General features: G+C 39.9%; 4 protein-coding genes and 1 pseudogene across 7 annotated transcripts; 4 read left to right on the top strand and 1 right to left on the bottom strand.

Moving 5' to 3' along the window:
* The first annotated feature begins 29,543 nt into the window (after window positions 1-29,543).
* On the top strand, window positions 29,544-124,383 carry Cd2ap (CD2 associated protein). The gene is made up of 18 exons (XM_013156852.3): window positions 29,544-29,763; window positions 50,197-50,357; window positions 72,618-72,771; window positions 81,530-81,630; window positions 85,266-85,386; window positions 88,681-88,868; window positions 90,225-90,288; window positions 90,672-90,766; window positions 92,348-92,452; window positions 93,678-93,714; window positions 97,066-97,128; window positions 102,710-102,872; window positions 103,248-103,390; window positions 110,999-111,111; window positions 112,283-112,384; window positions 115,028-115,209; window positions 116,927-116,990; window positions 121,478-124,383. The coding sequence occupies exons 1-18, from the start codon at window positions 29,760-29,762 to the stop codon at window positions 121,514-121,516; spliced, it is 1,899 nt and encodes a 632-aa protein (XP_013012306.1). The 5' UTR covers window positions 29,544-29,759; the 3' UTR covers window positions 121,517-124,383.
* Window positions 95,925-96,318, bottom strand: LOC106028483 (iron-sulfur cluster assembly 1 homolog, mitochondrial-like; annotated as a pseudogene).
* A 136-nt stretch (window positions 124,384-124,519) lies between the features above and the next one.
* Window positions 124,520-169,245, top strand: LOC100731117 (putative adhesion G protein-coupled receptor F2P). 4 transcript variants are annotated; one of them, XM_023566735.2, is made up of 9 exons: window positions 124,520-127,472; window positions 150,812-150,912; window positions 154,706-154,748; window positions 155,372-155,523; window positions 156,712-156,936; window positions 157,730-159,091; window positions 162,619-162,660; window positions 165,012-165,071; window positions 166,815-169,245. In XM_023566735.2, the coding sequence occupies exons 2-9, from the start codon at window positions 150,829-150,831 to the stop codon at window positions 166,857-166,859; spliced, it is 2,013 nt and encodes a 670-aa protein (XP_023422503.1). In that variant the 5' UTR covers window positions 124,520-127,472; window positions 150,812-150,828; the 3' UTR covers window positions 166,860-169,245. The 4 variants fall into 4 exon arrangements, with proteins under 4 accessions (XP_023422503.1, XP_063094839.1, XP_023422502.1 ...); XM_063238769.1 differs by having other exon boundaries at window positions 124,520-129,748; XM_023566734.2 differs by lacking the exon at window positions 162,619-162,660.
* A 495-nt stretch (window positions 169,246-169,740) lies between these two features.
* Adgrf4 (adhesion G protein-coupled receptor F4) lies at window positions 169,741-188,917 on the top strand. Its single transcript, XM_023566720.2, has 10 exons — window positions 169,741-170,185; window positions 175,368-175,476; window positions 176,285-176,339; window positions 178,930-179,084; window positions 180,198-180,449; window positions 181,130-182,506; window positions 184,441-184,482; window positions 184,905-184,963; window positions 186,003-186,059; window positions 188,161-188,917. The coding sequence occupies exons 2-9, from the start codon at window positions 175,390-175,392 to the stop codon at window positions 186,013-186,015; spliced, it is 2,040 nt and encodes a 679-aa protein (XP_023422488.2). The 5' UTR covers window positions 169,741-170,185; window positions 175,368-175,389; the 3' UTR covers window positions 186,016-186,059; window positions 188,161-188,917.
* A 31,191-nt stretch (window positions 188,918-220,108) lies between these two features.
* Opn5 (opsin 5) lies at window positions 220,109-243,488 on the top strand. The gene is made up of 6 exons (XM_063239498.1): window positions 220,109-220,238; window positions 223,991-224,110; window positions 228,589-228,759; window positions 231,756-232,090; window positions 242,066-242,307; window positions 243,161-243,488. The coding sequence occupies exons 1-6, from the start codon at window positions 220,109-220,111 to the stop codon at window positions 243,222-243,224; spliced, it is 1,062 nt and encodes a 353-aa protein (XP_063095568.1). The 3' UTR covers window positions 243,225-243,488.
* The last annotated feature ends 7,675 nt before the right edge of the window (window positions 243,489-251,163 follow it).

Genomic DNA, 251,163 nt, shown 5'->3' with positions numbered 1-251,163 from the left:
AAAACCTACAACTTTGGGCTTTGCCTCTGCCAGTCATGGGCCCGTGACTAATTAAACTTCAACCTCCTTGGTAACTAAATAATAGAAATATAGTTTTCAGAGATCACCTTTAGGAATAAGAAAGGAAGAGAAGGGGCATTCCTTTAGTTTCTTAAACAGAAAGAATTCTCTCATATTTTAATTAAATATAGCATATCCCTCCAACAGTACCATTGAAAAAATTTAATTGGAAACTAATACTCTTGCTTTCCTTTTTTTTTTTTTTTTTTTTTGTCTTTTTCATTTTTATCAGTACCAGGGATCGAACTCATGACCACCTGCTTGCAAGGCAGGTGCTTATGCCGCTGAACTAAATCCCCAGCCCCTAATATTCTTGCTTTATTGCAAAAACCTAAGAAACTTAAGATGCTCAGATTGTGTGCTTATAGAATTTTTTTCTTTGAGATTATGCAAAATAAGTAAAGCCATCTGAAGTTAAAACTTGTAACTAAGATTCTTTGAAACAACCTCTCCCCACAGAAACAATGATTTGTTTTCACACTAGAAATTTATAAGAAATATTCTTGGGAGCCTCCCATTTTTCCTTACGAGATGAACTAAACGTGTGTTTTCCTCCAAAATATATGTTAAAATCCTAATCCTGGTCCATAAGGGAAGAGGCTTCATGAATGGGATTAGTGCTCTTGGAAGAAAAGGCCAGAGATCCTGAGATAGGAGGATCCGCATGTTCAAAGTCAGCCTGAGCAACTTAGTAACTTAAAGAGAACCTGTCTCAAAATTTAAAGAAAAAGGAAAAGGGCTGAGAATAGGGATGTAGCACAATGTGAAGGTCATAAGTTCAATCCTTAGCACTACCAAAAACCAAAACCAAAACAAAAACAAATGAACAACAACAACAACAAAAAAAAAGTGGGGAGGAGGATTGACTGGTAGAGAGCTACCTCTATCTGTAATTCAAAGACCCAACAGGAAGAAATCCCTCTAAAGATCAGGAAGAGCTTACTCCCCCTAAACCTTACTGTTCCAGCACCCTGATTCTGGGCTTCCAGAGCTGTGAGAAATCAATGTTTGTGGTTTAAACTACTCAGTCCATGGTAACCTGCTACAGCTCAACATGATCTATGTGAAACCTTCTTGTATCAAATAGAACTTTCTCTCTCTCTTTCTTTCTTTCTTTGTACTGGGAATCAAACTCAGGACCTCACAGTTGCAAGGCAGGTGTTGTGTTGCTGAGCTCTATCCCTGGACCTCAAATGGAACTTTAAAGGGAAGGATATGAAGCCGTGAAGAGAAAACTTCTGCAACAGAAAATTCCTGGTAAAGTAAAATAATTTGGGGGCTGGGGATTTAGCTCAGCAGCATAAGCACCTGCCTTGCAAGTAGGCGATCGTGAGTTCGATCTCCGGTACCGATTAAAAAAAAAAAAAAGTAAAATAATTTTAGTAGACTGAAGAAGAAATATCCTGACTAAAAAATATATTTTTAAATGTCTTCTCCCATGTGGAGAAAAGGGAACAATATTAAAGTCTAAATCCAGTATAATGTTATAAGAGCTGGGGTGTAGCTTGGCAGAAGAGAATTTGCCTAGCCTGTGTGAAGCCTTACGTTTGATCTCCAGCACTGCTAAATAATAAAAATGATGATGATGATATAAGAAGTTTGTGGCATTCATTTGTTCTAGAAGCAATTTTGATTTTCTATTATGGCCTATCTAGGACATTAAATAAATGCTGTGTGTTATTTAAAAATTCTAGCCTAAGAGCCAAACAAAAAGCCAGGCCTTCTGATCACTGGCAGAACCTTTGCAGTCTCTGTTTCTTGTGTAGGATGTGCTGAGCCATCTTCCCTGCCCCTTTAGGCCAAATGACACCTCTTCTTCTCCACAGCTGATTGTAGCTTGTCCTCTTGCTGTTCCTTGCAGCAACAGACAGCAGGCTTTATCTGGGTGTCTCCCTTCCAGCTGGCTTTTTGGGCGATGTAACATTTTGATTCCTATCAAGATGGCCTCCCTACTGCTCTGTACTGTGCTAGTTTTTAGTACCTTATGAGAATAAGTGGAATGTACTTGGGATTCTTCATCATTGTGATGATGTCACCTTAGCCATCTCTTAGCCAATGGACATTGCTGGTGCCTGATTCTGTCAGTCCCGGTTCTAGCTACCCTACTGTTGACCGTGTGTCAGGATATAGGCCTCACTTAGCAAAGGGACAGTCCAGGGCTGCCTTGAGCCCTTCCCAAAGCACCATGTTTACATCCTAAGCACCTCAGAGTATGGCTGTATTTGGAGAGACAGTCTTAAAGATGTAAGTGAGGAGTCGGGCATGGTGGCTTATGCCTGTAATCCCAGCACTCAGGAGGTGAGGCAGGAGGATTGTTGAGTTTGAGAACAGCCCACAAAGTGAGCTCAAGGCCAGCCTGAACTGTATAGGGAGACCCTGTCTCAAAAATAAATAAATAAATAAATATTTTAAAAAGATGTGAGTTGAGCTGGGGATTTAGCTCAGCGGCATAAACGCCTGCTTGCAAGCAGGCAGTCGTGAGTTCGATCCCCGATACTGATAAAAAGACAAAAAAAAAAAAAAAAAAAAAAAAGATGTGAGTTGAAGTGATGTGAGTGGCCCTAATCCCCGCCCCCGAGCATCCCTTGTGAAAACAGGAGATGAAGATGCAGACATCCAAAGAAAGATCAGGCAAAGACATGGAAAGGAGAAGACAGTCAGCTGCAGCAAGGGAACCTCTGACACCTGGCCCAGACTTTCAACCTCCAAACAGTGGGGAGACAGCACCCATTTGAGGTATGGTACCCTCAGTTATGGGTGCAACAGATCCAGCCTTTCAAAGAGCACAAATTCAAGCCAATAAAGAGGAGTGTTTCTTGGAAAATCTCAGGAAAGAAACACTGTTTTCTTAGAAGAGGGCTTGCAAAGACACACTTTTTCTTCTAGATTTTGAGAGGGGGAGACTTGAGGATTACAGCATCAAAAGTCACAGCGAGGATGCACTTTACACCTGGGGAGAGCCAAGAGCCCCTCAGGACAGGAGCCTCAGCAGCAGCTCCACATCTGCAGGCCTCTATCTGTCCATCCCCAGGGCCTGTCACTCTTCGTGGTCACTTGGGCCACTGAGACTAAGTGATTTGTTCCTCATAATCTCTGTGGTGGCTGATTGGACCTAGCCTTCACTTTGCGGGGAGAAGGTGAAGGCTTTTAAATTTAAATAACTTCCCTGGAGAGGAGGAGCTGGGCAGATCTGGGGTGCCCTCACCGGCCTCTCTGCGTGTCTGGAGGACTCTGGATATCTCCGCCCAGACTGCTGGAGTTCCCCTAGGCTTCCAGGTGCAGTGAAGGAGAGAGGTGGGTTTGAGGCTTCCATATCAGCCCCCCCATTCCGGCTTCACTTGGAGACCTGCTGAGCTCCCGATAGGTGGGCTGGCCCACACTACCAGCCTAGCCCAGCCTATTTAGCTGCCGCGCCTGGCCATAGGTCTGCAGAGGAGGAGCTGGGCAGATCTGGGGTGCCCTCACCGGCCTCTCTGCGTGTCTGGAGGACTCTGGATATCTCTGCAACCAGGGAGGGTCCACAGGTTCCTGAACCACTGCGGCCTGTGGTGAGTACACTAACCCGGCTGCGATTGAAGAACTGTGGAGCTTCCAAGGGGCAGGTGGGCACACAGTGTCCCTGAGGCCCAGCTTGTCTGGAACTGCGGAGTTCTGAGCAGGCAAAGGAGGGCCACTGGTTCTGTAGGCCCAATGGCTTGGGGTAGCGCGGTGCCAGAGTCTCAGTAGCTCCAAACATAGAAGGGGATTTTCAACAGATCCTGAGGAAGCTTTCAAATAACACTTGAAACACAGAAATATAGGAAAATGACAAAACGAAAGACCAAATTACAACCTCAAACCTCCAGCCCATCTCAAGAAACCCTAGGAGCGATGTATATAGAAGAAAATATATCCCATCCACCTCATATATCGGACACAATAGCCACTGAAATTGACAAGCAACTCCAGGAAGCTTTAAAGAAATTCAAACTCGAAATAATCTCCCAGATAAAAGAAGAAATGATAAAAGAAATGAAAGAGATTCTAAATATATCTAAAGAAAACACAGATAAAAAATTGGAGGAACTAAACAAAAAGATAGAATCCCTAGACGAGCAATATAAGAAACAAACAGAATACATAATGCAGATGCACAGAGATATACAGGAAATAAAAAACTCCACTGAAAGTTGTAAAAACCGCCTTAATGAAAGTGAAGATAGAATTTCAGACCTTGAAGACAGGATTGCAGCTAATGAACAGGAAAGGAAAGTTCTTTTGAAAATAACAAGGAATCAGGAAACAACAATTCAACAACTGCAAGACGATGCAAAGAAGAATAACATAAGAATGATAGGGATTAATGAAAGAGAGGGAGACAACATGAAGGATGTCAGGAGGATATTTAGAGAAGTAATAGCTGAAAATTTCCCAAGCATGAGATCAGAAACTGACATCAGGATCAGTGAAGCATATAGAACTCCAAACAGTCATAACCAAAATAAAACTACACCCAGACATATAATAATCACCATCCCAGAAATCCAACACAAGAATAGATTATTAAAAGCTGTCAGAGAGAAAAGACAGATCACTTATAAAGGAAAACCTATCAGAATCACAGCAGACTTCTCAGCACAAACGATAAAGTCAAAAAGAGCATGGAGTGAAGTATTCCAGATCCTAAAGCAAAATGATTTCCAACCGAGACTGATATATCCTGCAAAACTATCATTCAAAATAGATGGTGCAATACGATACTTCCATGACAAAGAACAGCTGAAGAACTTCATGAACACCAAACCAACCCTGCAAAAAATATTGAAAGACAGTTTAGATACACAAAGGAAAAAACCACTAAGCAAAGCAAATAATTAAACAGAACAGAAAGATAAAGATGCAACAGCAGAGAGATAACATTCCTACAATTAACCAGCATTTAACAGTAATAACCATTAATGTAAATGGTCTCAATGCACCAATCAAAAGAAACAGACTAGCAGAATGGATCAAGAAACAAAATCCAACCATATGCTGTTTACAGGAAACCCATCTAACCCAGAAGGATACTCACAGACTGAAAGTCAAAGGATGGAAAACAATTCTCCATGCAGCAGGAATCCAAAAAAAGGCAGGAGTAGCCATTCTGTTTGCAGACAACGTGAACTTTAAACCAACAATGACCATAAAGGACAAAGAAGGTCACTACATACTCGTAAGGGGAAAACTCCAAGAGGAAGAGATAACTATCTTAAATATATATGCACCAAACTCCAGAGCACCCAGTTATATAAAACAATTATTAACAGAAATGAAAACTCAAATTATCAGTAACACAATTGTAACAGGAGACCTTAATACACCACTGACACCAAGGGACAGATCAACCAGACAGAAAATGAGCAAAGAAATAACAGAACTGAATCACACCTGTGAACAAATGGGTTTGATAGACATATACAGAATGTTCCACCCAACAACATCAGAATACACATTCTTCTCAGCAGTACATGGATCATTTTCTAAAATAGACCATATATTAGCTCACAGAACATATTTAAGCAAATGCAAAAAAGTTGAAATCATCCCTTGCATATTATTGGATCATAGCGCTCTGAAATTAGAAATTAATGACAAAAGATACTGCAAAAATTCCACAAACACATGGAAACTAAATAACACACTCTTGAGTAATCAGTGGGTCACAGAAGAAATTAAAGAAGAAATTAAACAATACCTAAAAGAAAATGAAAATGCAGATACAACTTACCGGAATCTGTGGGATGCAATGAAAGCCGTTCTGAGAGGAAAATTTATTGCACTGAGTTCCCACATCAGGAAAACAGAACGAATACAAATAAATAACTTGATGCTACACCTCAAACAGCTAGAAAAAGAAGAGCAAGTCAAGCCCAAAGTCAAAAGAAGAGAGGAAATTATAAAAATCAGAGCAGAAATCAATGCAATAGAGACTAAGAAAACAATCCAAAGAATCAACGAATCGAAGAGTTGGTTCTTTGAAAGAATAAATAAAATCGATAAGCCCCTAGCCAACCTTATTAAAAAAAGGGAAGAAAAAGCTCAAATTCATGCAATAAGAAATGAAAAAGGAGAAATCACTACAGACCCAATAGAAATACAGAGGATCATCAACACCTATTTCGAAAACCTCTACTCTCAAAAGTTTGATAACACAGAAGAAATAGACAAATTCTTAGAAGCATATGAAGTACCAAAGCTAGATCAAGAGGATATAAAACTGTTGAATAACCCAATCTCTGCTAATGAACTTGAAAATGTAACTAAGGCCTTTCCCACCAAGAAGAGCCCAGGCCCAGATGGATTCACTGCAGAATTCTACAAGAAATATAAAGAAGACCTAATGCCGACACTCCTCAAACTATTCAATGAAATTGAAAGGGAAGCAATCCTTCCTAAGTCATTCCTGGAAGCAAATATTACTCTAGTACCAAAACCTGAGAAAGACCCAACTATAAAAGAGAACTATAGACCGATCTCCCTAATGAACACAGATGCAAAAATCCTCAATAAAATATTGGCAAATAGGATCCAGCAAATCATCAAGAAGATTATACACCATGACCAAGTGGGATTCATCCCAGGAATGCAAGGATGGTTCAACATACGCAAATCAATAAATGTAATCCACCATATCAATAAAGCCAAAAATAAGAATCACATGATCATCTCTATAGATGCAGAAAAAGCCTTCGATAAGGTCCAACACTTATTCATGATAAGAACTTTACAGAAAATTGGAATAAATGGTCTTTACCTCAATATAATAAAGGCCATTTATGACAAACCAACAGCCAGCATCATACTAAATGGCCAAAAATCGAAAGCCTTTACTTTAAAATCAGGCACAAGACAAGGATGTCCTTTATCACCACTCCTATTTAATATAGTACTGGAAGTACTAGCCAGAGCAATTAGGCAAGAAAGAGAAATAAAAGGGGTAAAGATAGGAAAAGAAGAAGTTAAATTATCATTGTTTGCAGATGACATGATACTCTACATAGAAGACCCCCTAAACTCCATTGAAATACTCTTAGATACAATAAATAAATTCAGTAATGTGGCTGGATACAAAATCAACACTCAGAAATCAATAGCATTCCTATACACGAACAACAAAATTACAGAGAGGGAAATAAGAGAAACTGGACTATTCACATTAGCAAGCAAAAAAATGAAATATTTAGGAATTACTCTTACGAAAGAAGTGAAAGACTTATACAGGGAAAATTATAATACACTGAAAAAGGAAATTGAAGATGATCTCAGAAAATGGAAAGACATCCCTTGCTCATGGATAGGAAGAACAAACATTGTGAAAATGGCCATTCTCCCAAAACTGTTATACAGATTCAATGCAATCCCAATAGAAATTCCATCAACATACCTTATAGATCTAGAGAAATCACTCCTAAATTTCATCTGGAACCAGAAAAGACCTAGAATCGCAAAGGCAATTCTAAGCAGCAAAGACAAAGCAGGAGGCATCACAATCCCTGACTTGAAGTTATACTACAAAGCAACAGTAGTAAAATCAACATGGTATTGGAATCAAAACAGAGCCGAAGATCAGTGGAATAGATTAGAAGATACAACCACAACTACGAACACACTCAACCACCTTATCTTTGATAAAGGAGCCAAGCAGGTTCACTGGAAGAACGACAGTCTCTTTAATAAATGGTGCTGGAAAAACTGGCTCTCCATTTGCCGAAAACTAAAGCTAGACCCATGTCTATCACCATGTACTAAATTAAAATCTAAATGGGTCAAAGATCTGAATATTAAAACAGAAACACTAAATCTATTGGAAGACAAATTAGGTAGAAACCTTGGAGACATAGGAGTAGGTAAAGAATTCATGAACAGGGCTCAAACCGCACGGGAAATACTTCCCAGAATCAATAACTGGGACCACTTCTTATTAAAAAGTTTCTGCATGTCAAAAGAAATCTCCAGCATAGTGAAAAGAAAACCCACAAACTGGGAAAAGATTTTAGTGAACTCTCTCTCAGACAAGGGCCTCTTGTCTAAAACATATAAAGAATTAAAGAAACTCAGACCTCCAAAATTCAAAGATCCAATCCAAAAATTGGCATCTGAGATGAATACGCAATTCTCAGATGAAGAAATGCAAATGGCAAATAAATACATGAAAAAATGCTCATCATCATTGGTCATTAGAGAAATGCAAATTAAAACCACACTGAGATACCATCTCACTCCTGAAAGAATGGCCAGGATCAAGAAAACCGACAACAAATGCTGGAGAGGCTGTGGGGAAAAAGGAACTCTCCTGCACTGCTGGTGGGAGTGTAGACTGGTACAGCCTTTGTGGAGATCTGTCTGGAGATTTCTCAAAAAGTTGGGACTGGAAATCCCATTTATTCCAGCTATTCCACTTCTAGGCATATTCCCAGAAGAACTGAAAGCATCATACCACAGTGATATATGTGCACCTATGTTTATAGCAGCACAATTTGTAATCGCCAGATCTTGGAAACAACCCAAGTGTCCATCAACTGAGGAATGGATAAAAAAGTTGTGGTATTTCTATACAATGGAGTATTATTCAGCTATAAAGAAGGATCACATTGAGATATTTATCAATAAATGGGCGCAGCTTGAGACCATACTCATAAGTGAAATAAATCAATCTTGCATGTGTGAATACCGAATAGTTTCCCTAATGTAAGTAATGATTCAAATATATAAAAATATGTGGTAATCATGATTCCCCATTAGGTGGCCTTGGAGCCTTATAAAGTTTTCACTCATTAATTAGAAAGGCTTTATTCTGGGCTTCTTGATTTGAAAATATTTGAAGCTAGAGTATATGAAGTTTTATCCAAATATATCAAGGAAAAAGACACTATGGTAACTACTATTAAGTCAGGTTATATGGTGGTGAAGTACTAGGTTGTTGAAACAGTCATGCTGTGACCTCTATTGTTATATTGTTATGTCCTGCTTTATCTCAATCTCCCCCTTATTGTTTTAAAAAAATTATTTAGTCATTTCTTATGTTTGTCTTAATTAAAGAAAAAATTCAAAAAATTAGGATATATAAATAGTAACTCTTTTTGATTTCCTATTAACTTGTTTTGAAGTCCTGTAGTACTCGCACGATCTTGTTTTGACTGATTAGACTCTGTTCCATTCTATATGGTAGTATCAAGTTTGAAGACATAGGCAACTACTTTGAAGACAATAAGATTCACTAAGATACCCATTCTGGTTTGACTATTGTTTCTTTGGAAGTCCTGTAATGTTTACAATGCCTAAGTTTTATTGGTCTTGTTCTCTACTGTTTTGTCCAACTTTATAATATCTAATGACATAGACAATTCTTTTTAAGGAATCAAGGGACAACGTTGATAACCATTGTTGACAAACTTGTACTCTGTTCTACATCATGTGCTATGTCTATCCTTGGTATTGACTGACAGCTTTGTTTTGCCATATTTGACTATATTCTTCCCCCCCCCCCAAAAAAAGTAATAAGCACTAAGGAGTAATGAAATCCAAAGTGCGTGAATTTTGTTGTAAAAAAGAGAGGGAAAAAAAAAGAAAAAGAGCTCTAACGGATATAACAGCAAGTGTGTTTAGGGGTGTTAAATAGCTGACTGTATCAATGTTTTTGGATCATTGAACACAGCTGTTTGCAGTCTACCTGTTTGAATGTCCACCTTGTATTCTTTGATACTGTGATTTGAGGAACTATTTTCAAGATGATAATATGTAATATACTAACAGGTGATTTCTTACTGTTATGTTTTTTTTTGTTTGTTTGTTTTGTTTTTTTTGTTTTGTTTTGTTTTTTTGTAGTTCTGTATTACGTGTACCCTTACACCGCTTTGGTTTGTTTTGTGTTTTTCTCTTTTTCCTCTTAAATAAAAAAAAAAAAAAAAGAAATAAATAACTTCCCTGAGGAAGGAGAAACTAGATTGTATAATCTGAAAGAATTCTTTGTCTTACTTGGAACTTTAGAGTCAAGAGTCAGTTCTGGGACCCTGTCCCTGGGCACTTCCTTGGTGTCTTCAGCAGGCACGCGACCCCAGGCAGCAGTCACCACTTCTGTTTCCTTCTCAGCCCTCCTGCTCACGATCTTGAAATTGCCCAGCTGGGCTGCTCCACACTCCCTGCCCAGCTTAGAACCCCTAGTACCAGGGTTTACTCTCGGGCATCGCCAGTAACACAGAACTGCGGTTGAAGCAGCTTCCACATCCCTGGTGCTCGCGGCATGTGTTTCATGAGAACCAGACACCTCGTTCCCCTGCAAGCAATTTCACATTTGCCTTTTGGGGAAGTAGAGATTTCGCCCCAGTCCCCATTTTACACTTCCTGTATCCTCAAGCCACTGCATTTAATCTCCATTTACATTTAAGTCTGAAAAATGTCAACGATCACAATAAAAGATTCTTCCTTTTAAGGAGATACGTTCTTCCTTTTAAATTTCTTGCAAGCTAAACTCTAAGTGATAACTACGATAAGAGCAGAAATACTTTTCTTGAACATAGAGCCATGACTGGAATATAGCACACAACAGGTACAAATTTACTAAATACACAACTGGTGTATGAACGATTCAGACAAAATTTTGTGATATATGTATACATTGCAAGTTGTTGAATAATTTTATGCTTAAAAATTAGATCTCCAGTCAGTTTAATTTTTCTTTCTTTCTTTCTTTCTTTCCTTTTTTTATTTTTATTTTTTTTCTTTCCTTTTTTTAGACAAGATCTCATTATGTAGTTCACACTGGCCTGGACTCACTGTGCAGCCCAGACTGGCCTCAACCCTCCTGCCTCAGCCTCCTGAGTAAAGTCAGTTTAATACCGAATCTTCAAATTTTTGTATTAATTCTATGATAGGGATGACAGGTCACATCAATGAGTAGGCAGGCTGTACTTAGGATGTCACTGCTTGAACTTGCCTGTTGGCCATTATCCTCTTTCACATGGGCACATTGCTTGCTTGTCAACTTTCTGTGTACTGTGACCCAAATCGATAAATTCAATTCGAGTTTCTGTACTGAGCACATAAAATATCACATCTTTGGCTTCTGAAATCTCCCAGAATTTTTCATCTTAGGTGTTTAAATTAGAGGAGTTGAAAGACTTGTACAGTACTGTACTAAAAAAAAAAAATTAAAATTCTCTTTGGGGGGTAGGGGGACAGGATCTCACTACCTAGTCCAGGCTGGCCTTAAACTCACTTATGTAGCCCATGCTGACCTCAAACTCATGGTGATTTTCCTGCCTCAGGCTCCCAAGTGCTGGGATTACAGGAGTGTGCCACCATGCCAGCTTAAAAATCTTTAACATAAAAGAAGCACAAAATCTTAATGTTATTTTTGTTTTGATACCTTATATTCTTTTTAAAGGTTAGTTCTTTTTATTGTTTGATTTTCCTGCCCTCCCTGGGCCATATCAGGATCCAAACCTAGGACCTCATGTAAACTAGGCAAGTCCTCAACCAGTAAGCTGTATCCCCAGCCCTTGAATGGCCTGGAATTCTGAATTGTTTTATTTGCATATTACCTAATAATTGACACTACATCTAAAGTGTGGCCATCCTTTCATTATGATGACAGGCTTGAAACTACAACTGTGGGGTATGTGTGTGTGTGTGTGTGTGCGCGCGTGCGTTACTAGCAATAAAAACAGGGCCCTCACACAGACCTGCATCCCCAGCTCACTCTCACCCCATTTTGGTTTTCTTTCTTGGTTGTTTTGTTTTGTTTCGAGACAGGACCTTGTTAAGTCACTAAGTTGCCAAGGCTGAGTTTGAACTTGTGATCCTCAGCCTCTTAGAGAGCTGAAATTACAGACATGCCCACCACATCCAGCTTGAAATTATAGTTTTGCTTGTGCCAGTCAACTTGATAATTCATATTTTTCTAGAAATTGCAAGGCACAAACTAGATGTGAATATTCTAGAAATTGCAGTTCAGAATTTCTGAATTCTGGAATTAAAATTCTGCATATTCTGAACGTCAGTCTCTGAAGTTAGCCAAGAGCAGTCACGGACACCTAAGTTGGTTTTATATTTTGGGCTTTCTTTTTCTTCTTTCCTCCCCCAGCCCATCTCTTTCTTTCTTTTTCTTGCAATGCTGGAGGTTGAAACTGGGGCAAGGCACATGCTAGAGAATTTTCTATCACTAAACCACATTCTCAGCTGGGTTTCATATTGTCATGGGACTCTGGCTTCTTGAATGATGCTAGAAAAAAAAAAAAAGGCAGGGGGCAGGGGAGCCAACTACTTGGTGGCAAACTGTGAAGGAAACACAGTCATTTTCATTCAACACTGTCCATGTTTCCCAGCCTTGGTTCGTGCCTCTCTCCCTAACTGCATGAAGCCAGGACAACTTTTGTACAGATTCAGAGATGGAAAGGAACACATCCTGGCTGCAGTACAGTTAGCAGGAATCTAAATGGGAGCTTCCAGGCTGCCCAATCACTGTAAGATTTCCCTTCACCTTGGTGCTGACATGTGGAAGTAAGTTGAGTTTTAGTACCAGCAACTCCAGAGGCAAAGCTTGTGCTCTAGGAGCTATAATCATCAAGCCATTTCCCCAGGAAACTATGATAAGCAAGGTGTCTTAAATTTTTGGGAAATCCAGGGAAATTTAACATATTTCCATGTGCTTTGGGGCACTGGTTTTCTGATCAAACTTCCTCTGTCATTTCCAACCACTGAGACCTAAGATATTCCTGTGACTGGAACAGTGTTCAAGATATGATATGTTGGTAGCCAACAAGATGCCATTAGTGACACTTGAAAGTAAACTCACTTTACATTGTTGGAATGTCCACTGTACAAGCTTTAATTTTGTGACTTGAACAATTATTTCTAAGATGGCAATATGTAATCCATTAACTAGTGATTTCCTACTGCGCATTTTTTTCTTCTGTAAATCTGTATAACGTGTACCCCTTCAATGTTTTTTTTTTCTTTTCTCCTTAAATAAAAAATAAAAAAAATATTAAAAAAAAAAGAAAGTAAACTCACTTTCCCATAGGGTCTAAGAAATGCAAAGATGAGAATATTAAAATGTACATATTTAAAATACTTTTTCAAACCTCGTTTGTAGTTCTGGCTGCAGATTTGAGATGCATGCTATTTTGATTACTTTTCTCTCATTGCTGAGACAAAATATCTGATGCCCCAAATTAGGGAAGGGCAGGTTTATTTAGCTCGAAGTTTGTGGAGGTTTCAGTTCATACTTAGCTGGCTCCAAGGCAGAGTGGCACATGGCAGAGAGCAACAGTTCATGGTGGTGGAAAATAACAAAAGCAACAAGAGCAAAAAAGGGAGGAGCATGAGAGAAGGCTCTTTCTGTCCCTTTTATTGTATGTAGGTTACCTACCCTAGGCTGGGTGTAGCAATCACACCCATAATCCCAGCAGTTGACCATGTATCAATCACAAACTCTGGAAGCCTGCTTCCATGATGAATGGGGCTTTGTGGGTACATCCAAACACAAACCATAGCACATGCAGAAAAGGAATATGGACAGATAGGTACAGACCTGAGCTGCTTGTTAACTTTGCTGTAGGATTTCGAGTGCACCACCCACTAGTTGGTGAGAAACAACGCCATTTTCATCTTTTAAACAAAAACTTATACAGTCAAGGCAACTTCAGGAAAGGGAAGAGACAAACCTTCCATGTGAGTATGCCATATGACAGGAGACCAGGAGCGCAGAGTGTGCGGAGAGGGAAAGTCTGAATGTTGTCCCTAGGGAAGGAGTGACATCAAGTCTTGCTCTTATTCCCCCCAGATGGGCCCTTTCTTGCAGACTCTGAGTCACTGAACCAATAATTTTGTTTCTAAAAGTTCAGCAGAAGAGATTTTACTTTTTATTTTATAACTTTACCTGTTACTTGAATTTTTCCACATTCATGCATTTTCTTTTTATTTTTAAAAGTTAATTTGAAAAGCATCTGTCCTCAGTGTGATCTTTCCCAGTCACAGCGTGCATGTATTTTGTTATCACTCCAGGTCCTCAGAATACTTACCCAACATAAGAACAGGAATCAATCCACAATGTTGGATATACTGGAGTGATTTTTACTCTTTCTTTCTTTCTTTCTTTCTTTCTTTCTTTCTTTCTTTCCTTCTTCCTTTTTTGTGGTACCCAGGGGCCTTGCACTTGCCAGGCAGGTTTTGTGCTGCTGAGTTATACCCCTGACCTGAAGTCATATTAGAAACACATATGATACAAATGGATTTGAAAGTGTGGCTCTGCTGATGTATAAACCAAACCAAGTTTTACAGCTTCTCCGAGCTTCACATTCATCAACTGTGCAACACAGGGGCTGGGGGTTTAGCTCAGCGGCATAAGCGCCTGCCTTGAAAGCAGGCAGTCGTGAGTTTGATCCCCGGGACCGATCAAAAGGAAAAAGACAAAAAAAAAAAATTGTGCAACACAGACTTCAGTAATGTACTACATTTATTTTTTCAGGGCTGAGATCAAAGCATACCAGGCAAAGGCTCCATCACTGGGCTGCATCCCTAGCTAATAGCATATGTTCCTCTTAACGGTGAAGAGAAATTAAGTTATGTGATTAGTGTCATTTTTACACAGCAGGTTTTTAATAATTAATTTTAGTCATTGTGTAGCCAGCTTTACGTTCCTAGCCCTGCAATGAGAGATCATTTACAGTGTGTCAAATTTGTTTATTTGTGTTACCTTTGAATACAAACAGGTGGCTCTCTCCTTAGCAGATGTAGAAACCAGGCTTTTCTGGAAGTTACTGAGCTGAACCCAAAGGCAAACAGAAGTTACTGAATACATGCTCTCTAGTCAGCAAATGTTCCTGATGCTTGTCGGCTAGCTCTCCCCTCACCTGGCATTTATATGCCCTTCTTAATCCATTGGTGTTTGTTTATGTGTAACCACAGTGTTCATTGCTTCACAAAACCCAAAGAACTCTCCAATGGCTGCTATGTTTTTAGGTAGAGGCAGGTGGATTTGGGGTAATCATGAGCCTTTGTTGTTAATCAGGGCATTTCGTGCCTCACACATACAATGTAGGACACATACAGTCTAGGCTGTAAAAGGAAATGGGTGTAGGTTATGCTAACGGAAGATGTGCCGTGTGTTTGGTACTTCATAACTTTTTTATATGCATTGACTCTTTGAAGAAAGGCTCACATCTTTACCTGGCATTCTCCTGCTGGCTTTGGAAGGGGGCTCTTTGGGCATCTGGAATCTTGTTGCAAAGCCAGCATTTCAACCTCCCTGCCTCACTATCCATCAGAATCTGCATTTGACAGCACCTGGACGGGTGGCACTCTGTGCAGTGTGAGAAACTCTATGTAGGGCCACAGTTAAGTCATCTAAGTAACTGACTGTCTAGAGATTTCTTTCATCTAATTGTGGCTGTATTCAGCTATTGTACTCAGAGTAATTTCATACATGTTCTTTTTTATTTTCATTTTTTTATTTTTGAGACAGAATCTTACTTACTATGTAGCCCCGCTTGGCCTCAAACTTACACCAATCTTCTGTCTTTTGAGTGATAGGTTTATAGACACTCACCACCACTGATGAGTTTAATATTTAGCAGTGAAAAGATAAGTTACATGTGAGACTCACCATCCTGCCATGTACTGGCAAGGCTGAGTGTGCTGTGGTCACCTGCAGAGCTGTTCACCATCATGCTACCTACAGGACCAGAGCTCCCAAATGGCCAGAGCAGGTTCTTTTTTTTTTTTTTTTTTTTTTTTTTTTTTGCCTATGCCATCTATCATACTCTAAGGTACTGAAAATCCTGAAGCCAAGAGAGTTCCACTGACATGTCAGGTGGAAGGCTGAAGGAGATTTATCATCACACTATTAAAAGGATCCGATGGATATGGTGGCACAGGCCTGTAATCCCAGCACTCAGGAGGCTGAGGCAGGAGAATTGTTGCAAGTTCAAGATCAGCCTGGGCCACAAAGTGAGCTCAAACCCAGCCTGAACTGCAGAGTGAGACCTTGTCTCAAAAAGACGAATAGTAAATAAATAAATAAAAGGAACAGTGAGAAAGAGGAATCCAACTTGCCGTATTATTCTCTAAGATAGCAGAGATCCAACAATGCAAAGAACTCTTGCATTTAGAGGGGCCTGAAGACACATTTCTTTGCCTGAGTAAGTAACTAATTCAACAGTAAGTAACTAATTCAACTGAGGCATAGACTGAGCTCCTATTGGCAACAATAGCTTTGAGCACAAGATCGCACTTCTACTAAAAGTGGCTTTTATAGTTTCTTTCTGCAGTGACGCTCTGCCTTTCCACATTCCTATTGTAGGACTGCTGGCACCAAGTAGATAAAATAATCAGAATTTACAGGTTTACACAGCATCTCTCAATCAGAGGTCAATTTTTCAATCACTTCCCTAGTATTCTGAAGCTTCCTGGCTGTTAAGTTGCTTATTGCCAATCTGAATCAAATTTATGCTTCAACTTAACAAATAGACACTAGGAGACCAGAAAGAGAGATCAAATAACTTGTCCCATGTCGCACAAGCAATAAGTGGAATAAGTTACTTTTCATATCACGCTAGACTTAACAGGCTACTGAGGCACACTACGGACTCTGCCCAGCTTCACAGCAAGCATTACATTTCTAAAAAGCAATTCTAGTTTCCATTTCACTGGAATTCATCTTCCCTATTGCTTTTTCTCCTGTCAGTTATTAGGAAAAGTAGAATTTTGATTTAGCCTAATTCATACCAAATGGCATCAAATCATAGATTGTTCTTGACATACTCGTTATTGAAAGGATTTTGTGCCCTGGATGGGAAGCTGCAGCGGTGGGAGGCTGGGAGGCGGAACCAAGAGGCTCTATCTTGAGGTCACCTTTCCTGCCCCTAAGCAATTTACCTGTGGCGCAAAATGAATTCCAATGGGCTCCCTGTGCATCAGTAATGCCCCTTAGGCTCCACCCCAAACCTAAGCTGCGTGTATGCCCCCACACACGTGTCGGGCGGAGAGAATGCCAGACCCCAGAGGTCATAGAGTCTCTCTCCACATTCTTAAAATAAAGGCCACTTTTATTTCATATTTCTTATCTTTTTAGCTGTGCCAAAAATTCTGTCAGATGGTTCCCTGACCGGAAAAAATTCTATCAGTTATTATACAGGTTTTCATATTTTATAATACTTCCTGCAAGGAATTCACCTCAGTTGTCATGGCTTTTAAATTTTAGGCAATGTCAGCTTCTGGGATGCAGCAGGAGGATTTTCATTCCCAGAAACCTAGTCTGAAACATCAAAAGCTCAGATTTGGTGCTGGGCAAGAGCTTAGGGACAGAATATAAGTTGTGTGGATATGCAGCCCTGGATTTGACCCCCAGCACTGAAGAAAAAAGGAAGAAAGAAAATAAAAAAGAAACAAAAAGAAAAAGAAGAATCTCTACTTTCCTGTGTGAGAGATGTGCATAGACTTTTATTTGTGAAAATGAAAGCAAATCCACTACTTAATGTAATAATAGATTGCACCAAGGCTCTAATCTATCAGGCCTAAATAACCCTCTGGCTACTTCCCATCCTCTCCTCCCCAGTGAGGAATCCCTGGGCGCAAACACCTCTGTGTTCCCAGGGTTTCCTGAGGAAATGCAGAACACGATCAGAGTGGATGCTCCTCTGAGCACTGGGAAATCACTGGATGGAGGTGAGCACCCCAGGTGAGGAGCAGGGATGTCCTCCTGGATCCTAGGTCCAGTAGCCATGTTCTCCCACACCCTGGCCTCCCAGGGGCCCTACTGACAAAGCATTCTGGGAACAGGATGGCCTCCAGCCCCCAGCCCTCCTCCTGCCACTTGGAGGACAGGCTGAGTCACCTCGGCCTGGACTTTGGCCTCAGGTAGGTGGCCCAGGCCTGATTCCTGCCCTGCTGTTCTCCCCGTGGGTAGTGCAGACCACATCTGAGAGTGTCTGTAGCTTTGCTCTTGACTGTGATCAGTTTATGGTTATGGGTCAGGGCACTGCCCAAAGTATTTCCTTCTGCCACACCCAGAGAATTCTTTGGGGAACCACAGGGCACCTTCAGATTCCTATAGGTCTGTGGGGGCAGTGGCAGAGCAGTGAATGCAGTCTTCCTGGTTCTGGTTGGTGATTAACCTCTGCTGGCAGCTGTTCCATAATGTGAGTATATGTGTGAGTGTGCGGGCCAAAAAGAATCTGTTTTGTCTCCACACAGTGACACACCTCCTTTCCTGATCAGTGACCCCCATAACAAAGGATCCAGCTATCACCGAGGGGATTGTAAGGGATAAAGTCCCACTTTCTTAGAAATCTCCTTAGGGAGTTCCTTAGAAAGGAAAGGGAAGCTGACAGCCATGGTCATGAGGGTGAAATAACTATTTCTCATTCAACCCGTTAGCTCAGGGCACCCTTAGTGTTGCAGGCAGCTGAGTTAGAAATATTATAGGCAGTCAGACAGGGCTGGGTCCTCCATGGAGCCAGTGCAGATACCTTGCAACTGTCAGGGAGACAGACACCTCTTGCTGTGGGCCAGGCCTCAAGACAAAGGATCAAACAAATGCATCCACATCCTAAGGATGGATATTCTAATTAGTTCCCTATCACCCTGAGGAAGCCTGGAGTCACCATCCCATTCCCCCTAGGGAAGAATCACAGCTCTAAGAATGCCCACTTCCTACCTGACTTGCTTTCCCATTTATTCCCAATTTAATCAATTTTACCTGAACTACTAGTCTTATTGGCCAACTATAGTTATGTCCCACCTCATGCTTTGTGAGTTCCCATCTGCTTTGTGAGTTCCCAGTCTTCCCCCACCTTAGACTGCTCACCTCATGGTTTTGCTCAATAAAAGTCCCTGGAAAAGACAGAGTCTTTGGTAACCTGCTCGGGACCCCTTCTGTCTCTCAGACAGAAGCTTTCTTTCAATAAATATGTTCTACTCTTAACCTCCATTGTTCCTAAAATTCATTCTTCGATTTTAGAGAACATGAACTCGTGAACAAAGTAGGTCAGGAGTTTCATTCTCCTACGTCATTAGGACTCAGTAGTTTCCATCCCCAGATCTAGAATCTGCAGTTTTATTGCATGGGACCCAATGTGAGACACACCTCAGTGAAGAGGCCCAGGCGACTTTCCCCCTCATTCCCACTGAAGGGTGACACTGGAGAGGGAGATGTCACGTGTACTTTGGCCTGTGACAAAGCCGGGTTGGCGGCAGTCTGTGCAGTAAAGGTTGTATAGCTGTTTGAAGATCACTAAATGTGTGGCCCAGCAGTCACCTTGCTTTTTCCCCCTCTTGAATTTCAGTTCCTTCTTTGAACCAATTGCTCTGACTCTGACCTGTAGCTGCGTCCAGTGAGTGCATGAATTTGCTCATTATCTTCCCCAACCAAAGAAGTACTTCCCCTGAATTCCCCATCTCAGTCCCTGTTTCTTTAAATAAACCCTTCTCCTAGACTCTGGTTCAGCATTATGCTTAGTTTACTACCCAAAACATTTTCATAGTCTGGGAGCTTTGGTTCTGCAAGGCTATCTGCTAGAACTACGTCTTTACTGGCAATTGGGCAGGTAACCTTGCAAATGGGCAGGAGGGAGGTGGGGACTGTGGTTTCTGGCTGCGGGAATTCTATTAAGTGATTAACCTTATTCCAGGAAGTGAGGGTTAATCAGTATGGCCCTGCTCACCTGTAGTCTCAACACTATAGAGGATAATGCTGGAAGGTCACCTAGCGTTCAGGACCTGCTGGAGCTCCATAAGGATCCTGTCTCAAACAAGGCCAGACTTCTATGCATATAGCAGTTAACTACTTGTCATCTACTGACATCAAACTATGGGAACCTCGTGACTTATTCAAGAAAAATGGAAGGCAAGGAAAACAATAGTAAAGGTTATTTTTATCTCATAAATGATGACAATGATAATAAAACTGAATTTCAACAATTATCAACTCCTGCTTCACCTATAACCCTCCTCATCCAGTTCAAATAGGAAACACATTTATTTCAACAGATATCAGATGATGGGTTCACTAAGCCCCTATTTCCTACTCCATGAGCTGGCTATTCCAGAGCGGTATCAGATTTTATTTTTGTTTTAGTTTATTTTGTTTTGTTTTGCCTTGCCTTGTTTTTAAAAAAAAAATTCTTTAGTTATAAATAACCAGTACATGTGTAGGGTACCAATTTCTTTTTTCTCTTTTGCTCCCTTTATTTTTTTTTGTCTTTTTCCTTTTTATCGGTACCGGGGATTGAACTCACCACTGCCTGCTTGCAAGGCAGGCGCTTATGCCGCTGAGCTAAATCCCCAGCCCCTTCCTTTTTGTTAATATAGGTTTGTGGGTTGGTTATTTAGCTCAGTGGCTTAAGTGCCTGCCTGGCAAGTTGTGAGTTCTATCCCTGGTACTAAAAAAAAAAAAAAAAAAAAAACAACCCAGAAGCACACACACACACACACACACACACACACACACACACACGTTTGTGATGCATAACAAATACCCTCACTATGAGGGCCTAGGTCTCCAGGTGGTGTATTGATCCGTTTTACTTCCTCCTTTCTTCCTCTCCCATCTCTTTTCAGCCTCAGATCCTCTTTCCATCTTTTCAAAGAATCAACTCTTTGATACCTTGATCATTTGTATTTTTTAGTCTTAATTTCATTAATTTCTGCCCTAATTGTTATCCTTCCATTCATTTCAGATTTGGGTTTCTTTCCTCTTCCTCCACCTCCTCCTTTTTTCTCCTAAGACCTTGAGATGCATCATTGGGCTATTATTTGGGATACCTCTGTCTCAAAAATAAATAGCTAAATACATGAATAAATAAATAATTTAAAAATTACACGAATATAATCTCATACTTCTTGAGGTCAGAGGTCTAAAGCAAACCTCACTGGTCTGAGAATGAGGCGTGACAGAACTTGGGTCTTCTTCCAAGGCTTTAGGACGCACCTGTTTTCTGGGCTCTCCAGTTTTGGGTCATGGCCTCTTCCTGAAGCCAGGGTGAACAGGTGAGTCTTTTACATGCTGTCATCCTAAAACCCAGGGCAAACTTGAAGAACCCCTCAGCTCCACAGGCTTGAGGACTACTTTTAGAAGTCACTTAACTAAACAATGAGTTGGACTCTTGGCTTTGCTGTAAAGATAACAATGGTAATGATTGTTCAGGCTGCATTTCAGGGTAATCCTATTTTAAGATCAACTGATTTGCAACATAATTCTTTTTGCAATCTACTTCCCTGCTCTCATGTAACACGAGTGTTCACCAGACCCAAGGATTAGTGCCATGGTGTCTGTGGGAGCCATTTCTCTGCTTCCCCCACCCTCCATTCTTCCACAATGCCTTCCAGTGCCCAAACTTGGCTGGTAGCCATCTGACTGGTTGGGCGGGAGCAGTCTGCAGGGCCAAGAATCACTCCTTGGCCCATCCTACATGCACCCAGGATGAAAGGAAATGGGCCCTAAGAAAATGTCTAAGACCAAATGCGTGCTTGGGAATATCATCAGCCTAAAGCATTCCTGGAAATTAACAAGAAACTGATAATAAAATGACTAAAGTAGCCACAGATAAAGGCTCTCAGTCTACCCACATATAAAGATTATTGTACACATAGAAAGATTCTCTCAACTTCCTTAATATCAAGTTTAAAAATGAGCTATGTTTTTCTCCTACTCCATAGACTAAATCCAAATATCTAGTTTTTAAGGACAATACAAATAGACGGAAAAGAGGAATTAGTGTAGTCTTTTTGGAAGCAAATTGGGAAAATCTAATCAAAATGTGAATGTATGAACTGATTTAGCAATTTGATTTTTATTTAAAAAAATCTCAACCACAAGTGTGCAAAAGTATATATACAAGGGTGTTCACCAAGGCAGTGCTTATGATAGCAAAGATTAATATCTCGCATGTCTATTTACATAGGATTGTTCATGGTCCTATAAAGAAATGGAATGTACCATGTAAAGAATGGCTGGATAGGGAAAGAAAACACCCTGGCATGGAAATATGCCTGTTAATTAGGCAGAAAGGTGAGTTCCAGAGAAGCATGTATACCATAATGATAGGCTATTTTCCCTTGTTGAAACAGGAATAATAAAATCTACTAAATATAAATCAAATGTTATAGTGGTCATTCTGAGATGTGATATTATATGAAAGTTTGAGCTTTGTACATATTTCTGAGGTGCTGATTTACGTGTATATGTGTGGTCTTGAACCTAGGGCCCTTGCACTGAGTTATATCCCTAGCTTCTTTCTTTACTTTGAGACAGAGTTTTGCTAAAATACTCAATTACCTCACCTGGGCTTGATTTGTGATCCTCCTGCCTCAGCCTTCCAGAGTGCTGGGATTATAGTTGTGTGCCACCACATTTGGCTTGTAGTGTTCAAATTCTGTTCAGCAAGCACTTTTTACACTATTAAAGAAGAGTATAAAATTATTGACTGTAAGACTGAGAATGTAGCTCAGGGTCAGCTATGTTCCTGGCACACAAGGCCCTACATTTAATTCCCAGCACTGCAAAAATAAAGAAAAAAAGTGGATAGTTAGGTAAATATTATAGATGTAAATTGTAATTAGTGTATACGTTTATGAGCAGGTCAAACTTATACAGGATAAACTTGATTTTAATTTATTTCACCAAAAAAATTCAGGCTGAGTTATGGTAAAAACATCTTCCCCCATGGCCAGGCGTGGTAATGCATTCCTGTAAACTCAGTACTCAGGAGGCTGAGGCAGGAGGATTGCCATGAGTCTAAGGCCAGCCTGGTCTCTTTAGTGAACACAAGGCCAGCCTGAGCTACTTGAGAGACCCTGTCTCAAAAAACAAAACAGCAAACCAGGCGTGGTGGCTCACACCTGTAATCCCAGCACTCGGGAGGCTGAGGTGGGAGGATCGTTGCGAGTTTGAGACTAACCTGGGCTACAAAGTGAGCTCAAGGCCAGCCTGAACTGCAAAAAAAAAAAAAACAAACAAACCAGCAACAACAACAAAAATGCTTCCCTTGGGTACAGATGTAGTCCAGGGAAACACTAACGTATGCAGACTTGGGGCTGATTCTCAGCACTATAAACAAACAAAACAACATGAATGAATGAATGAATAGCAACTGATTTAGGGTAATTTTCCCCTTGGGCCTCTAGTTGACTGGCATTTGTCTCTTGCTAAATTTAAGTTAGAATTTTTCATTTTCAAGGTTTTCCCCACACAATGAAACTCCCCTTGAGCTTTCAATTCCTGTCTGCTCACAGCATTTGCCACAAAGCTCCTTTCCCTTTCATTTTAGTTTCAGAAATCTCCACAGAGACCCATTGGCAACATTTGCCCCTGGGGAGGAGAGAGCTGGCGAAGAAGGAAATCTGCTGCTGCTGTTTCTCTCAGCACAACCGGGTTTCCCTGCTGATCTTTGAACACAACTCTGATGTAGTGATCACATTATCTTTCCACTTTGTAACTGTTGTATCTAATGCCCAGGGTTCTGAGACATTTTGTGTGCCCATCAACTCTGGGTTTTGGTTTCGTACCTGCTTTTAGGTTCAACTGCATGTCAGTAGTGACTGATTTCCTGACTCAAGTCATGCTTGACATCTTTCCAGACACCCTGTGGTGTGTGGTAACAGCCTGGATTTCCTCATTCCCAGCGAGCCTCCTAAGGCGGAGAGGGAAAGTGTGAAAAAACTGGCAGATCCATAGGGAAAGAGAATGGGCAAGCGCACGTCTGTGTGTAGAGAGGGGTGGATGGGCTGTCTGCACCAGCAGGGGCTGCTCCGGTGTGGGCCTTGGTAGTAGAGCTGCCTGGCCATTCTCATGCTGTTACCACTTAGCTCCTATTACCCCCCCCCATCCATAGTGTTCAGAAGAGTTTACAACTGTGTACAGACAAGAATATGTGCATTCTGCACATTTCTCCAACTTTTTTTTTGTCTTTTTCCTTTTTATCGGTACCGGGGATTGAACTCATGACTGCCTGCTTGCAAGGCAGGTGCTTATACCGCTGAGCTAAATCCCCAGCCCAAAATAGTGCTTCTTTTTCTTTTTCACGCTTTATTACTGCACATTGGTTATGTAGCAGTTCCTTAGTTCACAAACTCAATTCTCTCCATGGTTCTGGTTGCAAATCAAACTGACCAGAATAAGTCAGTTTTGATCAGCAAATTAAACTGAACATGAGGTCAACACTGAACCTAATCATTGAATTTGATTTGGTTCGAGTCCAGTTCAGTTTGCAGCCAGAATCATGGAATCAAATTCGTGAACTGTACAGATTAATGGATTTCATTTTGGCAGATTTGTGCACACATATAATGTATTTAAATCATTTCCCCTCCATCACTCCCTGTCCTACTGTCCCTCACCCCTAGTTTCACATTTTGATCATATTCATTCCTTCATTACCCTTACATTCCCTACCCCAGTATAGTACATTTAATAGAACTCAATTATAGAGAAATTAACAAGATTATTACTTGATTGTTTAATAGAGAGCGCACTAAAAAAGATAACAGAACATTTGGTTAAGCGTACATCATAGGCAGTGAGTCTTGGAGAATTATCTCCAACAAGAATCTGCTACAGATTTAAGCATGATTCGTTTACAAGAGGAGTCTCTTTTAACTATGTTCCCCTTGATTGTTTTCATCTTGGAGTCCCAGAGGAATAATTTTGCATGCTCTGTACTATTGAATTTAATGTGTGCTTTGGGGAGGTGGCATTTTCTGGGTCTCAAACCCAAGGCCCTGTGCATGCTTGATAGTGCTCTACCACTAAGCTTCCGAGAGCCTCCCGGATGCCAGGAGGGCAGGCATGTAGATGAGCGGGACTGTTCCGGTATTCAATCCTTCACCCACATAACAGGAAATGAAAGTTGTACGAAAATAGCTACTGTTCAAAGGGAAACACACGACATGTGCGAGCAGAGGTATAAGCACAAGTTTTATGTGGATGGAGAGACCCGAGAGAGAGAGAGAGAGAGAGAGAGAGAGAGAGAGAGAGAGAGAGAGAGAGAGGGGGGGGGGGTCCTGTAGAAGTGCTGGGGTGAAACTTGATGCCTCCTTTTTAGAGGACAATTTTCTCCACTTTTCTATGTCAGTCCCTGGCACAGTGCCTCGTGGAGAGATGTCTTCAGGGAGCAAAGGAGGGATGTAAAGCAGTCCCAGGTCTCTACTCTCTCCTCATCAAAAGGGAGAAATCCCCAGTCAGGAAGCAAACTGACCTGCAAAGGCTGGCATGTCCCCTTTTGGAATGAGCCCCAATCCTGAATCTGTGACCTTGAATGAATTACGCAAGGCCCTCAGCTTCCTTCCCTTCTTTAATACAGTGACAATGTGGTTCCCTGGCTTTGTAATCTCAGCTGTGTCCCTGAGGTTGTTAAGCATTTGAGACAAACCGGTCAGATTGTGTTATCTGATTTCAGTGCAGCCAATGTGGTCAAACTTGAAACAGTGTTAGCCACAGCACCAGGTATTTTAGGAGTTCACTGAGATTGCTGCCGATAACGATAAAGTGCAGCTGGTTTCGCTGCCTCCTCCTGATCTCATTCTGTGAAAGTGTGTGGTGGTGAGAGGGAGGGTTAAAAGATCAAAGAGGTTATCCTATGGGGTTTACTGAACTGGGCAAACTGGATTGGCAACCTACATATTTAGGAGAGACAGACTACAAAATAGTTAAAAGGGAGGAAATGAGAAAGAGGTTGAGGGATGATGAGGGGGAAAAGGTGGCTAAATAAAATTACTGGTCCCAATCACAGACATACAATGATCCATTGATTGACTGATTGATTGTACTAGGGATTAAACCCAGGGCTTTTGTCCTGAGTCACATCTCCAGCCCTTTTTTATTTTTATTTTAGGACAGAGGTCTTGCTAAGTCCCTAAGTGCCCCTGCTGTATTCAGACTTGAAATCCTCCTGCCTCAGTCTCCCAGAGTACTGGGGTTAAAGGCCTGAGCCACCATATTCAGCACAGACACATAACTTTTGATGTGGGAAATGGCATGGTGCACATCATAGAAGCAACTCTGTAAAGAAAGTAGGCAGAGAGGGCCGGGGAGCTTCAGACCGACCCAGTTTCTCCCACTATAGAGTGAAGATACTGGTATAAGCCCCAGGCTGCAAGGCTGAAGTCCCTGTGGTTCCGTTGGAAGTAGCTCTGTGATGAGGGATCTCAGGAAAAACAGCAGCTGGAGGAGGAGGTGTAGGCTGACCCGGAGGCTGGGGAGTGCTTCGGGGCCACGGTCAGAGGCCCGTGCGGTGGCGGGGGAGTGGAGGGAGCCGCAGGACCGGAGGAATGGAATGTGAGCTCTCCGGAGAAGCAGGGATGGTGTGGGTTATAGGCTGCTTCAGCTTCCGCAGAACACCGCCACCCAAACTGCAGTCCTAGAAGAAGGAGGGGCGGGGGGCGGGCGAGCAAGCAGGCTGTTTGAGAGCTCCGGGATCCGAAGGCTGTAACCCGCGTGTCATCTGTGCAATAAGGAAGTGGGGTCTGAAGGAAAGTTTCCACTTCTTGTTTCGGAAGCAATTCACGGCCAGGTGGGTGGACGCAGAGCAAAGGGAACCTGAGGACTGCTCGGTGCCACGTTAGACCAATCCAGATGGCTCGGAGGTGCCCAGGGGCTGATGGTTGTGGATGGGTAGATGCCTCTGCTGACCGCTCCCTTGGCTATTTTAAAAAAGAATCCCTCTTTATGTTTTTGTTTTCATTCTTTTTTTTGTTTGTACTGGGGATTGAACTCATGACCTCACCTTTGCCAGGCAGATGAGGCTTATGCCGCTGAGCTAAATCCCCTTCATTCTTTTTTTTTTTTCTTCTTCCTGTACTAGGGGTTGAAGCCAGGGCCTTCACATTGAGCTGTATCCCCAGGCTTTAATTTTTGTTTTTTATTTTTTTAAAATTTTCATTTGAGAGAGGGTCTTGCAAAGTCACTGCATTGCCTAGAGTGGGTTCAAACTTGCTATCCTCTTGCCTCAGCCTCCATGCTTTGATTATAGGCATTTCAACCCCTTGCCCAACTCTGGAAATTCTTTATATAATATTATGTATGTAATGCAGCTGTCTAATGCTTGAAAAACTCAAACGTATTTGTCATTGGGGGTTAAAGTACCTGACACCGGGAAAGGGTCCAGCTTTTAACACTGTGGGAGAATGGGAGAATTTCTTGAAAAAGACTCCTCTCTAGGACCACTGAAGCTCCTGTGACTTGCTTTCTATGTCAGCTCTATGACACTGGCATCGGATTGAAGCACAAATAACATCATTATAAAGCTCCCCCGTTGTAGGCAAAGTAGTGACGCATTTGTGTGGGGTCATCATGTTTTTAATTAAATTCTTCCTTAATATACAAGAAGCTTAAAGTGGTTGGATGTCTTTACACATCCCTCAAATTGCTGGTGGGGTAACCAAATTCTGTCACACTCTGAAGAGTCCCCAGTGTGAGTAGGGAGTTTTTCAGTATTAATGACCTCACCGTACTGGCACTAGGATTGAGATGATAATGTCCTGCCATTGTTTCCCAAAGAATGATTTTTAAAGCTCAGGTTATACAAGTTTAAGAGTCCTGTAAATTAGCCAGGTCAAAAACCAGATAACAAGAAACCAAAATAAAACAAAGAAACTGCTCAGGAAACCTAGTACTTTGTAACTAAGAACAAAGAAACAAAAAAGAATTAGCTGCTTGCAACACTGGCTCTAAATGGATACTATAAAAATAAGCCAATTTAACAAACATTTGTTTTTTTTAGTACACTTTTTCTGGTCGAGTTTTTACCAGAAGGAAAGAACCCAAGTGCTTTTTCAATATAGATATCTTCTAATTAATGCCAAAGAAAATTTTAGGGAGAAATGATGGCAGTTCATTTGCGCAGATATGGGATACTCTCCTGGACGCTGGGTCTGCACGCTGGGGGTGGGGGTGGGGATGGCAGGGGAAGCACTTGGGTAGAGTGGGTTAGTCCATTTGTCTTAGAATAAAAAGAAGTGTGAAAACAGATAGATGGGGTATCCAGGACTCAAGAGACCTAGCAAATCTCCTCCAATAGCAAATTTTCTTTTCTCTTCAATAAATTAATGAATTCTCTTCTCTTTTTTTCTTTCTTTCTTTTTTTTTTTTTTTTTTTGGTACTGGGGATCAAACTCATGACCTTGCACTTGCCAGTCAGGCGCTTAAGCCACTGAGCTAAATCCTGGGCCTCTCTTCTATTTCTTACCAACCTCATCTCCGCACCCCTTTCTTTTTGAGATAGTGTCTAGCTATGCAGTTCAGGCTGGCCTTGAACTCTCCATGTTAGTCTAGACTGACCCTCAAATTCACAGCAGTTCTCCTGCCTCAGCCTCCAAAGTGTTGGGATTACAGGTGTGCGCAACCACACATGGTTTCCCAAATTTTAAACAGTCTACTTCTAGTACTTTAGGAGGCTGAGGCAGGAAGACTGCAAGTTGAAGTATAAAAATAAAAATTAAAAAAAAAATGGCTGGGGACACATCTCAGTGCAAAGGTTAGGTTCAATCTCAAGTACTGAAAAAAAGTCTTTTGTCTACTTTTTTTTTTTTTTTTAAGACTGTCTCACTGTGGGGTGTCTCCCCCAAATTTGGAACTCCTACCCTCATAGAACTTTTCTGCTTCAGCAGAAAGTGGGATTACAGGTTTGTGCCACCTCACTGGGCTTGGTCTACTTTCTTTGGCATTGCTTGAGCCACACAGATTTCTTATCGGGTTAGGAATATTGTGTTCGGCATCTATCTTCACACCTAGGACTCCTTCAGGCTACATTACTGTCTTCCTAAAACTGCAGTGCAACTTATTGCCCAGAGTAATTTCTTTTCCTTTAAAATCTGAAGCATTCGAGGCATTTCCCTCCCTAATCTTTATGTGTTCATGTCTCATCTCCTAGAGCGTAGTCATCAGGATAAGGGGTGCACATCAGCTTTATGTTTATTTTTGCTTGGGAGGAGAATAATGAACATCAAACAATTTTTGACTGAAGAGCAGACATGCCCTGTTCCACCATAACAGCACCACGCAGCCCACATCTTGGTGAGACACGCACATTGGATTTGTTTTTTGCTTCTTTTTGGACTCTGCTTGTGAACTTGACAATTCTTGTTTTAGAATCATGTGCAACGTTTTTGGAGGTAACAGGAGACCGGAAATTGGCAAAGGCCGGCCTGCAGGAGGGCGGTGCTGGCGTCCACCAGCTGTGGCTCGGTGCAGACCCAACACCACGCTGCTGACTCCGGAAACTGGGGTGCAGACAGGTCCTTTATCCGGGCCAAAGCGGCTACAAACTGAGAACTCAGGCTGCCAGCCCCAAACCGCAGAGCGGTTTAGCGTCAGTGACCGCGAATTAGGTGTCAAGATTTCTTGAAAGGGCACGCAGCTCCCACGCGCGTTCACGTGCAGCCGAGTCCGAGTAGGCGCCGACGTGACGTCACCGCACCTGGCACCCGGCGGGCAGAGCGGGGCGGGGCCTGCGCTGGGTGTTCTCGCGAGACCTCCGCGTCGCGCGCGTTCGCACCTTCCTTGCGGCGGTCGCGTCTCCTCAGAAGTGGCGGCGTCCGGACGGCGGGGCTGAGGGGCGGGTTCGGCGGGCGGCGCTCGTGGCGCGAGGGCGGGCGGCGCGCGGTGGATGGAGGCGCCTGCTTGGCCCGTCTGACTCGGAGCGGCCGGACGGCTTGTGCAGCGGAGGCGGAATTCCGCGGGCCCCAGCATGGGTGAGTAAGGGCGTCCCGGTCGAGGTGGGGTGTGGGCCACACGACCCCGGACTCCTGACTCCCAACCCGGCTTCTGACTGCTATTGGGAGTCCAGCTCACTTTCCGCCCCGCCCCCTGTACCCCTTGCCCCTTCCCCCGCCTCGCCGTCACCCCGAAAGTCCGGACAGGGGAAAATCCCACTTGCCGGCTCTTTTGGGGTCGTTTCCGGGGACCCGGGGCCACACCCCGCCAGGCCCTGTCCCGGGGTCGCGGAGCCAGCGCTTCCTGTGTAGCTAGGCCTGGGCCGGGGCTGGACGTTCTGGGTTCTGAAGTTCACTTTGCAGGCGGGGGATCCTGAATGGGTCCCAGGGCCGTGAAAGCAGTTTGTTGAGCGCTGTAGCAGTTCTCGTAATTAAAAGTTCAGCACGGGCTGGATGCGAACCCCCTCGATGCTTTAAAATTAACTTTCTTAACAAAAGTTTTTTTTTTCTTTTTTAAGTTAGATTTGTGCTTCTGTAAGAATAATAAACCAAGTTCGGGGTGGTGGAGCAAATCAGGGGGACGCTATCACTTCTTCCACTCCAGAGTTGGTGCTGCTTCCTATCCACAAAACCATTACCGGAATTAATAATTCATGAAGCTCACAGGATTTAGTGGCAGGGCAAATGCAGAGTACTGCTGATGTGGCATCCGCTGCCCACACTTTGTTTTGTGGAGAATGCGTGGAGCTCAGTGTTTGTAGACACTCGTCTGACTGTTTGGTGTTTTTAGACTTTCTAATTTTATGTTTTCTCACTTCCCTCCTGCTTTAAGGTGCCTTTTACACACCCAGTGTTCTTGGACTCAGACAGTAAAACGAAGTGTTTGCTATTTGGAATTTTCAGATGAATTTCTTTTTAATCCATTAGTTGTTCTTACAAAGTAATTGTGGGCTTACTTTTTTAAGCACCAAATTATAAAACCATTTTAACTCTTTGGGTGAAAATTACACTAAAGTTACATAATTCTTTATCTGTCTTAAATAGGATGGATGTTATAATTAAACTTCTTTTGATGTGCTAATCATAATTCATGACTTTTTAAGTTGCTGTGATGTGCTGAGAATCTGTTGGATGGTATGTTGGACTGTTGATCCAAATACTAAATAACTCCTTTGGTTTTTGAAGTAAAGTGCTTTTTTCCAGCTTTTTCATTGGCTGTGCCTGTAACATGGATTGGTGCCACCCCCACCCAACCCCATCTTGTTTTGTGTTCAGTACCTGTAGTGTGGAAATCACATTCACGTTTATGATTCTACATAGGGGAGAAATCAGCAGGCCATTACTAGAGTATGAGGCGGTAGAGAAAAGTAAATGAACACCAATACTTGAACATTGCAATACCTCTTTTCTTACTGGCTGACCTGTGTTCTAGAGAAGTGAGTTGTCAGATAATCTTGCTGAAGATCTGTGTTAGCATACTGTCAACTTGATTACTCAAGATACGTTTTGAAGATCTGTTATGTGGGATGCTTGTAGTTATTTTTTGAAAAATGTGTAAGATTTTGTCAGCTGTCTTTATTTCTTAGGATTTAAGATGCAAATAATAAAATATTTACATGATGCCTTTACCTAATTTGTCACAGAATGTAAAGCCTCACGTTTATTTGTCTCGAGAGTAATGTGATACCTTTAAGTGATGGTCCTTATTAGATGATGTACATGATGAGCAAGTATCCTCACAGGGCTTCATCTCCTGGATCGTTAAGTGGGAGGAAAGTATCAAACGTAGAAGTTGTTAGGATCGATTGAACTATTGTAGAGTGCTGATAATTTTCATTTTCAAATGATTTCCTTAACTCTTGTTAAGGAATTTCCTTAACTCTTGTTAATTCGAGAACAAACGATTATTTTTGCCATTGTTAGAAGCAGGATATTATTTTTCAGAGATCAATGAAATGAAATCATTTTGCACTCAGAAATTGAGTTTTATGTAATGTGACCATACAAAAATTATTTAGATACTAATATTTTTGTCAGTATTGAATATAATGCAAGAAACTACATTATTTGTTTATTGCTTAGGAAAATATTTTATTGTTTTGGAGAAACTTTCTTTTGTCAATGCTAGCTGAGTACCTAATCCAGGGCCTTATGCATGCCAGGCAAATACCTCTGTGACAGAGCTACATCATCTTCCTAGGGAGAACTCTGAAGTGGATGAATACTAGTAGACACTTAACTTGAATTTTATGTTACACTGATAGTTTTAGTTCTGTTTGTTAACAGGATGCTTATCAAGAAATTTGATGCATCTGTATAATGGAATTTGGAATGACCTTAAAGGTGATAGATAGGCAATATTTATTTTTCTATATTCCAGGAATTTAGAATGAAAGAAGATAGAAAATGGTACAAAATATAACTATGTAAATTTTTACTTTTGAAAAAATGTGTGGATCTTAAGGACTGAATTTCCTAATTTAAAATTTATTTTGCAAGCTTATCTATAGCCAGAGGTGTTGGTACGTGCCAGTAATTACAGCACTCTGGGAGACTGAGGCAGGAGGATTTACCAGTTTTGATGTCTGTCAGGCAACTTAAGCAAGACCCTGAATCAAAATAAAAAATAAAAAGGCTGGGGCTGTAAAGTGTTAAGGCTCTTAGTTCAGTCCCAGTGCTGGGGGAAAAGGCTTACAATTTGCATTTGGTTTATTTTATACATATATGTGTATAACAGTAATTTGTTTTGTTGTTCTTTGGAGAAGATCTTCATTCACGCAAATCAGTAGTTGCAAATAGAAATTTCCTGCCAACCTTTCATTATTAGGATTTACTTCAGTTAAAATAGTGCAAAGCAGGAAAAGAAAAAGGAATATTAAGAAACTTTTGTTTTAAACTTAAATTACTGACCAATCTAGTAATTGTATTCTTTAATTAGAGGAAGCACTCATGATCATATTTTTTTTTTTAATGTTTCAGGCTTTGAATAGTTTTAATTCTGCAAAATCATATTATGGATGGGAGTTAAATTTCTAGTATGTTTTCCTATAGAAATTAATCTGAAGTTTGCTATGTACTTCTTAATGAGGAGTTTTACAAGTAAAATTATGTTATAATAATTTAGTAAGATAATTTTGAGGCATTTAAAATTAAAAAGTTATAAAGCAGAAAGTCTTTTGGTTCATGATATCAATAAAAAATTTCCCTAAAATTTTATATATATCTAACACAAACCAGTGACACCCACCCCGGCTTCCTCTGATGGAATATCTCCCTCTATTAAATATATTTTGAGTTTGATAAAAATTTTATGTGAAGTAATATGTTTGTGTCAAAGGCATGAAAATAGGTTGAGAAAGAATGTCAAGATTCTTGATTTTGGGGAGCGTAGGGCGGATCTACAGACTTGTTTTTTCAATACCTGGGGGACGAATGCTGTGAAAAATCAGGTTTGCAGTGTTTGTGTTCAGAAACGAAAGGACAAATAAAATATAACGTTGAATATTCAATATGATGGAGCTGTGACCTGCTTGTTGTAGGAATTGTTGTCTACTACACAGGTTCAACACAAAGAGAATTCAGGTGCCAAATAATATCTGCAAGTGGGCCGAACATCTTTCTAGAAGAGGTAGGGGTAGAATGCTAGTTTGGGAAATTTAAATGGAAGTTCATATATGCGTGCAGTGGGCAAGTCAGGATCAGAGATAACATTGCAGGATGCAAGAAGATGGAGCTGGTCAGCTTGAGCTTGGACTGACTTGGGGTTGGTAGGTAACATGAGTTAGCGATCAAGCAACTCAGACTGGCATGGTGGGGAGGAAAGGGAGGAAATAGGGTCTGTGAGAGGACTTGAAGACCTAGCCATAGGGAAATGAAAACAGACAGGGCCCAGATTTCTTATGAGCGATACAAGGTAGGTACAGTCATATCTTGGTACTCCAATGTCTTAAAACTTCTTGAATTTTGTACTTCATGCATTTTGACAAAATTTTGTAGTTAGTGGACATTAATAGCTATATCTGTATAATACAAGTGATCTTAAGTAACCTTTGGTTTTAATAGATCCATCTACTTATCTAAATGCTTGAGAATATTCATGGTTATAATCTACCATTCCCATCTATTTATTTGGTCCCAGACAATTTGATGGACCAGCTTTTGCTGTTCTTTTTGTCTGCATGATCCTGAAAGCAGAGCAGGTTGTGAATTTTCGGCATACCTTCTCTTTCAGAAACAAGTAGTATACAACCTCAAGGGTGTTAAGTAATTACAACTGCCAACATAATAGTACATGGGCAAGCAAGGAATAAGAAACGTTAAAGTACTTTTAACTTTTGATCCTTTGGTTTTATTGATATGGTACTGTATTAGGGAAGTTAGTAGAATCTCTCTTGTCTTTCTCTCTTAAAAAGAGTATGCCTTTCCTTTCCAGTCCTCCCCCCGCCCCCACTTTCTTTTGGGTTTGTTAGGTGTTTAGACTGGTTGACAGTAGGACATTTAAATGCTGCTATGAAATGTTAGAATCCCTTCATAATTTTGTGGACTTTTCTAACCTGAGAACATACTACAGTGGTGTATTTTTGAGTCATAACCTTGGTTTTAGCCCCAAGTGAGATAAGCATTTCCTCTTGGCTTCTAAATGTTTCCTTCTTTGGACTAAATTTGACATTTTTTTGTTTGTTTGCTTATTGGTTTTTGTTTTTGTTTATTTCTGAAGGTCACAGGGGCTTGGATGTTCTCTCTTTAACCTGCCTGTTTTTATTGAACTCTGATTTCCTGAAAACATAGTTGTTTCCAGTTAAGGGAATTTTAGTCTACGAAAAAACTCTGCTATAGAAGATCTATTATTTTGAATTGATATATCGCTTAAGATTTTGACAGTTAAAATATTATGACAATGCTATGGAATCCTTTCCTAGAACCTTAGCATGTCATATCTCTTTCAGATTTTGTATACTTTAAACTTTCCACCATGATCTTGTACCTAAAGGGGATATATTCTAGTGTCAGAAATGTTAAAGTATAATAGGAGGTGATAAAGGTTATTTGGATATGAATTCTTGCATTAGAAGGCAAGTAGGATTTATTCATCTTCCATTGATGTGACTGATTGTTGATGATGATGATATAGTAGGTATTGGCAGTTATGTTAATAAGCTTTCTGTTGCTCTAATAAAATATCTGCGATAATTAACTTAAAAAGAGGGAAAGCTTGTTTTGGCTCACTGTTTCAGAGGTTTCAGTTCATGATCTCTTGGCTCAGTTGCTTTGGGCTTGTGGCAGCATAGTATGACATAGCAGGAACACCTGGCAGAGGGAGGCTTGCTCACCTTGTGGCATTCAGGAAGTGAAAAAGACACAGGGAATGTTCAGGGTCCTGTCAAACTCTTCAGGGACATGCCCCCAGTAGCCTAAGTTTTCTTCTCTAGGTTCTACCTCCTAAAGATTCTACCACTTCCCAGTAGTGTTACTTGCTGGGAACAGGGAATCTCTGGGGGCCATTCAAGACCCAAATAATAGCAGCAATAGCCAAGATATTTTTCCTTTACTCTTGGCATGAGTTTTTACAGTGCAGCAAGCTTTCACTTGAGGTGATCGTTTGAGATATTTTATTTTATTTTATTTTATTTTTCAGTACCGGGGATTGAACTCACTACCTTGTGCTTGCCAGGCAGGCGGCCTATGCTGTTGAACTAAATGGTCCAAGATATTTTATTTGAAGTTCTCAGTGACTGACAGTACTGAGGTCAGAAACTTACTTAACATCTAGACTGACTATTAACTATAAGAATGTCAGTCCTATAGTTATGATTATTGTAATAAATGCCAAAATATTAATATAGTCATGAGTTTTTTTAAGAAATGTATTTATAGCTGGTTGTTCAAATTTAGGCTGTTGTACATGAATTTTCTCATTTACTTTTGAAACAGCTTTATTTAGAACTGCGTTCTCCTAAGATCTAATTTACATTAGGCTTTAGTTAAAATTTCTTCTTTGCTGGATGTAGTGGCACATAGTTGTAATCCTGGCACTTTGGGAGATTGAAGCTAGAGGGTTGCAAGTTACCGCTTGGGTAACTTAGTGATTTATGGAGACCCTGGCCTTAAATACAAAAGGACTGGGAATGTAGCTCAATGCAAGGAATTCTCTATTCAATTGCTACTGCTGCACACCCAACCCCTGCATTTTTCCTCCTCTGCTGTAGCAGCTTACACTTGTAAATTTTTTGACTACTATTTTGGTGTATGTGTGCACACCATATAAAATAAAGAATCTATTCTTATTTATGTTCTAACTAGGTCATTCTTATCAAACAAATTTGAGGGAGCAATTTAAAACATTGCCTTAAGCGATGAAATAAATAAATTTTCAGAATGAATGTCAAATGGAAATATGAGGACTATTTCAATACTTAAAAGTATGCTCTTTTGCTAAAATTATTCTTAATTCTTACTTTCCTTATTCTGTAAAACACACTTAAATTTATAACTGGAACCTCATGGCTTAAAGCCTAAATGAAAATCTTTTGTTATTCTGTACATTTTATATGTAAATGGAATCACTTGTCTTGTGCTCATGGATGCTAAAAACTGCATTATTTATTTACTGAATTGAAAGTTTTTCAACCTTTCCATGACTAACAAAAAATTGAAGCCTGTTGTATGTCCATTAACACTGATTAACACTTTAATATGGAGTCATTGGAGAGAGCTAATCTAATAAGTAATGTAAAATTTAAATATATACATATATATTTGTTGCTGTTGTGACTTTTTTAATTTTAAAGGAAAAACAATAAACAGTGGTACAAAATTTCAAAATAAGATTGTACAAGAGTAACAATAGTTAAATACATTGAAATATGGTCAATGATGCCTAATGAAATTACGTTTCAAATTGGTGGTTGACATTTAAAAAAAAATTCCTTCTGTATAGCTTATTGAGACTTTAGTTAAGAATCAATATTTCAGATATGAAGCATCTTATCTTGGTAGGTGGGCCTATTGATTATCTGCTCCATAGCTACCTAGATAAGGGAAAGTTACACATTTTTAAATGAGAAACATTTCTGTGTGAATCTCTGGGTTATCATTAACCAAATTTAACCATAAAGAGTTACTTTTTAGCTTTAAAAGTTTGTTGAAAGTGAGGTATACAATTTTAAACTGTAAAATTAGACTGTTTAAAGTGGGTATTATGAAACAAGTAAAGGTAGATGTACACACATACTATTCTTTGAAGCTATGCTAATCATAATTTTATATTTTCTAGTAGCCATGTTAGAAAGGAATTAGTGAAATAAACTAATAATTTTTGGTTATGTTGGTTAAAGAAAATACATTTATTTCAGCATACTAAATATATAGTGATTGATGAGATTACATTTTTTTCCCATCTTTGAAATATGATGTGTTTAATATTTATATAACGTCTCTGTTTGGACTATCCACATTTCTCATGGTCAGTTGGTCAATTTGGTTTATGTGGAGGTATTTCATTGTACAGTATTTTAACATGTGACTGCTGAATACCAGCTAAATAGTGCAGTTTTAGAATGTAAAACTTGCAAATGTTTTGAGATTTTGAATCAGCAGATCTGTGTGGACCTAGTGAGGATATATAAAAGTAATGAAAGATAAGGCTACTTTGTTAGATATTTAATAATTAGTGGTAATTAAAATTAAATACATAAGTACATTTTTTATGGAAAAATACATTTTACAGAATAGCGTGCAATAGGTTTCATGTATATTTCGTTTTCTAAATGAAATATTTTTGACTGGACACCATTGCAAAGCCTGTAAGCTGAGCTGGGCAAGAGGGTGAGGCAAGATTAAAAGTTCCAGGCTAGTCCGGGTTACGCTATCTCAAAATAAAAAAAATCAAAGGGCTGAGTTGTGCCTTTAGTAAAGAGAAAGCTATCTTTCTCAGTTTAATACTTTTTAAACTTCAGAAATAAGAAAAAAGAATGGTGTTTCATAAATAAATACTGTTGATACAGAGGTAGAAAGGAAAACAAAAACAATTTTTATGAACACAGTGAATTCCCAAAAATGACATGGGGAAAAATTTCACAGACCCTTTTTTAACATTTTTTTGCATTTCACAGACTTTTTTTTTTTACATTTCACAGACTTTTAACTGTGTAAGAATTTGTGTGGATTTCTGCAGTACAGTTGTTTTGGAAAAATGCTCTCTATGTTCTTGTGATTTTTAGTGAGGTGTGTGACCTGAGAAAAGTTCTGAAAAACTACTTAGTAGCTTATTATGTGATTTCTTCCTCACATCTTAACACTTTCAGTTCCTTTGAGTTAGTCTTCTCATTATTTTTTATTTTTACTTTTTTTGTCTTTTTGAGGTAGGGTCTCGTTATGCAGTTCAGGCTGGCCTTGGGCTGACTTTGTATCCCAAGCTGGTCTTGAACTTGGAACCATCCTCCTGCCTCGACCTCCTGAGTGCTGAGATTGCAGGCATGTGCCACCATGCCTGGCTCATTTTTTGGGGGGAAAAATAATTTAACAAATGTTTCCTTGATATTCTGTGTCAGCACATACAGAAGCACAAAAATGGCAGACAGAGTATTTGCTTTCTGGGTACTTACTCATTAGTGAGGAAATTGCAGTACATTGTAATAGGTATTAATATTTAGTGAATATTAGGTATTTTTGTTTCAGGCACAGTTTTAAACACTGTACAGCCATTACTAATTCTCACATCAAATCTACTTTTTTTTGAGTAGTTACTCTTATTTTACAGATAGGAAACAATAATTCAAGGCAAAGGCAAGTGTTTGAACTCAGGCAATCCTATGCTCTGGTTATACTCTCAACTGCAGTAATATGTGGAACAGTCTTTGTCTTGGGAGTTTGGGTTATAGATAACAGACATTCTTGATCTTCTTTAATCCTGCCCTATTTTATCCTGTCTGTAATCCAGGTTGTAACTTACTTTGTAATTTCCTTGTTATACTCTTTATTTTTATTTACTGTATTTTGCAGTGCTGGAGATACAACACGGTCCTCAATGTACTAGGCAAACCCTCTACTACTGAATCAAATTCCCAGTATATTTGTTCATTTCTGACTCACCTGTTAGATTTTTTTCTTGTCTTTTTTTTCCTTTTTATCAGTACCGGGGATCGAACTCACGACTGCCTGCTTGTAAGGCAGGCGCTTATGCCGCTAAGCTAAACCCCCAGCCCCTTCACCTGTTAGATTATAAGGTCCAAGAGTACAGGGAGGTTTCAAAAATTTTTTTCTTTTTTAGAAATACTACAAGTACCAAAAACAAGTGTCATTTAGGAGCAGCCACTTAAATATTTGCTGAATACACATTGAGTGTGATTATACTTGTTTTATAATTAGCATATATGAAAACTGAATTCATTGAACATCAATATTAAACTTGAAATGAGAATTAAGAACTCTGTAGTATGTTATTATCTTTCAGTTAGTGTGAAGTACCTGTTAATTACCTGCTGTATGATAGACATTGTGCTGGGTTGTGAACACAGTGATGAGGAAATGCTCTCAACTGCTAGTTGGATAATGTCTTTAGAACTTTGATTTAACCATTCTTTGATTATAAAAATTAATCTTATTTTCTATTTGTGTGTATTTTGGTGAATGCTTAGAAATTTGGAGAAATATAAGTGATTGTTGGGGCTGGGGATTTAGCTCAGCGGCATAAGCGCCTGCCTTACAAGCAGGCGGTTGTGAGTTCAATCCCTGGTACCGATAAAAAACGAAAAAGACAAAAAACAAAACAAAACAAAAAAAACCCAAGTGATTGTTTCAAGTTTTTTCATATTACTGGTTAATGTTTTTTTTTTTTCTTCTCCAAAATGTTCTAAGAAATAAGAGGATATGCTTTAAAATCAAATCAGTGCAAGTCTGATCTTGCTTCTTCCACATCTTGCCTTTAACTCTGGGTGTAACAATCTCTGTAACTTTGATTCCTGTTTCTGAAGAATGGGAACAGTAATATTTTATGCCAAATACTCAATATAGTGCTTAGTATAATAAACATTCTGGAAATGTTAATAATCAAATATCAAGTGAAAGGAAATTTTAAACTAACCAAAAAATGAAGAGTTGATATAAAAGGATTTCATTCAATTTCCAAATGAGCTTTAAAAACATAATAGTTATAAAGATGACTTGTAAGTAGTGGAACTTAAAAGTCATGAAAAAATTTGAAGCCATCATTTGAATTTCTCCATGTTTCTGAACATTCACCAAAAATACATATGTATGAAAAACAAGCTTAAATTGTTATAATCAAAGAATTGTTAAATTCAAATTTCTAAAAACTGGCCAGCAGTAATGTGAGTTGAAATGAGTTTATTGGTTTAGTTTAAAAATAAATGTAGCTTGATGCGGTAGGTTATTGGAAGCTGAAGCTGGAGGATCACTTGATTTTGAAATTTGAGATTAGCCAGGACAACATAGTGAGACCCCACTTCAAAGGAAAACAAAACAACCCTTCCCAAAAGAAAAAATAGCAACAAAACAACCCAAACAAAGGTAAAAATTTATCACCTAAAATTGTGGAATATTATTGTACATTGTGCACATGTTTTAGTAAATATTTTCTGGTAAAATACTTGTAAAAATTTTAACTATGTTTGTGTAATCACTTTTCTCATACTTAAGACTCAGTACCTGACACCTGCAGCTTTAAGGAGGAGTGGTTTATTTTGGCTCACATTTTCAAAAGTTTTAGTTCTTCATGCTCAGTTGCACAAACATGTGGGCAAAGGGAAGCTACTCCCAGTAAGACATCTTGTAGTAGCACCCTCAGCTGTTGAACTTCATAGCACCCTCATGATCCAACTGTATGTGTGTCATAATAGTTTTTTTTTTTTTTATTCAACTAGAATTTATGGGTTATGGCGTGAGATGAAAATCTAAATGTGACCTCTTTCTCTGATTGTGCAGTTTCAGATTTTGGCAGCCCTGTAGTGACATTTTGGACCATTTAATGCTTTGTCGGGATTGGGGGGACTATTTATGCGTTGTAGGACACTTAGTAGCATCTAGTCTCTATCTTTTAGATGCTTAGGTTGCATTCCCTCTCTGAAACAGTAGAAAGGATTTCCACACATCGCCAAATGTCCTGTGTTGTAAAGATCAACCTAGTTGAGAACAGTTGCCTTAATACAAATCTTTTATGTGTCAACATTTTTATAAATCTTGCTATCGTGAGAGGACTGAATTACCTTGTTGGCCCCAAGGCTAATTTTCTGGGGCAAGGCTTGGAGTTGACTTCATGCCTTTTATTGGAACCAGAGGGATGCAGTTCACATAGGAAAAAGCTAAATTTTATTAAATGCTATTTTTGAATTTCATTATGATTTTCTTGTTTTGTCTGTTAGATAAATTAGATTTTTAAAGATTAAACCTGTCCTGTGATGACTGTGTTGTGATTTCGAATTTACTTAATTGGCATTTTATTTAAAATGCTGTGTATTTATGAGAGTACATTGATACATTGAGAGTACATGATCTTTAGTCGTAGTACTATTTGAATTGTTTTAAATGCTGATGATTTTAATTAGTGGAGTTTTGTAAGTTTGTTTTGTGTTCTGTGGTAGTTTTCAAAGAATTAACCTTTAAAGTACATAGTCATTTTTCAGGAAAGTGCTTTTGATGCTGGTTTAAACTGGTTTTTAGAAGTATTACTAGATTGTAAGTCTGTTTTAAAAGATTCCATAGTAATTTGTGTTTTTTCATTAGTATATATTTGTAGTACATAATAATTACATTCATCTTGACAGAGTTGATCATAATCATTTTACTTCTCCTTCCTTTCTTCTGGTTTCCCCAATCCCCTTGTCATCGCCAGTTTTTTTTTTTTTTTTAAAACAAAATTTTCATTTCATTCAGTGTTTAGATTTGCAACTTTGGACTGGCTCAACTCTAGTATTTCTCTTTAGAACCGACAGGCCTGTTCATGTTTTCTGTAATCTTTTGTGGCTCCAGTTCATTTTTTACTGCTCATCTTTATAGGCATCTTTGGAGTGTTTAGTCTTTTGAGATGCTTTGGAAGTGGGTTACTGAATTAACTAATCATACAAGTATTGCTACCGTTTGATGTGGCTTAGTAAAACTGGTCAATCAGGTAATTATAATTTTAGTATTTAGTATGAGAGAAGGTGACTAATTAAATACTAGCCAAATCCCAAATAGGATCATGGGAATCTGTTTTATTCACTTTGAAAGCTTGGTTTATTTAGTTCTAATAAATGAGAACTTAGTGTTGAATGTAGTTTGATAATCTGAAAAAGTTAGAATGCTACCTGTGTTTAAAAATAGGCGCATCCAAATAGGCACACCTGTAATCCCACCTGTACTCAGAAGGCTAATGCTGAAGGATCGTTAAAGTTCAAGGCCATCCTGGCAATTTAGCATAACCCTATCTCAGAATAAAAATAAAGATGTAGCTCAGTGGTTAGAGCACCCCTGAGTTCAATCCCCAGTACCAGTAAACACATACACCCATGAAGAGGATAGAAGAATTAAGAATTTCAACAAGTGTCTCTAGAGATCACAAAAGCAAGAACGGAATGAAGTAAAGTGTTGGCAGAAGAATACAGCAACCTAGAAGCCTATATCAAGCAAAATTATCCTTCAGAAGAGAAACAGACTTTTTCAGTTATACAGAAACAAAAGTGCCTTAAACTAGCACATGCTTATAATCCCATTTCTTGCACTTGGGAAGCTAAGGTAGGTGAATTTCCATGAGTTCCAGATAAGTCTGAACTACTTGTTAAGACTGTCTCAAAAAACCAAGAAAATCCCAACATCCAAAGATACCTTTCCAGCAGACTTGCCATAAAAGAAATGTTAAAAGAAGCTGGGGATACAGGTCATAAGCCCTTGCACAACATATACAGGGAATGGGTTCAAGCTCCAGCATTGCAAAAGGAAAGAAAAAAAATATAATAACTTGACGTTCTTTAGAGAAAAGGAGAAATAGAAACTCAGACCTACATAAAACAAAAGCATAAAAGTAATTGAAAGTAAAAATCTTATCTTTTAATTAACTGATCTAAAAAACAATGGTTTAAAGTAATAACAGCAACAGTGCATTGGATGGCTATAAGTAAGTATGAATTAGAGAAGTGAATGATGTCCATGTAATATGGGCAGAGAAAATGAAAGAAGGTCATATGGACAGATGGAGGAAATACTTCAAAGTATCTAGACATATAAAGTGTTTTAGAGTTACTTAAAGGTAAATTTAGGATTAGTTATAAATATACATTGCAGACTTTAGGGTAACTAAAATTTTTAAATACATACCTTAATTCGTTAAACAATTTTATTAAATAGTGAAAAAGTCTTATTTTTCTTTGAAATTTACCACTTTTAATAGAAAGAATGAATTGTGTGAGTTTCCAAAATAGGAAGGTGTTGATTCTTAAAATGGTGGCTTACGTGTTAGTTGTATAAGAAACTCTTGAATTAAATAAGGTTCTGTTTAAGCAGTTTTAACTTTTCAGTAAATTGTTATATACTGTCTGGTAAATAACATAGTCTTTTTAATAACTTGTTTTTATCTAGTTAACATGTTCATTGCAAGATAGTGTGAGAGACAAACTGGTGACTACCTTTGAATCCAAAACAATTACTGTGACTTTGATTATTTGGAGATTCATTTCCTTATACTGATATGTAAAAAGCTGGCTAGGGTATACCTCTTCAATTGGCTAAGCAATTGCAAATAAGGCTAGCCAAGGTGCTATTAAGCATTCTCTATAGCCGACAGACAGTCCTGTTTCCTCACATAGTGTTCTCCATGTACAGGATTGAGCACTGTGAGATGTTAAAGCAAACAGCTCTGGGAATGTCAACTGGGTAGAGCCTTAGGATAAGAGGCTATGACTCCCCAGGGCACAAGAGTTTGCACACCAGAAACCAAAGCCATAGCCCCTCCAAAACAATTCCACTGCTATCCTAATTGGATTTTGTAAATTGATCCTTCTGCATATCTTTATCTCTGCAATTTCCAGAGATGTCAATCTTGCATCTGGCCAGCCAGCTCAAGTTACTCAGGTAATTCCTGCCATCCTCACTGTCACTCATCCCTGAGCCACCCCTCTTCTTCACAAGATAATAAATTCTGGGAGAGACCGAGGATCAAGCCCTTTGTCCGCATGGCCTCACGGGGATTGGATTTAGGACCCGTTAGCTGTCTTAACTTGGAATATGTCTTGGTGTCTTTGGATTGGTGGTGGTAGATTGGAATTAACTTGCTAGGATTCCAATGAGATTACAAATACAACTTTTTGTATTGTGAGGAAAACTAGAAAGAGAATTACAATACTTGGATGACTGAACTTGCTGTTTGAGTGTACAATAAGATAATAATGATGTAAAGCTTGTAAAATTTTTTTTAAGAGTCTCCCTCACTTGTAAGCCACCTGCAGGATTGGAGCTTCCTAGCCAGTCTTCATGACAGATGGTTGTACAGATCTGTTAAACTTTTAATTGTGGCTTATTAAAGTGAAAAGATACAGATTAAAATCATAAAGGTTTCATTAAGCATGTGGCGAGACTAGGAAAGATCCTAAGGTGGAGCTTCCAGTCATCCTCTCTTATGGGGTCATGGAAGCCCTTACTTCCTTACTGCAATGAGATGCAGCACCCCACACTTCGTTGCAGACCAGGAATGCTCACCTCAGCCTTGAAGTCCAGGATTCGTTTTCCTGAGATACAGCTAACTAACTGTGGCTAACCTTTGGTTTTCCAGCACCTCTTAGGATAGAATGAATAAAAGATGGGCCCAAACCCCTACATAATCACACAGTTGGGCCTTTGGTGTGATCTCTAGGTAAAAGTTTCTCAAATCATAAAGTCTTCAGGTAAACAGGGACACTTAGGTGATCAGGACAAAGTCCAAGCCTTTTTGTTGGATAAAATTAATTCTTTACTGATAGAATTTTTGGTACAGTAAAAGAAAGAGAATATAAGGTAAAAATGGCCTTTATTCTAAGGACTTGGAGAGAAACTCCATGACCACTGGGGCTCTGGCTGTCTGCTGGACATGTGGTATGGGGGGCATACATATAGCTTTTGTCTGGGGTGGTGCCTAAAGGTGGCATCGCTGAGTGACAGTAGCTGATTGTCTAGGGGTGGGGAAAATGACCTCAAGGTAAACATCCCTTGGTCCTGCCTCCCACTACTATAATGTCCTATCTAGGGCAAAATCCTTTCACTTGTTGCACATGAAATACAAGGAGATAATAACTGTATCTTAAATCCTTTTGGGCAGGAAGGGTAACCAAACCGTGGTTAACTTTTCTGTTCTGTTCTACAAGTAAATATTGAACCCAGGGCCTTTGCATCCATAGCCTTTTCATTTCTTTTTTTTGTTACCAGAAATTGAACCCATGACCACATGCTTACCAGGCAGGCATTTGAGCCACTGAGCTAAATCCCTGCCATCCTCCAACTGAGCCTTTTTGAAATTAAAAAAAAAAAAAAAAGTTTGAGACAGTATCTCACTAAGTTTACTGTGGGGACTTCAGTGAACATTTTGAATGTAGCTCTTTAGGCACTTCTGTTTTGAGATAGGGTCTTGTTATGTAGTTCAGGCTGGCCTTAAATTCACTATGTATTTCAGAGTTGCCTTGAACTTATTGGGTGATCTTCCTACCTCAGGCTCCTAAGAGCTGACACTTTTCTATGATACTTTTCTTCTCACAAAAGTGTGTTACCATACATGTTTTATAATCTTTTAAATTAAATATAATTACAAGCTTACTAAATGAAATTAAAGGAATAAGAATTTAACCTTATTTACCATGATTTTTGCCTATGAGAAAAGAAATGGATTTTATTTAAATCAATGAGGTTTTTGACACAATGAAATCATGTTACAAATACTTTTGCCATAATATTTAACAAATTGCTTTACTATTTACTGCTTTGTAAAAAAATTTAAGTTACAGCTCTGTATAATAGAAATACAAAGATATATACTTGATTTAAATGCAAAACTGATATATTGTTCTTTGCTCATTCTCCAGAGGGAAACATGTACTTGTTCTAAGATTTTTGACTTTCATATTTCTAAATGTGTTTTTGCTGTTGATTTTAACTTTTTTCAAATCTTGATAATGTGATATTTAGTTATAACTTCATATCTTTTCCATTTTATCCAAAAGATTGGTCCAATTCTCTTATGAAATTAAGAGATGTATTCTTTCTTTCTTTCTTTCTTTCTTTCTTTTTTTCTTTCTTTCTTTCTTTCTTTCTTTCTTTCTTTTTTTCTTTCTTTCTTTCTTTCTTTCTTTCTTTTTGTTTCTTGTTTTGTTTTGGTACCAGGAATCGAACTCATGACCTTGCAGTTGCCAAGCACTAATGCCACTGAGCTATATCCTCGGTCCCTAAGAGATACACACTTATTTTTCCAGCAGTTAATATGTATTATATTTCTGGCTTGGCACTTTGTGTGATAAACATGATAGTACCTCTAGTTGGCAACTCTACTCTCCCAATTATGTTAAAGGATTCTTAGCCTTTGTAATGGCTAAAATTTACATTTTTGGGGGCTGGGGATTTAGCTCAGCAGCATAAGTGCCTGTTTTGCAAGCGGGTGGTCATGAGTTCAATCCCTGGTACCGATAAAAAAAAAAAAAAAAAGTAAAAAAAAAAAATTTACATTTTTTTCACAACCACAAGTAAGTCCATCTGTTTTGTTATAAATTAATTTGATTTTAACTATTAAAATAGTTTCTACATTATTATGACCATCTAGGTATTTTTCACTATGAAACCAAGTAGTATATGATTGTATTTTCAGCATTCTTAATGTTTCTTTTCTGTCTGGCCTTCTTGCTTCTGAGTTAAGGATAGTACAAAATTTTAGTCTGTCTCTTTGCCCTCAGATATGCCCCAAAGCTTTTTGTTTCCTTTTCGTCTGAATTGTTTCTTAGATTTGTTGCTGAAGTGCTGTTTTAGCACTTCTTATCTTACCATGATTGCTCCACTGTTTCTTGGATTGTGTCTTTCTGGTTTTTTCCATGCTTTTACTTTATTGGATAATATCGTGCATCTTTCTATATGGGAGTTAATTTTCTTTTTCTTTGCCCACATGCCTGCCTAGTGATTTGGCAGAGTGGAAAGACTGATTTTTCTTTAGTACTTAAGTGAATTTTCCCCCCTAGAAATTGATGTTGCTAATAACAAGCTTGTTCATTTCTTTCTTTCTTTCTTTCTTTCTTTCTTTCTTTCTTTCTTTCTATCTTTCGAGACAGGGTGTTGTCACATAGTCCATGGTGGCCTTGAACTCATTATGTAGCTGAAACTGATTCAAGGTGCCTTTTCTGCTTCAGCATCCTGAGTATGAGATTACAGATATACATGGGTTAAGTTTTCTCATTTGGGTTTCATTCTTTTATGGGTGAACTTTTTAAATACTGTCACAGATATTTAAAAATCTTTTTCTAGCTTTTTTTTTTTTTGGTCCACGCTGGCCTCAAAGTACCTATGTAGTCTGTACTGACTTTGCAGTTGTGATACTTCTGCCTCAGTTTCCTGAGTGCTGGGATTATAGATGTGCACGACCAAACGTGACTTTAGGATTGTTCTGTTCTTTTTTTTTTTTTTTTTTTTTTAAATAAGTACCAGGAATCGAACTATGACTACGTGCTTGCAAGGCAGGTGCTTATGCCGCTGAGCTAAATCCCCAGCCGGATTGTTTTATTCTTGTTGTGAACTTTTACTGTATGTGGAAATGTGTATTCTACCAAGTCTTTTAGTTAGGATTATTTTGTTAATTTCATTATTTTGATGCTCATATTATCCTAAGTTGGTCAGTAGGCACCCTTTGATACCATTTCTCGTTATCTGTTTGATAATGATTCATGGATGACTTCCTTCCTTACTTCTCGGCACAACATGATGTTTCAGGCTTATTTTATACTTTTCCTGCCTAGCATTATGACTCGCCAAAATTCCTCAAAGAATTTTGATTTCTTTTTGTAAAAAGTGGTGTTAATAGAATCTTGTCATTTGATTTGGTTATTGCCCTTAGCATGTGGCTGATTCAGGTCAGTGTGGACTACAGCATTTGTGTGTATTGTTATATGAATATGTTTATGTTTGTATATGTATACAAATAGATATATATACACACAGATATTTACATCTGTTTACTTTTTTATTAAAACTGAATTCATGCTGATACTTATTACAGTTCAGTATCACAGAATGTGTCTTTCTCCTTTTATATTTGTATTTATATGTTTGTATTTGTTTATGTGTCTTATCTTCAATTTAGAGAAACTTGACTCCCATCATCCTTAATATATTTTCTTAATTTCTGTAGATGTAACCTTGGATGGGCATCAGTAAGTATCCCATCTTTGCTATCATTCCTTTACCCTTGCTCTGCTTAGGCTCTGACTCCCCATTCTGGGAATAGTTTTTCATGATAAACTATTGTTTGCTTATATTTATGAATAATTATATAAATAAAAAGCTTATTGAGCTGCTTAAGCATGGGGACACATGCCTGCAGTCCAAATACTGGGAGTCTGAGGCAGGAGCGTTGCAAATTTAAGCCTAGTCTGGGCAACTTAGTGAGACCTTATGTTAAAAGGAGAAAAGAAGGGAATTGTGCTGAGATTTATATCAGTGTGAAGGCCCTAGTACCAGAAAAACAGCAAACAAGTCCTTACAAAGAACTCTCATTATTTAGGTAGGACTTGAGTTTTATTATGGAATTAGTATGATGGTTCAGAAGCTGGCCATTGCTATGGGTGACCTTAAGTTTCTCAGTGTTATTTTTCTGAGAAACCAGCATTCATTTATACTACTATAGCTGTACTAGTTTCCTCTTAATTGGTTCAGTTGTTTGATTAGTGTGTCAGGTTTTTGTTTTTGTTTTAACCTTGGGGAGAAAAATGCCTACTTAGCATTTTATTTTATAGGGTTATATTGTGGTTTGGTTATGGTGATCAGAGCTCTTCCTTAGTGAGACTATTTTTAAGCTCTGTGTTTTACATGAGCCTACTTATTCTGAACATCTAGTCCTCTGAGGTTCTACCGAGCAATTTGGTACTTCAGTTATAGCTCCTTTACGTTCTCTAAGCTTTTTCCTGGCTTCATCAGCAATGAATCCATTTTTAGAAAATTGGGATTTTTATTTTGCCTCAAAACATATTAGGTTTTTTTTTAAAGCTGCAAATAGAGATAAAATTTACTTTAAAATACTACTTTGTGTAACAAATCTAAAAGTATTACAATCGGGTTGATTTTGTTTTTGAGGTCAAATAAAAACATCAAAAGGAACGTTAGACTTCATTTATCCTCTGCCTGATTGAAAACCATTCTCTGAGCCTAGCGTGGTGGCTCACGCCTGTAATCCCAGCACTCGGGAGGCTGAGGCAGGAGGATCGTTGAGAGTTCGAGACCAGCCTGGGCTACAAAATGAGCTCAAGGCCAGCCTGTACTGCATTGCGAGATCTTGTCTCAAAAAGACAAGACAAAAAAAAAAAAAAAAAAAAAAAAACAACTCTGGTGTATGTAGTAGCATATCATTGGAATTTCTATAAAATGAACTCTTTCAGGACTTTTATTTCTTTGACCCACAGTATTAGCTACTGTACATTTACGCAAAGTCTGCATTTAAACAAGATTCCAAATTAGAATGATTTGATTGTACTTAGTATTTGAGAAGTATTGGGTCTAGGCTTGGTTAGCTGGGTCATTCATAAGACTGCAGTGAAGGTATTGACAAGGAGTTGGTTCTCATGGGGGATTTAGTGGGGAAAGCTTTTGTTGTTGACATTCTTTAGTTCCTTTCTGTTGTTGGCTTGAGTCTCCAGGGATCTCTTTCCATTCCTTACTTGCTCATGGACTTTGCTTCCAAGCAGCAAATACCTTCAAAGCCAGCAAGAGAGAAGACCACTAAATGAATGCTGGTTTCTCGGAAAAATAACACTGAGAAACTTAAGGTCACCCATAGCAATGGCCAGCTTCTGAACCATCATACTAATTCCATAATAAAACTCAAGTCCTACCTAAAGCAAGAGGGATATTATAGTCCTACTAATCAGATGCAGTGCATGATCTCTGAATATCTTGTTGTTTATAAGTCAGGCATATGTCATATCCATACTCCCAAGAGAAGGAATTCTACAAGGATACGAATATGGAGGTGGGTGAGGTCATGGGTATTACTTCAGAGTCTGTCTGCTACAAATGGTATACATCTCACTGTAAGAACATATAGTGGGATGAATTATGCTTTGTATTTCTTTTGAAGCTCCCACTTAAAAGCAGCATTGTTCTCTATACTAAGATAATGAAAATCGCTAATATAGCCAGATATTTAAAATTGAGACAAGCCTTGATGATAACTTTAGTGTACTGGCTAACTAGATCCTATAGTTCTAAGTTTATTAAGTCTATAGTATTTTGTGGATTAGACTTTTCACATTTTCTTCCCTTTTTTAGTTGACTATATCGTGGAGTATGACTATGATGCTGTTCATGATGATGAATTAACTATTCGAGTTGGGGAAGTCATCAGGAATGTGAAAAAACTACAGGAAGAAGGATGGCTGGAAGGAGAACTAAATGGAAGAAGAGGAATGTTCCCTGATAATTTTGTTAAGGTAAGGATTTTCAGTTAAATTTCTAGCCGTTGCTTCATAGAATTCCACTTTATATATTAACAAATAAGCACATGTACTGTATATGAAAATATTTTTGATAATATTTTACTCTAGAATTTAAGAAGAATGAGATCCAAATAACTATAATGGATTTGATTATTGCTTGGTGTCTGCTAGATAGCAACACTATATTTACATATGTATTTATGTGTTACATTAGTTTATATATCTACCTGTCTGCCAATTTTTTTGAAATACAAATAGTTTGTATTTGGGTAGTGCTTTGTAATTTATGAAGTAGCTTTGCTATACACCTTCTCATTTGAGCCTGTGCTAATTTTGTGAATTTCAGTAGGGTAGATAATACCCTGTTTAAATACCTCACTTAAAGTATGATGACATTTCGATGGGAAAGTTAAGTGATTTGCCCACCATCAGATAACTAATGAAATATATGTACGTGTTGCCTGACATGCCTTTTATTGTATTTTGTTGCTTCTCTAGACCTGCTCAGAGTATCTTAGATCATACTTTTTAAGTTTCAGCATTGCAGCAATTATCTACTGAAGTAACAACTGGTACAACCCTTTTTCAGTAAATATTCTAATTATTTCTGTTAGAAACAGTCTTTAAGACTCTTAAACTTGTCGACTGAGGTGTTGCACTTCTGTAATCACACCACTCTGGGAGGCTGAGTCAGGAGATTGAAAGTTTGAGTATAGCCTGGGTATTTTAGGGACTATCTTAAAAGGTAAAAAGTGGGAAAAAAGAAAAAGGTGGTAGGATAGGTATATATAACTTAGTGGAAAGACCCTAGGTTCAGTCTTGTGGTGATGATGGTGGTGTGAATGGTAGGGGATGACTCTTAAATCTAGTAAAAAGTAATAAAATTCTTCGTTGGTTGGGTACAAAGGAAAGAGTGTCTGTATATTTATATACATCACTTATAAATACTATGGTGCTGTGGTATTTTCCTTTTATTGGGCTTTAAAAAAAACATCTGGTTTCATCACATTGAGTTTGGGATGTGGGCTGGAATTTGATTGTCATTTGTTTTTTCAGCTTGCATGATAGTAATGAGCAGAATACTGCACAGCATGTATGCTTAGTTTATATTTTCTGAATATTTTGTGTATTTTAATTGTAGTTTTACTGCGAAAAATGAACACTATGGCTTGTGTCTAGATGTTCCCTCAATGCCTTATGCAGTCATAGGTGGGACTTTTCAGAGGAGACTGGGTCTAGAATGTGTGATGTTGGGATTAAAGGTGTGCGATGACTAAATTATTCCACTAACTGGTTTGGCATAGGTCTGGGTAAAATTAAAGGGTGCCCCATCATGGATGGGAGTGCTGCCTGCCATAAGAGTAGGTAGTGTAGATAAAATATAACGGACAGAAAGAGGGCTGGTGCCACTTGTTGCTTGCTGTTTTACTTCTTCACTACTTGTCTTGGTTGCTTTTTCTCAATGCTGAGACAAAAATACCTAACACCCAAAGTTAAAGAAAGGTTTATTTAGTTCAGTTTATGGAGGTTTATGTAGTTCACAGTTTGTCCATAATCAGCCAGCTCCAAGGCAGAGTGGTACGTGGCAGAGGGAGGCAATTCATGGCTATGGAAAACAGCACGAGCAACAAGAGCAAAAGGGGGAAAAAAGACTCTTCTAACCTTTATATCATATGTAGGCCATAGCCACTTGAGTAGAGCAGTCACACCCATAATCCCAGCATTGGAGCATTGGACCATGAGTCATTCACACATTCTAGAAGCCCACCTCCATGACTGCATGATGTTTTGAGGGGGCATCTAGATTCACATCGTAAGATACTTTACTGCCTTTGCCCATCACGAACTGTTTCTCCTCTGATGCCACTCTGTCTTGGAGCTAACCAACTATGAACTGAAAACTCTACAAACTGTATGCTAAATAAAGTTAGAAACGGGGATAGAAAAAAATGTAAAAAGCAAAACCAAAATCCAGCAGAGCAAACATTAAACCCTATAGTTTCCTGTCCAGCATCCTTAGCAACCTGTGGCAAGTTATGAACTCCAAAGGGCCAGGATGACTCCAACCCTACAGTCTCTATTTACTTTTGGTGTTGGGTATTTTGTCTCAGCCACAAGATAAAAGTAATTAAGATAGAATTTGGTACCAAGAATGAGGTCATTACTGTGATTGTACCAGACCATGTGGTTCAGGAATATTTGGAACTCGCCTGTGGGAAGAGTTTGGAAAAGTCTGGAGATGCTGGCTGAAGAAGCAGCTGTGGAAAGCTTAAAGCTGTGCTTGATGGGAAACTGATCACAGCTCAGAAGACCAAAATGCTGATAAAGTACTGCTGGCAAAGAACTAGCCCAGATTTCTGCTGGAAGGATTGCAGTGGTTGTTGTACTCTACACAATGTGTGTTACGCCTTCGCAAACAATTTGTTTGCATTTTGCTCATTTTGAGACTGAGATTAATGGTAGCAGATTAATTAATCTAGCAGAAGTTTCCAGATAGTCTGAAAATTGAAGCTGTTGTATGGCTACTGTTGAGAACTTTTAGCCAGATTTATACTGAGAGTCAAGGGCAAAGAGCCCAGCAGAATGATTTAAAATGTGAGTTTGGCCAGAAAGGAAGCTCTGGTAAAGTTGTGACTTGCAAAGGTGGAACAGAGGAGAAATTGGTCGATAAAAAGACTAGGAAGAAAAAGGCACGTATTTCAGAAGAGGATAATAGAAAAGATGGCTTGAGGACTTTACAAGAATCAGCAAACTTCACCCTTTACAAGCCTCAAAATTGCGAAAGTGAAAGATTTTGTTTTGAGAAAAGAGCCCCAGAGCACCATGATCCAGAACTGACATGGCCTAGAGAATTCATTCCTTGGAATTGGATTCAGAGTGCTCAGCAATCAACTGATTGAGGGAGTGCACTCAACCCCTGTAGTTGAGAGGGAAGGCCTGGCTACTGCTCTAGCTGGCATCAGACCTTGGCATTATACCATAGAATCAAGAGGAGTCAGGAGGGCTTCCACCCATATTTCAGAAGATTGGGAGGCCAGGCAATGTGCACTTGAGAGTGTAAAGCCGCGGGTGTTAAACTGAAGATTGAGTGGAGACCCTAGAAATTTGGAGAAGCCAGGAATTTAGATTGAGGAACTGAAAGGAAGGGAGCAAAGCTAGCCCAAAGGAGAAACTGTGAGAGCTACAACCCTTGTCAGTGCTGTAGGGTTGGAGTCATTCTGGCCCTTTGGAGTTCATAACTTGCCACAGGTTGCTAAGGATGCTGGACAGGAAAGTATAGGGTTTAATGTTTGCTCTGCTGGATTTTGGTTTTGCTTTTTCCATTTTTTTCTATCCCTGTTTCTAACTTCTGAAATGGAAATGTCTGTACTGAGTCACTGAATGTTGAACGTGCTTAGCTTTCTTTTCATTTGTACAGGAGTTTGCAACTAAGAATTTGCTTTAAATCTCAGAGGAAAGTTTGGACTTGGACTTTTCAGCAATGCTGAAACTGTTAGGACTTTGGCAACTCTTGGAGATGGACTAAATGTCTTTAGTATAAAGGAATATGCATGAATCTTTGGAGACCAAGAAGGAACTGTATTTTTTCTTTTCTTTTCTTTTTTTTTTTGAGAGCACTTTTTGCTATTCAGTTTAGGGTGGCTTTGAACTCATCGTGTAACCCAGGCTTACCTGGAATTTGCAGTGATCCTCTTGACTCAGCCTTCCAAGTGCTGGGATTATAAGCATGTGCTACCACACTCAGCCAAGGAAAGGAATGCTATGGATTATGCCTAGATGGCCCCTTGTCCTTCTCCTCTTTCTCCTCCTTCTCTGTCTTTGTCTTCTTCATCTTTATCTTCTTTTTGTTGTCTTTGTGTCTTTTTGAAACAGTCTCTTGCTATGTAGCTCAGGCTGGCCTTGAACTCACTTAGTAGCCCGGGTTGGCTTTGCAGTGATGCTCTTGCTTTAGCCTCCCAAATGCTAAAATTATAGGCGTGAATCACCACACCCAGTTACTTTTCTTCTTTTAATTTTGGGTGTTGGGAATTTTGTCTTGGCAAGGAGAAAGTAAGACAAGTATATACTTGGTTCTGTTAATTTCAGTGAAGGCACTGTACTGTAAGGGCTTTTTATCTCTGATAACAGAAAAGCTATAGTAGGGAATTGAATTTATGAAAGGTCACTTCTTTCTTTTTAATGAATTGCTTTAAAAAAAAATAACCAATAGTGGAATGTAGTACCTGCTGTGGCAATTCAAATCACAATAACTGTGTCTAAGTGCAGTCAAGCTCCAGTGTTGCCTTTTGTTTGCAGTATGATGCTGGGCAGATCATATAATTTCTCTGCCTTTTCCACTCTAAAATTGTATATTGACGGATTATAGTAAGCAATAATTTTTGTCTTTTTCATAAGAGAATGACTTTTTTTTTTTAATCGGTACCAGGGATCGAACTCATGACTGCGCGCTTGCAAGGCAGGCGTTTATGCCACTGAGCTAGATCCCCAGCCCCCTAGAGAATGATTTTTCAAAAAAATAGAACCTGCTTTAAAAAGTAGGTAAAAGTTAAGTAGGAAGTATTAACATAGGATGATCTGTTGTGAATTCTTTTGAAATGTATTTTACTTTCCTGTTTCAATGTGACTAATGCTAGAAATTTAATGAAATACCTGCTAATAAGAAAAACAGTTTATGAGTATGCTACATAATAGGAGGAAGCTCTGGAATCTGGGATTACTCAGTTAACCACAGGGCACTAGTTAGAGTCTGAGATATCATTGTGGGGTCATTTAGTTTAAAACTACAGGAATAGTTGTATTGTACATGTGCATGGATAGATACACATTTACATGTGTCTCAGCTCTTACTTCTGAGAGGGCTGGGAAACAGTGACACGCCAATAGCATTGAGTACACCCAGTGTACAGGTCTTCATTTCTAGATACCACTGTAGTAAAAAGAGCCATACTGTTCAGGAAATAAGTGCTTACCATAAAAGAAAGATAATTCCATTCTAAAGGGATAGGGAGGCTAGTCTGAAAGAGTTCCCAGTTGTGAGAGCTACATTAATTTGATCCTCATAGCCTAGTCTTTGTTGTCCAATGTAGAATACCACTATATAATTCCATCCTTATTTAAATAAATGATTGAGTAGATAGGAGAGAAGGGATAATCTCATATAAGAATTCTAAATATTTGTTGATTATTTTCCTTCCTGCATCCCTCTACTCCTTTCAGATCCTTCCCTATAACAGAAATAAAGAATTAGATGGAAATGGAAAAATAGCAACTCTAAACAGAGAAACTCTACAAATAAGGTCTATACCAGGTGAGCAAGATTAATGTCACCAGTGATGAGTCACATTAATGTTCTCTCTCCCTTTCACTTCTGTGATAGCCTTCCTGAAACTGTAATTTTGACCTAAGCATCAGAAAGACTGGAGAAGCTCACGTCGAACATGTTTTATCAACTACTTGACCAGTGTTCTGGTTACTGTCAGAGGGCATGAAAAACAAAAGAGAGATTAAGAAAGTGCTGTGACCAGAGGAGAAAAAGGACACAATGAGCAAAGAACTGTAATGTTCTGTTTTGGATTCTGGAACAGAAAAAGATCATTAGTGGAGAAAGTGAAGAAGTACATATGAAGTCAGTAGACGAGTAACTAGAAATGTTAGTTTTTTAGTTTTGTTAAGTGGAAACTGGTTATGGACTGTGTTAACATGAGGTGAAACTGAATGAAAGTTGTGAGAACTCTGTATTCTTTTTGTAACTCTTAGTTTACGGCAAAACTTCTATTAAAAAATATTGATTCACAGGAACTGTCAGTGACAAATACACAAATTAATAAAGGGGCTTGACTTTATCACATAGTATGCATATGTTAATATTCAGGGGAAAGGCTGGGGATCTAGTGGTGAAAGAAAGCTGTGTGTTTGATAAATGTGTGACATCAGTGGATAGTATACTGTTACTGTTTCAGAAAGCATCTTGAAGAACAGCGATGGTGAAATTGAGCTTGGAAGACGAATAGAAAGACTAAATCATTTTATGACCCATTATGAAAATTTTTATTTTTTTAATGTAAAAATTTTTTGTAACAAAATACAGAATAATAATTGATACACTGTATACTGATCTGAAAAGAAGAGTACATGTCACAGACAAAAAAGATTCACTCTTACAAAGAAGCAAAAGGACAAAACTTCTTCAGTGAACAAAGCTAAACTACTATATATTGTAAAATATTTTTGAAATAATGTAGTAGATAATTTGGGAAATGATTTGACTTCTTCTCTGTTTTCTATTTACCTGTCTTCGGTTTTGTACTCTTACTATTTTTGAGTTGCTCATAAGAGAAACTATGAAACTTAAGCTTGTATGGCTAGCTGACTTCACTTTTGTTCTCATGTTGCATCCATTTGCCTAGAGATAGTTCAAGTTTTTCTTTCTTTATGGAAAAGTAATACTCCTTTGTGTTTAAATATTCATTTATCTATTGATGGACATACAGACTGATTCCAAGATCTAGCTATTATGAATTGTGCTGCTATAAACATAGGCATACATACATTGCTGTGGTATGAAGTTACTAACACTTTTGGGGAAAATTCTTAAAGGGGAATAGCTAGGTCAAATGAAATTTCTAGTTCTAGATTTTTGAGGAAACTCTATTTTGCATAGTGGTTGATATCAGTTATTCCTTGGACAGAGGACTAACATCTGGGCTGTGTGAAAAACTCAAAAAATTAGATGCCCTCATAATAAATGACCCAGTCAAAAATGGGCAACTGAAATGAATAGACATTTCTCAGAAGAAATACAAATGGCCAATAAATGGATGAAAAAAATAGTTAGCATTGCTGGCCATTAGAGAAATGCAAATTAAGATAACCCTGAGATTTCATCTTACTTCAGAAAGACTGTCATCAAGATGTCATACTAGAGGTGCTGCAGACAAAAAAAAACCCTTTTTACTTTGTTGGTGGGAATGTGAGCAAAAATTCACATTCTAAATTTGTTTTGTGGCAAATTGCCCTTTTCAGTGCCCTTTTGCAGGGTTAGTTTTTCCTTTCAATTTAAAAAGTATTTTACAGTGAATATTTAACAAGGATCTGTAAATTTAAAATACAAAATATTATGGTTTTGTCATGTTTACTTCGGTGCAATAAAGAACATGATAGGTAAAATTGAGTTATTGCTCCCTTGTCATTTGTAGAACCACTTGTATTCTAAAATTGTATATATCCTTCTAATCCTTAGTTCTATACTTACTTATAGGTAACTGTGCATAAACATACAACAATTTATATGATTTAGACATTTACATAGTGCTCGTGTCAGAATAGAGCTTTTTTATATACTTAACAAAAGATTTTAGCATGGAAATGTGACATAATTGCTTTTAGCTATGGTGACTTTTGTAACTATAGCTTGTAGGTACATGGTAGAGGAATGATGCCAAAACAGTGAGCACACTGTGTTAGTTTTTAAAGTAAGGGGAGATGCAATAAAGAATGTTGAGTTAAAATGTCATCAAGAAAAAGGAAGACTTTCCTTGGCATTTGCATAGATTGGAGTTCTAAAACATAAGCTAATTAAAATTAGTTCATTTCTCTTTTTCTAAGTCATCCTCTAGAAATCAGTGTGGAGATTCCTGGACATCTTCATCAAAGTTTCAAATTTCTGGCATTGTGGACCCTTTAATCCTGGTGTCACCTCCACTACAAGTCAACATTTCTTTTTTTTTTTTTAATCGGTACTGGGGATTGAACTCAGGACTGCCTGCCTGCAAGGCAGGTGCTTATGCCGCTGAGCTAAATCCTTAGCCCCCAAGCCAACATTTCTACTTAATTTTTTTTTTTTTTTTGAGACAAGCTTTCACTATGTAGGGCAGACTGACCTTGAGCTTACTGTATAGCCCAGGCTGGCCTTGAATTCATGGCTGTCCTCCTGCCTCTTGAGTGCTGAGATTAAAGGTGTGCATTATTATGCCCGAATACTTGTTTTTATAAATTTTTAATAGCTCTTGAAGACTCCTTCTTGGGCAGTTTTAAGTTATTGTTTATCTTCTGAGTTCCATTTATTGCTGCTTATTTATTTTGGTTTTTAGTGCCAAGGATCCAAAGTTCCAAAGACTTATTATAGCATTCTTAACACAGTCTTGCTGGTAACAGTGGGCCAAAACCTTTGCAGTCATTACCTTTATAACAGACAGATGTTAAGGCTGTTTTCATGTGAGATATGTAGTATCTCTGGCTTGAGCTGGTTATTGGAGAAAGGTCGTTTTATAACATATTGTACTTTTAAGGACATAAAGACAATGTGGTATTAAGCTTAGTCACTGAAATTCCTCAGTAGTGTCAGCATATTTGAAAGATGTTTGAATTATAAAATTGAAAGTGTATTTTACCACCTTTAAAATTGCTCCTGGAATAGGAAAAATTAGCTGCTTTCTTATATTGCAGTTTTATGTAGTGAATCTTTTTATAAAACTTAATTGAAAAAATTTCAGAAAAAGGCATGTGACATAAGGAAATTTCAGAGACTAGAAATGGACTAGAAATATGTGAAAAAGAGTAAAAACAGAACATACTATGAAAGGAAGTAGGGTTTGAACTGCCCAGTTGTAGGCGACTTCTTTTTTTTTTTTTTCTTTTTTTGTCTTTTTCATTTTTATCGGTACCGAGGATCGAACTCACAACTGCCTGCTTACAAGGCAGGTGCTTATGCCGCTGAGCTAAATCCCCAGCCCCCATAGGTGACTTCTTAATAAAGTCTTACTCATGTTCTTCCTAGTGCCCCATTACCGGAAATCTTCTTGAAAACACAAGATGTATTTTACAATTTAAGGAATTTAGAGGACTTGTGTCAGTCACAGTTGGCCAGGTTACACTGTGGTACCAACATCAGGCTCTGAGTGATGACATAACAGAATGAAAGAGTGTGCTGTTGATGTGGCAGCTAACCGCATCTCTGGACTGCTTCTCCTGTTGTGGAGAGTCCCCTAGGATGGCTGCATCTATGGCAAGTCCTTATCAACTTACAATTGTATGATGAAGCAGCGTAAGAGAGAATAGAAAATTACACTCTAGTTTTAAATGCTTCCCTACAGCAGTGGACAGTAGCACTAGAAACTAATGAACTCTGGTAGTGTCAGCATTCCAGGTGCATGCATCAGCCAAAACTCAGGAAGCTCACTAGTGCTATGCAATGATCTGGGTGTTGTGTATATTATTTCAATAGACTAGGGTTTGACAAAAGATCCTGAAAGTGTTAGAATAGGCCAGGGACACTGGAGCAGAAAGTTGTTTAGGGAGAGCATATCAATAATTTGGTTTAAAAAATGGGTATTAATTGCTTTTCAACCTTTTGGCTAAGATTAAGTGTAAAAAATGGGTATTAGGTTTCAATAGATATTTCTATAAAGAAACCACATAATGGTGAACAGATAAATGAAAAAGTATTCAACAGTACTGATACCAGTGAAATGCAAAAAGAGTGGCTATTACCAGAAAACTAAAGATAACCAGTGTAGACAGAGTTTTGAAGAAAAGAGAACCCTCACACATTGCTTTTGGGAATGAATTAGGACAGCCTCTGGAAAACTAGTGGCTCCTTAAAATAAAGATGGGTGTGGTACTGCATGCCTGTGATCCTAGCACATATCATGAGTTCAAGCTCAGCCTGGTCAACTGAGCAATTTCATGAGACTCTGCTCCAGTACCCACCAAAAACTAAAAAACACAACAAGTTATTGTAGCTGCCTACAGTAATCAGTACAAACCTTTACCCACTGGATAGTAGTTGATAACCTTGGATTTGAATATAAATTTTACTTTCCTAAAGAGGAAACCTGTGCTGAACAATGTAAAGTGAGGTGCTTCAAAGTTGAGTCATCTCTGTTGATAGTGTGGGCAGAGACTTCTTGAATGATGGTCCTCTTAGGCTCCCATCGATGCCTCCTGGCTGAGGGGCATTTGTATGCCACACTGATGTCCATGTGGTCTACACTGGCCTGACTGTGTAGGAGGGTGGGAAATGGGTTCAGTCCCAGCTTGTGTGAAGGAAAGTCCTGTCTGTTCACTAGGCTTTCTCTCACACTGCCCAGTGTGGTGGCTACTTGGTTGTGGTTGGACGCCTTACTATAGCCTTCTGGGCTGGGAAAATAGGTTCTTTACTGATCATTCCTGACAAGGGTAGGGAAGGGGCTGCAGTTGTTTCCTGTGGTGTTTGATTGCAGTAGAATGGTTATTGACAAAGAGCTCCTGTTTTGCTAGGTTGCCCATTTTCCTGGTCTTTTGACTACAGGTAACAGTTGAGCCATTTTCCAGTGCATCCACTGGCATTTCTATATTACCACCTTTTCCAGTACCTAGGCTGGAATGTAAGCATAAAAGACATCAGTAAATTCACTTTGAAATTCTCAGGATTCTAAGAACTGATCTCCCTGTCTGGTTTAGCTTTTCTGTATATATCAGAATCTTTGTACTTAATATTATGTATTGTTTTGAGTTTTTAGCTATACTTAATGTGAAGAATAGGGAAAAGTCAATCTACGTCAGCTTCCCACAGAGGAAATCTAGCTAGGTATTGATGCATTTTATTAGGGATGATAATACAAAGCATTAACAGTTGGTTACTTTGCTCATAATAAGGTTTATCTAGTCTAAGCACTGTTGTTGTTGTTGTTATTATTATTATTATTATGAGACAGTTTCTGTAGTTCAGGCTAGTCGAACTCACTGTGTAGACAAGGGTGGCCTCGAACTCACAGCGATCCTCTTGCTCAGCCTCCCGAGTATTGGGATTATAGGCATGTGCCACCACAGCTGGCTCTGAGTACTTGCCGTTATTAAGTAATTTTTTTCCTTTTAAAATGGTGTAAAAATAGCTGTGTTTATTAAGCTACTAATATAAAATCAGTGTTGACAAAAAATGTTAGTTACCATTAATGTAAAAGTAGATTAACATCTAGTAAAACACCTTTTATTTTAAATTACTACTTGCTTCTGAAGAGTAAGATAACATAAGATTTAAGATAATAGATTAGTGCACTAGGTGTGGGCATTTAATAAATGTTGGTGGACTCTGCCCTCTGATGAGTGACCTGTGTAGTTTCTGCTTACCTCAGCAGTTGGGAAGGAGAGGTACTATAGAAGGTGCATTTGGTAGTTGACTTAGAGTTACTGAAGCTCGGAAAGTTCTGGCAATAGCAAAAAAGAAAAAAATCAGCAAAATAAAATAAAAGAAGAAGGTTAATAGAATAGCTTATTAGTTGTACTTAAAGAGTATTATTAGCAGGACAGTATTTATGGATGAGGAGTTTAATCTGTGAAAGATGAAGCAGCTTTTGTACTGATCCCAGAAGTGGTGGATTGCCTGGTTTTTGTTACTTTGATGCTTTAAAAAAATAAGTGGCTATGTTCACAGAAGATGTCTCAGGTATGGTAAGTGAATTGTTTTATATTTTTAAATTTGAATTGAAATTCTGACTCCTTTGAAAGATTTTTGTTACCTTTTTGATATAATAAGGAAGAATAAAACGAATTCACATTTATGTATTTCAGGAAACTGACATCATTTGGATGTTTTTTTTCTAAATTTTAAGATAATTTTCTAACAATTTTTTTCTCCTAGGTAACAAATATTTTTATCATTGATTCTATTTGGCTTTTAGACAGTTTGAAAACTTGTATTTAAAAATGTTCACAGTTTATTTCTAGATTCCATATAGACCACAGACCTTTAAATATACTTAAAATATTTTCAAGAGCTATTAAAGAACAGTAAAGCAGAATGAGGTATAAGAAGATCATCTAATGTTATATGGCTACTTTGGAAAGATCTTACTGGTTCTTTTTAATGTTACCACATTCTTTTTTCAGAAGAATGCTGATTTAGTTTTTGAATCTCTTTGGATTCTGTTGTTTCCATAAGAAAGATTATTTGAATGAAAGAGGGAACAATTTGATTTTATATGATGCTTACTTTTAAAAAGTCCTTTATGAAAATTATTCTCCTGGATAAATAAAGTATTGAGAGTTGAGGACTTTCAATAGAGCAGTTCAGAAAGCTAGCTTTATAGCAGTTCAACTGGAGAACAGCTTTAGGTGTTTGTTTTACTTTCATTAATTGGAGACAGATTAAAGGAGAAAAACTCTACAGATATTAAAGTACCAAACAGAGGACAAAATAATTTACTTTGCTAATTAGAAATATGATAAAAATAGTAGATGTCAGCTTGATCATAGCAGTCATTTTATTGTGTATATTAGAACATATTGTATAAAAAATTTTATTAGAAAATGATTCTTACTTGTGTAGAACATGTTGTTTAAGCAAAAACAAAACAAAATCCCCAAATTTTTATTGAAAAGGCAAGAAATGAAAACAGTAGATGAACTGCCAAAGGTGTAATATTTATGATACAAAGTAGTACATTTTCATTTGACTGTTGAAACATTAACTTTTGCATACCAATGGGTTTATTTCATGAGTTATGTTGATAATATTCTGAATCCTATATGAACTGTTTTGTAAATTAGGGCAATAGTTTTTACAGGTAATGCTAGAAAAGATGTTTAAGGATTTAGATTTGGTATGATGTATAAACACAATAGATTTTCTTCCAAGTTCCTGTAACAATTTGAGCTTACAATACTTTTGTTGGTGGGCACACCAAATTTTTTTTTCTTTTAAAGAATCACACTAGTAATGGACATTTAACTAAAATTCAACCAGTGTAGAAATATTTATTGTGAAAAGTGTATTTCTTCTTTACGACTTACCTTCATCTTTCCTCATTTAGAAATTTGGTCATTTAGCTCTAAGGACTGTTTTCTGTAGTAAATTTTTAAACTGAGTTATTCAAATCTTCAGTCCTCTCTTTACAGACTATTTTCCACACCATAAATAGAAATTCAACACATATATGAATCATGTTGTTGCTTGCCTGGAATTTAATTTGCAAAATTTAATTCTGTTTTTCAAACTTAAAAGACTTAGTACATTTTGTTTTTGCTAAGATATTTCAAATTGGTTACTGCTGCAGAAGTAATTTAAACTAGGTACTGCCAGAAAACTGGAGTGTCAGAACCAGGTTTTCTAATCTCCCTTCTGTTACCACTGCTTAGACCAGCAAAGACTTGCACTTGTCACTGTCCTTCCTAACCCCAAGAAGGCAAGAGCTGGGAGACTGGATCTTCTGTAGGGGCAAGATCAAGATGTCTTTCCAGTCAGCCCTCATGTTGTGGTCGTGCAGTTCTTATTCTAAAACCTCTTCATTGTAGGACTAAAAATGCGCATGACATTTAAAAAGTAATAACTAGTATGAACACCAGGAGCACACATAATGTAGTAATTTTAGTCCATTTCAGCCAGTGTGGTGTATCTCAAGATAACACATGTCAGAGTAGAGCCTTTTACTTAGGATTTCTCCTGCACTTTCTTGGCTCTCACTAGTAATCCAGGGGAGGAAAGACAAGGCAGTGGGAAGCTATTGCCAAGAAATTCATAGAGATTTCTCCTCCCTCTTTTCCTACTTTTGTCTTTTCCAAATGGAGGAGGGGCAGTTTAAATGATTCCTTTTGTCCAAAGTAAAGAGGCAGCAGTTATGTAGTGAAAGCATATTTGGGAAGAAAAGTTTAGAAACTTTCAAAATAATCCAGTATTATATCTGCCATTGTTTTGCTGATTTTGATGTATTGATATTTAGGTATTTATTGATTTTATGTTACAGAATGGTTTTTTCCTTGTACATTTTACTTTGGACCTAAGGTTGGGATCCATAATCAGTTTAATTTAATTATGATGAAAAGGAAATGAAATTACTTTAGAAAGCTCCTTTTGAACTGTTGTTTGCTTGTTATCATTTATACCCTTAAATAACAACAAATTTTAGGAATGTGAGAGACCAGCATTTTAAATTAGAGACCTAAATCAGTCATTGCTAGACCTTACTTTTAAAATAAGGGCCTAAAGTTGACTAATCAAACCTAAAATAGTAGGTATATGCAAAATAATTTTGCTTTTAAAAAAAAAAGATATGACTTTATTCCTTATTCTTTAATGATGTCAATTTTTCATATTTTTATATTATACTTCTGTAAGGTAAGGGAATACTGATATTACATTTATGGAAATCCAGAATGATAAATTAAAAATACTTAAGTGTAGTCTTAGTTTAAGCTTAAGCAGAATTGCAACCTCTCCATTTGAGAAGTAGGAAGGTCTTATCTCATTGTTATTATTACCCTTTTTGACCTTTGATTTTGTGACATACATGTTTATTGCTTTCTGTTTCATGTGATAATGTGCTGGCCATGATCAGATAACCAGATTATTAAATAAATATAATACAGTATGAAGGAGTGACTTGTGAATTTTGTTTTCTATTTGAAGTTATGTGCTTTTGGCTAGTTCAGCCAAAGGGAGGCATTTTTGATTACCTTGATAAGTAAGTAAAGAACACTCGCATCTTCTCCAGCCTTGTTAACTCCCTGCAGTTTGCTTGTATTTCTTATTCTCTGTTATGATACTTCCTTCCAGTCAGTCTCTTTCTTATTCTTACCCATGTGGAAATTATCTATATTACATTTTTCTTGGTCAGTTTGTATTGATAGTACCTTTGATGAAGGAGACTTCTCTTGTTTGAGAAAAAGATTAAGGTTTTTGTTTTTATTTTATTTTATTTTATTTTATTTTTGATAGGAGGATGGATAGAGTCTCAGTAAGAAGTTCAGGCTGAACTTGAATGCACTGTTTTAGCTCAAGCTGTCCTTGAGCTTGTGACACATCCTTGCCTCAGCTTTGCAAGTGCTGAGATCACAGGCCTGTGACAACATGCCGTGGCCATTTTTTTTGAAGCTGTTCATATGCACTTTCTAACCTTTCACACTGTTTCCTGAGTCACCTGGAATCATTTTCAAAGTCCAAAAAGGAAGTGAAGTTGGTAGGAAGCACTGTAAAGTACTTTATTTCGTGATTTAGGTAAAAGATAATAGTAGATAGAAGAATAGTGAAATGCTGGGACCTTACTCTTTGTAGGTACTTTGTGACATTTTCTGTTGGCATTGATGAGCAGAATATTCTAGAGTACTAGTTGTCTCAAAATTGGGAAATGTAGTAGTTGAGAGTACGTGTCTAGTAGTACCAAGGAGTTACATTGGCCAGGAGTCCAGAGTAGGAGAGATTAGACTCCAACATGATCTTTGCCATATTTAGTATCTTGGTGAGAACCTTGAAGGTTCATAATATATTTCTAAATGTTGATTGGTGAATTAATACATGGTATTCACAGAGTTAATTTTTATTAAATATAATACAAATGTCAGTGTTACGTAGAATAGAACCGAGGTATATATCCAAATCATTTGTCCCCTGACCCTGTACTGTCACATTTGTATCCAAATTCCCCACTGTGAACATAATCATTATGTACTTCAAACATGTACTAATAAAAATGTGTATAAAGAAAAAGGCAGAGCAATGAGATTTCAACTCAAACAAAATGCTTGGTCTCCCATATTGGAAAATAATAATACCTGTCCCAAGATGTGACTTATTTATTGATTGGTGCTGGTGATTGAATCCAGGGATTCATTAAGTTGCCATGCTGGGTTTAAATTTATAATGCTTTCAGCTCAGCCTACAGAGTAGTTGAGATTAAGGTGTGTGTCATCCTGCTTGGTTTACTTTTAAGTTTTAAAAATAGTTCCCAAAAGTCTTAGTTACTTTTTACTCGTTGCTGAGACAAAATACCTGAAGCCCAAGTTGGGAAAGGAAAGGTTTATTCTTACATTTTTTGAAGGTTTCAGTCCACACTCAGTTGGCTCCAAGGCAGGCGGGCACGGCTGAGCCACAGTTCATGGCGGCTGCAAACAGCAAGCCAGAACCAGCAAACAAGCAAGACACACCTTCTTCCTGCCATTACATCACATCCTGGCTCCACCCCTTTGTGGGTGTAGCACTGACACCATCAATCCAACCACTAGACAATGAACCATCACAAATGCACTATGCAAACTCATGGGACCTGGGGGCACAGACATAAACCATGACAGCTGTTTAAGCTGCTAATTTATTATAAACAGCCTCCTCCCCTCCCCCTTTATACCACTTCATCTTTAAGTGCTTGTCAGTGTGTTACCGTAAGACAGATCCCTACCTATAAATGTGTAAGTCAGAGGCCATGCACATTACAGTTTGCCATATTGCCCTTCAGCAGACTATCAACACAATATTTAAATTTCTTTTAGGTCTGTAAAGTAAATCTTACAAGAATAATGTTATTTATTTTTATTTATTTCTTGGTCTTCATGTGTTTAATGTTTCTTTCCTTTATGAATTACCTGTTCATGGAATATGCTCATTAAAAAGATGATTAATTTCTTTAATATTCTTTACTTTTTTTTATAACTTTTGCTATGCAGAAGACATTTGATTCATGGTAATGTGTTGCCTAATGACAGAGAAATTCCGAAGAACTTGTGGTTAGGTGGTTTCATGTTTTTTAAATTTTTTTTTTATTTTGAAGGTAATAAAAATACAACAGAATAAGACAAAACAAAGCCAATTGAGACAGTGTAGTGAAATTGATACAGAATGTCACAGCAGGTTACCAGGATAACAGTAATAGGTACCATAGTATATCTTGTTGTCTTCACAATAGTCCTTTCAATCAGGTATAGCAAAATAAAATACGGAACATAATAGAACTTATCAAAACAATATTGAATAGAGCAATATAATTAATCAGAACAAAGCAAAACAGTGATAACAATATTTGCCTTCAAAGAGATGGTAGAAGGAACTCCCTCATATTTGCTATATTGTATATGGTCAGATGCTCAGACCTCTGGCTCCCATTTGCTAATGGGGTGGGGTGGGGTGGGATGTTTGATTCCCAGTCCACGCTCTGGTAGGCTGCTTACCAGGAAGGTGAGTGGGTTGCTTTCTTTCCCAGTGCTTTAAATTCCACCATGGTGCGGATCTTGGGAGATGCTGGCTGGTTCTCTCCTTGGGGCACCCACTGCTTGCTTGAGACATGGCTGCTTCAGTTTCATGGTTTTTGAACATGATAGAATATACATACAGGCCCCTAAACTGATATAATCTGCTGCACATCTTGTGTACATGGCATGTATCTGTGTTTGTGGTTCAGCCTGTTGTTCCTTGGGCCAGGCTTAGCACAGAGATGTGAGAAAGGTGTAGTCTGGAAATCCGGGACCTGTGAGGCTGTAACCAGAGGCGCACATGGCGTAGTTTCACAGCAAGCTTTCTCTTACATAGGAGTACACCTTAAAGAGTTGCCCAAGTCAAGAACTAAAGTATTATCTTTGACTGTCTTCTTAGGGTGTAGCTGATGCATTATCAAGGTTACAATTTCTGAGTATTTTCTGAATCTTTGAGTTTCCCTTCTCTGTCACTATTGTAACTTACATGTTCATCTGCTTGTTGTTACCTCATTCTTTTGTACTGCAGAGTTATTTTGTTCCCTATATTTAAAAATTTCTATGACAGAGTTTCATCATCCTGAACCATGTAGCTCAGGTTTTCTACCATGACGCAGTGTTTCATGTTACCTGCTTCTGCTGGCCTGGGTCTTGATGTTGGCCACTCTGAACACTTTCCTTCTCTCGGCTCTCACTAAGTATAGTGTCCTTAGTTTGTCAGAAGCTCTCTGATTGCTTATATGTTCTTCTTTCCTGTTAGGATATTCTTTCTCTTCTCTCCCTGTACATTGCTAACAATCATGTTTCTGTCCCAGTAAAGATGCCACTATCTCTATGAAGCCCTTCTGACTTGCTTTGCTACCATGGAATTTGTATTAGAACTTACCATGTTAGATGTTTGGTGCTTTTTACTTAGAGTACATGTCATTAAGAATTTACAGGCTGTAATTCATGTACCATAAGTTGTATCCACTTACAGTGTAAGATTTAATGAGTTTTGAATATTGCATATAACCATGGATAGAATGTTTAAATTATTTCTATGTAAGAATGTTTAAATTATTTGCTCTTCTGTCCTTTTCCCCTCTTCCCCCTCACCTCCTCTAGGAAATGATTGACTTGCTTTTCTTTTTTTTCTGTAGATTAGTTTGCATTTTCTTAAAGTTTTTTGTTTGTTTACTTACTTTGAGTCTGACTTCTTTCAATTAGAAATTGAAATTTTTAAATTTATTTTTGCGTATCGGTAATTTGTTTTTAAAATTATTTTAGTAGTATTCTATTTGTTTGCTCGTTTACTCTGCTGTCTTTAATTTCTCTGTAGTTTCTAGTTTTCCTTTCAGGTCCTTTTGATTCCTGGCCATGTACTTCTTTTTTTGTTTACTCTAGGTTATTGTATTCCAGATGTCCCAATTCTAAGTCCTCTCACTTTTTTTTTTTTTTTTTTTTTTGGTCTTTTTCATTTTTATCTGTACCAGGGTTCGAATTCACAACCGCACACTTGCAAGGCAGGCACTTATGCCGCTGAGCTAAATCCCAAGCTCAGTCCTCTCACTTTAACACAATTTTTAATGAACCTTATTTATAAGATTTATGGATGTAATATCAGTAAGATAACGTCTTTTAGGAGGAAAATATTTCTGTAAAAACCATTATTTTCAATTAGTTATGCCAGAGATTCCCGTACTTTCTGGTTTGTAACACCCCAAGTGTTTTTAGTTATTGCGGTGTTTCATGGTGCCCCTAGAGTCTTGTGCCTAGAACAAAAGACGTACTTCAGAATTGTATTTATTGTTAGAATAAAACAACTTATTTATACTATAAGTAGCCATTTAAAACATAACAAACAGGAAATAAAATTTATTATATTTGTAACCACAGTTATTACTGTTAGATTATGTACACCTCTGGGGCTCTACAGCTCTCAAATACTGAAATTTGATAACTGGTGAACTCATGTCCTGTTCCACATTTTCATGTTACTTGCTTTCTTTCTTAGTAACTTCCCACAGCTCACTTCACAAATATTGTACCTGACTCCTTCAGAAGAAGCATAAAACAGACTAATGTTGAATTTGTCATCTTTTGTGAGTTAGTAGCTCCTCTTGTCTCTTGTATTTTTTTCCTCAAAATGTCTTCTTGTGTTTTTGAGAGTTTGCTGCACCTTGATAACACTGCATCTATACAAAGGTGTGCAACAGTTGAGTGTAGGACACTGTTTTACTTTCTCTTTTTTTGTTTTTGATTTTTTTTTTTATCAGTACCAAGGATCAAACTCACGACTGCCTGCTTGCAAGGCAGGTGCTTATGCCGCTGAGCTAAATCCCCAGCCCCTTGTTTCTGATTTTATGAGACAGGGTCTCACTATATAGTGCAAGCTGGCCCTAAACTTGCTGGCCTTGAATTTATGGTAAACTTCCTGGCTTAGTCTCCTGAAATGCTAAGATTATAGGTATGCACCACCACATCTGGCATTAATTTTTTCTTTATTGTTTTCTCAGTCTAATTTAATTTTTCAACATGAGTGGAGTAGTTTGCATTGCAATTTGAACACTAGCGAATTACCAGTTCTTTAGTGATATTTGAAAAATGTTCATTTTTTCAGTATTCTTTCACAAGTTGATGAAATCTACAGTGCTTCTGTAATCTTTTTTTTTTTTTTTTTTTTTTTTTTTGTCTTTTTCTTTTCTTATAGGTACCAGGGATTGAACTCACGACTGCCTGCTTGCAAGGCAGGCGCTTATGCCGCTGAGCTAAATCCCCAGCCCCGACTCTGTAATCTTAAATAATTTTTAAACTTGAAAGTTAAGGAACCTGTTTAAAAAAGCAGTAACAAAACATTTTGCTATGTTGGTTTACATATATGTATATGTACATCTATGTATAATGTATTACATGTATAATGTGTAATAGATATATATATCATATATGTATATATAATAGATATATGTACATACGAATATATGTATAATATATGCACACATACAGGTGAATATACGTATATAATATATACATATATATTCATCTGTAGCTTTTTAGTATAAAATAGGTTTTTGATGAATAAATAGTCTAAGGTGTGCTACCCAAATAGCAATAACTGGTAGATAAGATGAAATGATTATCTGTGTTACTTGTTAGTATGTATGTTGTATTGCCATAAACCTTTCAGTGGAGACTGATGGAAGAGGTCTGGTTTTGTTTTGCTTTGGTTTGTTTGGTGGAACTGTGGGTTGAACCTGGGACCTTCATATTGAGCTACATGCTCAGGATTTTTTCATTTTTTATTTTGAATCTGGGTTTTGCTAAGTTACTAAGTTGTCTAAGTGGGCTCAAACTTACAGTTTTCCTGCTTGAGCTTTCCAAAGTTTTGTTATCACAGACATAATGCTCCATGTTGGGCTCTAAAGTCTGTGTTTTTATCTCTTCTGTTTGTACTGGATTACTAGCTTACTTTCTTTTGGTAAAGTAATATATAGCTTTTCCCAGTTTTTTTTTTAAGCTGTTAAGGTTTTCCTCCTTGGAGAATGATGGCGGTGTGCTTTCTCATATAGGGTTATGTAGACTCCAGTCTGCCTTTTCCTTTCTGTTCACATTTTACCCTTTGGCTGACTAGTCCTGCCCTCCTTTCTTCCTTTCCTGAGCCAGGGCTACAAGTGCCCTACCATTGAGTCGTACCCCCAGCAAGCACTCTAGTATTTGATGGTGATTTAATTATTTTAAAACAAGTAAGTAGTCTCTTTTAGATAACATATTCAAATGTAGGTTCCTAGAACAGAAGACTTTTTGTCCAGGAGTTGAATACCAGAATAATTTTATGTATTTGGATTACAAATTCTTTGTTAACTCCTAAGTGGAAAATGCCTCTGGTTAAAAAATTTTTTTTGGTCTTTTTGAGATAGGATGCAGTTTGGGCTGGCCTTGAGCTCACTTTGTAGCCCAGGCTAGTATCAAACTCATATCCTCCTGCCTCAGCTTCTAGAGTGCTGGGATTATAGGCATGTACCACCACGCCTATTTCTGGTTAAGTTTTAAAAAATAGCTTCTTGATTATTTTCAACAAATAAATTGTTATGTATTAAATGTGTGAAGTTGGCTTCTGGTGTCATTCATGACATCCTTTCTTACCTTCACTGTTACAAATTAAATTTATCTGTTTATGGACTTCCTGTTTTGTTTCATATAGGGATATGTCTGTTTTTGCGCTAGTGCCACACTGATTTATTGTATCATAATTTTCCTTTGTATCTTAGTTAAAAGACCTTTCAACTTCCTAAGATGTTATTGGGCTTTTGTTTTTCTCTATAAATTTATAGTCAATTTAGTAAATTGCTACACCAAATCTCTATTGGTTGTTTCACATAGTTGCATAAGTGAGTGGGGAGTTGATGTCTTTAACATACTGAATTTTTAATCTTTGTATATAGTATAATTTCATTTTTACTTGTATTCTTGCATGTTTTCCAGGGAAATGTCATACTTTTTTTCCATAATGGGTTACCTGTCTTCTTTATACCTATAATTTAGAATAGAACCTGTCAAGCTGAAGCCTACCCCAGTTTATTTTAAGGCCAGTAATGTAAGGAGGCAAGTTAAGAATTTTATAGGTAGTGTTAGAAAAACCCCCAAAGATATGACTTGTAAATATCATGTGAAAAATAAAATTTTATTGTCCACAAGTACGTTTACTGGGACACAGTAATACCTCAGTTGGACGCTTCTGTTTGTGTACAGTTTGGCTGACAAACATGCAAAATTTGCTTCTGTTTGTACACTATGCATCTGGTGATTAAATATGACCTCAGCTTTTCCCCACATGAATACAAATGTGGCCATCTTCCTCAGAATTGTGGAAACAAGTTAAATTTGTGAACTGAGATACCACTGTATGTGTCTTCATTATTATATGACAGCATTTGTGTTACAGGTGACATAAGTGGTTGTTTCAGTGGTGACTGAGGCCTGCAAGTCATAAACTGTTTGCTGTCAGGTGCCTTGTAGAAAGTTTGCCCACCTCTAACACAGAATTGTCTTATGTTTCTTTATGTATTGCAGGATGTCTTACATGTTGAGGTAAAGGTAGTGTTAAGTTTCAGCTTCCTTTCCTTTCCTTCCATATCTAGTTTCAAAAGGCATGATCTCATACTTAGGAGTCATACTTACCAAAATGAGTCCCATTCTTTAGATAGTTGAGCAGAGTGAAAGGTTGAAAACTTGCTACCATAATTAATGTAGTAATTATACTTATTTTAGTTTTTTTGGTTTGAGGGATTTAATGTTAATAAAATACAACTTAATTTATCTTTTTACTGATTTCCTCCTTTATAGGAAATTAAACGAGAGACAGACTCTAAGGATGACAATTTGCCCATCAAACGGGAAAGGCATGGAAATGTAGCAAGTCTTGTACACCGAATGAGCGCTTACGGCCTTCCAGCTGGAGGAATTCAGCCTCATCCACAAAGCAAAAACATTAAGAAGAGTATGTAAAAGATTTCATTTCTGTTTAATTACACCAAAATACGAGGATATGTTATGTCGATGTCCGCTCCCGGCCGGCAGGAAGGACACACGACAAAGTCTGGTAGTGGACAACCTTTTCTTTTTATTTTCCTTCTCCGTACAGCCTGCCCTGGGTTCTCCCAGCTGAAGCCTCCTCTGGTCCGCTCCCCGCGGCTCCTTTTGTGCTTCAGTCTGCCCCAAAGCCTCTACCGGTCCGCTCTCCACGGCTCCTTTTGGGCTTTTACTTCTGGGCTTCTACCTGGCTTCTTCTTCCGCCCAGGGGTGGCACCGGTATATATACGGGTACAGTGTCCAATCATGTTAAAGTAAGCAAGGCAAGCTGATTGGCTAACATCATCAGTTGCCAGGCAGACTATATTGTTGAGCGGGTTGTTTACGCGGTAAGCAGGAAACTAACATATTCGATGGGAGGGGTAATCTACCTCAGGCTTTGCTCTTTACCACAGGCCGCACGTCCGCCGCGCAAGGCGAGCTATCACAGACGCGGCTCCCAACATCTCCCCCTTTTTTATTTTTTATGAATGTGCGCATCGTAGCCCTTCCTGGACTGGGTGCAGAGGCTTATGCCCTATGCGTAGGCCCACCGTAGGTCCTTGGCTTAGACCCTGGTCGGCCGTCCCATGGTCTGCCAAGGCCCTGAGGCCCTCGTCCTTTTTCTAGGGCCAGGCACAAACTGGACGGAACCTGGATGCACACAAGCTTGCACTCATTCTCTCTCCGTAAAGAAATCCCCTCGGAGAGAAATTTAGACCTGGGCAGCATCTAACAGTCCAGCGGCTTACGTGCAGGATGGGGTAGGGCCTGGCTTAGGTCGAGTCGTGCTGGGGAGGCACGCTCTTACCCGTCATTGACTCACCTACCCTGCTGTGTATTGTCACCTTATGGAGGAGAATGAGGGATGCCCGCCATATCTAGACTCGGTCGTGGGCCAATTGAGCAAGCCATGCATATGCCTGAGGATCTTCTTGTCCATTTCGGGCTACCGCTATTTCTATTCATCTTATTGGTTGGTCTGTGATGGATCTCCAGTAGGGCAGGTCTGATCTTCAGTCGAGGGCTTTGTTGCCCGTGTCAGTCTCTCCGGTATCCACAGTGGTTCTCGTCCCGGTTCCTGTGGGAAAACACAAACCGCGCCTCGGTTCCAGCTGATTACCGGATCCGGGCCCATCCATTGTCCTGTCAGGACATCTTTCCACTTCACCCACCCTTTATGGTTGGGGGAAGGGTTGCAGTGCTCCACAGCTGGGGAGCGATTATCATTATTTAAATTTAAAAATTGTGTGTGAATAGTGCCATGGATAATCGTGCCTTTGGGGCCAGGCCTTGGCCTACTCCCCCTTTTTGTTTTTGTAAAATTTCTTTGAGGCTTCTATGAGCCCTCTCAATGATTCCTTGACCTTGGGGATTGTATGGGATACCATGTTTTAATTGAACCTCCATCATTTTGCAGAACTCATTGAAGGCTTTGCCTATATAGGCTGGTCCATTATCAGTTTTTAATATTTTTGGTTTGCCCCATGCGGCCCAAGCTGCCAGGCAATGATTGATCACATTAGACACTTTTTCACCTGTTTCTGCTGTTGCGAATATGACGTGAGAACAGGTGTCTGTGGAAACATGAACATATTTAAGAGTCCCAAACTCCTGTATATGTGTGATGTCCATCTGCCAAACATCACCAGGGATCAAACCTCGAGGGTTTACTCCCATCGGTATGGCAGGTTTGTATGTGGCACAGGAGTCACATAGTCGCACGATATCTCGTGCATCTGCTCTAGAAACATGGAAATGGTTTGCTAGTGTCCTGGCATTAACATGAAACTTATCATGGAAGGCACGGGCTCGCTCGATTGGTGTTAGTAAGGTAAAAATCCATAACGGGCGAGTGGCAGTGTCAGCAGCCGCATTCCCCTGTGCCATGGGCCCCGGCAGGGATGTATGTGCTCTTATGTGGGTGGTGAAGACCTTATGGTGTCTGTTCTGAAGCAATGTCTGGATAGACAGGAACAGTCCAGCCACTGTGGAAGTGGATCTAATTAAACTGGCAGTCTCAAGCACTTGCATAGCATTGACCACATACCTAGAATCGGAGACAATGTTAATGGCTTCTGAGAACCGTTCAAGAATCATTTTAACGATCTGCAGTTCTACCACCTGAGGCTGATCTGGTTTAAATTGTATGGTAACCGGGGGCTTGCCTAGGATCACATAGGCGCCTATCCCCGTCTTGGAGCCATCTGTGTATATTGTAGTTGCTAGGACTAATGGCTCAGAGGCAGTAACCTTTGGAAAAATTATAGGGTGCTGAGTGACAAATGACAAGATAGGGTCTTTAGGGTATTGATTGTTTATATCCCCATGGAAAACACATCTCAGAATGGCCCAGGTATCTATGCAGGCAGCCAGGGTCTTGATCTGGCTGGCGGTATAGGGTACTCGGATGGCTTGTGGTCCTGAGCCAAAATGTTGGACAGCTCTATCATGCGCTTCAAGGGCCAATGAAGCGACTGCCTCCGGGTAATGCTCTATGACTTTTGCAGGTGAGACCTTAGGGTGTATCCACAGTAGTGGTCCTTTCTGCCAAATCACCGCTGTAGGCTGTAGACTAGTCTGTAGCAAACAGACATCAAAGGGTCGCCCTGGTTCAATTCTGTGTAAGGTAGCCCCACCTAAGGCTTTTTCCACTCTCTGTAAGGCAGCTCTTGCCTCAGGAGTGAGCCTCCTGTGGGAGGCTATATCTGGGTCTCCCTTCAGAAGGTCGAACAGGGGTTTGAGATCTGAATTTGGTATATGTAAATATGGCCTAATCCAATTAATGTCTCCCAATAGCTTTTGCATGTCATTTAGGGTCCTAACGCCATCCGTCCTAATGGTGACCTTCTGTATAAGTCTGGAGGCGACACTGAGGTCCACACCTGCTGACCCAGGGGTGGCCCTTGTTGAAGGCTGCCATCCTGAGCTGTCCTGTCTCTGGGGCGGGGGCCCGCCTGTGAAGGGGGCCCCCTCTGGCCGTTTTTTGGCTCTCTAGCATCTTGTCCACAAATACGGTTGCCCTGAGCATCAAAGACCGACCTACACTCCTCAGCTTTGTGTGATCCCTTTTTGCATCGCCCACAAACATATGGTTCTTCATTCCTAGGGCGAGGCCTAGCATCTGCATTGTTTGGGCAATGACGTTTAATGTGTCCTGGCTCCCCGCAGGCAAAACACCCTTTAGCCTTACATTCCCCTTCTAACCCGCGAGGTCCCCTCTGCTGTACAGCCGCGGCCAGGAGAGCAGCCACTCCCGAGTTGGAGAGCGGCCCCCCTATCTCTCTGCATATCCTAATCCAGGCATTGAGGTCCTTGTTCTTATGAGGAGCTATCGCTGCCTTGCACTCCTTTGTACACTGTTCGAAAATCAGCTGCCTTACCAGCGGTCGAGCCACTCCCGGATCAGAAAATATCTTATCGGCAGCATCTTGCATTCGGGCCACAAAGTCAACAAATGGCTCTGTGGTACCCCGAATTATTTTTGAAAGACACAAGGAGGCTGTTCCGGCACCACTTACTTGCTTCCAGGCGCGGAGTCCTATGGCATTGATTTGCTCATAGACAGCGCCGGGGAACTGGGTCTGGTCATCAGCGTGCCGACCTTCTCCCATAAGCATTTCCTTGTTCCACCCCCGGTTTCCCCGATTGGCGTTTCTCTCAGCCTGCTCTGCAGAGAACTCTGCGTACCAGGCTCGCCAATCCAGGTAACTGCCCGAGGGCAGACACGCCTTTGCCAGCTGAATCCAGTCCGCTGGGGTGAGGGGCCCAGAAGACAGATTCTCCAGCATGGCAATGGTGTAAGGCGCAGTCGGCCCAAAGGTTGTAACTGCATTTTTAAGTTCTCTAATCTGCTTTATCTCAAAAGGCTCCCATACATTGCGTCCCTGGCCCATAGCTACTTGTACAGGAAATATCTCGTAGGGGCCACTATCTATCCCAGGTGGATGTACCTCATGAGACAAGCGTCCCCCCTGCCAAAGCCGCCTGTAAAAATACCGACCCGCCGGTGGCGGAGCATAAGACAGCGGCCGTGATTGGGCGGAAAATGGGGGCCCGTGCATCACTTCCTGTTCTGGCGAAAGGGGAGGGAGCTCCCAGGCGGCCGCCTCGTGGCGAGGGACCGCCTCCCTCTCGCGCCGGGGCGCACTCAGGAGCTCTCTACTCCTCCGCAGACCAGGTTGAGCAGAGCGCAATTCGCGGCGTGACGCTGGAAAAGAACCCTGCGACTCCTTATTGAGCGACTTAGGCTCCTGACAGCTGGTCTCTTTGGCCTCCCTGCCATTCAACTTTCCCTCGTCCTCGGAGTCAGACGACTCCGAGGCTAGAGACCCGTCCTCCTCCTTAGCATCCTTGTTCCCCTTGACAGACACCTCTCGGGAGCTCCCTGACTGGGCCTGCTCAGATACCCTGCGTACTTTTGTAAGCTCTTGAGAGCTTTCTCCACAACCACCCTCGCTCTTAGTGCCGCTACCTAGCATGTTTCCCATTTTTTAATATGTTACTCACCGCGTGAGGCCCAAGGAATCCGCCACTTACGCGTGAGCCTGAGGGGAGTCTAAAAGCCCTGTAGGTGCGCGCCACCCAGAGCCCAGGCTTATCCCCAACTCACCTGTCTCGCAGCTCTGTACTGGAGCGTTGTCCACTTCCACGTCGCGGGGGTGATCAGTCCCCGGGCGGGCCTCCAAATGTCGATGTCCGCTCCCGGCCGGCAGGAAGGACACACGACAAAGTCTGGTAGTGGACAACCTTTTCTTTTTATTTTCCTTCTCCGTACAGCCTGCCCTGGGTTCTCCCAGCTGAAGCCTCCTCTGGTCCGCTCCCCGCGGCTCCTTTTGTGCTTCAGTCTGCCCCAAAGCCTCTACCGGTCCGCTCTCCGCGGCTCCTTTTGGGCTTTTACTTCTGGGCTTCTACCTGGCTTCTTCTTCCGCCCAGGGGTGGCACCGGTATATATACGGGTACAGTGTCCAATCATGTTAAAGTAAGCAAGGCAAGCTGATTGGCTAACATCATCAGTTGCCAGGCAGACTATATTGTTGAGCGGGTTGTTTACGCGGTAAGCAGGAAACTAACATATTCGATGGGAGGGGTAATCTACCTCAGGCTTTGCTCTTTACCACAGGCCGCACGTCCGCCGCGCAAGGCGAGCTATCACAGACGCGGCTCCCAACAATGTTATATCTGCTCATACGTTCAGTTTTCTACAGCAGACTGTAGTAACTTCAGCACGTTGTTAACTCTGGCCCATGTAGTCAATCTTCATTTTAGTCATATGAAATCTGTAACATTGATAGCCAGCATGAGTGTCTTGACAGCCATCTGTAGGAATTATAAATTGAAATATAAGGTGTTGCTTTCTTACTAGTATTGCAGACTCTTTTTAGATTAACACCTTAATTATTTAATAGGACTTATTTACTAGAATGCTAAAATATCTGTTCATTGTTAGCAGTATAGACTCAAAGGGTTTTAGGTGGTTCTTTAGTGGTTAAGGATCTGAACATTAAACATTTATTTCCAAAGAGATTGGCCCAGCAGAATTTCCTCTAGGTACTAAGTATATTAAGAAAAAGAATTGGTAGAGAAAAAAACAATTTAAATGTGCATTTCCAACCAGAAAAACCAAAACGGGCTGGGGATTTAGCTCAGCGGCATAAGTGCCTGCCTTGCAAGCAGGCTGTCGTGAGTTCGATCCCTGGTACCGATAAAAACGAAAAAGACCAAAAAAAAAAGGAAAAACCAAAACAAATCTGTGGGTTAGGTAAAGTGAATTCGTATGTGTTTTGATTTTGTGCAAGCAACTGAAAAGGAGATCTTCGCATGAGTCTGATGTGGTTTGTTTAACAGAATGAAGAATGGATTTTATTGGCATTGTGAACAGCTTTTCTCTAGACCTCACTGTGTGTTGTTGGCTTACATAGTGATGAATCTTGTGCTGCTGCACTTTATTATGCAAATTATTTTCTCTGGTAAAACAGGTATTTTTCCAGAGCAAGCATACACAGTTGTGTTTTCTGAGAAAAAGTTGATTAAATTGCTATCTCTAAAGAGAACAAGTTTTCATTTCTTAAAGCCAAAACAGGTACAAATTACATTACTTGTGACACCTTTATAAAATCAAACACAATAAAATCAAACACGAAGATAGTAGTTGTAAACAGTTGACATCTTTTGACTTTTCTTGTTTACATTCAATGTGGAATTAATACTTAATTCACTTTACATTTGAAAGAAATTAATGCTGCATGGCTTAGCCTCTACTTGTGATGCTATTGCTTGCTGATTTCCTTTGTTAGAAAATTATGCTACGGGGGAAGTGACTTTTTATCTAGTTAATTATTTGAACGAAAAGATACAGTGAGATTGGTACTGGTAGGTTACTTGCTGGTATACTAAAGGTGCACATGAGAAACTAGTCGACAGAATACTATGCATTTATTTATTTTCAGAAAATGTGGTAGGGGATAGTTTGCTTCCTGATTTTGAGTCAGTGCTGGAGACAGTAGTGGACATTGCATATTATCAAATTATGGCCACTGACTACATTTTTGTAGCATACATTTTTGAAGAATGTATAGTACATTAGTTCAGGCTCTGTTCTTTGATCTTGAAATACTCTGATGTCTATGGGAGAAAGATACATTCAAATGGCTCCTTCCTGGCCAGCTGTGGTGGCACATGCCTATAATCCCAGCATTTGGGAGGCTGAGGTGGAAGACTGCTGTGAGTTTGAGCCACCCTGAGCTATAGTGTGAGTTCAAGACTAGCCTGAATTGCATTATGAAAGTTTGTCTCAAAAAGAAAAAACAACAAAAAACCAGTCCAACCTGATACAGCCTTTAGCCTTCTTGTGGGAAAGATGACATTTTTTTCAGTCTTAGGAAAAATTTTAAGTCTGTGAAAATGTGAAGGGATAGTTTTGCAGTGAACTGGTACACCTTTCTCCTAAGTTTGCTGTTAAAATTTTGTCACATTGGCTTTATCTTGATGTTTGTTCTCTCTCTCTTTTTTTTTTTTTTGGAGACAGGGTCTTACTTTGTAGCCCAGGCTGGCCTCAAACCCACAGTAGTTTTCGTGCCTCAGCCTCTCAAGTGCTGAGATTATAGGCAAGTTCCACCTTGCCCATTGTTTTTTTTATTTTCTTTTCCTTATTTTTTTGGTTTTGTCTTCATATCTGTATACGAATATTACTACTTTTTCACTTAATTGAAAGTATATTGCAAACATGATACTTTTGATGAGTTTTTTCTTGATACTGATAATAAATGTTTCTAAGATTTTTAAGTTTAAGTAAATCTCAAAAGTATAGCTTAGTGTCTTAAGCAGCTTGAATCTTTCATGTCAAGGCAAATATTATGAAATTCTTTTGAAAGATAAAGAATTTTTAAAGACGGAATCATAGAGATTGGCTACATCACTCTTAACATTTGGTGATAGTATGGTCACTTGTGAGTTGATTTCTAGAGAGTTTAGGTGAAATAAATAGGCATTGATGACTGGCCTTAGTCAGAAGTCAAATCTTCTGACTTCCAAGCATGTGATATTTCTATTGCACCATCATGTCTTTCTGTATAGAAAGTATTTGGAGATATTTATGGTCAAGATTTGATGTAGTGAAATTCTGACTCCCTGGATTACTTCTCAGGATTCTTTATTCCCACCTGTCATTAGAGTCATTGTATTACCAAACCCTATTTTGTTGGTAAAACTGCCCCTTTGAACCGGAATGTCTGTCACATTTATCTTACTGATTCTTGCATATTGTCTTGTTCCTCTTTCATCCTATAACTCTATTCTTTGAAGGTATTCATGTCTGCTTTAATTCAGACTGTTCTTTTGTTGACTTTTGGAATATCTGGAATTTGTACTAAATATTTTACTGACTGATTATGTATTCAGCATGTCACTACTTGTTTAATTCTTCAAGTGTACATTTAAATTATTAGGAAAAATATTGTTAGGATTGTTGGTGGTAGGCTGCCAATGGAATGTTGTCCTTCTGGGACAATTGGTTGATGTTCTGTATGGTTAGACCTAGATGCTTGTTCATAACTCATTGACAACTGTTTAATGGAAGCTTCTGTGTTTTGAATGGTGATCCTTCCAAAATTCAGTTGAAGATTAATCCTCAAAGGGATGATATTTAGATATGAGGTCTTTGGCAGGTGTTAAGAGGTCTGTATCCTCATGAAGAGATTAGCACCTTGTGAAAGGGTCAGAGCAAAGTAGCCTTTTGCCCTTCCAAAAGTGATGACTATATTACATAGTAAGTGGGTCTTCACTAGACATTGAATTTCCTGGTACCTTGATCTCGGAATGAGCAGTGTTTAGAACATCACAAAAAAATTCTATTTATAAAATTTTTAGTCTCCAGTATTTTGTTAAAGCAGCACAGACTAAAATAGATATGTTGTATAAGGAATATTTAGGGTCCTAGAAAGAGAACTATCAGCAAAACCTCTCCTCCCCTCCCTTCCCCTCCCCTCCCCTCCCTTCCCCTCCCCTCCCCTCCCCTCCCCTTCCCTCCCCTTTTCTCTCCTCTCTCTTTCTTTTTCCTGGTACGGAGGATCAAACTCACACCTTTGGTGTTTACCAGGCAAGCACTTGAGCCACTTAGCTAAATCTCCAGCTCTAAATGCTCTTTTTCAAATGATCTTCTCAACCTGATTTTTTATTGTTTCTTTTAGAAGCCAAGAAGCGTCAGTGTAAAGTGCTCTTTGAGTACATTCCACAGAATGAGGATGAGCTGGAGCTGAAGGTGGGAGATATCATTGATATTACTGAGGAGGTAAGGATGCCATGAAAGTGGTAACCAGCAGTTATGTAAGTGATAGTCTGAGTTTAGAAAAATGCTTTGGAAGAATATTAATTTTTAGTGAGAATTTGTGCCAGTTTGTTTTTAATAAAGTTTAAAGGTATAGATTTTACCTTTGCTTTATACTAGTATTTATATATTAGTTGTATGCTTCACTGAGGAATTAGAAAAAAAAATTTTTTTTAAGGTAAAAATTAAAGAGTGAGGACATAGAAGCGTTTTTTGTGATTTTGAATTCATTATAGGCATAAAGCAGTACCTTTTGCATAATAAAAGGATGCAAAATGGAAACTTACTAAGTTTTGCCTTGTTTGAATTATTGTAATCAAATATCAGCCGTGAATACCTTTTCCATTCTGGCAAGACAGTGCATGCTTGTAATCCCAGCACTCAGGGGTTGAGGCAGGAGAATCACTGATAGTTTGAGGCCAGCATGGGCTACAAAGTGTGTTTAAGGCCAGTCTGAACTGCATAGTGAGGCTTTCTCTCAAAATAAACCAAAACAACCTTCCCTTTCTATAGTTTTAATATTTTAGAAAGAGATACAAAAGTATTTTAGGAGTTAGTTTTCATTCTCTGCTTTCATCATTGAAGAAGTATTAAAGTTTTGTTTGGCACATAGAGATCCCCTTTACAAAGCGTATATTTTGGTATCATGTAGTCAATATTGATTTTGGTGGGGAGTCACACCATACTGCAATTTAATTTACTACTAATGTTTATGTTCACTTCCAGTGTATTCTACTTCCAGTATGTACTACAAAAAAGTTTTACTTTATTTCCATGTAAAAAAAATAATAATAAAACATTTACTGAGCCTATATTTTATTTGAACTGCTCTACTCTTTCACATTTATTATTTCCTTTAAATTTCTAAACATCCTAAAAGGATGGGAATTTTTGTTTTTGTTTTTGTTTATTTTTGAGACAGGGTCTTGCAATGTGGTTCAAGTTATTCCTGAGCTCATTACATAACTCATGCTAGCCTACAGCTCACGGCAATCCTCCTGCTTCAGCCTCCCAAGTGTTGGGATTGCAGAAGTGTGCCGCTATGCCCACCTGGCCTCAGGATAAGAATTTTTATCCTCATTTTGTATAGGGAGAGATTGAATTTCAGAAGATAACTGATTGACTGTTCTAGGTACAGTTGTTGCTACAAACAGTGACAGCAGTTCTTGTGATTTTGTGGGTCAGGAGTTCAGATAAGGTGTGGCAGGGCTGATTACTTGTGACTCAGAGTGTCTGGGGCCTCAGGTGGGAAAATTCAAAATTGGGGGCTGGCAGCATCATAGGAAAGTTACTGTACCCAAAGTCTAATGCCTAGAAACCTCACAGGCTAGAACTGCCACCTGGAGAACCATTGTGTAACCTTTATTTGGCTTGATTTTCTTATAGTTTGGAGGCCTCTAGGTAGTCAGATTTACATATTAAGCACTCCAAATCTGAAAATATGGAATGTTCTTTAATCTGTACCTTTTTATATACTGATACAAAACTCAGAATTTCAGATTTTTGGAGTTTGTGATTTTGGAGTTTTGGATTAGGGATACTTAAATGGAAATGTTGATGGAAATATTTGAAAGTTTGAAAAACTTTGAGATCTGAAGTGCTCTGGATCCAAATATTTTTGTGTAGGGACACTGAATTTATAATTTAAAGCAAGTTCACAGCTCCAAGTGTAAGCATTTCAGCAAGCATGGTGAAATGCCTTTACAGGGTAGCTTTAGAAATGCTAGTGTCACTTTCACTATGTTCTGTTGGCTGCAAGCCAGGTACAGCCCTTGAAGATGGCAGGTGAAGGACACAAAGGTCACCACTTCTATGGGAATAGTGTTAGGACCACATTTGTGAGATGGAGATCTTTTTTTTTTTTTTTTTGTCTTTTTCATTTTTATCGGTACCGGGGATCGAACTCAGGACCACCTGCTTACAAGGCAGGTTGCTTATGCCGCTGAGCTAAATCTCCAGCCCTGAGATGGAGATCTTAATGCAGCCTTCTTCACCTAACTTCATGCTTGGTGTAGGGGAGTCCAAATTTAAATCCATGCAATCTGTTTTTGAATACATGTTCTTTACAGCTGTGCTGTTCTGCCTCACAGGAATTCCTGGACTAAGTTAGCCTTGATTATTCACTTGCAGATTAATTATGTACTGGCAGATAGTTAGGATTCAAGCACAGATGGTAATTTAACATTTCTCTCACTTTGCTGTGCAGTTTGGTCTACTTAACCCCATCATGCCTGTTTTGAATCACACTCAGGCCTTTGGTACTTCCTTAAGTCTGCTAAAAACTTTGAACAGTTGATGCTTACAGCCTTACCTTGCTCCTTCACACAGCTTTTGTTCTAGTCCCCTTACACTTCATTCTACCTTTCATGAATAAATCATTTATTGCTATATTGCCCTATTTTTCATGTGCTTTTTACCTGGAAAACTCAATTTATTCAGGTTTTAATATATTCTTTTGTCCTTTGAGATGGTGTTTTTTGATTGATTCAAGCACTTGCTTTGTGTTCCCATAGCATTTTGTTTATATTTTTTGTTATAATACTTCTTACATTGTATTATAATTATCTGCTTATTGTTTATTTTCTTTCTTAGATTGTTCTCTTCCAGTGCAGGGATGTCTTATTTACAAATTTGAATTTCTGTCTGATAGTTAACTTCATAGCTTGTAAATAGTGTATACGTGTTAGGTGAATAACGTAAAAAGTTTGCTTTGAGGTTATGATAGGAAGAAATTAAGATCTTTCTAGCTATGATGTTTCATATAGTGAAATACATTTTGATGGTTTACATATTAAAAATTGCTTTTACTCATTAAAATTAACTGGTTAGCATCCTTGGCAGAAATCATATATTTCAAAGAATTATTAAATAACCTCATGGAAACTGAGTAATGTTATTATTATCAAATGTAAATATTTGGGGCTGGGGATTTAGCTCAGCATAAGCGCCTGCCTTGCAAGCAGGCAGTCGTAATTCGATCCCTGGTACCGATAAAAAGTAAAAAGACAAAAAAAAAAAAAAAAAAAAGAAATGTAAATATTTTTCTCTAAGACCTTGATTCATGAGAGTATTTCTGTTTGAAAAGGAATTTTTAGTAGTGTGATACCTGAATTTGTAAAAGTAATTCTTCTTCATATTTTGATTTAAAAAATCACTGGTCAATGAAGGGTTAGTAATTTTTGTGGTATTTAAGAAGTTGCATTCTTATAGTCATCAAACTGTTTCCAAGCCCAAAATTTCTAAATATGGTCAGTAGTGTATGTTGTAATAGTTTATGTTTGAATGATGTTCTAGAACAACTCTGTACATCTTGCTCTTCATACTTCTTAATGCCTGATACTTTCATGAAAGATACTCCCTTTGCAGACATTGCCCATTGTAAGTGTTGAAAGATACTAGCAATACAATTAATCCTATACATGACTAAGCCATTTAGACATAATCGATTTAAAACATACCTTCTGCTTTGTGTTTTATTGTTTTAAAGTATTTATTTTGCGTCATGTGTGCATCTGTTTTTAAAGCTCCATTTTTCCCACAGGGTGGGGTTTTCTCTTTGAAAGAGATTTTTAGTGTTTTTGAGTTGTGTATTTTTTCAGGTGGAAGAAGGCTGGTGGAGTGGAACTCTGAACCACAAGTCGGGGTTGTTTCCTTCGAACTTTGTGAAAGAGCTGGAGGGCACAGATGAGGGTGATACTCTGGAAGCCCAGGATGAGCCAGGTAGAAAACGACGTGTTCTGCACAGATTTAAATTCGCTTACTATAGGCCCACTGTTGGTTAGTCATTTTAGAAATTGTGTTCTGCTTACTTTCAAACTTTCAGTCACTTTTACTTAGTCTGTTTTTATAAAGGATGTTACGATAAAGGTAGAAGAGAATGAAATATCTAGTCCAGTGATGGTGAACTTTTTAGAACTTTCCATGATAATAACCTGCTGCAGCATGCATGCCATAGATTTGCCACCATTGATCAAATGATTTCATATCTTTCCTTCTCTGATATCTGCTTTAAGCATAAGTAAACCTAAAATACAATGACTAAAAAATGCTACTTATGTTACCTGCTTCCTTCCTACTGTGTATGATACATTTACTATGTACTTTTGAACTCTTGAGTTTGCAAATACCTCACATTTGAGAGATTTTAAAAATTAAAAAATGTTCTCTTTATTGTTTTCCATATTCACATAATAGATTTCCTCTGGGTACTTGCCATTTGTTTTGTGATGTCATTGGTATGCAGTAATGCACCTTATCTTTTTTTTTTTTAATTGGTACCAGGGATCGAACTCACGACCGCCTGCTTACAAGGCAGGTGCTTATGCCACTGAGCTAAATCCCCAGCCCCAATACACCTTGTCTTGCTCAGTTTTCAAAAGTGTGATTCTGAAAATTTTTACCTCAGGACAGTTTTGCTAATATTGCTGTTGGATTTAGGAGAAAAAATTTTAAAAAGAGAAATTAAATTTGTGAGTGGCAAGCAAGGATGAGTAAATCTTGTTCTTTTCTGGGAATTGAATCTATAACCTTCACATTGAATTTCAACCCCAACTTGAATTTATAGACTTCCTATCCTAGGCTCCAGGAGTACTGGGATTATAGGTGTATGTACAGATAAGTAGTATTTCTCTTGATGGGAGAGTATAGATAGTGAGACTTTTCATGGATTTATGCTTGTATTAGCCATTGCGTCACAATTTTATGATTGTTTTCTGAGTAACGTCCAGGTATTGAAATTACATATCATGCTGAGGTATAGCTCATTGGCAGAGTATTTCTTATCATGTGCAAGGTTCAATTCCCAGCACCATGGGGCGGAGAGGATCATTCCAAACAGTGAGATGAAATGGTCAGACTGTTCAGCCTATTGTGTGTATAACACTTCTTATCATGTCCTGAAGAGACAGTGGTCTTTAACATCTTGCTGTAGATATCCCATACTAAGGTATGGGGCAGCAGTTGTGTCCAGCTGTAAATCTTTGTTTGCAAATCAGGAGTAATAATTATTATTTAAAAGGGTATTGTGTGAATTAACAAGTTTCCAAGCATATTGCTTGTGTCATTGCTTGTGACTGACCAAACAACTGACCAACCAACCTACCTACCTTCCTTCCTTCCTTTTTTTAATTTTAAAAATGAAAAAAAAAGAATAAAAATGATACAGAATTTTGAAACAAAATAATAGATTAACCATGATTAATATATATTGTTATCTTCAGAATAGTTGTTCAGATTATAAGATATAGGCATAAAAAAGGATCAAACAACAAAAGCACAAACCATTGTTTTTGATGAACTGACAGATTAGTAGTATAGTTACCTATCTTGAGTGTATATACACACACATACACACACAGACTTTTCCCTTTCTATTCTTCTTTGCCCTATCTCAGTTGTTTTTTCCTTTTAAGCAGTTTCTTTCCCTTTCCCTTTCACAGTACCTTACTGTAAATTTGGGTCTTATTTACTCTTTCAGTTTTTTACACTAGGGAGATGATATGGTATTTACACGTGCAAGTCTGATGTATTTCACTTACAAGCATGGTCTCAAACTGCATCCATTTAGCTATTAAAGCTTCAAGTTTATCCTTCTTTATAGCTGTATAATATTCCATTATGTAAAAAGACCACATCTTTTTTTTTTATTGGTACCGGGATTGAACTCACGACCACGCACTTGCAAGGCAGGTGCTTATACCGCTGAGCTAAATCCCCAGCTCCAGGACCACATCTTTTTTTATCTGTTCTGTGGTTGATGGACATTTGGGTTGTTTCCAAGATTTAGCAATTACAAATTGTGCTGTTACAAAACACGGGTATGCATATATTGTTATGGTATGATGTTTTCCGTTCTGGGTAAATACCCAAAAGAGGAATAGCTGGATTGAATAGGACCTCCAATCTTATTTTTTTTTGAGAAATCTTTACACTGATTTCCGCAGTGGTCATTCCGATCTGCACTCCTATCAGCAGTGGAAAAGGGTTCTTTTTTCTCCACAGCCCCTCCAGCATTTCTTTTCAGTTGACTTTTTTGATGATAGCCATTCTTTCTGGGGTGAGATGAAACCTCGAGTGCTGTTTTAATTTGCATTTCTCGAATGACCAGTGATGTTGAACATTTTTCCTGTATTTATTTACCATTTGTATTTTTTCACCTAACAAGTGCATATTCATATCAAATGACCATTTTTGGACTGGGTCTTTGAATTTAGGGGGCCTGATATTTTTCAGTTCTTTAAGCCTTTTATCTGAGGAACAGTTGGTTAAAATTTTTTCCCATTTTGTGGACTTTCTTTTCACTGTGTTGGTGATTTCTTTTAATGTGTAAAAAACTTTTTAATAAGTTGAGGTCCCAGTTGTTGATTCTTTGAAGTACTTCCCAATTTGCATTTTGTTCATGAACTCCTTGTCTACCCCATGTCTTCAAGATTTCTACCTACTTTGTCTTCCAGTAGATTTAGTGTTTCTGTTTTAATATTTAGATCTTTGATCCATTTTGACTTTAGTGCATAGTAATAGACAAGTGTGGTTTTGAACCCACCCGTTTGCTTTCTTTTGTCAATACTTTCAATATTTTATATAAGAATATACAACTATTTTGAAATTAAATAGGAAACATTATATGGTTCTATGTATAACATGGATTTATAAATGGTGGTGTACTCATGGTAAGGGGGTGATGATGTTTCTTAGTAGATGAAGCTGGGCAGTGCCTGCACAGCTGCAGCTCCAGCTATGTCTTTATTTGTCTCTTACCTTTATCTATCTCCCTTTGTCTACTGGTACCTGTAATTTCAATTTAATACCACAGGGTATATTCTAGTTTCTCATAATTTCATTTCTAAGCCTATCAGTCAATAGGCATGAAGAAGGTGATACTTGTTTTCTACCATGCTGCATCATTTTTAGTCCTTTGTTTTTTTTTAACTTCCATGCTTTTCTGTGTGTAGTTAACCATATTTGAAGAGTGTTACGATAAGGATGTCATTCTTTAAAATCATACTTTTTTTTCAGACTCTGTTCTGAGTGTGCTGACCTCACCTTTACCCTCCCCGGGGAATGGTGGTGAGACTGCACCAGGGACAGTCCCTCAGCCAAAGAAAATTCGAGGAATTGGGTTTGGAGACATTTTCAAAGATGGGTCTTTGAAACTTAGGACAAGAACATCCAGCAGTGAAACAGAAGAGAAAAAATCTGAAAAGGTGGTAATGATGAATTTAACTTAGATTACCTTTATTTATTCTCTCATTAAATATTTTTAAAACATAAAAACTTTACAACTCTGTTAGATTTCTTTCTTTTTTTAAAAATCATAATATCTTGGTTGTAAATGAGACCTCTGAGGGAAACTTCTCTTGAAGTGTGTAACAATTGATATTCTTATGTATAAATCTTACTAAATAAGGATGGTTATTTCTTGGTAAATTTTTCCTAGAGTCTTTAGGTTTTTTAGTTATACAATATAAATGGAAAAGGGAAGAAGTTTTTTGTTTTAGCTTTTTGATTTTTTTTAAGTTAAAATTTGATTTTTAAAAAAAATTTAAAATGAATTCACAATGAGGTATACATACATTGTTATAGTATGATGTTTTCCTCTGGATTGTCAGTAATAGTTACATTTACTGATCTCTCCTGAAAGTATATAGGTTTTTTTCCATTAGTGTTTTACTGGCATTGTCAAATGAAGCAAAGTTTGTGAACCATAACTTACAAGGTTTAATGAAATACCTTAAACCACAAATTTTTATTTTGAGGGGAAAAACACTTCAGTACAGTCTTTACAACATTTCTTTCAATGTTTTTTCTCTTTGTGTAGCATTTTGGAGGTTCAGATTGTTTACTTTAGATAGGAGGCATCTTCTTTGAGTTTCTCTATAGTTCTCATTTGTATCTACTCTTAAGATGAAGTAGGGCCGTGAGGATTAGGATATATTAAAGATAGTGTCTTAGAAGGTAACTGCAAAGCACAGAGATGTATAAGTGTGCCATGTGTTCAAATACTTCATTAAATCTTAGGTTGAACGTGCTATTGTTTCTGGGGAGAGAATGCAAAGAAGCATTTGTTCAAAGTAGTAAAGAATTTATTATTGTTACAATAGAAAATGGCTATGTGGACCCTGTTAGGGATGTAATGTTACCTAAATATTTTTACTTGGAGAGTAATGAAATACAAAGAACTGCCTTTTTTTACATTTTAGTGCTAACAGTGTACCGTCATGTCAGATTATGTAGGTTCTGATTTCAGCCCCACTAATAAATTGCTGTTATGTCAGGAGGTGATGTAACTGCTTTCTGATCTGTAAAAGGGAAGATTAACAATGTCTACTCCATGCAGATAGTTAGAGCATTAAAACATGTAAAATATTTTATTATTATTCTAAAATTAAATCATAATAATGCAGTTATGAGCATTAGAGGATTGTTTAAGAATTAATATGTATTATTTAAAGAACTTTTCAGGAAATTAGATTACTATAAATGGAAACTTAAATAATATCATCCTTTTATAACAAGTTAGTTGACCTCATCCTTTTTTGTTTTGGCCCGTAATCATATAGTCTATAGGACCCAAAACCCAGAATGTGGAGATAACAAAAACAGAAACCGAAGGTAAAATTAAAGGTAAGTTTTTAAATAAAACCTCTGTAGGAGAGATGTATTCAAATATGTTACTAAGCTTGTTGGAGGCATTTGTTATGGTACCAAACAGAATATTAGATGCTGCTGGCCAGTGTGAGCAGCATGAGGTTAGACTTTGAAATACTGTGTTCACTGATGAGGCAGGGCTTTGCCTGGGACTTGGTAGACCTCTAGTGAATATTTGAAGACTTATTAATAGAATTGTCTTTTAACAGAATTATCAACTATAAGTTTAAAAATATAAATTTGAAATGTTTGTTTTTAGTAGGTCCTGATATATTTTACTTTACATAAAGTAGAAGCTTGGTAAATATTTATTGAATGGGTCTATTTCTATACGCTGCTATTTCCATTTTTTATTACAGCTAAGGAATATTGTAGAACGCTATTTGCCTATGAAGGATCTAATGAAGATGAACTTACTTTTAAAGAAGGGGAGATAATTCGTTTGATAAGTAAGGTAAGGATTTGTTTCAGTGAGTCATTATTTTATTTGTAGAAATAGTTTTCAGAATTCTGCATTGTTTCTAGAATGTAAATACTGGAAGAACTGAGACTTGATTCTGAGTCTGTAGGACCTCATATGTAGTGTCCAGAAGGTTTTTTGTTTTTGTCTTCTTTTTTTTCACATAGATTCTTGTATAGTTCAGGCTTCCCTTGTATTCATTATGTATCCCAGACTGGCCTCAAACTCATGGTGATCTACCTGCATCAGCCACCTGAGTATGGGGTTTATAGGCAATGTGCCATCATCCCTCGCCAGAAAGATTTTTTTAAAAGCTAGTTTATTGTCATAATTGATAGATTGGAAGTTGGCTAGTAATCACATTGGTTTTCTCTTTATTTTTTTCTTTGTTACTGGGGATTGAACTCGTGCTTGTCAGGCAGGTGCTTATGCCCCAGCTGCTATTTTTTTTCTTTATTTTAAAAATTTAAAAATTATTATTATTTTTGGTTTTCTCTTTATTAACCCAGGCTTCCCAGAGTTCTGTCCTCACTGCTATGACATTTTTGCAGTTTATTGTTTGGAGCATTGTTTATAACATACAAAGAAGAAAACTAGAGAAGCAATCTAAATGTCCTTCAGTATGTGTCATGAAGCTTCAGCCTGTGGAAAATTATGTTGAAATGATTATTTCAATACATGAAATGATTTTATAGCTTGGAATGAATTCTGAGACAAAAGGGAGGAAAACCCCATAGTATTTGGATACAGATAGAACAGTAACAACTACTTATAAGAACATTACAAATATAAGTTTTTCTCATTGTATGTATGTGGGTTTGTCTTTGTTTTTGTTTGGTGTCAGCAATCAAACTCAGGTCCTTACTCTTGCCAGCCAGGCGCTTATGCCACTGAGCTGTATTACAGCCCCTTTCCCACTGTTCTAAATTGACTTTGTTTTCAGATGGGTTAGTGTATATAATTTTTAAAAAAATACTTTTCATCTAAAGTGTGTAATACATTATGAAATAAAGAGGGAAAATTATCACAGTAAAGCAGTGAATCTATACATGATCTTAGTTACCTATGTGGTAAAGCAAGCAGAATCTATTTGCCATGAGTCCTATAGTGTTTGTGATTTTTAATATTTTTGAGATTGGATGGATTAGATCGGGTTAGGGTTAGGGTGGGTATTTGGAAGGAACTTAGATGAGCTTGTTAATTTTTAATGTTGCTAAATAGGTAATGTGTAGTGTATAAGAGTGTTAAGAATGTTGAATGTAGAAATTCATATTCTTTCTCTCTTGACTTCCTTTTTCACTTTTTTCCCTTTCATCTTTCTTTACGCCTGATAACTTTTTAACTTGTAGATGAAATTTCAAAGTTGACTCATTTTTTTAAACTAAACCCAATTTTGTAACTTCTGCTAAAAGTAACACTTCGGAACAATTTCTTTCAGAAGGACCCTATGATCTGCTTAAGTCATTTTTCTTGTAAAGATAATCAAACTCAGTATTTTTCCTACTTTATTATAAACTTTCCTTTCATTTTATGTTACCTCCCATTATTTTAATTAGTCTTTGTTTTGCTTTTTAGGACACTGGAGAAGCTGGCTGGTGGAAAGGTGAACTGAACGGCAAAGAGGGAGTATTTCCAGACAACTTTGCCATTCAGATCGCTGACTTGGATAAAGACTTCCCTGTAGGCTTCTGTTTTTCAATAATAATTCTTCAACGTTCTCTCAGTGTTTTTTAAAAATATTTTTGTTTTATTGTTGAGTAATTTTGATAAAGGCATTTCATAAAATTATATATTTAGGTAAAATTTACTTGGATGACAGTAAAATAATAGAAATATTTCAGTTCTGTGCTTATAACCTGTACCCCCACTATATGTACTAACAAGTTACTACAGACTTCTTCATAATTTTTAAGGCTTTTGGACAGTTGGATAAATAAGTAATTTCCCAGATTAGAAGAAACTATTTGTATTTAATGGTAAAAGTTTGACTGTATTTCAAGATACTACCAAAGAAAAATTTTTGCCTCTTTATTGGATTTAGTATTTGTCAGTTTTCAAAGAGAGTCATATTTCAATGATCTTTTGCCTATGACTTGATCCCTTTTCTCCCAGAGGGGACATAGATGAGTTCATAATATAAAGGGAGGGCAGTTTAACAGTGGAAGCTTGTCTCTGGGCCTACCATTGGATGTAGTATGGGCAGTGCAGCACCTCCAGGCTTTGCACTCTCTCATTTAGTTGTGTGGACTTTGGTTGGTTGGTTGGTAAGCTAGGGAGGCATAGGCGGAGTTACTCCTTTGCTCCATGGTACCCAGCATTGATTTACTGTTTGGCATAGTTTATTTTTACACTTTTTAAAAAAAATGAACACATTACTTTTTCTGCTTTTATTGTGTGTTTACACATTATTGCTTGCCAGGCATTCTTAATTTATATTTTTAAGACATTAAATTGTCTTAAATAATGAATGAAAGCTTAATTAAGGAAAGAGAGAGCATTCATTGCCTTGAACCCTTTGAAAGTTCTGAAGAGTAAAAGTGAAGTTTGTTTACTGTTAGTTTTGTTATTTTTTATTAAACAAAGTCTCTTATCTGCCACCCGTCCTGAGTTGTTGCATAAGAATGTCACGGGCTTAGGAATCTCAAGCTAGGAAAGATAGGATGGACTATTCTTGCTTAATGGGGCTTTTTGAGTTTATGATAATTTTTTAAATATTTGACTGAATTTAACCTAATGGAATAAGTTTGTTCAGTGGCCTTCTATGGAACTGTTAGGATCTTAGTAGCATTTTGTCATTTTTGGCATGGATAAGCTGACGAGAGTTCCTCATATAATTAAATTGTTAATCAAAATTTAAGTATAATATACAATTAATTGACCATTTTTACCATTGTTATGTTAACAGAAACCAAAGAAACCACCACCTCCTACTAAAGGTCCAGGTATGTAAAAAACATACTTTTCTAAATTCCAGGCTTCCTTGAGCATCAAAAATGACCATTCTTTTAATCCTTTGCTTGTGCATTGTGTTATATTCATGCACTACATATGATTGGCTCTGTAAATTTTATTTCATTTCATTTCATTCTTCACAGACATAGATCACTGGGAGCTCCTTTGGGACTTGAGTATTCTTCTGTGTCCATTCTTAGTTCCTCTCTTCTTCAAGCAGAACTCTCCACCTTTTAAATAAAACCTATGTCTTAATATCTCAAACAAATGCCACCATTCTATACCCTTCAAAGATCTTGCTGAGAGTTATGTAAGACATAATGAGGTTTTTTAAAGCAGTTGAATGAATTATGGTACATTTATAGTTGTCATTGTATTAAATTTTTTAAAATTTAATTTAAAAACTCATAAACATTTAGTTAATTTTAAAACTTACGAACGTTTACATAAAACTACTGCTCCAGGTTTTGGTGCATTTTGTGCAGGTACTTTAATAAACAGGAGAAGTGAACTCACTACTGTATTTCATGAGAATCAGCTTTCAAAAAAAGGATATAGGTTATCTCTGAGTACTTACTATGTCAAACCCAGCAAAATTAGTAAACTAGTTGACACCAAGAGGTCTTTAAGAGAAAAGAAAGGTAATAAAGAGTTATTAGGTTAAAACGTCCTTTACAGATTTTAACAACTGGACTTAGGAACCAGAAGTACACATTTGCTGGGAGTTTAAAGAGCTCCTGTTCTGCTTCACAATTACTGTACACTCCGAAGAAGGCATTGTCAGCTGCTATAATATCTTCTCTGTTAGTGTAAACCATTGCTTCAAAGCTCTAAAGAAATGCAAAGGAAATTAATGCAAAAGGTTTTTGAAATAAGACTCTCCCTTTCAAGATAAAACTAATGCTGACCAGGTGATTAAGCCAGACCACCATTCAGCTTTGCTGACTGGGGAGGACACAGGTACCAACTACTTGAATAGTGGGACCTGGGCGCAGCACTGCTCTTTCCTGGCTTGCAGTGTAGTGTAAACATGAGCCTTAGGCTTCTCTGGGGTTGTGTCTTGCACACATAGAACTAAGGTGGGTGGCGGGCTACACAACTCTTAAAAAACTAAAAAAAAGGATTGTCTTGAGTTAATCTCAGTTCCTGTTCTCCTCCTGAGAAGGCTTGTAGCACAGGAAAAGAAATGGGTTAAAGTGAGATTGGAGAGGGTTGGAGCTCTAGTTTTGTTCCTTTATCAAAATTGTTTAGACTATTCTGAGTCTGTTGTATTTTTATAGAAATGTAAGATTCAAAATGTTAATCTTTATGAAAAATGGTATTAGCACTTTGATAAGAGATTGTGTTTTATTTTCGTTTTTGGTTTTATTCTGTTTTTAATTTCTTAAAGCTATGAGGATATTTCTTCCTTCTTTTCTAATAAATGTATTTGGTGTTAAAAAAATGGGTTAAAAATAAGGGGAGGAAATCTTTCTCAACTCTTGATACCACCTCTCAGAACTGCCCATGGTACAGCACAATAGAATCCTTGCCTGCTACTGCTAAGGGCATGCAGATGAGGCACTTGATAATGGCATTTTGAAAAACATGTAAAAAGACCATGCTAAATCAGATGTGGTAGTGCATACTTGTAATTCAATGACTCTGGAGGCTGAGGCAGGAATATAAGGCCAGCCTGGGCAATTTAGCAAGCACCTGTCACAAAAAAAGAAGAGATTATGTCAAATTTGGGTGGAAAAAACTATATATCACCAAATTATTATCAGCAGACAGAATTTATAGCCTCTGACTTTTGGAAGCCATTATTCTGGTTGGGAAACTGGTGAGGGAGATTGATCCAACAGCAATCTAATGGGTGGATATTAATTTACCCACTTCCTTGAATCCTTCCAGGAAGCTAATATTCATGAAACTAGTTCTAACCAAGTATCTAAGAATTAAGTGTAGGGTAGAATTTGTCTTCTTTACAGACTAATGAGTGACTCAAAGAGAACAGTAGCTTCTCCTGCCCCCCCGTGGAAAACACAAGCAGCATTTCTTCTGGAATCTAATACACTGACTCTATTTTCAAAATGCATGACTTTACCCATTTGGTGGCCACATATAAGCCTTAAGCACTGACAGTTATACAATTTCTTCAGTATACTCTAAGGCTTGAGGAAGCTTACCTGGACTTTGCAGCCAGGAGAGTTCTGAGGTTTCAAATACTAAAGCATTGTCCACAGCCAGAAATTCCTTTGGTGTTTGGGTTGTTGAAGACAGACTCACTGGATAATTTGTCTTTAACATACTCCATTTCTGTTTCTAAAAGTGTTAGCCATGCTTTCTTTTCGATTAACACTCTGACTCTGTCCTAAGTAACTTCTTAATCAGAATCTCGTCTTTGTATATTCTAGAGTGTAGGAAAAACCATTACAGTGCCTGATTTAGACACCAACTTTCAAAGGTACACACTCAGGCTTATCTTTAAAAAGTCACCTTATCTTGTTTACTGCAGAAGGTATCATGTCAGCGTAAGGCCAGCCAGTGAGCTGCAGTTTCCTCTTGCTCACAGCCCAGTTAGTGGCCCAGATGAAGGAAGCCAAAGACCACATCTTGGCTTTCTGGGCACCTGGCTCCCTTGGGCCAGACCTCAGACCTCAATCTCTCTTTATGGACACAGCAGGCACATTGACTCAGGGTTCAATTTTAGAATGTAGCTATTTTTTACAAGTTCTCTCCCTAAATAACTGATGTTTATGTAAAATTTTTGCTTCTTGATATGCTTAATATCTTCTAGAATAATCTAAAGCCTGAGATTCCCCCTTGTTTTCAGCTTAATGTTTGCTGACCTAATTCCATGGCAAGGAAAGCATAAATTAAAAGTAGAGTAATTTTTGTAGAATTTGGGATTGTAGGCTTACTATAAAGCTATACTGTTTAATATAGTAGCTACTAGCTACATAGATCTTTTAAAATTAATTAAAATTCAATAATACAAAAACTCAGTTTCTTAGTCACAAAAGCCACATTTCATGTGCTTCTTAATCATATTGGACAACACAGAATATTTTCATCACCACAGAAAGTTCTGCTAGGCTATGGTATAACAGAGACTATGAACTCTTGAGTTTTGAATTTGTTAAAAAAAAATCACAGAATTGTTAGGATAATAGTGGTGATAGCAATTCATGGATTACAAACTGAGCCCAGTGATTCTGGTACATTATCTTTTCTGTTAAACAGTGGTCTCTTCTGGTGTTAGTTTTGAACTATTGTTTATCTTTTAGTAGTATAATTGTCTCTGTGCTCTAAAATTATTTTCAGAAGTAAGTGTTTGATTTGTGGTTTTATGCTTCCAGCTCCAAAGCCTGACCTGATAGCTGCAGAGAAGAAGTTTTTTCCTATAAAGCCTGAAGATAAAGGTGCTCAGTCTTCTCTTTCATTATTTTAGAGAAATGTGTCTTTTCGTAATGGGTCATTTGTACTGGTTTTTGGCAAATTTTACACTTATTTTGCAGTGTTTAGAGTTTTCTGGAAGGAAGTAGTTTATTTAGATTGATAGGAAATTAAATTTGCACTCAGACTAATTCCAATTTACATTATTTAAAAATTATTTTTTTAGGAGAGCTTGTACTTGTTATTTCAAATAATATATAAGAAAACAACTTTAAAAACAGATTCACTGTTTTGTGGTTCAGTTAAAGATCTGAATACTAGATTTAAGTATTATAAAGTCAAAGATCTAAATATTAAAACAGAAACACTTAGTGTACTGGAAGAGAAAATAGGTAGAAATCCTGAAGACATAGATATAGGCAGAAACTTCATGTGGAAATCCCAGACTGCATGGGAAATACAACAAATGGGATCTCACCTTATTAACATTTTGCACAACAAAAGAAATCACCAACAAAGTGAAAAGACGACATACAGATTGAGAAAAAATTATAGCCACTCATATGTCAGACAGAGAACTTATATCTAGGACATAAAGAATTAAGAAAAATTAGATCCCCCAACTCAAAGACCCAAACCAAAGTGGTCATCTAAGATGAATATGCACTTCTCAGAAGAAGAAATATAAATGGTAAGTAAATAAATGAAAAATGTTCAACATCACTGGTCATTTGAGAGATGCAAATTAAAACTACACCAACAGTCCATCTACCCCAGAAAGAATGGCTATCATCAAAAAGTCAACTGATAATAAATGCTAGAGGGCTGTGGGGAAAAAGGAACTGTTTTTCATTGCTTGTAGGAATGTAGACTGGTGCAGCTATTGTGGAAATCAGTGTGGAGATCCCTCAAAAAACTAGGATTGGAGGTCCCATTTAATCCACCTATTACCTCTTTGGATATCTTCCCAGAGGATTAAAAGCATCATAACACAATGATGTATGTGCACCCATGTTTATAGTGGCACAGTTTGTAATAGCTAAGTCTTTTTTTTTTTTAACACTTTGTTTTCCTTTTTACTGGTAACGGGGATCGAACTCACAACCGCCTGCTTGCAAGGCAGGTGCTTATGCCGCTGAGCTAAATCCCCAGTCCCATAATAGCTAAGTCTTAGAAACAACCCAACTGCTCATCAACCAAGGAATGAATAAAAAGATGTGTATGTTTTTAAAAAAATATATACAACAATACTCCTCAGCTCTAAAGAAAGATAAACTCAAGACTTTTACAGGTAAATGGATGTGACCAAGACCATACTTATAAATGAAATAGATCTACGTGTAAACATTGTATTATCTCACTAATATGAGAATCTGAAAGGATAAATAGGTTCCAAAATGTACACTAGGTATTGTGCATAGGGATGAAACTTTAAAAGCAAAGAAAAAATGTGATGGGAGAAAGGGAGACAAAAAAGGGAAAATGAAAAAAACACATTTATATACAAAACAGTTAAGGTAATTATACAGCTTGTTTCTCTTCATTGAAAGGAAAGTTTTGTGCTAGTAATTTTCTGGACAGTGTTTCATGCTCATATCTTGTTCTCTGAACAATGACTGTGAATATATCAGTACCCAGTGTGTTGTCCTGCTAGCCTGTTTTGAAACTGTTTTATTCCTATTTCTTTTTTTTTTTTTTTTTAAATTGGTACCGGGGATCGAACTCACAACCGCCTGCTTGCAAGGCAGGTGCTTATGCCGCTGAGCTAAATCCGCAGCCCCTGTCTTTTTTTTTTTTGAGATGGGGTCTCGCTATGCAGTTCAGGCTGACCTTGAGCTCACTTTGTAGCCTAGGCTGGTCTCGAACTTGCAACGATATCCTCCCACCTCAGCCTCCCGAGTGCTGGTATTACAGGCATGAACCACCACACCTGGCTTTATTGCTATTTCTTACTGTTTTCTGTTTAAAATTTAAAAAATATTTTTTAATTTTTTGAGACAGGATCTTACTCTAATACAGGCTGGTCTTGAACTCACTATATAGCCCAGGCTGACTTTGAACTCATGGTGATCCTCCTTTCTCAACCTCCCAAATGCTAAGATTATACCAACATGCCTGGCTAAAGTAAATTTTCCTTTGTTTTGTTTTGTTTTCTTTTTTCTCCTCTTCTCTTCTCTTCTCTTCTCTTCTCTTCTCTTCTCTTCTCTTCTCTTTCTTCTCTTTTCTTTTGTTTGTGTTTTTGCGACAGGGTTTTGCTGTACAGTTCAGGTTGGCCTTCAACTCTCTTGGTAGCCCAGGCTGGCCTCAAACTCTCAGTGATCCTCCTACCTCTCGAATGTTGTGATTACAGGTGTGCACCACCATGCCTGGCCTAATTAAAAGTAAATTTTAATTCTTTTAAAGGTATAAAAGTAAGTTTCTATTTAAACATGGAAATAATTATGTGCTATTTAAACTCATTCATATATTTGTTACGTTTAGTTACTTCAAGATATTATATGTATTTTGTCAAAAGCATTATTTTGTTAATAGAAATACCTCTCTTTGTATAGATTTTCAGTGCTTGTTTCTAATAAATACTGTTCTGAAATGCTTTCATTTCTATTGCCAGTATTGTAGTTTAACCTAACCTTGTCTCCTATAAAGTACTGTGTCTTCTTAACTGATTTTTCTAACTTGTCTGTATTGTACTTCATGTTGCCAGCCTCATTTCTTTTTGTTTGAGACTTCTTAAAGGAGTTTTAGGTTCACAGAAAAATTGAGCCAAAGTTAGAGAGTTCTCACGTACTCTGTGTCTCCACAATATTAAAATCTCTCCAACGATCAATATCCTGCACCAGAGTGGTATATTTGTTAGAAGTAGTGAGTCACCATAGACATCATCCCATCTGAAAGTGTGTTTCCAGGATCATGTACTCTTGGTGCTGTACATTCTATTTAATCGGACAGATATACAGTGCTACATAGCTCCCATCATAAAGAATAGTTTCACAGTCCTAAAAGTCCTCTACGTTTTCCTAGTCACCTATCATTCCTTTTTAAACTTTGGTAATTACTGATTATTTTTTTTCTGTCTCCATAGTTTTGCCTTCTCCAGACTGTTGCATAGTTGAAATCAAATAATATGTAGCTTTTCCAGATTGTGTTCACTTTTTATGCATCAAAAATTTCTTTGTCTTTTTGGGGCTTGGTCAGTCTTTTTTTTTTTTTTGGAATAGTCATATTGAATAGTATTTCGTTGTCTGTATGTACCATAATTTATCTATTCACTTACTGAAGACTATCTTGATTACTCTCAAGTCTTGACAATTATGGACCAAGCTGCTACAAATTGTGTGTGTGTGTGTGTGTGTGTGTTTTCAGTTTATTTGGGTAAACCCCAAGGAGTGAGATTTCTGGATCACAGTATATACTTTTTTGTAGACAGTTGCCAAACTGTCTTCCCAGATGGCTGCACCATTTTGCAGTGAGAGTTTCTGTTCCCATTAGCAGTGAGAGTTTCTGTTCTACCTCCTTGCCATTATTTGATGTTATCTATGTTTTGGGTTTTAGCCATTCTGATAGGTACATAGTGGATATCTAACTGCTTTAGTTTGCATTGTCTTAATGACATACAGTGTTGACCATCTTTTTATATGTTTACTTGTCATTGCATATCTTCTTGGGTGAACTTCGGGTATTTTTACCAGGTTTTTTAAGTATGTGGTTCATTTTCTTCTCAAGTTTTAAAAGCTCTTTATATATTTTGAGTGTGTCAGTAGTCCTTTATCACAAATCTTTTGCAAATATTTTCTCCTACTCTGTGGCTTGTTTTCTTCTCAGAAAAGTTTTAAATTTCATAAAAGTAGAACTGCCAGGTGTGGTGGTTCACACCTATGATGTAAGAAGCTAAGCCAAGTCAGGGCCAGCCTAAACTATATAGTGAGACCCTGTCTCAAAAACTCAAAAAATAAAGTTCAGCTTAGCAGTAATTGTTTTGTTGAGCATGCCTTTGGTGTTTTATCAAAAAAGTCATTACCATATCCAAGGCCTTCTAGATTTTCTCCTGTGTTATCTTCTGGGAATTTATATTTTTTACATTTGGATCTGTGATCTTTTTAAGAGTGGTCTGCATTCATTTTTGTCTAGGTGAATCCACACTAAGTTACTGGGAAGTTTTCATTTTTCAGATTAAAACTAATGTCCAAATTAGAAAGCCTCCAATAATTGATCCCCAGATTACATTGTTGGTATCATTTTTCAGTGTTCATTCACTAAACATAACCACTTTCAATTTCCTAAACATGTCATACAACCTTTATTGTTTCATGTCTTTCTTGTAGACTTTCAGGGGAAATTTTTTATTTTTATTTTTTTAATTTAAGAATTGTAAAACGTGATCCTAAACAATTTATACTTAAAAATATTTCTTAGTCTCAGGTTAGTCGTTAGTGGTACAGATATTAGGTGTGAATTTGGGTCAGTTTGTTTCTGTACTTGGTTTTACTATGTATCCTAATTGAAAAATCAAAATGTAGCAGTGAATATAAGAAGTGTATTGCTGTCTTCCTTATCTACATTAGGAATTTTTGTGAGGCCTTATTTGGCCACATTGCCTATTCAGCAATTTTGTTAAAATTTATATAGTGATTTCCCATAGTTCTTGAAATTAGTTCATCTTATAAAACAAAATGGGATGTGATACTTTTTATTATGTATATCTGTTCAAAATCTTAGGCATGATGAAGTCACAGAGTATGAATTTACCCTTCTGAGTTAAACAGCTAGAAAACTGGACAAATAGATGAAATCATGGTTTTCAGATGTTGGATGTCAGGGCAATGTAGGATGGTGATCATTGAGGAAAAAGAAAATAATGAGAGCCCAGTTGTTACTGTGGCTTATTAAAAGCAGTCAAGCCTGCCTTACCCCTCTCCTGTATCCTCTCTAGTAGGGATGCCAAGTAAGGCCTGTCTAGGTAAAGCCTGTACCACTGAGCTACTTACCCAGTAGCCTCAGTTTTTCTTAACATTTGATTATTTATTTATTTGTTTATTTTTTGTGATTATGGCAGATTTTAAGTTCAGATTTTATGTGACAGTAGAGTTCCTGCTGCATTTCAGTTTTGGAATGTGATTTAGATTTAAATCATAATTTTCTGTTACATGTGCTTAGTTTTTGAGATAGAATACTGCCACTGAAAATAAAGAATGCTGAGAATCTACTAAGAAACAGGCATGGTTAATCACAACATTATTTGTGGTTTCTGCCCTAACCAAAGTAAACTTTTTTCTTTTTGAGACAAGATCTCACTATATAGTTCATGCTGTTCTTGAACTCACTGTGTAGCCCAGTTTGATCTAGAACTCATAGCAATTCTCCTATCTCAGTCTCCTGAGTGCTGGGATTACAGGGATGTGCTACCATTCCTAGCAAAGAGAATTTGTAAAGCTATTTGTACCTATTAAATTGTAACTTTTAACCCCTCCCCCATAAGATGTAACTTTAAAGCAATGCTTATAAATGCAGATGTAGAAAGTGAAAGTTTTTCAGCCTGATAGAACTTTAAGAAATAGAAAACCTAAATTGTTTTGATTATTAACTTATTTAATATTGTTTGATCACTAGATGAAAAATCACTGCTGGAACAGAAATCTTCTAAACCAGCTGCCCCACAAGTCCCACCCAAGAAGCCTACTCCACCCACCAAAACCAACAGTTTGTTGAGATCTCCTGGAACAGTTTTCCCAAAGCGACCTGAAAAACCAGTTCCTCCACCACCTGTTACCAAGTAAGTCTACCTGTGTTTTAAATTTAGCTCATAGATTTACCTACCTTTAGTCCAGATGGCTCTATGTCCTTTCTAAATCTCAAATTAATTCTGAGTATTTATTCTTTATACTTCCTCTATAGATTGCAGTAACTGTTAAATGTAATCTTATATTGATAATATGTGGATGCACAAATACTGTTTTTGCACTTTCAATTTAATGTGATCAGTTGTAAGATAGGGGCTTACACTTACGAAAATTATTTTTACAGAACAGAAAGTAATAAATTTTTTGTTATAAAATCTTCAGTGTTTATAACAATATAATATTAAACATCCCTGCAGTGTAAAATGTTGATATTCAAGTGATTTTTCCATATGTTTTTCTCATTTCAGGATTAATGGAGAAATTTCTACCATCTCATCAAAGTTTGAAACTGAGCCAGTATCAAAACCAAAGCTAGATTCTGAACAGTTGCCACTGAGACCAAAATCAGTAGACCTTGATTCATTAATAGCAAGAAGCCCTAAAGACACAGGTAAGTTATCATGGACAAAGGTAGTGCACTAAAAAAAAGTGGTCAGTACAGTTTTAGAAACTAAGAGATTTGTGTATGGGTAGGTAGGGAGGAAGTTTGTTTAAAACCTAGTAGCCAATGTAGAAGAGTAAGTGAAGGTAACTTGGGAAAATATTTAAGGTTCTTAGTGGTCAGAAGATTATTACTGATCAGATAACAGAAGTGGATAGATTCAAGTTTTCATAGTGGTCAGAAGACTGAAATGGATATGGAGGAAATCATCCATCGGTTATTCCATCGGTTCATAGCAAAATGGTAGATATACAGTATCTTGTGAGATATGAGTACAGTTTACTTTTAAACGTTTAAAGAGAAAATGATGTAGACTTTCAGTGCCAACATTAGTTTATATTTGATAACTTAAAAAGTTTTTTTTAAATACTTGTGTTCCCATTAGAGGATATACTTTTTATGACTATGTATCAACAGGCTTTACTTTTGCTAAGTGTTGTTTCTTCACATTGTGATTGATTTTTCTGCACATTAATCACCTTTGTGTAGTCTACCCCTCTTTTGATTTTTATGCCCTGTTAGTTGTAAAGTAGAAAACTTGACACAGAGTTACCTTAAAGTTCTTCCCATTTAAAATATTACACAGACATTACTTTGTAGTAATGGTTATTTTTATTGTGCTTCCCATTTGTTTGTGGCTGTTTGTTTATTTTTGTCTTTTTGAGACAGAGTCTTGTTATGCAGTTCAGGCTGGCCTTGAGCTCACTTTGTAGCCCAGGCTGGTCTCGAACTTGCAGCAGTCCTCTTGCCTCAGTCTCCGGAGAGCTGGGATTATAGGCATGTGCCACCACGCCCAACACTTTTTACATTTTTCAAAGCACTTTTTAAATATATGTTCTCTTTGTAGTAATCTAGGGAATAGATGTTTATTTTCCCCCAGGTTACATAAACTGTAGAGACACATCAAATGTGCATAATCACATAAGTCAAAAGAGAAGTCTTAGCCAGGTGTGGGGGCACATACCTTATAATTCCAGTATTTGAGAGGCTGAGGCAGGAGGATCTCAACGAGTTCAAGGCCAACATGAACTACATAGCAAGACTGTCTCAAGAAAGCAAAAAACATCAAAGAGTCTTTATAAATCCTAAGTACCATGTATAAAAAATGTGTGTGAGTGTGTGTGTGTGTGTATCTGCTTCACTGTTAACATTTCATATTTGTATCTAAACTTTATGACTAGTTATAGCTTCTTTGGGGGATATCACTGTACAGTAAAATATATTATTTCATTTTTTTCAGGTGATCTTATTTTTCTTTTTCGTTTGCCGTGCAAAGGCTCTTGTTTTAATTTGTTCATAACAGGGCCATAGTTCATATGTTGTGCTGCTGGGCAGCTCTGAACCACCAGTCCTGCACCATCAGTTGTTACAGGCTGCCTGATGGGACAGTTATGCATATACTACCATAGTTCAAGCCAGCAGAAACATGTTAAGTGTGGCCTCCTTTCAGTCTTTTGATTGGATATTTCCTCGATCTATTTCTCATATATTTGGATCATTACTGCTATGGATGATACCATACTCATTAGTTTTTGGGAGTAGAGATGTTGATTATACTTTAGACAAAGTTGTTGAAAAATTCATAGTATTTTAAAATCTGTTTAAAATTCACCTGTTATACAAAAATGAAAAAAATGCCCTTTAAAAAGCCTTTATTACTCTTCCTGTAGAGCTCACATTTAAAAAACAGAATGTTACCAGTTGTTTTTTTTTTAATTGGTAATGGGGATCGAACTCACGACTGCCTGCTTGCAAGGCAGGTGCTTATGCCACTGAGCTAAATCCCCAGCCCCACCAGTTTTTTTTTTTTTTAATTAAAATGTGGTCAGAAATATGTTTTCAAAATTCATAGTTGTAGAAAAACAGATTATGTGCCTAATTTTAGCTCAGGAAACAAAAACAATCTGTGAGTATTATAATACCTTTTGCGTTTCCACAGTTTTCTGTAATCTTGGTCACAAAAACCTTTTATCTATCTATCTATCTTCCTTTTCCTTTTCCTTTTCCTTTTCCTTTTCCTTTTCCTTTTCCTTTTCCTTTTCCTTTCCTTTCTTTCCTTTCTTTCCTTTCTTATTGGGAACTGAAGTTAGGACCTTGCACTTACTAGGCAGGCATTTGTGCCACTGAGTTACATCCCTGGCAAAACTTTAAATCTTGATAGAGTCACTTTTGGAACTGAAGGAAACAGAACCTGTATTTTTCTGTTACTTTGTACATTTGCCAAGGTTCAAGGTGGTGGAACTATTTTTTAAAAAATTGGGAAAACAGTTTTTTTCTGTTTCAAAACTTGTTCTGTATACATTCATCAACAGGCTTAGTTTGCCTTGCTATGTTTCTTGTAGAAATAATATACACATTGATTTCTAAATGTTGCTGGTAAGCAAGTCCTGTTGTTTAACTTTACTTTAGAGCCCCCTTTTTTTCTTATACCCATAGTGGTGTTTGCTACTGATGCAAATAAAGAAACTTTGTAGAATAGCATTTAAAAAGTTCTAACTTTTGGGTTTAATTATTTTTCTTTAATAAGTAAGGAAATAATTTAGAGGTGCCAACACTTAACAAGTCACAACAGGAACAGCCAAGTTCCAAGCTGCTGTCATTTTTTCTGCTTCCCAAGGCTGACTTTGGTTTATCAAATATATACTCTGTCAGGTTCAGAAAAGAGAAAATGGGAATTGAGTTCATGTTGAGAAGCAAGTATTTACTGAGCTCCTTTTACATTCTTAGTAGTGTTTTAGACATACGTTATATACTAAGATAAAAGGCATAGTTGCTGGTAGCAAATATTTTCTGTCATCTTTGTTTCATTAGAATATCCTGTGTTCCAAGCACAGGATGAATTTCCCTTATCTCAAATGCTTGGGAAAAGTAGTATTTTGACTTTGAGATGCTTTTGGAGTTTTGAGTACATGTGAGATATCTGGGACATGGGACCCAAGAGTAAACAAATTAATATTTGACGAAAACCTCAAATTTGGCATTAGATTAATGTATAGTGTATAGTTTTTGGCTTAAAGTTACATATATTTAAAATAATATATAAAATGAGTCAACAAGTTTTAGAAAGTTTAACACACATTAAAAACTTCTTATTAAGAGTTCCATTATTAGGTGTCATTATAATTTGATGTGAAATGATACAGTGGAAAGTACACTGGATCTGCTGTTAAAAAATCCGGGTTTTATTTATTGCTGACTAGTCATAGGTGAGTTGTTTGTCTAAATTTATTGTCTCTTGCTTACCTAACAGTTGAATTATTTATTGTAGTTACTGTACTTAGTAGAATAGTAGAATAAATGGTAGTTAATCTTCTGTCCTTTCTCTTTGCCCCTCTATATTGTTAAGTCCATTTCATTCTGTTTCTCCTTTATATAAAGGGTTATAACTTCCTTTTTATTCTCATGTAAAATTTTCCTATTTGGAAAGCTACATTTATGCATATATATGTATATGTATATGATATAATTTCTGGCTTTTGTACATATAAGAAAGTCACTGAATATCCTCAGTTAAGTTTTTTTTAATGGCATAAAATTCTTATATATGATACAGTGCACAAATTTCAGAATTTCTAGGAATCATGTTTTAATTCTTTTCTCTTTTTTTTGGAAACACTTCATCAAAATTGAAAAGAAAATCTCATTGTTAATACTGGTTAATTATAAACTTTGCATGATCCAGATATTCCTAAAATAGTAATTTTCCTAAGAAGGAAAACTATTTTTACATTAGTTTGGAAATACTAGATAGAAAATTTAATATTAAGATACCTATTACATTGAAAAAACTCAACTGATGTGGTCACTTTATAGTATTTTATCTCTTGACTGTTGCAGCTCTTCTGGAAAGAATTTGTAGTGGGATTTTTATAATAAAAGATCACTGTAAAAGTGATCTTGGGTATAAACTAGTAGTGAAAAAGAGTTTCTAATATGTTTTCTTATATCACTTAAGACATTTGATTTTTATGTATAGTATATATGTATGAGATTTTTAAAGGTTATATTGAATCAGATTTTCATTGTAAGACATTTAAGATTTTTGGAATATTTTAATTTCATGATTATTAGAATTAAAGATTGTTCCTTTGTTGTAATTACTGTTATACACTGAAGACTAGCTTTTGATTACAAGTTAATTTTAGTTACATATATGAGATCTTACTCTATGGATTATAATCGTAGCCTTTTAAAGTGCTAAGCTGTGTTTTGAGACGTGTCTTGGTATTGTTCAGTAAGAATGAAACAAGGCTTCTTTAAGCTTAATATATACATAATACTAGTATTGATTTTTCCTTCTGAAAGACAGAAGGTAAATCTAATGTCTAACACAAATGTATATTTAGATAACCTGCAATAGCCATGCTAAACATTGAAATGCTTCTGTATTTTCTAGAACTGTTCCTTTTTCCTGCTTTGTAAAATAACTTTTTTTTTTTTTTGGTTTAGTCTTTTTTTTCTAGACATTCCTATCCTTGACTTTTCTTTCCAGATTTTGTTTCCTAGCCTGTTTCCATGTTTTCCTTCTTACGTGTCAGGAAATTATCCTACCCTTCTCCATTTTGGTAAGACAATTTATAAAAGAAGTCAAAATAGTGTATTCAGTATAATAGGTGGTGCACACTAATTTTTTTCTTTCTAATTTTATGGAAAATGTACATGTTTGTCTGTCTATTTGTTCTAACCCTTTTGGTTTTCCATTTCAAAAGAAAATGAAGTTTATTTTGGAAAATTTTATTAATGATATTTTAAAATATACTTTTGATAAAAGATTTTTGTTTTTTAAATTGGCAATTTATAAATGAGATTCTTTTCTCCCAAAATTGGATACTTCACTTGAGTTAAAAAAACTTCATATCTTCCTAGCAGTACACAGAAGTATAAGTGCCTGGCAATATGACAGATGTCATTGCAAGATTTAAGTGATAGTTATACCTCTGGGCCGCATGTATTATGTGAACCTATTGCTATCATGCTCAGGTACATTGAGAAGCATTTAAAGCTGTCCTGAGTTCAAAATGTGCACTGGTCATTTTAGTAACCTCATGGTTTAAATGGAGAACCTGAGAGAGTTTTAGAATGGTAAAATTTTGTCATGGTGTTGTAGTTCTGAACTGGACATACGGAAGGCATTTACATGAACATGATGTATTTTGTAACTTTACATTTTACTCTTTGAATTTCATTTCTCTTACTTCCATGTTTTTGTTTCCTTTTCTTCCTGAAAGTTGCTTTGATATGCATTTGAAAATAATCTCTGTAGTCAAAACGATTGGTTTTTACTTTTCAAAATATTTTGTAGGTTATCAATCCACAATTACAGGTGTAAAAAGCAATTTTTAACCCTTGGAACTAGAAGTTTTTTTTTCTTTTTTTGTGGTACCAGGGATTGAACTCATGACCTTGTGCTTGCTAGGCAGGCGCTTACGTCGCTGAGCTAAATCCCTGGCTCACTAGGAGATATTTTTAATGGATTTTAAATACTGATTGTTTTCTTTAAGGTGTTGACAGATAGAATGATAAGTTCTTAATATATATTTAATCTATAATTCAGTCTCTTAGCCAGGCATGATGGCACATGCCTGTAATCCAGCACTTGTGAAGCTGAGGCTGGAAGATCACTGAGAGCTTGATAAGGAGCTTAGTACTAACCTGAGCTACCCAGTGAGTCCTTGTCTCAAAAAAATTCCCCACCCCAAATCAGCATGCTTTAGATTATACAATACCTTTTCCAATAAAGGCAATAAATAATTTATTTCTTATCATTGTTTGTTATAGACAATTATGAAAACACTTAAAAAATAAACATATCAGAACATTATGATGTAGGAGCTTAGTGATTTGATCCAAGAGAGAAGACACAAAGTAATCGGTGAGAAAAAAATTAATAGGCGATCAGTGTTATAAAATACATATTACCAAATAATATTTCTTTTTCTGCCTTAGTTTTGTGTCCTCCATGCCTTAGACAAAATTCTCTAAGTTACTTTGAAAATTTGCTGACTAGACTTTGAATTAATAGACAATCAGTGTGTTACAGAATACATATTACCAAGTGATATCTCTTTTTCTGCCTTAGTTTTATGTCCTCCATGCCTTAAACAAAATTCTCTAAGTTACTTTGAAAATAAAATTTTTTTTTTTTTTTTTTTTTGGTCTTTTTCGTTTTTTATCGGTACCAGGGATCGAACTCACGACTGGCTGCTTGCAAGGCAGGCGCTTATGCCGCTGAGCTAAATCCCCAGCCCCTGAAAATAAAATTTGCTGACTAGGCTTTGAGAATATAATAAGAAATTATCTTTGGGTTCTGGGAGTGATCCACGTGCCTTTTGCCCAAAGCTACTTCCCCAGCTCCTTTTCGGTGTTAAGATGAGATTTTGCTAAGTTACCTAGGCTGGGTTTAAACTTGTGACCTTCCTGCCTGTGTCTCTCAAAATGCTGGGACTACAGGTGTACATTGCCCTGCCCAGTTACTTTAGTTCTCTTCTAAGGAACAATAGCACCGAAGCTGAGACATCTGAATACCTAAATGTTATAGCCATATCTGGGCAAATGCTGATGTGAAGGGTAAATCTTGTTCTAGAAGATTAGAAAAAAGATACTTGTTACCCTGTGGGTTGTTTTAGCTGTCATTAATAGTCCTACTTCAAAGGGAGGGCTGTTAGAAGGTTATCTGGAAGAGAATTTACTGGCAGGGTTCCTGTGTCATTTGTAAATATCTGAGCTTAGAGTTCGAGAAACCCCTGTAGCAAATGCTTCTGGATCATCTAGCAAAAGGCAAGGCTAATGTATATTAGCTCATATATAACCTCCTTGGTAAAAGGTGTGAGTTCACTAGGTTTGTCCTTCAACCCAAATTACTAGGTCTAGGGTAAACTAGCCTTTGATGGGAGAGAAGCAAATTAGTGACTTGTGTAGCATTCTCTCTAGTATCTGATTCGCTTTAATTAGTAACTCTTATTTCCTGACATGGTAATGTCTAAGCAGAGATGCAGGGAAATCTGAAGAGTTTGTGTCCTACTGTAGCTTGTCTTACACACACAAGACACATGAAATTGTACTTTCACTTTACCTTGAGAATAGCAGCAACATGCCAGCTATAGTTGAGTTCTTCAAATGAGACAAGTAGTCCACCGTTGAAGTTTAAACCACATTTCACCTCGAAATCTTAGGTATGTTGTAATTATTTAGTAGTTTAAGTAGATGGATTTTTTTCCTTTTTAAATAAACAAGAACCAAGTATAACTTTTTTTTAAAATGCTGCTACAGTAAATAGTACAGATTCATAGTTCAGTAAATTTTTGTTGAGGTGTAGGACACTGTTGGAATTACAACTCTTCCATAAAAATCTTGTACTATAAAATGTTTCAGTGAATAGTACTTTTAAAAAGGATATTGTTTTCCAAATGCATATGAAAAGCACAGGTCAGCTTGTGTGCCCTTCACAGTAGTGATGCTCTTTTAATTTATAATTCGTTCAAAAGCCAGAAATACTTTTTTTTAAAACCTTTTTAAGGTGTTATCTCTTAGTACATAATATGTATTTCTGTTCTCTAGATGTTGTAAATTTTGATGACATAGCCTCCTCAGAGAACTTGCTGCATCTCACTGCAAATAGACCAAAGATGCCTGGACGAAGGCTACCTGGCCGCTTCAATGGTGGACATTCTGTGAGTTATTGTGAGAGAGCAAAGAAGACCAAGAAAAAGAAGAAGGGAGTATAGTGGTTGATTGATTGTATCAGCTTGAGACATTTAACAGCTTAACTAAATGGGTATAGCAACTCTACACCCAACAGTGTAGAAGACCACCCACCATAGGGTGGCTCATCACCTAGAGGTATAAAGAAAAAAAAAAAAAAGGACAAATGCATTCCATTCTTTAGAAAAGCTCCAGTCTTCGCCTTTGGTTTGGACCTCGTCTCCTGGCTTGCAGTGTAGACTCTTCAGCTTTCCGACAGACTCTTCAGCCTTTCATTATAGAGCCTTTGGCCTTCTGTTGCAGATCCATTAGCCTGCTAGTGTAGACTTACACAAGACACTAGAGTAAACTCCAGACCTTAGATTAAATCCTTCAGCCTCCAGTGTATAGACACCCTCTACAAGCTTCCTCATCCAACTCTGTGGCTTACCATCATAAGCCAATTTTGTTGTTTCTTATACATCTATCTATCTCATGTTACATATGTTTTCTCTAGTAAAACCCTGACTGATACAGGGAGAGAGGGCTCAGAGCTGTGTTGGAGTTAAAAATCATGAAGACAGCTCTTACACTCACAAGGCAACCTCTGGCATTTAAGGAGATGCAGGGAAAGAGATACTTATTTCAATATGAGACCTGAGGTTGAAGCTCACAGAAGCAGAAGTAAGGAATTGTCCTGGGAAGCCTGTGTAATCTGCCTGTTCAGCAGTGAGGATTGCATCTGAGGAATACACACTCACTTTAGGGGAAAATGAGAACATTTTGTCCCTACTGAAAGTGTCAGTTTTTTCATAGTACTTGTTCTGGTATCTAAGTCAATGGCTTTTCTTGATTTCTGTTCATTGCCTGAAATATGAATCATGCTTTAATGTTACATTACCTCTTAATGCCTTCTGGTACTTTTAAGTGACCTAAGTGGTGAACATTTTGTTGCTGTTAGGCAGGCTGTGTTTGCCTTCAAGATAGACAAATATATTATTCAGCTTGAAATAATGATATCCTATTAGTAGTAATGGAATATCAGGAATAGTGGTAGTCGAAAACAAAGTGGTAAAACTTATTTTGCTGTATCATCCAAATCCTTACTACAGTTTTCTTCTTTGGTCTCTTCTGTCTCTTGATTTCTAAAAAATCATTTAGCCAACTCACAGCCCAGAAAAAACCTTGAAGGTACCTAAAGAAGATGATAGTGCCAATCTAAAGCCATCTGAATTCAGAAAGGATACGTCCTACTCTCTAAAGGTAAGATGAATTGCACACTAAGATTTCTGTAGTTTCTAGAATTCTTTGTGAACTTAGCAAAGAAATAAAATAACTGGAAATATCCTATTTGGAAATCAGGGAATAAGATCATTCCTGTTGCAAAACTTGAGCTCTTAAACTTAAGTCACACTGGAGATCTATCTTAGAGGAGCTTATACGTTGTGTTCTGCTGCAACTCTAGGTGTTCCTGGGAGGAAGGACAGTAAGAGGACGGGAAAATAGAAGAAAGCTGGGGTCAGGTGGAGCTCTGTTTCCTGATAGGAGGAAAAGAACTGACCACTGTAGGGTATTTAACAGCCCTTTTCCTTGTAACTCATTGCTTGGATTGCCTTGGGGATTGGGGTTTTCTGGGCAGCTTGTTTGCCAGGGACGTTCATTGTTTTCCTCTGGGCCCCACATGTGTGTTGTCTCCAGCTTCAGCCACAACCTACACTTCCATTATTTTATATGAGTAATATATAACATGTGTCATAGGTTTGAAGACATGGGTCTCTATATCTGTTTCTCTGCAGTTAATTAGTCCACTTGATGTTTTTAACTACGCCCCTCCCAAAGAGGAGCCCCATACCTACTTCAGAATGGTACAAATAATGGGATGTCTGTGTTTAAAGCCAGGGCAAGCTTTCTGAATGGGGTTATTGGCAGTGTGTCTTACTATAAGAAATCGTTTATAATTTATACATTCACTGTGTGTTTTGAGCGGGCCTTTAAATTTTAAGGAGACAAAAATAAAAACAGTAATACAGAGTTTCAAAACAGGATAATAAGAAATTAACAATAGTTAATATATTGCCTGTTGTCTTCAAACTCAGATTACAAGATACAGGCATGCAGAATGAATCAATACCAGCTGATCCCTTCAGTGAACTAAAAGAAGTTAGAAGTATAGTTATGTTAGCTATTTTGTATATATGTGTATATATATATATTTTTTTTCTTTTTTCTTCCATTTCTCTCATCCCAGTTGTTTGTTCTTGTGAGCAGTTTCTTTCCTTTTCTCAATGTCTATTGCAGATTTTGTGTCTTACTCTTAGTTTATTACACTACGAAAATGAGACAATGCTTACACATGCGAGTTTCACTTATGAGTATAGTCTCTTGATGCATCCATTTAACTCTAAAAGTCTCAAGAATGTGACTCTTTATAGCTTAGCAGTACTACATTATATAAAAATACCACATCCTTTTTTTTTTCAGTCCTTGATTGATGGATATTTGGGTTGTTACCAAAATTTAGCTATTACAGATTGTGCTGCTATGTATGGGTACACATACATTGTTATGATCTGATGTTTTTAATTCTTTGGGGAAAATACTCAGAAGGGAAATTAGCTGGATTGAATGGGACCTCTAGTCCTAGTGATTTGAAGAATCTTCACACTGATTCCACAGTGATAATATCAGTCTGCACTCCCACCAATAGTGGAGGAGGGGTTCCTTTTTCCCCCAGCCCCTCCAGCATTCATTGTTGGTTGAATTATTTTGATGATAGTCATTCTTTCTGAGGTGAAATGCAATCTGTGTTGTTTTAATTTGCATTTCTTAGATGACTAATTATGTTGGACAGTTTTTCATGTGTTTATTTCTGTTTGTATTCCTTCATTTGAGAAGTGTGTATTCACCTCAGATGCCAATTTTTAAACTGTGTTTTTGAATTTGGGGATTTTGATTTTTTTCAGTTCTTTAAATGTTCTGTGTAGAAGTCCTTTGTTTGAGGGACAGTTGGCTAAAATTTTTTCCCTGTCTTTGGATTATCTTTTCAATGTGTTGGTGATTTGTTTTGATGTGCGAAAACTTTTAAAGAAGATGAGTAGATCATTCCTTTTATTCAGGAAGATCATGTTTTCTCCTAAATTGTTCTTCAGTTTCATTACAGGACATTTGGCTACTTTTTCAGTTTATCAAATGTACTCAATTTGATTCCCTTAGCTGTTAACATACTATTAAAGTTTTACTGAAATGTTACTGTTATTATAGTGAAATTGAAAAGGTTGCGGGCTATGGATTCATTTTAATGCCTCTTTTTTGCATTTCTTCATAATAAATGCTCCTCTAGGCAAACCATATGTAAGATAAATCTGATGAACTTTGTTGAAAGCCGTTGACATGTGCCACACTAATGATTGCAGATTAGTTTTTGTCTGGTGGTTTTTCCCAATATGAACATCAGACTACTCTGAATTTTTAAATTCTGCATTCTTGATGTACTGGCTGAATAACCCTTATCTAAAATACTTGTGATCAGAAGTGTTTCAAATTTTAGGTTTTGTTGGGCTTTAATATATTTGCATGTATACACTAAGGTTATCTTGGGGGTAGGACCTAAGAATAACTACAAAATGCATTTTTTTGTATGGTCCTTCTCTAAATAGCTTGAAGGTAATGGTATACAGTGTTTTTAGTTTGCCTGCATTTGGACTGTGAACCATTCCATGTGGTCAGGCATGGAATTATGTAATTATGGCTTCTTGTTGCTGCTCAAAAAGTTGGAGATATTTGAGCATTTTTGATTCCTAATTTTCAAATTAGAGTACTTAATATTGTTCATGTTGTTATAAAATCTTTTGGATTTAAATACAATAAATAGAAATTGATCAGAAAAAAACTTTATTACTTTTTCAGTCCTCTGTGAACCTTTCCACACTTTCAAGTGCTTCTAAAACCAGTGCAGCTGCTTCTTTCACTTCATTAGAAATTAAAACTAAAGTGGAAATGGATGATGGAAAAAAATTTTCTGTGGATGAACTTCAAGCTCAGATTACTGAGTTGGTGTGTATTGTTGAAGCACTGAAAAAGGATCATGGGTAGGTAGCCCTGTTCTCTCCAGTGAGCACTATTTACACACATGTAAATAATTCTTTAACACTATGCCATAACAGTCTAATTTGCTGATGTGTGGTATGAGCAAGTCTGTTTTTAACAAAATTTTCTTTATCATTGAATTTGACAAAACACTTGGTCCAGTAGCTTAATTGTAGAAAAGGTACATATATGCCTGTATGTTTAGGTTAGAAGTGTTTTGGTCTGATAAAGGCATTAGCTAGTTTTGAAAATACTAAGAAAACTATGTTGTATTATCTGGTGTATATCTATACACATAGTCAAACGTAACTACCTAGGTGAATTTGATCACTGTCTCTGCTAGGGTTAAGTTAAATGTTTGTAAAATAAATGGATTGAAGGAGATTCTCTCTAAAGCCCCTAATTCTGAACATGTTTTGGTATGGGATACAGTGGGGCATACCTAATTGAGAGTTAGGGACTTCTTAGAGGTAAAATACATTTAAAAGATCCCCTAATGTTGCACCCCTTTTTTACATGAAGCAATATAGATTAGGAGAATTAAAGCTATTATTATATACTCTTCGATGACACAGCTAAACCTCAGCCTCTTTTGTTCTTTCAGAGCTCTTTTTTTTTCTTCCTTGAGAAAGGGTCTTACTATGTAGTTCAGGTTGATGTACCCCAAACTGGGGTTGAATTTGGGATGATCCTTCTGCCTCAGCCTTCTAAATTCTGTGATTACCAGTGAATACTACCACTCCCAGATCTGGAGTTATTTCCTATAATTAATAGTATTTGAATTGTAATACTTGACATTTTTAGCATAATTTTGTAGGAACCCCATAGGAATACAGATCAGAGAGCAGCTCCTGTCCCTGAACTTTGGGTGAAAGTGTTCCCCTTTAATGGGACCTTCCCTTCTGAAAGGATTTCTTGGTATGTGTGCTGCTGAAGTGCACATGAAAGGATTTCTTAAAATGGGATATAAAATCTACAGCCAAAGGCTACGACACCTAACAGCCTAATTTTAATCATTTCTTTCTTAATTTTTCATTGGCCTAGGATTCTTTATGGGAAAGAAATAGTGAGATTGTCCATATGAGATAGTTTTTAGAATACTTGTACAAATGTTTCTTAGATGGAAATGAATGTGTCTTGAATAACTACCCACAGTGTATATTATATGTTTTATATATATTATATATATAATATGTGTGTCACAGTTACAGATGTCATTTGATATATGTCTTTCTTGAGTACTTCAGTGTATTGTTTTGAATTTTTTCAGAGATTTTGCAGTATACATGTTAGAATAATCTTGTTCATCATTAAATATGGAGCACCACTCCTGTACCATTTGATTTGACAATTTTGTTGTTTTATACTTGTGATACCAGTGTGGTGTCTTAAAAATGTTTTTATTAGTGCCTGTTAACTATGCAGAATAAAGGGTTTTATTGTGGTATTTTCATATATGCATATAACATTTTGATCATATACATGCTCCTATTAGCTTCCTGCATTCCCTTCCTCTTATTGAATAACAGTCTAAGTTGTACATCATGAGAAAACATGCAAAATAGTCTTTCTGCATTTGGTTTATTTTCCTTAGTGTCACGATCTCCAGTTCTGTTTTTCTGCAAATGGCACACTTTTATTCTTTATGGCTAGATAATACTCCCTTGTGTGTATATATCTAATTGAAGACCTTAACAATAATCCATACTTTATTTTTAGGAAAGAACTAGAAAAGCTGAAGAAAGATTTGGAAGAAGAGAAGGCACTGAGAAGCAATCTAGAGGTAATGCATTTCTCTTGTCACTGAGCTTTTTAGACAACATTTGTTCCCAACTGTGTGACTGCTTCGCTATGGGTATGCTGTCCTCCTTTGGTGAGACGTGTGCTGCTGCACAGTGACATTTAATCTGTTGTTGACTTGCTGTCACTTTCTGTTGAATCAAGACTCTTTGAACACTGTTACTTTCACTTTGTTCCTTTATATTCCTTAAGTTTCTTTTTCTCTTCATTTTTGTCTCCATCCATATGTGTTCTTTCTTCTGCAGCAAAAAGTTCTGCCCTGCCTTTTTCAGAGGCTCCTCCTGTTCCCTGGAGAAGCATTGGTTCCTTTCTCCTTTTATCTTATGTTTTCGACTTTGCCTGTCATAGAATAGGAGACAGCAGCGTTTGAACCCCTGCTGTGATGTGCAGTCATGACTGCCTTTTACCCTGACCTGTGTGTCCATTATCTTGCTTGGTACTTGTGAGGATTACTGCTCCAGTTAGAAAGATGAGAGAAAACTAGGATTTAGAAGGGTAAGGAGCAGCAGGGGTTCTGGAGTTTTTAAAAAATATTTGTGCCAGAAGTAACCAGACATTAGTCTTTGCTCTTAGAAATTATTGTACTGTGTGGAGTTGGAGAAGTCCCTTAGCTAACCCTTAGCTTTCAGTGTTGAGATTACATGTGTGAAGATTATAAATTATCAAATTCCATTTTTACACTTGTATCTGAGAAGTCATTTCGAGGGCACCTTTGTTTCTTCTATATGAAAATACTCAAATGTTTTTCCTCCATGAAAAACAAAAGTCATCTTTCCCATCTGCCTACCCTCTTATCTCCTTGTTTTCCCTTTTTATTTGGGGTTCATTTACTACACAAAACAAAAACAAGTAATATTTCATCCATACATAAAAAAAAACCTGCATTTGAGTCTTGATAGTTTGCCTTCGGTTTAGTCTTTCACCTTTTGCACTGAAATTAGGCTTCCTGATACCATCTTGATATCCCAAGTCCACCTTCTGCAGCATTTTCATTTTTTGCTGTTGCTGCCCTGCCAGAGATTTGTCATGGTTACGTGATGCTGTGTTACCTGTCTCCAGATGCTCTTTGCATTTTCATCATTGTAATCTGAATGTAATGTTCTGTCACTGCTGCCTGTGCCTCTCTGTGTGTTCACTTTCTGGGTTCACTTGTATCAGGGAGTCTCAGGAGGAGCTCCAGTGCACCTCCCTCTAATTTAGCTCTTAGTTTCTCAGTTTCTGTCTATGTGTCTACCTGTTAGTCTCCCTACATGTTCCATTGTGAATTCAGCATGCCACCAGTTAAGTTTGCCATTGTCCTTTCCTGCTGTTCCGATTTTCTCTTTCTGTTGAATCTGATTTTCTGTGTGACCTTCTTGTCACACAGAGGTGGTACTTCTGGTCTCAAGACTTCTAATTCCATTCATTTTCAGTTCTATTCCTAGCTTTTATCTGTTCATTATTCATACTGTAATTATTTTTTCTTCTTCCTCCTCTTCTCCTTTTTCTCCTTCTCCTCCTCCTCTTCCATCTCCGTCTCCCTCTCCCTCTCCTTCTCCTCCTCCTCCTTTTCCCTCTCCTCCTCCTCCTCCTTCTCTGTCTCTGTCTCTTTCTTCTTGTCCTCCTCCTCCTCCCTTCCTCCCTCCCCCCTTCCTTCTTTCTTTCTGACATTTTTTGTCTTCTGCTTGGCTTGTTTGAATTTCATTCTTATCTCAGATCACTCTCTCCTGGCTCAGGAACTTTCAAGAGTTTTGTATTCTTTGTGAATAGAGTTCAAACTCCTAACCTGGTGTGAGAGTTCTTACATTATTCTGATCCTGTTTTATCTTCTGTCCTGGCTTGCCATTCTTTTTCCTGAACAGTGAATACCTCTGGAGTTTGCTCTTCCTATTTTTCTTGTGTGTCTTTGCCTCATCTTCCAGTGCTGTTTTTTGTGTCTTTAGGATTCAAACCAACAGTCATCTCCATCAGATTAGTGGTATTCTTTCTCTGATTAAAATAGCTTCCGTTTTCTCTCAAGTTTACTTCTTCTGGTTTCTATAGAGATGTGTAAGAAGAAATTTTGTGTCTTCTCACTGCTTTATATTTATTTTGCCCCTTAAGTTGCAGGAAGGTCTATAGTGAGCTTGTCTGCTTTATCCTTGATGTGACTCCTAGCACAGTGCCCCATGCAGATCAGCTAGCAACTGATAAACTGTCGCAGTAGTGAGTGTTGGAGGATACATGTTTAAGAGAAATCTTAAATTCCCAGTATGTTACTTGGTTGAAATTGTGAGAAATTTTAATGTTTCTAGCCTTTATTGTTTTATAGATACATGTTCATATTTTTACATGAAAATGATAAGCAGTAGGAGCTAATAGTGTTATTAAATTTATCATGAAAATCAGGATGGAAGTCAAATGAATTTCTTCTTTGGAGAATCTCTTTTTCCAACATAGTCAGCTATTGGACACCTACTAATTTGCATTCTTTTTTTCCTAATGGGCAATATGATCCGTATGTTTGTAAAAGTCCAGTTAATGCATAAAGTTTCAGAATCAGATAGTTAAGAGAGAAATGGTGTTTGCCTGAAGATTAAAAGTAGTACTTTGAAGTACTACTTCATTACACAGTATTAAATTATACTGGGCAGTGATAAAAGATGGCAAAAATGAAAACTGAACTTTGCTAGAAGAGAGAATAACAATGTAAGCATTTGCCTCTTAAGTATATTTGCAGAAATTGAAATTCGTAAGGAATATTACGGGTTTTACATGCAGAGTAATTCTTCATATTCTTTTTCTTTGGCAGGGATGAAGGGCAGGGTTTTTGAGACAGGGTCTCTCTATGTATTGCAGGCTGGCCTTGAACTTGCTTATGTAGAGCCCAGGATGACCTTGAACTAATGAAGATCCTCCTGTCTCAGCTTCTAGAGTGCTGGGATTATAAGTGTGTGCTACCATGCCCAGCTTTTCTTACTTTACCCTTTCCTGTACTAGTTTTTTTTTTTTTTTCTTCTTAATTGGGAGGCTGTGGTAGAAAGAGGATTGTAAGTTTGTGGCCAACCTGAGCTACATACCAAGAAAGAGCCTGTCTCAAACAAACAAGGAAGCAAAACTGTATGATTGGTTAATGTATCTTTGGAAAAATGACAATAATAGTATATCAGATGGGTGATTTAAAGGTATTTAATATGAGTGGTGGTTGAAAACTGAGGCTTGTTCTAATCCAGTGCTGCTGAAACATTTAGCTCATGATCATATTAAAAGAATATCCTGATCATATTAAAAGAAAGATCCTGAAATTAGTAAGTCATTCATGGATTTTTAGAATTGCTGAGGAGATTGTGAGCATATCAGAATTATGCTTCCTGACTGGCAAAGCTCTCCTGATTTAATGATGGACAGTTTGTTGGGTATATAATTTATGTGCATTGTTGAAGGGAGAGCTAGTGTCATCAGGAGAAAGCAAGGCCTGCACATGTGCACACGTGATCGAAGGTCCAGGACCATTGTGGCTATGATGTTCTTGAACCGGAAAACAGATAGTGCAGACGCTGGGCTTTGTTGACCCAGACCAGTGATGGTGAACCTTTTAGAGACCAACTGCCCAAACTGCAATGCATGACCCACTTAATTATCGCAAAGTGCCAACACTGCAATTAAACCTGAATACTGAAGTTTTAGTTTAGAAAAAACAACTGTTGTCTGATACTTAGTTGCTGGGGTGACTTGGCTCATGTGCCAGCAGAAGGAATTCATACCATAGGTTCGCCACCTTCCTGTTACAAACTGTGTCAGGTGCTCATATAGGAACATGGTATAATGTTTAATGTCTTTAACTGCAGCTCTTTTATTTGTAATATGTGAAAATTAAATGGTTTTCTGTTGTAAAATTATAAAATTCCCTTTTATCAAGTTACTTAATTTGTAAGTTTCTATTAAGTGAGTGATGCTTTCTCCTGTAAATACTTCTACCGTACTAACTAAATCTGGATATATTCCAGGGATTTAAAGATAATTTAGTGCCTACTGTTTACAGATGATAAATTTGAGCCAGGTGAAGTTACATGATTGAATATTGTCATATAGATTAGTGATGAGCATAAAGCTGCACTGATTCTTTATTTCCTTTGCTGTCCTGTGCTGCCCCCTCCCATGAATTGAATGCATGTACCTTTCTTAATTTGGTTTCCAGGCTTCTTTTTTTCTTTGCAGGATTTTCTTAACAATGCTTATTTCCAAAGCTTACATACTTGTGAATATTGTTCTGGCTAAAAGAACTGTGTCACTTTTTTCTTATTACCTGCCATTAGGACCTTATTTGGAACATTTTTTGCTGTTGAAACTTTATCTAATGGTTGTATCACACCATGGGAAGTTGAATTTTAGATCTGGAAATTAAAATCTATAGACTTAGAAATATGATTACATATTAATGAATAGGCTAAAATAAAGAAACTGTATTCCAGAGATTTCATCTGTTGCCCAATTTATGTTTGTATATTTTAGGCAGAAATAGAGAAGCTGAAGAAAGCTGTGTTTTTTTGAGGTGCCATGGACCCAGTGTGTTAATGTTCCAAGGATTCAGAAGCAACACTATGAACTCAGCTGACTTGGACTTTAATACATCAAATGCTGGTGTTGTGATAAAGAAATTTCAGTGTATGAACTTTACTATCTATTGAAAAGTTAGAGAGGGTAGAATTTTTATATACATATATATATATATTTTGTTTTGCCAATATGAAATGAAAAGAGGCCTTATTTCTTACTGTGCTGGGATTGCAAACATTTTTTTTTTTTTTGTTTGCTTGAAAATACTACTGAATCTGTATAAAAAGGAAAGAAAATTCATAATAGTTTTTTATTGAAACTTGTAGTATTATTTTTAAAGAGATCTATACTATAAATATGGTGATATCTTTCCAAATAATCTGTAAGATAAACTATTTGAGAGGGATAAATTCGCTTTATAGTAACTATAGTCACTACTTTCCCCATAATACATAAGGGATATAAACTGTGTGTGTACATATATACATATATATTATATATATATTTTTACTTTAAGCTTCTCATCCAGGATGACACTGTTGTGCCCGTTTGTCTGCAGTGCTGTTTATATTTTGGGTGATGGAATCAGAGTTTCCTAGTTAGAAACCAGTTACTCACCCAAACCTATAGTAATAACTAATGAAATAATAAAAAGAATTTCAACTTTTAGAGTGTTTTCTATTGCTTGCACTGTAGGATTCATAAAAGGAATTTGATTTAAAATATATTGGATTGTTAAACATATTTGGGAAAGTACAAGCTTTATTTTAAATTCGTTAGCTCTAAGAAATCTAAAAATACCCATTTAATCATTTACTTGTGCCTAGAAACAGCAGCACGTATGGAATATGCAAACACCAGCCTTATTGCTGAACTTTTCTTCTGATTTTGCAGTCTCACATAGTACTCATCTCACCATCTGGTCATGCTCTAGCTTGTTGTTGTTTTTCATAATGGCAATGGTAGGAAAACAACCCCAAGCTCCTCAGAACCTCAGGATGAGGTTTCATGCTGGGTAGTGGTCACCATGTGAATACTCAGGTACTCAGGTTTCACTGCCTGGAATTGATCGGGTAGCCCAAAGTAACTCTTGGAGAGATTTTGGACTGTTATTGAAGTAAGAAATTTAGAAAAAGGGTTATATATCATTACAGCTTATTTAAACCAAATGCAGTTGACTATATTAAAAAGATATCTTCATAGGTATATTTGATGAATTTCTAATTTCTTCAGAGTCACCTATGAACAATTAAACATAATAAAATACATCTGTAGGTGCTATGTCTAAAACCTTTTAGTTACAAATTCAAAAATTTGAAATTTCATTATTTACAAAACAATTAGTACTGGTTCTTATGCTTCCTTTTTTTTTGTTTTAAGCTACCACACCAATATTTGTCCTTTGTTTTAATCTCAAAATACAGAAATTTTGTGTAAATGGTGTTTTGTGTCCTGTTTCCAAATAAAAGAGAAGGTAGAAAATAATAGAAATGCCCATAGCCATTTACCTACTGTATAATTTATAGCTTTTGGGCTTGGAGGGGAAAGCTAATTGTGCATTGAATATGTACATTTTAACTATAGTTTGGGGACTCTTGTAATGAGATAAGTACTCAATAAAATTGTTCCCTCCTGTTTTATTTTTAAATGAGCAATCAAATGATTTCCATCTTCTTAAATAAATTAGATCTTCTTTTAATGGCAATCCTTAGGAAGAAAAAAAAGGACTGCATCTTATAAATCATCTTTCATCTCGTAGTAGAGGATTTGTAGATTAGCCCTCCCCACCTGACTGGAAGGTTCCAGCATAGTTTTGGCTTTTTTTGATCATTTTTCATTAGTACACATGAAACCAAGATGCTAGTGAGTGCTGAAATACAAGCTTTTGCTTGTGTGTACTTCAGTTGGAATAGATGATTCATTGAAGTTCTGTGTCTGTTTCGCAGTCTCACGTAGTTCTCATTCTGCCTTTTATAAAAATATAAAGCCAATCAAGCATGCTGAAATTTGAAGGGGAAAAAATCCTTTAATATAACAATTTAGGAGTGTGTGTTCTTGATCTGAGAACTTCTGTTACTGTTCTGAAAGTTCACACCACACAACAATCATTGCAGCCTTTACTGGGGGTAGATCATTAGTTTTGTCCCTTTGTGAGACAATAATAGAATAAAGGAGACTAGCATGGTATTGATTGCTAAATTATTGTATAGTTCAGGTTTGCTGTTCTTTGAAACACCTAATATTCCTAATTGTACTTAAAAGTTATTTTTTTTTCCTGTTTTTGGTATATTTGTGACCACTAGTGTTCTGTTTTCTCACAAAGCTGTTACCTCTACAGAACTTTCCAGAACTTTGAAGTCTGAAGATGCACAGAGAGAATGGGCCTTGTGTAACAGATTTCTCTTTTTATGCCTTTTGTTGTGATCGCAGGAAGGAAAAATTCTACGTGCTTCGTACTCTCTTTTGAGAAACATTTTGTGCTTGTATTTAAACTTGAAATGTATGAGTAGGATGAGACAATCAGTAAACATCAGAAATGAGAAGTGTTATAATTTAGTGGCCTTGTTTTTCTGTGGCAATAAAATGACCAAGTGCAATGACTCAATAAAATCATCCTTTAAAAGTTGCTGCTATGAATATTTTTAGCTATAAAGTTTTATCCCTGTTTTAGACCAACTTGCCTTCAGTAACTCTTATGTAATGCAGTGGATGTTGTTGGTAACATTCCAAAAGCTCTATGTATGGACTCTCAAGATAGTATACTCACTGACTTGTTTACAGGTGCTGTAAAGAAACAGAAACAAAAACCAAACAGCATGTTCTCTCTGAAAAAGAAAAATGAATAAAAAATTGTATTGCCAGTTGTCTTTATTGATTATTCTTTAACTTTAGCATACTAGATTATTGAAATTATATTATTTTGAATTTTCCAAATAAAAGAAAGAAAAAATGACAGCATTAAAAGCTCTAGACTTGTGTGACTTACTGAACTGCACGAAGGGAGACATACTCTTAGAGATGATGACAGATTTATTATTTGAGTGTGTTTCTGTAGAACCCTGGCCCTAACCCTTATTAACTGATAGAGTCAGGGATCTATGTGAAGTACCTTGTAGCATGCTGGACGTGGAATTGATTTAAAAAAACTGAAAGTTGCTATTTCATTGTTTTCAAGAACTTTTTTACAGTGTTGGTTAGCATATAAGTTAGGTAAGGTGAAGAGAAAGGAAGCCTCTTTTAAACACAGAGCCTCTTTCTTGGGTCCTGTCACTCAGGGTTGCTGCCTGCCTTGCCAACAGAGTGCACCTGCTTCAAAGTGAGTGATGAGTTTACCAGAGATGAGGTTCTCAGCACTGGAAACAGGAAAACCAGTGTCAGTGAGAAAACTACAATTCAGACTTTTCTATCATCTGAGAAGTGGGGGTTTGCACGGAGAGCTTAGTAGCTCATAAGGAGATGGAAATAGGATCCAAAGGGTTTTGAACCTGCCCACAGCCTTCCTAGAGCCTGTTACCTGTTGCTTGGATCCTCAGGCACAGACTTGCTCATAAGTGCTGGATTTCTGAACCCACCACTGAAATGGTCCTAGGAAAGAGCAGAGGTGGACAAAGAGGACAGCAGGGGTCTGCCAGAGCGCTTCCTCGGGTGTGTGGGGCTGATTCCTTGCTGGAAATAGGCTGTATCGGGCGTTAGGCTTTCTGAACAGAGATGAACAGAAGGAAGCAGTGTGGAAAGTAGCTGTCAAGACATTGCAGTTTAAAAATCACAGTAAAAACCAAGTTGCTTTTTATTGGCCTGTGTAAAGCTAGGCAGAAAAGCCTGGCAGTGCGGTGAGTGAGCTTCTTATCCATGCACTTGAGTTAAACCTTGCAACTGGTTCATCCCAGTCTTTGCTCACATGTTTGTGTGTGGATACAGGTTACAGATTTAGTGCTGTTCTAAGAAATAGCAGTAGATGGCAGTTGAACTCCAGTGGATCTATTATTTTTCCAATAAAGATTCAAGAGAGATTTGGGCATGGGTGTTGAAATATTGAAGCTGAATCTTAAATCATTACCATATTTGTTTTATTGTTATTTACAGAATCAGCTAACTTCATATAAGGAAAGTAAACTTAGTAATAGGTATCTGGGTTTTTGTATAGATCCAATAGGTTTTTCTGTTGTGCATACTAGTGTGGTTATGTTGCAATGATTGGTGTTCTTGCCTATTAGAGTCCAAAACTTTATTAATTTGCAGTTCCTCCAAAATTGTATTGGTATAGCTAATACAAAGTACAGTATTTTAAATGCACTAATAATTCTTAACTAGAGGAAACCATTTGCTAACATTGCATGGTACAGTGCATTTTTAGAAATAGACCTAAACACTTGATCAGAATGCCAAATCCAGTTTGATATGACAGAAATGGCTTATTTCTAAAATCACTTTAGCATATACATTGAAACACTGTGGTAAACCACCACTGCAATGAAAAACATTCTACGAATGAGAAAACCTGATAAAATATTTCCTTTTAGATGAAATAAGCAACTACAGTTTCCAACAAAAATCCTTCCTAAAATGCTTAGAGATTTGGACTTAAACGAGGGAGCAGTGTGACCTTTAGACCTCTGATGAGCTGCCCCAGACTGCAGATGCAGATATTGTCTATTAGGTTTCATAGTATTAGGGATGGAGCATGGGCTTGTGCATGATAGGCAAGGGCCCCCATTGAGCTGCACATCCACCTCCTTTGTTTCCTTTTGATCCTTGAGTTGCCCAGGCCAACCTTGAACTTGCAATTCTATGTCAGCCTACTGAACAGCAGGGATTACGGGTGTGCACCTCCAGCGCAGATTTCTTTAAAAGACCCATGTCTTGGGTCTAAATCCTGTTCAGTAGGATAGCAGAGTGAAGGAGATAAAGTGTGCTTACTCTGCTGGATTATGTACATGGACTGCAAGAAGGGAGACATACTCTTCGAGATGACATCAGGTTTATTAAGAGTTCTCTCCTTGTTTATCTCTGTGCTGTGCTTCAGTGAATAACAGCATTCAATGGGGGCATAGCTACAAGTGTCTTTATAGAGAAGTATAGAAGATACAAGTGTCGTTACCAGTATCTTTATAGTCAAGTATCTTTATCAGATGTCTAACAGAGAAAACAGTTGTTATAAAGGACTGAATAAAATATGTATCATAAGATTTGTGTCACCATCTGTTAAGTCACAAAGCTTTAGGATAATCTGTATTGATTCCCTAAAAACTAAAAATTTTAATTACAACGTAAGTTGGAAATGCCTTTAAAGCTCTACCACTGAAAAAAGACAGCCAGGCCAGATGGGACTGTAGTTTTGCTAACTGATGTGGACAAGTTCCCGGTTCCTTTTGTGAAGCCAGCATCACTTTAGTATCTAAGCCTGTACATTCTAGACTACTCCCACTCATAAAGGTCTGGTACAGGATGCTTAGTTGTCTTTGTGCTGTATGTGAATTTCTGAGAAGAGGGACCCAGTAGACAGAGATGCACAGGTCAAGTGAGGTGCACCCATTGGGTAGGTGATGAGTGCCCATGCTGACCCAGCCACTTCGTGAGCCTGTGTTTCTGCCGTTCCACTGCAAGTGCACAGCCGGCAGCAGCTTAGTATTGGGAAAGGGGCTTTCCCATGACACTGTGGACCATGCTTGTGAACTGCTGATCTTGGGTAACCTGAAATGGCTCAATCAGCAAACATTTAGTAGACAAATCAGAGAACCAAAGGTGGGGTTGGCTCTGCTCTTCCCCTGATCTTCAGCCCCACTCCTGGCTTCCCATCTTTTCCTTTCAGGTATTCAGGTGTTCAGCTGGGCAGTCTCAAGGCCATCACAGGAAGCACTTGCAGGAGCTCCACACACAACCTTACCACATCTACTCCTTCCACTGCACTCCAAGGGAATCACTTTGCTCAAGGTTTCATCTTTAAAAATAGGTATGTCACCTATTCATGGCTGAGGTTGATGCTGTGCTTATCAAGGATGACTGCAAACAGTCACTTTGGTCATCTTATCATTCGGCCACCCTTTGTGGTTAGTGTCTCCCTTCTGGGACGGGAGATGGCTCGGAAGGATAAGCAGCTTGGCCCACACACCATTCAGGGATGAGATTTGCAGCCCATGCCTTTGACAGTATGCCTTATCCTGTACACTCTTGGAAAGTGATGGGCACCCAAGGGATAGGATAGGGAGTCAGAGTTTTTCTACTTTCACTGTTTTTCTCTAGATGATATGAACTCTGAGCATCAAATTTTCCTATTGGTAAGAGAATAGCTTTGATGACCCAATAGGTTTCTTTATATTTCTGTTACATGATCACATGTAGGCATTAAGGGATCATTTTTCATTTCTTAGTGTACATTTTTTCAAACAACTTTTGTGATTTATTCACCAAAAACCAAAAACCTTAACTCCCCAAAAGAAATTGACTAGCCACTAGGTGGCAGACTAAGCTCAGCTCCAACTGTCTGTACATTGCAGATACCAGACACACAAGAAACCAGGGTATTTGCAAATAAAACCATGGCTCCTGCCCATTAAACGTATCCCAGAACAACCTCATCTGCCTGCCTAGCCTTGTCCAAGCACAGTGCTGCCTGGTAGAGGGAAGTGGGCGGGTTGTGGAATTTGCCAGCCTGACTGTGTGCTTAGTAATCACTTTGCATTTTGTCTTTTGACTTAACCCAAGAGATGTAAAATAAGTTCTTGCCATGACTTATACCCCTTCCTTACTGTTCCACACTTGGAGAAAAAGGTGGCAGCCTGGTCAGGGTGATAGATTCACAAGTGTCCTGTCTTGTTGACTCCTGAGGACTTGAATGCCTCAAAGATTCCTGCACCCTGAAGGGTCCAGGGTTTTTTGCCAGGGACCCCTAGGGTTGTGTCTCCATTCCCTCCTGTGTGGCACTCCTGCTCCACCCAGACCAGGAGAAGTTACAGAATGTGGTCGTTGACTCCTCTCAAGAGATCCGTGTGTCTAGTTGCATTGAATAGATGTGGAAAAGTCATGGCTTTGGAGTTGGATTTAAAAGAGAATGCGGTGGGGTTCATTTAAATCACCTGGGGACACTAACAGCAACAGCCATGAAGGACAGGTTCCTGAGGACTGGCTGTGCATGGTGCAGTGTCACCTGGAAGTTACATGAGGGTTCCGGCTCATGTAAGCCTAATGTCTGGGGTCAATGAACAGCTCAGCATGTCTTTGGCAGCTTTGTGGGTGTGTAATGTTACCAAGGACCAAGTGTTTTCCATTTTCCCATCCTCAACACATTGGCATATGCCTCATGGTTGCAAAGTGACTGCCCTAGCAGAGACATCCCATCCTTTCATGGCTTCTAGATCCAGAAAGGAGACAGGCAGGACATGGGACTGAGAATAAGATGACTTTTTTTTCTCATGTGGTTCTCTCATTTTTCAAGAAAACATCTTCCACAGCACTTCTCTTGCCCATAGCAGATAGAAGTGGTTGTCTCCCTACTCTGTTCAGGGCTCACAGAGGGCCTGATTTTTCTCAGCTAGCCAAAACCAACCATGAGTCATCACAGCTGGGTTTTAACAAATAGAAGGCAGCATGGGTTAGAGTCTTTGAATAATGACAATCTCTTTGGGAGAAGGCTTTTCTAAGCTGAAACCAGAAGGTGGAACGAGGCTCAGGCTGTGTTATCCCGAGCCTGGTCGTGGGGATCCCAATAAGACAGGAGATGCTCAAGGAAATGAGCCAGCTGGGGTTCGACTGCACCACAGTTGGAGCATCATCATGGCAGAAAGGTGGGCTGAGGTGCTTGGGGGCTGCACTGGTGGGCCCTGCTCTGTTAGGGGACCAGGCCCTGCCTTTTCCAGGTCCAGAACCCCTGCTCTGTCTGCTCACCCATAAATGGTTTGGGCTCGGGTGGCTTCCAAGGTCAGGTACCTCCCACACCCCCCACAGACCCTATGCCCCCACTGCAGCCTGGATCCTCCCTAAGATAGGCTGCGCTCCTGGGAGCATCTATGGGTGTCACCCAGCTATGACTCACCTTTGCCTAGCTCCCACCCTCAGAAGCAGGACTGGTCTGACAGGCCCAGGTGCCTCTGCATTGTCCGGCTGCCTCAGTGGCAGCCCAGTCTCAGAGCTTCTGCTGATGTGGACAGAAATACGACGATCAGGAGCTCCAGGCCACATCTCCAGCCCTAGGGAGAGTCAGGGTCTCGTACCTCAGTGCTGGCGGTTGTGGTGAGTATCCACATCCTTTCAGTCTAGAAACAGCAGCCAGGGTGACTGTATTTGTGAGGCTTTAGTCAACTGAGGTTGTAAGGCACACAGGGGCCAGTTTAAGAAAGTCTCGGGTAACTGGGAGCTCTTGATGTGATCCATGGAAGCTGCGGGCTGGTGTGACACATTTTTATTTTCAGGTCTTGTCCTGTCATCCTATCTGATCCTATCTGAATTCCAGGACAGAGGAAACTAGAATCCATGAGCTCTAAGTAGCCAAGTGTAAACATAAACAGACAATTCTTATCTTTCCCCCATCAGAACTGATAGCATCCTGTCTACAATTCTGATTTGTTATTACACTTTCAGCAACCAGCTTGAAAGCAGAGGCCTTGCAGGTCCTCAGAAAATATTCAAGGCTGAAGAATGACCCGTGGCCCTGGGCGCCTTGTGTCTCATGGCTGCTTTTCTCAGATAATCCAAGATTTCTCCTGGTTTGGAGGCATGGGATACCTGGACGTCTATGATCTTCCATTGATTTTGTTCCTAAGAATGGGATCAATTGATGCCTGACCTTCTTCTATCATTTTTATAGAATTCTTCCTCAAAGTTTATTGATCTTACCATGTAGACACGTCGCCTCATCTGTAGCTCAAGTAAATGATTTCATGTCTATTTTCAGGAAGTCAAAGTTAACCTTAGTGGACTGCATGCGTTTGGTCTGTGGATTCTCTGCTAAGATCGTGTAGGTCCACATCCCTCAGCAACAGTGCTGGCAATAATATAGGTTCCCACACCCATGTCTTTTTGTAGAATGAATGAAAATTTGTGAACAGAAACCAGGACCCTATTTGAGATGATGAGATCAAAGCAGCACCCCACAGCTGGGGATCAGTTGGTTCTTCTCTAACTGGAAATGGAGGCAGGATGTGGGGTGAGCAGTGACCAATAGCATTGGGGAGTGGCTCCCCAAGTAGTGATTAGAGATGCAATGCTTTCTACCTGCAAAATAAGTTTGAGGTTCGCTTAGTACAGAATATTTCAGGCATATCAGTAGAGAATAAAAGTCTGTATTAAAATTTAATTTAATATGTACTTTTAATTAATTTAAAAGTACATATTCAAGAAATAAGGGTTTGGGCCTCCTGAGTGAGGAGTACAATGTTTTCTGGAGCTGAGAACATTCATGCTTCTCTTTAGGGGGTGGGAACCCCAGAAAAATGTGGTCCATAACCCTGAAGGTGCTGGCCCCTCTTACAGGAATGAGCCCAGTTTTTTTTTTTTTTTTTCTAAGATGGATGATTTTTTTAATTTGAAAGAAAAAAATAAAAAATAATTAAAACAGTTTAAAAATAGGAGAGTTACGGGCCAGAGATTTAGGTCAGTGGCATAAGCGCCTGCCTGGCAAACATAAGGTGGTGAATTTGATCCCTGATTAAAAAAAAAAAAAGAGTTACAAAATAGGAGAGTTACAATTGTGGTTTCTTATCCTCATTGTAGTTACTCAGAGCAGAAGATACAGGCATGAAGTAGTGTCCAGACAATCTTAGTACCAAAGTTTCTTTTCAGTGAGCTAAGAAACATTACTTGTATAAATGTCTTAACTACCATGTGTATATATATTTTTCCTTTTTCTTTCACCTTTTTTCTTTTTTTCTGTCTCTCTCTTCTTCTTTCTTTCTTTCTTTCTTTCTTTCTTTCTTTCTTTCTTTCTTTCTTTCTTTCTTTCTTTTTCTTTCTTTCCTTCTTTTACCTTTCCAGCATCACAGTTTTTCTTTTCTTTTGAACAGTTTTTTCCCCAATTCAAAATGTCTATTGTGTATTTTGAATCTTATTTACTGGTTCAGTTTTCAGTTTCTCACACTAGAGAAACTTACATGTGGGTCTGATTTATTCCACTTTTGAGTATACACTGTAGTTGTATTCATTTACCTGTAAAGGTCTCAAGTTTATCCTTCTTTATGGCTGACTAATACTCCATTATATTAAAAAAAACCCCACATCTCTTTTTATCCATTCCATGGTTGATGGGCATTTGGGTTGTTCCTGAGATTTAGCTATTACAGATTCTCTCAGCATGGGTTCACATATATTTCTGTGGTATGATGTATTTTATTCGTCTGTGAAAATATCCAGAAGGTGAGTAGCTGGGTTGAATGGGACCTCTAATTCTAGTTTTTAAAGAAACCTCACATGGATTCCACAGTGGTTGCACCAGTCTACACTCTCAGCAAAAAAAAAGGTTCCTTTTTCCTGCATCCTCACAGCATTTGTTATTCATTGATTTCTTGGTGGTAGCCATTCTTTCTGGAGTGAGATGGTGTCTCAGCATTATTTTAATTTGCATCTCTTGAATGACCAATGATGTTGAACATTTTTATATGTTTCTTTATCATTTGTATTTATTCATCTGAGAAATGTCTATTCATATCAGATGCCCATTTTTGATTAGATCTTGAATTTGGGGGACCTGATTTTTTCCAGTCCTTTATATGTTTTAGATAATTCCTTTGTCTGAGGGACAACTTGTTGTAATTTTTTCCCAGTCTGTGTGTTCTCTTTTCTCCCTGTTGGTGATTTCTTTTGTTGTACGAAAGTCTTTTAATGAGATGAGATCCCATTTTTGATTCCTTGAAGTATTTCCTGTGCAGTTTGAGTTTTGTTCATGAAGTCTTTGCCTACACTCAGGTCTTCAGGTCTTCAAGGTTTCTACCTATTTGCTCTTCAAGTAGATTTAGTGTTTCTGTTTTTTTTTATCGGTACCGGGGATCGAACTCACGACTGCCTGCTTGCAAGGCAGGCGCTTATGCCGCTGAGCTAAACCTCCAGCCCCTAGTGTTTCTGTTTTAATATTCAGGTCTTCGATCCATTTCAACTTTAGTGCATGGTGATGGACTTGGGTATCTAGCATTAGTAGTCAGAATGTAGAAAGCATTTTTTTCTTTTTGGTATCAGGGATCAAACTCATGACCTCACATTTGCCAAGCAGTCACTTATGCCACTGAGCTAAACCTCTGGCCCTAGAAAGCCATTTTTTCCAGCACCAATTATTAAAGAGACTTTCTCCCAGTGAACACGTTTGAGTCCTTCGTCAGAGATAAGATGTCTGAGTGTGTTTGGAGTTTTATATCTGCAACTTCTATTCTGTTCCAGTACTCCTCAAGTCTTTTTTTTGGGCCAGTACCATGCTCATTTTATCACAGTAACTTTATAATATGGTTCAGGTCAGAGATTGTGATACACCTTGAGTTGCCTTTATTGCCCAGAATTGCTTTTGGTATTCTAGGTATCTTCTGTTCCAAATGAATTTTAAGAATAATTTTTTTCTAGTTCAGTGAGATATGCTAATGGTATTTTGATTGAGATTGCACTAAATTTGCATATCAGCTTTGTAAGTAAGATCATTTTCACTATGTTGGTTCTTCCTACCATGAGGAAGAGATTGCTTTATAGTTTCTGACATCCTCTTCCATCTCCTTTTTCAGAGTATTGTATTTACAATGTATAGATCTTTACTTCCTTCATTAGATTCCCTTCTGAGTATTTCATTTTTTGGGGGGGTGCTATTGTAATAAAGGACATAGTTTCCCTAATTTCTCTGTGTGAGTTTGTTGCTTGTGTACAGGAATACTGTAGATGTTTAATTATTGATTTTGTAACTAGTAATACCTCTGAATTTGGTTTTTAAATCTAGAAGTCTTTTGGTGGAGTTTTGAGGACTTTTATGTAAAGTATCATGTTTTCTACAAATAATGATAATTTAATTTCCTCCTTTCCTATCATTATTCTTTTTATTTCTTTCTTTTGTCTAATTGCTCTGGTTTGTTTCCAGAACTATGTTGAATGGGAGTTATAGTAGATATACTTGTCTTATTCCTCATTTAAAAGTTTAAGCTTTCAGATTTTGGCCATTTATTGTGATACAAACTGTTGGTTTTTCATAGATGGCTTTTATCAGATTGAGGTAGGAGTATCTATTCAAATTTTATGTATGACCATCATCATGACTGGGTGTTGGACTTTGTCAAGAGCAGTTCTTTCATCACTGAGATGGTCATGTGATTTTTTTTTTTTACATCAGAAATTGAACTCACAACCTCATGCTTGCCAGGCAGGCACTGTACCACTGAGCTATATCCCTGGCCTAGTTGTATGATTTTTGTTTCTGTTAATATGGAGTATTATATTTATTGATTTGCATATGGTAAGCCATACCTGCATCACTAGGATGAATGCTTCATGGTCATGCTATATAATCTTGATGATTTGTTACATTCTTTTCAGTGTCTTACTGAGGACTTTTGCATGTATTGGGGAGATTGGCCTATACTTTTCTTTTTTAATTGGGTACTTCTTTGGCTTTGGAATCAGAGTAATATTTGCTTCCAGGAATGATTTTGGAAGTACTGTTTACATTTCAATTTCCTTAAATAATTTCAGCACTAGTGACACTAGTTTTTCTCTGAATTTCTCATAGAATTTGATAATGAATCAAATCAGGCAGGGCCTGGGTTTTACTTTTGGTAAATTTTACTTGAATTTTCAATTTAATAGACTGGTATCAGGATATTTAGCCTTTTTCATCTTCTTGGTTTAGCTTTGGCAATTCAATTGTGTCTAGGAATCTGTTTTTCTGTTTTCCGTATTATTAGAATATACTCATAGTAGCTATTGATGATCTTCTGGATTTCTGCAGGATTTGCTGTGATTTCTCCCTTTTCATTCCTATTGCTTCAATTTGTGTTTTTTCTTTTCTCTTTTTGATGAGATTGGCTAATGGTTTATCAAATTTATTTATTCTTTCAAAAAACAAACTTTTCTAGTCAGTGATTCTTTAGGTGATTTTCTTAGTCTCAATCATGTTGATTTCTGCTTTTTATAATTTCCTCCATTGTATGAGCTTAGGGTTTGATTTGTTCTTCTTTTTCTAGAAGTCTGAGGTTCAACATTAGCTTGTTTATTTGAATTTGTTTTGTTTTCCTGATCTGAGAGTTCATTGGTATAAATTTTCCTCATAGGACTGCTTTCATTGCATCCCACAAGTTTTGGTATGTTGTATCAGCATTTTAATTTAATGGAGTATATTGTTGAATTTTGTCTTTAGTTTTCTCTATGACCCATTGATTGTTAAAAGGGTGTTGCTCAATTTCCATGTGTTTATGTAGTTTTTGTGATTTCTTTTGCCATTGATTTCCAGTTTCATTGTGCTGTGTTCAGACAGTATTCATGGGATGAGTTCAATTCCTCTATATTTCCTTAACTTACTAACTTACTTATTATGGACTAATTTGTGGTCTATTTTTGAGAACATCCTATGCACAGTTGAGAAGAATGTGTATTCTGATGCTTTGGGGAGGAACACTCTGTAGATATCTACCAACTCCAGCTGCTCACAAGGTTGGTTTAATTCTGTTATTTCTTTGTGCATTTTTTTGTCTAGTTGATCTGTCTATTTGTGAGAGTGGGGTATTAATGTCCCCCACTATAATTGTGTTAGTAATTATTTGGTTCTTCATGTCTATTAAAATTTGTTTGGTGTATTTGGGTGAACCAGTGTTTGGTGAATATATATTTATGCTTGTTAATTGTTTTTCTTCTAACTGTTAAGAGTTTCCCCTTAACAAATATGTAATGACCTTTGTCTCTTTTGATCAGTTTTGGCTTAAAGTTTACATTGTCTGTAAATAAAATAACTATCCCTGTTTTTTTTTTTTCCTGGATTTTTGTGGCATAGAAAACAGTTTTCATTCTTTTGCTTTTAGTCTGAATTTATTTATTTATTTATTTTTAAAATTTTACTTAAAAGGAAAAAGAGAAAAAACAAAACAAAGTGGTGCAAGGGTACAAGTAATACAGAACTACAAAAAATAAAAAAAAAGTAAGAAATCACGTTAATAGATTACACATTATCGTCTTAGAGATAGTTGCTCAAGTCACAGTATCAAAGCATACAAAGTGGACATTCAAACAGAGAGACTGCAAACAGTTGTGTTCAATGATCCAACCAAAAACATTAATATGGTCAGCTATTTAACACCCCTAAACACACTTGCTGTTGTATCCTTTAGAGCACTTTTTTCCCCCTCTTTTTTAGAACAAAATTTACACATTTTGGGTTTTATTACTCCTTAGTTCTTATTACTTTTTTTTTTTTTTTTGGAAGAGAATAAAGTCAAATATGGCAAAACAAAGCTGTCAGTCAAAACCAAGGATAGACATAGTACATGATGTAAGAACAGAGTACAAGGTTATCAATAATGGTTACCATAATGTGTCTTGTTTCCTTAAAAAGAATTGTCTATCTCATTAGGTATTATAAAGTTGAACAAAACAGTAGAGAACAAGACCAATAAAACTTAAACATTGTAAACATTACAGGACTTCCAAAGGAGATAATAGTCAAACCAGAATGGGCATCTTAGTGAATCTTATTGCCTTCAAAGTAGTTGCCTATACCCCCAAACTTGATACTATCATACAGAATGGAACAGAGTCTAATCAGTCAAAACAAGATAGTGGGAGTATTACAGGACTTCAAAAAAAGTTAATAGGAAATCAAAGAAAGTTACTATAATATCTCCTGCTAATTTTTAAAAATTTTTCCCCTTAATTAAAAAAAAACATAAAAATAACTAAATAATTTAGTGAATTAGGGAGAGACTGAGATAAAAGAGGACATAACAACATAACAATACAGGTCAAAGCATGACTGTTTCAGCAACCTAGTGCTTCACCACCAAATAACCCGATTTAGTAGTAGTTACCATAGTGTCTATCTTTTTCCTTGAAATATTTGAATATAACTTCATATACTATAGCTTCAAATATTTCCATATCAAGAAGCCTAGAATAAAGCCTTTCCAATTAATAAGTGAAAACTTTATAAGGCTTCAAGGCCACATAATGGGGAATCATGATTACCATATACTTTTATATATTTGAATCATTACTTACATTAGGGAAACTATTTGGTATTCACACATGTGAGATTGATTTATTTCACTTATGAGTATGGTCTCAAGCTGCGCCCATTTATTGATACTCAATGTGATCCTTCTTTATAGCAGAGTAGTACTCCATTGTATAGAAATACCACAACTTTTTTATCCATTCCTCAGTTGATGGACACTTGGGTTGTTTCCAAGATCTGGCGATTACAAATTGTGCTGCTATAAACATAGGTGCACATATATCACTGTGGAATGATGTTTTCAGTTCTTCTGGGAATATGCCTAGAAGTGGAATAGCTGGGTCAAATGGGACTTCCAATCCCAGCTTTTTGAGAAATCTCCAGACTGACCTCCAGAAAGGTTGTACCAGTCTACACTCCCACCAACACTGTAGGAGAGTTCCTTTTTCCCCACAGCCTCTCCAGCATTTGTTGTTGTTGGTTTTCTTGATCCTGGCCATTCTTTCAGGAGTGAGATGGTATCTCAGTGTGGTTTTAATTTGCATTTCTCTAATGACCAATGATGATGAACATTTTTTCATATATTTATTTGCCATTTGTATTTCTTCATCTGAGAAGTGCGTATTCATCTCAGATGCCCATTTTTGGATTCGATCTTTGAATTTTGGGGGTCTGAGGTTTTTTTTAATTCTTTATATGTTTTAGACAAGAGTCCCTTGTCTGAGAGAGAGTTCACTAAAATCTTTTCCCAGTTTGTGGGTTTTCTTTTCACTATGCTGGAGATTTCTTTTGACATGCAGAAACTTTTTAATAAGAAGTGGTCCCAGTTATTGATTCTGGGAAGTATTTCCCGTGCAGTTTGAGTCCTGTTCATGAATTCTTTACCTACTCCTATGTCTTCAAGGTTTCTACCCAATTTGTCTTCCAATAGATTTAGTGTTTCTGTTTTAATATTCAGATCTTTGACCCGTTTAGATTTTAATTTAGTACATGGTGATAGACATGGGTCTAGCTTTAGTTTTCGGCAAATGGAGAGCCAGTTTTTCCAGCACCATTTATTAAAGAGACTGTCGTTCTTCCAGTGAACCTGCTTGGCTCCTTTATCGAAGATAAGGTGGTTGAGTGTGTTTGCAGTTGTGGTTGTATCTTCTAATCTATTCCATTGATCTTAGGTTCTGTTTTGATTCCAATACCATGCTGATTTTACTACTGTTGCTTTGTAGTATAACTTCAAGTCAGGGATTGTGATGCCTCCTGCCTTGCCTTTGCTGCTTAGAATTGCCTTTGCTATTCTAGGTCTCTTCTGGTTCCAGATGAATTTTAGGAGTGATTTCTCTAGATCTATAAGGTATGTTGATGGTATTTTTATTGGGATTGAATTGACTCTGTATAACAGTTTTGGGAGAATGGCCATTTTCATAATGTTTGTTCTTCCTATCCATGAGCAAGGGATGTCTTTCCATTTTCTGAGATCATCTTCAATTTCTTTTTTCAGTGTATTATAATTTTCCCTGTATAGGTCTTTCACTTCTTTCGTAAGAGTAATTCCTAAATATTTCATTTTTTTGCTTGCTAATGTGAAGAGTGTGGTTTCTCTTATTTCCCTCTCTGTGATTTTGTTGTTAGTGTATAGGAATGCTATTGATTTCTGAGTATTGATTTTGTATCCAACTACATCACTGAATTTATTTATTATATCTAAGAGTCTTTCAATGGAGTTTAGGGGGTCTTCTATGTAGAGTATCATGTCATCTACAAACAATGATAATTTAACTTCTTCTTTTCCTATCTTTACCCCTTTTATTTCTCTCTTGCCTAATTGCTCTGGCTAGTACTTCCAGTACTATATTAAATAAGAGTGGTGATAGAGGACCTCCTTATCTTGTGCCTGATTTTAAAGTAAAGGCTTTCAATTTTTGGCCATTTAGTATGATGCTGGCTGTTGGTTTGTCATAAATGGCCTTTATTATATTGAGGTAAAGACCATCTATTGCAATTTTCTGTAAAGTTCTTATCATGAATGAATGTTGGACCTTATCGAAGGCTTTTTCTGCATTTATAGAAATGATCATGTGATTCTTACTTTTGGCTTTATTGATATGGTGGATTACATTTATTGATTTACGTATGTTGAATCATCCTTGCATTCCTGGGATGAATCCCACTTGGTCATGGTGTATAATCTTCTTGATGATTTGCTGTATCCTATTTGCCAATATTTTATTGAGGATTTTTGCATCTGTGTTCATTAGGGAGACCGGTCTATAGTTCTCTTTTTCAGTTGGGTCTTTCTCAGGTTTTGGTACTAGAGTAATATTTGCTTCCAGGAATGACTTAGGAAGGGATTGCTTCCCTTTCAATTTCATTGAATAGTTTGAGGAGTGTCGGCATTAGGTCTTCTTTGTATTTCTTGTAGAATTCTGCAGTGAATCCATTTGGACCTGGGCTCTTCTTTGTAGGTAAGGACTTAATTACATTTTCAATTTCATTAACAGAGATTGGGTTATTCAACAGTTTTACATCCTCTTGCTCTAGCTTTGGTACTTCATATGTTTCTAGGAATCTGTCTATTTCTTGTGTGTTATCAAACCTTTGAGAGTAGAGGTTTTCAAAATAGGTGTTGATGATCTTCTGTATTTCTATTGGGTCTGTAGTGATTTCACATTTTTCATTTCTTATTGCATGAATTTGAGCTTTTTCTTCCCTTTTTAAAATAAGGTTGGCTAGGGGCTTATCGATTTTATTTATTCTTTCAAAGAACCACCTCTTTGGTTCATTGATTCTTTGGATTGTTTTCTTAGTCTCTATTGCATTGACTTCTGCTCTGATTTTTATAATTTCCTTTCTTCTTTTGGCTTTGGGCTTGACTTGCTCTTCTTTTTCTAGCTGTTTGAGGTGCAGCATCAAGTTATTTATTTGTATTCGTTCTGTTTTCCTGATGTGGGAACTCAGTGTAATAAATTTTCCTCTGAGGACAGCTTTCAATTGCATCCCACAAATTCCGGTAAGTTGTATCTGCATTTTCATTTTCTTTTAGGTATTGTTTAATTTCTTCTTTAATTTCTTCTGTGACCCACTGATTACTCAAGAGTGTATTATTCAGTTTCCATGTGCTTGTGGGATTTTTGCAGTATCTTTTATCATTAATTTCTAATTTCAGAGCGCTATGATCCGATAACATGCAAGGGATGATTTCAACTCTTTTGCATTTGTTTAAATATGTTCTGTGAGCTAATATATGGTCTATTTTAGAGAATGATCCATGTACTGCTGAGAAGAATGTGTATTCTGATGTTGTTGGATGGAACATTCTGTATATGTCTATCAAATCCATTTGTTCGCAGGTGTGATTCAGTTCTGTTATTTCTTTGCTCATTTTCTGTCTGGTTGATCTGTCCCTTCGTGTCAATGGCGTATTAAGGTCTCCTGTTACAATTGTGTTACTGATAATTTGAGTTTTCATTTCTGTTAATAGTTGTTTTATATAACTGGGTGCTCTGGAGTTTGGTGCATATATATTTAAGATAGTTATCTCTTCCTCTTGGAGTTTTCCCCTAATGAGTATGTAGTGACCTTATTTGTCCTTTATGGTCATTGTTGGTTTAAAGTTCATGTTGTCAGCAAACAGAATTGCTACTCCTGCTTTTTTTTTTTTTTTTTTGGATTCCTGCTGCATGAAGTATTATTTTTCATCCTTTGACTTTCAATCTGTGAGTATCCTTCTGGGTTAGATGGGTTTCCTGTAAACAGCATATGGTTGGATTTTGTTTCTTGATCCATTCTGCTAGTCTGTTTCTTTTGATTGGTGCATTGAGACCATTTACATTAATGGTTATTACTGTTAAATGCTGGTTTGTTGTTGACATGTTATCTCTCTGCTGTTGCATCTTTATCTTTCTGTTCTGTTTAATTTTCTGCTTTGCTTAGTGGTTTTTTGCTTTGTGTATCAAAACTGTCTTTCAATATTTTTTGCAGGGTTGGTTTGGTGTTCATGAAGTTCTTCAGCTGTTCTTTGTCATGGAAGTATCGTATTTCACCATCAATTTTGAATGATAGTTTTTCAGGATACATCAGTCTAGGTTGGAAATCATTTTGGTTTAGGATCTGGAGTACTTCACTCTATGCTCTTCTTGACTTTATTGTTCGTGCTGAGAAGTCTGCTGTGATTCTGATAGGTTTTCCTTTATAAATGATCTGTCTTTTCTTTCTGACAGCTTTTAATAATCTATTCTTGTGTTGGATTTCTGGGATGGTGATTATTATATGTCTGGGTGTAGTTTTATTTTGGTTATGACTATTTGGAGTTCTATATGCTTCACTGATCCTGATGTTGGTTTCTGATCTCATGCTTGGGAAATTTTCAGCTATTACTTCTCTAAATATCCTCTTGACATCCTTTATGTTGTCTCCTTCTTTTTCATTAATCCCTATCATTCTTATGTTATTTTTCTTTGCATCGTCTTGCAGTTGCTGAATTGTCATTTCCTGATTCCTTGTTATTTTTAAAAGATCTTTTCTTTCCTGTTCACTAGGTGCAATCCTGTCTTCAAGGTCTGAAATTCTATCTTCATTTTCATTGAGATGGTTTTTACAACTTTCAGTGGAGTTTTTTATTTCCTGTATATCTCTGTGCATCTGCATTATGTATTCTGTTTGTTTCTTATATTGCTCATCTAGGGATTCTATCTTTTTGTTTAGTTCCTCCAATTTTTTAACTGTGTTTTCTTTAGATATATTCAGAATCTCTTTCATTTCTTTTATCATTTCTCCTTTTACCTGGGAGATTATTTCGAGTTTGAATTCCTTTAAAGCTTCCTGGAGTTGCTTGTTAATTTCAGTAGGTATTATGTCCGATATTTGAGGTGAATAGCATATATTTTCTTCTGTATACATCGCTCCTAGGGTTTCTTGAGATGGGCTGGAGGTTTGAGGTTGTAATTTGGTCTTTCGTTTTGTCATTTTCCTGTATTTCTGTGTTTCAAGTATTATTTGAAAGCTTCCTCAGGGTCTGTTGGAGATGCCCTTCTATGTTCGCAGCTCCTGAGACTCTGGCACCCAGTTACCCCAAGCCACTGGGCCTGTAGAACCAATAGCCCTCTTCTGCCTGTTTAGAACTCCGTAGTTCCAGATAAGCTGGACTTCAGGGACACTGTGCGCCCACCTGCTTGTTGGAAGCTCCTCAGTTCTCCAAGCGCAGCTGGAATGGGGAGGCGGATGTAGATGCCTCAAACCCACTTATCCACTTCACTGCACCCAGAAGTCTGGAGGGTCCCGAACTGTCTGGGCTTTGGGCAAAGTGCACTGAGCACTTACCGCAGGCCTCGGGGCCTCTGGAACCTGCGATGCTCCCCTGCTTGCTGAGATATCCACAGTCCTCCACACACATGGGGAGGCGGATGCAGGAGCCCCAGATCCGCCCCAGCCCTTCCTCTGTACACCAATGGTGAGGTGCAGGAGTCCCAAATAGGCTGGGCTCCAGGGATAGTGTGCGCCCGCCTACTTGCTGGAAACTCCACAGTTCTCCAAGCACAGCCGGAATGGGGAGGTGGATGTAGATGCCTCAACCCCACTTATCCACTTCACTGCGCCCGGAAGCCTGGAGGGTCCCGAACTGTCTGGGCTTTGGGCAAAGTGCACTGAGCACTTACCGCAGGCCACGGGGCCTCTGGAACCTGCGATGCTCCCCTGCTTGCTGAGATATTCACAGTCCTCCAGACACACGGGGAGGTGGATGCAGGCGCCCCAGATCCACCCCAGCCCTTCCTCTGCACACTGATGGTGAGGTGCAGGAGTCAGTCTGAATTTATTTTGCATTAAATGTGTTTCTTAAATGGAGCATACTGTTGGATTTTGTTTCTTGATCCATTCTGTCTGTCTGTTTCTTTTGATTGGTGAGCTAAAACCATTTACATGGCTGATGGTTGTAACTGATTATGCACTGGCTTATCTTTTTCATGCTATTTCCTGTTGTTTGTTCCCTGTTTTTTCCCTCTGTTTGTTTGCTTGTCTTGCCTGATGGATTCTTTCTCTTGGTGTTCTTGTGTTTCTGGTCTTGGTTATCTCTTTCTAATATATCTCTCAGAGCTTTCTACAGAAGTAGTTTGGTGGTCATAAAGTTCTTTGTCACCAAAGTACTTACATCAATCTTGGTTGAAATTTCTTTTTTGGGGGGGGGGGGAGGAGCTGGAAATACCTCACTCGAAGCGTTCATTTCTTTGAAAGTTTATGTTGTGAAGTTTGCTGTGATTCTTTTCCTTTAGAAGTGATTTGCTTCTTTTCTCTAGCTGCTTTTAAAATTTTGTTCTTGTGCTAACTTTCTGGAATCTTAATTATTATATGTCTTGAGATAGATTTATTATGATCATGGCTATTTGGAGTTCTACATGTTCATTTATTTGTATATCAAATTCTTTATCCATATTTGGGAAGTTTTCTGCCATCATATTTATGAAGAGATTTTTAATGGCTTTTAGTGCTGTCTCCAGCTTTCTCACTGACTTCAATCAATCTTATGTTATTCTTTTTTGCTTCATAAAATGAATAATTTAAGCATTCTTTGTATTCTCTCAACCTGCTCCTCTATCTTAGGCTCTCATTCCTACTCTTTCCATTTTTAAACTTAATTCAGCTTGTGAGTTTATAGTATCCTTGAGGAATTTGGGTGTCATGGCTCCAGAAGAAGAGCCTAATGTAAATGAAGGAACTGCTGAGATGGGTCCCTGTGGATAACTAACTGGACCCTAGAAGTTGCAGCCTTCTTTAACGTATAATTTTGTGTTAGGATTTTTGTTGTCTCCTTTCTATTTTTATTTCTTTGAGCCTATCTCCAGGGTGGTAACACCATCCACCAGGACTAGTCAATAACAGGTGTAATATCTACAGAGAATAATATTTTGAAATATGTTTAATAAGAATAATAGGGTCCAGTAGAAATCAGTGTCATCAGCAGTATGCTCTGGCAAATCGCATTCTTCTGCCTGTTCTTTTCTGGAAAGCCATTTGTAAACACATTGGAAGCAAAAGTCTCCTCTGCTCAAGAACCACATTGTCACCAGTTCGCCCTTAGAAACAAACTCTGGAGATGTGGACTCCTGCCACCTTAACTTAGTCATCAGGAAGGAGAGAAAAAATGATACTTTGGGACACTTGAAGATTAAGATGTTTTTCATCCATGAGTCACTAAAAGAGGCTTGATAGAGAACTCCCTTAACCTGCATTCTGAGAACAAGCAAAGCAGATGGGAAGAGAAGCGTTGAAATGTAAGGAAGAATGTGAAGAGTGAGGAGTGGAGGAGGCTGAGAGCCTCCAAGGTGGGAACCAGCGAAGCTGGGATCCCACCAGTTACAGATGTTAGAAGGCTTCTGGGTTTCATATGGCCTTTCATTTTTGAGTATTAGTTCAGGACTATTTTTCTATTTGCATTTATAAAATACTCATAATAGTTATCCATAACTCTTTTATACAAGGGGAGGGGAGTAGGAAAGAAGGGAGGGGAGAGAGAGAGAGAGAGAGAGAGAGAGAGAGAGAGAGAGAGAGAGAGAGAGATCCAAATTATGTATATATGTATATATATGTGTGTAGTTGATAAAGTTCACTGGGTGCTGAGTGTCTGTATTTTTATTTTGATATAATCATTAGGCCACTGAGTCAAGAGACCCACATTTTAATCCCAATGCTCCTCAAAATTTTCCCTTCAATGCTCCTATTCAAGAAAAGGAATGAGAGTTCTACCTGGCCAGTGAGCATATTTATGAGGATTTGAGCTATGTCACTGCTGGATTAATGCTTTTGTGAACATCTATATATCAGAAATCATTTTTTCTTCATGTGCTATTAGATATTTGTGTGTATTTTCATAACCTTTTAACCATGATGTATATATTATTATTATTATTTTTTTGTCTTTTTCCTTTTTATCGGTACTGGGGATTGAACTCACGACTGCCTGCTTGCAAGGCAGGCGCTTATGCCGCTGAGCTAAATCCCTAGCCCCTGTATGTATTATTTTTGTTACTGTTTTTGAACCAGAAATAGAATTCAGGACCTTGTGCCAGCTAGGCAGGCACTATACCGCTGAGCTATATTCCCGGCCCCTACCATGATGTATTGGTTACTAGGTTTTTTCTTTGGTGGGGTGGGGGGTGTGCTGCTTCTGTAGAAGTGTGAGATTTTAGGGTTAGTTGTGGGAAGAAAATGGCTTTTATGGGGAATAAAAAGTCTGTGGAAATCTGTGTGATTGATGGTAGAGACCATGGGAAAAATTTGCATAATGGAAACACATAAACCTTGAAATGAATTTTCTGGACTAGGTGCTACCTAAAGGTGACCTCAGTGTCCTCATTTTTCTCTTTGTAAACTCGTCCCACCTCTTGCTGTTTCTGCTCTGAGCAGTAGGCCGGTGTGGCTCCCAACTGCTGTTGTGTGTACACATTCTCTTTCCTTCTGGAATGTAAGCATCAGCTTCCGTTTTCCTGCTCTCTTTCCCATTTCTAGAGAGTCTGTCTACTCCTTGGATTGATTAAGGGGGACACATGGAGAATAAACTTCAGGAGCTGTGCGTTCTATTGCAGTTTTAATTTTTGACTTTTTTCCTTGAAAAATATTTAACTTCTTCCATGAAATGTTACCTCTTTACTCATTTTTTGGAATTAGAGGAAGTTTTGCTTGTTTTCAGTATTAGGTGCTGCAAATGTTCAGGTTCATTACCAGATGGGTGAGAAATCAAGACAATGGCTTTTTTCCAGACACAGGTAAAGAATCTTGTTGGCTTTTGTTCCTATTAATATTAGGAGCTATAGCGTGTGGGCTACTACAAACATTATCTAAGCAGTTGCAATGAAGAAAGATTGGGTGAGTATTGTTTTTGATATTTGGACAATAGTTTTGCATATAGATTCCTCATCACATGCTCTATCACTGCACAGCATCTCTGTGTTTGCACATTAAGTCACTCTGTATTCAGCAACCACTGGTAAAGCTGAGGGCTAGACTGGTTATTTGTGTGTGACAGTCCCAGGCCATGCTGCTGTCACTGTTTGGGTTTCCTTGCTTATCTGAATCCTATGCAATCGTGTATTTTTTTTTAATTGGTACCAGGGATCAAACTCACGACCACGCGCTTGCAAGGCAGGTGCTTATGCTGTTCAGCTAAATCCCCAGCCCCAATTGTGTATGTTTTTTACAGCCTCTCTCCTGGCAGGTCTGCCCACTGCCAGAATGAAACTTTCCTGGCTTCAGGGGTGACTCACGGGGCACACCTCAGTCAGTGTCCAGCACCCATGCCTCCTGCACATGGTCATCGCTCACTGTTTATGTTTTGAACTAAGTAATAGTGTCCCATTCTCACCTCCGTGTGGAGATCTCATCTCTGCATGCAGAGGGAAGAAAGTGTCCAACTCAAAATGGGCTTAGAGAAGCTGGCCAAGGTTGGGCGGTTGAGGAAAATGATCTCAAGGTGAGCAAACTGGGCTCTGGATAAACCCAGGTCTCTCACACATGGACCTACTGTGTGACTTGGAACTCAGAGAATCATCCTGGTTCCCAAGCATTTGGCTTGCTGCCCTGAGATAGCACCTCTACCCCTGAGCACTGCTGAGGGGGCCAGGCCCATACCTGCCCAGCATGACACAAGCTGTACAGCTATTGTGCCCTGTGCTTTGCTGGAGACGGTGCCCACCACTCTCCACTGATGACAATGACACAAGAAGGTACAGACAGCCTTCTTGTCCATGAGTTCTAAAAGATTATAGATTATAATCTTAAATCAGAAGTCAGAAGAGAAACTGAGTCTCCCGGTAACCTGGCGTGTGATCCCAGGAAAGCCTCTTCCTCTCTCAATCATGGTTTCCTCTCTGAGAGAAGTTACATGTAATATCTACTCTGCACATCTCATAAAATACCGTGACATCAAGATCCATGTTATATGGTGAAAATGCTCTGAAAATTCAGTTCTAGAAAGATCACTTTCTTCTTCTTATACAAAAGGCACACAGTAATCTAACAAAAAAATCCTTCACTTGGGTTCGAACCCCAAACTTGCTGCCAAATAACCACAAGATCCAGCAGGGCCAGCTCCTGTTGTTGGATGATTGTAAAAGTCACAACAGTAGCACAGAATTATTTGGAGGTGTGAGAAGAGCAAGTGTGGACGCAGAGCACGGTCCAGATGCACCAGATGAGGACTGCCACACTCTGCCCCTCTGAGGTGGCCGCAGTCTAGCAGGACAGATGCCTTAATCCTATATATACTAGTATTGGACTGGTTGCTGACCAGTGCTCATCTTCCTCCTGAGATCACCCGCGTGGTACCCAGAGTGGACTTGGGAACCGCTAACAGCCCATCCCACCTGAAACCACCACCATTCATTGCAAAATCCGACTGTGCAAGTAGCAGCGGTGATCTCAGCTGACATCGCAAGGGGCTGCAGTGTCCCCAGTGACACATCAGATTTGCCTGGAGTTCTGTTGACCTCTGTGGCTGCTTTTCCAGTACTCACTCTCTTTCTTAGGCAGGGAGCAAGAGTTCACGGTGTGATGCTCTTCCTACCCACACCCACCTGTTAGAACCTCTGCTCTTGGGGCCATGTGTGTGTGTTCAGCCAAGTGAAGCTGAGGTCCAAGGACTGTGCCCTACACAGGCTATGGCACGCACCTACTGTTCTGTTGTATCTCCTGTTGCCTGTTGTATCTCCTCTTGGCTGCGTGGCTTTGGGTTGGAGGATTTTGATGGAGATATCACAAGACATGTCTTAAAATTAAATTGCCAGGAAAAACAAGAGCTGTTCTGTGGAATGTGAAACCTAGAATACTTTTTGTCATGTTGCTTTTGCCAGCTTTGCCCCCAGGGCTCTGTGTCCCACTGTGGACTGTTCCCCTAGTGCTTTGAGACCCCGTGACTCTGGAAAAGGCTGGAGAAGGAGCTGTCTTCCTGGTTGTTTAAGTCCTGGCTGAGAAGGTGCTGCTTGCAAATGTGGGGCTCCATTTCTGATCGCCAAACATATTAATAACTTACACGCCTCCTTCAGGTGGGGAAATAATTTTGTTTTGATGATTAGAAATAGTATTTCTTTGCAGATCCAGCCAGTGCAGCATCAGGATGGATGTGTTTGCTTGCTTGCCTTCTCTCTTGCTTTCTTTCTCTCTCTCACTTTCTTTCTCTCTCTCTTTTTCCTTCCTTCCTTCCTTCCTTCCTTCCTTCCTTCCTTCCTTCCTTCCTTCCTTCCTTCCTTCCTTCATGAGAGACAGGGAGAGGGAATCTCTTGATTATTATTTAGAAAAGCACTACATGTTGTATTTGGTACAGTTCACTTTGTGGACTTTCAGCTGTGATGCAGTTTGGGGGCTATGAATCCTCCAAGTGTTCTTTTACACTGTATGTGCTTAAGAGAGAGGCCCTGTTTTGAAGAGAGTGTTTGAAATGACCCAGCATTTGGAACGTCTGTCCGAAAGGCAGTTGATGCTGCAGCTTCCCCTCCTTTTGCAGTCCGAAGTTAGCTGCCATGCTGACTAGGAACAGGTGCTGGGGTCCCAGACTCCTGTGGATTTCCACAAGAAGATAGGGTTTGGGGACCAGGAACTGTATGGTCAAAATATGTCTTTAGAAAGTGAGCAATCACATGCTTTCTTTTATATAAGAAACCTAAAATTACATTAATAAAATTAAATATGAAAAGGGAAAGGACAGAAAAGTACTAGGAAGTCTTCTAGTAACAGGGAAAGGGGTTGGGGAGGAGGGAAGGTTGGGGGGGGGTGTGAAACTGATCAAAACAAGCCAGGCAATGTGCCACTGCACCACTGGGAAGGCCACTGTCACACTAATGAGAATAATGTGAGAGCCATGCTCTCTCCTACCTTGCATCAGACCCTTTGCTTCTGTCAATGCCCCGCTTTCACTGACTTGGAAAAAGAATGGATAACCATGGCTTGGTGTCAATGAACCAGGGAGAAAAATGCTTTCCTTGAAGCCCGAGTTCATAGGTTTAAGACAGATAATGGATTCTTAAAAAGCCGTGTGTCAGAATGTAATGTTTGCATCATAAAAATAGATATCTTGTTCACTTAGAAAAAAGCACACCCTGTATTTAAACAGCAATCTGTTTTTATCAGTTTAGACACACAAGAGTCAACTTTAAGCGATGTTCATTTCAGCTGAAAGAATTGAGAATAAAATGAAATGGCACCAAGAATTAGTCACGCTGTTGCTGGAATTTGGGGCGTAGGGTAAGACAGTCTTTCGGCTTTCAGTCCTCATCCTGTATCCAGGTGATCCTGGGCTGGCAGGGAGGGCAGGAAGCCACAGCTCTGGGAAGCAACAGGACTCTCAGGGACCACCTGCAGTCCCGTGGAGGTGTGGCCACATCTAGTGACTGATCACCCCATAGAAAGCACCCCAGCTCCTTTTCTCATAGATAGAAACACAGTAGTAATCAAAGAGCAATTCTAATAAGCATTAACCCTAACTATATTTAAAACTTAAAGCAAAATGATAATATAACAGGGTTTTGTTTTTCTCCAATGAATCACATTAAAATTGTAAGCAAACAGAATGACCTTCATTCTTGGTTCCCACAACTCAACCAATCACTCAACTCCCTGGTATTTTTTTGTTTGTTTGTTTGTTTTAATCAAACATTACTTGAATTTCTAAGTTGAAGCTTGTTGTGTATGTTATTTGTCAAATAGCTCGCAAGACTGATTTTAGTTAAGAATGAGAACACGTTGTGTGATGAGGATGTTAAATTTAAGCCAGAGCAGCTGTGACACAGGGGTGAGGGTCAGCGGGGGGGGGGGGGCTCTTGCTGATCCCCAGCACTAGAAAAAACAAAAACAAACAAGCGTGGGGCCATTCTCAGTTTTCAGAGAATAATGTCAACCCACTCATCCCATTCACCAGCTTTCATTCATCTGGTTGGTTTCATCCCAGCAGTAACTTCAGGCATCTCTTTAGCTTCCCTATGTGATTTTCATTCAGATGAATGAATTAAATTAGAGTAAAAAATGCCAGAATGTGCAGTTTACTGGAAACTGTGTCCATCATCTGTGATGCTGCTAAGTATATTTAAAAGTGATGAGCAGTAACGAAATCTCTCTGATCCTTTGTTTGACAACTGTGGATATACAGAAAGGCCTCACAATAACAGCCTGAAATTGGCCACATGAAATATTGCAATGTATCACTGGATTTCAACACAATTTCAGTGATTTTTGTAATCCAGTGTCATGAACATGACTAAAAAAAAAAAGCATTTTTCCTCGTCCATCTTTAAAATAATGGCATTGTTTGTTACTGAACTATGCATGTTTGAGTGAAGATTTCTTGGCTCAAATGATTAAATAGCAAACATCAAATTATCAAATCCTTGGAGCTGTGATAGCCTCCAACATGAAGACATCAAATATCCCCCAAAGATGATCTTGCTTAGGATGAAAAAGACTGAAATTGTTAGTATTTAATGCTAACATTTTATGGAGAATCATTTACATAGCACAGACCCTGACAGCGCCACCAAGAGCCCCTGAAGTCTCTCCTCTCCTCTTCCCCCCTCCCTGCTGTCTCCTTTCCTCTTCCTTTATTGAATATATTGTACTATCATGGGTCATGCTCTATCTGGTCCAGGTGTCAAGGAATGTGTTCACTTTTGACATCATTTCTGGTAGTCATTGCTCTAGCAGGCTCCTTTTAAAGGAAGTGCTGGTGACCTGTGAAAACACAGATGGGAGTGGGGAAGGAGGGAGAAGAGCACGTGTGTGGTGTATACTTGCCTTCCAAAGGTATTTGAAGGGTGAGCTTACCCACGGGAGCCCAAGCTCATTGACTGCTGAAGCCACCTACAGGACTCTCAGTCCTGCCCACCCCAAGAGAGGAACCTTCCTCTTCCCGAGTTCAGGCTGTTGCTTGTTATTGTCCGGCAGCCCAGCTGGAATCTGCCAGGGTGCTTCCTCCGGCAGGATGCCCATGTTAGGTGTGACGTGGGAGCTGATCGCGGTTGCCTCCAGTGTGGGCTGGCACTAATACCAGCAGTACCTGGTGCGTGGCCGGAGACATACAACACTGCTGCAGGCAGGGAGGTCTCAGCAGGCAGACGGGGACAGAGCCCATTTGCATGGGCTGTCAGAGTCATGGCACCATGAGGGCTTCTGGTTGGAGACATTTTGTGTTTTGTTTATTTTTATAGAAGCGAGAAGTTCAGCCATGTGGAAGGTAAAGACTTGTATCTTTTTATTGTGCTGCCTGGAGTTTCTTCTGCCCACAGGGTCCTGTCGAAAACTGTGCCAGGTAAGTGGAGGCTGAACTGGTGGGGACAGTGCATGGGCAGTGGATTCTGTGAGTTGATCAGCTCCAAGAAATGGAAAATAGGACTGGGAAGCAATGACAGTGACTGACTCAGGCAGAAGAAATTGCAGCTGTAGAAAACGAAAGCATGTTTTCCCTAACAACTACAAATGATTTTTCCCATCAGTTTTTCCTTGCAAATTCTGAGATGTAAGGTGGCTAAAGTGAGTTGAGGGTAATAGGCTCTTCCTTCTGTACTCAGATCATGAAGCTTTAAGCTTATACCCCATACCTTGTACCTAGAGGTAGTGCTATTTCCTGAAAATCTCAGCCTGGGGACCAGTTCCTCTATGGCAGGTGGCATTTATGATCTTTAGTGGTCAGAGCCTAAAGTGATTTGGTACCACAAAGCATTATCCCATTCAAAGTGTGCTTTGAGGATCCTCTAAGTGAGCATGATGGGCTGATAGCAAGAGCCGATCAATGGCTAAGCAAGGTCTAGCATCATGGCTTTGGTACAGATGTACTATTGCGACTTTCATGGGTGAGTTGGAGCATTTCCCCTCAGATCATGAGTTGTTTTAATTTTCCTATTAGTGACTTATTCAAGATGAGGTATGGAAGGCATTGGGAGAAAGAAAGCATAACAATAAAATTTTGAAAGGAGGTGAGGGACTTCCTAACTTGGGAGGTGGAGACTGTGGCCAGTACTGTAGAATTACAAACTTGCGTACATAGACACACAGCCACAGAACCATGGCTAGGGCACATGTTTTAACATCTAATGCTCTTTATTTTTTAGTGTGTTCATTTAGGAAAATTGACTTTGAGAGTGCTTTTCTAGAGTTTTCCAGACAATAGTCTCTGCACTCACTGATTAGTTTGCCCTTGGCAGGGAATCAGCTCGGTGACTCTCCTTCTCCCCTACCCTGACCTGTGTCTCTCTCCTCGGTGAAGTTAGACACCTTAGGAAGACTTTGCTGGGAACATTTCACGGCCACAGTTGATGCCTCCCCACTGAATTCCATCTTTTTGTGCAGTTTTGAACAAGGCAGAGTGTGGAGTGTAGGCAGAGCGCGGGAGGCTGGTTTGCATTACATGGTAATGGAGTCACCTTGCCTGCCCAGCCTTTGCACCCAGCTGCTCAGCAGGTCCAGCAGGCTCCTGGTTGGGACTGTCCTTTCACAGGATTAGATCAGAGCTACTGCAGTCTGACAGAAAAGATGCCTGTCCTGAATACCACTCCACAGGATCACAGATGATGTGCACTGGAAAATCAACTGGGAAGAGACAGATAAGGTCCTTCACTTTTAAAGGCAGATTTCCTGGAGCTCCTCATAAATGCAGGCTTTGGCCTTGCCCCCATGCTCTGCCATGCTGCTGATTAACACAATGTGAATTCACCCAGGTTTGCTTAATGGTCAAGTATCACCCTGAGTTGAGCATTCCTCACTGTACCTGCCCTGGTGTACCGTAGAAACGGTCCCCTCCAGATGGCCTGGGTACCTTGGGTACACAGCCTCTCTGCTTGGTGTCCCTAATCATGAGCTGGGGTTTGGACGAGCACTGTTGTAGGAGTTAAGAGAACAAAGTTTCAGTGTCAGCTGCATGGCCCTGGGTAGTTCACTTCTTCTATCAATGAGTCAGTTTGCTCTCCTGGATAAGGGGATGGGAATAGATGATTTATTAAACCTTTCAGAATATCAAAGTACTTCCACACTCTGGTTTCATGGAGGAGATTTAACTTTCTGCTTATATAACAAGGCTTTGTTTTCGCATTGAAATGTCATCTTACATCAGTATTTCAAGGTTATTCTGGTCCATGAGTCCTCAGGGATCCTTTCTTATGTTTGGAGGGACCCCACATGCTCAGTTCAGAGTCTCCATTTGGTCTTATTTTGCAAAGAAAACGAGGTATTCTACCTTGTTTCTTAAGAATGTAAAGAGAAACAATAGTGTGAAGGAGAAAGGGATGGAAACCACAAGCCTTAGTCACACAAGTGGGTCCTTAAATCGGTCTAAAGTGTGTCTAAACCAGTTTAGATTTTGGAACACAATTTGGGATGGCTCTCCAGGCCACTAGAGGGCACTCTGCTGGTGCAGAAACAGGAAGATCCAGTTTGTCTTCCTGTCTTCCCACTCTCATGTGCAGGCTTGCCTATATGGTGAGTCCACACATAATATTAATCTGTATATGTCTATGTACAAAACACTCAGCTAGCCAGATAGGGGCCAGAAGGCATCGCTATGCACAGGGCATATTCTTTAGGAACTTACAGCTTAACTGAGGAGGAAGCATGCTTTTTTAAACAATGTTTAGCTAGTAAGACAGCAAGTCTGGGCCGAGTCCTATGTGGTGTGAGGTGTGTTGATAACTGGTGCAGGAGCCAGAAGGAGAAGGCATGAGTTAGAACTGGAGCGATCAGGAGCAACTTTTGAGAAGGCTCATTTAGTTCTGTGTGTGATCAGTATTCATGTTCAGCCTAAAAGCAATAGCAGTGTCCCAGGTCTGTTCTAAGAGTTTGCAATAGATGAGATCATCTTCCTTCTTATAGCCTCTCTGTGTGTGTCATACAATCAGCTCCATCACTCCTTCTGTGCCGATAGAAGAGGAAACTGAGGCTCAGACAGATGAAGTTCCTCCTCAAGAGGCAGTGTGGAAGCTGAGCCAGGTGGCCTCTCCCAGGAGCAGCCCTGGACTCAGCAAGCTGCGTGCTCAGTAGGAGTCAGATGTGTGTGGACCAGTGGGGCAGGAGGGAGGACTGCTCGGGATTGGGGAGCAGGCTTTGGGGGGAGAAGTCTGGAAAATAATAAAACTAAAATAGAAAATTAAAGTGAGTATTTTCTTAAAATAGGAAATGGAATCACAGCAGATTTCAAATCTACAAATGGTAGGAACTTTGTATCCAGTAATCACTCAGAGTTATTCAGCAATAAACTCAAGAAAACACTGACATTCTTATTAATGAACTGCCCCATATTTACTCTTACATTTTGGCTGCATACTTGCAATCTAGAGATTTTGCATTTTCTTATAAGCAGGCTAGGATGGTTAGTCTTTCTTCTAGTATTGCTGGACAAATTGTTTTTGTAGTGTCCTTACTTTTGCAAAACAACCTTGGTCTCTGCAGTCTTCTGATACTACGTAGATATGCAGGGCTGTAGGTAAGTTGAGGGAGACCTCTGTCACACAGTTATTTTGTGTGTGAGTGGCAGGACGCCTACAGCTGTCTCATTCTGTGATGAATGGTAAACGCTTTTGGAACTGGTGCTGCTTATGTGTGGCTGTGCTTGCTGTATTGGGGGAAATGGCTGCAAGTTGCCAAAGTACATCTGATTAAATCCAAACCAACTGCATCTTTAACTGGACTCCTTGCATAGACCCCCACAGACAGATCCACCATCCCAGTGACACCCCTGTGGGGTGGAGCATGAGCTGGGGTATGTAGTGCCAAAAGTAACAGCATGAAGAGATGGAGGACTTACAGTGTTTTGCTTTTGAAAACGTAGTAGATGTCCTCACATGAGTGTGTTCAGAGGAGTCTGAGTGGTCCACTCAAGCAGAGCCAAACATCCTTGGCTTCCTGATAAATCTGCCCTGCTCATAATGTGCTTCCAAGGCAGAATGCAGACCACTGTCACTAGAGAGAGGAGGAGCTGCAGGGACCATGGGGCCATTTGTGGCAGCCAGGCTGGCCTCACAGCTGATCCAGACATAATTATCAGTCTGTGACTAACTGCTGGGAAGGCATCTAGACCACCAATGTTGATGTGAATCTTGATTTTTTTCTTTCAGGCTGCCAGAAACAGCAAAAAGAAGGAGTCTTCCAGGCCAGGGGGTATGTTGGCAACAGCTAGCACCAGCAGAAACTGTGTGTGTCCAAACAGCAGGCTGTCCCCAGCTCTGTCTCTCACGGGGTTGAAGGCAAGGTCTTGTGGCTTTTGCTTGGACTCGGATTCTTTCCCCTATGTGTAATTGTGTCCTTACCTCTTGTTCCTTCCCTCCTGCACTATCTGCTGGACTCTTCCCTCAGCACTAACCCGGACTGAGGCAGTGGGCAGAACCGGTCTCTGAGAATGCATGGAGGATGCGACTCACCTGCTTCTTTGGGAGCACAGGGAAGTGAACTCCATTGAGAGCTGACTGGGGAGCCCTTGGGCTGTGGGCTTCCGTGATTGGGACTGAGAATGGCCTGGACAATGGAGCTATGGGCTCTTCTGGCTCACCTCAACTGCAGCAGGCCCACTCTTACCTATTTTACAATTGGACTTGGGGCTGGGGTTCTTCTGGGAATGGTAGATGTTTGTGGTTACTATGTGTGATGTCAATATCTGCCGCTTTACAAAGGGGTGACACCTAATGTTGCGATGTGTCCAGGATTTCCGTCCCCTACCATAACAATGCCTGGGTGATTATCCCAGTGCATCACGAACTCAAGGTTTCCATCTTCTCTTTTCCCAGAGGTGTGCACAGGTGTCTGTGTAGCTGGTTCCCTATGCAGCAAGTTGTGCCCGCCGGGCACTGAGGGAAGCATGGGATTTGTCTGCAGGAAGCAGCGATGGCACAAGGTCAATGAGACCTGCCGTACCCTTAATGTCCACAGCATCTTTGAGGTAAGGTCCTTTCTCTCACAGGGCCTGAGTGGGCAAACGAGCCTCAGCTTAGCACTGTGATACACTGGAGAGGTGAGAAAGAGTGCAAAAACGGGCAGCACAAACCCTCCCTCTCCTCTAGCCCTGGGCACTGTGGACTTGAGCTCCAGGCTCCATCTCCTTTCATGATGTGAAGGAACAGGACACAGAGCTCCAGTGAGGTCACCTCTACTCTAGCAGGAAACTCAATCTGGGTAGATGAGGGTTCAGCCAGTCACTGAGTTTATTCAATTCCCACCTTGATAGTCTAGTTGTTTCCTTCACATCTAGTTGAGATCATTTAGGTCAGAGACGGAGGAGGGGCCTGGAACCCTCACTGGTAATTGTTGCATCTTTGATCTCCACCTCTTAATCCCAAAGCCCTGATATTCAGCCTGTCTCTCCCTGGCCGACAGCTCCTTAGACTTACGTTGAGCAGCCTCACCCAGACCTGGTGACCCAGAATCTGTGCTCTATCGAGATCCCCGTGCAACCTGTTTTCATAAAGGCATGAGAAGCAGAGCAGAGGACCTTGTCAACACACTGACATGTTTCCATGCATACTTAAGTAATTACATGTGTTCTTATTTAATCACCATAGATAAGATCAAGTCCTATGCTGTTCCTCCTCCCTTAACTCCTGTCCTCCTTTCTGGGAGTGTTCTCCTTACCTGCTTCTGTGGCATGTCTGCCTCAGGAACCTCTTGCCTTGGCCTCTTGACTCTGGAGCTCTGCTGTCTCCACAGATGTGAGAGCAGGCAGCTTATGACGTCTGGGAGGAGCTTCCTTCTCCCTTGCTGTTCTCAGCTGTTTCTTCCAGATTCAGTTCAGAGTGTCTGTCTTTATGATCTGCTTGTGTCTCAAGCTCTGGCTGTTGGCAACGGGGAAGATAAACTTAAATTACACTAGAAATTTATGCATATATACACCGATACACACAGGGTACACACATGCACACATGTGAGCTGGTCTATCAAAGATAGCAGTTGCTATTTGGGAGAAGGTTGGGAAGATGCGTTGGGAAGTTGTGACATTGAAAATGGAAAACAGAAAACCTTCCCTCAATAGACAAGTGTATAATAAGGCTCACTTAAATATTAGTAAAAGTGATTTTGCATTCAACATAAAGGAGACATAGTTAAGAGTGTCCTTATTTTTACCACATTTTAGGAGAAGTCGACAGTCTACTTTCAAGATATGAATGTCAACAAATCTCCTGGGAAGTCAGAGACCATTGCCCACAGAGTACTTCAGGAGTGCCCAGTTGATCTGTCCTGTGTGACTGGCAAAATCGTGCAGTCTCCCCAGCTACCTGGAAACATCGAGGTCATTGTGCAGCTCTTACACAACATATCCACAGAGCTCACGACAGAGGTGGATGAGCCTAAGATGAAAGTAAGTGGCCATGGGCACCCTCTCTGTGATGGAGGAATCTGGGTCACTTGGGATGCTCTGGGAGCCCCTTGGGTGCAGGGACCGTGTCTTTCACTTAGCATTTTCAGTGTTTAATCTATCAAGTGCTCCACAGTTATCCTTGAGAAAGAATGAAAGGGAAAAAAAATGAACATATTTACAGAGTGCTTGGTAGAAACTGGTGTCTGCTTTTCCAATATCTCTCTTTGCTGCTAAAATCCTCTAATAAAAATTCTGGGTTCTGCAAAGGGAAAGGCTTTTCTCACTTTTAGTTGTGAGTTAAAAATAATTGTTAGAAAGGTACGTAATTGAATGCAAAGGAAATGGCCCTAACTTCCTGCTGTAGAAATGGGAAATGAAACTGGATACATTGCTTTGGTTTTTGACATTAGAAGCAAAGGGTAGATTGTGCCTCTGCTTCTACCATAGTGCACTCCTGTTGGTTTCCTGCGGGGCTGTCTGACAGGGTAATGAGGCAACCTGCAGGGGTGCCCAGGAGTGAAGTGGGACCAAGAAGGGAAATGAGCCCCGAGGTGGTCTGCTGTCTAGCTGTTCGCATCTAGCTGTGTCCTCTCTGTCACACGCCTGTCATCCAGGATCTCATGAAGTTCTTTGTTCCGGTTTGTAAATGTGGGGTGCGCCTGAGTTCCTGGGTCTCTCAGATACTGTGGAAGTTTATGTTGCAGATTGGAGGCCTAATCTTTGCAAGTTGATCTCGAATGAGTGACTGGTTTTAGAGAGCAACTCAGGAGTAACGCTAGTTTTCTATTGTCAGAGTTACAGCGCCATGGCCAACCACATTCTGAACAGCAGCAGCATCTCAAACTGGACCTTCATTCCTGAAAGAAACAGCAGCAGTGTCCTGCTCCACTCAGTCAACTCCTTTGCAAAAAAGCTACAGATACGCAAGAATCCCATCAACATCCAAGACTCCTTTATTCATATGATGGGCTCCATGATACCTGCAGACAGTGAGGGGATGAATTTCACTTTCTCCATGCCTGTTGATGAAACCAGCAGGCCTGTCATGGGCAGTGTCCTGAGCAGTGGAGAGGAGCTGAAGATGGTGCCTTCCACTTCTCAGATCATTTGCATCGCTTTTCCTACACTAGGAGCCATTTTGGAAGCCAGTCTTTTGGAAAATGTCATTGTGAATGGCTTTGTCTTCTCTGTCTTCTTGCCTGAGAAACTTAAAAGAATCTCACTGCATTTTGAAAAGATCCACAAATCAGAGGAGAGGAAGACCTACTGTGTGGGCTGGGATGAGCTGGAGAACAGATGGAACCGCAAAGCCTGTCGGATGGTTGAAGTGAGCTCCCAGCATGCTGTCTGCCAGTGTTGGCCAAACAAGCTGTTCACCTCTTTCTCCATTCTTATGTCACGCCACACCCTGGCGAGCCCAGTTCTGACTTATATCACATACACAGGCTTGGGCATTTCGATTTGCAGCTTGATCATTTGCCTATCCATTGAGAGTTTGGTCTGGTGTCAAGTGACAAAGACAGAAATCTCCTATTTACGTCACTTGTGCATTGCCAATGTGGCGGCCACCTTACTGATGGCTGATGTGCTATTTATCTTGGCTTCCTTTCTTAGTGGGCCTGAGACACACTACAATGCATGTGTGGCAGTGACATTTTTCATTCATTTCTTTTACCTTTCGGTGTTTTTCTGGATGCTCGCCAAGGCACTCCTTATCCTCTATGGAGTTCTGATTGTTTTCCACACTCTGCCCAAGTCAGTCCTGGTGGCTTCTCTCTTTTCAGTGGGCTATGTATGCCCTTTGGTCATTGCTGTTATCACTGTCGGTGTCACTGAACCTGCCAGAGGCTACCTACGGGCTGACGCCTGTTGGCTCAACTGGGACATGACCAAGGCCCTCCTGGCCTTTGTGGTCCCAGCTCTGTCCATTGTGGTAATAAACCTGGTTGTCATCACAGTGGTCATCAGCAAGGCCCGGCGAGTTTCCTCGGGGAGCTCCATGTTTGAGGAAGTGCGAGCCATCATGAGAATCAGTAGGAACATCGCTGTCCTCACACCACTGCTGGGACTGACCTGGGGCTTCGGGATTGCCATACTCATCGATGACAGCTCCTTGGCCTTCCACATCATCTTCTCCTTGCTCAATGCATTCCAGGTGAGCTCTCGTGTTCTGACCAAGCCCTGGGGAGAGAATCCGGGAGGAATGTCTATGCTTAGGGGCCCAGGCACCAGGACTCTATCTAGAAAACGGGAAGCATATTAAGTAAGGAAATGAGTTTTGGTTCCAGAGAGCCTTGGATATTTTGAATTCTGACTCTCCCATTGACTAATAACATGCAATACGATCTTGGAATATTTATCTCCTTTGTAAAGCATATTATTTTCATGCATAAAAAGGGTATAACATTGCCCATTTGTAGAGGGGTTTGGAAAATGAAATGCAGAGGTGAACGGCAATGCATGAGGTCCTAAAATGATCTAGGGGTCACAAAAGGCCTTTTCATAGGTTGATTTGTTACCAGTTAGAAACTGAGCAGTCACACTTCCCTAACCTAAAATTTAGGTTTACAACGGGAGGAAGTAAATTTTTACATTTAACATAGTTACTGCCACTGAAGAGTGTTTACTTGCTATTGGAAACCATGTTTTCTAACAAGGCAAACTATAGATATCCAGGTATATCTAAATAGATATCCAGGTATTGAAGAGAAGTTCTCTGCTCTCATACCTCACCTGTGTAAATGAAGCAATCTGAATCCTTGCTCAGTGTTTTCATGTGAATCCCTGCCAATTTTTTTATGCTAGTAAAAATCCACTTTTACACAACATAAGGGTTAAAAAGCAATGTCTATTATTAGGAAACATGTTTTGTTACTTCAAAGCATTTTTACAATTTTACTGGCTTAGTATACATAAGCATGCCTGTCTACTGCCTGCATGGAATTCTGTACTTAGCAAGTTCTTTCATGATTGGAGTTTTTTCTATAGTCTTTCCTACTATGGTGTTCTGAAGAGCACAGATATTTTTGTATTCCATATTATGTATGTAGATACCAACTAGCAAAAAAGAAAGCTTCTAGTTTTCAAAAGACTTCTAAAATATATCTTTTATCCTGCCTGGATGTATACAGTAGCCAGGGAAAGTATTTCCAAGTCAGTGACTTGCCTTATTTGGTGGGAGAAAAATAAAACACAGATACAGAAGCCCAGCACCACACTTTGAAGTTTACCTGCCCGAACTGGGCTTCAACTCCTAAGAGTTGTGGGCAGGCTGTGTTAGATCTCCTCTCCAGTAGATATTAAACTTCATGACTAGCCTCTTATATGAGTTCTCTGAATACATTTTGTGTAACTTTTCCCAAGTTGGCAAAAAGCAACAAGGGGTGTTAGTGGTATGTTTTCTTCTTCTCCTTTTATGTCCATATAGATTCAGGGTGCAGAGTAAAGTTATGAAACACACACTCAAATACCGACAGACTATATTTAATAATCTTTTTTTCTTTCTTTCTTTCTTTCTTTCTTTCTTTCTTTCTTTCTTTCTTTCTTTCTTTCTTTCTTTCCTTCCTTCCTTCCTTCCTTCCTTCCTTCCTTCCTTCCTTCCTTCCTTCCTCTCTCTCTCTCTCTTTCATTTTTTAAAGACAGGGTCTCACTATGCAGTTCAGGCTGGCCTTGAACTCACTTTGTAGCCCAGGATGGTCTCAAATTTGTAATTATTCTCTTGCCTCGGCCTCCCTAGTGTTGGGATTACAGACGTGCACCACCACACCCAGCTTAGTGTTTATTTTCTACCAGTCATTATAAATAAGTGAAATATTATAAATAAAATTATAAAAAAGTCAACCTCCAAGAACTTAACATCTGAGGAGGAGAAAAATTCTTTGTAGTTCTTTATCCATATAGCATAGGTTTTTTTTTTAGTGGTTAGGGGAAAGATTCTAGAGGTGTGATTCCTACATCTTTCTTTTTTTCAACTCTTGTTGTTGGATACATTCATTTAAAATGTTTTTGTGGGACCCACATCAGGCTGGGATGCGTTTGTCCCAAGCATCTTGGTAAAGATGACACTTTGTAACCTGGTAGGCCATGCCAGCTACACATTTTCTTATTAGAACTGATGACAGCTTTCAGTAATTGCACTGTACATGAAGAGTGTCACACAGAAGAGCAAGATGGTGCTAGCTGCGTGTTAGTGGGGCTGGCAGGAGGGAGGGAGCCCAGCACATGTAGGGTAGAGAGAGCTTCCTGGCTCTGCCATGGGTCCTGTGAAGCCCTCATCTCCCAGCCCAGCTTTGGTCGCTCTGTGGAGACAGCAGGGTTGATAGCATTCTTGCTGAGGCACAACCGTGTGACAGCTCTGCGGGGACAGTTGTGTTGGACCCAGGGGCCTCAGAAGCCTCTGGCTGAGTTCACAGCCCTTGGGAAACTGGAGCATCAGGACACAGTGATGCCTAAATAAAAGGTCATCACTTCCTTTTCCTTTTGTTTCTTAACCCAAGAAATTGAACTTTCAAGAAAACTTGTGTTTAACGAATGTTGCTCTCTGTCCCACTTTCAAGGTGGAATCTCTGCACTTCTTTCCCTTCATCTAAACATAGGAGTCCCCCTTCCCTTCCTTCCTCCAGATGGTTTGAGCCAATGTAAGAAAACACCATAGAAACTCAGCTATAGGGCAATTGTGAAGGCACAGTCTGTTTCTGACTTGACTGGGATTTTCTCTGCACGCTCAGGAGAGCCGGCAGAGCTGCGTGGTTCTCTCGCCTCTTGCTATTCAGAACAGCAGCTTAGGTTTAGAAACTCAATTTATTTCACGGCTTATTAATTTTTCTGTGGATGCACTTATTCATTTTCATGGCAAGTTTTATAATAATAATCTTTACTGTGGATGGAAGGAGAGCGGCAGTGTATATGGGCAGTGCTGGGTTTTGATCTTTGCTGTGGACATTTCTCTTGTTGCTTCTTGTTCATGGACTGAAAACTCATTATCCATTACCTAATGTCTCCTTGGGTGCTTTCTTGTATCATTCTATTGTTTTTTTTTCTTTCTTCTTTTTTATTTTGTATTTTTTTTTCGGAGAATTGAACGCAGGGCAAAGGTACTACTATTGAACTATCCCCTTCTTACATTTAATTCACTTTAATTTTGAGTTACTAATTTTGTGAGGCTGGCCTCAAACTCTTGATACTCTTGCCTCAGCCTCTTGCATAGCAGGAATTACAAGTGTGCACCTGGTTTAGGTGATTGTACTCTAATGAAAGGGACAGCTACTACTAAATGCAAAACACCTGTATTGGCCATGGCTCCGGCTCAGTAGCACAGTACCTGCCCTGCAAGTGCAAGGTCCTGAGTTTGACTCCCAGTATGAAAAAAAAAAAATTAAAAAATGGAAAAAATCCACCTGTATATGCTCACTTTGGAAGATGTTTTTAAAGTGCTCCTATATGAAGCAGAGACTTTGTTCTTTTGGTTCATGGAAGCTTTCCCTATCCGTGGAGCAGACTGGCCCTGGAACCAGGGTTTGTTGAATGATTGAATCCAGCTGTTAGAACCTTGAGGGAGGAAATTAGAAGACTGGATTAAATTGCATTCTTATGACCAAAACAGTAACTGAGTGATGAATACTGGTATTTGTTATCCTCATTTTTTATTTGAAATGGTTCTTTTTTCCTTCCCCATCTTCACAGGGCTTCTTCATCCTGGTGTTTGTGACAATCCTGGATCCGAAGGTACTTTATGTTGTCTTCTCATTTTCCTGTGTTGTTGTCAGGGCTTGGCCTTGACATAGTCAGTGGTGATGACCACTTATGAACTGTCTGTCAGCTCGAATACTTGTGCAGACACACATAGGGAGCGTCACTACTTTTCCTGATGTCAGCGGCATCTGCCATCCTTCAAGCTCTTTAGGGTTAAGTGATCATGTGGATTAGCTCTGATTCTCTAAGCAATCCGGATCACTGCTAGTTTCAGTTTTACAAATGGAAAAACTGAGACTCTGTAATTGATTAAGTAGCTCACTCAAGATGTGTTTGAAACCACTCTGATTCGTTGAGGCAGGAAACAGGATTATTTTATACCACAATACCATCTTTAGGAGGATCTCTGCTTGGGGTACAGGCTGTACCCCAGGAATGGTTTCCAGTGTAGGGCATAGTTCTGCAATGAAGGCCACCACTGCCAGCCCTGGTGCTTGCCGATGTCATCCTAGCCTGGCCTTTTGGGCCACTTGCTCTGCTGTACTTTGGGGTGTGAGTGGCTGGGCCAAGCCATAGGGCTGCACTTGAGTGGCAGCGGGATTCAGGGGTGAGTTCTGCCCTGCAGCTCAGGGCACCCAGGGAGGGGTTGTACTGACACAGTGAGTGTCGACAGGCTGTCAGCAGAGAGGACCCGCACTGACACAGGAACACACAGCCCACATTCATTGAGGTTTGGAGGCCATCCCTGGCACTTGCGCATCCGCACCTGGAGTCAGCAAAGCAGACACCTCTCTCAGATGTTCATGCAAATGCCTGCTCTGCTAGAGCGAGATCATGTTAACCAGGTTCATATGCAGTCTAGAACAGAAAAAAAACTCATCTTCACTACAGGATTGTGTGCTTTGTTAGGCATTTGCATCATAGCTGTTATTTTACTAAGTCAGCATTAGGGTTTATGAAAGAAGAGTTTCAAAACTGTTCTTGCATTGTCTGTTGAAGACACCACTACAGCTAGTAAAAATTATTCAGATTTGAAAGAGTACTGGTCTTGGTATTTCAAGTTTGACTTGAGAATTTTGACCTTATGATGTCACAGAGTTGATTCATATTTAATGGAAATTTGATTTCAGATTCTGGGTTTTGATCCTTTTTTGGGCTAGCAAGTGCAGTGTGAAACTCTCTGGTGACAGCAAATGACAGCCTCCCATCAGGCCATGACTAGGAGGGTAACAGCCCATTTTCCACTATGTTTTGCAGTTCAGGAGCCTGGGTGTATCAAACGCACTCATGCCTTATGATATTTTCAACTGGCAATAGTTTTTTTGTGATACAGTCCTGTCACGTGTTAAAGAGAACTTATATCAGCTGTGTGGTCCTGGGGAATTCTTTGATGATTGTAAATTTCAGATTCTTCACATGGAATGCAGGGATAAGGACACTGCCTTTCCCACTAGATTACAGAAAACCACAAGTGCACATTTATAGGCAGGTACAGAACACATGTAAGGCATCACATAGTCATAAGCACAACATATGGGTTTGGTAAGCATCACACCATAGCCAGTGTCTGAGCCAGAGAGGCAGAAGCAAGAACAGCAGCATTGGCATCAACAGCAGTAGCAGAGGCCACAGCAGCAGCAGCAGCAGCAGCAGCTTTATTCCGAGCTATTTGTAGGAGTTGTGAGGACAGACCTCACAAGGAACAGAGCCTCTTGCAAGGCCAAACCCTGTTACATTTAGAATTAAAATGAGAAAGAGAAATGCACCAAAATGCCCTCGGTCATGCACGATTCATTGACAAGAAAGTGTGTATGAATTGTCTTCAAATTTTTAGATCAAAAACACTGAGCATGTACCCTATACGTGCTTATTAATACAGAGTGGAATGTGTATTATGCATGTTAGAAAACATGGTTTTAAAAAGGATGAGCACAAAGACCCTCACCCTCAGCTGGAGGCTTTCAAAATTATAACAACAAGAGGTATAAAGCTGAGTACCATAGTTATTTATTACTTTTATTTCCTAGGCTCCATAGGCTGCTGCTATGTGGTGTAGCACTTTTTTCCCCATCTAAAAAATTAAAAATTTGTGAGAAGTGATGAACTCTTTACATAAAATAAAAATAATGCCCAACCTACATTTACAATGCTCAGTTTGTGGAAAACTTTCGTAGCCACTTGGCCCCATCTAAGGCCCTGGACACTCAACTGCCTGTTTCCCTCTCTCTTTTCCTGGTCCCCTCCATCTTCCCCAACCACCAGGCTGCTGAGCCCATCTCCCACCAGCAGGACACTGCCTTGCCACACTATTTGCCAGGCTCAGGCACCAGTGATAACTTCTTATCATCCTTTAATTCTTAACCCTCTTTCTGTTAAATATCCAGATCCGAGAAGCCTTAAAGGGTCGAGTAAACTCTGCAAAATGGATCTCCAGGATATCAGAGGTAAAACTGTCATTTTTATTTTGCATTTAAAATCTTGACAAAATAGCAGCCATGCAAAGCCATCACCTGGTCAGTTTGTGATGTCCCTGGTTGTGCACCAGACCAGGCGTGTGCCTGGGCCTCACATTCTCAAAGCCACAGCTCATTTTCTTCTAAGTCCTCAGTATTGGGCCACTCTTGCCACCATGGGGAAATTCTTCCTTTCCGTGCAAAGAAATCATTTGCCAGTTCCTTTTCGTTTTTGTACATGAGTAGCTCAGAATAATGCCCAACACTATTATCAATTGACCATTACTTGGTCCAGTGGCTTCCAACACTGCTTGTTCCTTAGAGACACCTCAGCCAGAACTCCTTGAGAAAGGTGCTCTCATAGTCCCCTGGTTAGAGGCTGAGTGCTCATCAGAACCAGCTCCATGGTGACTCTGCTGGGAGCTGTGCACATTTAATGTCCCTTCCTGCCATTTCCTTCCACTCGGTAGTCCTCAGCCTATTATTGGTCCCCAGTTCCCATGGAGCACGGGAGCACTGTGTCCCCTCTGACCCCTGGTAACAACCTTCTCTGCACCAAACTTAACTTGTTCCTTGCAGTATTGGCCTAGTAGGGTCAGTCCAGCACCACTCCAGGACAGAGAGCTCCACCTACCATCACATGGAATTTGCTCAGATGGGCAGCCTTGCTCATATAGCCATCATCCTAGTATATTAGAGAAGAATTTTGCTATGGGTTGGAGGTGTAGCTGTGACAGGGTCCTGTCTTTACTTAGTCGGTGGGAAGCCCTGGGCTTGACCTGAAGCACAGCCAAAAAGAAATTATTTTTTCCATCCAGAAGGCTTTTCCTAGTCAATCTTTTCTATGGTCAGAAGTGCAAGCCTATTTCTAACTCCTGGACTATGGCGTGCTTGGTGTGAACTGGCAAAAGAAGCTGGTGAGTCTGAAAAGGCACCTGGCTGAGCCTGGGCATAAGAGGCCAAGCAGAGGCACCTGCTCTGCCCAGCTCTTCCTCTCCATGTCCTTGCCAGCTTCATTCCCAAGCATCTCACCTCAAACCTGCAGTACCTCCAGGTTCCCATTGCAGCCTTGGTCTTTCTCCCAGCTTTAGAAGATCAAGAAGAGGCAGACTATGTTTCTGAGACATTAGAGGTCTTGCCTGTGAGGCACATGGAGAAACCAAATTAGAGAGGGGAACTCAATGGGGAAAAGAGTACGCATAGACCAACAACCATGGGAACACGTATTAGAAGAAAGCCACCTCGGTCCTTGGATTTGTGCAGTACACGTCCTCCAGTCCTGTGCCTGGAGGCAGACCAGAGTAGGACATAGAGCACAAATGGGGACACTGACCACCCCCAGGAAACTCACAGGTGCAGGGAGGTGTGGGGAGCCTGGGGGTGCACAGGGAGCTCAGAGAACTGGGCAGAGGGGATGAAGAGCAGGTAGCCCTGGATTCACACAGAGACAGTGCTTGGGTTTGCAGAGAGTCTGCCGCTCACCACATAGTGAGACTTTCTGCAGATCCCAGGGCCTTGTGCAGACACCTGGACCTTTGCCAGGAGGAGCTGCACTGAAAGGGAAGGAAGGGTCCCAAGATGAATCTTCAACTAGGCATGTGCAGGCAACAGAACAGGACTTTTGCTTGGCGTTGGGGCAGGAGATGGGCTCCTTGCTTGCAAAATCTGTCTGTGCTCCTAACCTCTGGGTGCAACTGCCACACACTAATGTCTTACTTTTGTTTTCCCAACAAGGTCACTCCCCCAGAAATGGCAGTGCCTGGTGGAAAATCACAGTGATTCTTGCCTTCCACTCTCTGTGGAGTGGTGGAAAGGAGAAGCATGGGAGGATGGAGACCACCCAACCTGCCCATCACCTGTAAATACCTACATGACTCTGAGTGTCCCCTCAGAGATGGAGTGGACCCCTTGCAAGATCAGGATCACGGTCTCCTTAGCACCTCTGCCTCCAAGCCATGGGCCTCATTCATCCAGAGGAAGCAGTTGGGTCTTATCTTTGGCCAACGTGGCCTGGGAATTTATCTGCCAGAATTTCGCATCTGTGGAGGGAGAAGCTCATAAATAGGCACTGAAAGTTGAGGGCTGAATGGACTAAATCATCGCTGGCTTTTTTTTTTTTCTATGATAGAAGCGAACTGCCAGCATCTCCTACTCTGTCAAAGTTCAGTCAATGGTCAGGCTAGTTGGGCTCAGATGCCATTGTCTTGTTCTTGAGCCATATGCAAACCATAGAGGTAGTGCCTGAAAAGATGCCTATTTTAACAAGATAAAAACCCAGAGATGTGACTCACAGGTTATCAATGGCTGAGAGAAGGAGGAAACATACTCTACATTTTACTCACGCGTCCCCAAATCAACAATATGTGTGTTTGATATCCAGGATGGGGAAGGGGAAATGTGTTTCAGAGATAAAGCTGCTCATTTTCAGAACTGTGCATGTAAACAATCTGGCATTCAAGGCAAAGGTCACCTGGGAGAGAACCCTACTTTGGTCTGAAGCCTTTTACAGAGTCGTATTCAGGTATCTGCCACTGCAAGAAGCCAGGAGATAAAGTCACAGGGCAGGCAGGAACCCTAATAGCTTTACTGAGATGCCATGTCCATTAAGAGACACTGAGGTCCCTCGGTGGATGGGCAGGGCCCCTCTCCCTCTCTTTGTATCTTTTTCCATAGAGAATCTTTTTCTAAGTAGGCAAGTTTGAGAAGGTAAAGAGGACAATCAGAAGGTAGGGAGATTCCTTGCCCTGGACAGAGTTTTTGTTCCAGTGATTGCTCACACTGAAACAACGATGTCATTTCTAGATAGACCGCAAGAATTGTCTCAGTTCACCAGTGCACCCTCAGGGTCTCCCTTGTAGGCACAGCTTTGGCTTGGCCTCAGGCACAGAATTCTGCACAGAGAAGTGGCACTCACACAAAGCCAGCACCTTGCAGGGAGTATGGGTCTCAGAAAGCGAGCCAGTGAGGGGACCCTGCATGTGGAAAAGTCTTAGCAAGAAGTCCACTTGTTCCACTGTAGGATGAGCATGGAGCAGACAGGGAGGACCTGGTCTGTGACCCTGCTGGGCCATCAGCAGCCCCGTTGGATGGGAAGCCCTAAGCTCTGGCTTACCCACTTCCTCAAGTAGGATGAGGGACACCCCAATGAGGCTCCCTGCTAACAAGGGAGGCCCAGGGAGCCAACAGGGAACGCCTTGAAGAAGCCAATGTCCTCATTCCCAACCCACTCTGCACCTCCTGAAAGGAACTGCTGGGTCAGGCTGACTCTGCTGACCCTCAGTAGTGACGCTGGGTCCTCTCAGGCCTCCCAGGGAAGTGACATGGCTAGGGCCAGAGGGAAGCCTGCTGCTAACAGTGTTAAAGGCAGACTCTAGGGCAGAACATGAATTTTGGTCTATCCCTGGGAAAGTCATTCAGATTTGGGCTTCGGTTGTATGAACTGAACGTAACAGAGCCAACCTCGTAGGATGATCATACGGATTAAATGAATAAATGTGGGTGAATTGTTTAGCAAAGTACTTGGCCAGTAATAATTGCTCTTTAAAATTTATATTTGTTTATTATTGTATCTATGACAGCCCCTTCCAAATGCAGAGATGTGCAAATGCACGCATGGCCTTTTGCATAGGCTTGGACATTCATACCCGCCTAGGAACGAGTTAACTGATTTCTAAATAAAAGAATTAGACTTCTGACTTGCTGTGTTCAATGTTAGGGTTTCCAGCCAGTGAAATCTGCAGTGTCCCATGGAATGAGGGTTTCACCCAGGATCACCCTGGTTGAACAAGGCTCCCTTCTCCGTAGGGTACGGTGCACACCCCTGGGGGTTGCCCCGCTTGGTCTCACCTCCTGCCTTCTCTGGGAAACCTTCTCTGGTTTGTGCAGCCAGAAACACCCATTCTCCCCAGTCAGCTGTCATATTATTTATAATCTGTTCCCCTCATGGTATGTTAGTATTTATTTTTATGTTGTGTGTTCCTTTGGTCTTTCTGCATGCCTATAAAAATATAGTCTCCTGGATAAGGCAGTGAATTTTGAGGAGCAAGCCTGTGCCTTCTCTTCTTTGCTGTGTTCCTTACATTTCTCTGTATGTTTGTACTGCAAGGTGCATCATATGCATGATGTGTAACCTCACTGAATTCAATAAATTCTTCCAATTGCACAAGTGCTTGGCCTGGCTTTGCTAAATCCCAGTTACCGAGTCTTATCCTATCGGTGACCTAAATGAAACCGAGCCCTTTCCTCAGGCACCGCCTTCTTGACCTTCATTGCTGGAGGTTGTGCAACTCCCACCTCTCCCTCTTTGACCTACTTGTCAACATTTCCCTGGTAGCATCTAAGTGGGGTGTGCAGGTCTTTGGGAGAGAGTCCTGTAAGCAGGACACACCAGCAGCAGGATGAGTGAGGTATTTGGGGCTGAGCAGGACAATGTGAACTGCTGCCCTGTGTGATATCATTGCATGTGAAGCTTCCCATGTGGGGACTGTGCTCTTCTCCCCTGGGTCTCAGTCCCCTGTAGCCATGCAGAGACTCAGGGAGAATGCCTTGCCCAGTCATTAAAAAAGTGAAACGGAAATTCCTCTGGATCCCAGGTAGAGATTACATCACAGCTTCCCGCTCGGCTTCTCCGGTGTTTTCTCTAAGTTCAACATGGGGACGAGTGTTTGAGTTGCAGGGCAACCTTTGACTTCAGTGCTGAAGGAGTGTACAGCCTTGCATCCCATCACCCTTGCTGGAATTGCACCGACTTTGGGTGCAGTGGCCTCCGGTGATTCGCTGAGACTTGTAGGACAAACAAGTGACTCACGTTGATGTGCTTGCTCCAGACAGGAGAAACCTGTAATTTCTCCTGGGCAAGCCTGATGGATGCACAGTGGTGAATCACAGTTTCCACACCGGGGCGGCTGTCAGACAGGCTGCTCACAGCAACTGGCAGGTTCACACATCCCTTCCGAGGATGGAGAAGTGGGGTTCCACCCCTGTGGGGACTGAGAGCTGACAGGGTGGACGCACGTGATGGTGGTCCAGGATGTGGGGTGCTCAGCACCCACCTTCCCACAGGGTGATTCTCCATCTCTGGGGTACTAGACCTGCTTCCTGACGCAGTAAGTACATGGCTCACCAGCACGCTTTCCTGCTGAAGAAGGGTTGCTTCTGCTCTGTTCCCGGGTGGGAAACGTATGTGGCTTATGATGGAATGTTCTTGAAAGCTTGGTTCTGGAGGATCTGACCCTAAGGCTATTTGGAAATCAGTTTCATCTGCTAGGCTGTAATTGCTGAATGATAGGAGCAAAGTGAAAACACTTGGTTGGGTAGGGATATTTACTGTCCCTTGAGGTCCCCTCCTGACAAATTCTAATGGTTTTCCATGAATGCAATGGTGGATGGTTTTCAAAATAATCTTAAGTAATTTCTTTGTTTAGAGTCTGAGAAAATATCTTTATAGCACCTGAAGAAATGCATCCAAGTACTGTTAAATCTTTTGCAAAGACATATGTCTGCCTGGGGTGGCAAGTAGAGTGCTGTGTAAGGCGCAGGCACCTCAGAATCTGAGGGTGATTTCTAGATCACTCCATGTTCCATCATAGTTGTTACCTCCAGTATCAGGACTCAGCAAGTTTCTTAAAGGACCAGAGTGATCACCATGTTTATTAGTTTCTTAAATCCTACCTAAGAGTCAAGGCAATGTTTGAGTTCTCTGAAGGTCTTCCAACACCAAAATTTTGTCATTCTATCAAAATTTGACCTCTGATTTAAATTCAGAAGAGATATTGAGTCACAAAATTATTGCGTGGAAGTCAGAAAAAATAGCACAGGTGGTTGTTTCTGATTGTGATGCTCTGTCTGTGTTCCTCTGTGTGTAGTACAGATTATCCACACACGGTGTGGGAATAGACTACTGTGGAGACTGAGAGATGTTGAAGCTGTGCACATCAGCATCCCCTTTAGGTACCTGGGACTGTGACCAGAGCTCTAGTTCCACTCTCAGAGTACACCTGTTGGCAATCAGTTGAGGGTTCTTTTGCTCCATTCAGGTGGAAATCACGAATTGGCAAAGTGAAGCTCTGCTAGTAGCCCTCATAGTACCACACAATGCCATGTAATGTTGGGTGCTAACAACTGTCGCTGGCTACTGGTCCCTGCACTGTTGGCCGCTGCCATCTGAGTCAGTTTATGCCACAGACCATAGGTGGACGCTGTTGGGTGCTGGTCTCTGTTGCTGATCTTTATGGGTTGCTGGTCTCTGGAGCTCTTTGGAGTGAATAGTCTCTATTGTTTATTGCTTTTTCCTTTGAGATGATCATTCTGTCCACAGTACTCAGGATCAAAGATTATAAGACCTTCTCAGTCCTGAGTAGATTTATAGGACTTTCTAGGCCCACACTACATGAGAAATAAATCATGACATCTACAAGACCACTAAAGAAGTCCTTATTTTAACCAGGACTGTACTGCAGCGTAGGCGGTTGGCACTCTGAATGGAGCCCTCCTAGACTAACTCAAGAGGGCAGTGTGCTTATATGGCAGCTATCGGCCTGTGATTGGTTGAAATTTAGGTCTGCTGATTGGTCCAAGTGTAGTCCTGTGCTTGGTCCAAGCAAGGGTTGGGATCATCAAGGGTAACTGCAGCTGTCAGGGTGGGAATTCACTGAAAGGGTGGGGGAGCTTTAGCTGTTGGCTGACAACTGTTTCTTCTCTGGAAAAAGTGGCAGAGCTGAAACCAAGGCCTCTTTCGGAAGGTGTTCGTCAGGCCTAATGGGTTCGGGGAAGTTGGGGATGTTAGCCTCCCATAGGCCCAGATCCTTCCATCCCTGTTCTTAGCTATTCCAGGCCCTCAGCATTTCTTCAAGGAGACAGCAGCAGCCTGTGAGGGGCAGAGCAGGGCGGCAGGATGGTGCCGGTAGACAGGTGCACCTGTGTTGGAGTGGAGCAGCTGCTACATAGTGGTGTTGGGGGGTCAGTGAGGGGTCAGTGAGGGGTCAGCGAGGCCCTTTGTCCTCATCATAGGGTGTGGGGAAGCAGAATGAGATGATGGTGAGGGGTGTGACAACCATAAACCAAGCCATGTCCCCCCTGTCAGCTTGAGAAGTCAGGGGAGGCCAGGCTTCGGTTGTGGAATTAGGCTTAGGGAGACAGGACGTGGGTAGACCAAAATGTGATCATCCTTAGCCGGAAACTTCTTGCCCCCTGACTGACCTTTCCGAACTGGTTGTTTCCATTTGATGATGGGCCTGGCTGAGGGAAGGAACGCAAGTGGCTTGGCTGGTGACAGGCTGTGAGATGGCCCCCCGGTCACCTGGGAATATTCACTTGGATGACACCATCCAGTCCCCTCCATCAGGGCATGTGCTGACTGAGCTTTACCCGTGCTCTATGGAAGCCCCAAGGCCAGCACTGGCTGGCAGGCTCGGGCAGAATGTGAGCTCCTCCATCTGTTGAGTCAGTGCCACAACCCCACATGGCTCCTACTGGGGACGCTCCAGGGTCCACCCAGCTGAGGCCAACTCACTCAGAATTGCAGCTGTAGGTAGAAAGCAGAGAGCCAGGTGCTGCATGGCGGCTGGAGCCACAGCTCTGCAGAGCGTGTGGGGGACGGTGCCTGTGACTTCTGACTTGAGAGGCGTGGACAAGCACAGGCACAGCCACAGCCCACCCCTGCCTGTGGTGGACATGGCCCATCAGCATGGCAGCCTCTCCTTCCTCCCTTCTTCCCTCGCTCCTTCCTTTTCTTTCTTCCTTTCTTCCATCGTTTCCTTCTCCTTCTCTTCCTTTCATTTTTCCTTCCTCCCTCTTGCCTTTTTCTCCCCTCCTTTCTTGCCTCCTTCCTTTTGTTCTTCCCTTTCATTTCCTTCTCTTCCTTTCTTCCATTCCTTTATTTTTGTCTTTTTCTTTTTTATCGGTACCGGGGATCAAACTCACGACCGCCTGCTTGCAAGGCAGGTGCTTATGCCGCTGAGCTAAGTCCCCAGCCCCTATTTTTGTCTTTTTTCACTCCTCCGTCCTTCCTTCACTCTTTCCTTTCCACTCCTCTCCTTATCCTCTCTGCCTTTTCCCTTCCTTTCTTCCTTCCCTCCTTTAGCATGGCTTTATTTCTCATTTAACTTAGGTGGGCCCTCACACTATTTTCATACAAGGCCTAGGTAGTATAACAAGGAGATGCCTCACAGTGGACTGGATATTAGGCAGCTTTTCAACTTAAATCACTAGATCCCAAATTCACCTAGAATTGCCAATCTCTTGATCTTCTGCATCCAGGAGTTCCCCATGCATAAACTCAACCACCATGGAGCAAAACATTTAGTAAAAATATAGTCTGTAGTAACCCACAAGGACTTGTCATTGTTGGCTAAACACTAGGGCACAACTATTTACAAAGCATTTTCCTGTATTGGTTGTTATAAGCAGTCTGGGGGGAACTGAGAGTCTGGGGATGATATGCTTGGATCATATGCAAACACCAGGCCTGTTTTATATGAGGGACTTGAACATGAGCAGATTTGGGTGTCCATAGGACATCTTGGAACCATCATTTCATGGATACAAGGGACAACTGCATCCTCCCTTGGCAGAATAAGGTAGAAAAGAGTTTCATTAAAGAGATGATTTTAAGGCAAACCTTGCAGATCCCATGCAGGAGTCTTCACCAATCCCCGACTTTCTTCACTCTTTGGTGCTCACACCCAGTGGGTAGAGTCCCTCAATACCTGTTCCTGTGGAGCATGAGGGAAAGGAGCAGGTGCTTTCCTCCTGGCTGAGGCAGCTGATATTTTTCTGCTCCCTTAGCTGTGGCTCTGAGCTAGGAGCACCGGTGTCAGTACTGTCACCCCTCTGCCATCAGAGCCCAGGTGTGGGGTGGGGGAGGCCGACTGCTGTGCCTGAGTTCCTTATTGGATGCGGCTGCATCTTCCTTCAGGCCTTGGAAGCTGGCACAGTTTCTTCCTCTCTCCTGTAATCTCCGGGTTAGAGAGGGAAGCTGGCTTCCCTCAGCAGCCCGGAACTGCAGTTTACGTCATATGAAAAGCACAAGTGATCGGCAGTGGGGAAGGTGTTCAGAGAGAAGCGGCTGTGGAAGAGGAGAGCGGGGATCGGGCCAGGCTTTGATTGCTTTCATCTTCGGGAGAAGCTGCTGTCTTGCTAGCTGAGTCACTTGCTGTCGCCAAAGTGGGTGACTGGCCCGGAAACTGGCAGGAGTTTGTTTACAAATGGCAGCTAACTCTCTGTATACCTCCTTGCCACTGATGACCCCAGGTAGAGTTTTTCTGATTTGTCTTCTGTTTCTGAATCTGTCCTCTTCTCCTGTTTTCTCCCAAGGTTTGGTGTGAGAGACTCAGGAGCCCCTGTGAACGCTAGCACAGGGACCAGAAAGGGGCAAGTGTCAGTGAGGACTCACGCAGTCCGAATCTGGACAGAGTGAAGCATTTCCTGCCAAAATAATCCATTTTTATGCAGCAGCAGCAGCTTTAAATTCCTTAAGGTATTTTTGATGATCGAGTAACTTTGGTGAAACCTGGGAAATTTTCTTTTGACTACAGGAATGATCAGAAGTTTGGGGTTACGTGTACCTGTGTTGGGGCAGGATGAGACTGGGGTAGCAGTTGGTGATGAGATACTTCTGTCTTCCTTTGGCCAGTACTTCACAGATTCCCAGGTTAAAGCACAAGGCTGGGGTCACATACAGTAGAAACCAAACCTATCTTGTGTATCTACTGGAAAAGTAGTCAGTAGATACATCGCTCTCATTGTTAGGTTTTTCTGTTGTCTCGTTGTTTTCCACTTTTGCTTCTGGCTACAAGTTCTTGGTAAACAAATGGTGGATAATTATATAGGTCAGGCTCAGATGTAAATATGCACTGGTCTCATAATTACTCAACTCTGCGCCCCGTTTCCTTGAGGATGAAGTGCAGACAGGAATACCATCTGCCCTCCTAGGATTAAATAAATGAATGCAGAGAGTGTGCTTTGAACAGTGACTGGCAAATGGAAAAAATTGATAGGTGTTACTGTTAAAGAAACTCAAGGTTTAGATAATAAGGAACGAAACTTTGTTGGACATATATCTTTCCTAGTGCCCCCACCATTTCTGTCTTTTACAGTGGAGTGATTTTCCTTCTCACATCTTAACTGGGCTGGAAATAGAGATGGTATCCATCCCTGAGGGAAGCTGCCGCTGTGTGGACAGAGCGAGCACCCTGTGATTCACTGCTGAGTGGTTGATGGGCTGCTATGTACCCGGATGGTTGTGTGAATTACCAATTTTGGCTGGTTTTGCCTTCCTCTCTTTTGCAGGCTAAAACTCTAAAGTGTGAAAATGAAGGTCCAAGTCACCATGATTTGCTGTTACGTGTTTTTTCTGACCACAGAATGTTCCCACTATAGACCCAAGAGTCACATCAAAGTAAGTTTACATCAAAGCAAGAGTCACATCAAAGAAAGAATGACCTCTGCTCACCCTGTCTAGATTTCTGATAAATAACACCCTTCTAAGCAAAATCCCAAATGACTACAATTACATTCTTGCTGATAGTAACTTTCTAAAGAAATAAAAGATCAACAGAAAATTGAGAGGTGGCAGGGATTGGGCCAGGGATTGTTAATAAAATAATCACTTTTTAGTACACAGGAAATATAGATGGACAGCTAGTGAGAGGAGACTGACCTGGTGGAGAGCAATCCAGATTCATATCTAAACTGTGCTTGTCACTAGGTACACAAGTGACTCCAGTTTCCTGTGTCTTAATTACCTTATTGATAGTACACTATTTTTTTAAAAAGATAATATTTATAATGCATTACAGATATAAAAGATTTATGATTCTATTATTGCAACCAATTCCTAGTTTCTACCAATTTCTTCCTTCTGAGGAATACAGTGCCCAGAGGACTGGGCTAGCTGTGATCTACCTTTAAAGTTAAGGTAGCCAGAGCATGACTTGGAAACACAATTGTCACATTGATGTTCTGCATGGACGCCTAAGACCTTCGTATGGCTTTCCTGCTGCACTAATGTGACCTTTAGATGCGGGCAGCCTCTGTCGTCCATGGGCAGTGTGTGCTCAGTAACCCCACTGGTGTTTTAGTCAGTGAGTTCTTGCGGGACCATCAGTGGGCTGGCTGTAATATCCCTCCTATATGTGGAGCCTCTGAACAGAGACAAAGTTGGAGTCCCACAGTAAAGAGGGTTTTTGGGGATTTATGTTTTTCAGGTTGGAGAGAAACCTCAAAGCCCCACAGGGAAACCCAGGACTGGACAGATAGAAGGTATGTGGCTCTAGAATGGCCTCCATCCCTTTGGGCTCATGACAGGGGAGAGCAGGGACGCTGGTGTTGCAAGCATGTACCCCGGCCATAGGCTTTCCAACCGAAGAATAATTTATAGTAAGTTCTCCATGTTTACCAATCTGGATAGATATTTTTCACAAGGAAACTATCATCAAAAGGGTATTTATTTGAAGAAAAGGAACCATCATCAGTGGCATCGACAATGAAGCAAGCTGACCCATCTTCGTGTGTGCTTTCACATAGTAGATAAAGGTTTGCTTTCAGACTCAAAGGAGAGTAAACATGTTCAAACCAATGAGCTAACAGGAGACAGAGCAGAAAGAGCGCAAGATTCATTTATTCTCAAAAGGGTTTTGAGGGTGCTTAAATGTAAGTAATGCTTTGCACTGAGAGGTCTTTGAAGGAATGCATGGTGGCCTCCGTGGTGTGAGACTGGCACCTCATCAGCACGGGAGGTAAACAGCAATGATAATCATTAGTAATAACAGGATGAAATCTGTGGCTCTCACCCAAATTGTAGGGATAACTGAGCTGGGCAAAATGATGGCCAGGGATAATTTTGGTGGCAATTATATCTTTATCTAGATGTGCAATTGGGAAAAGGAAAGTCAGACAACTAACATTTGTTGGGCCTTTCTGACAACCCTGTTCTACATGTGGTGCAACATGCTGTCTCACCAATGATTTGGAATGACACTGCGGCATCATTCCAATGAAATGCATGAAGAAAATCGACACTGGTTAACTAAGGTGTGAAAACCGGATACCTGGTAGATGTCAGGAAAGATGCAAACCCACTCATTTTCATTGCTTTTCCCAAGAAACTAAGCACTGCGCAGTGCCATCCCAGCCCTAACACAACTGCACCCTTGGTCCTCAGCCCAACATCACCTCATTAGCCTTCTCTCAGCCGGGATCTTCCCCACTGCACTGCCACTGCCCTAAGGCAATTCTTCGGGGGCCTCCCCTTCTGCTGATCCAGTCTTCACTCATAGGCCAGACTGGGCCAGAACCCCAGTTCTTGTCAATGTAGAGTTTTATTGGAATATATTCCTATCTACCATCTACATATCGTTTTTGTCTGTATCTATATTTAGTGTGTTTGACAGAGATTCCTGGGACCCACAAACCTGAAAGTGTCTACCCACTGGCTAGCGTTGTGCTATTTAGCAGATAAAAATATAGGATGCTGGGTTAAATCTCAATCTCAGGTAAGCAATGAGTAGAGAGAGCACCACTGCGTGGATCCTGTGTACTCTGAAAATCGATTCATGTTGTCTGAACATTTGCAAACCCACTGTTATTTCATAGAGATGCTGTATTTGCAGTTGCCTCTTCCCTGACATTTCCGGTTCCATGTAAGCCCTGAGTCAACACTTCCAGTATTCACATGGTCATTTGTAGACACAGAAATTGTCACACATAATGCTCCCAGCTAAGCCTGGACCTGGTCATGTTTTGCTTGTTCCTTGCAGTTCTCTTGCTACAGTGCCATGATTCTTCATTTTTTATTTTATTTTTTGAGATATGATTTCACCGTGTAGTCTACTTTGGACTTGAATTTGCTAAGTTGCCCAGACTAGCCTCAAACTCATGATCCTCCTGTCTCAGCCTCCTGGATGTTGAAATTACACGTGTGTACCATCAGATTTGTTTCCCAGTTTTGTCTTTTGGGGAGGTGACTTTTATTGTTGTTATTAAAAATGCCCCCTTCTCCAGCCTGGCGTGGTGGCTCATGCCTGTAATCCCAGCACTCGGGAGGCTGAGGCAGGAGGATTGTTGTGAGTTCAAGACCAGCCTGGGCTACAAAGTAAGCTTAAGGCCAGCCTGAACTGCACAGCAAGACCCTGTTTCAAAAAGAAAAAAAAAATGCTCCCTTTTCACAGTGCTGATACACTGTCCAGTGCTTCTATTGCACAGAAGCCTATAACATTCTTTATGCAGAAAATACGTAGGTTATATGCAAAGCAACACTGTAAATTAAATCGGTTGCCTTCCTACAGCAACATGAATAAAACCTGGTTCTGCATTGAGGACTTGAATGTCTGCAAAGGGACTGGCAGGAGTCTAAGCCTGTATTCCCCAGAGCACGGGCTCTAGCATTGCTAAGTCAGTGTTCATCAGGACTTTTATAACATAAATCCTGTGAATAAGAATCGACCGTATCTAAAAATAAAATTAACATTGAAATGGGTTTCTTTCCTTTTATGTGGCAATTCCATTTGTATAGCTCTGCACAGACAAGTTCACAGCTCTTATTAATGACCTTCTCCTACAAACCCAGTTCTGTCTTCAGGGCCTCCCAGTTAGCACAGCACGAGGGGCCGGCAGGATCCAACATACTCGCCCTCCTTCCAGGGAGAAGGAAGAGGGTATCCGGCTGCCCCTGAAGGTGCCAGGGCCCTTGCACTGCTCACATGCCTGATGCTGCCTCGATGGCAACCTCAGCCTCAGCTCGTGCAGCAGCCCGGTTCAATGTGGGAAGGGATCCTGTAGCCCAGGAGTGAGACTCATTGTCAGAGTGTGGAGATGCCAATCCAGCCTCTCGCTGGCTGTTGTTCCCTTTCAGAGAAATGCCAAGGACCGTGCAATACTTCCTCCAACTGCAGCCTGCCCTGTGCTAAGCCCTTCCATGGAGAAATTGGATATATATGTCACCAAAAAATGTGGCAAAAGTCAACGGAGACATGCACAAGCCTTTCGCTGGAGACACTTTTCAAGGAGGTACATTTGTATATTATTGGATAAGGGCTAATCTACTGTGAAATGGTAGGCACATTTTTAATGTCATCTCTTCAGCAAGACAGTAAGTTCACTTGGTGTCTTGTGCTGCTATCATTACTCAACTCTCAGGGACTCTTTCTTCTCCCAACTCTATTTTGTCCTCTCAGCATTTTTTTTTTCCCATAAAAAGATTTGAAACTTATTTACACTTCAGCGTAAATGAGTGCTTGGAGATTAAGCCTTAAGCTTTAAAAGTGAGTTTGTGTGCTCCTTGTGCTAATTAGTTTTTCAGCTGAATATGTCTAGAAGTAAATTAAACTGGATATCATTTTCTGATCCTTTCCATCCCTTGATCATGAGAAAGGTGAGCTGTGTGATCTGGAAAGAATAAAAATCCAGTGCATATCATACATCTTAGTTAGAATTCAAACCTTTTATTTTATGTCTCTCCTTCTTCTTAGCTACCTTTTCTTCCTGTTTTCTTCACAGGCATATTGAAGCACAGGAATGTTTGTACTCGCTGTAATTTTGACAGAGGCTTTGTGAAGGGATTGAAAGTGGTGCCTTTCACTTAGATAGGGTATCACTAAGATAGTCTTATGGCTATTTGGCATCCAAAAGTGAGTCAGGGGAGGTAAATTACTGTTTGCCTTACTCAAGGTCATATTCCAAGAAATGCAGGGGAAGTATCAGGAAGTGAGTGTGCAACTTGTAGCTAGTGAATTTCAACTTTACCAATGCAATTCCTTAATCTTTGGCATTTGAAGCACCAAATCCCAAGAATAGTTCTCCTTTGAAATGCCACCAGGCTCCTCTTTCCCCTATTTCTGGAAAATGGACCAGTTTTCACAATGTTGAGTAGAAGCCACTGTCCTGAGAGCAGATAGAAATAGGAAAGTTCAGGATCTGAGTGCAGGGGGGATTTGGGTGGACCCCCTGCCCTCCAGGTCCTCTACTTAGCATCTCTGCTTCTCCACCCTGAGCCCCCCACCCCATTAGCACCATGTCCTTCTCCATCAGTGTCCCCACATGGATTGCCGGTGGCTTTCATTCCTTAAAGTCTGACACACGTTAGGTACTCAGTCATTTCAAATGAAACTTTTATTCACACAGGACTCAAACGCTGCTTCACGCCTTTCATTAGCATCGGTCTCCATCCCTCTACACATTCTTGACCTCCCAGCTCCAAAGCCCGTGGAGAGTGTCACTCAAGGGATCCGTAAGAACTGTCCCCTTGACTTTGCCTGCATAATCAATCCCGTGAAGTCATCCGAAGCCACATCCGGAAATATTGCCTTTGTAGTAGAGTTATTAAGAAATATTTCCACACAACTGTCTGATGAAGTGACTCGAGAGAAAATGAAGGTACTTACGTTAATTTCATTTGCTACCAACAACTCTGTTTTAAAATATTGCACTTTTCTGATTTCAAATGTACTTTTCAAGGTAAAAATAACAACCACCATAGGAACAGCAATAGCTATTGCTCTTTGATTTATGTATACTGATTCATTCTGCCATGTGGAAGTTCTCAAGACGTTAGGATATTTTTAAGCTACGCTGCCTACCATGAGCAAGATTGAGTCTACTCAAACAGCTCCAAAACTATTCACTATAGCACAGCTGTTCTGAAAGTTGTTAATGGAGATTACTTTTTCCAAGGGTGACCTGCAGCTCAGCAATTGTGGGAACGACTAGGTAAACAAAGTCAAGCAGATTTCCTTACAACACAACTTTGTCGAGCCTGTTATGTGTTCCTGAAAGTTGGTAGTTGGTGTAACAGGGAGGGAGACACAGTACGGATGCAGCATTTCTCAAACCTAGATCACCATGAAATTCACTACGTTAATTTGGCAATGGGGAAATTCTGTGTTTGGTACAGTACTAAAGCAGGCATTCTTTCACTTTCTTTCCCCAAGTGCAGCCTTACTAATGTGAAATTCTACTGCACTGGGAGTCTACAGTAAGATCAGATAATTAGATCTTCAGAAATTTCTGACATTAGAAATTGATTTTGTGCAATTCGGGACTTGTCTCCCTTGCAGAGCTACAGTACAGTGGCCAACCACATCCTCAGTCCAGCTGCTCTTTCCAATTGGACTTTTGTTCCTGACAAGAAAGCGAGCTCAGATTTATTACACTCAGTGAATTCCTTTGCCAGGGAACTCGGCATCCACGATCAGTCTGAGACCATTGTGGACGAGCTCTTCATTCAGACCAAAGGCTTTCACATCCATCACAATGCCTCAGGGAAATGTTTGAATTTCTCCATGAGCATGAATAATGGCACAGAAGGCATCTCAGGAACAGTAGAAATTCCCCAGCAGGAGATTCAGAAACTACCAAGTTCATCCCAAGCCATCGGTATAGCGTTCCCCACATTGGGAGCCATTCTGAAAGAGACCCATGTACCAGATGGGGGCCTGTCCAGAACCCCCAATGGTCTGGTTCTGTCAGTTGTGTTGCCAGAAAGGCTGAGAGAAATCCTACTCACTTTTGAGAAAATCAATAAATCCCAGAATGCCAAAGCACAGTGTGTGGGCTGGCACTCCAGGAAGAGTGCTTGGGATAAGACAGCATGCAAAACCATGTTGGATGCTGGGAGTGCGGTGCAATGCCGCTGTAACTGCACCAGCATGATAAAGTCTTTTTCCATCCTGATGTCCCCACAGTTGGTGGGGGACAAAGTCCTGGACTACATCACTTGCATAGGGCTCAGCATCTCCATCCTCAGCTTGGTTTTCTGCCTGATCATTGAAGCCACAGTTTGGCCCCGTGTGGCTGTGACAGAGATGTCACACATGCGGCATGTGTGCCTCGTGAACATAGCCGTGTGTCTCTTGGCCGCTAATGTGTGGTTCATCACTGGCTCCAACTTCAATGTCAAGGCCAAGAGTTACAACTGGTGTGTCGTGGTGACGTTCTTCAGCCACTTTTTCTACCTCTCTCTGTTCTTCTGGATGCTCTTTAAGGCACTGCTCATCCTCTATGGAATCCTGGTGGTTTTCCGGAGAATGATGAAGTCCCGCATGATAGCCATTGGCTTTGCTGTTGGCTATGGATGCCCCTTGGTCATAGCTGCCACCACAGTAGCTATCACAGAGCCAGAGAAAAGCTATGTGAGACAGGACGTGTGCTGGCTGAACTGGGACGTGAGCAAAGCCCTGCTTGCGTTCGCCATCCCAGCCTTGGTCATCGTGACTGTGAACCTCGCTGTGGTCTTCGTTGTTGCTTGCAACACACAGAGGCCTTCTATCGGCAGTTCCAGCTCTCAGGATATGGCCATCATCATGAGGATCAGCAAAAACGTTGTAATCCTCACCCCACTTCTGGGACTCACCTGGGGGTTTGGAATAGCCACTCTCATCGAAGGCACATCTGTGATTTTCCACATCATCTTTGCTCTCCTCAATGCTTTCCAGGTAAGCCCCGTGTATAACTCTGCAGACAGCAAAAGCTACTGCCACCTGAAGCCGTAGAACCCAAAATGCTCCTCCCTTAACTTAAGCTGTGGCCTTTCTCACCCTGCTGATTGTCAAGTTGGATTTGGCTGATCAGGCCTGTCCAGTGGGAATGCCCTTCTCCCCTCTCTGATCTGCCCATATCCTTCCAAAATGTCAATGTCAGAAGATGGCATTCTTGCTAAGAGGACTCCTCACTGGCCACCAGTGTTATGCTTCAAAATAAGCACAATTTTGTGGGGTTTTTTTCCCCAGTGGTTTGGACCCTAGGTAAAATAGCCAGTTTCTATGGTGTGAGAAGAAAGCTGGTGGCAATCACTTTGGATATATACCAATCAGTAATTCTCATGCCTCTTTCTTGCTATTCCCTAGGAAATAAATGTAATTTGTTACTGATAGAACTGGATTTTGTCATCTGCTTTCTACTCGCAGAAAGGTTACTTTTCTCTGGGTCTTAAGTTTCTCATGTGTAAATTATGGATACAAATCTAAAGTGATCTCTGTTGTGTGTTCTCTCTCTCACATAGTTGGTTTCATGAGAGTGTTCATTCTAAAGTTGTTTTACCCCCTCTTGCAAGTAAACTTGTACTTTTGAAAAGCTATCATTAGCCAAATTGCTCTCTATACCTATGAGTAATAGAACAGTTACCAGGTCCACAGTCTTAGCCATGCTTTTAATCAGGGGCTGGCAAACAGTGACCTGCCTCCTGTTTTTGTAAATAAGCCTTTACTGGACACAGACATGCTCATTTCCTTGCATCTTTTTCGTCTGCTGCTGAGCTACAACGACACACTGGAGTCACTGTGCCAGACTGTGCAACCGCAAAGACGGTAAAATATTTACTGTCTGCTTCTTTTCAGGAAAAGACTGACCACTGCTTTAAATTATATACATACAAGCACTTGATAAAGCAGCAGGGTATCTCTGTTAACATGTCATTATTACTCCACCTAAAGGCAAGGTACAAGAAGATAAAATGGACTTTAAGAGATTTGCAGCTCAGGTTCCACACATTTAACTCATAACTCTTTCGTGACTACACAGAAGATTGCTTTTGTTCTTTCTGTTGCATTGCCTTAGAGAGAAACCTTTGATGACATCTATTTTCTTTCTTTCCTTCCTTCCTTCTTTCTTTCTGTTTTTGTAAAATAGAAAGATCAAATAACTTTTCCCACTCTTGAAGTTACTCAGTGACTAATGAATTCATTGTCTTTCTTATGTCACACTTAAGTTAAACTGCAAGAATTTTTTTCTGTATTTCTTTTTCAGAACATATGTATTTCTCTCTTTTTTTTCCCTCTAGAAGAAAGCAAAATACTCAGTACTTTTAGTTATGCATAATCCTTTTTTCTCAGCAAAATTTCCCCATGATTTATATTTAACAATCTAGTGACCTCATGACTGTTTCTTCGACATGAAACTACCTTGGATGTTGAGAGACTCTCTAGGCTTCCCATGTCTTTAAACTTTCTCTTATATAGAACCTTCTCCCTCCAGCCCAGAGTCCACGGTTTTACATATACTGAATGTTAACTCAGGCTTCATTTCTTAAGATAACTTCAACGCTTGTGATTTTGAATTATAAGCTTCCACGTTACGTATAGCTGTCATCATAAGAATAGCTACTTTAATATTTGGGAAATATGTAAAAACATTTAATAAGGTTGACAATTTTATTGTACATGAGTACACACCAGCACTCTTCAAGCACACTCCTGTGAGGCTGGCTGTCACCCAAGGAGGGTGATTCAAAGGAAATTCCCATCTGCCTCTATGCAGAATGGTTTCTGATGTTCCGTGACTTCCCTATAATTTATCTGCAAGGCTGATGTGCAAGGAACACCGGGATATTGCTTGAGAGCTGTTCCTCACGATTTTGTTGCATTTACTCCAGGGTTTCTTCATCTTGCTGTTTGGAACCATCATGGACCACAAGGTAATTTGACTTTGCTTCATTCATTGGAATATGGCTGAAGATAGGCGGGAGGATGAGGTAGTTTGGATGGGAGAGCACGGTCCAGGGCCCTTGGGCTTGTGAGGATAGCACAGAACGTCTGGTGCTAGGAGAACAGGCGAGGCTTCCCCTCTCCTGTGTTTGGATCTTCATCCAGTCTTTCAGGAGCTGTGTGAGACTTGCTGAGTCATAGAACAGAACGAGACCATCGTTCCCATTTTAATACTAACTCTCGCTGTCATTGTGCTCTAACTTTTGCTCAGGTGTCCTTATTCTCTGAGTGTGTGCCCCCTCTGACTTTGGTTTTGCCAGGGTCACTGATCTCAAGGTCTCAGGTCTTGGGTCTGAGCCTGGAGAACCCTGGAGACATTGGTAAGATCAAATTCTCTCTCACTGCTTTTCAGATAAGACACGCCTTGAGGATGCGGGTGTGTTCACTGAAGGGGAGCTCCGGGCAGCAGAGGTAAGCACTGCTCTGAGGCACAGCCCTGGTATTTAGGGTCCTCCTTAACCATGTGGGTAGCAGGGTGTCACTTAGTTCTCAGGATTCATCAGCAATGAGAGTCAACAGGGGACATTTCATTTTTTTCTTGCATCTTATAAATTTGAAATATCTTATTTGAAATTAAAAGTTCTAAGAATATGTACTTTGAGAGAATTTTGCATATTAAATATATTTGAACTCCACCTTTGGACCCATAAGATGGAACCACATGGATTTAAGACCATAGATTTATAAAAGATGAGAGGTGGCAAATGAGTGTTGAGTTAGAAATGAAATCCAGTCCAACTCACTGATTTTGCAGAGATGGAATGCCCACAGCATTTACAGGATGTGCCCAAGGTCACCTAGCTAATCAGGGGCAAAATCAGAGTGAGAACCAACTGTCACAGAAACCTCTCCCCACTCTCCTTGTGCAAAACTCTTTCCAGCAGGGGACCCTGTTTTTTTGGAAAATCCATGTATTTATAAATCTTGAAGGAGACTTTTGACCTGGCTACTTGTCTTTTAAGGTATCAACCAATATTGCCTACTTTTCTGTATTATTTAGAAGTAATTTTTTAACCAATAGATTCTCAAAACAATTTCTGTCGAAACAGTCTGGATACAACGAGAACCAGCATTCTTAGTTAGCTAGGACTCTGTGACTTTTAGTACCACAGTTCGTCAATTTTAACCTTGACATTTTCTTCACATTTTAACATTTCTTAAATTGAAATGTATCTTACAAACAATAAACTCTTATCATGGTCTAACTGGCAAGTTTTGCTTCTTTTTATTTTTTAAGTTGTTTAGCACAATATATACATAATCATGTAGCTTACAAGGTTACATTTAGTGAAATATGATCATTTAGTTTTTTGTACAATTGTCAGTTTGGGTGCTTTCTCTTTAGATCTTTATTTCCCCATGTTTATCTCTAGAAAGGCTATGCATAAGTATAAATACACATTCTTTTCCATCAATACCATTACTCATCGTGTCATTCTTCCCCATTTAGAATGCGCCATTAAATTTAACCAATGGATCTCAGTTAATGAATCATTGAAGACAAAATGTGAGTATTCAAACCTCAAGGAAAACCTTCTCTTGCAAGTTGTAATCAGCCACTTGGGCCCCTGTGAATGCCCCACTGATACCATGTGAGCTGGTGGGGAGGAGGGGATGAGGAGCTCACCTTTCATGAAGCACAAATGAGTGCCCTGCACCTGAATGAGTCTGTGTGCACTTTTCTTAAGTCCCCTGAGCTTGCTTGGGTAGATTTAAGCACACCAGCACTTTCTGCCCTCTGTGGGAGGATGAGGGCAGACACAGCCCAAGGTCTGCCCTGCTCACGTGTGTTAATTCGACCTTGTCAGCCAGTGGAGCAGTTTAGCAGACCCATCAAGGAGAAGGAAGACTTGATTGACTGAAAGACAAAGCAAGAGGCCTGTATCTCCCTAAGGAAGTGGGGCTCAGAATCACTCCTGAGATTATGTGGATACCCACTCATACCCCAATCTGAGACCAGGGGGAAGAAGCTGTTAGGCAGCCATGGAGGGGAGACTGAGTCACAGAATGACAGCCAGAGCCTGCAAGGTGGCAGAGAATGTGGGCAGGGAGAACCAGGCTTGGGCATGGTTTGCCTGCAGCCATGCTACGGCTTTTACATATGGAACACGTGAGTGTCAGAGTTTTTTTAAAACACACTCATCTTTTACATTCCTCTCCTCTCTGAGCCAGAAAGTGGTTTTGGGTGTAGGATCAAACAATCTGCTGGAACCCAAAATACTGTGACTTGGACCTTCTGTGTTCCAGAGCTTATAAACCCGACCCTGAGCTGGGCTAAGACACTGAGTAAGAGGCATAGAGAGAGGGAGGAGAAGAGAGCTGTCACCAACCCTGACTGTGTGGGGAGGAGGTGAGAAATGAGGAGAGGAAAATGCTGGTACCCTTAAGTAAGTGTGCTTCCATCTGGATTTTTACAGCAGGACTTTAAAAGGGCAACTCCCATATCCTCTGAGCATTTCCCATCCCATTAGCTTCCCCCATGAAGGGGCATCTATGACAGCTTGTGGTTTGTCACCAAGGGACCCGCTTCTTCAGTAGGTGTACTAAAGCACAACTGGCTTTTCTACCAAGGTCTCATTTGACAACAGTCTGCTTTAGGGTTACCACACTGTGCCAGGTGGCCTGCCCCTCTCCCTGGGGATACCTGCTCTAGCTGCTCTAGAGAGGTATGGTGGGCACCTTCTTTGCAGCTGGTTGGGAATGTGTGGTCAGCCATGGTAAAAACCAGAGAAAACCAGCAGAAGCCAAGATCAGGGACTGTACTGCCCCTGAAGTTGGAGAGGTTGATGAACGATAGGCTGGGGGAATCCCCAGAGAAGGAGAGGCAAAAAGGAGGGATGTGGGGTCCTCTCCACAGTTCTCCTTCAGCTTCTTTTTTGGAGTCTCCAGGTGAATGGTGAACTGAGTGTTCTTTAGGACATTAAGGGACTCCTTGGCCCACTTTCCTACTGAATTTCCTCAGCACCTGGGGCTGATGGTTTTACATGTGACACCACTGGTGTCAGAGGGCTCTGCGCTAACACCCGGCAATGTGGAAGACTGGGCAGGGGACTCCACAACCATCAGAGTGCAGAGACAGGACATCCCTTATTCCTGGGGAGGCTACTGCACTCATAAGAAGATGACCCTTCAGAGAGACTCAGTCTGCATCACTTGCCATGGTCAGGGATACCAGGAAGCCTCCTGCATCTCCAAAACACCTTCACCCACTTGTTAATGTCTTAAATTAATGTAAGATGGCTCAGAATTCATAGTGACAATGAGATGGCTGAGCAGCCACCCCAGAGGAGCAACACGATATGTGCTGTGAGGCTGTGGATTCAGGGCAGTGTTGTTCTGGAGACCATGGACAGCCCAGGGAGAGGAGGAAGGGCTGTGGGCACCAATGCAGGGGCAGGGGCAGCACAGAGAAGCAGAGGGGACAGAGAGCAGAGCTAGAGGGCAGGTTCCTACCATAGCTCAGAGCCTCTTCCCACATTTAGGTATGGGATAAAGAGCCTGTGACCTCCCAGGGGCTTCAGGATTAAAGGAATGGATGGCCTAGGCTGGAACTAAGCTGTCGAATGTCAGCTTCTTATTACCAATGGTGTTCTTACCCCTCTGCCCAGATGTCTGTTCTCCGAGGCCTGCATCCTGAGAGACAGGCGAGCTCCAGGAGAAGTGGCCTGTGAAAGGAAGGCTGGAACAAAAGCAAGGTGACTGCCCTGCTTCCATGGAGGGCATCTTCCTCGTTCTGCTGGAAGTGACACCTCAGAACACACACAGGGAGGATGACATCTGAGTGCCAGGCATAGCAAGACTGCTCTGCTGACCTGTGAACTTTCCTGGAACTGCAGAGGACTGGATCCTGTCACCTCATCAAGATCACGAATAGACCTACACAGCCTGCTGAGGCCTCCATGGAAGCTGGGTCTCTTTCACTCTCAAGGCTGCTATGGCTCCGTGGTTCCCTCATCCCTCCCTCTGCATGCATCCTGGTACTTGGGGACAGGTTACGTCCAATTTCCAGGGGTAGGGGTGGAGGATGGGTCAGCTAGAGGATGCCCCCAAATAGATTCAGAAAATGTTTGTGAATCTATTTGGGGGCAGTTTATTCATGGTAGGTTTCCTAACAACAGGAAACAGAAGGTAACAGAACTAGCCTAAGTATTTATTATTTTATTCTATTTTAGATCTTGGGTAAAATAATTTATCTTCTAGGATCTTAGTTTCCTTGTTTGTGCAACAGGTGAAATATTCTTGCAGGTGTAACTATTTGTGTGTACCTGTATGCACACAAGCACGCATACACGTGTCTGTCTTTTTAAACCACTATATATAGAATTGTATTTTAGAGATAAAAATGAATAAATTTATCTTTCACAACTTGTGTGTGAGTCCATTTAAGATGGGCTTCTGTTCTGTAGCCTTACATTCTTAGTACCAGCCCTGTTACTAATCCCCCTCCACTCACTGCTAGGTCCCCGGTAGTGGGCGTTGGGGACTCTCTTGTCACAGTTCTCAAGGTGGGGCCTGAGATTTTTGGTAAAGGACACCACCCTACACTGGCTTTCAGAAGTTCTCAATGAAATGCCTGGTGCTAACTTAGTCTAAGGTGGTGAGGTAGCCCCCAGGGCTGAAGCTGCCCACGTGGGTGGGAGTGGAACAATCATTCAGGTCTGAAACCATAGAAGCCTTGTGTGTCAAGAACAACCAAGAAACTCTCTGAGCCCTCTTACAGGGGTGCAGCCAACAGAAACAAGAAAAGCATTGGTTTCCAAACAAATAGTAATTATTCAAAGGATGAGAAATGTCACTCAACTGCCCAGTAGTCTTTTCCAGTGTTATTAAAATAAAGTGCTCAAAATAGAGACAGAAGGGTACCTTCCAGAGCTATGAAACTTCCTAGGCATTAATTTATTGATTACATTTCCTTCCTGAGTCTCGATTCTAGGCAAATGACATTTCTCTCAGTCCAGAAATCTCAGAGCATTATGTAATTCTAAGCCAAACAATTGCCTTGCGTTTGGTAGAGTTACTCAGTTGAATTTATAATTTACTACTCTGTTGCTGTTGCTGTCCTTTCTCTTCTCCCTGAGCACTCTGTCTTTTCAGCACACACTAGCAGAAGTACGGTGCTAGGGCCTTCAGCTCTGCAGACACCCCACACAGCATTTCCAACCGTCCCCTTGCTGTGCAAAATCAGCAGTGGAGACCACAGAGCTTGTGAAGGAAAAGACTGAGGATAAGACATGCCGAGATTGGTTGATCACTAATAAAAAAAGAAATACAGAAATACTGTAGTGAATGTGATAAGAACTTGAAGGCCGCTCTTGTAAGTATCTTTGGAAAAGGTTGCAACTTGTTTGGAAATCACCAGAAAGCTGCAGTGGCTTGCAACGGGTGAATGGAGGCAGCCTGCAGTGTGTGCCTGTGGTCTGTACGTCAAAGAGCTTTGGTCTAAGTATGTATTTTGTGTCTTTCTCTGCAGCTTGGTCCACGAAAGTATCTTTTTCTCCAATCATCTAATGTTTTTTTTTGGTAGTGTAATGGCAAGCAGAAACATCAAAATGATCCCCAGGATTTGGAAGCAGATTTATTTATGTTGTCAGGGACTGATCAGGAACACTCCCAAAATATGAGTCCCTGATCTCTGGTGTTCTAGGGCTTATGTTGGATAAGTAAGCAGGAAGTACAAAGGCTTGTCAGTTGGAGATTGGTTCATACAAAGTGCATCATAGTGACCAGCTACGCATCCCAGTGATCAGATGTTTCTAAGAGACCAGAAGCAACCGGAACTGGAACAGGATATGGTACATGGGCTACTAAGAAAATGAAGTATTTTGGATGAGGGGTGGATTTTCTGTCACAGTAACTACACATAAGCAAACATGAAATCGTGTTTTATGTTCAAGTTATTCACTAATATATTCACCCAGTTAGAACAACTTCTGCTTCTCAGAAGAAGCCTTATAGCAAGACCGACCATGTGTCTTGGAGCTACCTTGAGAATATCAGTTCTTAGCACCACACTAGGTTTGAACCCTAACCCTAACCCTAACCGTAACCCTAACCCTAACCCTAACCCCAAATCACCTGATACACTTCTAAAAACAGAGGCTGAGCTGTATCTTTAGAGATTCTGATTCAGTTTGCCCTTGATGGAAAAACACAAACAAAACTTTGTAGGTAACAAAACAAACAGAGGAATTAAACCCCTCTTGCTTGGTAATTTTAATTCAAGAAAATATTTGTTGGTTTCTTGCTATATGCCTCTACTTTGAAAGGTAAAGGTGGAGAAAGAACAGCTTTTATATCTTTTGCTTGGGACCAAACTTCTGTCCATGAAAGAGATGACACACCCTAAAACATGTCAGTCTGTCAAACTTCTACCCAGAGGCTTGGAGTTATGAATGATCTGAGACATTGATGTGGCCAGGAGTGCTGAGGGATGGTGGGACCAGAAAGGTGGGACCATGGCTCAATGTAGGCACAGATGTCAGGGCTTTATGTTAGGCAGGGAGAGAAGTTAGCACTTCAGGATGGGAAGTAAGACCAGAGAAGGAGCCATGGGGGATTATGAAAGGGACAGCCTAACCCAAGCTGGGAGCTGCATTCACTGCTGGTAAAATTTGTCTGATTAGAAAGCCCAGGATACCTGGTAGAGTTGGGCTTGCTCTAATGCATCAGAGACAAGATGGTAAATAGTACCACACTGCTTTATGCTTAGGAGAAAACAGATCAACCACGTGAAGCCAGGCAGAGAAAAGCAGAGGGTTACTGCTTGGGGCCTTGATAACTCTTACTCTGACCTGGCATTTGGAGGCTCGGCTTGAAGATACACTTTATTCCCACGAGTTTCTTCTTCCTGTCAATTGTCATCTTGTATAGTGGTGGATCTGGCCCTGTCTGACCTTTTAATAACAAGTATATTTCCAGCTGCACCCCATAGCAAGGTGAATTTAATCATCTCTTCCCACCCTCTCATGTTCTCCTAAGAAGCATAGCTGAAAGTCTGAATTACAATCAGAAGGGGCAGATTTACACGGTGTTTCTTTGCTAAGCCAGCTTTTCAGGAGATAGCAGTCAGCCCAGAGAGTAGGGAACTGGTTTGGGAGGAGCTTCAGATGCTTTTGGAGGCAGTCATGTGCGATACCACTAAAAGAGGCAGGCAGAGGGTAGAACTGACATCTGCCCATTTCCCACACCTTCTAGGAGGAGCTGGCTAAGCCTCAGGAGTTCTCTGTGTATGAATTGGAAAAGGAGAGAAGCCTGATTAAAAAAAAAAAAAAAAGATTGTGGGAACTCCCCGCACAGGAAATGAGTAGTTGTGTACAGAAAAGAATTGTCTTGCTTTATGATAAAAGGTATTCACCTGGACACATGATGGGGTGTGAAGCTAGGGACAGGGAACATCCACATCTTTAGGCCCTGGGGACGTGGGGAAGGTGGGTGTAGGTTAGGGCTGTAATCTGTAATTCTGTTCCTATGTAAGCACCATGAGCCACAGGAAGCCAGGACGTGGGGACAGGCAGTTGTATATTTTAATTTTGTATCTTTCACACTTGAATGTGTGGTTTGGGCAAGTTACTTAGCCCCTTAGATCTATACCTTGCTTATGGCAGTTCCAGTCCCTTCCGGGCTGAGTACCTGTGTGCTCCCTATGGGGTAACCCTAGGTAAGAAGGTTCAGCTCAGCATCAGCTTCCTCTGCAGAGGTCTCAGAATGAGACTTTTCATCTCACACCTTGCTGCTGCTACATAGCTCTACCACTTAGGGGAGGAAATAGAGGGGCCTAAAAAAAGGTACACTGGGTTCAGCCGTGTACACCTTTGGTCTCAGCTCCGGGGGAGGCAGAGACAGCATTGCTTGAGCCCAGAGTTCTTGGTCACCTAGGAAAACAGAGTGAGACCCTGCGTCTTAAATAAAGTCCTCCCCAGTACTGTTGAAATGAGCTTATTTATTATTTTACATTTTAATTAGCATACATAACAAAGATCATTGATATGTAAGGATTTTCTTCCACTTTAGACACTAGAGAACTCTAGCCAAGGTGATGTAATTTCAGCTTCAGGATCAACTTTGCCTTGCGATCTAGATTTACTCCTGACTCAGCTTCTTCTCAGCTGCTTCAATATCTAATTAAATTCAACAGTTTTCTTGGTCACGTGTCTTAGTTGTAGGAACTGGGCTTTCAAATTCCTTCTGGAACTGACTTCCCACTTTGGATCAGCTTTGTTAATAATGCTATGCTATTTATTGATACATGGTTTGATTTTAGGTTCAAATACATTTGATTAAACTACCATATGCTTTCAGTAGTGTTTCAAAACAAACTCACTGATTTAATATTCATTGGCAATCTACTCTGGGCTTGTAACTGTGAGTAAACTAGTCCCTGACCTCAAGGAACCTGCAGTCAAAGAAGGAGAGAAACAATTAAATGGGAAATACCAATGTCAGATGACTGTAAAATGTTATCTAAATCAGCCAGTTTATCCTACCAGCACAGGAATTTTTTGAGGGAGACATTATAATTTCCATTTTATAGGTTGGTCTGGGTCACATAGGAGGGGGAAGATTCAGATTTATAGTACAACTCAGCCAAACTTTGTTGTACTATTAATCCTCATTTTGTGCTGTGCTGTGTCTAAATACAGCTTGTCAAGGTACACACAGTCAGAAATTTTTGCTGGGATTATATTGAATTTGTAGAGAAAGTGTCTTTGCAAAATCCTGTCTTTAAATTCATCAACATAGTTTGCTTATCCTTCCATGTTAGTCTTTCATTTAATGAACATTGTTTAATTTCTCTGCATGTTCTGCAGTGTGTGTGTCCCGCATTCATTACATTAAACTCAGTTTTAGATATTTTGTTTACTAAATTTTTTTGCAAACACAAATTAAAACTTTTTATTGTATTTCTAGAATCAGAGCATAAATCTAGGTATCAAATCATTCCTATTCTCTGTCATTTTTTTCTCTTAAAAATTTTTTTTTGGGGCTGGGGGTTTAGCTCAAGTGGCGTAAGTACCTGCATGGCAAACGTGAGGTCTTGAGTTCGATCCCCAGTACAAAAAAAATTATTTTAAAAAAGCAAAACAGAAAAAAAATACAGAAATGACACAGAATTTCAATGATACAGAATTTAAAAGATAGTGGAGCATTAACCTAATTAATATATTGCATATTGTTATCTGAGAAGTATTACAAGATTTAAAAGGAGAGAAGGATTTAAAAGGAGTATTACAGGATTTAAAAGTATTACAGTATCTAAAAGCAGAGACGGAAGAAGGGAAACATTATGTGCATATATGTCTATATCTCTATCTATATCTATCTATCTATCTATCTATCTATCTATCTATCTATCTATCTATGATAGATAGCTATACTGCTAATCTCTGTTAGTTCATCCAAAAGATCAGTTTTTGTTTTCACTGCTTGATTGTTTGCTAACATTTTTCATGTTATTTAAAATACTAATTTCTAGTAGCTTTTCTGTTACATTGAAAAAAGTCTTCAAATATTATGCCTATCTCCAGCAACTTTGGTAATCTTATTTATATATCCTAGTAGCCTATCTGCAGATTTTATTCCATATATACAATCTCACGTTATAAAAATAAGTGTTCTTTCTTCTCTTTTCTAGTATTAACATTTTTTGCTTCTTTTTCTTGCATTTCTGTTCAGACACCATGTATTATCTGAGTAAATGATGGGCAGTGAGGGATACAGTTTTCTATGACTGATCTCACAAGTTTCTGTTATCTTTACTGGATGAGAATTGGCACTGTTCTGGCCTCCACTTGGCCCTTATCCAGCCTCCACTCTGATGCTTGCCAGAGTGGGTGGCAGCCAGAGGTGCACTGACTTGGATCTGTGTACCTTGTGGCAGCTTTGCTCCATGACTCACTTGTTAGTAAGGGTTTCATTCTGCAGAGGACTCATTGGCACTGACTTGTTTACATGTCTTTATTCACGAACAATGCCTCAGAAATCAGACAGCTAAGTATTCACTGGTATGAGAGTTAGTTTCTTAAAAAATACTCAATTTAATCTTCATTCTTAGCCTGGCTTCATCATTGACAAAATATTACTCTATAGCATATTAACCGAATCCATTCAAAATGAACTTATTTTCTCCAGGTTGATCTTAATCGGGTTGAGATTTATCCCTAGTCTATATTTCAGAGATTCCCTTTCAGCTTTAAGTGCTTACACAAGCTTCATGCATCTGTAAAAAGGATGATCTTGGTCTATCATATGCTAGCATCTGCCTGGTGCGTACTTTCTTTCTCCTAACCTTGCCCTCTTCTTTGATGTTTTAAACCAAACTGGGATGAAGGAGAAGGTTATTAAGTTAATATGTGTGAAACTCATTGATTCCTACCTGTATTTGTCTGAGTATCTTCCCTCCCTTCCTTCTTCTCTTATTTCCTTCCTTTCTTTGCATATTCCAGGAAAAATATACTGAGAGTGCCTCTGACTTGAGCATTCCAATAAACATTAGCATTAAAATATTAGAAGTTTCATAGCACATGTTAATAGGTAATGGTCTCCAAAGATATACCTATCTTTTTTCATGAAACCTGAGCTTGTCGTAGATTATATAACCAAGAGGGAATTGAATACACACAGAATTAAGGTTGCAAATTAGCTGACCTTAATGTGCGGAGGTTATCCTTCGTTATCCAAATTGGCCCAATGTAAGTCCTAGGGCTCTTATAAGTGGAAGAGGGAGGTTAGGGTTAGAGGCACAAAAAGGCTATGCAGCCAGCTTAGAGAATGGAGCAAGGAGCCAAGTTGTATAGGGATTTCCTGGAAACTGGAAATGGTGACAAAAATGGGCTTTTCCTGAGCATCCAGAATAAATGGGGCTCTGTGACACCTTGATGTTAGCCTCTCAGACCTTTGGTCTGCAGAATTATGCTATATGTTATAATGTCTTAAGCAAATAAATTTGTGATAATTTGTTACGGCAGTAATAGGAGGCTAACACACTAGCTGTAACTATGTGATAATGAGGAGCAATTGGCTGAACTTGTCTAACCAACAGGGCAGGCAGAACCAATTTTAATATGGTAAACACTTAGGTGCCACCTGGTGGTTGAAATCTCACAATAAACGATGTTGAAATCTCACAATAAATGATATTGAAATGTCATGCTTTCCCCAAAAACACTATGCTGCAGTCACGAGACTAGGCTTATTGTTTGTGATTGATGATAAAAAGGTTGAAATGATTTCTTTGGGTCATCAGATAATGCAGTGGAGGAAGAAGTTGACACAGCTATCACATTTGATTACAAGGACTTATGACAGAATAAGAAGCCTATGAGGGTATCTAGAACCCTCATCCCCTAGGGGTGTGACAAAAATTTGCGTTGCCATGACAGACAGCATCCTGAGGCACTGGGAGTGAGAGTCCTGAGTTCTTTCTCATCAATCCATGTTTGCTGATTGGCTACAATATTCCCAGCACTATTTAGTGTCCTGCAGGACATTTAACAGACTGAAACACTGTACATGCCCTTGAAGCCAACTCAACTGGAAAAAAATGGAAAACATTAGTTATAAAGCCAGTTCTGTCCTAAGAGACAAAGCCTTAGGTGTGGATTGTTAAATTTACCTTCTATCAACTTAAAATTTCACTTTCATAAAGTTTAGCAAGTCAGAAGTCAAAAGAAAAATCCAAAATATAGGTATTGCTTGACTGTAGGCCTTTTGGATTTTAAACATATTATTTGTAAGGCAGACTATGTACATGCCACAGCCAGAAATACCAATGTCCCATAGTGCAAGTTTTTCTGCATTCTGAAGGGGAATATATTGAAAATTTAATATCTGTGTTTTATATTTTAATTTTGATTGCAAATAGCTAAAAAGCAATAGTTAAGAATTTAGATTCAATTATCCCAAAGCACCTTTGACCCACTCTGCCTTCTCTAGGTTTTCTTTTTTCATCCATCTAGGTGTTGCCCTGACCCACCACCTCTGATACCAATTATGCTGCTGAGTCACTGTCACCAATATGGGCTCATATGAGTGGGCCATCTAGAAATGTGTGTCCTATTTTAAGAACAAATTAAAGGTTGCCTCTGTTGGTGGTGTCTAACTCTTCAGCGTGGGAGGGAGAAAATATTAACGGGCATCAGCATTGCTTATTTCACAGGTCAGGTTGGTCTCTGGTGTCCATGGGGACGCTGAAGGAGAAGCTGATTGATTACCCAGAGATGTGTGGAAACAGGATCAATAATTTTCAGTAACCAGGGAAGATTATCAGAAGCCAAGAAGCCTGTCACAGAGACTGTGCCCCTTTGAGCCCAGGACTGTCAAACACTTGACAGGTGATGGAGAAAGTCTAATTGAGGCTTATAATGAGTCATTTTACACTTTGGTCACACCTCCTTCTACCATTTTCCATTTTAGGAACAGTATAAGTTGTTAGGGAGAGCTCATCTAATTTAAACCCAGATTTACCTGTGCAGATCAAAATGACTTGAACCATGTAAATAAAATAGTCCCAAAGCACAACTGTGGTTATAGTTCTCTCTTAGCTTCTGTTATGGTTTGTATCTAGATGTCCCTCTAAAGTCTCATGCAGTCACAGGACTTTTGCAAAGGTGGTTGAATCTGGAGTGCATGATGCTGGGATTAAGGGTGTGGATGTGTGATTAGAAAATCAATCCACTGATTGGCTTGTCACCACTCTTATTCGGGTAATCAGAACAACATAAATGTTCAGACAGATAGTGTTAAAGTCTCTTGTTGCTTTTGCTGTCTTCTGCTGCCAGGAACAGTTGCCCCTCAGCCATAAGCCACCCTGCCTTGGATCAGTTGATTATGGGCTGAAACCTCTACAAACTGTGAGCTAAATAAACCTTTTCCCTTTTAGCTTTGAGTGTTGGATATTTTGTGTCAGCAATAAGAGAAAAGTAACTAAGACAAAATTTGGTACCAGAGGAGTGGGGTTGTTGCTGTGATGTTACCGGGCCACGTGACTCAAGAGCTTTCGGAACTGTCTTGTGGGAAGGGGAAAAGTTAGAGTTGGGGTGCATTAGGCTCTATTGTATCGAAGATTCTGGTCAGAGCACAGGAGACCAGAAAGCCTGTTAAGACCAGGATCAGGACTTATCTGCTGGGAACTGCATTGCCAGGTGGACTCCAAAGAATATATATTATGGCAGAAAGTTTGTCTGCATTTTGCTCCTATCTAGAGACTGCTTGAGACTAAGATTAAGGGTGGCAGACTAATTAATCTTGTAGAACAAATTTCAAAGTAATTGAAAGGAGGGCTGGGGATTTAGCTCAGTGGCATAAGTGCCTGCCTTGCAAGCAGGCAGTCATGAGTTCGATCCCCGGTACCGATAAAAAGGAAAAAAGACTTAAAAAAAATAGCAAAGTAATTGAAAGGTAAGGGGATGGCATACAAACCATAACAGAAGCTATTGTTAGAGACTTTTAGCCAGATCTACATTAAGAATCAAGAGCAAAGGACTCAGCAGAATGACATAAAATGTTGTGAGTTTGGCCAGAAAAGGAATCTATTAAAGCTGTGGACTGCAAAGTTGGATCACAAAGGATTTTGACTGCTGAGAAAGAACAGGAGAGTAGAAAAGATGAACTAAGGGCAGCATAAGAAGCAGCAGGACTCCACCTTTGCAGCCTCACCATTATAAAAATGATAGTCTTTTCTTTGAGAAGAAAGCCCCAAAGCACCATGTTGCAGAATGACAGTAGCCCATAGAATTTGTTCCTTTGTTCAGAGTGCTCAGAAACCCAAGCATTTGACTCCTACAGCTAAAAGGGAAGAAACAAGGCTAGTGCTCCAGACAGACCTTAGCATCATCCATGTGGGGCTTGTTTTAAATGCATGCAGAATTCAAGAGTTGTAGGGTCAGAAAGGATTCTAATCAGATTTAAGAAGAAATTTTGGGAGGTCAGGAAGTGTGTCCCTGTGAGGACAGTGTGTAAAGCTGTGACTGTGAAGCCAAAGGTGTAGTGGAGCCCTCAGAAGTTTGGAGAAGTCGGAAACATGGATCATCTGAGGAAAACTGCAAAGAGGGAACAAAGCAGTTCCAATGGAAAATATACAACCACTGTAAGTTAGAAGTTACAGCCATTGGAAGTACCATAGGAGGGTAGTTTGGAGTTCACGTCCTTCGGAGTTCACATTTGCCACAGATTGCCTAGGATGCTGCATATGGAACTAAAGGACTTAATATTTGCTCTGCTAAATTTTGGAATTGTTTTGGTCCCATTCCTTTACATCCTTTTGTTTGTAATTTTTGGAATGGAGTTGTCTATTTTGTGCCATTGAATGTTGGAAGCATTTAACTTTATCTTCATTTGTACGAGGGCTCACAGCTAAGTGTTTGCCTCAAATCTAAGGAGATGTGAGACTTGTACTTTTCAGTAATGCTGAAACTATTAGGACTTTGGAAACTCTTGGAGATGGACTAAATGCCTTTTGCATAAAGGGATGTACATGAGTCTTTGGGGGATACAGGGGTGGAATTTTATGGTTTGTGCCTAGACGTCCATTTCCCTAAAGCCTCATGAATTCATAGGACTTTTCCAGAGGTGGCTGAATAGAGTGTGTGATGCTGGGATAGAGGTGTGTGGTTAGGAAATCAGTCCACTGATTGGCTTGGCATAGCTCTAACTAAGATTAAGAGTGTGTGTGCTACACTATAAGGGACACAAAGAGTCTTGTCTCTCCCTCCCCTTGTTGCTTTTGCTGTCTTCTGCCTACATGAATAGTTACCTCTCTGCCATATGCCACCCTTTCTTGCATCCTGTGGATTACAGACTGAAACCTCTATAAACTGAGAGCTAAAAGAACCATTCCTCCTTTAACTTTGGGTATTCAGGTCATAATTCTAGACTTTGATCATAAGATCAAAACTAGAACTATGACTAAAATTCTGATCATAACCTAAATTGTTTGTTTGTCAGGCCAGTGATAACTCAAGGGTTCTCTGCACTTTCTTTCATTAGTTTTAAGTCACACATGCTCATAGTAGAAAAATGGGGAAATATGCACAAATATCAGTTGAAAAATGAGAATTACTCTTAATATAGTTGGTAGCCTCTCTGCATATGTTGTGTGTTTTCTAGTATCATTTTATTCTTATCCATGCATTTTAAAAAGCACCATGGAGGAAGCACTGAACACAGAGATATGCTATTATTGTTTTGCCTGTCTTGTGATTATTTACTGTCATTAATATTAAAACTGTTGTTCCTCCCCTCCCTGGTAAGTGGTAGTGGTGTGGCAGACTGTGGCCTTTACAGGGGGAGAACCAACAGCAGCTCCTGAGATCCATGCCATGTTGGAACTTAGGACGCTGTGAAACCTAACAACCAGCCTGCCTCCCTGCTAAGCAATAGTGAACCTAGTGATGCACAGCCTAGTGTCAAACATCCCACTTCCCCTACCCCCCTTCTCCTGTCCCCGCCATTAGCAAATGGGAATCAGAAATCTGAGTGTCTCCTGGGAGGTGTACCATAGCAAATAAGGGGGACTTCCTTCTACCATCTCTTTGAAGGCAAATATTTTTGTTACTTTTTTTCTTTATTCTGATTAATGGTACTGCTCTATTCAATATTCTGTTTTGATAAGTTCTATAATGTTCTGTATTTCATCTCATTTTGATATACGTGATTGAAAGAACAACTATTATAAAGATAACAAAATATACTGTGATACTTATTACTGTTATCCTAGTAACCTGCTGTGAAGTTCTGTACCAATTTCACTGTATGATCTTAGTTGGCTTTATTATGTCTTGTTCTGTTGTATTTAACCACTTTCAAAATAAAATTAAAAAAAATATTGAAACTGTTATTTAGGTAAGAAGAAAGGAAATGAGAAATAATCAGTTGAGGACCTTTTTTCAATATGACAGACTGGGGCTGCATGAGATGAGTTCCAGCACACCAGCGCAGGCCGAGGGAGAGTTTAAGATCATCACTATCAGTAGTTAAGGGCCTTCCCAGCTTCCAGCCACACTAGACTAGGCTTGGGAGGTTTTATGGGCCTGACTAGACCATACTCAGCGACCTTCTTGAATCAGGGAGCCGAGGGCATGTGAGATGAGTCCCAGAACATCAGTGCTAGCCCAGGGAGAGCTTTGGACTATCACCCAAGTGGTTAGGAGCCTTCCAAGCTTCCTGGAACATGGGAGGTGGCACAGGAGGTCTGGTGGGCCTGGCTGGACCATGCTCAGCAACCTCCATTCAGTCCCAGGAGCCAAGGGGGTAGGAGGCAATTTCCAACATGCCTTGGGGAAGCTGTGGAAGATCACTTGAAACATGGAAATATAGGAAAATGACAAGACAAAAGACCAAAATGCAATCTCAAACTTCCAGCCCATCCCAAGAAAGCCTAGGAGCCATGTATATAGAAGAAAATATATGCCATACACCTGAAATAACTGCAATAAAGAAGCAACTTCAGGAAGCTTTAAAGGAATTTAAATTAGAAATAATCTCCCAGGTAAAAGAAAAAATGATAAAAGTAATGAAAGAGATGCTGAACACATTTAAAGAAGACACAGTTAAAAAATTAGGGGAAAAACAAAAAGAATCCATGAATGAATAATATAAGAAACAGAATACATGAAGCAGATTCAAAGAGATATACAGGAAATCAAAAATTCCATTGTAAGTTGTCAAAACTGTTTCAATGAAAGTGAAGATAGAATTTCAGACCTTGAAGACAAGATTGCAGCTAGTGAACAGGAAAGGAAAAATCTTTTAAAAATAACAAGGAATCAGGAAATAACAATTCAACAGCTGCAAGATGATGCAAAGAAAAACAACATAAGATTAACAGGGATAAATGAAAAAGAAGGGGATAACACAAATGGTATGAAGAGGCTATTTACAGAGGTAATAGCTGAAAATTTCCAAAACATGAGAATGGAAACTGATATTAGGATTAGTGAGGCACATAGAACTCCAAATAGCCATAACCAAAATAAAACTACACCTAGACATATAATAACCACCATCCAAGAAATCCAACATAAGAATACAATATTAAAAGCTGTTAGAGAGAAAAAAATATATGGCATATAAAGGAAAACCTATCAAAATCACTGTAGACTTCTCAACACAAACAATGAAGTCAAGAAGAGCATGGAGTGAAGTATTTCAGATCTTAAAGGAAAATGACTTCCAACCTAGACTGATGTACCCTGAAAAACTATCCTTCAAAATGAATGGAGAGATAAAATACTTCCATGACAAAGAACAGCTGAAGAACTTCATGATCACCAAATTAACCCTGCAAAGAATACTGAAAGGCATTCTAGATACACACAGGAAAAAACTACTAAGCAAGGCAGACAATTATGAATGGAAAGATAAAGATGCAATAGCAGAAAGACAACATGTCAACAATAAACCAATACATAGCACTTATAACCATTAATGTAAATTGTCTCAATTCAATTGAAAGAAACGGACTGACAGAATGGATCAAGAAACAACATACAACCATATGTTGTCTACAAGAAGCCCATCTAATCCAAAAGGAAACTCATAGACTGAAAGTCAAAGGATGAAAAACAATACTTCAAGAAATAGGACTCCCCCTACCAAAAAAAAAGCAAGGGTAGCTGTTCTGTTTTCAGACAGTGTGAACTTCAAACCAAGAATGATCTGAAGAGATAAAGAAGGTCACTACATACTAGTTAGGTGAAAAGTTTAACAGGAAGAGATAACAATCTTAAATATATATGCACCAAATTCCAGAACACCCAGTTATACAAAATAAGAATTAACAGAAATGAAAAATCAAATAAGAAATAACACAGTTATAACAGAAGACCTTAACACACTATTGACATAAAGGGACAGAGCAAAAAGACAGAAAATCAGCAAAGAAATAACAGAACTGAATCACACCTGTGAACTAATGGACTTGATTGACATACACAGAGTGTTCCATCCAACAACATCAGAATACACATTCTTCTCAACAGTACATGGGACATTCTCTAAAATAGATCATATGCTAGCCCACAGAACATATTTAAGTAAAAGCAAAAGAATTAAAACTATCTCATGCATGTTATTGGATCACAGCACCATGAAACTAGAAATTAATGATAAAAGAAACTGCAAAAATCCCACAAACACATGGAAATTGAATAATACACTCTTGAGCAATCAGTGGGTCACAGAGGAAATTAAAGAAGAAATTAAACAATACTTACCAAGCAAACAAAAATACAAACACAACTTACTGGAATCTGTGGGATGAAAGCGGTCCTCAGAGGAAACTTTATTGCACCGAGTTCCCACATCAGGAAAACAGAACGAAAACAAATAAACAACTTTATGGTATACCTCAAACATCTAGAAAAAGAAGAGCAAGTCAAGCCCAAAGCCAAAGGAAGGGAGGAAATTATAAAAATCAGAGCAGAAATTAATGCAATAGAGACTAAGAAAACAATTCAAAGAATCAATGAACCAAAGAGGTGGTTCTTTGAAAGAATAAATAAAATTGATAAGCCCCCAGCCAATGTTATTAAAAAAGGAAAGAAAAAGCTCAAATTCATGCAGTAAAGAATGAAAAAGGTGAAACCACTACAGACTCTGTGGAAATACAGAAGATCATTAACACCTATTTCAAAAACCTCTACTCTCCTAGGTTCGGTAACACACAAGAAATGGACAGATTCCTAGAAACATATGAAATACCAAAGCTGCATCAAGAAGATATAAAATTGCTGAATAATCCAATTCCTATTAATGAAATTGAAAATGTAATTAAGTCCTTACCTACAAAGAAGAGCCCAGGCCTAGACGGATTCACTGCAGAATTCTACAAGAAATACAAAGAAGACTTACTGCCGACAGTTCTCAAACTCTTCTATGAAATTGAAAGGGAAGCAATTCTTCCCAAGTCATTCCGGGAAGCAAAATTATTCTAGTACCAAAACCTGAGAATGATCCAACCAAAAAAAGAGAACTACAGGCCAATCTTCCTAATGAACATAGTTGCAAAAATTCTCAATAAAATATTGGCAAACAGGATGCAGCAAATCATCAAGAAGATTATACACCATGAGGAAGTGGGAATCATTGAAAGTCTCCTTGATATAATAAATAAATTCAGCAATATAGCTGGATACAAAGTCAATACTCAAAAATCACTAGCATTCCTATACACTAACAACAAAATGACTGAGAGACAAATAAGGGAGGTGACATCCTTCACACTAGCATCCAAAAAAAATGAAATACTTAGGAATTAATCTCACAAAACAAGTAAAAGTTCTACACAGGGAAAATTATAATACTCTCAAAAAGAAATCATAGAGGTTCTCAAAAAATGGAAAGGCATCCCTTGTTTATGGATAGGAAGAATAAATAATGTGAAAATGGCTATTCTCCCAAAATTCTTATACAGAGTCAATGCAATCCCAATGAAAATACTGTTAACATACGTCATAGATCTAGAGAAGTCACTCCTAAAATTCATCTGAAACCAGAAGAGACCTAGAATAGCAAAGGCAATTCTAAGCAGCAAAGGCAAAGCAGAAGGTATCACAATCTCTGACTTGAAGTTATACTACAAAGCAACTGTAATAAAATCAACACGGTACTGGGATAAAAACAGATCTGAAGATCAGTGGAATAGATTAGAAGATACAACCACAACTACAAACACATTCAACCACCTAATCTTTGATAAAGGGGCCAAACATGTTCACTGGAAGAAAGACAGTCTCTTTAATAAATGGTGCTGGAAAAACTGGCTCTCCATATGCCGAAAACTAAAACTAGACCCATGCCTATAACCATGTACTAAACTAAAATCTAAATGGATAAAAGATCTGAATATTAAAACAGAAATACTAAATCTTTTCTAAGACGAATCACATAAAAATCTTGAAGACATAGGGGTAGTTAGAGAATTCATTAACAGGAATCAAACTGCATGGGAAATACTTCCCAGAATCAATAACTGGGATCACGTATTATTAAAGAGTTTCTTCATGTCAAAAGAAATTTCCAGCATAAAAGAAAACCCACAATCTGGGAAAATATCTTAGTGAACTGTCCTTCAGACAAAGAACTTCTGTCTAAAACATATAAAGAATTTAAAAAAAAAAAATCAAACTCCTGAAATTCAAAGACCCAATCCAAAAATGTGCATCTGAGATGAATATACAGTTCTCATATGAAGAAATACAAATGGCAAATAAATACATGAAAAAATGTTCATCAGGGGCTGGGGATTTAGCTTAGCAGCATAAGCGCCTGCCTTGCAAGTGTGTGGTCGTGAATTCGATCTCTAGTACTGATAAAAAACAAAAAGACAAAAAAAAAAAAAAACCCAACAACAACAAAAAAAAAAGAAAAAATGTTCATCATTATTAGTCACCAGAGAAATGAAAATTAAAACCACACTGAGATTGCATCTCACTCCAGAAAGAATGACCAGGATCAAGAAAACTACCAACAACAAATGCTGGAGAGGCTGTGGGGAAAAAGGAACTCTCACTGTTGGTGGGAGTGTAGACTGGTGCAACCACTGTGGAGGTCAGTCTGGAGATTTCCCAAAAAGCTGAGATTGGAAGTCCCATTTGATCCAACTATTTCACTTCTGGATATATTCCCAGAAGAACTGTAAACATCATATCACAGTGATGTATGTGCACCCATGTTTATAGCAGCACAATTTGTAATAGCCATATCTTGGATACAACCTAAGTGTCCATCAACTGAGCGATGGATAAAAAAGCTGTGGTATTTTTATACAATGGTGTACTACTCAGCTATAAAGGATGATCACATTCAGATATTTAGAAATAAATGGGTGCAACTTGAGACCATACTCATAAGTGCAATAAATCAAACTCACATGTATAAATACACTGTATGGTCTCCCTACTGTAAGAAATGGTGAGAGTACATAAGATTTTATGATGAACATGATTCCCCATTACATTGCTTTGAAGCCCTATAATGTTTTCATTCATTATTTGGAATGGTTTTATTTTGTTTTGTTAGATTTTATTATCTGTGATGCTATGAACAGCTTATTTTGAAGAAAACAAGACATTATGACAGCCATTGCTGATTTAATATCATCTTGCTTTGAAGTCCTACCATGCTTTTGTTTTTCTAATTCCATTGGTTTTACCATGCTATATCTTATTGGATTTTAATATGTGTGATAGTATAAACAAAATTTTATGGAAAATGAGATAATATAGTAGCTATTGTTCATTTTTTGTTATTTGGTTCTGAATGCCCTGTAATGCTTTCATTCTCTTGAATGGCTTTATACTATTTCATTATGTTTGATATTATTGTATGTGAAGGTATGCTCAAGTATTTCAAAGAAAGAGACATTATGGTAGTTACTGTTAATATCCGGTTGTCTTGTGGTGAAGTGCTGTGTTGCTTACATTGTTCTGTTCTGATCTGCTCTGTTCGGTCCTCTTTTGTCTTAATCTCTTTAAAATAAAAAAATTTAAAAAAGAAATAATCAGTTGAGAGACAGAGCTAACGGGTTATATTCTAGGATAAACTGGCAAACAGTGTTTACTCATTCTATTTTATTTGAGTTTTTAAAATACAAACGATCATACCATTTCATAAAAGACGAGACCGATTAAAAGACAAAGAGAGCAAAGTGTCAATTAATAAGAGTAAGGCTAGGATATTACTGATAAAAAAGCAGCCTAGATGGTGGGAAATTTAGAAAATAGAACTCTGTCTCCTTGACCATCCTGAAATTAGGAGGGAATCAAGCCACTTTGAAGAGAAAAAGTATTTTGTGGTTCCAGCTACAACTACTGGCTTCTAACCCGATTATTCGGAGAGTGCCCCTCTGCGTGGAAGAGGTTATTGGTAATTCACTTTATTCTCCCTAGTAAGCCAATTTAGTCTTTTCTCTAAATAAATATAGCTTCTAAAGTCTCCTTGCTTATTATCTTCTTTACTTATAATATTGAACATTCTGATTTCAGCAACGCTCCCCCCCTTCCTTTGCTCTTTTTTAGCATCCAATTAAAAGTTTAGGCTACAAGGGATGTTTGGCGCACAGCCCTTCTAAATCTGCCACCAGGTGGACGACATTCACACATTCTTGGTCTCTGCAGAATAAGCACCAAATGTGCAAATATAAAACAAAGTGTCAATTTCTATAATGGCTTATTTCCTATCCTATTTCTCAGTGTATTGAACCCAAATAACCTGCATGGCTCATTTTTTGGCTAAAATTAGTTTCTATTTTATCTTCTAAATTAAGATAGGAAGAAAATGGAGAAGGAAAAAAAAAAGACTTTCAATTTTTCATCAGTGGGCCCAAACCTTTAAGAACATACTTTTATGTATTTATTAATCATATTTTATTAAAGGATACCTTATAATGCAAATCCTAGCATTTTATTTCTATGGTAGAAAGTCCTGGTTGTTTGTGGATAGATTCTGAATGATCATTTCAGAAGCCCCACTGTTGTTAACTACATATGGGTTGAACTTTAATAAAAAGCTGAAATTATGTTGCAGCTCATCAAATTATGCTGGCTGTCCATTATTTTGTTTTTATTCAGGAATACTATTACAGCCGTTTTTTTTACTCAGGAATACTACTACAGTAAAGTCTTATTTCATAAGCTAATAAAAAGTGCACTTAAAGAGTCTTTAATGATTTTACTGAAAATAATACCTAAAATACCTTTTAAGATTCTGTTGTGTAGTACTTATTTTTAAGATGCATACTGTTTATATATACACAGGTTTCTATATTAGTTTGAATGTTATATTTTTATCTGCTTCTCATCGGTAGCTGTGCATTGTTTTTTTACTGCCCATTTCAATGACGCACAAGATACACACAGCTCACATACTCTGCTGGCTTGAGCACTGAATGCCACTGAGTATTTTTATTGTCTATTTCCTCCATTTTTGTAAATATACAGAAAATATTCTTACAAACTCTAGAATGTGCTGTGAGTAAATTCAACCTTTGAGCATTACAGTTTAAGTACAGTTTAAACTGCTTAAGGGCCAAACATATGATAAATTCTGATGTGTCCCAAGTGTACACAAAAGTTATGTAATTTCTGGAGTTGTGAAGTGCAGTACTTCGAATACGTAAGTTAGATTGGGTTGATCATGCTTGCTATCCAGATCTTCTCCATCAGCACTGCCCAATGCTATCCAATTCTTACTTTTGAATTTTTCTAATACCCCACATTATAAAGTAAAAGACATGAATTTGTAGTATTTTAATACATTGTATTCAAAATAGTATTATTTTTTAGTAAGGATTACAGCTTTTTTAAATTTTAAAAACAAAATAAAAATGATGATACAGAATTTCAAAACAAAATAATAAGAGATTAATACTGGTTAATATATTGCATATTGTTGTCTTCAAAGTAGTTATTCAGATTATAAGATATAGGCATAAAAATGATCAAACAATTGAACAAAGAAAGCACAAACTGTTGTTTTTGATGAACTAATGGAGATTAGTAGCGTAGTTATCTATATTGTATATATACACATATATATGAATACATATACAGACGTGATCTTTCACCTTCTTTTTCTCCTTTTCTCTATCCCAATAGTTCTTCCTTTTGAGCAGTTTCTTTACCTTTCCCTTTGTTGTACAACATATAATTAGATGACATTATTAATAAAAAGTCATAGTCTTTACTATCTCAAGTATGTTTCATAACACACAATGCATCATAAATCAGGTGCTAAATTCTGATCATAAATTTTGTTTTGAGAGAAGTAGATTGATAGTAGATGTATGTCCAGTTTGCTCCCATCAACTGTCAATGGTATTTTTTTTTTTTTTTTTTAGCTTGAATCAGTGATACAGCCTTGACCATCTGTATCATCTCTGACCACAATAGGGCAAATAAATACACTGAAGGTTCATGTGTAATTCCTCAAGTGCCAGCTTGGTCCCCCCCAGTGTCCTTTCTTAGGATTGTAGCTGATTTCATTACCATTCTTCATCTGAATTAACAACTCTGCTTTTGTTTCTAGGCCAGGCACTGCTTGCCACAAGACTTAGTTAAGGTCGGAGGCAAGTGTAGGGTACATGATGAGAGACAGAAGCAGAAAAGAAAGCATTTCCTTTAATGTTTACATCCACTTTGGCAAAACTGGCTAACATATTTTAGAAAACTTCCCTTGACTTTTGAAGTAAAAGCATATGATTTTAAAAACTGTATTGTGTATTTTCAAAACTGTGTCTATTTAAATAAAATAAATTTACTAACTTGGACCAGCTCCACTGTTAGCGTCAGTTTCAGTGAGGTTTTATGAAAGTTGAGAAGCAACTTTAAATTTAGCAACATCAAGAAAGTCCTGTGTTTGTCACTAGTTACACACATTCATTTCCGGGAATTTTTTGCTTTAATAGTACTCTACCTCATCATCTCCTCATGTCAACATGAAAATAAATCCAGGACACACACAGTCCCCTGTGACCTGGTACATAGTCCTGAGTTGAGGGGGTGTGCTCATCAGAGTCACCAGAGTGGCCTTTCACGAAACATAACCAGACATGAACTAGAATCCCCAGGGGACCCAGGAAAACGATCTTTAAACAAAGGTTGTAAAAGTTTTCATGACCAGGTAAGGCTTTAACTTGCTGATTTGCACCTCACAGAATAATAAGTGGACACATTCCCACCTATCAGCCCTTTACTGAGGCACAAATTCCATTGGCTGCATGGGTTCATGTTCTGCTGTTTTGCTAAGGGAGTATTTCAATTATCATTGATAGTTTAATTGATTTTTCTACTATTTTTCCATTTGTGTTTCATGGATTCTTAGCTTTTAATATGTCATTTCTTCTCTTCTCATTTGCTCCTTTTTCATTCCATTTTCTGAAGATGGACTCTTAGGTCACTAACACTTGAACTTCCTTCTTGCTAAATGATGCAGTAATGTATGTGCTTTTGATGATGGATTGATCTCTTCACCACTGTGAGACATCCATGGCTGTGGAAATTTTCTTTCCTCTGCAGTTGACTTTTTTTGGTATTGATATGGTCACTCTACATTTCTTTTGATTGGTCTTGGCATGATATACCATTTTTTATCTTTTGTATTTAAACTTATTATTTATATCTCTTTATTTAAAATGAATTTATCACAGATAGTACGTAGTTAGACTTTATTCTTTCAATCCATTTTGACAATCCTTGCCTTTGGATTTTAGTATTTAGACCATTTGCATTGACTGTGATTACTTACCTAGTTAAATCCAAATCTCTTACTTTGCTGTTTGGTTTCCATTTATGCCATCTAGGGTGCCATGTGCTGATTAGGCCAGGGAACGAGTGCCTTTGTGTTTGGCTACCTATGATTTTGGAAGTGTCTACAAGGTGTGTCTGGAGGAAACTAACATCTGACAGCAGAGTGAATAAAGCAAATCACCCCATCCAATAATGTGAACTGAGTGGAAGGACCAGGCCCTTCTGTGAGTAGAGGGAGATGCTGTCTTACTGTCTTGGGGCTGGAAGTTCAGTCTCCTCCTCTTCTGAACCTGCAGTTGGACACCATTGGTTGGCCTCCTGTGATTGCAGATATAGGGCAACTTAACCCCCATAAACACAAGAGGCCATGCCTTGTGGTATAGCTACCTCCCTCTCCGAGTGTAGAGCAGTATGATTCTGCGCGCTGTCCAGGGCATAGCTGTGGGAGGGTTGGTTGAAATAAGGTTTACTAGAGTTAAACAGGTCATTGAACTTGGGGAAAAATTATCCACCCAGTAACTGGGGTTTAATCCTGGCGCTTGTCTTTGCCAACCCCAAGGGGTGGATTCCATTTGAAGCAAACAGGCGCAGATGAACCTAGCAGAATCTGTGTGCAAACGCAAGCAGTGAGTGCTCCCTGGACTATTTCCTCCGGAGCCCACCCCTCTTTCCCCGCAGTCTTCCCTGTGCATTTCTCAGCCAGCATCTTTGCAATGATTTTCAGTTATTTATTTACTGATTTAAATAAAGAAGACATGCACCGCCAAGGAAAGATGAACCTGTCATCCAAGGTGAAGCCTCTGAAAGAAGATACAGTTTCAGTAAGTGGGGGGTAGGTAGGTGAATGGAATACAATTTGGGTCCTGATTTGGGAGAATCATCTTAAAATGGAATTATATCTGGAAAGGATAGTTTTAGTGGTAGTGAGATAAGATATTTACAATCAAGGTTATATTGGAAAACCCAGTTAGATTTCTTTTGATAACAAAAATCTTTGATAATAAAAAATAAAATAAAAATCTTTTGATAATAAAAATTTTTGATAATAAAATAATCTTATGTTTTGGAGGCTTGCCTGAAATGATTTGGTTTATTGACACTTTATATTTTTTTTCCTCTAACAGAAAAACTATACCAAAACAAAACAAAAAACAAACAAAAAATTACTTAAAACAATATTGTGTTGCCTAATAACTAATTCATTAACTTCATAAACAAAGCTGTAATGGGACAGTGGTAGGAGCTGAGCAGCCTGACCTGACAGGAGTTATTTAACGTCTCTGAACTGGCCAAAAGTACTGGTGTGTCTCTGTTGAACTGCTCACTAGTATTCTTCGTGGCTGCGAACCCTCTTACTGGTGTAACGGTGACAGTAACAGCACCCCGCTTCTCCATAACGGTACCGGGCAGCTACGGGAGCTGTGCATGGAACACACGAAGCTCACTACCACAGGGTACCAGGGGTAGTGGGATGGAGGCTGGGGTCTCTGCTCACTGCAAAGGATGAAGCCTCATCTCCAATCCTGACAGCCCTGGCTGTACAAACTAGGACAAGCACTGATTCTTAGCCTCCAAAGGGAAGGTGGGAACTTCTCTTCTCTCATTTTAGTGGCCTCTCTGAAGCAGATTGAATAACTCATCTAAGAAGACAATTAATAAAGGGCTTTACGATTTAACGCATGGCTCTTTTGAAGATCAGTCTGAAGCTTTTACATTTGAAAAGAAGAAAGCAAGTGTATGGTGTCTCCAAGTACAGTCAGCAGAGAGTATTAATCTGGTTCTGGATCAATATAAGGGCTAAGTAGCTGCTGGTGGTTTTTTAATCACTGATGAATTAAACTTCCAAAAATTGCATCTCCCATCATAATTCAATAAGATGAGATTGCTTTTTCCAAAGACACGATTGGTTCTTTCGGCAAAGGGGTGGAGAGAGCAGCAAGGTCTAGAAAAAGAATAGTTTTCACTTGATAATATTCAAAATCAGAGAAAGTGCAGGAAGTGCCCAGTGACTACACGCTATTCTGGAAAGAACCAATAAAAAGACAAACAAGATCTGGCAAACCCAGCCGGGAGCCCAAGAAAGAAACTTCTTTTTTGGCAGGTCCTTAAATTGGTGAGTTTTAATAAGGGCATAAAACAACTAAAAAACATCAGAGTGTAATATTTACTGACTTGGGAAATAGGAATTACAACTGACTGGTCGGTGTAAAGGGATGGTGAGGGCAGGCGTGATTCGTGGGGCAAAGAGACAATAGTTTTAATTCAGTGTGAGGAATTTATTTCCCCTCTGTGGGTATCAGAAGAATGAGGAGCAAGGTAGAAAATATCGGAGCCTTTTTTTGAATACTGCTGTGTAATTGAGGCAGCTAATTGGATTTTTCCCACTGATGAGTTTAGGCCCATATCTACTAACAAACACTTTAAAAAAACATTTTAGAAACATAATTTTGGATCAGGAATGAAACCAGGAAGGCACCCAGCAGAAAAATAATGAGAAACTTTCACAGCTGCAGGATCTGATACTTTCCGAAGTGTTTTGGGATTCTTTGACAAAGGAAATGTATATGTTTAGCCTGATTCTATTTTTTTCTAATCTTGCATGACATGTGTGTTTGTATACTTATAAGAAGGGATGAGCATACTCTATTACTAAAAATTCTCCTTGTGTTTTGAATGGACTGTTGTTAGTATCACTTCTGCATATGTTTCATGCTGGCCATTCTTATTACTATTAGTTATATCTCTAGGTCATAGCTAACAAGGTCTGTCTTACATGATGTCAGGGCTGGAGTATCTGATTTGGGAAATAAGTGACAGGACTTCTGAGGTTTTTTCAAAGTGATGATGATTATGATGATGATCATGATGATTTTGCTTAAGGTTTTACAAATATTATGTAAGGACTGTGCACAATAGGATGGTATAAAAATATTTCCAGTGTGAGGAGGACCTGATATATTGTTCTATGAAATGCTGATGGAATTCTGAGGTCCCAACTTGGTGTCTGGGGTTTCTTATGGGCTCTTGGGCTGATCTCAGACCATGTGCAGCCTTTATGACATCAGGGTTTTCCTGTTCCTTTCCCCGGAAGGGCTCTGAGATATATGGATGGTTCTGCAGGGCACACATGGAGGAATACTCAGAAGTGGACAGCCTGGTCTGGTACTTGAGTTGGAAGTGACTCTTGGTCCGTGAATAAAAGTCATTGAGGACCAGCAATTGAAACAGTAATTGGTATAAAAATTTATACCTCATCCCTTCTGCTTGGGTAAAGTGAGTTGGAGATAATGTGAGTTTAAATTACTCTCAACTTTATAACTCAGAATTTTAGGGAACAAGAAAGATGAGTTAAGTGATATTTATGTGACAATTGGAGCTAAAAATGAATATTAACAACCTAAGAAAGTATTAAAGCATATCTCTCTGTTGCTCACAATTCCCTAGTTGCCTTAGACTTGGGAATCTGCTCCAAGCTGCATAGGTTAGGAGTAAATTTGACCTGACACCCCTTCCTTTATTAATGTGGCTTAGAAGATACTGAGTTACATTGATTTTTCTCTTGATGACTTGGTTCTGTAGGAAAATACTCCTCTTTCTCCCCCCCTCCTTTTTTTTTTCTTCCTCCCCAGGTTCCTACCAGAGTTCTAGCTAGGAGAATTAAAAAAATATTCCTTTTTTATTTTCTCCTCTAGTGTCTTATTGAACCATGCAAACAGAACCAGAAAAGTGTGTGTGTTTCTCTTTGACAGCAACGCCAGCTGATGGCTGGTTTTCTTTGTGGCTGTGAACATTTCGCCTGTAGAGAAGGCAAAGATCTCATTAGCACCAACTAATAGATAGAGGTGATCCATCAGCAGACTTGGTTGGGTGTGTGAGCTTCCGAACTGTTCTGTGTTCTGGATGCTATTTTGTGTGTCAAGGTGCTCTCATCTTGTTTTTAATGTGTACAAGAAAGATACTGCATCGTTATATATGCCAGGACAACCCAAATCAGATTTGATCTGGGATATAATAACACAGCATTGGTATTACTATTGGCTCAGTGGGCATTAAACATTTGTAGCTCCTGGCACAGGAAAAAGAATCTTTATGAGTAAGCTGTCTGAGTTTATAGGACACTGGATGAGCAGGAAGAGGGGCTAGGCCCTCAATCTGTGGCTGACACTCCCTGGGCAATGCTGGCATGAGAGACAAGCCAGACCTGAGCATTTTATGTGTGGTGCTCTTCTGGGCTATGAGGAGTTTCCTGCAGAAAAGACTGCAGTTCAGCTTCTGTCAGGAACTCCTGGAGGGCCAACAGCCCAGGAAAGTGACTCAAGGCCCAGAAGGGGCCTGCCCTGGGTCTACAGTAGATGCATATTTGTGGAAAGGGATAAATGGGTAGTTATAACATTTTCAATGCTTGAATCATCAGGAGGACTCTGCTCTGCAACTAGGAAATAGAGAACTACTTCAGAAGCACAGAGTAATGTAGAATAATTATATTCCTTTATCTATAGTAAGAATACATTTTAACTGCTTGGTTATATATTTCTAGATATATTTTTCTCACCCTTCTTTTATTTAAAACTATTTCAACATTCGTAGATAATCAGTGTTTTCTACTAAACACAGTATAGACATCCTGTGATGTCAACAAAATCTCTGAACCCATTTTTGAAGGGTAGAATTTTTTTGTGGGGACTCTTGTTTGAGGCAGGGTTTCATTATATGGTTCAGGTTGGCTTCAGACTCACAGTGATCTTTCTGCCTCAGCCTCTCATGTGCTGGGATTATAAGCATGCACCACCATGCCCAGTTGAAGGGTAGAATTTGATGGAACGCTGCTTTTCTCAGTGAGGAGGGCAAAGCTTATGTGTGGTGAGGACAGGAGAGGCTGAGGTGAGGGGCAGGGGACCCCGCTCCCAGCCCTTGACCCAGTGACCCATGCACACAGCCATGCCACACTGGCTGATTCTCCAGGGTTGGAACAAGAGGAAATTTGTTGCCAAGTCATAAGCCCTAATAGTAAGACAAAGATGAGACATTTCATGAATCTGTCCACAAAGTTCTTCTTCTCTTGGCTCCTAGTGAGTAATCTTTGAGACATGGTAAATACAAGCAATCACAACTTCACAAAGACTCATGTCAACTGGCTATAAACTCCGAACTGTTAAGATGTTCTCTTGATCCTATTTTATCAGGTTTATGATGAGGCACATTTTACCCCTAGAACTTGCATATCTCAGTTCTTGCTGGCCATCTTTCTTTGGCAACTTTTCCTCCGCTGGTTCTTGTGATCTCTGGCTTCCCTGTTCCTTCAGATTTATCCATGGATGACATCATTTGCACCTCCTTCCTCTGTGCTGTGATTGATATGACCCATATCACATCTGTTATCAGCTTAATGGGTTTCTGTGGCATATCAAGTAATTAACCTCAGGAAGGCCTTATGGTTTCAAACAATTTATCCTTAGAAAGAAATTTTGTGCCATCAGTTCCTAGGACAAAGCATGGTAAGTTTCAGAGGTCGGCATGGGTGCTGGGGAAAAAATTTTGGAGAGCACTTTGCAGAAGTGACCAGCTTATACTTGTTGCTATTTCATGTTTCAAACCAGAGAAGTTTAGTGGGCCAGTGGGAAGATTTGTTGCCTAATTTTTTTAAAGATAATTTTCTGACTTGTTAAGCGGAACTGCATTCTATTTCTTGACGTCGATTCATGCTTGTGTCCTCTTTGGAGGTGACTCTGCCTCTCTTCTCTGTGTCTACTATTAGCCACCTGGTATCTCCTTTGAGTTTGACCATAAGCACTTGGGGCAGTTGATGCCTTAATTTTTAATGTGAGATCGTAGAGGAAACTTTAATTCAAGTCACTCCAAAGATCTTTAAAACTTTTGAGCATGGTGAAAAGAAGAGAAGCTTTCAGCTTTTTCTGTAATCTGATGTTAAGGACTATCCACAGTCAGAGGACCATTAATTAGTGGGGAGCAATAGAGTATATTTTATTGTTTAGAGGGCGATGTGAACATGAACAACCACAGGTAATCTGCACCAAGGAATTTAATTTATAGCTTCACACAGCAACAAAAATTCAGGAAGAATCTTGTAAAGTCATTTGTTTTACTCTCTTTCAGAAAAGGATACTTTTTCTTCACTTCCCCTTCTTTTCTCTGAAATATCTGGCTCATATAAAATCTCTCCCAGCATTGGGCAGCATTTCTATGCAACCCATAGCTTCAATCTTTAAATTTAAAGTGAAGTTTCTCCACATGCAGCAGAACCCCAGTCATGAATGTGTGATTTTATTTCTTTATTCTTCAGTGCACTCTTACTAAAGCAGAAGTTCCCCAGACATGAGCAGCAGTATTGTAAAATACTGAGCCAGACTAGAAAGTTTCTATGGTTACCTAATTTGGCAAAGTTAGTATGCTCTAAGCCTCTTGGAAGTGATCTTTTGTAGATATCTTGGTCTCTGGAAGTCGTGCCCAGATTGGCTTTGGTATCTAAAGAACTAGAACACAACAATAATAACAAAGTTTTGCAGAGCAGAACACAGTGTGCAGATGATCAGATGGCTGCTGGTTGAGAGCCATTAGTTTTGGTCAGAGGATGCATCTCAGGGAACCAGGGACATGGAGGTGGGGCCCTGAGCCTGGGAAGACAGCGTGCGCACCATGGGCCATGACAGTCTTCAGACACGGCAAGGAAAGGAGGGGAAGAAGCAACTGAATGACCTTATTTTATTTATGCAATGAGGTGATTCAGGTGCACTTAGTACTAACAGAATTCCCTAGGACAGACCTTGGGCAAATATATTCATCACTATATTTTGCACTTATTATTGAAGTAGTGGGTTAGGGATATTTTGCAAAAACCCGTTATACCCTGTTTTAACAAAAATGTTTCCACATGAGCGATGGGATAACATCATAACAAAACAATAATATATACCTCATGCTTTTGCTTCTGTTTGCTTAACTTCTGTTTATTTATTTATTTTTTTATGAAAAGAAAGTCATTCAAGGCATGTGTAGCTACACAGGAAGAATTCAATTAATTAAGCAGGGTCCCTAAGTTCTTAGTGTACCTTAGAGATTTAAGGAAAAACTGCTCTTCGCTCAAGTGGCTGTTGAAAGAACCAGGCCTATTTTTTGAGGGACTTGGAGGTCAAGAGGTACTTGGATAGACTGGGAAGACAGGCCAGACAAGTGTGAGCTGGAGAAGACCTTGTAGTGAGTGCGCAACAGTGAAGGGCTCCCTTCAGCCACAGGAGTCCACCCACATGTTGAGTCTCACTCTGTGCACACTCTGAGCACCTTCAGATCCACGAAGGACCATTCTTGATACTGCAGTTGTATACGTGTATGCATGCACACATGTGTTAATTTGTCAGATTATATAATTGCTTATTTATGTAAGGAAATGATCATCTAAAACCAAAATAAGGCAACATTTTGTTGTGTTATATTATTTGATTTTTATTTTTTCTGACTGTGAGCTGTATCCTTTCTCGGTCCAAATCTAGGAACATGCTATACTTCTCCTGTTCTGTCTCATAGTCCTGGGTTTATAGATATTCACAACCACTTGAATCGATGCAAATGCATACATTTGTCAGTGCAGGACTGTAAGAAAGCTTGTCACACAATTTCTGTGTCTTCATGAGCGGGCAAGTTTGGGGAAAGTGCTTATCTGCATGTGTGAAAAGAGCAGGCCCTGCCCTTTACAGTTGCTGTTGCTTCAGAAACTTGAGGTGTGCAATTCGCCATCTCTTCTGTGTTTACGTCTCCTGGACCAGTACTGCTTGGGTTGGAGGCCAGAGACTGCCTTTTGCTTCTTCCTCTTGTTATGTTTCTGGTTTATTCTGGACAAAGGGGTAGTGGGGTCCCGGGCACTTCTTGTATTGGTTATAATTACTCTGAAGCATGCTGGCTAGGGATTTCTGCTGTTTGCTGCTTTTCCCAGGCTGCTGGTGGCTACTGGAGTATAAGCGGGGGTGGGGGTGGGGTAGGGGGGGTGGGTGGGGGTGTGGGTGTGGCGCTGGGGTTGGTGGTAAGGTGGTGGGGTAGGGGTATGCGGGTGGAGGGGGGAAGACTAGCCCCTCCTTTCCTAGCTGGGTAACTTCAGGGAGTCTTCACCAAGTTAGTGTGCACTGGGCGGGTGGGGTTTAGGGAAACCTCAGAGGTGCCTGTTGGACTGGTGGCTCTTGGACCGTGCACAGGGGCGGGACTCAGTCCAAGCAATTCCCACCAGGCGCTCCAAGCTAGGAGTGGCTGAATGAAGCCTACAGCAGTTCTGTCTCCAGGCTTATCCTGCCCAACTCCAAAATGTCCCCTGGCCAGTCTTCCACTGAGTCCCCCCCACACACTGCCAGCCAGTGCAGTTCTCCTGTCTTCTGCTCCCTCTGCCACCATGTCTCCCTGGAGAGGCCTTCGGGCTTGCCAGCCACCAGCTTCACTGTGACCGTGTGTCTCTGGGTTCCAACAGCACTTCACGCATGGTGGGGTTCTGGCTCTGGTTGAAAATCCCGCCAACTCCCACCTTCTTCTGTTTAAGTTTCCTCCATCTTCCCAGGATCCCTGCCCTTCTATCAAATTCATCTGGCTGTTGCCACAGGAAGCGTGAGTGAAGGTTAAGAATGATATGGTCAGTGTTCTGGAAGAACTGGTTGTGGATCTCAGGGTTTTAATAACTTGTGCAAGGTCAGAGAAATCCCTCCCATGGCTCTGAATCCAGACCGCCACTGGGATGGGAGATTGATAGGGAGAAGAGCGCTTACCAGAAAGAGCCGAGTCAGGAATTTAAAAGATAAAGGATAAAGTGATCTGGGGCGCACTTGATGTGAGTGGGGTGGGCAGCCAGAGGCTTCTCTGACCACTTCCTTTTGCTCCTGGGGAGAAGAATAAAGATTTATTGTTGGCTGTGTGACTGTCCTGAGACCCAATGGGAGTGAAGGTGGCTCAACACAAGGGTCCCGAACTGGGGAGTCTCTGTGGACTGTGAAGTGGCAGGGCTGGGGGGCGGAGTTTAAATCTGCCTCTTTTGGGGAGGTTGATATCTTTTAATAGCTGCCACTTGCTGTGTCACAGACCTTGAGGACAATTCTATGTTGTCTTGCAGGTCTGATGGATTGTGCTTTGAACTCCTTCCGGGGGTGAGGTGGGGGTGGGGATGGGGTGGGTATGGGGGTGGAGGTGCTGAACAGTGACACCTAGTGGTCCAATGAGAAACATCTGCGTTACTATTTTCTTTCAAAATAGATGAGAACGCTTGTCTTTGTTTTTTCTCGTTTCTTTTTGTTGTTGTTATTTTCAGACAGAAACTTACTATATAGTTCGGGCTGACCTTGAACTCACTATGTAGCCTAGGCTGGCTTTGTGGTGATCCTCCTACCTCAATTCCCTGAGTTCAAGGGATTGCAGGCATGGATCATCAAGCCCAACTCAAGAACCATGGTTTTAAAGGAAGTTATGACATCAGCATTAACCTTTAACCCCGGAACAACTCTTTAAGTTTCATTGAGCAGGCTGTCATGTCACTTTTCTTTTTGCACAGTGTGCATTACAGTATCAAAATTCACAAGAAATAGTACAAAGATCTCTGCATTTGGGAGTTCCTCATTGCACAAGACTTTTTCCTGGATTTGAAGGGGTGATGGTGGAAAATAAGTTACTTTCTGCTTTAAGGAACTCTGGAATCACCTCTTCTTGTGGGTAAAACTTGTGTGCTCCAACAAAGACCAGATTCTTTTCTAGATGGTCTGAGATGTCGGGATGACCATAACTGCCTGGTTGTTTGCTTTACTTAGAAACGCAAACACATGCCTTTGAATTCAATGCTATATTTTCCTCTTAGCAAAAATCTAAAGTTCACTGAATATATACAGTGCATGGAGGTACAATTTTGGGCACTTTAGAACAATTTAGAAAATTCCCTTATTTGATACATTGAAAAAAGTATAAAGCATGTCTACTCTCCATTCAGTATCTTTTCCTAGTTCAGATCTTTATAAAAATTGCTAAGAAATAGCACCATGGATGGTTTGACCCTCAACCTCAGGGAGGTGCGAAAGGCTGAGAGAAGCTGGAGACAGCAAGGGAGTGTGAACAGGTTTGGAGAGCTGCAAACGTAATCATCAAGCATTGGCATATAGGGATCGCTGAAGACAATCGCCAGACTTCTCACCAGTTATCAGAGACTCATGCAGGGCCCTGGGAGCTTGCTTTGGCTTTTAGAGCAGGGGGCGTGGTGAGGAGGCAGTGCACCCTGACTTCTTCTGGTCTGTTGAGAACTCTGCCCACTTGCTTTGCAGAGCCCTGGTGGTTGGTGAACAGCATGGCGTTGAACCACACTGCCCCACCCCAAAATGAGCACCTGCCACGCTACCTTCAGGACGAGGATCCTTTCGTTTCCAAACTTTCCTGGGAAGCTGATTTAGTGGCTGGCTTTTACCTAACAATAATTGGTAAGCTTTCTTAATTCTGCTTTTAGAAAATTCACAACCAACATGTTGAGTCTGTAAGAATAATCTCAGCACATAGGTAGGATTTTAGTGGAGGGAAAGAGTAGGAATGGGGGTGGTGCGACAGAAGTCAATGCATATTTCATAGAAGCGACTTTATTGTCATTATTAGAGATAAACATTCCACTGCCAATCCAGAGAAATTTATAGCAAAATTATTTATCTCAAGATTGCATTTTATTTTGGTTACTTTGTTAGTAGGTTTATCTTTTGAATATCAAACATGATGATAATGTTATATTACTTAAACAGTGCTTTTACCTTTTAAAAAATACTCTCGATACAACCACAAGATGTTAGAGTACAAATGAACCTTGGAAATCATGTAGTTCAGCTTCATGCTCCAGTTCAGTACAGCAGGGATGATAGATACTGCCTTTACTTCACCTAAAAGCAAACTTCCTACCATGTAAGCAGCGATGGTGTTTCAATGAGAATTGAAAATTGGTACCAGTCAGTGGTAAGCAGAGTGAGTTTAGTACTAAAGGATTCTGTGACCCATCCACACAGCAAAGCATCCACCTCTGACTGTGTGGTTTAAGCTGTGGCCCCAGGTAGCCTCTGTGGATACCACTTCTTTACTTCCAAAGACTTGTGCCATTGTGCAAATACATACCAGCGCCCAAGCCTTAGTGCCAAAAAAAAATCATATGCAAATATTCCATTAATCATTTTGAAAAACTGAATTCATGTTCAACCTACAATATTTAGGTAGGTTAAATTAAATTTGAAGTTATTAAAATTAATGCATCTGTGTATGTCTATCTTGCTTAGAGTGGCTGTTGGGAAGATTTAAAATGTATCCCATGGCCTATTTTTCTGATTTACATTATGTTTCCATTGGCCAGCACTAGCATAAATGATAAAGATTTAATCACAATACTTAAATTTAAAATTGTTGTCTTAAATTTTGGTGATCAGTGGGCAAGTGGGTTGTGTCTTTAGGTTGATCTGCCTTTTTTTGGATGGTGGGTCTGGGTTAAGCTTGCTCCTTTTCTCCTCTCTCTCTCTCTTCTCCTTCCCTCCTTGTCCCTTCTTTTCCTCTCTCAACTATTTATTACTGGCAAAAAATTTCATTTAACTCCTGAAACTAGAAAAACTGATTAGAAAATTTGGAGACTTTTCTATGGTCAGTGTTTGAGGCAAAAGGCTCTGTGAGACTGAATTGGAAACTGCTGCAGAGTTGCTCCCTGGATCCTGGACTTCGTTTGTGGTTAGTTAGCATCACATCGATTTAAACTGCATTTCGTGTACATGGCCTCCCATGTCCTTCTCAATGCAAATATGTACTGAGCACCCACTCGTAGCCACCGTGAGGGCACAGTGAATCGGATTACTGTTGGCACACTCTCTGGTAGGATGATATGATAGTAAAATCAACATTGCTATTTTTAAAAATAAAATCTAGGTCCTTTCAGCAATCAGAAAAGGCATTTGAACGGAATTGATCCCATTCAATTGCAAGTAACAAGTTCAAAGTAGCATTTCTAACCAGACAGATCTCTCCAGACGGTATAGCAGGGGGAGGAGCACAGTCTATCCCTGACCCTAGCAAGGACTAGAGGAAGGCAGAAACCAGAATTTCAGGCAGGGAAGTCAGGATGGCTTCCTACTTGACACATGTGGACCTGGAGGGGAAATTGCCGTCATACTAAGATGAACATGCTGGGGTGAGAGTCTAGAAAATCAGGCCCCAGATAAATCCTCAAATGCAGGGAGTGGCAAGTGGATTCCAGTGCTAGATGGAGATGAACCTGTCACAGAGGGGTGCTTTAAGATGAGGTGAGGTCCTCTGGCGGGTGGACCCATTCCAGACCCAGGCTGGCCCTCTCTTCAGGTTGATTTTGTGGATGTGTCCGAGTCCTGTTAAGGAGTCCGAGTGACATGAATAAGATTCTTGGTGATCTTTGCTGAATACTAAAAGACTTAGGGAAACCAAACACTGAAAAGCCTGCATTTAGAATGCAAGAGAAATAAATTAAAAGACCCATTTTCTACTTTCCAGTCTTTTGCATAAATATTTAGCTTATAAATTGCCTGAGTATGAGAGTTTTTGTATTCAAAAAAGATCCAGAATTTTGATCACATAAAATTGCCCACCACATACTCTTTATCTTCTTCATCGTATTTTCCTTTAACTCCCATTAAAACTCACCTTAACATTCACCTGCACATAAGGCTACCTGTGAAAACACTTTACATGCATTTAAAAGAGAGTGCACTGTTTTTTGTTCATGCTTTGGGCACTGGGTGAAACTCTAAGAAGTAGAAATAGTGGAGAAAATTTAAGGAAGAAAAAGTAAGAAAACAATCTCCAAAGAGATGCAGAGAATCAAAGGTGTGTAAACGAGAGTTGTGTTTGAATGCATATGCATACTCACTGTATTAATCTCTTGGTATACAATATAGGTGCAATTTGTTTTGCTAGTTTTCAAGTTGTATTTTCACACTTTACTTTCCCAGCATGCCTTGTTAGATGGTTCCCTTTAATGAGTCCTAAGAGTCATGTTAGTTGGTTTGTTCCAGGACTCTAATAATCTCGTCCATTTTGCTCCTCTTCTGCTTTTAAAGAGCTAAAGAGGTTTGAAGAGACCATTAAGCCGCATGGCCTCCCAAGAACTCACTGTGACCAGTGCCTGGTGGTTTCATACCATTGGCCGAGACACACATTTCTTTCCTTGGCCCCAAAATGAATTGTGGTGGAGAAATTAAAATAGAAATTAAAATAGAAAATATGGGTGTCTCCTGTTAATACTCTCCTTATTCCTTACTACCAAAGGCAGCTGTACCAGATTCTCATTTATACACAGCTACACTATGAAGCAAGAATTCCTGAGGAAATCTACTCTACATGTTAAGCTATGGAAGTAGGTGTATTCTTTTCTTAAATACAGTCAGCAGGGATTGGGTCTTTTGGATTTAAACTGGGTTTGTAAGAACTTTTGAACAGTTTCATTGTAATGCCAAAGTCAATGAGTCATTAATGGAAGAATGTGAACGTGGGAACACATTATGGATAGGCATGGTGGGTGGAGGGTCACTTTCTGTCTCCTTGGTGGGAGGGGAGTCAGCATTGTGACCCGCTTGCCCTTGATACCTTGTCCAATTAGCTACTGAAGGGTGTCTCATCTGTCAGACTCCCTGCGTCCACCTGCCCTGGGACCTTCCCCAGGAGGTGACTGTTCCCAGAAGGGGGTCACACCAGCCTCCTCTGGCCCTCGTGCTCCTTCAGGAGCCCACAGTGGGACCGAAGTCACCTTTGGTGGTTGGTTTCAGCTTCAGAACTTACCAAGAGCCAGGGGCTGACCCTGCGCTCCAGAGGGAAGGAGCTGTGTAAAGCCAATAGTTTATAACATGAATGAGGAAAATACTCCACCCTGGGGCTGGTGCAAGAACTGACCATTGGGATTCCCATCCCCTTCAGAGCCTAACTGGGAAGGTAGCGGCTCTTTTTTCTGGGTAAGTTCAGTTGTATGATCCCTGAATCCTGTCCCTTTGAGGTGACCCATCCCGTGCCTGTCACTCACAACTCATGCTTTTTATTTCATTTTCTTAATTTAGATTTTTATTTAGATCCTCTCCTTACCCTCTAAATCTATGGTGTCCATTTTTTTTAAAAATTGAGAAGTGTTTCATATCTGAATGAATTCTAAATCCTCATTTTAACAATGGGAATTTTTTATTTTTCTTTGTAGGGATTCTGTCCACAGTTGGAAATGGATATGTTCTTTATATGTCCTCTAGAAGAAAGAAGAAATTAAGACCCGCTGAGATAATGACCATTAATTTAGCCATCTGTGATCTGGGGATTTCAGGTAATGTGATCCTGCCATTTTCCCCTTCTTAGCTTTAAACCATTCCCCATTCTCTCCCTAGCTCAGAAATCACCCCCGGTCCCCATCTATTGGTGCTCTGCCTTTGAAAAATCTTATTCACAGCATTTGTGGTTTGTTAGTGGATATTGTCTGCCTAGAGAGATCGCTCACTCCTTTAATATTTATTGAGTGATGTCTGTGCTAGAGACATCAGATGATGAAGGTATAATTTACAATAACATACAATGTGTCGCACTTCTCAAAGTTGAGAAATCAGAAACATACAGGCAGGACTGTGGGCTGGATCTGTGTTAAGTCCTATCCCACCCCTCCACCCTCGTGTAGTTCTTGCTAAAATGAACACCAGCAGGTGAGACCTCATATGTGTGTGACAGCAGAGACATTTGAGAGGTGATTATGCTGCCCAGCTCAAGGAATATTCAGCATTGGTTCTGAGACTGACTGTACGTGCAGGAAGCTTCTGGTTCCACGCTGCTAAAAGTTGGCAGTATGAAAAGATCAGTTGGGAAACTTAAACACAGTTTTCTTGCTTGAATTCCATACCCAGAAATTTTATTTAAGTAATGGGGAATGTTACCTGGGCAGCAGGATATTTATCTGTCTATTTACTTATTTGGTACTGGGGATCAAATTCATGACCTCACATTTGCCAAGCAGGTGCTTATGCCGCTGAGCTAAATCCCCAGCTCAGTAGTAGGATATTTAAAAATACAATTTCTGATTAAGCTGGTGTGTGGATAAAATCAAGAACCACTGGTTTCTTTCCCATCTTTTGCTTTTCTGGTAAACTAGCAAAAGAAGAGTTAGAATAAAAATTTTCTTTAGCTATACTTCATTGAAAAGTAGGAAAGCTTTTGGATAAGCCACAGCTTGTTACTTTCTTATATAAAATTCCAGGGTTGTCTGGTCTCAAATCTTTGGACTCTATCACCCATCTAGCTTGTAGTATTAGGTGACAAGAGTTGGGAAATATGTGTGAACAGCCTTCAGCAGCATCTCCTCCTGCCAGCAGATTTGCATCTACAGCTTCCCTGTTCTGAAGTGGATTTTTTGTACTGCTGCCTGTTCTAACAGCAAGACTCAGTAACAAACTTCTCAATTGAGTTACTGCCACACTGCGGAGCTGTGCTGCTCTCTTTAGAGGTGGCCCAGTCTTCATTATTTGGAAAGGCTGGGACACCACTGGACAAAGCACATGTGGCTGTCCCCTTTCTGTGGAATAGTCAGGATGAGCTCAGGGATCTTGTAAGGTGGCACAGTGGGCTGCCATCTGGGCCATGACCACACGATGGCAGTGCTGTGACAGGAATGGTGGCTTTCCTTGCTGCCCCAGAAGGTTCTCTCCATGGTCCTGGGTATAAAAGGCCAGGATGAGATGGATCACTTCCACTGCATGGTCCTGTGGAGAACCTCAGCCTCCCGCTTAGGATCACACTAGCTGCGAATAAAAATGTCTTTAATTGGTCTGATACACTGAAAATGCTCCCAGCCAAGCAAGTCTGCTCTGAGATTGCTCAAATCACCTCATTTTCTCTGCTGTGTCTTCAGAATAATTCATCAGAAATATTTTTTCCACTTTACTGTTTTGCGATTAACCTAGTTCATTTTGAGCATCTCTAACAAAGAATTTTTGTATTTTTTCCCTGCTCAATTGTATTCTGTTATAAACACCTTGGAGAAGCACACTCCAGTGACCACTGGTATTGCATCAGTGTGACCACTTGATGGTGTCTAAATACCTAGGGCCAGCAACTGACACATATTAATTACAATAACCTGAAGTGTTAACAGAAAAACTCCCAAAACTACATTGATGTCTGAGCTCATCTAAATGAATTAAATTAGCATATCGAAGGGGCGAGTAGAATCCAGACATTAATGTTTACATGCTTTTAAACACCAGCCTGGTTTAGAGGATTCTACTGGCTAGAAGGCTGGAGAGAGACACTGCAGTGACACCCATAGCTCACCCAAGCTCCTCTCCAGAAGGGTACTTCCAACAGCTTTGCCTAGTGGGGCCCAGGTACAGTAGACCAGTCTCACTCCAGTCTGTCAACTTCACTGGTCTTTTTTTCCTGCCCCTGGCAGCTATCTGCTGATGCTGTCACCAGCCCATACGTTTGTTCTCTCCTCTGCCTAGAGTTTTGTCCCACTCACTTGGGCACCTACCTCCACACCACCCCTCTGTAAACCAACAATTTCCACCTATTTTTTTTCACACTGGCCAATCTCCACCAAAATCATGTCATATGTTTTTTGTATTGTAGGTACCAGAATTCAAGTTTAGGACCTTGTGCTTGCCAGGCAGGCACTGTGTTGCTGAGCTATATCCTGACCCAATCATACCATATCTTATAATCCAAGTTCTATTTGCTCTTTAACACATATGCACATCCAAATACATGCACAGACACACACAAACACATGCACACACACACACACACACACACACACACAGTCCCACCCCAGCACACACATGCACAAGCTCTTGGAGGAGGTCCGTGGACTTCCCTGGACTCCAGGCAGAAACAGTGGGAAACTGCGAGGCAGATTATCAAAGTCCTTTCTGATTCCTACACTCTTCTCCCTTTTTCATGCCCTACATTTTACTGCTTTCCTGAAAGCATTCAGCTTCCGGGGGTTTCTTATGTACTTTTTACTTGTTGATTATAACAACAACAAGCAAATGGTAAAGGGAAAAAATGATACACTTATTTTTAATCAGTAAAAGAACAAATTCAAATTTCTGAGAGAGTTATCCACATTGTTCTTTAGAATCAGTGTGAATCTCACCTCATCTTCCTCCAAGGCAAGGCTCAGCCTTTACTCTTCCCAGGGGATTCCACTTCTAAAGTCGCCCAAGGATGTTCACTGTTTTCTCAGGAGGGCTTTCCCAGATAGGCACCGTTCTCCTTCCACGCTTTTACAGGATGTGACTCCTGTGGCACAAGTCGTCTCAGGGCATTATACACCACTTCCTTTTTCCTGGCAGGAACCTCCTGATCTGTACTCAGATTCTAGGTCCACCAGAGAGAAGTGGTGGATGAGATGGATGGAAATCACCATTTCCTCTTTTATTTTTTTCTTTTCTTTTCTTTCTTTCTTTCTTTCTTTCTCTCTCTCTCTCTCTCTCTCTCTTTCTTTCTTTCTTTCTTTCTACCTATCTCTTTTTTCATTTGCATGTCTTTTGTCTCTTCCTCCATGGGTTAAAAATTTTTTATGAGCATTTTATTTTAAAAAAATAAATGGTGAGTATCCCAGGAATTTATGTATATGTTGATATTATATATCTACTAATATCCTGTGTTAGCAGATTAAATCAATACTAAAAATCCCCCTCTCAGTAGATACAGAAAAACTCAATAAAACTTAACATCTGTTTCTAGTAAGAAACAAAATTCTCGACAGACTAATGTGGGAAAAGAATTCCTTGCCTGATAAAAGGCAGCAAGAATGTCACACTCAATGAAGCATTTAAAGTCTTTCTTTTAAAGTTAGCCATGTACATGGGTGTCTGCTATCATTACGTCTACTTTACGTTGTATTGGAAATCCCAGACATTGTAGTAAAATAGGAAACAAATCAAGTGAATTAAAAACTCATTTGACTACTAGGTCCCGAGTCTCTGTACATTCTGCAATTGGCTTTGGAGCTGTGAGACCTCAGCAGTCTCCTTGTAAAGAACTGGGATAGTTAAATGAAACTGTACTTCATCATCTGTGAGGCAGCATTTTTTCACAGCTGAGTTTTGTAGTGACTATCCATGGCACACAATGGTGGTTACTTTTCTGACTTTTAGAAATTTTTAGAGGCTTGAATGTTGACTGCCACGGAGTGTGTACAAACTTACCCAGTGTTATTTGATCACGTAAGTATGTTTGTCTGTGTCTGCAGAACCTCAGGGTCTCACTGAGGTGACTGGGGGTTGCGGGGATGGTGAGGCAGTGGACAGAACCTGCTTTCCCATGAGTCCTTCTGGTCACTTAAGCTTGCACGTCTAACATTGCAGGGAAGAAAAATAATGGCATCTTGAGCACACTGTGGGGGAAATTAGCATAAAAAATGTGTGCCTGAAGAGAAAAGCTTCTCTCAGATACTTTGCTGTGGGTATAATTGCCCTTTTCCTTTGACTTTCAAATGAACTGTTTCAATAAAATATCAAAAGTGAACAGATTGCTGTCTCTTCCCAGAGAAATCACATCTCTTGTATTCCCTAAAGCTGGGTTTCTCTGAGACAATTTTTAATATAATAATTCTTTTAAAATATTTCTTCTCTATCCTTCTGATAGCTTTGGCTCTTTGGATGACAGCAACTTCAAACTCAATTTATGCAAAGACAGCTTCCAGAATTCTATTAAGCTGGAGGTTCTGTGCAGTGAAGGGCATGTGTAGGGGGGCAGGTGAGTTGAGCAGATAGGGAAACTGTCACCTTCCCTTGACACCTGTGTGGTGCTCAGTTGTAGGCAAGCCGTTCACCATCATCTCCTGCTTCCGGCACCGCTGGGTGTTTGGCTGGATTGGCTGCCGCTGGTACGGATGGGCTGGGTTTTTCTTTGGCTGTGGAAGCCTTATCACCATGACGGTGGTTAGCCTGGATCGATACCTGAAAATCTGCTATCTGTCATATGGTAAGTTAGAAGGTTTCTTATTCCCTGATAGTCAGTTAAATCATTTGAGTATCAGCTTTGTACATTTTTACACAGTTAATAAAGATTATGAATAACCTCAGAGACCAAGAACATTTCTATTTATAGTCTATCTTGTTCTAACATATGTTTAAGGATTTGACTGTGTTAATATAGATTTCTTTTAAGATTACTTCTATAATATTGTCTGGTGTTTGGCTACTGCTTTAAAAAAGAATCATTTACTGTATAAAGTATGTAAGCCTTTGTCATATTTTGTCATGCAAACCAACATACAGAGATGCATTGACAGATGTCAGGTCTGAGATGTTGAGTGGATTTCCTGCGTAGTAAGTGCAATGATAAGAAAAGTTGTTTGTGATTCTCCTTTAGGACTCCTTATGATTTCAGAGATGAGGAAATCCAAAATGCTCACCTCCAAGAGTAGAGGGTCATGCAGCTGCCCCTGCACCAAAGGACACACACAGAAATCTACCCTGCAGTTGGTTGTGGTATTGGTAGGTGGGAAGATGCCTGACTTCAGGAGCTGATGAGGGACGAGCCAGCAAGGAACATGTTTTTGGAGGCTCAAAAATTCATTTTTTGTAGATTAGGGTATTCTAGTTGCTGAAATCACTTTTGGTACTTTGGCTTCTTGAGTCTTTAGGAGTTGAGTAAACTTGAAGAGAAGCTTTTGGACATGTAAGTTTAGTGCTGAGAGGTAGGCACCACCCAGGAGTCATCTGACACCTCTGGATGAGGCTGCTTTGACTGTCAGTGTGTCCTTGGGGTGCCTGTGACCATAGGGAGCCAGTGTGACCAGGAGGCTGAGATGGGAAAGATCAAGTCCACCTGGCTCTCTTGATACACTAGACATCGGAGCCTCATTGTTTTCATGATCTTATTGGTCATGCTGAATAGAATTTAAATTTGTTTAATGTCATAAACAAGAAAGCAAAAGATTCAACTCCCTGTGAGTTGCTGGGGAATACAGAGCCTTGACCTCTCTGCTTTTAAGCATTTTCTTAAGCTTGGGTCACCGCCAGGACTACTGCAGGGCATACTTCATACACAAGCTATGTATAGATCACCCAGCTTCTGTGAGGTGGAGCCTGAGGCCTACAATCTTATCAGTCAGTCAAAAGCACCATTCAACCCTCCACGCAATGATCCACGTGTGGGAACCAGGAGGTCACTTGGGGACAGCGTGGTAAGCTATCTGGAGCCTCCTTGAGAGAGGACTCCTTGGCTTCTTCCTAATTCCAGTGACCAGTGATGGGGAGCTTACTACTGTACAAGGCAGCCCATTCTCTGATTGGTCTGCTCTCGTTGTTACAATGTTATTCCTTCTATGAAGACAAAACTGCCTCCCAGTAACCTCCTCCCATTGGTCCTAGTTCTGACTTCTGGAGCAACACAGAACCAATCTACTAATCTACTCCCTCCTGTATTGACAGCCTTTCACCACACTCGAACGTAAGTATGAAACACCTCACTAAGCCACCCTAACCGTGAATGCTTACGCGTCTGCCTCTGCACATTCCCGTGAGTCTATGTAATGATCCCTGCCGATGTTTGATCTGTTCTGATGGAAAACCGAGAGCTGACATCTTGTGTGGCTACATGACTGCTGTCCTTCTCTGGTTGGGGTTTGAGAAATTTGCATTTTATGATATGAAATCCCACATATTTGGAAAGCTGGAGCTAACCATCAATGTAGAGTGTAGAAACAAGCAACTGTATTTCTCATTAGTGCTGAATGAGACACGTGGACACGGGTACAGATTCCTGTCAACCTAGGGCTTCATAGTCTGCCAAGCAGGCCCTTCATGTAACTCACGGAACCCTTAACTTGTAAACGACGTATTTTTATTTCTTCCATTTTACTGTTGAGCACATTGGATATCGGGAAAGGTTCCACGAGCAAGGTCAAATGCAAGAACTAGAAGAATTAAGGCCACACTGACTATCTATCTCACTGCGTTGAGTGCAGACAGACTCTGAGTCTATGATGAAGAAATCACTTAATTTTTATTGAACATATTTTGATATTTCTTCTTCATCTCTCCAAGATCAAAGCATAGGAAGACCATTCCCTGGCCTTTTGCTCAGGTGAAAAGTGAGGGGTGCAGGTGGTGCCTTGTGAAAACCACAGCCTTAGGTCAGGGCGACTTGTTTTGGGGGTTACTGAACTTTGGAAAATGATCATTAGTGTTTTACAGGTTTTTTAGATGATTGTACTGTTTCTTTCTCTTGAATTCTCTTGAAACTCTTTCTCTTGAAACTAGTGTTGACTCATGCAGCTCATTTTTTGACTTCCTGAAAATATTTTCACAGAATTACTTTTGCAAAAGATAGTATAAATGTCTTAGATTCTCTGCCTCTCACCCCACGACTGTGTGAGTGTGACTGTTGTAGAATTAGCTTGAAGACCCAGAATCTGCTTCAAATGGTCAGGGACAGACCCCCACCCTCATCTTGTCATGGTCATGACTCACTTATCCCCATTCAGCGCCTTCCTAGGAAGACAAAGGGGCATAGAGACAGAAGAGCTTTCAGGAGGAAGGGATTGCAAAGACACAGTGATGATATTCCGTGATTTCTCACTTCCCCAAAGGATTCTCCCTTGGACTCTTGGATCTCTTGGATGACCCACTAACACACTTTTGAGATGATTTCCCAAGATCCTCTTTACCTTCAGCATCCTCCTGTCTTTTGCTACCTATCCTATCTTCCTGGCCTATGCCACTTCTCCCTCCCAAAGCTCCAGGTGCCCAGAGAAAACCTTCCCTGTGAGTCTCTTCACATGTCACTCTCCTGGAGAAAGATCCCCACTCTGGACCTCGCCCTTCACCGCATCTCCCTCAGGCTTCCGTTATCTGCCCACGTCTCCCAGCATTCAGTGGAATGAATCTTTGGAGGTGGAGTGTGACGTGCCGAGGGAGGTGCTCAGGTGCAGGGCAGATGGCATCGGGGTAACACTGTTCTTCTGCCTCCAGGGGTCTGGCTGAAGAGAAAGCATGCCTACATCTGCCTGGCAGCCATTTGGGCCTATGTGTCCTTCTGGACCACCATGCCCTTGGTAGGCCTGGGGGACTACGCACCCGAGCCCTTCGGGACCTCCTGCACCCTGGATTGGTGGTTAGCCCAGGCCTCGGCGGGGGGCCAGATCTTCATCCTGCACATCCTCTTCTTCTGCCTGCTGCTCCCCACGGCAATGATTGTGTTCTCCTATGTGAAGATCATCGCCAAGGTGAAGTCCTCCTCCAAAGAGATTGCCCACTTCGACAGCCGGATCCATAGTAGCCATGTGCTTGAGATGAAATTGACCAAGGTAATGATGGTTACAGTTTATAGAGGGGCTTACTGGGAAGCTGGCATTGCAGAGGCTGAGGAAGGACCAGGGAAGCCTTGAATCCTGTGTTAATACACTTCTGAGGTTTGTGACTGCTGGTCTAAACCTTTGCAGATGCTCTGCTCTGTCTCTGCTTCGTACACACACACACACACACACACACACACACACACACGTTTTGTTTTGTTTTGCAGCACTGAGTATCAGAACCAGGACCTTGCTAGACAATTGCTGTGCTGCCAAGCTACAGGCCTGGCCCACAAAAGATGTTTAAATATCTACCAATTGGGGGCTTATTTTATCTATGGAGTAGGATGCTATGAATTTCCAGGAATTTTTTCAGTAAGGAGAATAATGGTTATATATCATGTAATGCCAAGCAGTGTTTACTATTTTGTGAGGTCTGGGTGAACAATATGGAGACTTTCTACCACTTCGTTATTCAGAGAGTGTTTCCTATAAAGGCTTTCTGATGGTGAACTTGTCTTTACAGGATTTGGGTCTTTAGGCAAATGCTGGTTCCAAGGCTGACCTTTCTTTAGATACAACAGGGTAAGGGAAAAGCAATCAGTTAGGAAAGAGATTTGGGTTTTAACTGTCACTGACACAGCAGTTCTGAGCTCCAGAGCAAGATATTTAGCTTCTTTGAGTCTGTTTCCTGATGTCTTTACCAAGAATGGTAATATTTGTCTCCTTGGACTATCGTGGACATGCTGCCATGAGATAAAGACGGGTGTGTATTATGTGTTAAATAAACCATAGTTTCTCATTTTCCTTGTGCCTTTAGGAATTCTGAATAAGTTCCAATTGACCTGCTTCCATATTTTACCCTTTTATTGAAAAATATCAAATTCTATCTTAAATATTACCATATTGCTGTCTTAGTTGCTTTTCTCATTGCTGAGACAAAATATCCAACAAAGAAAGTTAAAGGAGGAAAGATTTGTTTGGCTCACAGTTTGTAGAAGTTTCAGGTCATAGCCGGCTGGCTCTAAGGCAGGTGGATTTTCAGAGGGGCATCACAGAGCAGAAACACTTCATGCCAGGCAGAAGGCAGCAAGCCAGCAAGGTACAAGCTACAAGTGACAGGCAGGGGCCCTCTTTCTGTCCCTTATATCCTACACAGGCCACCCACTTAGGTCAGGTAGCACACACACTCAGGGTGGAACAGCATCACTCTTAACTTCCCACCATGTATTAATCTCAGCATTACAGCTTCAATCTCAGCATCACATACACTAGATCCAACCACCTCTGAAAACCCCCACTTATGGCCATGTGAGGTTTTGGGAGGGACATCTATACACAAGCCATAACACATGCCCTAATGTATATTTTTAAATTTTAAAAATAAAAATAAATGTAGGTTGAAGTTCTAATCACTCCTTCCTGTATCCTAATCAATCATGTTGATTGACCATCTTTCTCAAGTGTCCTCGTTAGCCTGCTTTAGAGACTTGGATTTCAGAAACCTCCAGCCACATGCTTCTCTCCAGACAGAAATTGCTCTTAAGAAGTCAGAGACCTCATCCCAAGAATGTTTCTCTCTTTAAACTGCAGTTTTTGAGTCTTTGCCAATCCTCTCAGACTTCTGTAAATGTACCAATAACTTATTAATAGAGAAGTTCTTGGATGAAAATGCACAATCTGGACACATCATATACTTCTGTCTTGTGATAGTTGATTGTAAAGTGGCAAAATAATTCCATAAAGTGCCATGACGTGAATTAAATATTTCATTTCTAGTTCTCTCTTAAACTCTCTTCTGTGATTTTGTAAAAATAAATTTAATTCGAATTAATCCAGTTAAGTTTGGATCGGATTTAAGCAAAATCCTATTCCATACCAGCTACTATTTTAGCAATTGGGCAACTGCACCAAGAATAAAATGTCTCCTTTTAATAGAAGGAAAAAGTAAAGGAAAGAATGGAGTTATAGCCAGAGAAGCAATGTGACGCCTGTCCCATCAGGCCACCGTGGGAGTTGTCCTAGAGCTGATGGTCCACCTTCTTGTCATCCCCGAGTGCCTGTTCCAGCCATGACCTGGTTTCCAGAGGTCCCTGTAACTTGTACTCAATTCCTTTTCCTGTTAGCTGAGCCACTTAGCTGGACCTGCACACATTCCAGATCATGCTCTTTGTGTGTGCTTGAGGGGGAGTTTGCTTGTTCAGCTGAGTCTTCTCAAATCCCTCATTGTGCATATGTGATATTATTTATGTACATGCTTCTAACATATACTGATATTATGAGATAGCTTTATATTTCATATGTCTATAAAACATATTTTAAATAAGCCAAATATAAAATGCTTTTAATTATTAATATTTGTGGGGAAATATATTCAATATATTCAAAATTCTACCACACTAAAAAAATAAAACTTTAGTCTGCTCTAACTGCTTATTACTTAAAGGCTGCTTTCCTGCATTCTGGGATCAAAATCATTTCATGTTCTGTGCTGTAATTATTTCTAGCTGGATGATTATCTGAGCCTGCTTTCTGCTGATCTGATCTAATCAGTCTAAAAACTGGCATTTTTTACAAATCTTCCTTGGCTTTGTAGATTCCTTATAATTATTTTTCAAATGATGATTTTGCTAGGTTTTTGTAGCAGCTTTGAAATTTCACGACTATAAATATAGGTATATCCCTCTTCCCCTACCCCGCCCCACTGCCATGAGCCAACATATTCTCACCTGTGTGCCAAGTCTCATAGTGAGCAGTCAGGGATTTCCCTCCTCTTCTCAGGGCCACCATATGTTCCTGAGTGGTTTTTACAGTGCTGTGGTGCTATTGGTGAAGGACTCCTGGCCTGATGGCTGTCACTCCTGGACTTGAACTTCTGAAGATCTCTGACTCTTTCTGGTATTGGGGATAGTTGTCCCACGGGCTATGCCAACCATGTGGCCTCAGCAGCGCTGTGAGCTACACCTCTACCCCTTCTACTCCATCCATCCTGTAGGAACTCAATGAGGACCTCGGGCTGGGAGGGACAAGCTTTGTGCTCTTATGTCCCCAAATGTGTTGAGGACTCTATTGTTTTCTTTGCCCCATCGCTGCCCTGCATGCTCAGTCAGGTAGGTCTAGGACTTCTTCTCAAGGTCAGATCACTGGCTCCTCTGAGGTCCTCGCTCAGCTGTGGTTGGGAAAGCTGACCTCCTTTCCGTCACTGGCAGAGTAACAGCACCACAGAAGGTCTCGCATGCTCCAAGTCATTTATTCCACACTCAAAGCTCTTTTACTCTAAACTATTTTCTCTCCTGTAAGTATCATGTTTCTATTTTGAAACCGAGAAGCTGAGAAATACATGTTTTATTTCTCTTGAGTATTTCTGCATGTAAAATATTCACACAATGCGTGATCACTTCTGCTGCTGATTGGCTGAGAGGAGTGACAGGAGAGGCCCTGGAAGCTAGGTTCATGCCCCACCTGTCCCCGTTCCATACCTGTTGGTGCCTAATACTCTGTCATTTAGTACAGGTTGGAGTCTGGCAATGTCCAGATCTGTAGCAGTGTCCAGATCTAGTGGGCACCTGGGTCTCTCTTGATGTCTCGTAACTTCCACCAGAAAACCTTCCTGACTCCTCCTTGCTGGATGAAGTCCCCTGCCATGGACCATCAGAACATTGGGTGTTGGTGGCTTTTGTCACATGGAGTTGTGTGCTGCTACTCTGCTTTGCAAGGACAGTATGTGAGGGGAAGGTGTGCTCTGTTTGCTTCTGTACCTGGGAGCCTGGCACCTGCTCGACATTTATCAAGATTACTGGAATGAATGTATAATTTAATAAATGAATCTAATTACTTTGGAGATGCTAAGATGTCCCTTGGCCCCTGGCTTGGGTGTCATTGTCTTTTCCATACCTGAAGAAACATTTTGCTTTGCTTTGTGCTTTTCCATTGATTATGAAAGATTGTTAAGGCTAACCTTGAAGCTCAGCTTCCCTCAAAGAACTTCTTTCTTTCGTGTCCTCCCAAATGTTATCAGTGAAGAATGGGGTTGGGGGACTCCTTGGTGGACTCCAAGGGTTGTTTGTGGGAAAGCTAGACTTTCCTTTATTTTTCTCCTCCCTCCCTCCTTTCTTCCCCCTCTCTCTCCCTCCCTACTTCCCTCCCCTCCATCTAAGATGGTACGTAGGATTGAACGTAGGGACTTCCTGCCAAGTTACATCCCCAGACTCTTTTTTATTTTTATTTTTATTTGAGACAGGTTCTTGCTAAGTTGCTCAAGTGCATCTAAAACTTGCATTCCTCTTTCCTCAACCTCTCAGAGTGCTGAGACTACTGGCATATACTACTGTGATGGAATATCTGGATGATCATTTTTTAAAAAATGAGTTAATGACTTTCCTTTGTTCTTCTTTGATGTTCCCAGTCTAAATTTCATTTCCCAGAGAAGTGGTTTCAAAAATGAATTTAGGTTTTCCTATTATAGTGTTTCATTGAAATCTTTCCTTCCTTCTTGAAACTTGTCAAGCTTTTAGTTAGTTTAAAATTATACACTTGTGATTAAGGCCTGCCTTTTCCTCCAATCAATAATGCCTGCAAGGGAAACTATGTCTTTCTGATCATGTTTTCTTCCCTGGACCTAACACAATGCCTCAAGAGCTTGAAAAGTTCTTATTAAATATTTGTGAAATTCTTTCACAAATAAAAGACTAGGTCAGATCGACTTAGTAACAAAAGGAATTTCAAGCTGTCAGTGCTAGCCTTGTCACCCTTCCTGACTGGTGGGCTGTAGCAACTTTTGCAGTTTATTTTGGCTGCTGGTAGCTGAATTCTTTGCATGTCTGAGGAATTTCCATTTTGTATCTTGCTGAGGGGTCGAAGAGAGCTGCACAACTCTTTATGAAGTTCTGAGAAAGCTCAACATTTATTCCAAGTATGCCCTGGTGGCTGAGCTCAGCTATGCGTCCGGGGTCTTCCATTGGCCTGGTGACACTGAGAGTCCCCTGGGAGGCCCCATTGCAGCATCAATGGTCTGTGCATCTGGATAGATCACCCTCTCAGTTTGGAGTGTGATTCTAAGTTCAGTGGTGCTCTGTTGTGACCAACATCCTTTAAATAAATTCTCTCTCTGCCTCACTCAGCCAAGGTCAACCTCATTTTCTTGCATCTCAGCATCTTGACTAATTCACCTTGGGTGAACTGTTTAATCTTTGTAGGCCTTTGTTTTCTTATCTGCAAGGGGAGATGGTGGAGAGGAATGAAATGGTATCTTGCTTGGTTTAAAACCCTGTGGTTCTGTGAAAGTGGCAACATTCATCCAGTTATTTAAAGACCATGGTGGTAGCTGTCCTGCCTCATGCCTGCTGGCTTCCCACCCAAGTCCATGTCCTTCTGGAGCAGTATGCGTCCACCCTAGGACCAGCTGATTTCAGAGCAAGGCCCCCTCTCTTGCTGAACCAGATATATCTATACTGCTGTGTTTTTTTAGGCTGACTCCTGCTTCATCAGGGAATCTTGTGTTCAATTTTAGACCTAAACTCCAAAGTGCAGTTGCGCGGAGTGACCTGACCTAATTTGCACTGCTTTTTTCATTTGCAGCTCTTGTTTGTTTTAGAGTAGTGGTATTTTAAGACTTGAGAAAATTGCAACTGGCAAAATGCGGAATTCTCCCCTTTTATTTAAGTGTGAATTCATATTTTCTCCTTGGATCACAGTCAGGGTTAACTTGGGTAAGTGCACCAAATACCTCTCAAAGTGTTTCTTTTAGGAGGAAGAGGCTGGGCTTTTGGTGATGGTCATCTTTGTTTTTTAAAAAATTTTTGTATTTTAAAGAGATTATGACAAAAGAGGACATAACAAAGCTGATCAGAACAATGTGAGCAACACAGTATTTCGCCACAAGACATCTTTCAGTGTGTTAAACAGAAGGTAGAGGTGTTCAGATTGCTGAATGGATTAATTTCTTTCTTTCTTTCTTTTTTTTTTTTTTGAGACAGGGTCTCTCTATGCAGTTCAGGCTGGCCTTGAGCTCACTTTGTAGCCCAGGGTGGTCTCGAACTCACAATGATCCTCCTGCCTCAGCCTCCCGAGTGCTGGGATTACAGGCATGAGCCACCATGCCTGGCTCTAATTTCTTAAAAGGTAACATGAAAGATGGATGTTGGCATCCTTACTGTTGTATTAATGAGGAGACTGAGGTGCAAAAAGGCTCAGTCACTGGTGTGAGGGTCTTCACCTCCTCCTGCCTGTGGATGTCATTGCTTGTAGGAAACAGTATCCATGTGGAGGTCAGGCATCTCGAAGCTGGCATTCAATAGCCCTGGCTACCTATTGTTACTCTCCTGCTGGTTGGGAACAAATTCACGGGTTTCCAGCTAGCCGTAATATAGAGAAACCGTGTCTTTGCATTCCTGTTTCCTGTCCAATGAGTGCACCCCCGAAGCAGCAGGACCCCATCCTCCTCCCAAAGGATCTCACAGCCAATGGCTCTCTACCTCCTCTATACTGGAGGATGGGACTGGGCTCCTTAGAGATCACATCTTCTGGAGGGCTCAGCTGAGTGGAATCCAGAGCCAGAGTCACGTGCAACTTGGAGAATTCAACCACATTATTCTATTGTGTTAATTGCTTAGTTCATAGGAATCCAGACATTTTCTTTGAAGACATTTAGCACAGGCTTGAAGTAGAGCTGGGAAACACTGATTGATGCCCCTTGGTCCTCTGCAATGACATACAGTTAAGGTGAGTGGGTTCCAGACGTATGATTCTTCTGTGGCAGCCAAGCATGTCTTCTGTGAACAACTTTATCCACAAAACCTGTCAGACTTGGGAGTTTGAAGTTTAACTACTTTGCCAGTGAACCGAGAGGCAGAGTGGAAAAGTGAATTAAACAACAAACAATTGAGAGAAAGTTAGCAGGTGGAGTGGCATTGTGAGCACTGCTTTGGATATCTGGGAATAAAGTTTGAAAAACAAAATGAGAGCAATTGCAGGAGAGGGAGGGTCAAGACCACTTCATGATGAGGAGAAAGTTCTAGAAAAATAGTATAACAGGAACTCTTTGGGGGAGTAAATCTTAGAGTAGTTTTAATATTTAACTGCTAACATTTACGGAATATACTTTAAATGAGAAGATGCCTTACATTCTTTATGCTCACTTCAGAAACACTGATGATATTTTTCGGCCTTTTAGATCAGGCCCTTCACTCTCCTTTTGCTTTAAACTTGATTTCTGGGTTTTCAGTTTTACTCTAAAGCCAGAAAACTCCCAATGATTCATTTGCTGTGTGTTTTTAATACCACACTGTAATTTAGTTCTGATACGTGCTTTCAAAAGCGATAGCATAATACAAAAACTTTAATCTCTCCTGACCTCCAATCCACAATCCTGCAAATATGGAAAGTGTAGGCAATGTTATGGACGAAGTACTAATCTATTTTTTATCAATGACTTTGGCACCGTTACAGAAAACAGCTTCTGAGATGCTGTGAAATCCTTGTGTGACTCACCAAGGAAGTCACAGACATCTGCTAGAGCAAGCTTTATTTATGCAGTTAGCAGTTAATTTGGGGACTTAGCGAGAGAAAGCCCTCATGCAGGCCTTGGAACATGCATTCCATTTACAAACAAAAGTCAGACACACCAAACTACATGAAAACTTCTCCTGGTCTACCTTCTGCCAGAGGATGGAACAGCCAGCTCCGTGGAGAGCTGCAAATGTTCATCGGGTCTTTACAGTTGATCAGTAAGCGTGTGTGAAGACTTGGGCTCAGGGCTCTGATGCAGGGGTGCAGGACATGGGTAGTCCTGGGCACCCTGGGTTGCTTTTGGGGTTTCAGAGTCAATGTAAAGTGAAACAAATGTGTATTATCATGAAGGCTTTGCTTTGCTGCAGTAAATTTTAGAGATGAGCTTTGAAATTTTTGAATGGAGTTTTAGAACCCCTGAGATTTTAGGGCAGATCTCCCATCCCTCACTTTTGTACATCTCATAAGGGTGGACTTCCAGGGCAAACACACCCCAAGACCGGCTTTCCTGCAGGTCAGAGACTAAGACTTTGGGCCATTTTCTATGGATGAGTACTCTGCTCCCAGGAAAGTGTAGTGAAATGCACCTTCATACCATGACTTCACCCCATGACTTTGTTGTTAAAAACAAAACAAAACACCCCAAAACAAAGCAAGACAAAAACAAATCACATCAACTTCTAAAGCACAGAAACATTTGAAGTATTGCTGCCTTAACCAGTACAGATAAAACATGTACCTCACTCCTGATCATTAATCCATGTAACTCTTCATGACTCTAATGCTGGGTAGAAACTGTTAGTTTTTTCTCAGATTAAGCAGTGGGAAAAAGTGGAAGCAATATGGCCCTGACACCTTCCCAAGGCTTTAGGGAACTCAGAATTAAAAGGAAGGCTGCTTTTAAAATTCCAAAGATGAATCTGATCTTGACTTACGTGATCTTGAGTCACGAGGGGGTTTATTGTTAACATCAAAAACTGCCTGCCAAGGAACCTAGGTCTCCATTTGCTGCTATTAGTACTCTAATTAAAACTCTCTTGTCTCTTGCTTACTCAATTGCCTAGCCAAAAACCCACTGAGAGCACAAATTCTTTGTGGGCAGGGTGTGTCCACTTTACTTCTTGCCTTGTCTTCTGCACTAAGCACAGGGGATAGGGTGCCTGACAACCCCCTTAACTAAATGAACAAACAGTGATCTTCCCTTCTTCCTCTCCTGCCTGTTCTATGCTGCAGACAAATCAGAGCTCTCATCCTGTTCCTGTTAGAACATTTATGAGAGTCTTGGTGCACACGGAATCTGTATAATGCAGTGCACGCTCAGTGATTTGCAGCAGGGAACCGTAAGCCCGTGGTTGTCATCTTTGCAGTCTCACCTACCTGGTTCCTTCCTCCTCGCTAAGTGAATTGCTCACTAGTTGGATGCAAAGCTCATTCATTCTTGCCTGTCCCTCTATTCACTATGGCTCACTCCTGTGCTTCATTTCCACTTGCCAAGGTGCGGGGTTTTATGCTGTGTCCTCCAAAGTGCTTCTTAATTTTCCCAATAGGATGTAAATTTCTCTGAACCTGCACCTGAATCTCATTCCTTCTGGTCATGTGGCTATCTGAGTACTGCAGGGAGATGGTGCAGACACTAATGCATTCTGCAGTCCCATAGCCCTGGGGCCAGACGCTGGACCAGCTGTCCACTAAAAGGGCTGAAGAAAGGGAAGTGAAAGGGCCAGGAAGGTGTTTATGGAGCATGAATTAGGGCTGCATCATTAAAGGGATGGAACTGCAAATGGTAAGAAACTTGCAAGAGTAATTTAAAATCTATCTCTCATTATTCTTTAGTCTGAAAGCTTAGACGCCCCTAAGGTAATAATAGTTTTGTAGGCAAGAAAAAAGTGCTTTCTGGGAAACACTCACTTTATACAAGCACGTTCCTTTGGCCGAGGCTTGATGATCCTCTTTCTTTTACCTTATACCTGGTGAATTTCCACCGTCTAAGCATCCCAGTTGGGAAAAGCTTGAGCCAAAAGAAATAACATTTAATGGGAACTGCTGAAGAAAATGCATATTCGAATTTCAAACCTGGGCAGAGATTCTCAGTTCCTGAGGCAAACGTGGATGATTTACAATTTCATCAGGGGAACATATTTTCTGTCAAGTTCTGAAGTAAATGAATCTAGAAAGCTCAGAAGAACTGGTGTCCTTTTGTATTATGTGCACTTTTTTTTGGTCCCAGTGCAGGCACCATCTGACAGATATTATGGGATTACAGTTTGGGTCTTTGGGTGCATTCAAATTCTAGAGTGGAGGATGGGCAGGGTGTGGTGAGTGGGATGCAGGCTTCCTAAGGACAAGATCAATGGAAACACAGTCAGCATATGTCGCTGGGTGTGCCACAGGGACTCACTTGTTCCCCACACCTGTTATCCCAGATGCTTCCATCCATGTCCACTGATTTATTTCTCTGTTCTCTCTGCCCTCTCCCCTCAGGTGGCGATGTTGATCTGTGCCGGTTTCCTGATTGCCTGGATCCCCTATGCAGTGGTCTCGGTGTGGTCGGCTTTTGGAAGGCCAGACTCCATCCCCATCCAGCTTTCTGTGGTGCCAACTCTGCTGGCCAAGTCAGCAGCGATGTACAACCCCATCATCTACCAGGTCATTGATTCCAGGTTTGCCTGCTGCCAGAATGCTGGTTTGAAAGCAACCAAGAAGAAATCTTTGGAAGACTTCAGGTAAAATTCCAGAAGTTAGAAAAGAATCATACTTCCTTTGCTTTGAGACCATGTGGGAGTTCAGACCACTACAGTGTGCTGACTTCCTAGGGTTGGAGTCCATGGCCTTGGAGGAATGTAGGAAGGAATTTTTTGTGGGTGGGGGTGGGGAGGGTACTGGGAATCAAACTCCGGACCTCACGCTTGCCATGCAGGCACTGCACCACTGAGCTAAATCCTGTCCCAATAAGACCATTAGATTTTATACCTGATATATTTTTTTTTCCTTTTTTCTATCTGGAATCAAACTCATACCCTTGTGCTTGCCAGGCAAGTGCTGTGCTGCTGAGCTACATCTCTGGCTGGCAGGACTTTATTTCCTATTCATCAAAAGTCCTGAAACCCAGTGTCAGATATATTGGGACTGTATGAGGGTTTAAGTAGCAAGAAACTGTCTGTTTTTGAGCCTGAAACAGCTAAGGTTTTGAGTTGTGTCTTTTGGAGCAATCAGAAGTATTCATAGCTTGAACTTCCTTCTTTGAGACCCCATACTTTTTACCATTGTTCATGTGACATCCACCCCAAATTAAGTTCCCACAATGGAAAGATTCTGTTGTTTTAGACACTGTAACCACTTGCTAAGAGATAGGAGCTGGGCATCCAGAGAAGGAGGGAAAGGTAGGACTTTTTTTTGATCTGTGCCACAGTCTTTTCTTGTAAGGATTATTTTCGATCTCTTTCTAATTGAAATCTTACGCATAGTCTTCACAGAAGTCACGTTGACATGATATACACATGTGGCTATGACTGAGGATGTACACATGTAGATATGGGTATATGTATGTCAGCTTGCATTTTCTCCCTCTGCCTCCAGGCTGCACACTGTGACCACAGTCAGGAAGTCTTCTGCTGTGCTGGAAATTCACCAAGAAGTGTGAGGAGGACACAGCCGTGTCACGGACACAGCCACTCACTTCTCTGCCTCTTCACTGCTGTTCACAGTTGGTTGTGGCCACACTTTGATCTTTACATTTTTATATTTCGTACATTTTTCTTCTTTCTCTTCAAGTCAGGGATTTCTGGGAAATTCCAATGGCCAAATGGAAGCTAGATCGTACGATGCAGCCTTTAGGAATAGGGTAGAATGAGCATCTCTGGAACTTTCTTTTTCTTATGCTTTAAAATCTGTGGTCATGCCAAAACAGCACAATGTCTGGTATATTAAGAACAATGTTTGTAAGTTTGTTCACTAGGGTGTTACTTAATTTAATCCCAGTATCATCATCTTTTCTTAATGTGGGTCAGGGATGTGGGTTCTGGGTCCCTTAGGTGCGTGACCACTGGGACTCTGTGTTGGGCTGTGACTGTCTGGTGAATATTTCAGTTCTCACAGCTCTTCTTTCTACTTGCAGACAGAGGGTCATTTTTCTAATGGCAATGATTCTGCAGAGGATTCCTCCAGGGAAATCAGCTTTGTCTGAAATCCCTAAGTGGAAACTGCTCTTGTATTTCTGAATTCGAGGACAAAAATAATTCCCACCCACAGTAATTTTACCCATGTGGATTCTTCTCATTAAGTTCTAGTTACTAATATAGTGGTATAACAGGGCACTACCAGCCATAATTGCTTCGGAAATGAACTTAGTGAAAATAGCTACTTGTGACTGTTGCTTGTTTTCTTCATTTGTTCTTTGTGACCTTCTTTCTTTGGTTCATTCCCCACACCCCAACAAATACCTTTTGGAGTCTGTAGTTAAAGAGATGCAAATAATGAAGGATGTGGAATGATTTTAGAGGTGGATCCTGGTCCTTCAAAGCTAAAGAGAAGGAAAGGCAGTGCATAGGAGAATCCAGGAGACCTTCAGCTCCATGTCCATGGGTTCTTTCTGTTGGTCTGCAGAGCAGGGCTGTGTTAGCATCAGGGTCAGCATGTGTCCTCCCTGCCTCTTGTTCTGTCTCCTGCTGCTGGGAGCATCAGCCTTGTCCTCCGCTATAGTCCTACCTTCCTGATAATTGCTAGTCAAAAGAAAGGGGAGCAAGGCCGCCCTGTGCCACTGAGGACCTCCTTATACCTTCCCCTGAAGATTACAGAGTCTCTTCCTCCAGGCTCAGCCCTCCGTGGATGACCCCTTCGGCTCTTCTGTTTTCTTGAGAGTTGGAGTAGGAAAGAGGAATGAGTTAACGTGTGTCACTGGTTTAAGAAAAGTGATTAAAAATAATAACATATGCTCTATGATTAAAGCAAAAAGAGTTGGCAACTCTTCTTGGGGCTTGGGACTATTTATTGAAGTTTGAAGAAAAAAGGCAAAACTGTCATTAAATTAGAGAAATAGGGAAGGAACTTAGTGCATTGGTTCTGTGCCCCTAACCACCTTGTAAAGTGGGATAGTGACAGCCGTGTCACAGAGCTTTTACTGGCGATCTTTGATGGGATGATGCACATGGAAGTCTGTGGCACCATAGTGGCTGCTGCTGTCACTATCACTGGCATAGGTGATGGTGTCAGAGGTCCTGGGGAGATTGGCAGTGGTCATCTTGCCTGAGTCAAAGAAGACAGTGGTGAGACTGGTCGTGTTTAGAAAGACTAGTCCATGGTCTTGTGGAAGTGAGATTGTTTGGGTAAAGGAGCAAAGATCAAGCTTGGAGACTGACAAACTACTTAGGGGCTACATAGAGGCATCAGAATTAGAGAGGGCCTGGATTAAGGCATGGCAATGGAAATGGAGATGCAAACCTAGTTTTAGAAAATTTTAAGAAGAGTTTTTGGCTCTTGATTCCATGGAAGCAAAGAGTGGAAGAAGACTTGGGTCACCTGCTTAGGAAATAGTGGGGTACTGGTGTCCACATTAGTGATGTCAGGAGGAACCTGATCCAGGTTAGGACAGATTTATCTACAAGGTGAAATTCAACATTGACATTGTGCAGAAATCTCTGAAGATGGATTATATCCTCTCTTTTATTAACTGTTTAAAGTATGGTCTTTAACACAATTTTTTCCCCCAAAAAGCATGTATTGCAAATGATTAACCCAGAAGAGAGGGAGAAGTGTTTAAATCCTAGGAGCTTTGAGGCAGAATCTAGAGTTAATTTTTGTCAATAATTTAAAATATCTGATATCAACCCTTCATCATCTGGGTCCACATTTTTGTAATACTCTGAGAGTCGAGAGGCACTAGGGCTGATACAGAGAGAGTTGGTCCTCTGGGTGGAGAGAAGGGGGAACAGCAGTGGGAGGCATCACTGAGGGCTAGCAGGCACAGACCAAATGGTCATGAGTGATTTCTCAAGTGGAGTGGGCATTGCACTCCAGGGCCATCCTGTGATGCGAGAAAACTCTGCAGCCACCAAATACTTCTTCAACTTCCTATTTGAGTTTACTTTTGCTTTTAAAAAGATGCATTGCTCCCCCACCCCGTGTGTGTGTGTGTGTGTGTGTGTGTGTGTGTGTGTGTGTGTGTGTGTGAGGCTGCAAAATCCTTGAGCAGGTTCCATGCCTTTTCTTCTCTGGGTTTTTATCTTAGTTACCTTTCTCACTCCTGAGACAAAGGAACCAATACCCTAAGTTAAAGGAAGAGAGGTTTATTTCAGCTCACAGTTTGTAGAGGTTTCAGTCCACAGTTGTAGGCTCCAAAACAGGGTAACATGGCAGAGGAGAATCTCAGGAAAATAGTTCATGGCAAAGCAGGAAGGAGACAGTGAAGCAGCAAGCAGCAGCTTGACTTCTTTCTTTCCCCTTATATTTTATCCAGGCTGTAATCCCTATTATCTGTGCTGGTCACACCCAGTGTGAGGCTTCCATTGTCCATACCCAGAACTACACTAAATCAACTTAGTTATCACACACCCTTAGTTCCAGTATTATACACCCTAATCCAGCATCACATAGCCATGATCCAGCCACATCTCAAAAACCTCACCTATGAGCACAGGAGGCTTTGGGGGGCATCTAGATATAAGTTAACAGTTCTCCTAATGCCTTAGTGCCTTAGGGTGTAGTCCTGAGACAGGAAGGGTGTAGCAAATAACTATCAGGTTAGATTTGGAAACATGGGCGAATGATTAAATTGATAGTGTGAAGTCCTAGATCCTTGGCTTACTCCTTATTTTAATTTTCTTTGTTCCTCTGGGCCTCCACTTAAACATCAGTGCATTTACACATGGAGACAGGAAATGGGAATGGAGTAGAAATGCCCTATAATCTTGAAGAGTTGAATTTCAACAGTCACACTAAAATCTAAGTATGTTTTGATTTTTCCCCCAAGGAGAATGATGCAGTAGAAATCTATTTCACGATAGAACACAATTATTTGATTTTTCACATGCAGTCTTCTCAAGAATAAAACACTATGCTTATTTACAGCTGAAATGGGATCTAAAAAATTTGTCTCTGTCTCTTGATGATATCTAGCAACACCATCCACACATCCTTGAGCAGAAATGTTTCTCCATGAAACCAGTACAAAAGAAGGAGAAAGACAAAGGAGAGCCCTGGAGAGAGGAGAGAGAAGATCATGGAGAGAGGACAGTGAGGGGACAGATGCAGGGTAAAGGGATGTCTCAAAGGTGGCCAGCTCAGCAGAGGACCTCGCTGACAGCAAAGATGTGTAGTGTTACAGAGATGGGGTGAGGGTAGGCTGCCCCAGCCTTGATTTAAGGTTTATTGAGGAGGACTCAGAGTTCATTATCCAGAAGAACAAAGTGATGACTCCTTTGCATCTAATTAATTAATTAATTAAATTTTGGAGATGCTGGAGATCAAACCCAAGACCTCACGTTTTAGGAAACTGCTGTACTACTGAACTACCACCTTAATCTTTTTTAAATTTACAGACAAAAGTCTCACTAAGTTCCTTGGGCTGATCATAAGCTTGTAGTCTTCCTGCTTCAGCAGGAACCATCACAGCAGGCCCTTTTTGAGTGTTTAAGTAAGGTGTCTTAGTTGCGCATATTGGTGAGATTCAGTGTGATATGTCAGTCAGTACAGATGCAGTGTCCACTGATCAAATCCAGCCTCCCTTTATCCACCACCCCAACTTCTAGTTATCACTATTTTACATTCAGGTAAACTTAGTGTTTAAACTTCCACATGTGAACATATAGTGCCTTTCTTTTTATGCCTCATTTATCTCACTTATTGTAATGTCCTATGGTTCCATTCATCTTGCTGCCAGTGACACACTACTATTCTTTATGATTGCATAATGTACGTATGACACATTTCACTTTGCCCAATCATTGCTGGAACCCTGGGTTTATTCTCCCTCTCTTTGGCTATTGTGGGTAGTCAGTGCTCTTGTGAAAACGTGGCACAAGGCAAGAATTAGAAAGACTATGGGGAATTTGGTGAGAAGGCACATGTAAAAGCAAGCCTGCAGTCGGTAAAAACTCAGTCTAAGGTCACACACCTTTAGTACGTGCCACATAGGGGAACCCTTGATCACCACTGTGATAACAGCATGTGCAATGTTTAATGTATATGTTTATCAGGTTACAGGGCTGTGCAGAGCATATTCTGAAAATAGCTTTATCATAGAGATTTACATTAAAATAAGCATTGGTATTTAAAACTACTTTCTCAGTTGCTTTGGTTCTGTGATTCTGATTTTATTCTTCACATGGCCCTCGAGCTATGGAAGACATAGACACAGGTCACATGAAATATAATAGGGGTACATAATAGGAGAAATATAATAGGAGTTACTGGTCACATTGTACACGGACTTTTGTAGCTTTGTTTGTTAAGACTGGCCAAACACATAGGCCAATTTGTGCCTTCATTCACTTACCTTTATGCTCATCCTTTTGCTACGATTCCAGTGTCCTGATGTCTCCAGAGATAGTAAAGAATGTGTTTCCAGCTCTTTAGGAACTAGGAATTTTGGCAAGAGTATGTCAAATGCATATGTATCACAAGTGTACTTAGTAGTATCTGATAAGGACCTGTGGACATGATTTTCAGAGTGTTTTGAGAAACTGTAGTCCTGCAGGACAGGTCCTGGGCATTGCCTGGCATTGTGTGTTTCTCTTATTCTCCAGATGGGGAGAAAGGGTGGATCTTCCTCAAAGTTCTCTAAATCAGAACTCACTATTTGTTCATGGCAATGGTCTGTGATCTCTGGATGTTTCAATTCTTGATTTAAGTAAAGGACATTTCATGGATCAGTTTTGTTCTCCAGGATACAACACAATGAGTCTTGCTAGGTGATTCGGGGCATTGAGGGTCTCACTTATTTTTCTCCTAAACAGTACTAGAACACAGGAGACACAAAATAGACACCCAAAGCACAGTTTTGGAATTATCTGGATCTGATCTCAAATTCAGGTTGTGTCATTTATCATCAGCATGAGCAAATTATTCGATCTCTCTTTGTCCTTTGGCTTTGTACCTTTGAAATGGAGACAATCTTACATCAATAAGGTGTGTGGTGAATAATTCATGTAAAGTCTATAAGATTCTGAGGAAGTTTCTAGCCCATCGAAAGCATAAAATAAATGGAAGCTATTATCATCATTACTTTAGGTGATTCACATAATTATTCCACAGGTTTCATGGCAATGCCTGTGAACTCTTCTAGAGATGAGGGGAGAGTGATGCTTAAGACATTTAGCCGCCATGGATGCGGGAGGTGGTTGGGTTGTGCAAGGAAGTGGGCAACACACTGAGGTTCTCTAGGATCAGCCACTTGTTGCTCTGTTGTGGGAGGTCAGAGTGAGGTCAGAGACCAGAACTTTAGATGAGGTTTGGCTACTGGAGCTGAGGCTGCAGTGACAGCTGGAGCAGTGGAAGGAGAAGTGATGTTTGGTCCATTCCAGGGGGAGTCAGAGGACTTGTTTGTTCACCCATGATGGAAGGAGATAACCAGGAAGTGGACACTGCCAAGGGGAGGACATACTATCACCCATTATTTGAAGAAATAGAGGCTGGATCTGAGTTTGTTTGGGACTTAAATCAGTTACAGAAATTCCCAATTACCTTGACCTCTGGCTCATAGCTCTGGCCCATAAGATTGTATTTAGAAAGTTTATCCAGTATCTTACACTCACTACTGTGTCATACACTGTGCAGCTGTGCTTAGAGTGACTTAAGTCCTTGTTACCCCAAATGTAGCCTGCAGGGCTGTGTGTCTCTTGAGAGATGGTTAGAAGTGCAGAACTTGCTCTCATTCTGATCCATGGAATCAGAGCGTGTCATTTGACAAAGTGACCAGCACGCCCCCTGGAGCATGTGATTGTACCTCTCTTTGTACTGGGCTTGGTAGCCATCAGAAATTGCCAGAGCAGTAGCCAGTAAGACAAAGATCCGGAGCAGTGCGAGTGTCCCTGAGTGCTGTGGATACATGTCTTCTCTGAGCAGGATATGCTCCTTGGTGTGTTCAACCTCAGGACAAAGATACAGCATGGCATCAGGTATTGTGCGTGTCTGAGGACCTCTGGGGACGGGACCCACTCACTGACCTGTCTGGTGAGGTAGAATTTCTGTGCCACAACTGCATGAGCAGGGCTCAACTCCTTGGCACTAACTTGTTTAGAAAGGATATTTTCCTTTACCATCCAAAGTTATACTGTTCTAAGTATTTTCTGCTAAGCAAGTAGCATCTGCTTCCAACACCCACCTACCCTACTTCCCTACACACCCAAATGAACAAAAATGAACAAAATATAACTTGTTAGAAGAAGAGAAAAGCATCTGATCTATTTGGAAAATGAGCCAAATTTGCCAGCAAGCATGTCGAGTTTATCCAGACTGCCCAGAATTAGATTCTGACATTCGTTTATTTAGAAGGAAAGCCATGTGTGAGCCCAGGCTGATGAAATGTTTAAAGGATTGGCAGTGAAGCATAATAGCTTAAAGCAACGAGATATCTTAACACTCCAAGAGCAGGGCGAAGGTGACCACTTCTCTAGAGACAGGGACTAAATATTATACAAATACACCCAAGATAGTGTCCTGCAGGATCTGTTCCCCATGGGAACTGGTGAGGCACTATTCAAAAGATCATCTCACCCTGCAATCGATTCCTTGCTTGATGGGGATGAAACTAGCCCTCCAGGAAGACCATAGATCTCTCTCTCGTGAGGGGGACTTGCTCTAAGGAGACGGAAGACCCCATCCACGTCTTCTGAGTGGATTCCCATTCCTGTTGGATGAAGGCCCAGGCAGGGGTCGAAGTCAGCAATCAGGTCAGCCAGAAGCCAGGAGATCATGTTGCAACCTTTCGAGAAGCAGCTGGCTCAAGGGTATAGATAACAAGTGTCAAAGTGACCCATTTGTAGGGGTTGAGTAAATGGGGCAGAAGGAGCAGGAGAACAGGGCACAGGAGAGTGAGAGAGCTCATGTTTCCCATCTCACCTGGAGGCAGCAGGGTCAAAGCAGGGGTTGGAGGATCTAGTGAGCCAGGACCAGGCAGGCAGAGCAGAGCAAGCATTTGTTCTAGAATAAATCAATTTAAAAATGAAGCAGTGGTGGCTTCTTTAAATTGTTTTAATCTTCTGGAGAGAATTCTAGAAGTGGTTAAGTCGCTTCACCCTGAACTAGCAGCACAGCTAGGGAGGAGCCAACTGAGCATCCAGCACCTGACTGTCTAACATCTGAGTGTCCAGCTTCCGCTCTCACCGCTTGGCCCTTCCTCTCTCTTGGACAGTGGCTCTGAGGCTGACCAGAAAACCTAAATGATTCCTAAAGGTAGGATTTTTTTTGAAACTATAAGCAGAACTGCAATGCTAGAGAGAAGAAAGGGAGTCACTTGTTCCATGTTTAATAGTTTAGGGCTTTAGTTTCATTCAGCACTGTCCGGATTTAATTTGACACAATTCCTAATTGACAGTTTATCATTCCATATAAGTGGTGTCACGTGAACAGAATCATTCCTGCCAGGC

Source organism: Cavia porcellus, unplaced genomic scaffold (assembly GCF_034190915.1).
Source record: "Cavia porcellus strain 051 isolate PalLab524CR breed Dunkin Hartley unplaced genomic scaffold, mCavPor4.1 scaffold_28, whole genome shotgun sequence".
NCBI lineage: Eukaryota > Metazoa > Chordata > Mammalia > Rodentia > Caviidae > Cavia > Cavia porcellus.
This window is presented reverse-complemented; position numbering and strand designations above follow the sequence as displayed.

Coding starts and splice junctions, on each gene's coding strand:
- Cd2ap (XM_013156852.3), top strand. Junction 90,289..90,671: donor AACCGAAGGTAAAATTAAAG/GTAAGTTTTTAA, acceptor TTTTTATTACAG/CTAAGGAATATTGTAGAACG. Junction 112,385..115,027: donor ATACGTCCTACTCTCTAAAG/GTAAGATGAATT, acceptor TTACTTTTTCAG/TCCTCTGTGAACCTTTCCAC.
- LOC100731117 (XM_023566735.2), top strand. CDS start 150,829: ATGTGGAAGGTAAAGACTTGTATCTTTTTATTGTGCTGCCTGGAGTTT. Junction 150,913..154,705: donor CCTGTCGAAAACTGTGCCAG/GTAAGTGGAGGC, acceptor TTTTTCTTTCAG/GCTGCCAGAAACAGCAAAAA. Junction 155,524..156,711: donor ATGTCCACAGCATCTTTGAG/GTAAGGTCCTTT, acceptor ACCACATTTTAG/GAGAAGTCGACAGTCTACTT.
- Adgrf4 (XM_023566720.2), top strand. CDS start 175,390: ATGAAGGTCCAAGTCACCATGATTTGCTGTTACGTGTTTTTTCTGACC. Junction 182,507..184,440: donor CTCTCCTCAATGCTTTCCAG/GTAAGCCCCGTG, acceptor CATTTACTCCAG/GGTTTCTTCATCTTGCTGTT. Junction 184,483..184,904: donor GAACCATCATGGACCACAAG/GTAATTTGACTT, acceptor ACTGCTTTTCAG/ATAAGACACGCCTTGAGGAT.
- Opn5 (XM_063239498.1), top strand. CDS start 220,109: ATGGCGTTGAACCACACTGCCCCACCCCAAAATGAGCACCTGCCACGC. Junction 220,239..223,990: donor CTTTTACCTAACAATAATTG/GTAAGCTTTCTT, acceptor TTTTCTTTGTAG/GGATTCTGTCCACAGTTGGA. Junction 232,091..242,065: donor TTGAGATGAAATTGACCAAG/GTAATGATGGTT, acceptor CTCTCCCCTCAG/GTGGCGATGTTGATCTGTGC.